The sequence below is a fragment of the Staurois parvus genome, unplaced genomic scaffold (assembly GCF_062004578.1).
Source record: "Staurois parvus isolate SC_StPar_1 unplaced genomic scaffold, SC_StPar_1.0 ptg001667l, whole genome shotgun sequence".
Taxonomy (NCBI): Eukaryota; Metazoa; Chordata; class Amphibia; order Anura; family Ranidae; genus Staurois; species Staurois parvus.
Window position 1 is genome coordinate 15,001 of NW_028319463.1, and position 272,500 is coordinate 287,500.

The window sequence follows — 272,500 nt, forward strand, 5'->3', positions numbered from 1 at the left end:
CTTATAATAAAGTAATGAAAAGACAGTTCCCGTGAAGCCTGGCAGAAGGACAACCCCACCGGGAAGACTCACAGACCTAGTGTAGTAGTGTGTGGAGGGCAGGTTTCAGCGGAACTGACAATGCCTGGGGGGGGGGGGGGGGGGGGGCAGAGTGTGGACTGGCCACATTGGAAGATATCCAGAGAAGTTGTGAGCCCTACAATTTTCCTCCTCGTCAGGAACCTTTCCCTGCCACTAGAACCTGTGCCTACTTTACCCACTCACAAAAATGTGTGCCAAGCCTGGGAGCCGGGGCTTTAAATAGGTTCTGCCCAATCCAAGATGGCTGCTAGAGTCACATGGGATGGCACAGCAGCATCCAATCACATTGCTTCCCCAGTGACCCAGGAAACCATAGAGGAACCATGCCTTGACTCCCCGTCCAACTGCAGAGTTGCTGAGGAATTACTGGAACTGATCCCCTTCATTGGTCTCTGCAGCAACTGTAAGCCGGCTTCTTCTGCTCCTGCCCCCCCCCCCCCCTTGGCTTTCAGCTGCTGCTGAGAGAGCCATACAAGGGAACAGTTGCAGTAATTGCCCCCGACCCCCGCCGCACCCATCACCCTACCTGTGCACCCTACATTTCCCCCTGATGGCCAGGCCCTCCTATGAACCCTGCCTACCCCCCCCCCCCCCCAGTCCCACCGACTACTCTGCTGCCCACCAGCTGCTGCAAGCACACATTAGGATCCTCCAGGATGGGGAGCGGGGGAAGAGTCCAGTGAATATGTTACATTTACCAGCCCCTTCCTTTCCTGAATGAACACAATGAGAGATCTGTACCAATCACTGTGTTTATTCATAACTGAAGCACAGTAAACTGTTTATTTGGGGGGGGGGGGGGGCACTGTCAGGTTGGTTGTAAGAGGCCCCATGGTTTCTGACAGCAGTCCTGCACCCACCCATGGGGTCTCCCTTCAGGGGAGCCCCAACCAAGGATTTGGGAGGTCTTGCTTTGTCAGGTGCTCCAAAAAAATTAGGTCCACCTGGTTTTGGGGAGTACTCTATCCCCGTCAGGAGTCTTGTGCCCCGGGGGTTCAGGGCCCGGGTCCTCTTCAGGAGGACCATGTGTTACACCCTCTGCACTTTATTTTCGTGCTTCACTTTTAGTGTGCTCACTGTGAGGAGCATTGGTGAAGGATCCCGGTGCTGGAGTCAATGGTCGGGTGACCACAGGTCCCCAGTTCCCAATAATATGTGGTCTTCCCAGTCCCTCCCCGTCCCAGTTTGTGATCTTTAAAGTTCAACTTGTACGAGTGTCAGCTCTTTGTACAACGCGATTGATAAAAGCTCTGCATCAAATCAGTCACACAGAAACAGCGGCGCACCCGACGCAGTGGGAAGTTGGTTCTAGCATTTTTCTCAGAGGATAGGTGAAGGAACTCCTGCCTTCAGAGTCGCCTCTTGACTCCGCCCCCCCTACTCACCTCTGAGCATTGTTCCCTGGTTCAACCCCCTGACCACCCAGCAACATAAGACCCATACCCAGCAACAATAGATCCCCCATCAGCAACAATAGACCCCCTCCACAAAAATAGATCTTCTTCAGCAACAATAGATCACCCAGCAGCAGCAATAGATCACTCATTAGCTACAACAGACCCCTCCTCAAAAATAGATCTTCAGAAACAATGGACACCCCCAGCAGCAACAACAGATCCCCCATTAGCTAAAATAGACCCCCTCCACAAAAATAGATCTTCTTTGACAAAAATTTATCCCCCCATCAGCACCAATAGACCCCTCAGCAAAAACAGAGCTTCAGCAACAATAGACCCCACCACCAGTGACAACATATCCCCCATTAGCAACAACAGACCCCCTCTGCAAAAATAGATCTTCAGCAGCAATAGATCCCTCATCATCAACAATAGGTACCCCATCAGCAACAATAGATCCCCATCAGAAAAATAGATCTTCAGCAACAATACATCCCCCAGCAGCAAGAATAGACCCCCATCAGCAACAATATACAGTGAGGAACAGAAGTATTTGAACCCCTGCGATTCTGCAAGTTCTTCCACTTCTCCATCATGGAGGGTCTGACATTCACATTGCAGGGGGTTCCCACTCTGAGGACAGAATTCAGGAGATCACATTGCAGGGGATTCCCACTCTGAGGACAGAATTCAGGAAATCACATTGTATGATTTGTAAAGAATGTATTTGTCTCGCACGGCTGAACAGAAGTATTTGAACCCCTGAGAAGATCCGTGTTAATATTTGGTACAGAAGCCTTTGTCTGCAATTCCAGAGGTCAGACGTTTCCTGTAGTCCTTGGCCAGGTTTGCACTGCAACAGGGATTTTGGCCGACTCCTCCACACCGATCTCCTCTAGATCTGTCAGGTTTCGGGGCAACACGGAGTTTCAGCTCCCTCCAAAGATGTTCTATTGGATTTAGGTGTGGAGACTGGCTAGGCCACTCCAGAACCTCGATATGCTTCTTACGGAGCCACTCCTTGGTTCTCCTGGCTGTGTGCTTCGGGTCGTTGTCATGTTGGAAGACCCAGCCATGACCCATCTTCAATGCTCTGACTGAGGGAAGGAAGTTGTTGCTCAAAATCTCACCATAAATGGCCCCATTCATCCTCTCCTTAATACAGCGCAGTCATCCTGTCCCCTTCGCAGAAAAGCACCCCCAAAGCATGATGTTACCACCCCCATGCTTCACAGTAGGGATGGTGTTCTTGGGATGCAACTCATCCTTCTTTTTCCTCCAAACACGGCGAGTGAAGTTTAGACCAAAAAGTTCTCCTTTGGTCTCCTCTGACCACATGACTTTCTCCCATGCCTCCTCTGCATCATCCAGATGGTCATTGGGAACCTTCAGACAGGCCTGGACATGTGATGACTTGAGCAGGGGACCCTTCAGACGGGCCTGGACATGTGATGACTTGAGCAGGGGACCCTTCAGACGGGCCTGGACATGTGATGACTGGAGCAGGGGACCCTTCAGACGGGCCTGGACATGTGATGACTTGAGCCGGGGAACCTTCAGACGGGCCTGGACATGTGATGACTGGAGCAGGGGAACCTTCAGACGGGCCAGGACATGTGATGACTGGAGCAGGGGAACCTTCAGACGGGCCTGGACATGTGATGACTGGAGCAGGGGAACCTTCAGACGGGCCTGGACATGTGATGACTGGAGCAGGGGAACCTTCAGACGGGCCTGGACATGTGATGACTGGAGCAGTGGAACCTTCAGACGGGCCTGGACATGTGATGACTTGAGCAGGGGAACCTTCCGTGCAATGCATGATTGGAAACCATGACGGCGTAGTGTTCTACCGACAGTGACCTGTGAAACTGTGGTCCCAGCTCTCTTCATGTCATTGAGCAGCTCCTCCCTTGTAGTTCTGGGCTGATTCCTCACCTTTCTTCTCATCAGTGACCCCACGAGGTGACATCTTGCATGGAGCCCCATTCCGAGGGAGACTGACAGTCATCTTTAGCCTCCTACATTTTCTAACAATTGCTCCAACAGTTGATCTATTTTCACCAAGCTGCTTGGCAATTGCCCCGTAGCCCTTTCCAGCCTTGTGGAGGTCCACAATTTTGTCTCTGGTGTCTTTGGACAGCTCTTTGGTCTTGCCCATGGTAGTAGTTGGCGTCTGACTGACTGTGGGGTGGACAGGTGTCTTTAAAGAGCTCAGACAGGTGCTACTAAGTGAGATGAATGAGTGGAGTAGAGGGGGACTTTATAAAGATGCAGTAACAGGTCTTTGGGAGGCAGAATTCTTGCTGTTTCTCAGGGGTTCAAATACTTCTGTTCAGCCGTGCGAGACAAATACATTCTTTACAAATCATACAATGTGATCTCCTGAATTCTGTCCTCAGAGTGGGAATCCCCTGCAATGTGATCTCCTGAATTCTGTCCTCAGAGTGGGAATCCCCTGCAATGTGATCTCCTGAATTCTGTCCTCAGAGTGGGAATCCCCTGCAATGTGAATGTCAGACCCTCCATGATGGAGAAGTGGGAGAACTTGCAAAATCGCAGGGGGTTCAAATACTTCTGTTCCTCACTGTATCCCTCATCAGCAACAATAGACCCCCTCCACAAAAATAGACCACTTCCAACAACAATAAACCCACAGCAGCAACAATAGACCCCCCAGAAGACAGCATCAATAAATTCCCCAGCAGCAACAATAGACCCCAGCAGCACCAATATATACCCCGTCAGCAACAATAGACCACCTCCACAAAAATAGATCCCTTCCAGCATCAATAGATCCCCCAGCAGTCAGCATCAATAGACTCTCCAGTTCTGGGGGTGCCGGACCTGGGATCCCCCACGTTCCCGCTGATAACAAGCCCTGGCTATAGCTAACAATTGCAATCTAGATGGAATTTGCTCACTAGGCGTACGCGGGCGATTCCTGAAGCTGTGAGTTCAAACCAATTCTCGTTAAATTGGCCATTTTGCATTAATTGTCCGTAGACTGTGGGGGAGGTCTGAGTAGACTGTGGGGGAGGTCTGAGTAGACTGTGGGGGAGGTCTCAGTATCTCCATCGCCCCTCCCCCCCCAGGCTTCCATCAGTAACAGCTCATTAAAGCGATATTATACTCAAAACAAACATTTCTGATATCGCAGCTTAACAATCCTGAGATGTGGCGGCTGCATTCGTTGTTTGCTTTAGGCTTTCTTTCCTTCATTTCCACCTGCTGATCCTGCCATTAAGTCTGTTGTTTTTCCATAGAAAATTCTATTTTTCCACTTACCACTGACAGGGGTGCTGACAACGATCAGTTTTTATTTATTGATGTAAAACCTTCATCTCGAAAGGAACAAAACTGTGATTGTATCGGATTATAAAGTGTGAGCCGCAGCTTGGCTTCAATGTGTTAGTGTATCTAAATCTGCTAGTACATCTAACACTCCCCTCCCCCCCAGACTGACAATGCTGCTGTCTGTCGTGCCCCCTGTTCTCCTTCCTCCAGAGTGGGGGTGCCCTAATACAGGAGATGTGTTACTGGCCAGATCACCAGGGGAAAACAGAGAGTAAAAGTCTAAAAAGGAAAACGAATGCAGCCGCCACATCTAATGATCGGTCAGCTGCCATATATTTCTGGCTTTAGGTTTAATACGGCTTATGTTACTTAACTATCTTACTGACAATGTATAGAGAGTGTAGGGGGGTCACGGTGCGGGGGTGTCGTGTACAGCACAATGTATGTATTCCCACTGACCCCAATGTAAGGGACATTCCTCCCACTGACCCCCCAATGTAAGGGACATTCTTCCCACTGACCCCCAATGTAAGGGACATTCTTCCCACTGACCCCCCAATGTAAGGGACATTCTTCCCACTGACCCCCAATGTAAGGGACATTCTTCCCACTGACCCCCAATGTAATGAGCATTCTTCCCACTGACCCCCAATGTAAGGGACATTCTTCCCACTGACCCCCAATGTAAGGGACATTCTTCCCACTGACCCCAATGTAAGGGACATTCTTCCCACTGACCCCAATGTAAGGGACATTCCTCCCACTGACCCCCAATGTAAGGGACATTCTTCCCACTGACCCCCCAATGTAAGGGACATTCTTCCCACTGACCCCCAATGTAAGGGACATTCTTCCCACTGACCCCCAATGTAAGGGACATTCTTCCCACTGACCCCCAATGTAAGGGACATTCTTCCCACTGACCCCCAATGTAAGGGACATTCTTCCCACTGACCCCCCCCAATGTAAGGGACATTCTTCCCACTGACCACCAATGTAAGGGACATTCTTCCCACTGATCACCAATGTAAGGGACATTCTTCCCACTGACCCCCAATGTAAGGGACATTCTTCCCACTGACCCCCAATGTAAGGGACATTCTTCCCACTGACCCGTAATGTAAGGGACATTCTTCCCACTGACCCCCAATGTAAGGGACATTCTTCCCACTGATCCCCAATGTAAGGGACATTCTTCCCACTGATCACCAATGTAAGGGACATTCCTCCCACTGACCCCCCAATGTAAGGGACATTCTTCCCACTGACCACCAATGTAAGGGACATTCTTCCCACTGACCCCCAATGTAAGGGACATTCTTCCCACTGATCACCAATGTAAGGGACATTCTTCCCACTGATCCCCAATGTAAGGGACATTCTTCCCACTGACCTCCAATGTAAGGGACATTCTTCCCACTGACCCCCAATGTAAGGGACATTCTTCCCACTGATCCCCAATGTAAGGGACATTCTTCCCACTGACCTCCAATGTAAGGGACATTCTTCCCACTGACCCCCAATGTAAGGGACATTCTTCCCACTGATCACCAATGTAAGGGACATTCTTCCCACTGATCACCAATGTAAGGGACATTCTTCCCACTGACCCCAATGTAAGGGACATTCTTCCCACTGATCCCCAATGTAAGGGACATTCTTCCCACTGACCCCCAATGTAAGGGACATTCTTCCCACTGACCCCCAATGTAAGGGACATTCTTCCCACTGACCCCCAATGTAAGGGACATTCTTCCCACTGACCACCAATGTAAGGGACATTCTTCCCACTGACCCCCAATGTAAGGGACATTCTTCTCACTGACCCCCAATGTAAGGGGCATTCTTCCCACTGACCCCCCAATGTAAGGGACATTCTTCCCACTGATCACCAATGTAAGGGACATTCTTCCCACTGACCCCCAATGTAAGGGACATTCTTCCCACTGATCACCAATGTAAGGGACATTCTTCCCACTGACCCCCAATGTAAGGGACATTCTTCCCACTGACCCCCAATGTAAGGGACATTCTTCCCACTGACCCCCCCAATGTAAGGGACATTCTTCCCACTGACCCCCAATGTAAGGGACATTCTTCCCACTGACCCCCCCAATGTAAGGGACATTCTTCCCACTGACCCCCAATGTAAGGGACATTCTTCCCACTGATCCCCAATGTAAGGGACATTCTTCCCACTGATCACCAATGTAAGGGACATTCTTCCCACTGACCCCCAATGTAAGGGACATTCTTCCCACTGATCCCCAATGTAAGGGACATTCTTCCCACTGATCACCAATGTAAGAGACATTCTTCCCACTGACCCCCAATGTAAGGGACATTCTTCTCACTGACCCCCAATGTAAGGAGTATTCTTCCCACTGACCCCCAATGTAAGGGACATTCTTCCCACTGACCCCCCCAATGTAAGGGACATTCTTCCCACTGACCCCCAATGTAAGGGACATTCTTCCCACTGATCCCCAATGTAAGGGACATTCTTCCCACTGATCACCAATGTAAGGGACATTCTTCCCACTGACCCCCAATGTAAGGGACATTCTTCCCACTGACCCCCAATGTAAGGGACATTCTTCCCACTGACCCCCAATGTAAGGGACATTCTTCCCACTGACCCCCAATGTAAGGGACATTCTTCTCACTGACCCCCAATGTAAGGGACATTCTTCCCACTGATCCCCAATGTAAGGGACATTCTTCCCACTGATCACCAATGTAAGAGACATTCTTCCCACTGACCCCCAATGTAAGGGACATTCTTCTCACTGACCCCCAATGTAAGGAGTATTCTTCCCACTGACCCCCAATGTAAGGGACATTCTTCCCACTGACCCCCCCAATGTAAGGGACATTCTTCCCACTGACCCCCAATGTAAGGGACATTCTTCCCACTGACCCCCAATGTAAGGGACATTCTTCCCACTGACCCCCAATGTAAGGGACATTCTTCCCACTGATCACCAATGTAAGGGACATTCTTCCCACTGACCCCCAATGTAAGGGACATTCTTCCCACTGACCCCCAATGTAAGGGACATTCTTCCCACTGACCCCCAATGTAAGGGACATTCTTCCCACTGACCCCCCAATGTAAGGGACATTCTTCCCACTGACCCCCAATGTAAGGGACATTCTTCCCACTGACCCCCAATGTAAGGGACATTCTTCCCACTGACCACCAATGTAAGGGACATTCTTCCCACTGACCCCCAATGTAAGGGACATTCTTCCCACTGACCCCCAATGTAAGGGACATTCTTCCCACTGACCCCCAATGTAAGGGACATTCTTCCCACTGATCACCAATGTAAGGGACATTCTTCCCACTGACCCCCAATGTAAGGGACATTCTTCCCACTGACCCCCAATGTAAGGGACATTCTTCGCACTGACCCCCAATGTAAGGGACATTCTTCCCACTGACCCCCAATGTAAGGGACATTCTTCCCACTGACCCCCAATGTAAGGGACATTCTTCCCACTGATCACCAATGTAAGGGACATTCTTCCCACTGACCACCAATGTAAGGGACATTCTTCCCACTGACCCCCAATGTAAGGGACATTCTTCCCACTGACCCCCAATGTAAGGGACATTCTTCCCACTGACCCCCCAATGTAAGGGACATTCTTCCCACTGATCCCCAATGTGAGGGACATTCTTCCCACTGACCCCCAATGTGAGGGACATTCTTCCCACTGACCACCAATGTGAGGGACATTCTTCCCACTGACCCCCAATGTAAGGGACATTCCTCCCACTGACCCCCAATGTAAGGGACATTCTTCCCACTGACCCCCAATGTAAGGGACATTCTTCCCACTGACCCCCAATGTAAGGGACATTCGTCCCACCGACCACCAATGTAAGGGACATTCTTCCCACTGACCCCAATGTAAGGGACATTCTTCCACTGATCACCAATGTAAGGGACATTCTTCCCACTGACCCCCCAATGTAAGGGACATTCTTCCCACTGACCCCCAATGTAAGGGACATTCTTCCCACTGACCCCCCAATCTAAGGGACATTCTTCCCACTGATCCCCAATGTAAGGGACATTATTCCCACTGACCCCCAATGTAAGGGACATTCTTCCCACCGATCACCAATGTAAGGGACATTCTTCCCACTGACCACCAATGTAAGGGACATTCTTCCCACTGACCCCCAATGTAAGGGACATTCTTCCCACTGACCCCCAATGTAAGGGACATTCTTCCCACTGACCCCCAATGTAAGGGACATTCTTCCACTGATCACCAATGTAAGGAACATTCTTCCCACTGACCCCCAATGTAAGGGACATTCTTCCCACTGATCACCAATGTAAGGGGTAATCTTCCCACTGACCCCCAATGTAAGGGACATTCTTCCCACTGACCCCCAATGTAAGGGACATTCTTCCACTGATCACCAATGTAAGGGACATTCTTCCCACTGACCCCCAATGTAAGGGACATTCTTCCCACTGACCCCCAATGTAAGGGACATTCTTCCCACTGACCCCCAATGTAAGGGACATTCTTCCCACTGACCACCAATGTAAGGGACATTCTTCCCACTGATCCCCAATGTAAGGGACATTCTTCCCACTGCCCCCAATGTAAGGGACATTCTTCCCACTGACCCCCAATGTAAGGGACATTCTTCCCACTGACCCCCAATGTAAGGGACATTCTTCCCACTGACCTCCAATGTAAGGGACATTCTTCCACTGATCACCAATGTAAGGGACATTCTTCCCACTGATCACCAATGTAAGGGACATTCTTCCCACTGACCCCCCCAATGTAAGGGACATTCTTCCCACTGACCCCCAATGTAAGGGACATTCTTCCCACTGACCCCCAATGTAAGGGACATTCTTCCCACTGACCCCCAATGTAAGGGACATTCTTCCACTGATCACCAATGTAAGGGACATTCCTCCCACTGACCACCAGTGGCTTTGCTGCTTCAGGCACTGGAAGTCTTTACTGTGTGCACGACATTATGGAATCTGAAGACTACCAAAAATTCTGGGGTGCAATGTAGGGCCCGGTGTCAGAAAGTTGGGTCTCCAGTGTCAGAGGTCATGGGTCTTCCAGCAGGACAATGACCCAAAGCACACGTCACAAAGCCCCCAGAGATGGTGTCAGACAAAGCGCTGGAGAGGACTGAATTGGCCAGCAATGAGTCCAGATCTCCATCCCATAGAGCTCCTGTGGAGAGATCTCAGGACATCAGTTGGGAAAAGGAACCTTCCAATCTGAGAGACCCGGAGCAGTTGGTGGAAGAAGAGCGACCCAAAATTCCAGTAGAGAGGTGGAGGAAACTCCATTGATGGTTCCAGGAAGACATTGGTTTCAGGGATTCTTTCCAAGGGGTGTGCCACCAAATATTATATGGAGGGTGCCAATAATTCTGTCCAGTCTATGTTGGGGGTTTGGCGTGGAATGGGTCAGATTTGGCTTTTTATTTCTCCACTTTTTTGTGTCAGAAGAAATAAACATGAGAATGCCGAAACATTTGTCATTGCAACAATTTTCTGGGTAAAGTGGGGGGCGTTATGTGACAGAAATGGGGGGGGGGGGTAAGATTTTTGGCCATGACTGTAGATACAAAAAGCCAAGTTGTAAGGGCCCGAATGGTTTGGCTTTGAGGAAGTCGGTACGAAACGCGTAAGCCAGCGAGGATCCAGGTGGTGTCCTCAATGTTTTTGGCCATGGCTGTAGATCAGAGGTATGAAACTGGTGGCCCTCCAGCTGTTACGAAACCACAAGTCCCATCATGCCTCTGCCTTTGGGAGTCATACTTGTAACTGTCAGCCTTGCAGTGCCTCATGGGACTTATAGTTTGGCAGCAGCTGGAGGGCCGCCAGTTTGACACCTCCGACCACCCAGCAACAATAGACCCCCATCAGCAACACTAGATTCCCATCAGCAACAATATACCCCCATCAGCAACAATAGACACCCACCAGCAACAATAGACCCCCATCAGCAACAATAGACCCCCATCAGCAACAATAGACACCCACCTGCAACAATAGACCCCCATCAGCAACAATAGACACCCACCAGCAACAATAGACCCCCATCAGCAACAATAGACCCCCATCAGCAACACTAGATTCCAATCAGCAAAAATAGACCCCCATCAGCAACAATAGACCCCCATCAGCAACACTAGATTCCCATCAGCAACAATAGACACCCACCAGCAACAATAGACCCCCATCAGCAACAATAGACCCCCATCAGCAACACTAGATTCCAATCAGCAAAAATAGACCCCCATCAGCAACAATAGACCCCCCTCAGCAACACTAGATTCCCATCAGCAACAAGAGACCCTCATCAGCAACACTAGATTCCCATCAGCAAAAATAAACCCCCATCAGCAACAATAGACCCCCATCGGCAACAACAGACCCCCATCAGCAACAATTGATCCCCATCAGGAAAAATCGATCTTCAGCAACAATAGATCGGGTATTTATCCGTTGAAGTGACAAATCGTAATAAAGATCGGGAGGGTTTTTATTTTCAGCCACAGGAGACATTTTTACATCAGAATGGAGATGAAAATAACTGTCACTTAATAAAACCCCTCCGGACGCTGATTGTGGAATCTTAGTTTCAGGACGGCCGTTGTCCTGTTCATTGTATGGAGAATCATCAGGAAGAACATTTTCAGGATTCGATGTCCCTCTTTGATCGTCAGCGAGCGGAGGGAGATGGGTGGCAGTGAGCGGAGGGCGATGGGTTGCATTGAGCGGAGGGCGATGGGTGGCAGTGAGCGGAGGGCGATGGGTTGTGGGTTGCAGTGAGCGGAGGGCGATGGGTGGCAGTGAGCGCAGGGCGATGGGTTGCAGTGAGCGGAGGGCGATGGGTTGCAGTGAACGGAGGGCGATGGGTGGCAGTGAACGCAGGGCGATGGGTTGCAGTGAACGGAGGGCGATGGGTTGCAGTGAGCGCAGGGCGATGGGTTGCAGTGAGCGGAGGGCGATGGGTAGCAGTGAACGGAGGGCGATGGGTTGCATTGAGCGGAGGGCGATGGGTGGCAGTGAACGGAGGGCGATGGGTGGCAGTGAGCGGAGGGCGATGGGTAGCATTGAGCGGATCGCGATGGGTGGCAGTGAAGGGGTTAAGCCGAGCGCAGGCGCCCTCTTTGGGCGAGTCGGGAGCAGCGCAGTCACAGGGAGATGCTGAGGAATCACACAGCGATCAGGATACTCGGAACGCATCAGCTCTGTCTGTGACCATCGCAGGAGAAGAGTGCCACTAGGCACAGCAGGTGAGACTTTTGGCTTTGTATGGAGACTGCGGCACCTTCGTCTTCTCTCCTTTGTGGGGGGCTCAGGCTGTGGGGAAAGGTTATGGTGGGCGAGCTTGCAGGACCCCACAAGTCTATGGGATTAGTACATAGGAGATTTATTTGTTTAACCACTTTATAGACTAGTGATGGGGCTGCATGTGTGTCATCTTCATAGATTGGGGTTTTGTGTGGGGAGGGTGCAGCTTGGGTGGGGACTTTTGGATTACAAAGTATGGCAAAAAAAGAAGAAAAGAAATGGTATGAAGGTGAAGGGTGAGGGAGCTGTCAGGGCATTGCCAGGAGGAATATACAGAGGAGTTGTTGCATCTTTATCATGTCAGCACAGGACCAGCTACACCACCCTATGGGGCTGATTCGGAGCAATGGACAAGAGGCAATGACCCATAGCAAGGCGCAATAATTCATAGCAAGGCGCAATAATTCATAGCAAGGTGCAATGACCCATATAAAGAGGCAATAACCCATAGCAAGAGGAAATAATTCATAGCAAGGTGCAATGACCCATAGAAAGAGGCAATGACCCATAGAAAGAGGCAATGACCCATAGAAAGAGGCAATCATTCATAGCAAGGTGCAATGACCCTTAACAAGGTGCAATGACCCATAGCAAGGGGCAATAACTCATAGAAAGAGGCAATAATTCATAGCAAGGGGCAGTAACCCATAGCAAGAGGCAATAACCCATAGCAAGGTGCAATGACCCATAGGAAGGGGCAAAAACTCATAGAAAGAGGCAATAATTCATAGCAAGGGGCAGTAACCCATAGCAAGAGGCAATAACCCATAGCAAGGTGCAATGACCCATAGCAAGAGGCAGTAATTCATAGCAAGAGGCAATAGCCCATAGCAAGGTGCAATGACCCGTAGCAAGGTGCAATAACCCATATAAAGAGGCAGTAATTCATAGCAAGAGGCAAAATTTCATAGCAAGGGGCATTAACCGATAGCAAGGTGCAGTGACCCATATAAAGAGGCAATAATTCATAGCAAGGGGCATCAACCCATAGCAAGAAGCAGTAAGTCATAGCAAGGGTCAATAACCCATAGCAAGAGGTAGTAACCTATATAAAGAGGCAATGATTCATAGCAAGGGTCAGTAACCAATAGCAAAGGTCAATAACCCATAGCAAGAGGCAATAATTCATAGAAAGAGGCAATAACCCATAGCAACCTAATACATGTCAGTTCCAGGATCAGTTGACTGGTTCCAGTACTTTGCACACCATCATTACTCCTGGCACTGAAGCCGTCTACATCTAATTATAATTCGTCTATTGGATTAGAATCGTTCTGCTCGGTGTTCGTCATTTAATATTAACATCTGGAAAGATTAACGGCCGATCGGTTATGAACTGAGCGAGGCAGGAAGAGTTTCTACAATGCTGAATATCACGACACGCTGAATTAAATGAAATGATTGCATTGCAATACCAACAGGCTTTTAAAAAATATTTCATATTCCCTGTAATAAATAGAAAGTTAAAAACATAAGACGTGTGTTAATAAATGATAAGAAGTGCATCTAATCTCTAGAAAAAGAGGATTTCATGATATGATAGGGACTAAAATTCAGCTAAAATTTCTGGGGTAAAATACAAACCTTTATTATCAGCTGAAAAATAGAGAGGGAGAGACGGGAAGAGGCAAAAAGGTTGATAATAGAGGTGGGGTAAATAATAGTACATATTTCTATAATATATTACATATTCATATATTAATTGTATATTAAAAAGTAAAAAAAAAATGTAAAAAAATATATCTCCCACAGCAGCCAATTGGCAATCATTATCCTCTTGTTCTCTGATGGCTCTACCCCGATAAAAGGGGACGTCTGGTGGCTATTGGTTAAATACATGTAAGGATTGTTATTTAGCTTTGCTTTAATATTGTCATCTAAGACCAGATCAGAATTAAGAAACAGTTCTTGGTACAGGAAAGAAACGGAAAATAACGCTGCTTGCGTAAAGTGATCATCGAAGAGGGTTCGGCCTGATTTATATAACTGATAACTTGTCGATGTGGGGCAGAAAATAGAAATTCATGGGGTGAATAAGTGACTTGGCATATTTGTAGTATAATATTGGATATACGATATATAACTTTTATATATATATATATATATATACACAATTAAAATGGATATTAAAATTACAAATTAAATAATGATATATTTGAATCTGTTTATTATATATTTAAGTATATAATTATATAGTTAAATATACAATAAATAGAATAAATATAGTTATAATGTATTAATAATATATGATATATATATATATATATATATATATATACAGTATATATATATAAAAATATATATATATATACAAAATATTATATTATATATGTATATATATATGTATATAAATTTATATATATTTTTATTATGTATATATTATGATAAATACTATTAAATAATAATAAATATATAATTCATTAAAATTATTTATATATATATATATATATATATATATAATTTTAATGAATATATATATTAATATATAATTCAAATGATATAATAAATATATTTAAATAGATAAAATAATACTGGAGTATCTAAGCGGTGCAGAGCAGACAGGAAAGATGTTGATTTAAAAAAACTGAAGCAGACACCCAGAGGAACCAATTAGATCCTTTGCATTATTTAAAGATGACGTCTGATTGGTTGGTATGGGCAATTGTTCCACTTTTACTCCAGTTCTCCCTTTTTCTGTACTGTTTTTAAATCAGCATAAAAGCAATGAGGAGTGTGAAGGGGGATTCTGAGATTGGAGGGGACGGGAGTGCCTAGGGGAACATGTAAAGGAATACATGGGGTGGCCATGCAGGGGAATGGTGAGCTGATGTCTCACTGAGAATTGTGGGTGTTGAGGCTTCTGTTCTCTGGGTGATCATCTCTGTGTGACCCGGTTGATGGTTAGCAGTACACATATGGCTCCCCTTTCTATGGAGATAAGGAATGGTTTTCTCCCCACTCTTCTGCTGGAAGCACTCATTACCGCCCCCTAGGAATCCCTCACCGGCGGTCCCAGATGGTGCTCTAATGGGACCCTAGGGGCTCAGCTACACCTGAAAGTTTTAAACATTTGTCTGTGTCTATTCTTTATTTGTAGATAACATTCAAAATTGATGAGTTTTTATAATCATGATACAAAATGATACTATTGTCAGCCAGGAGATAATTGCACGCTGCTAAATGGCTGAGCAATTCATGTGCAATTATGTACAGGAGATGTGAGTCTGGATACTGGATGTGTGGGGACATGAAAGGAGATCCCAATAACGTACAGGAGATGTGATCCTGGATACTGGATGTATGGGGACATGAATGGAGATCCCAATAATGTACAGGAGATGTGATCCTGGATACTGGATGTGTGGGGACATGAATGGAGATCATCCCAATAATGTACAGGAGATGTGATCCTGGATACTGGATGTGTGGGGACATGAATGGAGATCATCCCAATAATGTACAGGAGATGTGATCCTGGATACTGGATGTGTGGGGACATGAATGGAGATCATCCCAATAATGTACAGGGGATGTGATCCTGGATACTGGATGTGTGGGGACATGAATGGAGATCCCAGTAATGTACAGGAGATGTGATCCTGGATACTGGATGTGTGGGGACATGAATGGAGATCATCCCAATAATGTACAGGAGATGTGATCCTGGATACTGGATGTGTGGGGACATGAATGGAGATACAAATAATGTACAGGAGATGTGATCCTGGATACTGGATGTGTGGGGACATGAATGGAGATCATCCCAATAATGTACAGGAGATGTGATCCTGGATACTGGATGTGTGGGGACATGAATGGAGATCCCAATAATGTACAGGAGATGTGATCCTGGATACTGGATGTGTGGGGACATGAATGGAGATCATCCCAATAATGTACAGGAGATGTGATCCTGGATACTGGATGTGTGGGGACATGAATGGAGATCATCCCAATAATGTACAGGAGATGTGATCCTGGATACTGGATGTGTGGGGACATGAATGGAGATCATCCCAGTAGTGTACAGGAGATGTGATCCTGGATACTGGATGTGTGGGGACATGAATGGAGATCAAAGTAATGTACAGGAGATGTGATCCTGGATACTGGATGTGTGGGGACATGAATGGAGATCATCCCAATAATGTACAGGAGATGTGATCCTGGATACTGGATGTATGGGGACATGAATGGAGATCCCAGTAATGTACAGGAGATGTGATCCTGGATACTGGATGTGTGGGGACATGAATGGAGATCCCAATAATGTACAGGAGATGTGATCCTGGATACTGGATGTGTGGGGACATGAATGGAGATCATCCCAATAATGTACAGGAGATGTGATCCTGGATACTGGATGTATGGGGACATGAATGGAGATCCCAATAATGTACAGGAGATGTGATCCTGGATACTGGATGTGTGGGGACATGAATGGAGATCATCCCAATAATGTACAGGAGATGTGATCCTGGATACTGGATGTGTGGGGACATGAATGGAGATCCCAATAATGTACAGGAGATGTGATCCTGGATACTGGATGTGTGGGGACATGAATGGAGATCATCCCAATAATGTACAGGAGATGTGATCCTGGATACTGGATGTGTGGGGACATGAATGGAGATCATCCCAATAATGTACAGGAGATGTGATCCTGGATACTGGATGTGTGGGGACATGAATGGAGATCATCCCAATAATGTACAGGAGATGTGATCCTGGATACTGGATGTGTGGGGACATGAATGGAGATCCCAGTAATGTACAGGAGATGTGATCCTGGATACTGGATGTATGGGGACATGAATGGAGATCCTAATAATGTACAGGAGATGTGATCCTGGATACTGGATGTGTGGGGACATGAATGGAGATCCAAATAATGTACAGGAGATGTGATCCTGGATACTGGATGTGTGGGGACATGAATGGAGATCCAAATAATGTACAGGAGATGTGATCCTGGATACTGGATGTGTGGGGACATGAATGGAGATCCCAATAATGTACAGGAGATGTGATCCTGGATACTGGATATGTGGGGACATGAATGGAGATCATCCCAATAATGTACAGGAGATGTGATCCTGGATACTGGATGTGTGGGGACATGAATGGAGATCATCCCAATAATGTACAGGAGATGTGATCCTGGATAATGGATGTGTGGGGACATGAATGGAGATCATCCCAATAATGTACAGGAGATGTGATCCTGGATACTGGATGTGTGGGGACATGAATGGAGATCCCAATAATGTACAGGAGATGTGATCCTGGATACTGGATGTGTGGGGACATGAATGGAGATCCCAGTAATGTACAGGAGGTACAAGAGTGGATATTATAGAGAGGACATGGATGGAGATCCTGATTATGTACAGGAGATATTTCTGTGACTGTTGTGTGTTTAGGGACATGAATGGTGAATGGCATGTACAGGAGATACGTGTGGATATTGTATGTATAGGGGACATGGATATAGATCTGGATATATAAAGGTAATATGAGATATGATACAGACTTTCTCAACCTTTTTATCCCAAAGGAACCCTTGAAATCATTTTCAGGTCTTGGGGAACCCTTGCTAAAACCAATTTATTGGGGGTCAGTGGGAAGAATGCTCCTTACATTGGGGGTCAGTGGGAAGAATGTCCCTTACATTGGTGATCAGTGGGAAGAATGTCCCTTACATTGGGGGTCAGTGGGAAGAATGCTCCTTACATTGGGGGTCAGTGGGAAGAATGTCCCTTACATTGGTGATCAGTGGGAAGAATGCTCCTTACATTGGGGGTCAGTGGGAAGAATGTCCCTTACATTGGTGGTCAGTGGGAAGAATGTCCCTTACATTGGGGGTCAGTGGGAAGAATGTCCCTTACATTGGGGGTCAGTGGGAAGAACGTCCCTTACATTGGTGATCAGTGGGAAGAATGTCCCTTACATTGGTGGTCAGTGGGAAGAATGTCCCTTACATTGGGGGTCAGTGGGAAGAATGCTCCTTACATTGGGGGTCAGTGGGAAGAATGTCCCTTACATTGGGGGTCAGTGGGAAGAATGCTCCTTACATTGGGGGTCAGTGGGAAGAACGTCCCTTACATTGGGGGTCAGTGGGAAGAACGTCCCTTACATTGGTGATCAGTGGGAAGAATGTCCCTTACATTGGGGGTCAGTGGGAAGAATGTCCCTTACATTGGTGGTCAATAGAAAGAATGCTCCTTACATTGGGGGTCAGTGGGAAGAATGTCCCTTACATTGGGGGTCAGTGGGAAGAATGTCCCTTACATTGGGGGGTCAGTGGGAAGAATGTCCCTTACATTGGTGGTCAGTGGGAAGAATGTTCCTTACATTGGGGGTCAGTGGGAAGAATGTACCTTACATTGTGGGTCAATGGGAAGAATACTCCTTACATTGGGGGTCAGTGGGAAGAATGCCCCTTACATTGGGGGTCAGTGGGAAGAATGCTCCTTACATTGGTAGTCAGTGGTAAGAATTCTCCTTACATTGGTGGTCAATGGGAAGAAGGTCCCTGACATTGGTGGCCAGTGGGATAAATGTCCCTTACATTGGTGATCAGTGGGAAGAATGTCCCTTACATTGGTGATCAGTGGGGAGAATGTCCCTTACATTGGGGGGTCAGTGGGAAGAATGTCCCTTACATTGGGGTCAGTGGGAAGAATGTCCCTTACATTGGAGGTCAGTGGGAAGAATGTCCCTTACATTGGTGGTCAGTGGGAAGAATGTCCCTTACATTGGTGGTCAGTGGGAAGAATGTCCCTTACATTGGGGGGTCAGTGGGAAGAATGTCCCTTACATTGGGGGTCAGTGGGAAGAATGTCCCTTACATTGGGGGTCAGTGGGAAGAATGTCCCTTTCATTGGAGGTCAGTGGGAAGAATGTCCCTTACATTGGAGGTCAGTGGGAAGAATGTCCCTTACATTGGGGGTCAGTGGGAAGAATGTCCCTTACATTGGTGGTCAGTGGGAAGAATGTCCCTTACATTGGGGGGTCAGTGGGAAGAATGTCCCTTACATTGGGGGTCAGTGGGAAGAATGTCCCTTACATTGGAGGTCAGTGGGAAGAATGTCCCTTACATTGGTGGTCAGTGGGAAGAATGTCCCTTACATTGGGGGTCAGTGGGAAGAATGTCCCTTACATTGGTGGTCAGTGGGAAGAATGTCCCTTACATTGGGGGGTCAGTGGGAAGAATGTCCCTTACATTGGGGGTCAGTGGGAAGAACGTCCCTTACATTGGTGATCCGTGGGAAGAGTGTTCCTTACATTGGAGGTCAGTGGGAAGAATGTCCCTTACATTGGTGATCAGTGGGAAGAATGTTCCTTACATTGGTGGCCATTGAGAAGAATGTTCTTTAAATTGGTGGTCAATGAGAAAAATATTCATTACATTGGTGGTCACCTGGCTTTTGCAAGTAGTGATGGACCCAGAACTATGAAGGCACAATCAGTTGGGAGGTCAGTCACCCCTAGCAACCTCTGGAGGAACCTTAGGGCTCCATGGAACCCTGGTTGAGAATGACCGATATGTTTAGTAGATATGAATAGAGATGAGGGAGATGTGTGTAGTAGATATGAGAGATATGATATATGAGTGAGATATGTGTAGTAGATATGAGATATGAGTGAGATATGTGTAGTAGATATGAGATATGTGTAGTGGATATAATTGGGGATTCTAAATCTGTACATGAGATATGGGTGTGGATATTGTATGTGTATGGACATGAATGAAGATCCTGATTGTATACAGGAGATATGAGTGTGGATATGAATGGGAATGTGTACGGGAGATATTTCTATAGGAATTGTAGGGACATGAAGGGAAATCCTGATTGTGAACAGCAGCTATGGGTGTGCTCATCGTCTACACTTTTTTCTTGTGTATAAGAAGATTAGAAAACTAACTTAGAAACAAAAGTTTGTATTTGCAATGAGGATCCTGTTTCATGGGTCCCTTCATACTATATCTTGTATTTATGTTCCAGTAATATTTGTATATATAGTATACAGTTTGTATTCTTGTAGTCATGATGAAGGGTTACCGTTAGAAACCCCTTATCTTGGCTTTTTTTTTTAGCACATGCAGCCATTACAGATTGTAATCAGTGCCAGGACAGGGTTATCCAGTGCCTAAGGCACAAATGCCAAACTGTGCCCTGCCCCCCCCCCCCCCGCCTTCATGATATGCAAGCTAGAAGCATCCGCTTAGGGGGTCCGCACCTCCTCCTGGCTCTCTCTTTGTCGCTCCCAGCGCTGGACTGACAGGAGTGGTGATGCCGCTGTCACTACTCCTGTCAGCCTTGTAACAGAAGGAACTCAGCACGGGGTGCCCCCATCCCTGGAATAAACTGTGCCCGGGGCAGCTGCCCCTCCTGCCTACCCCTTGTCCCGACCCTGGTGTAATGCAACAAAACAAGAAAAACACCAAGGGGGGGGGGAATACTGTCACATGGCACTGTACTATGATACATCGGGAATATCCGATTGCCTCTCGGGAGATCAGGAAGGAATTTTTTCCCCTGCAGGAGCAGATTGGATCGTGCTTTGCTGGGGTTTTTCTGCCTTCCTCTGGATCCACTGTGGGTGGAGGATAATAACTTGTTTTATGGTTGAACTGGATGGACTTTTGTATTTTTTCAGCCAGACTAACTATGGTAAAGATATTCAGACGGCCTTTTAGGTTTTCATTGCTTTCTGTGTATCCTGGTTCACCCTCTCTAGTTGTCCTGGTGACCTTACAATGGAAATCCAAAATGTTAGAACTCAAAACTTATAGAGTTCCCTCCAGATCCTCAAACTCGCTTATCTCCACCACAGCGGGCTTTTTATAATATATCAAAAATGTCTCGGGAGCAAAAAGTCCATCAGATAATAGAGATAAAAGGCTAGTTTGGGGCTCTAAGCCAAGCCTGCATAGAGAGGGGTCTCCGGGAGCCATTTTGGAAACCTAGACCATAACAATCAATCTTTATGGCACACGTATCACACAGAAATGTATAAAAGCATACATGATCCCCGCATCACTCTGTATGACACTGATACAAAGTGTTCTTACTTATCCTCGTATATATAAATGGCGGAGAGGCGGATTCCTAATAATATAATATTGGCTATAGGCAGAAGAAGGACATGCGACGCCCCATGATAGGTCCATAGGGAACGTCAGAAATTGTATTTGACTTTATACTTGAATCAAAGTTGACAGGTGAGTGCAGGAGTCCTCTCCAAAGGAATGTCATATACTGTATATACTGTATAGTGTACATCCAGGTATATATGTTCCAACTGCAAAGCAGTACAGTATAAAGATTGGGTCAGTATGAACATTCACAATCTCAAACGTGAGTCGTCCTCTTATAGGGAATAACTGACTTTACTGTGAATATCCACTGCCTTCAATTCCTGCATAGAACGTACATAGCATGCCCAATCTTTATATTGTCCTCTATAAAATCCAAAATGTTACAGTTGTCACTGGAAGATGAATAGATGGGAAATCTTCCAATGGGGACAGCTGTTCCAGAGATGGTTTTCTAAGAGGAGATTTCCCTTCACTTTGGAAAGATCTCCACTCATTTGTTGTGCCTGGAGGACAGAAAGTAAAGGCAAAATCTCCTCATTGGCAAATTTATTTGTTTTAGATACTTACATAGCGCCGTCAATTTACGCAGCACTTTACATATACATATTATACATTCACATCACTCCCTAACCCTCAAGGAGAGTCCGATCTACAGTCCCTCCCACATGGAAGAAAAATATATTTGAAATATATTGTAAAAATATTCTTCCCCAATATATTGACATGTATTTGAAATACTACAATTTTGGCGGTATTCAATATATTTCAAAATATATTTATATCTATCTATCTATCTATCTATCTATTATCTATCTATCTATTATCTATCTATTATCTATCTATCTATTATCTATCTATCTATCTATCTATCTATTATCTATCTATCTATCTATCTATCTATCTATTATCTATCTATCTATTATCTATCTATCTATCTATCTATCTATCTATCTATTATCTATCTATCTATCTATCTATCTATCTATCTATCTATCTATCTATTATCTATCTATCTATCTATCTATCTATCTATCTATCTATCTATCTATTATCTATCTATCTATTATCTATCTATCTATTATCTATCTATCTATCTATCTATCTATCTATCTATCTATCTATCTATCTATCTATTATCTATCTATCTATTATCTATCTATCTATTATCTATCTATCTATCTATCTATCTATCTATCTATTATCTATCTATCTATCTATCTATTATCTATCTATCTATTATCTATCTATTATCTATTATCTATCTATCTATCTATTATCTATCTATCTATCTATCTATCTATCTATCTATCTATCTATCTATCTATCTATTATCTATTATCTATCTATCTATCTATCTATCTATTATCTATCTATCTATTATCTATCTATCTATCTATCTATCTATCTATCTATTATCTATCTATCTATCTATCTATCTATCTATCTATCTATCTATTATCTATCTATCTATCTATCTATCTATCTATCTATCTATCTATTATCTATCTATCTATCTATCTATCTATATATCTATTATCTATCTATTATCTATTATCTATCTATCTATCTATCTATCTATCTATCTATCTATCTATCTATCTATTATCTATCTATCTATCTATCTATCTATCTATTATCTATCTATCTATCTATCTATCTATCTATCTATCTATCTATCTATTATCTATCTATCTATCTACTATCTATCTATTATCTATCTATCTATTATCTATCTATTATCTATCTATCTATTATCTATCTATCTATCTATCTATCTATCTATCTATCTATCTATCTATCTATCTATCTATCTATCTATCTATCTATTATCTATCTATTATCTATCTATTTATCTATCTATCTATCTATCTATTATCTATCTATCTATCTATCTATCTATCTATCTATCTATCTATTATCTATCTATCTATCTATCTATCTATCTATCTATCTATCTATCTATTATCTATCTATCTATCTATCTATCTATCTATCTATTATCTATCTATCTATCTATCTATCTATCTATCTATCTATCTATCTATCTATCTATCTATCTATCTATCTATTATCTTAAAATATATCCTTCAGATTTTTTTTTCAACATATAAAGTAATTTTAACATATATTTTTACATATATTTGTAAATGCATTCCAAAAATGTAGATTTGTATTTTTAAAGACATACAGTATATTTGAAATTTATTTTTAAAAATATTTTTCATATATTTTGTAATAAAAATGCATTTCAACATGCAGTATATATATATATAGAATAATTGAATATGGCCAAAATTGTAGTATTTCAAATATATTTATAGGGGATCATGGGGTCCCTGTGTCCTTGCCCAAACTCAAAAAAGCCTATGGAAAAGGTACCAGGGGCATCTCATGGGGCCCCCTACTGACCCCGGGCCCTCGGGCAGTGCTTGAGTTTCCAAATGGTCAGTGCGCCCCTGGTTCCATGAGAATAACCATGGTTCCGAACAGTCCCTTTAAAGGAGGTACAGTGATAGCTTAGAACACTAGATCCCTCTTTCTACCACATCTGCACCTCACGTGGAGATCTGCATCAAATCTGTAATCTTTAACCATTTAAGGACTGCTGTATTGCAGATATACTGCTACGGAGTTCATGTGCATCTCCCATTCTTTTTGATGAGACGTCTCGGGTGAACCAGAGGTTGTTGTTGATGTGGTTTTTTTTTTATTGTATGAAGGCATGTTTTGGGCTTTGTTCCTTTCCCCCATTTCTCTTTACATCTGGTCGGGAAGGAATAAAAAGGAAAAAGTAAGATATTGTCAAGAAAGTTTTGGATCTTTGTGGTCACTGTTTTGTTTGATTATTATTTCTGTTATTCTGTCCATTACGGGATCTGCGTGTCCACGTTGTCCTATTTCCATGTAATCCTGCTGTTGTAGTAATGTGGATTCTGGAAGTACTGTTCCATATTCTCTGTTATCTTGACAATAAAAGTTGTTTGGATTAAAAAAAAAAGATATTCTGCTACAGGGTGGCTGTGCTGTGCAAAATCACGTATATACATGTGATTTTGCATTTCCAGGTAGGGGGCGAACGCATGCATGTGCCGCCTTACCCGAGCTGTCGTTGGCTCCCAGAGATTTCAATCGCCGGGTCCCGTTCAGCGATTCATGGTAGAGATTTAGGGATTGGCAAAGAAGCTGACAGAGGAGAGGTCTGTATGTAAACAACACAGATCTCTCTCCTGCCAGCAAGGACATGCTGCTGTGTATCTCTCTGCACAGCATGTCTCCCTAGCAGGGGCGGACTGACCATTTGGAAACTCGGGCACTGCCCGAGGGCCCGGGGTCAGTAGGGGGCCCCATGAGATGCCCCTGGTACCTTTTTCATAGGTTTTTTGAGTTTGGGCAAGGACACAGGGGCCCCATGATCCCTATTGCCCGGGGGCCCCAGGATTGCTCTACACTTACAGTCACCTTTCTGATTTGGAAGCTCACCTGGGGGGGGGGGGGGGGTTGGGTACCGAGCCAAGTGAAGCAACCTTTCCCCCGGATCTACTATTTATTTCTTTTCCTTCGTTCTCTTCCTATTTTAGACTCTTTCTTGTCCTTTCCTTTTCCCTTCTTCCTATTTCTCTCTTTCTCTCTTTCCCTCGAGTTCTTCATGTTGAATGTTGGCCATCTATGCTTCCAGCCTCCATCCTCCATCCTCCAACCTTCAGCCTCCATCCTCCAGCCTCCATCGTCCAGCCTCCATCCTCCAGCCTCCATCCTCCATCCTCCAACCTCCATCCTCCAGCCTCCATCCTCCAGCCTCCATCCTCCAAGCTCCCTCCTCCAGCCTCCAGCCTCCATTCTCCATCCTCCAACCTCCATCCTCCATCATCCAGTCTCCATCCTCCAGCCTCCAACCTCCATCGTCCATCCTCCAGCCTCCATCCTCCATCCTCCAGCCTCCAGCCCTCTGTGTATCCTATGTGGGACGATGTCCTCTATTTAACCACTTGGCAACTGCGCTATAGTCGAATGACAGCAACAGCGCAGTTGTCCAGTCCCAGGAGGACGTCATATGATGTCCTCCCAGAAGGCGTGCACCCGGCGATCACGTGATATGGTAAAAGGCCAATCACAGCAGCCTTTTACTACGTGATCAGCCGTGTCCCGCGTTGTCATAATATATTATTATTTTGATATATTATTTAATATATTTCTAGTTGTAAAGCTGAAATCTGAGCAAATTAAATTTTTATCTTCACATTTAATATATTTATAATATTTATTATTTTTATATATTATTTTATGAATTTATATTAAGTTCTATTTATTTTATATTATTTGATATATTTCTAGTTGTAAAGCTGAAATCTGAGCAAATCAAATTTTTGTCTTCACATTTAATATTTTTTATAATATTTAATATTTTGAGATATTATTTTATGAATTTGTGTTCTATTTATTTTATATTGTTTTAAGATATTTTATACTTAATATATTTTTTTTATATGTAAATCTGAAATCTGGGCCAAATTGAATTTTTGTTTTAACAGAAGAGGCGTGCGTATTCTTGAATCTTGAGGCTTTATTTATAAAACATTCCTCTGGATGGGCGTGGCGCTCCAACCTGAAGATGTTCCCCTTGTTTCCTGTAATAGATTATTTCCTATGATCGTTAGCGCCATCTAGTGACCCAGATGAGGAATAATATTCTGAACGACCTCAGTGAGAAAACATATTTCGTCTTTTTCTGTGTCATATTTCATGTCTGTGTGTGTCGGTGACATAGTGACCTTAATTGCTCCATCATCAGATGTGGCGGCCGCATTCGTTTTTTTTTTTAGGCCGTTTTCACTTGGTGATCCAGCCAGTAACACGTCTCCTGTATTAGAGCGCCCCCCCCCCCCACTCTGGAGGAAGGAGCACAGGGGGCAGCTTTGGACAGCAGCATTATCAGTCTGGGGGGAGGGGAGTGTTAGATGGACTAGTGGATTTAGATACACTAACACCATGGCAGACACTTTATAATCTGATACAGTTGCAGTTTCTGTTCCTTTCGGGATGAAGGTTTTCCATCAATAAATAAAAGCCGATCATTGTCAGCACCCCTGTCAGTGGTTTGTCTCATGTCTCGAACTGGTGCATCTGCAGGACAGCCTGTTCTGTTGAAAAACAACAGACTTTCTGGCCGGATCACCAGGTGAAGATAAAGGATAGAAAGAATACGAATGCGGCCGCCGCATGTCAGAACCAGAAAGCTGCGATATGATGGAGGTTCGCTATTGGCTTTGAGAGCTCAGAGTGGGAAAAGGGCCGACAATTGTCTTTGTGGAGATGCATTCTGAGACTTGTAGTTCTTGTGCAGCTCGGGGCCGGCAGGGCCCCCACGTCGTCTGTCATCCCCCCCTCCCCCCCCCCCACACACTTCGCACCTTGTGACGATAATGCAGATCACAGATTCGGTCGTCTCCAGTCTCAGCGCAGATATTTATAGGTCGATCTATAATTAGACGCACACGGGAGATTCTGCGAGGTGGGATTCTCCGGAACATCGCGCCAAACGCTTTCCTGTCAGGGGGGGAATCTGCCGGGGATCCCTGATCACAATCCACTCAGGGGGGAATCTGCTGGGGAACCCTGATCACAATCCACTCAGGGGGGGAATCTGCTGGGGATCCCTGATCACAATCCACTCAGGGGGGAATCTGCTGGGGAACCCTGATCACAATCCACTCAGGGGGGGAATCTGCTGGGGATCCCTGATCACAATCCACTCAGGGGGGAATCTGCCGGGGTATCCTGATCACAATCCACTCAGGGGGAATCTGCCGGGATTCCCTGATCACAATCCACTCAGGGGGGAATCTGCCGGGGTATCCTGATCACAATCCACTCAGGGGGAATCTGCTGGGATTCCCTGATCACAATCCACTCAGGGGGGGAATCTGCCGGGGATCCCTGATCACAATCCACTCAGGGGGGAATCTGCCGGGGTATCCTGATCACAGTCCACTCAGGGGGAATCTGCCGGGGATCCCTGATCACAATCCACTCAGGGGGGAATCTGCCGGGGTATCCCGATCACAGTCCACTCAGGGGGAATCTGCCAGGGATCCCTGATCAGAATCCACTCAGGGGGGGAATCTGCTGGGGATCCCTGATCACAATCCACTCAGGGGGAATCTACCGGGGTATCCTGATCACAATCCACTCAGGGGGGGAATCTGCCGGGATCCCTGATCACAATCCACTCGGGGGGGGGGAATCTGCTGGGGATCCCTGATCACAATCCACTCAGGGGGAATCTGCCGGGATCCCTGATCACAATCGAGTCATTGCCAGAAATCGTTCACATTACAGGGTGGAGCCCCCCAATCCCAACGGATGGATCCTGAGATCGGCCGAGTGATTGGTCCAATCATGATCCTCATATCTATTGTGTCCTGCAACTGGTGCAAGTCGTAGCTCTGTGCTGTCCATCGCTGCACTCAGGCAGCTACTGAATTCATTTGTAATCTTCAGAGTAAACTCCCCCCTCCATCCAGCCATCCATCCAGCCATCCATGTCTCCATCCATCCATGTCTCCATCCATCCATGTCTCCATCCATCCATTCATCCATCCATCCATGTCTCCATCCATCCATCCATGTTTCCATCCATCCAGCCATCCATCCATCCATCCATCCATCCATGTCTCCATCCAGCCAGCCATCCATCCATGTCTCCATCCATCCATCCATGTCTCCATCCAGCCATCCATCCGTCCATCCATGTCTCCATCCATCCATCCGTCCATCCATGTCTCCATCCATCCATCCATCCATCCATCCATCCATGTCTCCATCCAACCATCTATCCATCCATCCATCCATTCATCCATCCATCCATCCATCCATGTCTCCATCCATGTTTCCATCCATCCATCCATCCATCCATCCACCTTCCTATCTCTTTACCAAAACTAGCAGTGAAGTAATAAAAATAGGTGGTGCTGACAGAGAGAGTTTAGTTTGGCTTTAAGCTGCCCATACACAGATATTTGTTCTTGCCTTCATCAGGACGACTCATTTTGTTGGAAAACCCCTAAATCTCCGTCCAGACCAGCCACCTCAGTGCAGTCCCCGGCGTAGTAAACAGGTTTTACTGCGAGATGTACAACTCGTCCCAAACCAGAACCGCATTCACCAAAATGTCCGTCCTGCTCCCTAGAATGTTCTCTTCCATACGGCATCCCTAATCATAGCCCCCCAATCATTGCCCCCTCAATCATCGCTCCCCAAGCATTGCCACCCCAATCATCTGCTTTCCTATTATAAACTGACCACACTAGGCATGAGAGCTCATGCATCCCAGCGTGGTCAGATTTCTGGCTGTGCTGGGGGAACAGCCTGCCAGCAGTCACAATGGTTCACCGGGATAAAGGAGGTGAAATGGTCAGGGGTGAAGGAGGAGGTCCTCCCCCGCCAGTGGAGTTGCTGGAACGCATTTCTCTGACGAATATACTGAACCTCTCACCGGCCCTCGATCCATACTACTGAACCCTCCCATGTATATTACTGACATCCTGGGGGGTTACCGTTCCTCTACTCCTCCATTTATATTTCTTCTTCATCCCTTTTGGCTCCAAGTTTTCTTCTTCCTCAACTCACCTCACTTCTCGTCTATCAGGTTTTGTATACAATTTTCTATCGTTATTGGAGACAATCGGGGGGATTTACTAAACGATATTGCCCCAAGTATTGTCCCCGCCCCCTTATATACATTATATTGCCCCAAGTATTGTCCCCGCCCCCCCTGTATATACACTATATTGCCCCAAGTATTGTCCCCGCCCCCTTATATACATTATATTGCCCCAAGTATTGTCCCCGCCCCCCCTGTATATACACTATATTGCCCCAAGTATTGTCCCCGCCCCCTTATATACATTATATTGCCCCAAGTATTGTCCCCGCCCCCCCTGTATATACACTATATTGCCCCAAGTATTGTCCCCACCCCCGTATATACACTATATTGCCCCAAGTATTGTCCCTGCCCCCCTGTATATACACTATATTGCCCCAAGTATTGGGCCGCCGGCCTTCCCACGCACATGACCTTTAATGCCCCCCCAGTCTTAGTCCGTAGGGTTCAATATTGAGTTGGCCCCGCCCCTCCCACGCACATGACCTTTAGTGGCCCCCCAGTCTTAGTCCGTAGGGTTCAATATTGAGTTGGCCCCGCCATTTCCACCACATGACCTTTAATGGCCTCCCAGTCTTAGCCCGTAGGGTTCAATATTGAGTTGGCCCCGCCCTTTCCACACACATGACCTGTAATGGCCCCCCAGTCTTAGTCCGTAGGGTTCAGTATTGAGTTGGCCCCGCCCTTTGCAGCTATAACAGCTTCAACTCTTCTGGGAAGGCCGTCCACAAGGTTTAGGAGGGTGTCTATGGGAAGGTTGGACCATTCTTCCAGAAGCACATTTGTCAGGTCAGGCACTGATGTCGGGGGAGGGGGCCTGGCTCACAGTCTCCGCTCTAATTCATCCCAAAGGTGTTCTATGGGGTTGAGGTCAGGACTCTGTGCAGGACAGTCAAGTTCCTCCACCCCAAACTGGCTCCTCCATGTCTTTATGGACCTTGCTTTGTGCACTGGTGGGCAGTCATGTTGGAACAGGAAGGGGCCATCCCAAAACTCCTCCCACAAAGTTGGGAGCATGAAATTGTCCAAAATGTCGCCTTAAGAGTTCCCTTCACTGGAACTAGGGGGCCAAGCCCAACCCCTGAAAAACAACCCCACACCATAATCCCCCCTCCACCAAACTTTACACTTGGCACAATGCAGTCAGACAAGTACCGTTCTCCTGGCAACTGCCAAACCCAGACACGCCTATCGAATTGCCAGACAGAGAAGTGTGATTGGTCCCTCCAGAGAACACGCCTCCCCTGCTCTAGAGTCCAGTGGCGGCGTGCCTTACACCACGGCATCCGATGCTTTGCATTGCACTTGGTGATGGAAGACTTGGATGCAGCTGCTCAGCCATGGAAACCCATTCCATGAAGCTCTCTACGCACTGTTGTTGGGCTCATCTGAAGGCCACACCAAGTTTGGAGGTCTTTAGCTATTGACTTTGCAGACAGTTGGCGACTTCTGCGCACTGTGCGCTTCAGCATGCGCTGACCCCGCCCTGTCATGTGACGTGGCCTACCACTTGGTGGCTGAGTGGCTGTTGTTCCCAGTTGCTTCCACTTTGTTATAATCCCACTAACAGTTGAGCGTGGAATATTTAGTAGCCAGGAAATGTCACGGATGGACTTATTGCACAGGTGGCCACCTATCACGGGACCACGCTTGGAGTCACTGAGCTCCTGAGAGCGACCCATTCTTTCACCAATGTTTGTAGAAGCAGTCTGCATGCCTAGGGGCTTGATTGTATCCACCTGTGTCCATGGAGGGGATTGGAACATCTGAATCACATGATATGGAGGGTATTGGAACATCTGAATCACATGATATGGAGGGGATTGGAACACCTGAATCACATGATATGGAGGAGATTGGAACACCTGAATCACATGATTGGAGGGGATTGGAACACCTGAATCACATGATTTGGAGGGGATTGGAACACCTGAGTCACATGATTGGGAGGGGATGGGAACACATGAATCACATGATATGGAGGGGATTGGGACACCTGAATCACATGATATGGAGGGGATTGGAACACCTGAATCACATGATTGGGAGGGGATTGGAACACCTGAATCTCATGATATGGAGGGGATTGGAACACCTGAATCACATGATATGGAGGGGATTGGAACACCTGAATCACATGATATGGAGGGGATTGGAACACCTGAGACACATGATTGGGAGGGGATGGGAACACCTGAATCACATAATATGGAGGGGATTGGAACACCTGAATCACATGATATGGAGGGGATTGGAACACCTGAATCACATGATTGGAGGGGATGGGAACACCTGAATCACATGATATGGAGGGGATTGGAACACCTGCATCACATGATTGGAGGGGATTGGAACACCTGAATCACATGATTTGGAGGGGATTGGAACACCTGAATCACATGATATGGAGGGGATTGGAACACCTGCATCACATGATTGGAGGGGATTGGAACACCTGAATCACATGATTGGAGGAGATTGGAAAACCTGAATCACATGATTAGGAGGCGGGCCCAATATTTTGTCAATATCGTGTATGTAAGGCGACTGAGTGAGACATGCAAACTTGATATGGAGGTGCAACATCCCTCTTCAAATGGTGGAAAGAGGAGGAGGACAAATGTTTCTTCAGTTACCCGACGCGTTTCAGAACACGACTTTCATGTCTTACATCGGGGTAAACAGAAGGAAATGGACGGCTGGGAAACACTCTGTGAGATACAATAGAAAGCAATGAGAATCCTTGAACCTGGAAGCTGATTGGTTTCTATGCTGAGCTTTAAACACACCCCTTTTGTGTCCCGTGGTAAATCCAACCTTGCCGAAGACCGTTATTCCTGATAAGAAAGTAAACTTGTTGAGCAAAAATGACTAAAATTGTCGTTTCCCACATTTCATCCTCGTTTTCTTCATAGGTAAATCACTGCATCCTTGGATATAGAGATGGACTCAGAGATTGCAGAGCAAAAAAATCTCAACAAAGGCGTTCAAAATGAACAATAAGCGGATTACGAGGCTTCATTGTGCACACGAGCAACACGAATCTACTGATAGACATTCATTCTGGCTGATTCATCCTTGTTGACTGTTTGACCGCTGCTGGGGGATGATAAGATTTGGTTGCCCACGTCCTCTCCTCTCCATAGACAATGGCACTGCAGATCATCCATGACACACGTTGGCCTTGGTGTTCTGATGACACCATAGAGCCGTGCTCTCCCCTGACATACACAATTCCCTGCTCCCGACATGCCGGCTGGAATAAATTATGGCTCTTCTCTGCTCTTTCATCGTATCCAACGTCGCTCCTGTGATTGTCACATACTATTAGGCTGTCCCGCTGATGGGAGACGATGCTGCACCGCGCTACTGAATGCAAAATATTGGTAGATACTGTAAGCGCTCGTTTATACCCCCACCGGCCTCTTTATTAGGTCCATCTGTTCAACGGCAACACAAATTACTGATCAGCCAATCACATGGCAGCAACTCAATGCATTTAGGCATCTAGACGTGGTGAAGACAACTCGCTGAAGTTCAAACCAGGGAAGAAAGGGGATTTAAGTGACTTCGCGCATGGCATGGTTGTGGGTGCCAGACAGGCTGGTATTTCAAAAAACGCTGATCTCCTGGGATTTTCCCGCACAACCATCTCTAGGGTTTACAGAGAACGGTCCGAAAAAGAGAAAATATCCAGAGTGGCAGTTGTGTGGAGGAAAATGCCTTGTCGATGTCAGAGGAGAATGGGCAGACTGGTTCCAGATGATAGAAAAGCAACAAGAACTCCAATAACCCCTCATTACAACCAAGGTATACAGAATACCATCTCTGAACGCACAACACGTCCAACCTTGAAGCAGATGGGCTACAGCAGCAGAAGAGTACACGGGTGCCACTCCTGTCAGCTAAGAACAGGAAACGGAGGCTACAATTCACACAGGATCACCAAAATTGGATGATAGAAGATTGGAAAAATGTTGCCTGGTCTGATGAGTCTGGATTTCAGCTGCGACATTCAGATGGTCGGGTCAGAATTTGGCGTAAACAACATGAAAGCATGGATCCATCTTGCCTTGTATCAACGGTTCAGGCTGGTGGTGTCATGGTGAGGGGGATCCATCCTGCCTTGTAACAATGGTTCAGGCTGGTGGTGGTGGTGTCATGGTGTGGTGGATTCCTCCTGCCTTGTATCCACGGTTCAGGCTGGTGGTGGTGTCATGGTGTGGTGGATTCCTCCTGCCTTGTATCCACGGTTCAGGCTGGGTGGTGGTGGTGTCATGGTGTGGGGGATCCATCCTGCCTTGTATCAATGGTTCAGGCTGGTGGTGGTGGTGTCATGGTGTGGTGGATCCATCCTGCCTTGTATCCACGGTTCAGGCTGGTGGTGGTGATGTCATAGTGTGGTGGATTCCTCCTGCCTTGTATCAATGGTTCAGGCTGGTGGTGGTGGTGTCATGGTGTGGGGGATCCATCCTGCCTTGTATCAACAGTTCAGGCTGGTGGTGTCATGGTGAGGGGGATCCATCCTGCCTTGTATCAATGGTTCAGGCTGGTGGTGGTGGTGTCATGGTGTGGGGGATCCATCCTGCCTTGTATCAACGGTTCAGGCTGGTGGTGTCATGGTGAGGGGGATCCATCCTGCCTTGTATCAATGGTTCAGGCTGGTGGTGGTGGTGTCATGGTGTGGGGGATCCATCTTGCCTTGTATCAATGGTTCAGGATGGTGGTGGTGGTGTCATGGTGTGGGGGATCCATCCTGCCTTTTATCAATGGTTCAGGCTTATGGTGTCATGGTGTGGGGGATCCATCCTGCCTTGTATCAACGGTTCAGGCTGGTGGTGTCATGGTGTGGGGGAGATTTTCTTGGCACACTTTGGGCCCCTTAGTACTAATTGAGCATTGTTTATACACCACGGCCTACCTGAGTATTGTTGCTGACCATGTCCACCCCTCTATGACTCCAGTGTCCCCATCTTCTGATGGCTCCTTCCAGCAGGATGATGCTCCATGTCACAAAGCTCCAATCATCTCCAACTAGCTTCTTGAACATGACAATGAGGTCACTGAACTCCAATGGCCTCCACAGTCACCAGATCTCCATCCAATAGAGCACCTTTTGGATGTGGTGGAACGGGGGATTTTCATCATGGATGTGTAGCTGACAAATCTGCAGCAACTGCGTGATGCCATCATGTCAATATGGACCAAATTCTCTGAGGAACGTTTCCGACACCTTGTTGGATCTATGCCACGAAGAATGAAGGCAAAAGGGGGTCCAACCCGGGACTAGCAAGGTGGACCTCATAAAGTGGCTGGTGAATGTATGTGTGGCAACCCCCTCTAAAAGCAATCTGTCATGGATTGCTTTTCAGAGACGTTTGCCCAGCAGTAAGTAGGCAATGTCGTCTCCTCACCACCTGTTTTAACCCTGTAAATGCCACACCCCTGGGCGGTAACCGCATGCATTATACACTGTTGTAGGGTGGAGAGGAACCAAACACTTAAGCAGGTCAAGTTCGGTGGCATACCTGTTTAATTTCTGCTTCGTACCACTTGTGCACAGCCCTGGTGGGCTGCATAGCCTTCTTTATGTGTGCAATTGGGGAGCGGTAAAATGATTAGACCACCTGCTTTTACTGCCCCCTGGCTGTGCCGGTGAACAAGCCCTTTTTGTACTCTTCTGACTGTGAGGCTCTGTAACTTTGCTAAGTGGAAGATGTAGTCATTCTCCTCTGCTGGTTGTCAGATTCTGGAACTCTGCTCTGCTGGTTGAGAGATTCTGGAACTCTGCTCTGTTGATTGTGAGGTGCTGGAACTCTATTCTGCTGGCTGAAATGCTGGAACTCTTCTCTGGTAGTTGTGAGATGCTGGAACTCTGCCCTGTTGGTTGTGAGATGCTGGAACTCTTTTCTGCTGGCTGAGATGCTGGAACTCTGGTCTGTTAGTTGTTACATGATGGAACTCTGCTCTGCTGGCTAAGATGCTGGAACACTGATCTGCTGGCTGTGAGATGCTGGAACTCTGTTCTGCTGGCTGTGAGATGCTGGAACTCTGTTCTGCTGGCTGTGAGATGCTAGAACTCTGTTCTGCTGGCTGTGAGATGCTGGAACTCTGTTCTGCTGGCTGTGAGATGCTAGAACTCTGTTCTGCTGGCTGTGAGATGCTGGAACTCTGTTCTACTGGCTGTGAGATGCTAGAACTCTGATCTGCTGGCTGTGAGATGCTGGAACTCTGTTCTGCTGGCTGTGAGATGCTGGAACTCTGTTCTGCTGGCTGTGAGATGCTGGAACTCTGTTCTGCTGGCTGTGAGATGCTAGAACTCTGTTCTGCTGGCTGTGAGATGCTGGAACTCTGTTCTGCTGACTGTGAGATGCTAGAACTCTGTTCTGCTGGCTGTGAGATGCTGGAACTCTGTTCTGCTGGCTGTGAGATGCTGGAACTCTGTTCTGCTTGCTATGAGATGCTGGAACTCTGTTCTGCTGGTTGTGAGATGCTGGAACTCTGTTCTGCTTGCTGTGAGATGCTGGATCTCTGTTCTGCTTGCTGTGAGATGCTGGAACTCTGTTCAGCTGGCTGTGAAATGTTGAAACTCTGCTCTGCTGGCTGTCAGATGCTGGAACTCTGCTCTGCTGGCTGAGATGCTGGAATGCTGCTATGTTGGATGTGAGATGCTGGAACTCTATTCTGCTGGCTGTGAGATGCTGTAACTCTGTTCTACTGGCTGTGAGATGCTGGAACTCTGTTCTGCTTGTATGAGATGTTGGAACTCTGTTCTGCTGGTTGTGAGATGCTGGAATTCTGTTCTGCTTGCTGTGAGATGCTGGATCTCTGTTCTGCTTGCTGTGAGATGCTGGAACTCTGTTCAGCTGGCTGTGAAATGTTGAAACTCTGTTCAGCTGGCTGTGAGATGCTGGAACTCTGTTCAGCTGGCTGTGAGATGCTGGAACTCTGTTGAGCTGGTTGTGAGATGCTAGAACTCTGTTCTGTTGGTTGTGAGATGCTGGAACTCTGCTCTGCTGGCTGTAAGATGCTAGAACTCTGTTCTGTTGGTTGTGAGATGCTGTAACTCTGCTCTGCTGGCTGTGAGATGCTAGAACTCTGCTCTGCTGGCTGTGAGATGCTAGAACTCTGCTCTGCTGGCTGTGAGATGCTGGAACTCTGTTCTGTTGGTTGTGAGATGCTGGAAGTCTGCTCTGCATGTACGGAGATGCCAGAACTCTTCTTTACTGCTTTTGAGATGTAGGGAATGTTGTACCATGGGATGCCATGTTGTATGACATGGTTGTGCTGAAAATTGATGAAAATCCATTGAGATTAACCAAAAGACAAAAATAAATTAAAAACCTGCAACCTCAGAGCCAGAGGAAGGAAATAAAAGGACCCCATAAAACATGACTCAGTTTGCTCTAACCGGGAAAAAGTCCATCCGAATCCCAAAGGTAGTTCCTGGATCCAATGTGATTCTGGGACTCTACTGTCTCCACCGACTTGCTGTACGAAATTGAGCTGTAAGTTTGCTGCGTCACCAACTATAACTTACTGGAGGTCTTCTAGATGGGACAGAGTACCAGTCCGCTAGTACCAGTCCGCTAGTACCAGTCCGCTAGTACCAGTCCGCAAGTACCAGTCCGCTAGTACCAGTCCGCTAGAACCAGTCCGCAAGTACCAGTCCGCTAGTACCAGTCCGCTAGTACCAGTCCGCTAGTACCAGTCCGCAAGTACCAGTCCGCTAGTACCAGTCCGCTAGTACCAGTCCGCAAGTACCAATCCGCTAGTACCAGTCCGCTAGTACCAGTCCGCAAGTACCAGTCCGCTAGTACCAGTCCGCTAGTACCAGTCCGCAAGTACCAGTCCGCTAGTACCAGTCCGCTAGTACCAGTCCGCTAGTACCAGTCCGCAAGTACCAGTCCGCTAGTACCAGTCCGCTAGTACCAGTCCGCTAGTACCAGTCCGCTAGAACCAGTCCGCAAGTACCAGTCCGCTAGTACCAGTCCGCTAGTACCAGTCCGCTAGTACCAGTCCGCAAGTACCAGTCCGCTAGTACCAGTCCGCTAGTACCAGTCCGCAAGTACCAGTCCGCTAGTACCAGTCCGCTAGTACCAGTCCGCAAGTACCAGTCCGCTAGTACCAGTCCGCTAGTACCAGTCCGCAAGTACCAGTCCGCTAGTACCAGTCCGCTAGTACCAGTCCGCTAGTACCAGTCCGCAAGTACCAGTCCGCTAGTACCAGTCCGCTAGTACCAGTCCGCTAGTACCAGTCCGCAAGTACCAGTCCGCTAGTACCAGTCCGCTCCCCTGTATGTGAGGTCCCCAATTTGTGTCAGTGCGATGTCCCGCTTTCCCAATGGTTGGGTTCTGGTGACCCGCCTCGGTTCTAAGAAGCTGTAGTTCTTCTTTTCTTAGCAGGACTTCCATAAGCAGTTCAGTGCATTACCTACCAAATGCGACTGTTATTGTATCCGAGAGCGGCATGAAACCCCCTGAATGGTGTTCTGTACGGCACACGGCTTTTCAGCAATGTCTAAAAGAAATCCATTTCGGAAATTCAGGTCACAGGATCAACATTATGCTTTACAGAGTGCAGGAAGGATACAGAACATACACAGATGGCAGCACAGCAAATCTATAATATACAAATAAAGCATTGATGTAATATGAATTAGATCTAAAATGAGAATCTCCTGCAAGATTTATGTTCCTTTACATACACTATATTGCCAAAAGTATTGGCCCCGCCCTTCATATCATGTGATTCAGGTGTTCCAATCCCCTCCCAATCATGTGATTCAGGTGTTCCAATCCCCTCCATATCATGTGATTCAGGTGTTCCAATCCCCTCCCAATCATGTGATTCAGGTGTTCCCATCCCCTCCATATCATGTGATTCAGGTGTCCCAATCCCCTCCCAATCACGTGATTCAGGTGTTCCAATCCCCTCCATATCATGTGATTCAGGTGTTCCAATCCCCTCCATACCATGTGATTCAGGTGTTCCAATCCCCTCCATATCATGTGATTCAGGTGCTCCAATCCCCTCCGTATCATGTGATTCAGGTGTTCCAATCCCCTCCATGGACACAGGTGTACACAATCAAGCCCCTAGGCATGCAGACGGCTTCTACAAACATTGGTGAAAGAATGGGTCGCTCTCAGGAGCTCAGTGACTCCAAGCGTGGTCCCGTGATAGGTGGCCACCTGGGCAATAAGTCCATCCGTGACATTTCCTGGCTACTAAATATTCCACACTCAACTGTTAGTGGGATTACAACAAAGTGGAAGCCACTGGGAACAACAGCCACTCAGCCACCAAGTGGTAGGCCACGTCACATGACAGGGCGGGGTCAGCGCATGCTGAAGCGCACAGTGCGCAGAAGTCGCCAACTGTCTGCAGAGTCAATAGCTAAAGACCTCCAAACTTGGTGTGGCCTTCAGATGAGCCCAACAACAGTGCGTAGAGAGCTTCATGAAATGGGTTTCCATGGCCGAGCAGCTGCATCCAAGCCTTCCATCACCAAGTGCTATGCAAAGCATCAGATGCCGTGGCGTAAAGCACGCCGCCACTGGACTCTAGAGCAGAGGAGGCGTGTTCTCTGGAGCGACCAATCACGCTTCTCTGTCTGGCAATCCAATGGACGTGTCTGGGTTTGGCGGTGGCCAGGAGAACGATACTTGTCTGACTGCATTGTGCCAAGTGTAAAGTTTGGTGGAGGGGGGATTATGGTGTGGGGTTGTTCCTCAGGGGTTAGGCTTGGCCCCCTAGTTCCAGTGAAGGGGACAATTTCATGCTCCCAACTTTGTGGGAAGAGTTTGGGGATGGCCCCTTCCTGTTCCAACATGACTGCCCACCAGTGCACAAAGCAAGGTCCATAAAGACATGGAGGAGCCAGTTTGGGGTGGAGGAACTTGACTGTCCTGCACAGAGTCCTGACCTCAACCCCATAGAACACCTTTGGGATGAATTAGAGCGGAGACTGCGAGCCAGGCCTCCTCCCCCGACATCAGTGCCTGACCTGACAAATGTGCTTCTGGAAGAATGGTCCAATCTTCCCATAGACACCCTCCTAAACCTTGTGGACGGCCTTCCCAGAAGAGTTGAAGCTGTTATAGCTGCAAAGGGCGGGGCCAACTCAATATTGAACCCTACGGACTAAGACTGGGGGGCCATTAAAGGTCATGTGTGTGGGAAGGGCGGGGCCAACTCAATATTGAACCCTATGGACTAAGACTGGGGGGGCCATTTAAGGTCATGTGTGTGGAAAGGCCGGCGGCCCAATACTTTTGCCATTATTATGGTCCTCTGTTCCATAATATGATTTTCTAAGTTTCATGCAGTCCCTCATTTCACCTCTAGGAGTCGTTGGTGGTACTGCTGTTCATTTTATCCATTTGGCTTGTAGTAAATGTCTTCCTGCAGCACAAAAAAACCAATTAGAGAAACAAACATTCCACCCAAATATGTGATAAATGTGTTATGTGATAGCGGAGTCATTGTAATCAGTGGAGACAACCAGGGATGTAGAATTGTATGTTATGTCGGAGAAATGACATCCCCTTTAAGGCTTAATAATACTTTCATTTGTTTTCTGTCTTTTCTGTTTCATGTTCATATCTTTAGTTTTAATAATATCCTCTATTCCTCCTCCGGCTCTGCGGCTGGGTTTGTTGAAACAGAGATCTCCTTCCAATATTCAGAATTCAAACTTAATGCTACATAGTTAGTCTGGCTGAAAAAAGACAAAAGTTAATCCAGTTCAACCTTAAAAAAAATAAAAGTTATAATCCTAAACCCACAGTGGATCCAGAGGAAGGCAAAGAAACTCAGCAAAGCACGATCCAATCTGCTCCTGCAGGGGAAAAAAAATTCACACAGAGCGCAGAGGTCAGAGTACATAACACACAGAGTGCAGAGGTCAGGAGTACATAACACACAGAGTGCAGTTGTCAGGAGTACATAACACACAGAGTTCAGAGGTCAGGAGTATATAACACACAGAGTGCAGAGGTCAGGAGTACATAACACACAGAGTGCAGAGGTCAGGAGTACATTACACACAGTGCACAGAGGTCAGGAGTATATAACACACAGAGTGCAGGAGTACATAACACACAGAGTGCAGGAGTACATAACACACAGAGTGCAGAGGTCAGGAGTACATAACACACAGAGTGCAGAGGTCAGGAGTACATAACACACAGAGTGCAGGAGTCAGGAGTACATAACACACAGAGTGCAGAGGTCAGGAGTACATAACACACAGTGCACAGAGGTCAGGAGTATATAACACACAGAGTGCAGAGGTCAGGAGTATATAACACACAGAGTGCAGAAGTATATAACACACAGAGTGCAGAGGTCAGGAGTATATAACACACAGAGTGCAGGAGTATATAACACACAGAGTGCAGAGGTCAGGAGTACATAACACACAGTGCGCAGAGGTCAGGAGTATATAACACACAGAGTGCAGAGGTCAGGAGTATATAACACACAGAGTGCAGAAGTATATAACACACAGAGTGCAGGAGTACATAACACACAGAGTGCAGAGGTCAGGAGTACATAACACACAGAGTGCAGAGGTCAGGAGTACATAATACACAGAGTTCAGAGGTTAGGAGTACATAACACACAGAGTGCAGGAGTATATAACACATAGAGTGCAGGAGTACATAACACACAGAGTGCAGAGGTCAGGAGTACATAATACACAGAGTGCAGAGGTTAGGAGTACATAACACACAGAGTGCAGGGGTATATAACACACAGAGTGCAGGAGTATATAACACACAGAGTGCAGAGGTCAGGAGTACATAACACACAGAGTGCAGAGGTCAGGAGTATATAACACACAGAGTGCAGAGGTCAGGAGTACATAACACACAGAGTGCAGAGGTCAGGAGTACATAACACACAGAGTGCAGAGGTCAGGAGTATATAACACACAGAGTGCAGAGGTCAGGAGTACATAACACACAGAGTGCAGAGGTCAGGAGTACATAACACACAGAGTGCAGAGGTCAGGAGTACATAACACACAGAGGTCAGGAGTATATAACACACAGAGTGCAGAGGTCAGGAGTACATAACACACAGAGTGCAGAGGTCAGGAGTATATAACACACAGAGTGCAGAGGTCAGGAGTACATAACACACAGAGGTCAGGAGTATATAACACACAGAGTGCAGAGGTCAGGAGACATAACACACAGAGTGCAGAGGTCAGGAGACATAACACACAGAGTGCAGGAGTATTAAATATTTAAAAACTAAAGTAATGAACATTTTTATTTCATTTTACTCTATATCCCTAATCATAATAAAGACGGTAAATATACGCACACAACTGTGCATTCCTTTTATTGGGATTCAATGGCACTGATCTACAGAAAATCGATCATAATGGTTTAAGTGAAACTAAATCCTTTAGTGGAAAATTGATGTCAGGAATCGATGTTTCTTCTGCAATAAGAAGTTCTTATTCTACTTGCTGGCAATCCTCTGAGTATTGTACATTGAGCTTCTCATCCACACTCACTGAACATTCTCAGCATGCCTTGGTCCATTAATGTAAGTCTCACACACAGGAGTTACATCATCCTGGGAAAGCCAATCAAGACACAAAACCTAGAAGAAAATTGGGCAAAATTTGATAGAAGATGTCAAACCTGGACGAAAACTGGGCAAAAATTGAGAGACGACACCAAACCCAGAAGAATATTGGGCAGAAATTGAGAGAAGACAACAAACCCGTAATAGAACAGCAAAAATATGAGAGAAGACACCAAACCTGGAAGAAAATTGGGCAAAAATTAAGAGATGACACCAAACCTAGAAGAAATCTGGACAAAAACTGAGAGAAGACATCAAATCTGGCAGAAAACTGAGCAGAAATTGAGAGAAGACAACAAACCCAGAATAAAAAAGCAACAAAATGAGAGAAGACACCAAACCTGGAAGAAAATTGGGCAAAAATTAAGAGAAGACACCAAACCCAGAATAAAACTGGGCAATAAATTGAGAGAAGACACCAAACCCCAAAGAAAACTGAGCAAAAATTTGGGAGAAGACACCAAACCTGGAAGAAACCTGGCCAAAAAATTGATAGAAGACACCAAACCTGGAAGAAAACTGAGCAAAAAAGTGAGAGAAGACACCAAACCCAGAAATAAACTGGTCACAAATTTAGAGAATACACCAAACCCAGAAGAAAACTGTGAAAAAAAGTAAGAGAAGACACCAAACCTGGAATAAAATTGGGCAATAAATTGAGAGAAGACACCAAACCTGGAAGAAAATTGGGCAGAAACTGAAAGAAGACACCAAACACCAAAGAAAACTGGGCACAAGTTGAGAGAAGACACCAAACCCAGAAAAAAACTGGGAAAAAATTGAGAGAAGACACCAAACCCCAGAGAAAACTGGGCACAAATTGAAAGATGACACCAAACCCCGAAGAAAACAGCAACAATTTGAGAGAAGACACCAAACCTGGAAGAAAACTAAGCAAAAATGGAGAGAAAACACCACACCTGGGAGGAAATTGGGCAAAAATTGAGACAAGACACCAAACCCAGAAAAAAATGGTCAAAAATTTAGAGAGTACACCAAAACCCAGAAGAAAACTGGGCAAAAAAGTGAGAGAAGACACCAAACCTGGAATAAAATTGGGCAATAAACTGAGTCAAGACACCAAACCTGGAAGAAACCTGGGCAAAAAAATTATAGAAGACAACAAACCTGGAACAAAACTGGGGAAAAAATTGATAGAAGACACCAAGCCTAAAGAAAACTGGCCAAAAATTGAGAGAAGACACCAAACCTGGAATAAAACTGGGCAACAATTGAGGGAAGACACCAAACCTGGAAGAAAATTGGGCTATAATGTCATGGAACGGCGAGGGAGATCACAGTCAACCCAGCGCTGGAGGGGTCCCTTTGGTAGGTAAGTCCACCATATTGGGCAGGGACGCTGTTCCTAGTTGCACAATGTAGCAACAACTCACCCAACTTTAGTTCCACTTTATGTGGAGAAACATCGAAATACTGTGTCAAATTATTTCCAAATAAAAACCTAAAAGGTCTAAGAAGCAACCTAAGGTGCTGATGGTACTTGTGAAGAACCAGAGCTTTGAGGAGACTGGAGAGGCCTCCCATGGGAAGACTATAACCCAGATGCCTCAAAAAGCTGGACTTTGATGGAACAGCGATAGGAAGAAAGCTGAGGAACGCTGAGATGTGCGGTAGTCAGGCAGTTAAGAGGGCAGCAACTTCAACACTTCAGCTTGATGGCCAGGGTTTAAAGGTCATCTGAAGACTGAGAGTTGTTGCCTTTTTAACTGCCTTCCTGCACCACGTAGTGTCTCCTAACGTTTGAACACCTAAGCCCTGTAGTCCTCACATTGCTCTTAGCTGGAGGGTTTTGTGATCTGATGCTCCATATTTAGGATGTTGTATACAAGGTCAGCCTATCAGACTCCAGGTAACCTTTGACCTCTATCAAGCTGAAGAGTCTGGCTTAGAAAATGTAACCTAATAAGTGGCAATGGGAAGTGTGTGCGTGGTGGTCCTTCATGAAGGTTCTTGTTGAGACATTTCCTGTTCTTGGGTGACAACGCCCTGTAACTGTCCAAGTTGTGCTCTTGTGTTGTCACCAGGGGTGGACTGACAACTCATGGGGCCCCCGGGCAATAGGGGATCATGGGGCCCCTGTGTCCCTGCCCAAACTCTAAAAAGCCTATGAAAAAGGTACCAGGGGCATCTCATGGGGCCCCCTACTGACCCCGGGCCCTCGGGCAGTTCTCGAGTTTCCAAATGGTCAGTCCGCCCCTGGTTGTCACCCTTTCACATGGGCTTCTGATTGGGGACTACAAGTGGCTGTCTCTTCACACATTACACACACATCATCCACTGGTGTCACCATCAGGAAACCATGAGAAATGCCATGAAGTGATCACCGGAGTGCATGTAGACAGGGTGTGACTGCAAAGAGGCTGCAGGAAATCAGCAGCACTGAGAGGCAACAAAGGAAAAAATGGTGAAAATAAGTAATTTTTTTACAAATAAAAGGCAGTTGTTTGTGATTTGGGGTGAGCTTGGATGTTCGGGTCCCAGTCTGAACCTACCTGGAAGGTGTCTCCAGTACTCAGCATTCCCCACCCCGCGGCCAATGTTCACATGTGACTGCAGGGAAGGAAATGCCTTGGCTGCACATTGTTGGCCCAGTACAGGGACAGCTTCCTGGCGGGCTTGTTCACGTGGATTCGGACTAGGATCCGAACAAGCCCGAGCTCATCCCTGGGGCCCCAATCACACCTGAGTGTTTTGTAGTGCGAAGCTCCAAAATGCTCAGGGGAAAAAAAAACAATCTTACTCTATGGAAAGTTTTGGAGCTACTTTTGTAGCTCAATTTGGGCAGATTTGCACATTTTTGGCACGTTTTTATTCCCATAGAAGAGAATAGAAACGCCGATTGGCATGTTTAATGCGCATTTTGCGTGATTATCTTCTTAAATGAAATAATGAAAAAAAATAGTAATAATATATGAATAAATAAATGTAAAATAAATTCACATATAAATAAAAATGATAAATAAATAATAGATAACCCCTAACCTTAAAAAAATGAAATAAATTATTAATAGTAATGATAATAATAATAATAATAATAAACACCTGAACAAAAAAATACATTATTATTATTATTAATTAATAATAATAATAATAATAATAATAAAATTATTGTTATAAGTATTTTATTACTTTTTTTTAGGTTTTTGGGGGTTAAGGTTATGAGCTAATTATTATTATTTTTTTTATTACAAGTATTTATTTATGATAATTTTTATTTTGTGTATTTATTTTACATTTATTATTAATATTATTATTATTATCATCATCATTATTATTATTATTAATAATAATAATAATAATAATAGTTATAATGTATTTTTTGTTTGGGTTTAGGTGTTTATTAATATTATTAGTAATAATAATAATAATATAATAAATACATGTAAAATTATTATACAGTATTATTATGCAGTATTTATAAAGCGCCAACAGTTTGCTCAGCGCTGTACATTAATAAATACATAAGTATAATAATAATAATAATTTGTTTAATATATTTTTTAAGCCTTAGGGGGTTAAGGTCAGGGGTTAATTATTATGTATTTATTATTACATAGTATTTATTTATGATTATTTTTATTTATTTGTGTATTTAGTTTACATTTATTTATTCATTTATTATTATTATTGTTTACCCTAACCCTTACAATAAATAAATAAATAATAAGAAAATAATAAATAAAATACTAACCCCAACCCAAACCCTAACCTAACTTTAACTCTAACCCCTTACCCTAACAACAAACAAAATAATATAATAATAATAATAAAATAAATAAAAGCTGATGGAAAATCTGAAGCAGATACACCCAGCAACAAATGGTGCAACAGATGATATTTTTCTCTATTGGCTAATCAAAAAACGCCGAAGCTCAAAAATGGCTAAAAACGCTGTATGAAAATGTGCAAAAAAGGCCAAAAAATTGCGGTAAAATATGTGTGAAAACCTCTACTCTCAGATGTGAATGGGGCCCATATGTGATAGATGGAGCTTTAGCAACAAAATGTTAAGTTATTGTCACTGTTTCATCCTTTTATAAATGAGGCCGAATCCACATTAATAAGGAAGCCAACTTCCGATTGGCTGTTATGGACAGGCCCCCCCCCCCCCCCGTTGTTCGTACGCAGCGGTTCGATAATGAGCAGAGTAATCCCGAATGAAGAGCTGACATGATAACTGTCTCAGAAATCTGTCATCTGTCTTCAGATGTTGACCTGAATGACTTCTGAAGCTCGATGATGGAATGACACCCTGGAGTCTCTGACACATTATTATCTCTGCATAGTACAGATGTGGGTTGCCATCTTGCATGGTTCTGCTCCCTCTGGGATATGTCATCTCAGCCCTGAAGATACATGACAGATTTCTTTTTTTGTCTCGTAGGAAGAAACAAGCTCACATGCCTCCTCCTCGTTTCATCTTCTCGGAAAGGTTGGTCTATTGTTTCGCTCCGCTGGGATTGGTGTCATCAAAGCCCAAGAAAACATTGTGATAGTATCGCCATCTGCAAGGGCATCCCCAACCACCTCCAGTCATACAAGAGAGACTTCTCGAAACAACGGAGAGATTTCTCACCGCGCCTAATAAATATCTCTGGGCTCGGATGATCTCTGGGTGAGGAACGCAAGACCTGCTCCTGGCAAATATATTGATTGGCAACTAAAAATAAAAAAAACTCTTTAAAGCCTTGGGCAAGGTTCAAGGAGGAAGAGCGGGACAGATATCATGGGCCAACGTCATTAAAAAAAAGTCAAGTTTTCAGTTTTGACCCGCTAATGTTGACCTCGTGGGCTTTGATAAACCAACTGGTATGTTCTAGAAGGATTATTGAGCATAAAATCCAAAGCCAGACCAAGTGAATCGACCAATGTCTCATTACTCGGAGCGAACCTTCATCCTTTTCCCATCCCAGGTCCTACACTGAAATATTAGGAAATTGCTGGAGTCAGAGAAGTTGGGACACCATCTTTCGAGGTCTTCAAAGAACTTCCATGGTCCAGAAATTCCTAGGAACAGTCGCTGAATGGAGGGCACAGCCTTCTACTGACCAACATCTGGAGGTCCCACCATCCTTTCGTTACTTCTTTGCCTTTTCTCTCCAGTTTCTTACGGTTTAGTGACTTTTTTTTGGCGAGATGATGATGAATGAGATTCCAGATTTGGCCTCGCCCTCCTCCCTTGGGGTTGTCACAGCCAACTGTGTGTCCAAAGTGGAGCTTCGTGTGTGCTGCAAGAACCTGCTAGATAGGGACACGCTCAACAAGTCGGACCCATGTGTCCTGCTCCTCATGCAGTCTCAGGGCCAGTGGATGGAGGTAAGAAAGATGGTAGAACTTCTTGTGGTCCAGGTAGGAGCTGCTGTTGCTGAGAGGTAGTCAACCATGTGACCAGGACACCTCCGTCTGATTGGTTAGTCTCAGCTGACAAGTCAGCGACTGGTTTTTGATCACATGGCTTCCTATCTTCAGGGAGAACTGCTTATGAAGTTTTGGTTTCATCTTTATTCAGTCGGCCTTTAAAGCAACGCTTTCAAAACTGAGGCCCAGTTACCAGATGTGGCCCTTTGCTTGCCTTTATCCAGCCCTTGGGGCTCTATTCCTCCCACTGACACCATGATGGGGCACTATTCCTCCCACTGACACCAATGATGGGGCTCTATTCCTCCCACTGATACCAATGATGGGGCACTATTCCTCCCACTGACACCAATGATGGGGCACTATTCCTCCCACTGACACCATGATGGGGCACTATTCCTCCCACTGACACCAAAAATGGGACACTATTCCATCCATTGACACTAACGATGGGGCACTATTCCTCCCACTGACACCATGATGGGGCAATATTCCTCCCACTGACACCAATAATGCAGTACTATTCTTCCCACTGACACCAACAATGGGACACTATTCCTTTCATTGACACCAATGATGGGGCACTATTCCTCCCACTGACACCAAGGATGGGGCACTATTCCTCCCACTGACACGAATGATGTGGCACTATTCCTCCCACTGACACCAATGATGGGGCACTATTCCTCCCAGTGACACCAATGATGGGGCACTATTCCTCCCACTGACACCAATGATGGGGCACTATTCCTCCCACTAATACCAATGATGGGATACTATTCCTCCCACTAACACCAATGATGGGGCACTATTCCTCCCACTGACACCAATGATGGGGCACTATTCCTCCCACTGACACCAATGATGGGGCACTATTCCTCCCACTAATACCAATGATGGGGCACTATCCCTCCCACTAATACCAATGATGGGGCACTATTCCTCCCACTGACACCAACGGTGGGGCACTATTCCTCCCACTGACACCAATGATGGGGTCTGTGATGGGGACACCTGATGTATGGGGACATTGTGATGGGGGACACCTGATGTATGGGGACACCTGATGTATGGGGACACTGTGATGGGGACACTGTGATGGGGACACTGTGATAAGGGACACCTGATGGATGGGGACACTGTGATGGAGGAGACCTGATGTATGGGGACACTGTGATGGGGACACCTGATGTATGGGGACACTGTGATGGGGGACATCTGATGTATGGGGGCACCTGATGTATGGGGACACTGTGATGGAGGACATCTGATGTATGGGGACACTGTGATGGAGGACACCTGATGTATGGGGACAATGTGATGGAGGACACCTAATGTATGGAGACACCTGATGTATGGGGACAGCTGATGTATGGGGACACTATGATGGGGGACACCTGATGTATGGGGACACTGTGATGGGGACACCTGATGTATGGGGACACTGTGATGGGGGACATCTGATGTATGGGGGCACTGTGATGGAGGACACCTGATGTATGGGGGCACCTGATGTATGGGGACACCTGATGTATGGGGATACTGTGATGGGGACACCTGATGGATGAGGACAATGTGATGGAGGACATCTGATGTATGGGGACACTGTGATGGGGACACCTGATGTATGGGGACACTGTGATGGGGACACCTGATGGATGGGGACACTGTGATGGAGGACAACTGTTGTATGGGGACACTGTGATGGGGACACCTGATGTATGGGGACACTGTGATGGAGGACACCTGATGTATGGGGACACGGTGATGGGGACACCTGATGTATGGGGACACTGTGATGGGGACACCTGATGTATGGAGGCACCTGATGTATGGGGACACTGTGATGGAGGACACCTGATGTATGGGGACACTGTGATGGGGACACCTGATGTATGGGGACACTGTGATGGAGGACACCTGATGTATGGGGACACTGTGATGGGGACACCTGATGTATGGGGACACTGTGATGGGGACACCTGATGTATGGGGACACTGTGATGGAGGACACCTGATGTATGGGGACACAGTGATGGGGACACCTGATGCATGGGGACACTGTGATGGGGACACCTGATGTATGGGGACACTGTGATGGAGGACACCTGATGTATGGGGACACTGTGATGGGGACACCTGATGTATGGGGACACTGTGATGGAGGACACCTGATGTATGGGGACACGGTGATGGGGACACCTGATGTATGGGGACACTGTGATGGAGGACACCTGATGTACAGTATATAAGCACTGTGTTGTGGTACCCTGATGCAGCCTGGTAGGGGCCCCAATTTATCACTTTGCCCAGGGGCCCATGATGCTTTGAAGATGTCACTGACCTTAGGTGATGTAAGGAGGTATGTCTTTGCACAGAGCAGCATTGGAAACAGAACATTTGGTTCAATCAGCTCCTGTAGACACCACGGATGATCAGATCCCATCACACGATGGCTGAGTACGGGATGACGTCATTGGTTGACTCGCGATCATTATGATAACAGGACGATATTAAATGTCGGTGGAATTGTCGGCATTGACCTGTGTGTAGTGAGGACTAGTCTGCTATGTAAGCATGAATTATTGTCCTAATTATCACCAGCGGATTGCTGTGTAATCTGGGAGGTTAATTGCACGAGATCTGGAAATTCGATTTCACGTTTGTTCGGTTCTTTATGTGTCCTGGCAGAGCTGAGGGGAAATCGATGAAGTAATGAAGGTAATTAGCACAGGACCCTCTAATGTTCTGGAGATGACGTACCGATACAAACAGATCTTCTGCCGCCGCCGCCGTTAAATCTCAGATTCATACCGCCAACCGTTCCCGGTCAGATCTTCAGCAGAACGATTCCCCTGTTCCTGAAAAAATCAATTGAATATCAATAGTGTGCTCTGCCCCGGCGCACTACAAGTGACATGTGTGTATGATTACTGCCCGCCGACACGCCACATATTACCCGACTGATCAGGCTGCGTTCATCCAGAGGTGCTGCCACTTTTATTTCTGCCTCAGAAGCCGAAAAATATGTTCATCTGCCATGCAAAAAAATTGACTTTAAAACTGGTGCTGCGTGTGCGCTCCGTGTTCCTGTGGTGCTGCGTGTGCGCTCCGTGTTCCTGTGGTGCTGCGTGTGCGCTCCGTGTTCCTCTGGTGCTGCGTGTGTCTTAAAATATTCCTGGATTGGTATCCTCCCACTGACACCAATGATGGGGCACTATTCCTCCCACTGACACCAGTGATGGGGCACTATTCCTCCCACTGACACCAATGATGGGGCACTATTCCTCCCACTGACACCAATGATGGGACACTATTCCTCCCACTGACACCAGTGATGGGGCACTATTCCTCCCACTGACACCAGTGATGGGGCACTATTCCTCCCACTGACACCAATGATGGGACACTATTCCTCCCACTGACATCAATGATGGGGCACTATTCCTCCCACTGACACCAATGATGGGGCACTATTCCTCCCACTGATACCAATGATGGGGCACTATTCCTCCCACTGACACCAACGACGGAGCACTATTCCTCCCACTGACACCAATGATGGGACACTATTCCTCCCAATGACACCAATGATGGGGCACTATAACTCCCAATGACACCAATGATGGGGCACTATTCCTCCCACTGACACCAATGATGGGGCACTATTCCTCCCACTGACACCAATGATGGGGCACTATTCCTCCCACTGACATCAATGATGGGGCACTATTCCTCCCACTGACACCAATGATGGGACACTATTCCTCCCACTGACACCAATGATGGGGCACTATTCCTCCCACTGACACCAATGATGGGGCACTAATCCTCCCACTGACACCAATGATGGGGCACTATTCCTTCCACTGACACCAATGATGGGGCACTATTCCTCCCACTGACACCAATGATGGGGCACTATTCCTCCCACTGACACCAATGATGGGACACTATTCCTCCCACTGACACCAATGATGGGGCACTATTCCTCCCACTGACACCAATGATGGGACACTATTCCTCCCACTGACATCAATGATGGGGCACTATTCCTCCCACTGACACCAATGATGGGACACTATTCCTCCCACTGACACCAATGATGGGGCACTATTCCCCCCACTGACACCAATGATGGGGCACTATTCCTCCCACCGACACCAATGATGGGGCACTATTCCTTCCACTGACACCAATGATGGGGCACTATTCCTCCCACTGACACCAATGATGGGGCACTATTCCTCCCACTGACACCAATGATGGGACACTATTCCTCCCACTGACACCAATGATGGGGCACTATTCCTCCCACTGACACCAATGATGGGACACTATTCCTCCCACTGACATCAATGATGGGGCACTATTCCTCCCACTGACACCAATGATGGGGCACTATTCCTCCCACTGACACCAATGATGGGGCACTATTCCCCCCACTGACACCAATGATGGGGCACTATTCCTCCCACTGACACCAATGATGGGGCACTATTCCTCCCACCGACACCAATGATGGGGCACTATTCCTCCCACTGACACCAATGATGGGGCACTAATCCTCCCACTGACACCAATGATGGGGCACTATTCCTTCCACTGACACCAATGATGGGGCACTATTCCTCCCACTGACACCAATGATGGGGCACTATTCCTCCCACTGACACCAATGATGGGACACTATTCCTCCCACTGACACCAATGATGGGGCACTATTCCTCCCACTGACACCAATGATGGGGCACTATTCCTCCCACTGACATCAATGATGGGGCACTATTCCTCCCACTGACACCAATGATGGGGCACTATTCCTCCCACTGACACCAATGATGGGGCACTATTCCCCCCACTGACACCAATGATGGGGCACTATTCCTCCCACTGACACCAATGATGGGGCACTATTCCTCCCACCGACACCAATGATGGGGCACTATTCCTCCCACCGACACCAATGATGGGGCACTATTCCTCCCACTGACACCAATGATGGGACACTATTCCTCCCACTGATACCAATGATGGGGCACTATTCATCCCACTGATACCAATGATGGGGCACTATTCCTCCCACTGACACCAATGATGGGGCACTATTCCTCCCACTGACACCAATGATGGGACACTAATTATCCCACTGACACCAATGATGGGGCACTATTCATCCCACTAATACCAATGATGGGGCACTATTCCTCCCACTGACACCAATGAAGGGACACTATTCCTCCCACTGATACCAATGATGGGGCACTATTCCTCCCATTGACACCAATGATGGAACACTATTCCTCCCACTGACACCAATGATGGGACACTATTCCTCCCACTAATACCAATGATGGGGCACTATTCCTCCCACTGACACCAATGATGGGGCACTATTCCTCCCACTAATACCAATGATGGGGCACTATTCCTTCCACTGACACCAATGATGGGGCACTATTCCTCCCACTGACACCAATGATGGGGCACTATTCCTCCCACTGACACCAATGATGGGGCACTATTCCTCCCACTGACACCAATGATGGGGAACGCAGCTCTATCACAGATATCTATTTGGTACAACAATTCTCCGGAGACTCGTCCGTTGCTAACAGCCTTCAGACTAGACCAGGGTGTCCTGGAGTGAAAGCTTCCTATATGAAGACCTGTCACCATTCATTTGCTGAAAGCGCAGAACTGAGCGGACTCACAACACTAAATGGGTCCCAGCCGTACGGGCGCCACGGGGCAACCGCCTCCTCCATGCCACGGAACACACGCTCGTTATCCAAGTTCCCCGGAGCAGACGTTGTTATCATTCGCTGATTCTGAAAGGAGAGTTTGCTTCCCAATGTGAAAACATTTCCGATGTAGAAGAGCCTTTCTTGGGAGGTGGGATTTTTGGGACGTCCGTCGATCGTTCGGAGAGTAGATGGACAATCGATTTGTTCACGTTTGTTTTATGCGGTCGCGCTGCACTATTCTGTCTCTTGTTATAATTTCAGGTTTTGAGGAAAACCTTTCAGTGTTCAGCAGAGCATCCTTTTCAATGAATTCTTTTTTTTTTGGCTCTATATATTATTCGCTGTTTGTGATTGCGCAGATTGTTACATTTTGATGGTATATACCGTATACTTACATCCAAGCTGGACCAATGTCTCCGCGCAATGAAAATCATATCTAAACGTCTGCTCTAAACCGCCGCGAAAATCCAATAAAACCATCGGAAAAGGAAATGTTTTGTTATATCTGTAAAATGAGTGCAAAAAAAGCAAAAAAATCCTAAACCCCCAACAGTGACACCAGTCTGTAGATGCAGGAAAGCACGCTTGTTATACTCACTGTGGAACCTAAGGGGTTAATCCTCTGCATTGTGTAGAAAGGCTGTTTGATACTGTCTTCTCTGATCCTCCCCTTCTTCTTGTGCCCCCCTCTTATCTCCTGATAAGACATATCGTGTGGAGTCACTCTGCGCATGCTCAGTTTGGTGAGTATTGCTAGAGAGTTTTTTTTGTTTCTCCTGCACTATTCCTCCCACTGACACCAATGATGGGGCACTATTCCTTCACTGACACCAATGATGGGGCACTATTCCTCCACTGACACCAATGATGGGGCGCTATTCCTCCACTGACACCAATGATGGGGCTCTATTCCTCTACTGACACCAATGATGGGGTGCAATCAGGGGCGGACTGACCATTTGGAAACTCAGGCACTGCCTGAGGGTCAGTAGGGGGCCCCATGAGATGCCCCTGGTACCTTTTTCATAGGCTTTTTTGAGTTTGGGCAAGGACACAGGGGCCCCAAGATCCCCTATTGCCCGGGGGCCCCATGAGTTGTCAGTCCGCCCCTGGTCACTATTCCTCCACTGACACCAATGATGAGGCGCTATTCCTCCACTGACACCAATGATGAGGCACTATTCCTCCACTGACACCAATGATGGGGCACTATTCCTCCACTGACACCAATGATGGGGCGCTATTCCTCCACTGATACCAATGATGGGGCACTATTCCTCCCACTGACACCAATGATGGGGCACTATTCCTCCCACTGACACCAATGATGGGGCACTATTCCTCCCACTGACACCAATGATGGGGCACTATTCCTCCCACTGATACCAATGATGGGGCACTATTCCTCCCACTGACACCAACGATGGGGCACTATTCCTCCCACTGACACCAATGATGGGGCACTATTCCTCCCACTGACACCAATGATGGGGCACTATTCCTCCCACTGACACTAATAATGGGGCAGTATTCCTCCCACTGACACCAACAATTGGGCACTATTCCTCCACTGACACCAATGATGGGGCACTCTTCCTCCCCACTGACCCCAATGATGTAATTGGGGTCAGTGGGGACAGTCTTGAGGCACCCTTTAAAATTATGGACATTGGTGTCCTCCACAGCGATTGTGGGTGGAGCCCATCATTTTCTGGTCGGTGTAACTGAGGTCATGGCAAGGCTTGTCTCCATTGTCTATATACTTTGTGCCATAAGGGAGTGTTTCTCAACCTTTTTTCAGTCAAGGCACCCTTTAAAATCATGGACAGTCCTGAGGCACCCTCTAAAATTATGGACAATCTTGAGGCACCCTCTAAAATTATGGACAGTCCCGAGGCACCCTCTAAAATTATGGACAGTCCCGAGGCACCCTCTAAAATTATGGACAGTCCCGAGGCACCCTCTAAAATTATGGACAGTCCCGAGGCACCCTCTAAAATGATGGACAGTCCCGAGGCACCCTCTAAAATGATGGACAGTCCTGAGGCACCCTCTAAAATGATGGACAGTCCTGAGGCACCCCATTCTAAAATGTGAAAACCGATTCTAATAGTTGTATATAACACAGCAACATCCACACATGGACGACACCCGACGTTGGAGGTGATTTATTCTTCCAAAGCAAATACACTTTTGCACACTGGTACTGACTAGTATCCAAATGTTTCTCTTCTCCCTCAGTTTTTATCCATCACTGAGCTAACGTGACCCCAGCACTGATGGAGAGGGGCGGGGGAGGGTCAAACTAGAATGCTGTGCAGGCCACCGACATCCTCCTTATCAACTGATGATGTCATTGGTTGTCAGGACGCCGGTGGCTAGAAGGTCGTAATGGTGAACAATGAAAACCCATGGCTTTGTGTAACTAAAAGGCAGACTTGTTCCACCCGCTGGTTTGCATACAAGTTTTGGCCAATTTTTAGACATGTTGCCAAGGCATCCCTGAAGAAACCTCAAGGCACCCCCAAAGAAACCTCAAGGCACTCCTGAAGAAACCTCAAGGCACCCCCAAAGAAACCTCAAGGCACTCCTGAAGAAACCTCAAGGCATCCCTGTAGAAACCTCAAGGCACCCCTGAAGAAACCTCAAGGCACCCCTGAAGAAACCTCAAGGCACTCCTGAAGAAACCTCAAGGCATTCCTGAAGAAACCTCAAGGCACCCCTGAAGAAACCTCAAGGCACCCCTGAAGAAACCTCAAGGCACTCCTGAAGAAACCTCAAGGCATCCCTGAAGAAACCTCAAGGCACCCCTGAAGAAACCTCAAGGCACTCCTGAAGAAACCTCAAGGCATCCCTGAAGAAACCTCAAGGCACCCCTGAAGAAACCTCAAGGCAGCCCTGAAGAAACCTCAAGGCACCCCTGAAGAAACCTCAAGGCACCCCTGAAGAAACCTCAAGGCAGCCCTGAAGAAAGCTCAAGGCACTCCTGAAGAAACCTCAAGGCACCCCTGAAGAAACCTCAAGGCACCCTGGTTGAGAAAGTCTGCCATAAGGTGTCCCTCTCAGAGGTCCCAACCTCCTTATTCCATCCAAAATATAAAATAAAAGCCTCGCCCTCCATCCACCATAAAAGCGAGTTCTGTCCGTGTCATGCGGCTGACGATGAAATAGTTTGCCGCGTACGTGAAGGCCAATGATACATGAGAGCCGGATGTAGCGCCATTCATCTACGCTTCTTCCCCCCCACATATCTAATGAACAATGTAGAGGGGGGAGGAAGTATTTTGAACACGTATGGAATGAACATATTAAAATGTTTCATTGTCTTCCGTTGATTCCTTTTCACATTTTCTTTGAAATCTGTGGACATCTATTTTTGCACAGACGTCATTTCTGCTGAAAATACAAAAGTTCAGAGGAAAAATACACGCTAAAAGCTTTTCAGCCAACTGCGATCTCTATAATGTACATTACCGGGGGAGGGTAGCATTGGAATTGCTGCGGAGCGGGTGACACACATATAAAGAACATTCGCTGCACTCGGTGCAACCAGGGCTGCTGTTAGAAACCATGGGGCCCCATACAGCCAACCTGACAGGGCCCCCCACGCAAAAAAAAAAATCTCAGTTTACTATGCTTCAATTATGAATGAATGAATGAATGCAGTGAGTGATTGGTACTGGTCGCTCACTGAGTTCATTCAGGAAAGGAAGGTGCTGAGAAATGGGACATATTTACTGGAACCTTCCTCCACTCTCCATCCTGAGGGATCCTATTGTCCTAGTGTCTGCAGCTGCCAAAGGAAAGGAGGAAAGCTGTCAGCACTGTGGGGGTGGGGGGCACGCAGGGGGGTCTGGGCAGCAGGGGGAAACATATGGTGTACAGGGAGGGTGATGTGGGGCAATTCCTGGAACCGATCCCCTGTGTGGCTGAAAGCCAGCGGGAGGGAGAGGAGAAGAAGCCGGCTTTCAGCTGCTGCAGAGAGAGTCACACAGGGGATCGGTTCCAGTAATCACCCCTCCGATGTTCCGATCAACCTCCCTGCGTACATCTGATTCACCCAGCTGCCTGGGCCCCCCCTGCTGGCCTGGGCCCCGTACAGGAAGACTGGTGGTACCCCCTTATCCACGGCCCTGAGTGCAACCATCTGGATCAGAGGTGTCCAGCTATAGTCATCACGTGATTCCGGGACAGGAACAGGGACAAGGATAGGGACAGGGACAAGGATAGGGACAGGGACAAGGACAGGGACAGGAACAGGGACAGGGACAGGGACAGAGACAAGGATAGGGACAAGGACAGGAACAGGGACAGGAACAGGGACAGGGACAGGGACAAGGACAGGGACAAGGACAGGAACAGGGACAGGGACAGAGACAAGGACAGGGACAAGGACAGGGACAAGGACAGGAACAGGGACAGGGACAGAGACAAGGACAGGAACAGGGACAGGAACAGGGACAGGGACAGGGACAAGGACAAGGACAGGGACAGGGACAGAGACAAGGATAGGGACAAGGATAGGGACAGGGACAGGGACAGAGACAAGGATAGGGACAAGGACAGGGACAGAGACAAGGATAGGGACAGGGACAAGGACAGGGACAGAGACAAGGATAGGAACAGGGACAAGGACAGGGACAAGGACAGGAACAGGGACAGGGACAAGGACAGGGACAGGGACAGAGACAAGGATAGGGACAGGGACAGGGACAGGGACAAGGACAGGAACAGGGACAGGGACAGGGACAGAGACAAGGATAGGGACAAGGACAGGAACAGGGACAGGAACAGGGACAGGGACAGGGACAAGGACAGGGACAAGGACAGGGACAGGGACAGGAACAGGGACAGGGACAAGGACAGGGACAAGGACAGGAACAGGGACAGGGACAGAGACAAGAATAGGGACAAGGACAGGGACAGAGACAAGGATAGGGACAAGGACAGGGACAGGGACAGAGACAGGGACAAGGACAGGGACAGGGACAGAGACAAGGATAGGGACAGGGACAAGGATAGGGACAGGGACAGATGTCGGCGATGTGCACTAAACATGATTATAGTTTGATGTAAGAACAGAAAACATGACAACTCCATGAAAGGACCAGGAACCTAGGTGGGTGCCTAGGGCCCACTGGGGCATCATTGGTATCATTTCCTTAAAGAAGAACTTTTTCTTTCCATGCAGGTGGGCTGTGCCCGCACTGAATGGGTTAACGGCTCTTTTTTTTGTCTAGGGGTCATGAAAATTGAGATATTTATTTTTTACTATTTATTTATTTCAGGTACTTATATAGCACAGTCAACGTACGCAGCACTTTACATATATATTGGACATTCACATCAGTCCCCGCCCCTGAGGAGCGTACAATGTAAGGTCCCTAACTCCCATCATACATACACATACTGGGGCCAGTTTAGACAGGAGCCAATTCACCTCCCAGCATGTCTTTGGAGTGTTGGAGGAAACCGGAGTACCCGGGGGAAACCCACACAGGCACCGGGAGAACATGCAAACTCCAGGCAGGTGGTGCCGTGTTTGGGATTTGAACCAACGACCCGAGTACTGCCAGGCGGAAGTGCTAACCATTCAGCCACTGTGCTGCCGATATACTTATATACTTACCTAATCCAACAATCCTCTGAGCGCAAGATTGACCCCTGCTGCTTCCGCCCCCCCCCCCCCCCCTGCACACTAGCGATTTTGTGCATGGACTGTTCCTGACGTCATCACGCTCATGGACCAGATCATCATGGAATGCCAGGATGGCAGGAACAGCCCACCGCTGGACATGGGGGAGTGCTGTTTTCCAGAGGATCAGGTAAGTATAGCCTTTCCATGCGCCCCTGGACAAAACAAGCAGTGGACCTATGCAGGGTGGGCACAGCCGCACGGGAAGAAGAAATTATAGGAAAAAGGAGTTCTAGTTTAAATATTTTCTTGAGTCTGTGATATCAGATTTCTGTAATACCACCCAGACGGGGGGAGGAAGGAGCAGCACTGTCAGCCAATCTGTTGCGTGACATGATACTTATCAGCCCAACGATTCTTACAGGAGAAAAGAGCAAGGGGTGCCCTCATCAATGTATAATGGGGTGTTAGGTCCCTTTTCAGTTTTCCCTCCTTTTTGGGTTGATACTTAAAGCGGAGTTTCACCCAAAAGGCGAAGATCTGCTTGTCTGCCTCCTCCCCCCTCCTCTGCCACATTTGGCACCTTTTGGGGGGGAGCGGGTACCTGGTTTTGACAGGTACCGGCTCCCACTTCTGGCTCATCGCCATGGACTGACCTGGAGGTTCACCCCCCCTTCTCCCGCAGCCTTCTGGGACAATTCACAGGTCCCAGAAGGCTGCAGCCCATTCACAAAGTGCAGCGCGCCTGCTCAATAGAAGGCTTCACTGCTGGCTTCCCTTAGTCAACATGGTGGTGCCAATTGAAGGATCGGCTCGGGTGAGGACACCGCTGGATCCCTGGACAGGTAAGTGCTCTAATAATAAAAGTCAACAGCTACAGTATTTTAATTTTTTTGGGGGGGGGCAGAACTCCTCTTTAAGGGGGTTGGGGTCAGGTAGAAGGAGTTGGGAGTTTTTTTCTAGCAGCTTAAGGTAGGTAAGGAGCCATGTTTTCCCTGGAGTTGGAACACGTTAATATGGGCTTAGGCTACTTTCACACTGATCTGTGGCAAAAAACACAACAAAAAGACACGTATGCGTTTTTAAAGTATTTTTATTGTGTTATTGCCACGTTTTACCACGTTTGTGGTGTATTTTTAAAGGATGTGTGACTCAAAAACCAAAATCCGATTCTATTTGCATTGCTTCCTTTGTTTGGAATACCTGGTGATCCTTCACACTGACCATGCTAAACATGAGAGCACATCCACCCCAGCGTGGTCAATTTTCTGGCTGTGCTGGTAGAACAGCCTGCCTGTCCTCCAATGATTAGACATGTGCTGACACGCCCCTCAGCACAGCTCTTAACTGGGAAGATCAGTGTACTGGTGTTTCCTTGCTTCCTGCTGACACCCTCCTGCAGTCTCCACCCCCAGCTATCTAAGCCCCTTATGCAGCTGAGAACAGAGAGGGAAAAAAAGGGCATTTATAATGTATATGTAGGAGATCCCGGACGAGCCCCCACATGTAGCACTACCCCTTCAGGAGTCACTGAGTTTTGGGTCTCCCTATAAACCTGTGCGAGTTTGTAGGATCTGGTACATTCCAGAAGCACAAGTGATAGAGTATAGTGGCATGCAGAGGTCAGTATTCACATAGGATTGCAATTGAAAGGCGTTTCTGTATTGAAGTAAATGGAAGGCAATTTTGCATTGAAGTCAATGAAAGGCGATTTTGCATTGAAGTCAATGAAAGACGATTTTGCATTGAAGTCAATGGAAGGTGATTTTGCATTGAAGTCAATGGAAGGTGATTTTGCGTTGACGTCAGTGTAAGGCTTATTTGCAATGAAGTCATTGGATGGCAATTTTGCAGTGAAGTCAATCGAAATGCAGAAGTCAAAATCACACCTCTGGTGAAATCGCACTCAATCTGCAGTGCTATTCACACAGAGATGCATGCATAAATCATACTGCAAATTTAAGCATGCATACGTGTGAAGCAGGGCTACGTGTATGGGGAACCATGTGAAATGCTATGGATTGTGGTAGGTTGTTCTGATTGGGTAGGTTGCTCTTATTTCAGTCTATGGCAACTAAAGAAAAGTAGTTGTGTTACTAGGTCTAGGGCCACCCACAACCAGTCAGAACCCAATAGGACACCAAAGTGGCCATCCAAGCTATGGGGGGACTAGGTTTTGTCCTCCTGCTACAAATGTTCTGCCACTTATCTATTGTCCAATCAGCAGCCTGGGGATGACTAGGAAGGTAGTGAAGTACCATTGCCATGGGAAATGGGTTCTAGAATTTTCATTGGTAGGATGGTTGCAGCTATACGAGTAAGTTGGCCATACAGTATATTTATCTGCAGATATCTTGTTTAATCCATAAAGTCACATTTTTTCGATGTGGTAGCACACATGTCCATCCTTGCTTTCCTGACCAGTTTTCCCTTGTCACAGGTGGACCGGACAGAAGTGATCAAAAGCAACCTGAATCCCGTCTTCTCCAAGGTCTTCACTGTGGATTACTACTTCGAGGAGGTGCAGAAGCTGCGGTTTGAGGTGTACGACATCCATGGACATTGCAGTATTGGAGCGAGGGATGATGACTTCCTGGGTGGTGTGGAGATGACTCTGGGACAGGTAAAAGTTCATGGATGATATATGAAACGAGAGTAGATGTTTGAAATGATGCGACTCTTAGCAGGTTATGGTTTTAATGGAATTAATGTTTGGTGTCACCTATGATGTTCTGGGGTGTCGGATAACAGCTGAGACAGTCAAACCTGACTCTCCAAGAAACCTATCCTACCATGGTAGCCAGGGTCAGATTTGACATAAGGCCATGGCTTAGGGTTCCATTGCTGATAGGGGCAATACCGATCACAGGGTTACTTGGCATTTTGGATCCTACAGGGCCAGCAGGTTCCAAGATATTTTGTAGAGTGGGATTTGGTGCTCTGAGGCTGAGAACAGTCTACAGATTACCCCCTCAGCTCCTTCTACTGCCCCAAGTGCCCCTTAGACCACCCCACAGCCTCCTCCCAGTGTCATCCAGCTGATAGTAGGTGTGTTAGAGAGGGAAGGGCACAAAAAAGCTGGCCTAGGGGAGAAGAAATGTAATTCAGACCCAGATGGTAGCATGGAAACAGCATTGAAACAGAAGACCAGGATAAGCATTAAATATCTTATATAAATCTTGTAGACTTCACCTCCGCAACATCTCCAACCTCCACAACATCTCCAACCTCCGCAACATCTCCAACCTCAGCGACATCTCCGACCTCCGCAACATCTCCAACCTCAGCAACATCTCCAAGATACGCCCGTTCTTAATCTCTGAAACCACTAAGAAACTTATTCACTCCCTGGTTATCTCTCGCCTTGACTATTGTAACTCCCTCCTCATTGGCCAACCTCATCGCAGGTTATCCCCTCTTCAGTTTATCATGAATGCTGCTGCCAGACTCATCCACCTTACTAACCGCTCTGTATCTGCCACCCCTCTCTGCCAATCCCTCCACTGGCCTCCACTCAGTGTCCTCAATCCCTCCACTGGCCTCCACTCAGTGTCCTCCATGCCTCTCTGCCAATCCGTCTACTGGCCTCCACTCAGTGTCCTCCACCCCTCTCTGCCAATCCCTCCACTGGCCTCCACTCAGTGTCCTCCACCCCTCTCTGCCAATCCGTCTACTGGCCTCCACTCAGTGTCCTCCATCCCTCTCTGCCAATCCCTCCACTGGCCTCCACTCAGTGTCCTCCACCCCTCTCTGCCAATCCGTCTACTGGCCTCCACTCAGTGTCCTCCATCTCTCTCTGCCAATCCCTCCACTGGCTTCCCATTGCCAAATGGATAAAATTCAAAACATTAACAATAACGTATAAAGCCATTTATAACTCCGCCCCAAATTACATCACCAATCTTGTCTCCAAATATCACTGTACTCTACGCTCCTTGTATGACCTCCTGCTCTCTAGCTCCCTTGTCTCCTCCTCCCATGCTCGTCTCCAGGACTTCTCCAGAGCTTCCCCCATCCTCTGGAACTCTCTACCCCAATTTATCAGACTATCGCCTACTCTGCTCACTTTTAGGCGATCTCTGAAAACCGATCTCTTCAGGGAAGCCTATCCTGCCCTCAGCTAATACTGGAATCTTCTACTCTTCCAACCAGCCCCTCCCCCACAGTTATTACCTTTTGTACCACTAGCCCCTCCCTCCTAGATTGTAAGCTCCCAGGATCATCCCCTCCCTCCTAGATTGTAAGCTCCCAGGATCAGGGCCCTCCTATCCCTCTTGTATTGATCTGTATTGTTGCTGTATTGTCTCCCGTTATATTGTACAGCGCTGAGCAAACTGTTGGCGCCATAAATCCTGTATAATAATAATAATAATGTCACTTCCTTCGTAGATCGTTAGAACAAACAAACACATTCTCTTCCTTTCTTTCCCAATGTTGCAAAGACTCCCCCATTTATTTCTTCTGCTGCATGGAATTTTCAGTTTTCTTGCTGTTTGCTGCGGGATATAGATTTATGTTTGTTACTCTGGTCGGTTATTGTTCAGCCTTATTGTATGAGTTTTGCGATCAGAATGTGGTCCCCAATGGTCTGGATTTTAGCTGCATTCGCTTGCGGTCAAAACAATATCTATTAAGTAGCAGAAACAATTTATCTCTATGGTGGCCACATGTGTCCCTGTGTATTACACCATTATCTTCTTGTATACTGTAGGTGCCCAGATGCTGCACAATTCTTTCCATCAAGTGTAGGTTTCAGGCTAACCGTACGTGATAACGAGTGTATACAACGTATGGTGTCACTCATTTAGAGCTGCACTCCGGCACTCCGACACAATAGGTGGCAAGGCACATGCAGTGTAAGGCATCGCATCTCCTATATTATTATTATTATTATTATACAGGATTTATGGCGCCAACAGTTTGCTCAGTGCTTTACAATATAACGGGAGACAATACAGCAACAATACAGATCAATACAAGAGGGATAGGAGGGCCTGATCCCGGAAGTTTACAATCTAGGAGGGAGGGTCTGATCCTTGGAGCTTACAAGCTAAGAGGGAGGGGCTGATCCTGAGAGCTTACAATCTAGGAGGGAGGGGCTAGTGGTACAAAAGGTAGTAACTGTGGGGGATGGAGTGGTGGGAAGAGTAGAAGATTCCATTATTAGCTGAGGGCAGGATAGGCTTCCCTGAAGAGATCGGTTTTCAGAGATCGCCTAAAAGTGAGCAGAGTAGGCGATAGTCTGATAAATTGGGGTAGAGAGTTCCAGAGGATGGGGGAAGCTCTGGAGAAGTCCTGGAGACGAGCATGGGAGGAGGAGACAAGGGAGCTAGAGAGTAGGAGGTGGATGCATTAAAAAAGAAATTTTTTTCTTTTGTTGTCATTCTTTCACAGCCCCTTCGAAATTAATGGATTGCCTTAAAGGAACGTGAAAATTCCACACTGTAACACGTGTAGCACTACCCCCTTAGGTGTCGCTAAGTTTTTGGGTCCCCCCCTATGGCCCTGAACAGTCAGGCACTGCAAACTGAGACAGTAACCAGTCCTAGTCCTTAGGCTTGTTTTTTTTACTAAGGGTATTTAACTTGGATGGGGCTGAGGCAGGGGCGGACTGACCATTTGGAAACTCGGGCACTGCCCGAGGGCCCGGGGTCAGTAGGGGGCCCCATGAGATGCCCCTGGTACCTTTTTCATAGGCTTTTTTGAGTTTGGGCAAGGACACAGGGGCTCCATGATCCCCTATTGCCCGGGGGCCCCATGAGTTGTCAGTCCACCCATGGGTTGAGGAATGCATGGGAAGCCCAAGGAACTGGGAACTACGAGCACAAACTATGTACAAGTCTATGGACAATCTGTCTCTTCTGTGAGAGCATGCCTGCTCTCCAGTGTACCTCCTCAGACCGCAGATGAATCCTCCTCTTCACCCAACAGTACTAAGTCTATTCTCTGGGCAAAGGGATCCAGAAGTTGACCAAGATTCAACAGTCCCAGCTGAGAAGCTAGTTGGGTTCTCCACCTGACTGCCCTCTCCCCTTAACCGGCCCAGGGGGTGTAAGGTTACTTAAAGGAATGTGAAATTCCACACTGTAACACATGTAGCACTACCCCCTTAGGTGTCGCTTAGTTTTTGGGTCCCCCCTATGGCCCTGTCCTTCTTGATAGCTTGGTGGGTTGGTGGCAGCCTTCAAGCCTTCTGGCTCCTTCCCTGCTGCTCAGGCTGTCCCTCTTGGTAGACAGTGGCACAGCGGAGGTCCTCTTTTACAGCATCTGCCTGTAGGTAGGCCCCTTACCCAGGCCCTGTCCCAGGCTCCACACTTCAGCCTCCTATTCCATCTTCCACCCGACACACACTGACTTCTTCCTGTCCCCAGCAACAATAGAGCCCCCACTCACAACAATAGATCCCCCTCTGCAAAAATAGATCTTCTTCAGCAATAGATCGCCAACCCGCAACAATAGGCCCCCCTCCACAAAAATAGATCTTCAGCAATAGATCCCCCAGCAGCCAGCATTGAGAGACTCTCCAGCATACCTCAGCACCCCTTGCCGTTACATACATCCAGTTCTGGAGGTCCCGGAACTGCGTTCCCCCACAATCCTTCTGAAAAAAAGCCCTGTGCATATCATCTAGGAATGTTGGCAACTATGGGTGATTAGGGTGTGCCTAGGCACACTGGCACACCCTGTGCGCACACCTATGGAGCAGGGTATGGTATGTGGGGAAATTTCCCTGCAAGCAATACATAAAAAAAAAAGACAAAAAAGTTTTGGCTTTGGATTCACTGGCATCAGAAAGAGCACACTATTCCGGTGATATGATGCTGGCATGGATCGGTTTTCCCTATACAGACCTCTACAGCCCTCGGCAACCATTAGAGTCCATAAAGGTCTATGTATGACTTCATTAGCTCTCATAAATACAAGTGCTTTCAGCTTTCTTGGAAATGACAAATGTGTATTATGTTACCAAGGTACATTTTTTTTCGAGCAGCTAGACCCCCTGGCACACCTCTGAAGGCTCCGGTGTCTCTTGAGTGCATCCGCTTTTATGAATATCAGTGCATTCCGAGCCGCGGTTCTCTTCCCATTCACTCATCTCCTCATTTACGTCAATCTCAGCCTCTTATTATCTCCGCAGTCCATATACCCCGGCTCTTCTCTGACAATGACTGCGCTGAGATCACCTGCTCCGCCATTGTGCTCCTACCTTTCACCACTTCCCATTTAGTGCCCACATACTCCGAATGGGAGATTCAAGGACAATGTTATGCTGAAATCATTCCAAAGGTTTTACGGTTTAAAAGCTTTACTGAAAAAAATGGTGCTCATTGCTATATGGTGGGCCAGATTACTGCACGGCCAAAGCCCCCCAGTCATACAGTTGATGTCTATTAGCTGTGTGTTTCTTTGTAAAATGTAGAGCTCACCCCCAAAGGGGCCTGCTGAGAGCGTACCCCGGTCTTCCTTGATAGTACAGAGGCTGCCAGCCACACATGGGCAGACTGACCATTTGGAAACTCGGGCACTGCCCGAGGGCCCGGGGTCAGTAGGGGGCCCCATGAGATGCCCCTGGCACCTTTTTCATAGGCTTTTTTGAGTTTGGGCAAGGACACAGGGGCCCCATGACCCCCTATTGCCCGGGGGCCCCATGAGTTGTCAGTCCGCCCCTGCTGCCACAGATAAAGTTCCCTGCACACCAACATCACAGGTTTAGTCTAGGGCAGTGGTATCCAAACTGTAGCCCAGGGGCCAGATGCGGCCCTTTGATTGCTTTTATCTGGGAACTATTCCTCTCACTGACACAAACAATGGGACACTATTCTTCCAATTGACACCATTGATGGGGCACTGTTCCTCCCACTGACACCAATGATGGGGCACCATTCCTCCCACTGACACCAATGATGGGGCACCATTCCTCCCACTGACACCAATGATGGGGCACCATTCCTCCCATTGACACCAATGATGGGGCATTATTCCTCCCACTGACACCATTGGCAGGGCAATATCCCTCCCACTGACACCATTGATAGGGCACTATTCCTCCCACTGACACCAATAATGGGGCACCATTCCTCCCATTGACACCAATGATGGGGCACTATTCCTTCCCCTAACTCCAATGATTGGGCACTATTCCTCCCACTGACACCATTGGTTTGGCAATATCCCTCCCACTGACACCATTGATGGGGCACTTTTCCTCCCATTGGCACCAATGATGGGGCACTATTCCTCTCCCTAACACCACTGATGGGGCACTATTTCTCCCACTGACACCATTGATGGGGCACTATTTCTCCTACTGACACTATTGATGGGGCGCTATTCCTCCTGATTCCAACAATTACATTGTTTACTCCCACTGATGATGGGGCATTTTCTGCTCCCAAAGGCCACAGTCCGGCCCCCCTAACGTCTGAAGGACAGTAAACTGGCCCTGTGTTTAGAAAGTTTGGAGACTCCTGGTCTAGGGGAAGTCCTATTACAATTTATTGCTGAATAACTTGAAACAGGAGAGGAGCAGGGGCGGGCTGACCAATGGAGCACTCGGCACTGCCCGAGGGCCCGGGGTCAGTAGGGGGCCCCATGAAATGCCCCTGGTACCTTATTTTAGGCTTTTTTGAGTGTAGGCAAGGACAGAGGGGCCCCATGATCCCCTATTGCCCGGGGGCCCAATAAGTTGTCAGTCCGCCCCTGGAGAGGAGTTTAGGGTCTCAAGATACTCCAAACTATAATAGCAATCAATCTGAGGACAATCTTCTCACTAATCTTCTCTATAACAGATTTTCCTGGAGGTACCAGGGAATGATCAGTATATCTAGGACTCTATAAGAGCAGTCCCAGTCTGTGTTGCATCCTCTGGCACTTAGTTCCCTTCTAGCACTTGCATACCTAAAAGAACCCCAGCAAGATATTTACTCACAATGTCCCAGGAGATGTCTGCCACCCAGCATCCACAGGTAGATTCTCAATGAGGAATATAAACGGTCCTCCTCCAGACCAGGACATCAGGATGGTGCCCTCCAGCAAATAATCCTTTAGCTCTTGCTAAGGCCCAGAATACAATTCCTTGTCTCAGGGGAAGCAGCCCCAGGAACACTCTGCCAAGGCCTCCTAAACCTTTATCACCTCCACAGTCACCTTCAGGATGCCTCATTCCTAGGATTGCCTGGGGCATGATACATATTCATGTTGGTGATTCGAATCTCCATGACCTAGAACCTTCTGCTATTTGTGTTGGATCTCTGGAATGTTGTCAAAATGGCAACCTTTGAGCTGGATCTTCATCTTTGGGAAGAGAGCGAAGTCCGCAGGAGCCAACTCTGGTGAGTAGGGTGTGAGCAGCTGGCCCAGGCTCTCAGGGGCTGGCTGAAAGGCTGAGCCAGCTGTTGGTCCAGGCATCTGGATGGATTCCGATGTTAAAGTCGGGATCTTTCCAAAGCCTGGACCAGCTGAGCGAAGGCAGCCAACAACGGCTGCTTTTGGCTGGCAGAACAAAGCGCACTCCTGTGATCCATAGGATCCAAAAGCTTTGGCTATATTTCTCCTTTAATATGATGAAATAAAGCTCTCCCCTAGGAATTTTGTGCCCTAGGTGTCATCTTTCCTGAATTCTGAAGTCTAATTACACCGAGAATATTTTGATATCTGTCCAGTGCTGACTGGTGGGGATTGATCTGCTCAGACCCCGTTCTTGGTGTTCTTGAGGTCATAGGCAGCATTCCTCCTCCTCCAAACACGGCGAGTTGAGTTGATGCCAAAGAGCTGGATTTTGGTCTCCTCTGACCACAACACTTCCCACCAGTCCTCCTCTGCATCATTCAGATGTTCAGTGGCAGACTTCAGACGGGCCTGGACATGGGCTTTCTTGAGCAGAGGGACCTTGCGGGCACTGCAGGATTTCAGTCCTTGTCGGCGTAGTGTGTTACCAATTGTTTTCTTGGTGACTGTGGTCCCAGCTGCCTGGAGATCATTGACAAGATCCTCACGTGTAGTTCTGGGATGATTCCTCACTGTTCTCATGATCATTGACACTCCACGAGGTGAGATCTTGCATGGTGCACCAGACCTAGGGAGACTGACACTTGTTTTGTGTTTCTTCCATTTGTGAATGATTGCACCAACTGTTGTCACCTTCTCACCAAGCTGCTTGGCCATAGTTTGGTAGCCCAGTCCAGCCTTGTGTAGGTCTACCATCTTGTCCCTGACATCCTTGGACAGCTCTTTGGTCTTTGCCATGGTGGAGAGTTTGGAATCTGATGGTTTGATTGCTCCTGTGGACAGGTGTCTTTTATACAGGTAACACAATGAGATTAGCAGCACTCCCTTTAAGAGACTGCTTCTAATCTCAGCTTGTTACCTGTATGAGAGACACCTGGTAGCCAGAAATCCTGCTGAATGATAGGGGATCAAATCCTTCTTTCCCTCATGAACATGCAGATCAGTCATCATTTGTTAGACGCATTTCTGCTGAATTTGTTGTTGTATTCTGTCTCTCAGTGTTACACCGAACATTCCATTGTTAGACCAATCATTTCTTTGTGAGGGGCGAACATTCAACACCAGCAGAGGAGCAAATACGCATTTCCTTCACTGTATTAGGGTTGATTTAGTAAAGCAAGTAGACTATTTGAGGAAAGTTGCACTTTGCAGGCACATTTGCCCCGGAACTGAATGAGTTCTGCTGACTCCTATCATTCAATCACGTGCAGGCAAAAAAATGATTCTTGTATGTGGTTAGAGAATTCTTTGCAAAATGAAACGTCATCGCCTTCTCTAAGTTCTGGGGCAAATTCCCTTACAAAGTGAACAGCCTATTTGCCTTTAGTCAATCAACCCCACTGTGCAGGAACACCGGAGCCGCTAAATGTCTTCATGTTCTGGATGTGTCTCCAATCTACTCCTGGAAAGCTCTCAGCCTCTTATGGGCTTGCAGGAGGTCAGCGCAGGACACAACGTTTCTAAAGAGTTTTCTCTGCTGTATTGGACTCATTTGTCAAAGTGCTGTGATAGAGATAATAAGGAGAGCCGCTCTCAGCCCAATATCAAAAGGATTATACCGCTTGTAACTGCCGATTGTAACTGCTGCTTGTAACTGCTGACACCTTAAGCTCTCTATTTCAGGAATATAACTATCAAGCAGCAGCTTCATGTCTGTCTATGGACAGTGGCAGAGATGGGCAGACAGTGTGAGCTGGTGGGTTGGGGTGGGAAATATTAATTTTATATTTTGGAATTCTCGCTACTGTTTAGTCCTGGGAGACCAGCAGAATCTAAAAGCTGCTCTCCCTTCTGCCGCCAAAGCATAAATAGGCAAACTTGGCCAAGCCAAGCATGCATGTGTAACGCCCTCCGGGTTAGTTTGTTTTTTGTTAGATAGAGGCTGAGTAGCAGCCTGGGATGAGTCAACCTGGGGAGTGAGGTTACCTTAGGACAGGCTAGGAGGCTCTGACAGGTTTGGGCTTCTGGAGCCACAACCACCTTTCCAGAAACCTGAGAGCTTTCTGAAGGAGGGGAGGAGGCCCAGATCTGCATGTTTTAGGGACTTTGGTCAATATCCAGGCAGGAGGCTGGGCATGGTGACCAGAGCAACCCTCAAATATGGCAGAGCCTGGGCGGAGGCGGGCAGTGTCAGGTGGAAGATGGATTGAGGTAGGCTGGAGTGTGGAGTCTGGGAGGGGGCCCCAGGGAGGAGAGCCCACCTGCAGTCACTGGAAAAGAGGATCTACACTGCCTCAGCATCTCCGGGAGAGGATAGCCTGTGTAGCAGGGAAGGAGCCAGCCCAGCGTAAGGCCTGAAGGCAGCCATCTACCCACCAAGCTGACCGGAGAGGACAACATGAGTACTTTTACACCAACTGGGACAGATAAGGGGAGAGGGCAGTCAGGTGCAAGACCCAACTAGCTTCTCACCTGAGACTGTTCCAGATTAACAGCTCCTGGGCCCCCTTGCTCAGGGATACCCTCAGGCAGCTAAGTGAAGAGGAGGAATCATTCAGAGTCTGGAGGAGAGGATATCTTAGGAAGAGACTGTTGCTAACCGAATCTTTGTACAGGTCAAGGCTTCTGGAACCCCCCTCCCACCTTTCCAGAAACCTGTTAGCTTTCTGGAGGAGGGGAGGAGGCCCAGATCTGCATGTTTGAGGGAATTTGGCCAATCTCCAGGCAGGAGGCTGGGCATGGTGACAAGAGCAACCCTCAAATGTGGCAGAGCCTGGGCGGAGGTGGGCAGTGTCAGGTGGAAGATGGATTGAGGTAGGCTGGAGTGTGGAGCCTGGGAGGGGGCCCCAGGAAGGGGAGCCTACCTACAGGCAGGTCACTGGAAAGAGGATCTACACTGCCTCAGCATCTCCAGGAGAGGATAGCCTGTGTAGCAGGGAAGGAGCCAGCCCTGAAGGCAGCCACCAAGCTGACCGGAGAGGACAACGTGAGTACTCTTACACCACCTGGGACGGATAAGGGGAGAGGGCAGTCAGGTCCAACACCCAACTAGCTTCTCACCTGGGACTGTTCCAGATTAACAGCTCCAGGGCCCCCTTCCACAGGGATACCCTCAGGCAGTTAAGTGAAGAGGAGGAATCATTCAGAGTCTGGAGGAGAAGATATCTTAGGAAGAGACTGTTGCTAACCGAATATTTGTACAAAGTTGCTAAAGAGTTGTCCTCAAGTCCAACAGTTCCTCGGGCATCCCATTTACTGCTAGACCCCATCCAAGTTAAACCCCTCTTAAGAAAAACCACAAAACCAGCTCAAGGACTGTTCACTGACTCCAGTGTGCGAAGTGTGAAAATGCGTGTTGCCTGGCTGTGCAGAGCAATTAAAATCCAGGGGCCCCTAGGTAGCAGTGCTTATGTGATAGCTGATAGTGAAGATTGGGGGTTGTTTTCTATTATGTCCACATGTCCACATATCCAGCTACACTCCAATGCCTTTGGCTGGTCTTGCATACAATGTGCAGTAAGTGAAAATGCTGAAAAGTAATGTTTGGTTCGGAGTGCTCCTTTAACCTTTCTCTGGATTTTCCTCCATTTCCTGACAGATTGTTGCACAGAAGAGGATTACCAAAGGATTGTTCCTTAAATATGGAAAATACGCAGGAAAATCCACCATCACGGTGAGCAATTGATGCGGTTGATTCATTGACGCGGTTGATTCATTGATGAGGTTGATTCATTGACGCCGTTGATTCATTGACGCGGCTGATTCATTGACGTGGTTGATCCATTGACGTGGTTGATTCATTGACGCCGTTGATTCATTGACACCGTTGATTCATTGACGCGGTTGATTCATTGACACCGTTGATTCATTGACGCAGTTGATTCATTGATGTGGTTGATTCATTGACGCGTTTGATTGATTCATTGACGCGGTTGATTCATTGACGCGTTTGATTGATTCATTGACGCGGTTGATTCATTGACGCGTTTGATTGATTCATTGACGCGGTTGATTCATTGACGTGGTTGATTCATTGACGCGGTTGATTCATTGACACGGTTGATTGATTCATTGACGCGGTTGATTCATTGACACGGTTGATTCATTGACGCGGTTGATTGATTCATTGACACGGTTGATTCATTGACACGGTTGATTGATTCATTACCGCGGTTGATTCATTGACGCGGTTGATTCATTGACGCAGCTGATTCATTAACGCGGTTGATTCATTGACGTGGTTGGTTCATTGACGCGGTTGATTCATTGACGCGGTTGATTCATTGATGCGGTTGATTCATTGATGCGGTTGGGTTTCCTCCCCACTATAGTCCTCAATTCACAGATATAAATATTGCATCGCTATGGGATGGGCAGGGAATAGGTGCAGGAACTCCCCCCTCGACTTGGCCCCCTACAAACCTCTGAGCACCGCTCCTTGGTTTCACCCCTACTCACCTCCCAGTACCACTCCTTTAAGACCCCCCCCCAGGAACAATGGACCCCCCACAACAAAATACCGCCCCAGCAACATTAGACCCCCTGCAGCAACAGCAGATCTCCCAACAGCCAGCATTAATAGATCCTCCAGCAGACCTCTCCCTCAACAGTAGATCCCTCTCTGCAACAACTGACCCCCAGCAACTTAAGACCCCCCCTCAGGAACCATATACCCTCATGCAGGGGCGTATTTACCACAAGACAAACAAGGCATTTGCCTAGGGCGGCATTTTTTAGGGGGGCAGCACCACTCCCCAGAAGAAGGGACAGAAGGAGGGACACACATGGCATGGAGACCAGGTGGGACCCGAGAGAGGCTGCGGGCTGCTTGATGGTGTATGCAGAGCCTGACTCTCGTTCCCGGGGATGTCCAGAGCTGTGATGAACGTCTTTCTCTCTCGCCGGGAAGGAGGGTGAAATGTCTGTTAGTGGAAGGCTTTCTCGGGTGGGGGGGGACAGGGGCATTGTTTGTCAATGTCAGGCTCTCTCCACGGGAGGGGGCAGATGGAGTGGTGTTGGTCGGTATCAAGCTCTTTCTGCGGATGGAGGGTTCGATCTGCCTAGGGCAGCACTAAACCTAAATACACCACTGACTGCCCTCATGCAAAAATAGATCCCCTCCAGGGACAATAGATCCCCTCCAGGGGCAATAGATCCCCTCCAGGGGCAATAGATCCCCTCCAGGGGCAATAGATTCCCTCCAGGGACAATAGATCCCCCAGCAGCCAGCAGCAACAGAACCTCCAGCACAGCGCAGCGCCCCCTTGCCATTACATACATTCAGTTGCGTCGCCCCCCCGCGTTCCAGCTGAAAAAAAGCTCTCAGGACGGATATCTTTTCTCAGGAAATGGATACTTATCTATTGATGGCCTCTCATAAAATGGTATTTTATTTACTTTTGGGTTGCCACCTTTATGTCCATGAAAAACTGAACAGCGAGAGGTCAGCTGGCGCTGTGCTATAGGTGCCGCAGCAAAGAATGGGCGCATGTGCTTGTCCAATCCTAAAGATCCAATAAAAAAGTATCTAAAAAAAAACAGAGCCAGTACTGCGCAAAAAAAAAGGTTACGTGTGGGAAAACAAGGATGGTTTTAGAAATAATGCAATTAATTATTATTTATTTATTAATTAAAAAAAAAAAAAAAAAGTTGTTTGTAAAAAAAACAAGGATGGTTTTAGAAATAATGCAATTAATTATTATTTATTTATTAATTAAAAAAAAAAAAAAAAAAAAAGTTGTTTGTAAAAAAACAAGGATGGTTTTAGAAATAATGTAGTTCATTTTTATTTATATATTAACTTTATTTTAAAAAAGATACTTGTAAAAAATCAAGGATGGTTTTAGAAATAATGCAATTAATTTTTATTTATTTATTAATTTAAAAAAAAAAAAAAAAAGTTGCTTGTAAAAAAACAAGGATGGTTTTAGAAATAATGCACTTCATTTTTATTTAAAAAAAACCAGAGCAAGTACTGTGCAAAAAAAAAAGTTACGTGTGAAAAAATAATGCAATTATTATTATTTATTTATTAATTAAAATTAAAAAAAAGCTTTCTGTAAAAAAACAAGGATGGTCTTAGAAATAATGCAGTTAATTTTTATTTATTTATTAATTTTTTTAAAAAAAGATACTTGTAAAAAATTGAGGATGGTTTTAGAAATAATGCAATTAATTTTTATTTATTTATTAAGTATAAAAAAAAAAAAAGGGAAAACAAAATCAAATCGATAATTGGTGCGTCCAACCTATGAATTGTATCAATGGTATCCATTTTCCCAGGTGCCTCTGCATATCGCAGGCATATAGTCTGGTGCATTTATAAACCAACCTATCGCTAATAATATATATAATATAATACGCTGAGCTGCACATTGTTTCCTCAGTATGGCGGCTGAGGCACCTTATAAATCCTCATTCTCCTCTGTGAAAAACTGCAAATGTTATTCTGTGATTTTTTCTGTTAATAATGCTAAAATTGGAATTCTTGTACAAATCCTGGTGAAACATATTACAAATATAGTGTTTTTGTTTTTCGTTCTTTTTTTTCTTACATTTTGTGTGTATATTTAATGCAACGCTAGATTTAAGAACACATTTTTAAAAAGTTTATCTAACATCAGGAACAAAAATTTAAAAAAAATAATCACTTTTGGGGGGAAAGGTGGAAGGAACTAGGAAATGTAAATACTTGTGTTGCTGTAACTAGAGATGAGCGAATTATTCAAAAATTCGATTCGGCCAATTCGCCGAATTTCAGGAAGAAATTCGATTCGATGCGAATTAATTCGCTACGAAGTTAACTTATAAAAAGGGTTTCTAGGCTTCAGAGAGCCTTTAAATTAGTGCAGAACACTGTACCTTTAATTTAAATGCCCTTGGAGATGAGGAAAGAGAAGGAGAAGGATGAGAAGAAGGAGAAGGATGAGAAGAAGGAGAAGGAGAAGGATGAGAAGAAGGAGAAGGAGAAGGATGAGAAGAAGGAGAAGGATGAGAAGAAGGAGAAGGAGAAGGATGAGAAGAAGGAGAAGGATGAGAAGATGGAGAAGGAGAAGGATGAGAAGAAGGAGAAGGAGAAGGATGAGAAAAAGGAGAAGGATGAGAAGAAGGAGAAGGATGAGAAGAAGGAGAAGGATGAGAAGAAGGAGAAGGATGAGAAGAAGGAGAAGGATGAGAAGAAGGATGAGAAGAAGGATGAGAAGAAGGATGAGAAGAAGGAGAAGGATGAGAAGAAGGATGAGAAGAAGGAGAAGGATGAGAAGAAGGATGAGAAGAAGGAGAAGGATGAGAAGAAGTAGAAGGAGAAGGATGAGAAGAAGGAGAAGGATGAGAAGAAGGAGAAGGATGAGAAGAAGTAGAAGGAGAAGGATGAGAAGAAGGAGAAGGATGAGAAGAAGGAGAAGGATGAGAAGAAGGAGAAGGAGAAGGATGAGAAGAAGGAGAAGGATGAGAAGAAGGATGAGAAGAAGGAGAAGGATGAGAAGAAGGATGAGAAGAAGGAGAAGGATGAGAAGAAGGATGAGAAGAAGGAGAAGGATGAGAAGAAGGAGAAGGATGAGAAGAAGGATGAGAAGAAGGAGAAGGATGAGAAGAAGGAGAAGGATGAGAAGAAGGAGAAGGAGAAGGATGAGAAGAAGGAGAAGGATGAGAAGAAGGAGAAGGAGAAGGATGAGAAGAAGGAGAAGGAGAAGGATGAGAAGAAGGAGAAGGATGAGAAGAAGGATGAGAAGAAGGATGAGAAGAAGGAGAAGGATGAGAAGAAGGATGAGAAGAAGGAGAAGGATGAGAAGAAGAAGGATGAGAAGAAGGAGAAGGATGAGAAGAAGAAGAAGGATGAGAAGAAGGAGAAGGATGAGAAGAAGGAGAAGGATGAGAAGAAGAAGAAGGATGAGAAGAAGAAGAAAGATGAGAAGAAGGAGAATTCCAAGCCGGCAAAAAGTGTATCTGCAGAGCTCCGCTATTTCTTAGCGGAGCTCTGCAGATACACTTAGCGGAGCCCTGCAGATACACTTTTTGCCGGCTTGGAATTCTTCTTATTTTCATCCTACTTCTTCTTCTTCTTCTTCTTCATCCTCATCCTCATCCTCTTCTTCTTCTTCTGAGGATGAGGATGAGGATGAAGAAGAAGAAGAAGAAGTAGGATGAAAATAAGAAGAATTCCAAGCCGGCAAAAAGTGTATCTGCAGAGCTCCTCTAAGTGTATCTGCAGAATAGAGGAGCTCTGCAGATACACTTTTTGCCGGCTTGGAATTATTCTTATTTTCATCCTACTTCTTCTTCTTCTTCATCCTCATCCTCAGAAGAAGAAGAAGAGGATGAGGATGAGGATGAAGAGGAAGAAGAAGAAGAAGAAGAAGTAGGATGAAAATAAGAATAATTCCAAACCGGCAAAAAGTGTATCTGCAGAGTTCCTCTATTTCTGACAGTTCTCTGACAGCTCCTTCACATGTACAGCGGTTGAAACATCTGTTTCCGAATAAAAACATCTGTATCCTAAATGGAAACAAATAGATACAATGTTTCAACCGCTGTACATGTGAAGGAACTGTCAGAGAACTGTCAGAAATAGCGGAGCTCTCTGCAGGGACACTTTTGCCGGCTGATCGGGAAAAATCCGATTCGCGCACCCGAAGTAGGCAAATATTCGGATTCGACGCGAATCGAATTTTCCTGAAATTCGTATCGAATTCCACTTCGCCTGGTTCGATTCGCTCATCTCTAGCTGTAACAATCAAAGAGAATCAAAGAAAAATCACGGAGTGGAGTGCAGCTCATCGCAGCCGGGTAATATTGCTTCACCCATTCATTTCATATATATCTCCCCTCCCCCCCCCCCAGGTCATTTCTGAAGAGATCTCGGGAAATAACGGATATGTGGAGCTGTCATTCTGCGCCCGGAAACTGGATGACAAGGTGACAAGCACGGGGTACAAACTGCTTTTTGGAGACAGACGTAAAGTTTTTACTCGGGTCATTTATTAGGTTGTTGTCTCTATGAAAAGGGTAATATTGTGTCCCAAGGCAGTGATCTCCAAACTGCGGCCTAGGGGCCGGATCTGTCCCTTTGCTTGAGTTTATCCGGCTCTTGGCCAACTGTTCTTCCCACTGACACCAACGGTGGCCCATAATTCCTTTCACTGACCCATGTTACAGTCACAATTCCTTCAAATGACACCAATGATGGGGCACTATTCCTCCCACTGACACCAATGATGGAGCACTATTCCTCCCACTGACACCAATGATGGGGCACTATTCCTCCCACTGACACCAATGATGGGGCACTATTCCTCCCACTGACACCAATGATGGGGCACTATTCCTCCCACTGACACCAATGATGGGGTACTATTCCTCCCACTGACACCAATGATGGGGCACTATTCCTCCCACTGATACCAATGATGGGGCACTATTCCTCCCACTGACACCAATGATGGGGCACTATTCCTCCCACTGACACCAATGATGGGGCACTATTCCTCCCACTGACACCAGTGATGGGGCACTATTCTTTCCACTGACACCAATGATGGGGCACTATTCCTCCCACTGACACCAATGATGGGGAACTATTTCTCCCACTGACACCAATGATGGGGCACTATTCCTCCCACTGACACCAATGATGGGGCACTATTCCTCCCACCGACACCAATGATGGGGCACTATTCCTCCCACTGACACCAATGATGGGGCACTATTCCTCCCACTGACACCAATGATGGGGCACTATTCCTCCCACTGATACCAATGATGGGGCACTATTCCTCCCACTGACACCAATGATGCAGTACTATTCCTCCCACTGATACCAATGATGGGGCACTATTCCTCCCACTGACACCAATGATGCAGTACTATTCCTCCCACTGATACCAATGATGGGGCACTATTCCTCCCACTGACACCAATGATGGGGCACTATTCCTCCCAGTGACACCAATGATGGGGCACTATTCCTCCCACTGACACCAATGATGGGGCACTATTCCTCCCACTGACACCAATGATGGGGCACTATTCCTCCCACTGACACCAATGATGAGGGACTATTCCTCCCACTGATACCAATGATGGGGCACTATTCCTCCCACTGACACCAATGATGGGACACTATTCCTCCCACTGATACCAATGATGGGGCACTATTCCTCCCACTGACATCAATGATGGAGCGCTATTCATCTCAATGACACCAATGATGGGGCACTATTCCTCCCACTGATACCAATGATGGGGCACTATTCCTCCCACTGACACCAATGATGGGGCACTATTCCTCCCACTGATACCAATGATGGGGCACTATTCCTCCCACTGACACCAATGATGGGGCACTATTCCTCCCACTGACACCAATGATGGGGCACTATTCCTCCCCCTGACACCAATGATGGGGCACTATTCCTCCCACTGACACCAATGATGGGACACTATTCCTCTCACTGATACCAATGATGGGGCACTATTCCTCCCACTGACACCAATGATGGGGCACTATTCCTCCCACTGACACCAATGATGGGGCACTATTCCTCCCACTGACACCAATGATGAGGCACTATTCCTCCCACTGATACCAATGATGGGGCACTATTCCTCCCACTGACACCAATGCTGGGACACTATTCCTCCCACTGATACCAATGATGGGGCACTATTCCTCCCACTGACACCAATGATGGGGCACTATTCCTCCCACTGACACCAATGATGGGGCACTATTCCTCCCACTGACACCAATGCTGGGACACTATTCCTCCCACTGATACCAATGATGGGGCACTATTCCTCCCACTGACACCAATGATGGGGCACTATTCCTCCCACTGACATCAATGATGGAGCACTATTCATCTCAATGACACCAATGACGAGGCACTATTCCCCCCACTGACATCAATGATGGAGCGCTATTCATCTCAATGACACCAATGATGGGGCACTATTCCCCCCACTGACACCAATGATGGGGCACTATTCCTCCCACTGATACCAATGATGGGGCACTATTCCTCCCACTGATACCAATGATGGGGCACTATTCCTCCCACTGACACCAATGATGGGGCACTATTCCTCCCACTGACACCAATGATGGGGCACTATTCCTCCCCCTGACACCAATGATGGGGCACTATTCCTCCCACTGACACCAATGATGGGACACTATTCCTCTCACTGATACCAATGATGGGGCACTATTCCTCCCACTGACACCAATGATGGGGCACTATTCCTCCCACTGATACCAATGATGGTGCACTATTCCTCCCACTGACACCAATGATGGGACACTATTCCTCCACTGACACCAATGATGGGGCACTATTCCTCCCACTGACACCAATAATGGGGCACTATTCCTCCCACTGACACCAATGAGGGGGCACTATTCCTCCCACTGACACCAATGATGGGACACTATTCCTCCCACTGACACCAATGATGGGACACTATTCCTCCCACTGACACCAGGACATTTTGTACTCCCACTAATCACAGTCCAGCTCCCCTAAAGTCTGGAAAACATTAACATGGTTCTTTGTGTGGGAGGTTTGGAGATCCCTTTTCTAAGACAGCTGTTGTAACCAAGAATAGTTAATATTTCCCCAATATGACCTGAATGAAATGAAATGTAATCGGATTCTGTGGTTTGCAGCATGCTATAGTTCCCTTTTTTATTGAATATTCCCAGTCATGAGTGGATATACATAGGTGCACCCTATAGGGATCTATTCTGAACTATACCTCAACAGTTCTGAAAAACAGATGTAAACAGAGAAAAACGGATGAAAATGGATGTAAACAGATGAAAAATGGCTGTAAACGACCGAAAACGGATGTAAATGGTTGAAAAACTGATGAAAACTGATGTGAACTGATGAAAAACTGACATAAACTGATGAAAAACTGATGAAAAACGGTGTAAACTGATGAAAAAACTGATGTAAACTGATGAAAAACTGATGTGAACTGATGAAAAACTGATGTAAAGTGATGAAAAACTGATAAAAAATGGATGTAAACTGATGAAAAACTGATGCAAAACAGACATAAACTGATGAAAAAACTGATGTAAACTGATGAAAAACTGATGTAAAGTGATGAAAAACTGATGAAAAATGGATGTAAAATGATGAAAAACTGATGAAAAATGGATGTAAACTGATGCAAAACTGATGTAAACTGATGAAAAACTGACGTAAACTGATGAAAAACTGATGTGAACTGATGAAAAGCTGATGTGAACTGATGAAAAACTGATGAAAAACAGACATAAACTGATGAAAAACGAATGTAAACTGATGAAAATCTGATGTAAACTGATGAAAAACTGACGTAAACTGATGAATAACTGATGTGAATTGATGAAAAACAGATGAAAAACAGACGTAAACTGATGCATAACTGATGAAAAACAGACGTAAACCGATGAAAAACTGATGTGAACTGATGAAAAATGGATGAAAAACAGATGAAAAACGAAGAAAATTGAAGTGAATGGATCCATTTGTTCTTGGAAAAACCGTGACTGAACTGAAAAAAAACCAGACTGCCGTGTGGAAGGTGCCGGAGAGTCTCCTAGACCCGCGGAGACAGCTGGGGCAATACGCGGAATGTACGGGGCACACTGATTGGTTGCAATGAACATGGGGAACGCAGACACGGGGAGAAGGAAGAATAGGTTTTAGTTGTAAAACATAAATATATACAAAGTATTGTTTGCAGATTTGTTTAAAAAATTTCCCTGGAAGGAAAGTGGTTGACGGTGAAATCCATCCATTGTGGCCGAGTTGCTGAATTCATACAATGATAGTATTCCATGGTGAGAACATCCCGAGTGTCAATGTGGACGTGCACTAACCCCGCCTCTTTCTGCAATAGGATTTATTTAGCAAATCAGATCCTTTCCTGGAAATCTACAGAGTTAATGATGACCAGAGTGAGCAGCTGGTGTACAGAACGGAGGTGAGTGCGGGTCCGGGTGTGAGCCTGTGAGCAGCGGGAGGAGAGCGTGAGAGGCGTGTGAGCGCGATGACGTGTAGATAGGGCTGAGCTGGACTTCAGTGTGAGGCAGGAGGAAAGTGTTTGACCATTTTTTTATTTACTTTTCCCTTCCTTCTTTTTTTCTTCTAGGCCCCCTGGCCTTCTGTTACTTGTACCTGCTACGCTTTATTGTCCTTCTTTGTTTCTCCTTCTTTCCTATCCCTCTTCACCTCTCCATAATACTTTTTTTTTCTTTTCTGGTCCACATCTCTTACCCCTCCCCCATTTTCTTACTCCTCTTCCTATTCTAACCTCTCTTTGCTTACCCCCCTCTTCCTTCTGTTACCCCCCTCTTCCTTCTGTTGCTTCCTCTTCCTTCTCTTACCCCCCTCTTCCTTCTCTTACCCCCCTCTTCCTTCTGTTACCCCTCTCTTCTTTCTGTTACTTCCTCTTCCTTCTCTGACCCCCCATTTCCTTCTGTTACCCCCCTCTTCCTTCTGTTACTTCCTCTTCCTTCTCTTACCCCCCTCTTCCTTCTCTTACCCCCCTCTTCCTTCTGTTACCCCCCTCTCCCTTCTGTTACCCCCCTCTTACTTCTGTTACCCCCCTCTTCCTTCTGTTACTTCCTCTTCCTTCTCTTACCCCCCTCTTCCTTCTCTTACCCCCCTCTTCATTCTGTTACCCCCCTCTTTCTTCTGTTACTTCCTCTTCCTTCTCTTACCCCCCTCTTCCTTCTTTTACTTCCTCTTCCTTCTCTTACCCCCCTCTTCCTTCTGTTACTTCCTCTTCCTTCTCTTACCCCCATCTTCCTTCTGTTACCCCCCCTCTTCTTTCTGTTACTTCCTCTTCCTTCACTTACCCCCCTCTTCCTCCTCTTGTTACTTTTTTCCCCTCTTCTCTTTGCTCTTTCCCTGGCCTCCCGTCCAATACCTAATTCTGTTTCCTCCCTTCCCTATATTATGCTTCCTTTCTCTTGATAACTCTCCTTCTATCTATCTAATCTCCCCTCCAGCAAACTTTACACTTGGCACAATGCAGTCAGGCAAGTACCGTTCTCCTGGCAACCGCCAAACCCAGACACGTCCATTGGATTGCCAGAGAGAGAAGCATGATTGGTCACTCCAGAAAACACGCCTCCACTGCTCTAGAGTCCAGTGGCGGCGTGCTTTACACCACGGCATCCGACGCTTTGCATTGCACTTGGTGATGGAAGGCTTGAATGCAGCTGCTCGGCCATGGAAACCCATTCCATGAAGCTCTCTACACACTGTTGTTGGGCTCATCTGAAGGCCACACCAAGTTTGGAGGTCTTTAGCTATTGACTCTGCAGACAGTTGGTGACTTCTGCGCACTGTGTGCTTCAGCATGCGCTGACCCCGCCCTGTCATGTGACGTGGCCTACCACTTGGTGGCTGAGTGGCTGTTGTTCCCAGTGGCTTCCACTTTGTCATAATCTCACTAACAGTTGAGCGTGGAATATTTAGTAGCCAGGAAATGTCACGGATGGACTTATTGCCCAGGTGGCCACCTATTACGGGACCACGCTTGGAGTCACTGAGCTCCTGAGAGCGACCCATTCTTTCACCAATGTTTGTAGAAGCCGTCTGCATGCCTAGGGGCTTGATTGTATACACCTGTGTCCATGGAGGGGATTGGAACACCTGAATCACATGATATGGAGGGGATTGGAACACCTCAATCACATGATATGGAGGGGATTGGGACACCTGAATCACATGATTGGGAGGGGATTGGAATACCTGAATCACATGATTGGGAGTGGATTGGAACACCTGAACACATGATTGGGAGGGGATTGGGACACCTGAATCACATGATTGGGAGGGGATTGGAACACCTGAATCACATGATTGGGAGGGGATTGGAACACCTGAATCACATGATATGGAGGGGATTGGAACACCTGAATCACATGATTGGGAGGGGATTGGAACACCTGAATCACATGATTGGGAGGGGATTGGAACACCTGAATCACATGATTGGGAGGGGATTGGAACACCTAAACACATGATTGGGTTGTCCTAATACTTTTGGCAATATAGTGTATATATGGCTGTTGTGAGTCGGTGACTTTTAAGGTATTGAAAGCATTTGATTGGTGTGATAGCCAGGGGATTAGCATTTTAGAAGTAGGGGACAGTAATGGGGGCCTCCATACTTCCTCACAACAGGTTTTCTTTTAGTGTGAACATTTCTGTATTGTGTATGAGATCTGAGATCACTTTGTAGGCGCAATGGGACTGTATGAATCCAAAATAAAAAAGCGAAATTACAAGAACTCTGGTTTAGTAAAATAAGTCACCTTATTCTCTTCTCTTTTCTTCACCTTCTCTGTATTCTTTTTCTGTCCTCCTTGATACTCTTTTTACATTTCGATCTCTTGCCTCTCATTTCATACTTTTCTCTATCCCATCACTTTCTAGTCTCTCATTTGTTCCTCATGCCGTCCCTCTACTTTCTCTTCCCCTGTGTCCTGGGCTGCTGCTGACCTCTGTGTCCCATAGACACAACTGAGGCAATGTCATTGCTCTGTCATCCTCTTCATCGTGATGTGGCCAGTATAGTAACATGCTGTGAGTACATATGAACATATGAGAGGACATTCACATAGGTGGACGTTATTTTAGTAGAAATTGTCTATGTGGAGGCAATGAGTCCGGATGTCACGATCAGGGGTCCGGCTCAAAGACCAGTTGCTATAGCAGTGGAAAGGCTCACCTGAAACCAGCAGCATAGGTACACAGGCAGGGGACTGTGGCGGAGGAGTGGGATCACCAGAGGTGCAGAGTCTAAGTACCAACCGGTGTTCACCAGAGCTCCTGATGGTGGAGATGGATTTTAGCACCAGGTCGCGGTCCTCAGGATCACCCCACCAGGAGGTGAGCAAGCAGAGGTCCAGTAGCGTATAAGCAGGTAAGGATCAAATGGAAGCGTGGTCAGTAAACAAGCCAAGGTTGGTAAGGAGCAGTCGCAGGTTGGGATCAGGCAGAAGCGTAGTCGAGAACAAACCAAGGTCGGTAAGGAGCAGTCACAGGTTGGGATCAGGCAGAAGTATAGTCAAGAACAAGCCAAGGTCGGTAAGGAGCAGTCACAGGTTGGGATCAGGCAGAAGCATAGTCAAGAACAATCCAAGGTCGGTAAGGAGCAGTCACAGGTTGGGATCAGGCAGAAGCGTAGTTGAGAACGAGCCAAGGTTGGTAATGAGCAGGCACAGGTTGGGATCAGGCAGAAGCATAGTCAAGAACAATCCAAGGTCGGTAAGGAGCAGTCACAGGTTGGGATCAGGCAGAAGCGTAGTCGAGAACGAGCCAAGGTTGGTAATGAGCAGGCACAGGTTGGGATCAGAAAGAAGAGTAGTCAAGAATGATCCATGGTCGGTAAGGAGCAGTCGCAGGTTGGGATCAGACAGAAGCGTAGTCGAGAACGAGCCAATGTTGGTAAGGAGCAGTCGCAGGTTGGGATCAGTAAGAAGCGTAGTCAAGAACAAGCCAAGGTCGGTAATGAGTAGTCGCAGGTTGGGATCAGGCAGAAGCAGGTTGGAATCAGGCAGAAGCGTAGTCGAGAACAAGCCAAGGTCGGTAATGAGTAGTCGCAGGTTGGGATCAGGCAGAAGCAGGTTGGGATCAGGCAGAAGCAGGTTGGGATCAGGCAGAAGCGTAGTCGAGAACAAGCCAAGGTCGGTAATGAGCAGTCGCAGGTTGGAATCAGGCAGAAGCGTAGTCGAGAACAAGCCAAGGTCGGTAATGAGCAGTCGCAGGTTGGGATCAGGAAGAAGCGTAGTCAAGAACAAGCCAAGGTCGGTAATGAGTAGTCGCAGGTTGGGATCAGGCAGAAGCAGGTTGGGATCAGGCAGAAGCGTAGTCGAGAACAAGCCAAGGTCGGTAATGAGCAGTCGCAGGTTGGAATCAGGCAGAAGCGTAGTCGAGAACAAGCCAAAGTCGGTAAGGAGCAGTCACAGGTTGGGATCAGACAGAAGCGTAGTCGAGAACAAGCCAAGGTCGGTAATGAGCAGTCACAGGTTGGGATCAGGCAGAAGCGTAGTCGAGAACAAACCAAGGGTCAATAATGAGTGGTAGCAAAAGATGGATAATAACAGAGACGACAAGGGCACGATACTGGCTGGAGAGCACAATAATCTGGCAAACAGGAAGTGCAGAGACATGACTTATATCAGGAAGTTCATGGGAGGAGCAAGGGGTTCAAGGTTCATGATAAACAAGATCAAGGTAGGATCATCCAACTAATTGTCAAGGGAGGTGTCCAGCACTCCAGGTGGCTCAGTAAGAAGAAACATTGCCCCTCCCCGTAGAAGGCCCAGGTTTGGACCCAGGCTCTGACACCAGATGGCCGCACTTAGCTTTTTTTGTAAAAATTATATCAAGACAAGTAAAGAAATCTTAGAATCAGCTCATGGGCTGCTATAGGTCAGGACTGGCATGGCATGAGACATATTAGTGGGTTACTTCATTCCTCCGCTGCTCGTTCTAAGATGGTTTTTACCTGTTTGGTATAATTTTTTCCAATAAAAGTAGTTTTTAGTAAGTATAGCCATCCAGGCTATCCGGCAGTGAGCTGGGCCAGCACGTTTGTGCCTTTGTGGCGGGCTGCTGCTTGTTTCCCTTTAGTTGTATGAGAGGGTATTGTTACCAGTGTGGAATATGTGGTCTGCACAACTGTGACTGCTACAGAATTTTCTACGCGTGAAGTTTTGTGCACTTTATAAGGAGATTTTATTTTTTTTCCAGGTCATAAAAAATAACTTGAACCCGGTATGGGAGCCGTTTAAGGTGTCTCTGAGCTCTCTGTGCTGCTGCGAGGAGAAGAGGAAGCTCAGGGTAAGATAAAACACCAACATAACAAGCAGACATTTGTCCTACACACCAAATCTGTACAGTCATTGCCTTCCATGGGGTCCGTACACCTCTAACCGTGCGTCCTGCTGCACCATGACGAGGCTCAATTCTCCTGATAAATGTTGCATAATGCAAAATAAAATGAAAACAAATCCCAGCAAGTAGCATCAGTCACATGCAAACTTTTGAAGGAAAGTTTTTGAGGAAGCAAACTCAATGTCTTCTGATCTCTTCCCGTTCATATGACAAAGAGTCAGGTGAGTGGACGGGGTATTACCAGGGGTGTATGTACCACAAGGCAAACAAGGCATTTGCCTAGGGCGGCGTTTTTCAGGGGGGGCGGCACTGCCCCTCGGAAGAAGGGATGGAAGAAGGGACACACACCACGGCATGGGGACTTGGTGGGTTCTGAGAGAGGGTGAGGGTTTCATGACGGTGTACACACAGCCCGACTCTAGTTCCATGTCCGGAGCTGTGAAGGTGAGTGTCTCTCTCTCGCTATGGGGGATGGTGGCTGGTGTATGGGGGGGCAGTGGTAGTGGAAGGCTCTTTCGGGTGGGGGGCAGGGGTGTTCTTGGTCAATGTCAGGCTCTCTCTGAAGGGGAGGGGGGTGGGGCGCCGATTTGTGTGTTGCCTAGGGCAGCACAAATCTTACATACACCACTGGGTATTACCTGCAGGTTTTGGGTACGATCCATTCTCCTGGGGTATTTGACGCAACTCTGAAACAAACTGCAAAGAAGATAATAAATACTCACCTGTCCCACTGACCATGCTGCCAAATGTAGATGTATTGAAGAGAAATCGCCACGTGAAGACCGTACCTCCAGGAGTGTCGGATTCCTGGTCCCGGACCTGGGCTATAGGGACAGCAGCAGCCTGTCACTGGGCTAAATCTACAATTTGAATGACATCTTCCCCCTGTACTGTGCCCTCCTGTCCCTGCTGTACTGTGCCCTCCTGTCCCTGCTGTACTGTGCCCTCCTGTCCCTGCTGTACTGTGCCCTCCTGTCCCTGCTGTACTGTGCCCTCCTGTACTGTGCCCTCCTGACTCCCCCCTGTACTGTGCCCTCCTGTACTGTGCCCTCCTGTACTGTGCCCTCCTGTCCCCGCTGTACTGTGCCCTCCTGACTCCCCCTGTACTGTGCCTCCTGACTCCCCCTGTACTGTGCCCTCCTGACTCCCCCCTGTACTGTGCCCTCCTGACTCCCCCCTGTACTGTGCCCTCCTGTCCCCACTGTACTGCGCCCTCCTGTATGCTGTACTGCTGTGCTGTATTGTGCCCACCTGTCCCTGCTGTACTGTGCCCTCCTGTACTGTGCCCTCCTGTACTGTGCCCTCCTGTGCCCGCTGTACTGTGCTCTCCTGTACTGTGCCCTCCTGTTCCCACTGTACTGTGCCCTCCTGTCCCTGCTGTACTGTGCCCTCCTGTCCCTGCTGTACTGTGCCCTCCTGTTCCTCCTGTACTGTGCCCTCCTGACTCCCCCTGTACTGTGCCCTCCTGTTTCCACTGTACTGTGCCCTCCTGACTCCCCCCTGTACTGTGCCCTCCTGTCCCTCTCCTGTTCCCACTGTACTGTGCCCTCCTGTCCCTACTGTACTGTGCCCTCCTGTCCCTCCTGTACTGTGCCCTCCTGATCCCCCTGTACTGTGCCCTCCTGTCCATGCTGTACTGTGCCCTCCTGTCCCGCTGTACTGTGCCCTCCTGTCCATGCTGTACTGTGCCCCCCTGTCCCGCTGTACTGTGCCCTCCTGTCCATGCTGTACTGTGCCCTCCTGTTCCCACTGCACTGTGCCCTCCTGTCCCTGTTGTTCTGTGCCCTTCTGTCCCTGCTGTACTGTGCCCTTCTGTCCCTGCTGGCAGGCTGGTAGGGGTCACAGTGCATTACTTTGCCCAGGGGCCCATGATGCTATTAGGATGGCCTTGATGCCCAACCCCTCCTCCTGTCCAGCCACAGAAGCCTTTGTATTATGTGAACTAATTCACAAAATACAAAGGCTTCTGTGAATGGGAAGCAGAGGGGAGGGGTTGGGCATAGCTTCTGTGTGTGCTTTTTCCAGCCACAGCCCTGAGTGTTTTTTCCAGGAGAGCCATAAAACTGTCAGATATAAATAACAGAGGTAAGTCCAGGAGGTGACACACACCTCATTGGACTGAACTCACTGGACATTTTACAAAGTGTCTGAATTACTGGATTTCCGCTTTAATTTACCTCAAAGCAGGTCCCTACTGGTTAGTGATGCAACACCAGCATCTATTGAACATGGATATCCCCATTGATGGTGGACGTGCCCTTTAAACGATCCCACTTGTTCCCCAGTCATCGGTTTCTTCGGTTTCTTGCTCTCCCTGCATCCTTGTAATCCTTCTCTCTTATCTCACTTCCATTTCCCCCTCCCCCCCTTTCTCTCTCTTTCCCTCCAGTGCCTAGTCTGGGATTATGACTCCCGTGGAAAACACGATTTTATTGGAGAGTTTTACGCCACCTTTGAAGAGATGCAGAAGGCAATCGGTGGGAACAAGGTGAGGAAAAGAGATAGAATTCACGAGGCGTGGGGGTGGGGAGCGTAAAAAATAGGCACGCGGCTTTTGAAATGTAAATCGGCGGTGGCATCTGTCCTGGAGTGACCCCGGCAGTGCTGACGTTCTTCCTAAAAGTCCTAATGAAACAAAAAGATCGACCAGGGGCTGGTCACATGACACAGCGCCTCCTATCATTAGGTAGTTAGAGCTCCAGGTGTGCATTGGATGAATGTTTTTCACGTTTTTGGACTTTTTTTTTTTTTTATACGAAGCTGCAAATTTAGTGCAGATTCCCCCCCCCCCCCCCCCCTGGATACAATCATCGATATTTTTGTTATTAAATTCTTTATGTAAATGTACAACCAGTGTCCTCCATTCCCCTCTGCCAATCCCTCCACTGCCCTCCAATCAGTGTCCTCCATCCCTCTCTGCCAATCCCTCCACTGCCCTCCAATCAGTGTCCTCCATCCCTCTCTGCCAATCCCTCCACTGGCCTCCACTCAGTGTCCTCCACCCCTCTCTGCCAATCCCTCCACTGGCCTCCATTCAGTGGCCTCCACCCCTCTCTGCCAATCCCTCCACTGGCCTCCACTCAGTGTCCTCCATCCCTCTCTGCCAATCCCTCCACTGGCCTCCACTCAGTGTCCTCCACCCCTCTCTGCCAATCCCTCCACTGGCCTCCACTCAGTGTCCTCCACCCCTCTCTGCCAATCCCTCCACTGGCCTCCACTCAGTGTCCTCCACCCCTCTCTGCCAATCCCTCCACTGGCCCCCACTCAGTGTCCTCCATCCCTCTCTGCCAATCCCTCCACTGGCCTCCACTCAGTGTCCTCCACCCCTCTCTGCCAATCCCTCCACTGGCCTCCACTCAGTGTCCTCCACCCCCCTCTGCCAATCCCTCCACTGGCCCCCATTCAGTGTCCTCCACCCCTCTCTGCCAATCCCTCCACTGGCCTCCATTCAGTGTCCTCCACCCCTCTCTGCCAATCCCTCCACTGGCCTCCACTCAGTGTCCTCCATCCCTCTCTGCCAATCCCTCCACTGGCCTCCATTCAGTGTCCTCCACCCCTCTCTGCCAATCCCTCCACTGGCCTCCACTCAGTGTCCTCCTTCCCTCTCTGCCAATCCCTCCACTGGCCTCCATTCAGTGTCCTCCACCCCTCTCTGCCAATCCCTCCACTGGCCTCCACTCAGTGTCCTCCATCCCTCTCTGCCAATCCCTCCACTGGCCTCCACTCAGTGTCCTCCATCCCTCTCTGCCAATCCCTCCACTGGCCTCCATTCAGTGTCCTCCATCCCTCTCTGCCAATCCCTTCACTGGCCTCCACTCAGTGTCCTCCATCCCTCTCTGCCAATCCCTCCACTGGCCTCCATTCAGTGTCCTCCATCCCTCTCTGCCAATCCCTCCACTGGCCTCCACTCAGTGTCCTCCATCCCTCTCTGCCAATCCCTCCACTGGCCTCCATTCAGTGTCCTCCACCCCTCTCTGCCAATCCCTCCACTGGCCTCCATTCAGTGTCCTCCACCCCTCTCTGCCAATCCCTCCACTGGCCTCCACTCAGTGTCCTCCACCCCTCTCTGCCAATCCCTCCACTGGCCTCCATTCAGTGTCCTCCACCCCTCTCTGCCAATCCCTCCACTGGCCTCCACTCAGTGTCCTCCATCCCTCTCTGCCAATCCCTCCACTGGCCTCCATTCAGTGTCCTCCATCCCTCTCTGCCAATCCCTCCACTGGCCTCCAATCAGTGTCCTCCACCCCTCTCTGCCAATCCCTCCACTGGCTTCGGCTCACCCAACAAATAAAATTCCAGATACTGACAAGGCAGTGGGGGCTACATTCCTACATACAGGGGACCAAGGCAGGGGGGGCTACATTCCTACATACAGGGGACCAAGACAGGGGGGCTACATTCCTACATACAGGGGACCAAGGCAGGGGGGCTACATTCCTACATACAGGGGACCAAGACAGGGGGGCTATGTTCCTACATACGGGGGGACCAAGGCAGGGGGGCTACATTCCTACATTCAGGGGGACCAAGACAGGGGGGCTATGTTCCTACATACAGGGGGACCAAGGCAGGGGGGCTACATTCCTTCATTCAGGGGGACCAAGGCAGGGGGACAACATTCCTACATTCAGGGGGATCAAGGCAGGGGGGCTACATTCCTACATACAGTGGGACCAAGGCAGGGGGGCTATATTCCTACATTCAGGGGGATCAAGGCGGGGGGGGCTACATTCCTACATACAGGGGGATTAAGGCAGGGGGGCTACATTCCTACATACAGGGGACCAAGTCAGGGGGGCTACATTCCTACATTCAAGGGGACCAAGGCAGGGGGGCAACATTCCTACATTCAGGGGGACCAAGACGGGGGGGCTACATTCCTACATACAGGGGACCAAGGCAGGGGGGCTACATTCCTACATTCAGGGGGATCAAGGCGGGGGGGCTACATTCCTACATACAGGGGGACCAAGGCAGGGGGGCTACATTCCTACATACAGGGGACCAAGTCAGGGGGGCTACATTCCTACATTCAAGGGGACCAAGGCAGGGGGGGCTACATTCCTACATTCAGGGGGACCAAGATGGGGGGCTATGTTCCTACATACAGGGGAAAGAGGCAGGGGGACTACATTCCTACATTCAGGGGGATCAAGGTGGGGGGCTACATTCCTACATACAGGGGGACCAAGGCAGGGGGTCTATGTTCCTACATACAGGGGGACCAAGCCAGGGAGGTTACACTCCTACATACATGGGGACCAAGACAGGGGGGCCACATTTCTACATACAATGGGACCAAAGCAGGGTGGCTGCATTCCTACACACAGTGGGACCAAGGCAGGGTGGCTACATTCCTACATACAAAGGGACCAAGGAAGGGGGGGCTACATTCCTGCATACAATGGAACCAAGACAAGATGGCTACATTCCTGCATACAGGGGGACCAAGGTAGGAGGGCTACATTCCTACATAAAGGAGGACAAGGCAGGGGGGCTACAGTCCTACATACAGGAGGACCAAGGAGGGGAGCTACATTCCAACATAAAGGGGCACCAAGGCTGGGAAGGAAGGGTGGCTACATTCCTACATACAATGGAACTAAGGCAAAGTGGCTATGTTCCTACATACAGTGGGAACAAGGCAGGGTGGCTACATTCCTACATACAGTGGGACCAAGAAAGGGTGGCTGCAATCCTACATACAGTGGGACCAAGGCAGGGTGGCTACATTCCTACATACAGTGGGACCAATAGAGAGTGGCAACGTTCCTACATACATTGGGACCAAGGTAGGGGGGCTATGTTCCTACATACAGGGGATACCAAGAGAGGGTGGCTACATTCCTACATACAGGGAAACCAAGGAAGGGTGGCTATGTTCCTACATACAGTGGGACCAAGGCAGGAGAGCTACATTCCTACATACATTGGGTCTAAGGCAAGGTGGCTACATTCCTACATACATTGGGTCTAAGGCAGGGTGGCTACATTCCTATATACATTGGGACCAAGGCAGAGGGACTACGTATCTAGATGCAGTGGGACCAAGGCAGGGGAGCTACGTCCCTGCATACATTGTACTAGGGCAAGGTGGCTACGTTCCTACATACAGTGGGAACAAGGCAAGGTGGCTAGGTTCCTACACACAATGGGACCAAGGAAGGGTAGCTACGTTCCTACACACAATGGGACCAAGGCAGGGTGGCTACGTTCCTACATACAATGCGACCAAGGAACAGTGGCTACATTCCTACATACAGTAGGACCAAGGCAGGGTGGCTAAGTTCCTACATACAGTGGGAGAAAAGTAGGGGGGCTATGTTCCTATGTACAGGGGGTACCAAGGGAGGGTGGCTACATTCCTACATACAGGGAGACCAAGGCAGGGGAGCTATGTTCCTACATACAGGGGGACCAAGGCAGGGGTGCCACATTCCTACATACAGGGGGACCAAGGCAGGGGGGCTACATTTCTATATACAGGGGGACCAAGGCAGGGGGGCTACGTTGCTACATACAAGGGAACCAAGGCAGGGTGGCTACGTTTTTACATACAGTGCGACCAAGGCAAGGGGGCTACATTCCTACATACAGGGGGACCAAGACAGGGAGGCCACATTCCTACATACAGGGGGACCAAGAGAGGGTGGCTACATTCCTACATACAATGGAACCAAGGCAGGGTAGCTATGTTTCTACATACAGTGCGACCAAGGCAGGGGGGCTACATTCCTGCATACAGTGGGATCAAGGCAGGGTGGTTACATTCCTACATACAGGGGGACCAAGGAAGGGGGGCTACATTCCTACATACAGTGGTAACAAGGCAAGGTGGCTACGTTCCTACATACAATGGAACCAAGGCAGGGTAGCTATGTTTCTACATACAGTGCGACCAAGGCAGGGGGGCTACATTCCTGCATACAGTGGGATCAAGGCAGGGTGGTTACATTCCTACATACAGGGGGACCAAGGAAGGGGGGCTACATTCCTACATACAGTGGTAACAAGGCAAAGTGGCTACATTCCTACATACAGTGGGACCAAGAGAAAATGGCTAAGTTCCAGTATACAGTGAGACAAATGTAGGGGGGCTATGTTCATACATGCAGGGGGTACCAAGGGAGGGTAGCTACATTCCTACATACAGGGAGACAAAGGCAGGGTGGCTATGTTCCTACATACAATGGAGCCAAGGAAGGGTGGCTACATTCCTACATACAGTGGGACCAAGGAAGGGTGGCTACATTCCTACATACAGTGGGACCAAGGCAGGGTAGCTATGTTCCTACATACAATGGGACCAAGGAAGGGTGGCTACATTCCTACATACGGGGGACCAAGGCAGGGGGGCTACATTCCTACATATAGTGGGACCAAGGCAGGGTGGCTATGTTCCTACATACAGGGGGACCAAGGCAGGGTGGCTACATTCCTACATACAGTAGGACCAAGGTGGGGGGGCTACATTCCTACATACGGGGGGGCTACATTCCTACATACAGGGGGACCAAGGCAGGGTGGCTATGTTCCTACATACAGGGGGACCAAGGCAGGGGGGCTACGTTCCTACATACAGGGGGACCAAGGCAGGGGGGCTACATTCCTTCATATAGTGGGACCAAGGCAGGGTGGCTACATTCCTAATACAGTCTGGCCATGAAGAATGAACATAGTCACCCTCTAATAGAAAGTCAGATCACGGCAGCAGAAAAATGGAATTTGGAGATTTGGAGGAGGCTGAGAGCAATGGAAAGGACTTTTTTGAGTTAAGAATACATTTTTTCACCAGAGTTTAGTGTCATTTTGAACTTGCATAGAATTAGAAACACCAGTAATTGGTTTACAGTATTAGAAAGTGTCTTTGAGATCTGATAATGATCTGCAGACAATTAGATAATGAATCTGGAAGGGATGGATGATACAATGACAGGATATACAGTACTGATGTGTGTAGTGCCGGCCAGTTATTCACTCAATAGACTGTTTGTTCAGACAGGTAAATCAATTGGCTGTCGAAAGCACTCAGTTACCTGCATTGATCTGATCAATTAATAACAAAGTCGATCAGCAGCAGTTTTGTACGCTCATCGATCGGTTTGTGGGAAATAACACAATTAGCACTTTAGCTGTAATTGAGCGAAGATAAAGAAAATCTCTCTACCAGCCCCTATGATTATTTCCATCCTATCTTGTGACAATGGATAACAATTATGCTGAAAACCTGCTAATATCTAATACCTTGGATTAAAATGTCAAAACTATTGGATCCATTAATGTATGTCCAACCTGATTTCTGAGGGAGCCATTGTTGTTGTATAATAAATATACATTTTCATGAATAATTCTTCTATGGCAGTGACTTCTCTTAGTGAAGCGGCAGAATGATGGAGAAGCTTGTCCCTGGGCTGACCACCAATATACTGATTGATGGCAATGCTGCATTGTGGTATCCAGGCCATCATGGATGAGCACGACTAAAGGGGAAAACTAATGTCAGTGCAGTGACCGAGCTATGTCACCCTAGGATAGGATGCTTGTTATTTGCAGGATCATCAGGTGAAAACAGGGGGGAAAGCCTTAAGAAAAGAAAATGGGTGCAGCCACCACATCTCACGATTGGTAATCTGCAAAATACAATATATTGCCCGCAGTATTGGGCCCCGCCCTTTCCACGCACATGAACTTTAATGGCCCCCCAGTCTTAGTCCGTAGGGTTCAATATTGAGTTGGCCCCGCCCTTTCCACGCACATGACCTTTAATGGCCCCCCCCCAGTCTTAGTCCGTAGGGTTCAATATTGAGTTGGCCCCGCCCTTTCCACGCACATGACCTTTAATGGCCCCCCCCAGTCTTAGTCCGTAGGGTTCAATATTGAGTTGGGCCCGCCCTTTCCACGCACATGACCTTTAATGGCCCCCCAGTCTTAGTCCGTAGGGTTCAATATTGAGTTGGCCCCGCCCTTTCCACGCACATGATCTTTAATGGCCTCCCAGTCTTAGTCCGTAGGGTTCAATATTGAGTTGGCCCCGCCCTTTGCAGCTATAACAGCTTCAACTCTTCTGGGAAGGCCGTCCACAAGGTTTAGGAGGGTGTCTATGGGAAGGTTGGACCATTCTTCCAGAAGCACATTTGTCAGGTCAGGCACTGATGTCGGGGGAGGAGGCCTGGCTCGCAGTCTCCACTCTAATTCATCCCAAAGGTGTTCTATGGGGTTGAGGTCAGGACTCTGTGCAGGCCAGTCAAGTTCCTCCATCCAAAACTGGCTCCTCCATGTCTTTATGGACCTTGCTTTGTGCACTGGTGCGCAGTCATGTTGAAACAGGAAGGGGCCATCCCCAAACTCTTCCCACAAAGATGGGTGCATGAAATTGTCCAAAATGTCACCGTAAGCGTTCCCTTCACTGGAACTAGGGGGCCAAGCGCAACCCCACACCATAATCCCCCTCCATCACTCCAGAGAACACGCCTCTACTGCTCTAGAGTCCAGTGGCGGCGTGCTTTACACCACGGCAACCGACGCTTTGCATTGCACTTGGTGATGGAAGGCTTGGATGCAGCTGCTCGGCCATGGAAACCCATTCCATGAAGCTCTCTACGCACTGTTGTTTGGCTCATCTGAAGGCCACACCAAGTTTGGAGGTCTTTAGCTATTGACTCTGCAGACAGTTGGCGACTTCTGCACACTGTGCGCTTCAGCATGCGCTGACCCCGCCCTGTCATGTGACGTGGCCTACCACTTGGTGGCTGAGTGGCTGTTGTTCCCAGTTGCTTCCACTTTGTTATAATCCCACTAACAGTTGAGCGTGGAATATTTAGTAGCCAGGAAATGTCCCGGATGGACTTATTGCCCAGGTGGCCACCTATCACGGGACCACGCTTGGAGTCACTGAGCTCCTGAGAGCGACCCATTCTTTCACCAATGCTTGTAGAAGCAGTCTGCATGCCTAGGGGCTTGATTGTATACACCCGTGTCCATGGAGGGGATTGGAACACCTGAATCACATGATATGGAGGGGATTGGAACACCTGAATCACATGATATAGAGGGGAATGGAACACCTGAATCACATGATTGGGAGGGGATTGGAACACCTGAATCACATGACTTAGAGGGTTGTCCTAATACTTTTGGCAATGTAGTGTATATATGTCTGTTGTGAGTTGGTGACTTTTAAGGTATTGAAAGCATTTGATTGGTGTGATAGCCAGGGGTTTAGCATTTTTAGAAGTAGGGGTCAGTAATGGGGGTCTCCATACTTCCTCACAACAGGTTTTCTTTAAGTATGCAAATTTCTGTAAGAAAGCAAATGATTTTTTTCCTACAAATATCTGTATTGTGTATGAGATCTGAGATCACTTTTCTTATCACTTTTTAGGTGCAATGGGACTGTATGAATCCAAAATACAAAATAAAAAAGCGAAATTACAAGAACTCTGGTTTAGTTATATTGTCTGACATGAAGGTGAGCAAAACTCCGGACTTTACTTTTCATGTGTTCATAATTGTCTTACTTCGAATAGAAGCCTAACAAAGCTGCACTGAGTTTGCAGATTCATGTGATCTTCCATTAGGATCCCAGCTGGTATGACAGTAAAGGTTGGAGGCTTCCACTCTCTTTCTCTTGATCAACATACTAGTTCTGGGTAGTTCTGAAAGTGGAAGTATCATCTACCTCCTGACTGCCTGAACATGCTTCACTGACAACAGTAGCCCTGAAGTACTCACCTTCACTGACAAAGCTGTTTCTATCTGGTATCTCATGGTGGCCAGTCATGTGACCAAATGCCTAGGAATATCGTGATCTCAGCTGGAAGGAAAGATCAGAGTTCCGGTTGGCTGATGCTCCTGTCATGCACCTGGTGGAGATTGAGTTGAAGAGGGGGCTTCTCTTGCACCTCTTGTCCAACACCTCAAGAAATGGTGATAGGGGATGTAAGGAAACTGAGTGGTACAAGGGATGATGATGCAGGTGTAGCGCCCTTAGCTTAGCTAGGTAAGTTTTTTTTTTTTTTTTTTAGATAGACACTTGTTAGAATCCTGGGATGAGTCAGCCTGGGAGTGGGATAGAGAGGTTACCTCAGGACAAGCTGGGAAGCCATAAAGATCAGGGCTTCTGGAGCCCTCCCTTCCAGATACTGCTGGAACTTTCTGAAAGAAGGGCGGAGGAGGGACAAATTTGCATGTTTAGGGGAACTTGGCCAATCCCCAGGCAGGAGGCTGGGCATTGTGGCCAAGGGCAATCCTTAAATGTGGCAGAGCCTGTACAACAGAGGAGTTGTTGGATTTGGGTGTTAGATGGACTAAAGGAAGGTGCTGGAGAGTGGAGCCTGGGAGGGAGGCCCAGGGAGGGGGGCCTACCTACAGGCTGGTTGCTGGACAAAAGGATTTCCAGTGTACCAAGTCTCCTAGGGAGGACAATCCTGCCAGCAGTGAAGGAGCCATCTCAGCGTAAGGCCTGAAAGCAGCTACAACCCATTAAGCCAACAGGACAGGACAGTGTGAGTACTTCTACAACCCCTGGGCCAGATAAAGGGAGAGGGCAGTCAGGTGCAATGCCAAACTAGTTCTCATCTGGGACTAGTTAACTGGCAAATCTTGGAATCCCTATACTTATGGATACCCCCAGTACAACCAGATGAAGTGGAGGGATTCATCTGGTGTCTGGGGATGTACATCAAGGGGACTTCAGTGCTTCTTAAAGAGACAGTGCTATTTTTCCTGATCCATATTTTTGGACAGTGTTGTTGCTAAGAAGATTGTCCTCAAGTTTGCAGTTGCTTGGGCATCCCATATACCCCTAGACCCCATTCAAGTTGTTAACCTCTCAATAAAAACAACGAAAAACCATCTCAAGGACTTGAGCTGACTCTGTATGTGATGTGGAAAATGTGTGTTGCCTGGCCATGCAAGGCTTAGAGGGATCCAAACAAAATCCAGTGGTTTCTGTGGGGCGCTACACAAGCATTATCAGCTGTTGGGTGGGAGGCATAGACAACTATTGCCCACCGGGTAAGAACCAGAGACAGAAACACAGTAGCACCCAATCTGTAGACCGGAGCAAAGCTAGGACACAAGCTGAAGGTCATCAACAGCCAGGCAGTGAAGTACCAGTTCAGAAGGCAGGGGCAGTGTCAAGATATAGTCCATGGTCAGCAACAGTCAGACAGCATCGTACAGGAACATAAGGCAAAAGCAGTGTCAGGGTACAAGTCAAGGTAAGTTAGCAGTGGGGGAGCGAGGTACCAAATCTGAATACAGAGTCCAGCAGACAGGCCAAGGTCACAACGGGCAGACAAGAATCCAGAGACAGGTCAAAGGTCAGCATGGAAAGGCCACTAGGTCACTAGCAGGTCATGTCAACCAGAATCTAGCTGAAGATCATTCAGCAATCTGCCCATGTCACATTTCAGCTCAAAAAGGCCTTTTGGTGTCAATACCATTGCCGAGCGTGCGCATGCACCTACATCCACGTTGCCTAGCATGGGCTCTAATTTGTCCATCTATGCATCTGGCAGTGAATTTATGCTTCGGAAAATGAGTATGCACATGCACTGGTCTTCTCCTATTGGCACACACTGAACCTTCCTTTTAGCTCTTCTGCAGTGAAAATTAATAAACCCATTGACTAGGCATTCAATCACTTGATTGGCCACCATGGCGGCATCCTGGAAGAACAGCTTTCTGCAGCAAGGGGACCTTTTATCATTTTTAAGTAACATGGTAGGCAAAGCCCTGGAAGGAACCTAATGGATGATATGTCTACACAACAGATGTCTATAAAATCTATTGTGATAAAAGGACCCATTGTTTCCTCCAGGGGTTTGAGGAGCATCATCTGGTTTAGGTAGATTGTACTATTTAAAGGGTAAGTTCATCTTTCAAAAAGAATTGCCCATGCACTGCAGCATCCATCCTCAGTATATGTAGAAAAACCTTCCTTTAAGAAGCTTCAACATATGCCTCATGTAAATGTAACTCACATGGTTTCCGAAATAGGTATATGACCTACTGACCCTCCTTTGATTGCTATACCAACCATCAATTATCTTTTTCTGTAACGCAGATTCACAGAGTTTACTCCTTCCTCGATTACATCATGGGAGGCTGTCAAATCCACTTTACAGTAAGTAGCTATTACTATTTCTTCCTTCTCCACCAGCAGCCGCATCCCTTTTCATTTGGCCATCAATGCCAATGAGAAGATAAAGGTTCAAGCATTTTAGCGTCCTGCCTAAGAGCATTAATTCCATTATGCTCGCTACTACTAGTAAGAAAAATCTCTTCTGTGTCCCTCTCTGATTTAGTTTCACTTTCTTACTGGGACCTGTTTTTCCCTGTTTAGACCAAGGGCAGGTGGACCTGAAGGAGCCCACCCCTCCATAAAGGTACAGGAGCGCACTGGGCACCCAGCATGTAGCACAATGGAAGCTAGGGTGTCCAGTGCGCTCCCTCGACCAGCAAGTCAACAGGACAAAAAACGGTCCCTGCCCCCAGTCTGTAACTGGCCTTCACAGCAAGGAGCACATGGAAGGGCGACGCATGTCAAACAGCAAAAAATAAAAATTCCCGGCTCTAACTTGTCAGCCAGCCTGCAAACAAACCAAATGAACCTGTCTATGCATTAAAAACAAGGGTTTAGTTAGCACACATTTGCTCCCTCAGGTCCACCTGCCCTTGGTCTATCCATTAAATACATGTGCCTCTACCAGGGACAGACTGACCATTCAGATACTGCCCGAGGGCCTGGGGTCAGTAGGGGGCCCCATGAGATGCCCCTGGTACCTTTCATAGGCTTTTTTAGGAGTGGTTTGAGGACACAGGGGCCCCATGATCCCCTATTGCCTGGGGGCCCCATGAGTTGTCAGTCCGCCCCTGGCCTCTACTATGGGGGCTCCTAAATTTGTAGAGTTAGGAACTACAGAATACTGGGGTGCCATGACGAGGCTCTGTAGTTTACGCATGTATTTGCAAATTTGTGCTAACTAAACCTCTGTTACTGCTAGACGGGTAAATTCGGTTCGTTTGCAGGCTGGATGGCACGTTAGAGCCGGGAATTTTTCTTTTTTGTTGTTTTACTTTACAGGGAACCTATGCGGACAGACACATGGAACCTACCATAATGGAGTTTAAAGGCGCATTTACACCTATCCTGTGTCTTGATGTGTTGACTTGCGTTGTGGTACCTGTGTCTGCTCATTTCCTATGGACACACGCACAGCAAAACATAACTGACCCTTTCCAATGCACGGATTTTCACATCCATGAGTTGCGGTGTATCAATGTGGTAGGTGCATGGATGACTGAGGGGGTTCAGTTAGGAACAAATGTGATTACCCGCAGAACACATGTACAGCACGTGTCCATCACACATCTACACACACGGCCTTAGAGCTCAGCCTTCCCGGCTGTACAGCCCCTTCCATTACCAGCCTTGTGTATCCACAGTCATATCAGTGATTAGGTCTCTGCCCGCTGCAGCGTAAGCGCAGACAAACCTTGAACGGCGTCCCAGAACAGCCCACTCGGTCTTCTGATTCCCATAGCCCTGGAATATGACTCCGCTCTGTTGTCCTATCTGCACCACGCATCTCGTATCCAGAACACGACTTGGCACTGGGCACCAACCATACCCAACGGTGTGAGCTGAAATCAGAGGCAGAAGGGAGCGGGGTCGCATTAGCAATGCATTCGGTGCAAGTTGCAGGAGGACGTCTAGAAGCCAGTAATTTGAATCTTGAATGTCATGTTGTGTAGCCTGAGTAAGCTAATGCTACCGTTCGCCACATTTATAATAATACCTTGTGCAAATAATTCGGCTATATTTGGATTATAAAGGACTGCCGGCCCCTTCTGGCTTGACGTCTGCTTGGAAGAGTATTGGGTATTTCTGGAATAGGCGACACCATGAGTTCCTGGGGAAAAAATACAGTTCTATTGCACCGTGGTGTAAGTGTTCTGATATCAGTACTGTCAGAAGTGCAATAAAGTACCACCCCTTTCTGGTGTTAAACCCCGCCCATCTAGTACTGCATTTCCCTTTGTTGTATTCCTGGTCCTTATTAGAAATCCAAAAGACAAGAGGAATAGGGATCAGGCAACAATCAACATCAAACCAGAACAGGTGAAGGCCCTGGCTCGCCACCACGCGATGTACATCAATACGAAGGGTTGGACGCACACAGGAGGAATGATGAATACGTGCATATAGTTTATTGACACCAAGAGCACCAAGGACATGTACATGGATGTTAACGTGTTTCACACGATCACGTGCTTAATCATAACGAACGAATCATAACGAACCTATTAGGACATAGTTACAGTCATGGCCAAAAATCTTGCACCCCTTCCCCCCTGCATTTCTAAGAGATAACGCACCACTTCGCCCCAGAAAATTGCTGCAATGACAAATGTTTCGGCATTCTCGTGTTTATTTCTTTGGTTTGTATTGATATAACAGAAAAAAGTGGACAAACAAAAAGCCAAATCTGACACATTCCACGCAAAACTCAGAAAATGGACAAAATTATTGGCACCTTCTCAAAATTGTAAGAAATAATTGCATTCCAGGTTTGTGACGCTCCTGTAATTTGTCAATAAACTCCCCCCGTATCCCCCGTATCCATGACTAGGTGCTGACAACATAGAAATCACACCAACAACCAGGGACAATGATGAAACATGGCCTCCACCTTTCTGTTGGGTGTCTCTGTGTGCCACATGGAGCATGGAGGAGAGAAAGAGCAGCAAAGAATTGTCTAAGGATTGGAGAAGAAAAATGGTGGAAAAGCACGGACCATCTCAAGGTGACAAGTCCATCTCCAGAGATCTTCATGTTCCTGTGTCCACTGTGCGCAACATTTTCAAGAAGTTTACAGTCCATGGAACTGTAGCTGATCTCCCTGGATGTGGACGAAAGATAAAAATTGGTCAAAGTTTGCAACAAAGGATTGTTGGAATGGTGGATGAAGAACCTCTATCAACTTCCAGAGAAATCCAAGTTGACCTTCAGGCATAGGGTAGAACTGTGTCCACTCGCACTATATGTCGCCATCTGAATGAAAAGGGACACTATGGGAGGAGACCCAGGAGGACCCCACTGCTGACATAGAAATATGGGAGGAGACCCAGGAGGACCCCACTGCTGACAGAAATATGGTAGGAGACCCAGGAGGATCCCACTGCTGACACAGAAATATGGTAGGAGACCCAGGAGGACCCCACTGCTGACACAGAAATATGGTAGGAGACCCAGGAGGACCCCACAGCTGACACAGAAATATGGTAGGAGACCCAGGAGGATCTCACTGCTGACACAGAAATATGGTAGGAGACCCAGGAGGACCCCACTGCTGACACAGAAACATATTGGAAGCCAGATTGGAGTTTGCCAAAACTTACCCAAGGAAGTCAAAATCCTTTTGGGAGAATGTGCTGTGGACAGACCGAACAAAATGGGAGCTTCTTGGGAAATCCCATCATTCTACTGTTTTCAGAAAAAGCAATGAGTCCTTTAAAGAAAAGAATCCAGTCCCTCCAGTCACACATGGTGGGGGGGTCACTGATGGCTTGGGGTTGCTTTGCTCCTTCAGGCACTGCATGTCTTGACCGTGTGCATGGCATTGAGAAATCTGAAGACTACCAAAGAATTCTGGGGGGCACTGTAGGGCCCAGTGTCAGAAAGTTGGGTCTCCGTCAGAAGTCATGGGTCTTCCAGTAGGACAATGACCCAAAGCAAAAAGCCCCCAGAAATGGTGTTGGGCAAAGCGCTGGAGAGGACTGAACTGGCCAGCAATGAGTCCAGATCTCCATCCCATAGAGCTCCTGTGGAGAGATCTCAGACCAGCAGTTGGGAAAAGGAACCTTCCAATCTGAGAGACCCGGAGCAGTTGGAGGAAGAAGAGCGACCTAAAATTCCAGTAGAGAGGTGGAAGAAACTCATTGATGGTTATATTGGAAGACATTGATTTCATTTTTTTCCCTAGAGGTGTGTTACCAAATATTACATTAAGCGTGCCAATAATTTTGTCCAGCTCATTTTTGGAGTTTTGCGTGGAATGTTTCAGATTTGGCTTTCTGTTTCTCCACTTTTTTGTGTCATACCAATACAAACAAAAGAAACAAACACGAGAATGCCTTTGCAGGCATTGTAGATATATATATATAACTATTTCCAGGCACTTGTATGTAAGCCCTGATGAAGGGCGAGCATTTGAACCTCAGAAACATGTTGGCTCTTTCATTGTACTGTCCATTGAATAAAAAAACACTCTGGACTCTCACCATTGGTGTGGCGCCCTTACCGATTCTTACATATTTGTATTTCCCTCAGTACCCCCCTTCTTTTTGGGGTGCATTATGTGAGCAGCCTCACCAAAGTGCTTCAGTCTAGTCTGAATAATGAGAAGGTCATTGACGACACTGGACACTGATAGGAAATCTGGTGCCTCTTATGCATGTACACAGAAAGAAAACCCTGAAAGTTGTCCTGACTATTACCTACTCTGTCCAAAACTAAAAAGAAACAAAAACAAAAAAAACTACAAGAAAAAAGTTTTGGCTTTACAGGTACAACTTAACAATTTCTAATGAACAGGCAGCATGATCCCCAATTGCCCGGGGGCCCCATTAGTTGTCAGTCCGCCCCTGGTAGGGACTCTTTAGTTGGATGAAACCATCACACACATTAGCATGACTTAAATTCTACTGACGCATTTCACAAGAACGGCTTTTCCATATATGTGGTTTCAATACCACGTATATAGCTTTCACGTGATAGGACCCCGATTGGCTACACCCATACAATAAAGGGGAGGTCCACCTAAAAGTGATATTTCTTTTTCAGTTAAGCTTCTCCTCCCCCAATCCAAGAATCTCAAGATTTTCCTGGACATCCAGGACTGGTGGCAAGCATATCCATCTTACAGCCTTTTTGTTTCTCTCTTCCAGGTGGCCATAGACTTTACAGCCTCCAATGGGGACCCTCGGAATAGCTGCTCTCTTCATTATATTAACCCCTACCAGCCCAATGAATACCTGAAAGCATTAGTTGCTGTAGGGGAAATCTGCCAAGATTATGACAGGTAAGGAACAGTCCTTCCTCCATGTCCAGACTCTGAGTCTGATGGGGGCAACCCTGGGGTAGGAGGGGGTGGGGGGGCAGCAAAAGGCTTTAAAGCTGGGCTCCAAGCAAACAACTACAAACACGATTGTCATCCTTGAAATACAAATGGGGGAGCTGCTTTATCTGCCAAAGAATTTGTATTCATGACCAGCCAGTCCTGAGATTTATACAGCCCTGCCAGACAGCACAACCAGTTTGATGACCTGACTTTTCTGTACTTATGAAATCAAGTTCCCTTCCCACCCCCATCCCATAGTTCCCAACTGTCCCTGATTTTGAGGGACTGTCCCTCATTTGGAACATTTGAGGGACTGTCACTCCTTCCTCCTCATTTTTCAGAGGTGGGTAGGGGGTGGAACCAAGGGATGATTCTCAGAGGTGGGTAGGGGGTGGAACCAAGGGATGGTGCTTGGAGGTGGGTAGGAGGTGAAACCAAGGGACAGTGCTTAGAAGTGGGTAGGGGGTGGAACCAAGAGATGGTCCTCAGAGATTGGTAGGGGGTGAAACCAAGGGATGGTGCTCAGAGGTAGGTAGGGGGTGGAACCAAGGGATGGAGCTCAGAGATGGTTAGGGGATGGAACCAAGGGATGGTGCTCAGAGGTAGGTAGGGGGTGGAACCAAGGGATGGAGCTCAGAGATGGGTAGGGGGTGGAACTTAGGGACAGTGCTCAGAGGTGGGTAGGAGGTGAAACCAAGGGACAGTGTTTAGAGGTGGGTAGGGGATGGATCCAAGGGACAGTGCTCAGAGATGGGTAGGGGGTGGAACCAAGGGATGATGCTCAGAGACGGGTAGGGGGTGGAACCAAGGGACAGTGCTTAGAGGTGGGTAGGGGGTGGAACCAAGGGACAGTGCTCAGAGATGGGTAGGGGGTGGAACCAAGGGATGGTGTTCAGAGGTGGGTAGGGGGTGGAACCAAGGGACAGTGCTCAGAGATGGGTAGGGGGTGGAACCAAGGGATGGTGCTCAGAGGTGGGTAGGGGGTGGAACCAAGGGATGGTGCTCAGAGATGGGTAGGGGGTGGAACCAAGGGATGGTGCTCAGAGGTGGGTAGGGGGTGGAACCAAGGGATGGTGCTCAGAGATGGGTAGGGGGCAGAGACAAGGGTGACTCAGAGGGGGGGAGTACATGTACCTATTCTCTAAGAGATGAAGCCCTGGTTGAAACCATTTCTCAGTAGTGTTTAGGAGCCACATTTAATAGTCATCTGTTTTTGTATAGAGAACCTGTAAGTTGTACTGTTCACTCATTTTAGTTGTTCTTTCTGTTTAGTGATAAGAGATTTTCTGCTCTGGGATTTGGCGCGCGCATTCCTCCAAAATACGAGGTAAGAGAATGATTTGTCTTACAACATACCTGTGCTTTGTAATACTGATACACGTGGTGTCAAAGTGGACTTCCAGGCACATATGTAATCCACTTACTGGTACAGCAGCCCTTTAGGTCTAAACCCCCTGATTTTGGGTGCATTAAATCCGGGTATAAAATCTTCTCCAATGGTGCCTGTCCACCTTGCATACATGGGAGGAACATTCATTGTCTTGGCCATCACTGCCGTGCCATATCCATGCCATCTTGTTTTTCTGAAACCGGATGACAGATGGCATAGCGATATAATTGGGTCTTGCAGAGGATGTGGGTAGGAAGGGTTGGATCCAACATTCGATTCCATAAACCGAGGAAAGGTCTATGGTGGGTAAAAGGTCCACTCTTGTTTGAGTTCCTGGGTGTGCATACAGCTTGTCATGGAGACCTATAGACCAGACAAATACCAGGTTGATGGCCCTCCAAGTTCTCAAAGTAAATACACTCACCAGCGGACTAACCATTTGGAAACCTGGGGACTGCCCGAGGGCCCGAGGTCAGTAGGGGGCCCCATGAGATGCCCCTGGTACCTTAGGCTTTTTTGATTTTGGGCTCACCAGCCACTTTATTAGGTCCATCTGTTCAATTGATTATTTAAGCACTAACCTTAACCTCTTCGAAGCCAAGCCCAGTGTCTTCCTTCCTTGTGCAGGAGGCTTACACCCTCCAGCAGCATGTAGCCTCCTCAGATTCCATGGCACAGCCTCACCAGGACCCCAGGACCTCAGTCGGCGGCGCCACCTTTGAAAGTTGGTTTCGTAGGCAAGCGCCTTGTTTGCCTTGTGGTAAATATGCCACTGGGCGAAGACAAGGGGGGTGCCACCTGTGCAGGAGAGGTGCAAGGGCCACATAAAATGGCCTGTCAGGCTGTATTTGGCCCACGGGCCTTGTGTTTGAAACCTCCAAATTAAGTCTTTTTGGGTATGTCTGTATTGAGGGATGATAATCCCCACTTTTCTTTGTGTTCACAGTTATACTTTTGTCCTTTTTGCACATTGTTTCTGGATTATGACTGCTGGTAAAGACCCACCTACAGCCCTCAATGGACGCATTGCTACTCTTGTGATGTTAGGTTACGTTGGGTGGTACGTTGGGGGTGGGGAGCGCATGCTGTTTGGACGTGTTGTGGTAACTTTGGGAATACCAGGTAAAACTCCGGACACGAGGAAAACAAACCTTTTATTTAACCAACGCTGGTTGAGGCTTAGCAGGGACTAGTGTCTGCAAAGCGAAGTGCCTTCAAAAGCCTCTTAGATGATGTATATACTAGGTGAGAAGGGAATCTCTCTACCGAGGTTACGTGCCGACTATGTCATTCCCACTTGGCGGTGGGGTCACTCCGATATTGAGGGGTCTCGAGTATAGAGCCAATCACCACACGTATAAATGATGTATATACCAACAATTACGTCACAATGCATGTATTTCCTCTTTCACTTTCTGTACATTCAAAAGACTTTCTAAACTGTGCAGTATATGGCCTTGAGTACCAGCTACAGATAAGAATCCCAGCTTCAGATTGGAACACATTACTTCACAGGAAATAAGGGAGGGGGAAGTGAGCTGATGACCTTGCGAACAGAGGCTGTTAGAGATGTTAAAGTTTAAAGGGGAACTCTGCAATATTTGGGTGCTGCCACAGCCGTACTTAATAAAGTTATCTAATAAGTGCTGCGGTTATCTATAGACCAATACTGCATGCCGGAACGCTGGGTAACAGGCAGGTTTGATGAGTTCTGGTAATGGTGTGTCAGCGGACATTAGAGAACCCGGAGCAGCTCGGCCTGCATACGTTGTGGGTCAATCATTTACATAATGTGATGAATTTTTTAATCTTCCACCTAAATTCCCGCTTGTATCTGGAGCACATTAGTGGCCATTCCCTGCCCTGATCATTCCTCTGTATCTTATGTATCCCGCATTTATAAAAGAAGGACAGACTGATGGATGGGGAGCAGTGAAGACGGGCCGCAATTAAAAAGTCATTTCAGTCAATGAATAAATGATCTCAGGAAAATGCTGATCTATGCAGGAATAAATGCAACTGCGCCAAAGTAAAGGATCGCTTTGTGGGGATATCGAGTCTGCGCTGTGATGGAGGAAGGCTGCTAGCAGAGACAATTGATACACAGACTCTACACAACCAAAGACTGTAAACATTTGCAGCACCAAAGAATGAATAAAGTGCCAAAAAGTTACAATATAAAGTAAATCATAACAGAAGAAACTCAACAATAATCCAATAGAGCAGTGGTCTCCAAACTGCGGCCCAGGGGCCGTATGTGGCCCTTCACTAGCCTCGATCTGACCCCTGGGGCGTGATTTCATCAACTGACATTAATGATGGGAGACTATTCCTCCTGCTGACACCATGAATGTCACTATTCCTCCTGCTGACACCATCAATGTCACTATTCCCCCCGCTGACACCATCAATGGCACTATTCCTCCCTCTGACACCATCAATGGCACTATTCCTCTCGCTGACACCATCAATGGCACTATTCCTCCTGCTGACACCATCAATGGCACTATTCCTCCCGCTGACACCATCAATGGCACTATTCCTCCCGCTGACACCATCAATGTCACTATTCCTCCATCTGACACCATCAATGTCACTATTCCTCCCACTGACACCATCAATGGCACTATTCCTCCCTCTGACACCATCAATGTCACTATTCCTCCCTCTGACACCATCAATGGCACTATTCCTCTCGCTGACACCATCAATGGCACTATTCCTCCCTCTGACACCATCAATGTCACTATTCCTCCCACTGACACCATCAATGTCACTATTCCTCCCGCTGATGCCATCAATGTCACTATTCCTCCCGCTGATGCCATCAATGGCACTTTTCTTTCATTCAGGCCAGGGGTCTCCAAACTATGGCCCTTGGGCCACATCCGGCCCACTACATGCCGCCTCTGTGATGTGATGGGAGGACCTCTGATGTGAAGAGGGGCTCTAATGTGATGGGGGCCTATGATGTGCAGGTGGGCTCTAGTGTAAAGGGGGGGCGATGGATGAGAATGTGATGGGAGAATCTGATATGAAAGGGGGACACTGATGTGAAGGGGGGGGACTCTTATATGATTGGGCTTCTAATATGAAAGGGAAGACTCTAATGTAAAGGGAGGGCTGGTGGATGAGAGGGCTCTGATGTGAAAGGAGGACTCTGAGGTAAGCAGGGGACTCTGATGTAATGGGGGGGGGGGGTGATGGACAAGGGGCTCTAATGTGATGGGAGAATCTGATATGAAAGGGGGACACTGATGTAAACGGGGGGACTCTGATATGATGGAGCTTCTAATGTGAAAGGGGGCCTCTGATGTGAAGGGGGGGACTCTGATATGATGGGGGGGGGGGGCTTCTGACGTGTGAAGGAAGATTATAATGTGAAAAGGGGGATGCTGATGTAAAGGGAGAGTTGATGGAAGGGGGAGGGACTCTGATGGGAAAGTGGGGCTCTAATGTGAAAGGAGGTCTCTAATGTGAAGGGGGGGGGGGCTCTGATGTGAAAGGAGGACTCTGATTTGAAGGGGGGGGCTCTAATGTGAAAGGGGCCTCTTATTGGAAGGGGGTAGGGGAGTCTGATGTAAAGGGAAACCCTGTTGTGAATTGGGAGCCCTGACTTTGAAGGGGGCTTCTGATGTGAAAAAGGGTGCTGGTGTAAGGGGGGGGGGGGGCTCTGATGTAATGGGGGAGCTTTCTGATATGAAAAGTGTAGACTGATGTGAGGGGGGCTTCTGATGGATGTGAAAGGGGGGCCCTGATATAATGGGGGGGCTTTTGATATGAAAGGGGTAGTCTGATGTGAAAGAGAGGCTATAATGTAATGGGGGTGGCTTCTGATGTGAAAGGAGGACTCTGATGTGAAGGGGAAAGGGGGGGGGGCTCTGATGTGAAAGGGGCCTCTGATGGGAAGGGGTATGGGACTCTGTTGTGAATTGGGGGCCCTGATGTAAGGGGGGGTCCGATATAATGGGGGAGCCTTCTGATATGAAAGGTGTAGTCTGATGGGGGGACTGTAATGTAACGGGGGAGGCTTCTGATGTGAAAGGGGGACTCCGATGTGACGTTACTTCTGGGAACATGCTTGTTCATTCCATTAGATTTGAATCGTTCATTTCTAAAATCGATGTTTTCAGCCCAAGTTGTAACGTACATTGTGGCCCCTCCCACTGCGGAGACTGAGGACCCCGGATTTCCATTCAGATTCAGCAGGACTTTCGCAGTGTCTTCGGGAAGGTGTACAGATTATTTGCTGTGCAGCGTCTCTCCTTCCAGGAGTCTACATTCCGGCCAATCGGGGGGGGGGGGGGGGGGGCGGGGATATGATCGCTTTCATCGATCTCAGTGTGAATGGTAACGTTTTGCCATATTTGGTATGTCGAGCGATAGGCGAGGGTCTGTACTGCGCCACGCTCTGTATATCGCCCCCCCCTCCTCTCTACATCTGAAGGTTCAATCTCCGGCCCCCAATAATTAGCAGCACAAGGAAGATCCGTGTTCCTCGGCCCCCCCACTGATGTTCCGAGTGTTTGGCCAATTTCGGGACGAGAACGATGAATAATGTACATGGATCTCTTTCATCCTTCGTGGCAATCAGACTTTTCTCTCAATTAAGTGCTGATCCTGCAAATCAAACAGGAAATGTTTCCTTTGAAAAGCGTCTTTGAAGGTTCTTCCCGTTTATGTCGCTGCGTTCCTAATGGGAACATGTTGTCCTGATGGGCCGACTCTCAGAATTAGGCCTTGCCAGCACCTGAGAGACGTCAAGTGGTGGTCCTGCCGGTGGAAGACGCACAGGACTTGGTGATGGCAGAAGTTTCTGGGTGCAAAGTCTGGCTCAATGTCCACTCACCGACCACTTTATGAGGTCCACCTTGCTAGTCCCGGGTTGGACCCCCTTTTCCTTCATTCTTCGTGGCATAGATCCAACAAGGTGTTGGGAACGTTCCTCAGAGAATTTGGTCCTTATTAACATGATGGCATCACGCAGATTTATTGGCTGCACATCCATGATGGGAATCTCCAGTTCCACCACATCCTAAAGGGGCTCTATTGGATGGAGATCTGGTGACTGTGGAGGCCATTGGAGTCCAGTGACCTCATTGTCATGTTCCAGAAACCTGTTGGAGATGATTTGAGCTTTGTGACATGGAGCATTATCCTGCTGGAAGGAGCCATCAGAAGATGGGGACACTGGAGGCATAGAGGGGTGGACATGGTCAGCAACAATACTCAGGTAGGCCTTGGGGTTTAAACGATGCTCAACTGGTGCTAAGGGGCCCAAAGTGTGCCAAGAAAATCCCCCCCACACCATGACACCACTACCACCAGCCTGAACCATTGATACAAGGCAGGATGGATCCTCCACACCATGACACCACCACCACCAGCCTGAACCGTTGATACAAGGCAGGATGGATCCACCACACCATGACACCACCAGCCTGAACCATTGATACAAGGCAGGATGGGTCCACCACACCATGACACCACCAGCCTGAACTGTTGATACAAGGCAGGATGGATCCTCCACACCATGACACCACCACCAGCCTGAACCATTGATACAAGGCAGGATGGATCCACCACACCATGACACCACCAGCCTGAACCATTGATACAAGGCAGGATGGGTCCATGCCACAGTCACCAGGTTTAAATGATGCTCAAATGGTACGAAGGGGCCCAAAGTGTGCCAAAAAATGTACCACTACCCCTAAAGGGTTGCTGGTGAATTGGGTCTCCCTATAGTCCTGCACATCCAATCAATCTGTATTCTCCACATAAACTTGTGTTCCAAGTCAGAAATCAGTCCTTGAGCTGTTGTTTTGGTTTTTTGAGGAGATTTAACTGGGTTAGGGTCAGGGGTGTATAGGACGCCCAAGGGAACCGATAACTGAGGACAAATTTCCTGAACTATTCACAAGTTTCTTCTTCTGCAACACTAGTCGTACCACCCCAGAGCCTAGATGAATTCCTCTTCACCCAGCAGTCTGGAGACTTTTCCTGAGCAGGGGATCCGGTTCCTGTCCCTTTAAATGAGGTGAACAGTCACTAGTAGGTGGCTAATTTGGTTACCCACCAGAGCGGTCCTTCCTCTATCCGCCCAGGGGGTGTAGGTGACCTCACTCAGATCGCATGCAGGTTGGCTGCTGCTACCAGGCTTATCAGCTGGGCTGTTCCATCCCTGCCATACAGGTGGTCCTCACTCAGGGGGAGAGTGAGTTCCAAGTTGTCTGCCTCTCCATCTCCAGGCTTGTAGACAGACACAAGCCCCATCCTGCTAGGCCTCCTGGCAGCCTTCCTCACATCTTCCTTCTCCTTCTTCCACCTGATGGCTCCTCACACTCCTGCTACTGAGCAGGCTCTTACACTTTGAAGGGAGTCCCAGCCCCTTGCCAAGCCTTCTGTTGGGGATTGGCTGAGGTCTCTCAAGAGTGCAGCCAACCAATCCTTAGATCCACCTACTGCCTCCAAGGCCCTCCTCTGAAAGCTTCAGAACCGGGGGAAATTCCAGAGGGGCTGGCCTGCAGAGTCTCTCAGCCCTGACCACAATTTGACCCCTCTTTGCCTATTACACCTGAGCTGCTAACTGGCTCCTGTCTAACCATTAGGATCCAGCCAGGCCATGGGAGGAATGTAACTGACAGGAACTAAACCTTTAGGCTCGGTTCACATTACTTGAGCTGAATGTTGTACGAATTACGGTGCGACTTTGTCAGGTGACTTCCTGGCCATTTGATGCAACGTGCGTATGATTTTGATGCGACTTGACTTTCCCTGGGTAATCTTCCTGTAATGTCAGATCCAAATCACATCAATATAGACGAGGATCCGCCTTTGAGGCGACTTCCATTAAAGTCAGATAGAAGTCACCTTGAGGTTCGGTTCACACTGCCATGTGAGACCCCCCAAGTCGCATGACGTGTGACATCCCATGTCAGTCAATGAGAGCCGTCTTAATCAGCACTCCTGAAGTCACTCCAACTGTAGAAAAGGTTCCTGAGCTACTTCAAGGCGACTTCTATCCGACTTGTGCCCATAGACTTTAATGGAAGCTGCCTCCAAGTCGGATGTCCCTTAACTATAAATTCCCCCTCCTCCCAATACAAATACCCCCCTGCTGAAATTCCCCCTCTCTGCACAAATCTTTGCCCACCAGCTCAAATCCTTCTCCCAGCACAAATCCCCCCCTCAAAAAAAAATTCTCCCTCCTAGCACAAATCCTCTACTCTTCAAAATTTCCTACTCCTAGTATAAATCCCCCCCCAATTTCCCCTTTTAGTACAAATATCCCCCAATCATCCCGAGCAGCACAAATCCCCACCCCCAAAGATTCCCCTCCTAGCACAAATCCCCTCCCTCCACCTTACCATCTTTTTTAGCACAAATTCCCCCTCCCCCAGCACAAATCATCCCCCCTCCCAACACAAATCCCCCCAAATCACCACTTGTAGCACACCTCCCAAAATGTCCCCTTCTTGAGAAATTTACACCCCCTGCCTCCCCCCAAATTCCTTCTCCCAACACAAATTCCCGCCCCCCAAAGATTCTCCTCCTAGCACAAATCCCCTCCCCCAACCTTATCACCTTTTTTTTTAGCACAAACCCCCCAATGCCCCCCCCAGCACAAATCCTCCCCCCCTCCCAACACAAATTCCCCCAAATCACTACTCCTAGCACACCTCCCAAAATGTCCGCTTCTTGAGCAATTTACACCCCCTGCTTCCCCCCAAATTCCCTCTCCCAACACAAATCCCCGCCCCCAAAAAATTCCCTATCTAGCACAAATCCCCTCCCCCAACCTTATCACCTTTTTTTAGCACAAACCCCCCAAATGCCCCCCCCAGCACAAATCCCCCCCCCCTCCCAACACAAATACCCCAAATCACTACTCCTAGCACACCTCCCAAAGTTTCTTCTCCTAGAACAATTGACACCCACTGCCTCCCCCAAATCACCCCCTCAGAACAAATCATCTCCCCTCCCAACACAAATCCCCCCAAATCACAGCTCCTAGCACACCTCCCAAAGTTTCTTCTCCTAGAACAACTGACACCCCCTGCCTCCCTCAAATCCCCCCCCCAGCACAAATCATCCCCCCTCCAAACACAAATCCCCCCAAATCACCTCCCAAAATGTCTCCTTCTTGAGCAATTTACACCCCCTGCCTCCCCCCAAATTCCCTCTGCCAACACAAATCCCCTCCCCCCAATCCCCTCATGGTGCTCCCCACCTCACCTGATACCACGGTGCCCAGGGCAGCTGCCCCTCCTGCCCACCTCTTGGAAATGAGGGTCATTTTCTTTAATGGAGACTCAGATTAAAACCAAAACTGCCGGGGTTCTGAGCCTCCCCCACTCTCTCCATGACTAGAAGAAATGTATTTGGTTTGACATAATGCAGAATATATGACTCCGAGAGTAGCTTAGTATATACTATGGATAGGTCTGACGGGGGAGGGAACAGACGCAACATTTTGGAGGGGGTCAGCTCCTGGAGTTCCTTCTTACTGTCTCCTTAGGTGTTAATTGGCTTATTAAGGGATTTGAAGAACTTTTCATTTGAGAACAATGTTAGGCAGGAATACGTCCACCAATGTGCGTTGTATGGTGACTGAGCCCCTCGCCGTGCGGCTTTACTGTGCTTCAGCAACCGCGCTAAAATGATAAATGATAAACATTAGAATGAATTATAGTTGAACCCTAATTTTGCTTTCATCCCGACTCTTCCAGAGTTGGGTTTAATTAATTGCATCAATTAGGTGCGGATAATTACGGCGGCTGCAATTATCCTTCATGCGATTGCACAAATAAAAAGCGCCCACAAAATTCATCTGAAAGGATTGAGTTACTTAAAGGGCCACGAAAACATGAGCTGAATCGCATGAGAAGCCAGCCATAGACACACTCTACACTCGGCACAACGCAGTCAGGTAAGTACCGTTCTCCGGGCCACCGCCAAACCCAGACACGACCATCAGATTGCTAGATGGAGAAGAGTGATTGGTCACTCCAGGGAACACGTCTCCACTGCTCTATGGGGTTGAGGTCAGGACTCTGTGCAGGACAGTCAAGTTCCTCCACCCCAAACTGGCTCCTCCATGTCTTTATGGACCTTGCTTTGTGCACTGGTGGGCAGTCATGTTGGAACAGGAAGGGGCCATCCCATGAAATTGTTCAAAATGTCACCTTAAGAGTCCCCTTCACTGGAACTAGGGGGCCAAGCCCAACCCCTGAAAAACACCCCCACCATAATCCCCCCTCCACCAAAGTTTACACTTGGCACAATGCAGTCAGGCAAGTACCGTTCTCCTGGCCACCGCCAAACCCAGACATGTCCATCGGATTGCCAGACAGAGAAGCGTGATTGGTCACTCCAGAGAACACATCTCCACTGCTCTAGAGTCCAGTGGTGGCGTGCTTTACACCACGGGATTCGAACACCTGAATCACATGATATGGAGGGGATTGGAACACCTGAATCACATAATTTGGAGGGTGGGAACAATACTTGGGGCAATATAGTGTATATGTATATACAGTCACAGAATAAAGGAATTCTAAAACATTGACAGATTGCTGACTGCACACATATTCCGTGATACATATACTGGACATTACACATGAAAGTGAAATAATCCATAGATTGGTTCTACAATCTGATTGGTTCTACAATCTGATTGGTTCTATGATACAGGCCGTGTTATTGATGGAACCCGGAGCATCTCTTCTTCCAGAATCGCTACACTGGCTGACGCAAGATCTAATTAATGATTGAGGATTTTCTGTCGGCAATCATTTCATATTCTGCAGAGTTTTGCGATCTCTTATTGCTGATTTAGCAGAATGGAGACACATTGGTGCGGCTACAGAGAAACAGAACCCAAATGTGATCCTATATTCAGCCCCTAAAGCTGAAGTTATATTTTGCCTTCCCTGGTTCCTTCCACCCCCCCCCCCCCCCGACTAATGAAATGTTTATTGGTTAACTCCAAATAGCAAAAAAATGAATACAGTATATACAATGGCTGCACAAGTCACATTGTAATTGAATGTTATTAAAAATGATCTTTCCTTTTCAGTCTGCAGTCGCTGTCATTTTCTGTAAAATGCAATATGGCCGCCTGGAGGCGTTCTATACACAGATGGTATACAGACCCCCCCCCCCCAGAAGTCTGCACTAAGTCAGATTTTGGGCATCCTCTGCAACCAAAATGTCATTTTTGGTGAGATACTCCCACAGTGAAACCACATCTAAAGGGATGCAGACCCCGCCACTTTCCTCATTGGAGCCCTGCAGGTGCAGCAGCTGATTGATCATTATAAAGTTCCTCCCATTCACATTCACTCTGCACAGGACACAGAGATACAAACAGATATTTCTTCAGAGTAACAAAAGGTTGGAGTTTGCTACAAAGTACGTTAAAATCCCTGCACTGTGCATAGATCACCCGGGGGGAGGGTTTTTTTCAGTAAAAAGTGGAGTTACTCTTTAAATTAAATCTTTCCATTTCTATTGCATAGCTTATTTTAGGCTCAGTGATGTCATCATTGGGTCTCTGCGCTTCACTCTGCAATACGAGAGGATTAAGGCTGGTGGGAGGGACCGGCAGAAGTCTGTTTAGGAGCGCTCTGCTCTGATGCAAGTAGTGGGCTGGCACATGGGTGGCGCTATGCAAATATTTTATATTTTTATTTCTGGCTGGTGTTTTGCTTCAGGTGAACCTGTTGGCGTGCCCCGCATGGGCAAAGCTTCTTAGGGCCCCTTCACGTTGGTGCGCATTTGCCGCGCTAAAACACACCTTTCCAGTGCGAGGCATGAAAATGATTCCTCTTTAAATCCTATGTAACTGTTCACATTGCTGCACCGTGTGCACCTCGCACTGATTTCCATAGGAAAAGCACCAAAACCGTATAAAAAAAATGCACCCTCAGTGCTTTTTTGGTGCGTTTTTTGAGTGACATGTTCAAGTTTCACAGGTGCATGGAGGCAGCCAGGAATCTAGAAAATGCACAAAAAATGCACCAATGTGAAAGGGACTTAAAGGTGAACCAGCGGGGCTTTCTGATTTTAGCACATCTGCAGTGTTTCCTGGTTAGCATTTCACCACCTGGTAAAATCAGGACGTTTTTTCTCAGAGAACAAGTGCAGGAACTCCCCTTTTTTAAGTCACCTCAGGTCTCCTCCCCCTACCCACCCCTGGGCATTGTCCCTTGGTTCCACCCCCTACCCACCTCTGAGAATCGTTCCTTGGTTCCACCACCCACCTCTGAGCACCGTTCCTTGGTTCCACCCTCTACACACCTCTGAGCACCGTTCTATGGTTCCACCCCCTACCCACCTCTGAGCACCGTTCCTTGGTTCCACCCCCTACCCACCCCTAAGCACTGTCCCTTGGTTCCACCCCTTACCCACCTCTGAGAACCGTTCCTTGGTTCCACCGCCTACCCACCTCTGAGCACCGTTCCTTAGTTCCACCCCCTACCCATCTCTGAGCACCGTTCCTTGGTTCCACCCCCTACCCACCTCTGAGTACTGTCCCAAGGTTCAACCCCCTACTCACCTCTAAGCACCGTCCCTTGGTTGCACCTCCTACCAACCTCTGAACACCATTACTTGGTTCCACCCCCTACCCACCTCTGAGCACCATCCCTTGGTTCCACCCCCTACCCACCTCTGAGCACCATCCCTTGGTTCCACCCCCTACCCACCTCTAAGCACAGTCCCTTGTTCTAACCCCTACCTACCTCTAAGCACCGTCCCTTTTTCCACTCCCTACCCACCTCTAACCACTGTCCCTTGGTTCCGGTTCCACCCCTACCCACCTCTGAGCACCGTCCCTTGGTTCCACCCCCTACCCACCTCTGAGCACTGTCCCTTGGTTCCACCCCCTACCCACCTCTGAGCACTGTCCCTTGGTTCCACCCCTTACCCACCTCTGAGCACTGTCCCTTGGTTCCACCCCCTACCCACCTCTAAGAACCATCCCTTGTTCCACTCCTGACCCGCCTCTAAACACTGTTCCTTGGTTCCACCCCCTACCCACCTCTGAGCACTGTCCCTTGGTTCCACCCCCTACCCACCTCTGAGCGCTGTCCCTTGGTTCTACCCCCTACCCACCTCTGAGCACTGTCCCTTGGTTCCACCCCTTACCCACCTCTGAGCACTGTCCCTTGGTTCCACCCCCTACCCACCTCTAAGAACCATCCCTTGTTCCACTCCTGACCCGCCTCTAAACACTGTTCCTTGGTTCCACCCCCTACCCACCTCTGAGCACTGTCCCTTGGTTCCACCCCCTACCCACCTCTGAGCGCTGTCCCTTGGTTCTACCCCCTACCCACCTCTGAGCGCTGTCCCTTGGTTCTACCCCCTACCCACCTCTGAGCACTGTCCCTTGGTTCCACCCCTTACCCACCTCTGAGCACTGTCCCTTGGTTCCACCCCCTACCCACCTAACAGTAAAGGCTCTTTTTGAGAACACAGAACCAAGTATAATTTTGTGGTGCTAAGCAACAAGAAGAAAAACAACAAGATAGATCCCCTGCAGATAGCAACAATAGAAGCCCCCCAGCAACAATAGACCCTCCCCCCACCTCCCCAAACAACAATGGACCCAGCAACAAATACCAACCCAGCAACAATAAACCCATCTCAGCAATGACACACCCCCAGCAGCAACAACAGATCTCCCAGCGGCCAGCATTGAACTCTCCCTGAACATCAGATCCCTACCAGCAACAATTGCCCCTCCCCAGCAACATGAGGCCCCTTTCCTGCAGGAACAATAGAGCTCCCACCAGCAGTAACAGACCCCCCTCGCAGCAACAATAGACCCTCAAGCAAAAATAGCTCCCCTCTAACTATAATAGACCCTCCCAGCAGCCAGCATCAATAGACCCTCCATCACACCCCAGCACCCCTTGCCATTACATACACTCAGTGCTGGAGGTGCCAGAACTGTGTTCCTCCGCGTTCCCCCCGCGTTCCTCCGCGTTCCCTGGGTGAAGTACACAATGCGAGTATTTCTCACTTTTCCCAGCAGCTCCAATCTCTATACCAAGACTTCAATCAATAAATGCTTTTGAGATGAGCTGATTTATAGCGGGGGTTGTAGAGATGAGTGCGGAGCTTTGTGGAGGGGGGTTCTTATCCCGGGGACCATGCTGGTTACAAGCAATCACCTCCATCGATCTAAAGCCAGTTTATTACCAGCAGAGAAGGGGGCGCTGGACTCCCCCAGGGCTGGATGCAACCCTTTGCTTGATTTTATCTGGCTCTTGGGGAATTATTCCCCCCACTGCCAGCAACAATGGGCCAACAGTGGGGCATAGTTCCTGCCGCTGACACCAACAATGGGACACTATTCCTCTCACTGACACCAATGATGGGGCAGTGTTTCTACCACTGACACCAGTGAGGAGGAACTATTCCTCTTGTTGACATCAGTGATGGGGCACTATTCCTCCCACTGACACCAATGATGGGGCACTATTCCTCTCACTGACACCAATGATGGGGCACTATTTCTACCGCTGACACCAGTGAGGAGGAACTATTCCTCTTGCTTGACATCAGTGTTGAGGCACTATTCTTCCCACTGACAGCAATGATGGGAAATTGTTCCTCTCACTGCCAACAATGTTGAGGCACTATTCCTCCCACTGACACCGACACCAATGATGGGACACTATTCCTCCCACTGACACCAATGTTAGGGTACTATCCCTCCCACTGACACCAATGATGGGGCACTATTCCTCCCACTGCCAGCAATAATGGGGCACTATTATTTCCACTGACACCAATGATGGGGCACTATTCCTCTAATTGACACCAGTGATGGGGCACTATTTCTCCCATTGACACCAATGTTGAGGCACTATTCTTACCACTGACACCAATGATGGGGCATTATCCTTCCCACTAACACCAATGATGGGGCACTATTCCTCCTCCTAGTATCAAAGATGGGGCATTGTCTACTGCCACTGACACCAGGACATTTTCTATTCCCGTTGACCACAGTCGGCCCCCCTAAAGTTTGAATGACATTAAACTGGCCCTTTGTTCAGAAAGTTTGGAGACCCATAGTATAGGTATTGGGGAATCATGTTCCCTCCCGAGATCATGGTGGTGTTGTAACCTGCCTGGGCTCCAGATCTCCTGCTATTGCTGGCTATGGCAGGTGGATTGTATTGGAGGACAAGACTGCATGTCATCCTTTGGCTAAAGGTCAGAAAGTCCCTACCCTCTTTGCAATCCATCATGTCTTTGAGTTCCACCACTTTTTCGGCATCACCAGTTCTTGTAATGTCTGTGGGAATTTATTTGCTCATTCAACCAAAAGAGCATCTGTGAGGTCAGGTACTGATGTTGGACAAAAAACCTGGCTTGTGATTGGCATTCTGATTCACTCTATTGGTCTTCAGTAGGGTTGAGGTCAGGGCTCTGTGCAGGACACTTGAGTTCCTCCACACCAAACTGGCCAAACCAGGTCTTTATGGAGTTGGCTTTGTACACAGGGGACAGTCATGCTGGAAGAGAAAAGGGTTTTCACCAAACTGTTACCACAAAGTTGGAAGAGGACAATTGTCTACAATGTTTTTGAATGATGGAGTATTAGCAGGACCCCTCAGGTACCAATTTTGGATGAGAAGACCTGGTACACATGCTGAGCCTCAAATTGGGCACCAGGAAAAAAGGCCTGGCACAACTGGTGTTCCAGTTTATTCCAAAGGTGTTCAGTAGGGTTGAGGTCAGGGCTCTGTGCAGGAAACGCGAGTTCCTCCAGGACCTCAAACCTATTGCGCACCTTTGGGCTAAGAAGACTTAACCTGAAAAGCATTTGATAGGGTTAAGGGCAGGTACTGATGAGAAGACCTTATACCAAAGGGCTTCCAAAAGTAGGGTTGAGGTCAGGGCTCTGCACAGGACACTTGAATTCCACACTAAACTGGTCAAACCATGTCTTTATGGAGCTGGCTTTGTACACAGGGGACAGTCATGGTGGAACAGAAAAGAACCTTCGCCAAACTGTTACCACAAGGTTGGATGTGCACAATTGCCTACAATGTCTTTGTATGATTACCAGGACCCTACAAGTATTGATGTTGGATAAGAAGACCTAACTCACCATTGGTGTTACAATTCATCCCAAATGTGTTCAGTAGGGTTGAGGTCTGGGCTCTGTACAGGACACTCAAGTTCCTACACCCCAAACTGGCCAAACCATGTCTTTATGAAGTTGGCTTTGTACACAGGGGACAGTCTTGCTGGAAGAGAAAAAGGTCTTCACCAAACTGTTACCACAATTCTGGAAGAGGTCAATGGTCTACAATGTCTTTGTATGAAGAAGTATTACCAGGACCCCTCAGGTACTGTTGTTAGATGAGAAGATCTAGCTCATATGCTGGGCCTTAAATTGGGTTCCAGAAAAAAAGGCCTGGCTCACAATTGGTGTTCCAGTTTATCCCAAAGGTGTCCAGTAGGGTTGAGGTCAGGGCTCTGTGCAGCACACTTGAATACCTCCACACCAAACTTCTCAAACCATGTCTTTATGGAGCTGGCTTTGTACACCGGGGACAGTCATGGAGGAACAAAAGAGGGTCTTCACCAAACTGCTACCACAAGGTTGGAAGAGCACGTCTTTGTATGATAGAAGATTACCAGGACCCTACAGGTACTGATGTAGGATGAGAAGACCTGACTCACCATCGGTGTTACAATTCATCCCAAATGTGTTCAGTAGGGTTGAGGTCAGGGCTCTGGACAGGACACGAGATCCTCCACACCAAACTAGCCAAACCATGTCTTTATGGAGCTGGCTTTGTACCCCGGGGACAGTCATGGAGGAACAAAAAAGGGTATTCACCAAACTGTTACCACAAGGCTGGAAGAGCACATCTTTGTATGATGGAGTATTACCAAATCTTGTCTTTATGGAGCTGGCTTTGTACACAGGGGACAGTCATGCTGGAAGAGAAAAGGGTCTTCGCCAAACTGTTACCACAAGCCTGGAAGAGCATGTCTTTGTATAATGGAGTATTACCAGGACTTTACAGGTACTGATGTTGGATGAGAAGACCTGACTCACCATCGGTGTTACAATTCATCCCAAATGTGTTCAGTAGGTTGAGGTCAGGGCTCTGGACTGGACACGAGATCCTCCACACCAAACTAGCCAAACCATGTCTTTATGGAGCTGGCTTTGTACACAAGGGACAGTCATGGTGGAAGAGAAAAGGGTCTTCACCAAACTGTTACCACAAGGCTGGAATGCACGTCTTTGTATGATAGAAGATTACCAGGACCCTACAGGTATTGATGTCGGACAAGAAGACCTGACTCACTATCAGTATTACAATTCATCCCAAATGTGTTCAGTAGGTTGAGGTCAGGGCTCTGCACAGGACACGAGATCCTCCACACCAAACTAGCCAAACCATGTCTTTATGGAGCTGGCTTTGTACCCCGGGGACAGTCATGGAGGAACAAAAAAGGGTATTCACCAAACTGTTACCACAAGGCTGGAAGAGCACGTCTTTGTATGATGGAGTATTACCAAACCTTGTCTTTATGGAGCTGGCTTTGTACACAGGGGCATATTCCCTGGATTAACAGTCCCTGGTGTAATTACTGGACCTATAGATGTTAACATCCACTTAGATTTTGTGTATTTAGGAATACATCCAGCTCCATTTTTTTTATATTTTAATCTACCGTCCAGAGCTACTTTTTGAGGGATATAAATTCTCCTCTTTAGAATCCTTATTAATAAATCCCTCTTCCAAAACTGCTGCCTTTTCTTCATAATCCCCAATCTAAGAGCAGTTTCTGAGTGCGGAGCGGACTTGCCCTTAGGGACATCTCTATCCGTAGAATGGCGATCGGCTGGTAACCATTCCAATCTCCTGGAAATAATTGCTCATTAAAAGCTCATTCTCTAAGAAGGTTGTGCTGTCTATTACTGGAGTGACTGCTCACCTGACTTACCCATCCCCCATCATCATCATCATCATCATCATCATCACCAATCAAGCTTCTCCATACCACCAATTCTATTGATTGATTGACAACATAATATCAGTTTTCCACGACGCCATCAATAAATAAGGCAAACGTTGGAATGTATTTTGCACCCTTTGCACTTCTCTGAAATTGAAGATACAAAGGCTAAGATCTGAACATTTCATGGAATAACAAATTATTTTTTCTTTAACGAGTAACTCCACTTTTGTTGAGGAAAAAACCTTCCCCTCTGTGAGAGTTCTGCCGGTCCCTCCCACCGGCTATGTAATGGAAAGTGAAAAATTTAAAGAGTAACTCCACTTTTGTTCAGAAAAGCCCCTCCCCCCTGGGTGATCTATGCACATTGCAGGGATTGTAACAAACTTTGTAGCAGATTCCAACCTTTTGTTATCCTGAAGAAGTCTCTGTCTGTTTCTCTGTGTCCATGTGCAGAGTGACTGTGAATGGGAGCGACTTTATCATGATCAATCAGCTGCTGCACCTGCAGGGCTCTGATGAGGAAAGTGGCGGGGTCTGCATCCCTTTAGATGTGGTTTCACTTTGGGAGTATCTCACCAAAAATGACATTTTGGTTGCAGGGGATGCCCAAAATCTGATTTAGTGCAGACTTCTGGGAAAATCAGTGAGCCAATCACTGAATCAGGAAATTACATTTATGTACAGAACGCCTCCAGGCGGCCACTTTGCATTTTACAGAAAATAACAGCTGCTGCAGATTGAAAAGAAAAGACCATTTTTAATAACATAATGGGAGTAACTTTATAATGATCAATCAGCTGCTGCACCTGCAGGGCTCTGATGAGGAAAGTGGCAGGGTCTGCATCCCTTTAGATGTGGTTTCCCTTTGGGAGTATCTCACCAAAATGAAATATTGGTTGAAGGGGATGCTCAAAATCTGACTTGTATCTTAGTGCAGACTTCTTGGAAAATCAGTGAGCCAATCACACAAGCAGGAAATTACATTTCTGGGGGTAATACATATACCATCTGTGTACAGAACGCCTCCAGGCAGCCATATTGCATTTTATAGAATATGACAGCGGCTGCAGATTGAAAAGGAAAGATCATTTTTAATAACATAATGGGGAGCAACTTTATAATGATCAATCAGCTGCTGCACCTGCAGGGCTCAAACGAGGAAAGTGGCAGGGTCTGCATCCCTTTAGATGTGATTTCCCTTTGGGAGTATTGAAAAGGAAAGATCATTCTTAATAACGTTACAATGTGATTTGTGTGATTTGTGTCGCAATTGTATGCACTATTTTTTTTATTTGCTATTTCTTTTTTCACATAAAAGGGGATTTACCCTTTGAGATTATCATCACATCATCAGCATATAAACCGGCTTCTGTTTCTTTTCTGTGCAATATTAGAATCTATAAGAAAGCCGCAAATGCTGTCGCTACAAAATCCGGTACTAATAATGTCATTGATCCCTCTCATTACCTGTTCAGTATCCATGAGGGAAGATCCAATTCCCAATACTAATCCTTGAAGGAATGTATCAATATACGGAGACAATCCTCTATTGGTGGAATCAATACCGGTGATCATTAGTTCCCCCTCCGGAGGATAATTCCTATTCTTATGCATTTTGGGAGCCAATAAATCGCAGCTCCTCCCACGGCTGATAAACCTAAAAATAACATAAAATTGATACAGAAGAAACGTCCCAATCTGCTACCCCAGCCAAATGTTTGCAGGTGCTGGTGGGGTCGAGTCAAATGCTGATTCATCAGACACATCGAGGGCTCCAACAAAATGGCGAACACTGCCTTGGCATTTGGTGATCTCCTCTTAGTAAAATATGGCTTCAGCTTGGTCTCCTACCCATGGGAGAACCTCCTCTAACATGTTTCACCCAGTAGGGGCTTAAGGTGGTTGTGAAGGCATAGATTCATTCAGGCATAGACCTACGTTTCTGAGCCCCCTCTCGATCCAGCGATGTGCATGAGAGCCATAGCTGTCCCAGGATTCCCTCTCCTCATTGACTGAGACAGCGATTGGCTTCCACTGCTGTCCATCACAGCCAGTGAGCCATTGAGGAGAAAGTGGGGGGCGGGGCTGAGCCGTGGCTCTATAAATGTGTCTTTTGAACACATAGAGCCAGGCTCGAGAGCGAGCGTGCACCAATGCCCCCATAGCAAGCAGCTTGAAGTTGGGGGCACTGGTCTAGGGGGAGGAGCTAGGAACGCTGGTGGGGGACCTGAAATGAAGAAGACCGGGGCTGCTCTGTGCATGATATAATGTCAGCATTTTTCTTTGTACCGGACCATTTTTCTTTGTACTGGACCATTTTCTTTTTCTTTGTACCGGACCATTTTTCTTTGCTTTGTGGTGTCCTGGCAGCCTCTGTATCTGCTTGAAGACTCGCAATGCGCATATTTATGTCACAGGTTCCAAGTGGATGACGCTTGCAGCTGTTGGCATCATCCCGGTATCGCAACTCAACTACCTGCTTTTACCCCCCACCCCCCCGCCACCTGTGTGAAGAAGCTCCTTACAGGAGAATCGGATACATTGAAGCCACTGGATCAGTATTACAGTCCGAATCGCATTTCAGACAAATGTTTTCGTTATGCGGAGATTCGGATGTATCCGAATAACAAATGGCAAAAATACCGAATATAAACAAATCCGAAATAACAGAATAAAATTCGGCCAAAATTCGATTAGAATACAAATTCAAAAACAAAATCGAACAAACATTCGAAAAACAAATTTAAAGCGGAGCGTCACCCAAAAGGGGAAGTTCCGCTTTAAGGACTGGTCCCCCCCCCCGGCTCCCCGTTATTTTACAAATTTTTTTCAAATTCAGTTGAAATGTTTTCGAATGCGAACGACTTTTCGAATTTGGTTGAAATGTTTTTGAATTGAATTTGAATACGAATTAACGAAACGAAACCCGAAAACGAGTTGAGCGAATTTACCGAATCCAACTACAAAAAAAATTTGTTAAGATTTCGAATGTTTTTGTTTTGCATGTGTGTAATCAGTATGACAGGCAGAGAACATGGAAATCAGCAATGACGGCCTCCATACTTCTCCAACTCCCCGATATAGAGAACGGCGATCTGCCCTCCGGCTCCCCCCTCCCCCTCCATGCTGGCACAGCCGGAACACCGTCGCTGACAATATTCATTATTCCTCCATTTCATGGAAAGGAAACGCTCGCCTGCTTCAGGCCGGGAGAACAGGAAGATTTCTCCTTGCAGTGACATAATAATATTTACATCCAATCCTCCCCTCCGGACACGGCGCTCATCTGTGAACCAATCCTACCAGATCAGTGTATAGGACGTGCGTTCCGGGCACCGGGCCCCGATAAAAGGCAAGTGGGGGCCCCGGGGCTAACTTTAAAGATGGATGTCCTACTTAACTAAAATGATCTTCTGCCATGCGATCGGGAAATAAGAGCGCTGGAAGAGAATTGCGCGCTTAAAGGCCATTTCCAGAAATATTGTTCAGGAAACTGCTGGTTACGTTTTTATTTCCTTAAAGGGTGACTCCACTTTTGTGGGAAAAAAATAGCAAAAAAAAAAATTATTTCATATATACACTATATTGCCAAAAGTATTGGGCCCGCCCTCCAAATCATGTGATTCAGGTGTACCAATCCCCTCCATATCATGTGATTCAGGTGTTCCAATCCCCTCCATATCATGTGATTCAGGTGCTCCAATCCCCTCCATATCATGTGATTCAGGTGTTCCAATCCCCTCCATATCATGTGATTCAGGTGTTCCAATCCCCTCCATATCATGTGATTCAGGTGCTCCAATCCCCTCCATATCATGTGATTCAGGTGTTCCAATCCCCTCCATATCATGTGATTCAGGTGTTCCAATCCCCTCCATACCATGTGATTCAGGTGTTCCAATCCCCTCCAAATCATGTGATTCAGGTGTTCCAATCCCCTCCATATCATGTGATTCAGGTGCTCCAATCCCCTCCATATCATGTGATTCAGGTGTTCCAATCCCCTCCATATCATGTGATTCAGGTGTTCCAATCCCCTCCATACCATGTGATTCGGGTGTTCCAATCCCCTCCAAATCATGTGATTCAGGTGTTCCAATCCCCTCCAAATCATGTGATTCAGGTGTTCCAATCCCCTCCATATCATGTGATTCAGGTTTACCAATCCCCTCCATATCATGTGATTCAGGTGTTCCAATCCCCTCCATATCATGTGATTCAGGTGTTCTAATCCTCTCCATATCATGTGATTCAGGTGTTCCAATCCCCTCCAAATCATGTGATTCAGGTGTTCCAATCCCCTCCATATCATGTGATTCAGGTGTTCCAATCCCCTCCATATCATGTTATTCAGGTGCTCCAATCCCCTCCATGGACACAGGTGTATACAATCAAGCCCCTAGGCATGCAGACAAACATTGGTGAAAGAATGGGTCGCTCTCAGGAGCTCAGTGACTCCAAGCGTGGTCCTGTGATAGGTGGCCACCTGTGCAATAAATCCATCCGTGACATTTCCTGGCTACTAAATATTCCACGCTCAACTGTTAGTGGGATTATAACAAAGTGGAAGCAACTGGGAACAACAGCCACTCAGTGGTAGGCCAAGTCACATGACAGGGCGGGGTCAGCGCATGCTGAAGCGCACAGTGCATAGAAGTCGCCAACTGCCTGCAGAGTCAATAGCTAAAGACCTCCAAACTTGGTGTGGCCTTCAGATGAGCCCAACAACAGTGTGTTTTTTTCCTTCACCCACCTCTTCAGGACTGACCACAAGTTCTCAATGGGATGAAGATCTGGGGAGTTTCCTGGCCATGGACCCAAAATTTCGATGTTTTGTTCCCCAAGCCACTTAGTTTTGACTTTTGCCTTCTGGCAAGGTGCTCCATCATGCTGGAGAAGGCATTGTTCCTCACCAATCTGGTCTTGGATGGTTGGGAGAAGTCGCTCTCGGAGGATGTTTTTGGACCATTCTTTATTCATGGCCGTGTTCTTGTGAGTGAGCCCACTGTCTTGGCTCAGAAGCGACCCCACACATGAGTGGTCTCAGGATGCTTTACTGCTGGCATGACACCGGACTGATGGTAGCGCTTATCTTTTCTTCTCCGGACAAGGTTTTTTCTGGATGCCCCAAACCATTGGAAAGGGAATCCATCAGAGACAATGACTTTCCCCCAGTCCTCAGCAGTCCAACCCCTGGACCTTTTGCAGAATATGTATTTATTTATTACAGGTACTTATATAGCGCCATCAATTTACATATATATTGTACATTTACATCAGTCCCCACCCCCGAGGAGCGTACAATCTAAGGTCCCTAACTCACATTCATACATACACATACTAGGGACATTGTAGACAGGAGCCAATTAACCTACCAGCATGTCTTTGGAGTATCCATCTGTCCAGGATGCTTTTCCTGGAGAGAAGTGGCTTCTTTTCTGCCCTTCTTGACACCAGGCCATCCTCCAAGTCTCCTCACTGTGCATGCCGATGCATCACACCTGCCTGCTGCCATTCCTGAGCAAGCTCTGCATTAGTGGTGCCCCCATCGCGCACTTGAATCCACTTCAGGAGACGGTCCTGGCGCTTGCTGGACTTTCTTGGATGCCCTGAAGCCTTCTTCACAACAATTGAAGTCAGGGGCGGACTGACAACTCATGGGGCCCCCGGGCAATAGGGGATCATGGGGCCCTTGTGTCCTTGCCCAAACTCAAAAAAGCCTATGAAAAAGGTACCAGGGGCATCTCATGGGGCCCCCTACTGACCCTGGGCCCTCGGGCAGTGCCCAAGTTTCCAAATGGTCAGTCCGCCCCTGATTGAAGTTCTTGATTATCCGATAAATGAGAGAGAACGAGGGAATCATGATGTCAGCTGGTCCTTTTGTGGCTGAAATGCAGTGAAAATGATTTTTTTTTTGGGGGGGGGGTTAAGTTCATTTTCATGGCAAAGAGGGAAATTTATTCAGCTGATCGCTCTTAATATCATTCTGGAGTATGTGCAAATTGCCATCATAAAAACTGAGGTAGCAGTGAAAAATATTTGTGTCCAGGGGCGGATTGACAACTCATGGAGCCCCCGGGCAATAGGAAATCATGGGGCCCCTGTGTCCTCGCCCACACTCAAACCACACCCAAAAAAGCCTATGAAAGGTACCAGGGGCATCTCATGGGGCCCCCTACTGAACCCCGGCCCTCGAGCAGTGCCCAAGTGCCTAAATGGTCAGTCCGCCCCTGTTTGTGTCATTCTCAAAATGTTTTTGTTACATTGTATCTTTTTGTAGCATCTGAGTGGTGTTAGTTATAAACAGTAATCAGAGCCAAATTGCTGTGTACTGGGAGGGGGGAGCAAGGAATGGACGTGCTACACATGTCCTGTGTACAATGATGATCTGTTTGGGGCGTGCTACACACGTCTGGAACATCTATGTGATGTAAAATGTTATTATTTTAGTTTTACACGTTACTGCAATCAGCTTATTGTTGCCATTGTGGTCATTGTATGTTAAAGGTCCAGTCCACCCAACAGTTGTATTTTAGTTATAGGTGAAGCCTGGCATGCTGAGCTAACCCCGGGTTGTAAAGGTGGAGCTGCCCTTTAACCCCTTCCTGCCCAGTGCCATTAGTACAGTGTCAGCCCTTTTTATTAGCACTGATCACTGTAATGGTGTCACTGGGGATGTCAGTGACACCAAATAATTACCCCCCAGTGTCAGAATGCCCGCCGCAGTCCTGCAGTCCCGCTATAAGTCGCTGATCACCACCATTACCAGTAAACAAAAAAAAAACAGTATATATACCACCGTTTGTAGTCGCTATAACTTTCATGTAAACCAATTCATTTACACGTACAGTATTGGGATTTTTTTTAGCAAAGACACGGAGCAGAATACATTTTGGCCTAAACTTATGATTTTTAAAAAATTTTACTGGACATGTTTTATAGCAAAAACTCAAAAATATTGTTTTTTTTCTCAAAATTGTTGGTCTTTTTTTTTTTTTATGGCGCAAAAAATAAAAAACGCAGAGGTGATCAAATACCACCGAAAGAAAGCTCTATTTGTGGGAAAAAAAGGACATACATTTAATTTGGGTGCAGCGTTGCACGACCGCGTAATTGTCAGTTACAGTAACGCAGCTGGTCAGGAAGGCGGGGGGGTGGGGGGTTGGGGGGAATCCTCTGGAGGGCGAGGGGTTAAAGCCCCACCATCATTGTTCGCTGTGTATTTCAGCCGGCTGCGTGTAGCTGGAGTTGGGATTCGGAGTCTAATCTCTGACCCATGAAGGAGTTAATGGCGTCTCATTCTGCCGTGATGAAGTGTTGGCGGAGAAGTACATGAAGAGCGAAGCTTCCATAGAGGAACTTTGTGTTTGAAGTGAGAGCGTTGTCACTTATACATTCCTCCTCCTGAGGCCAGCGCACATAATGCGTCCCCGCCATGCCTTCCCGTCACATTTCCTGCAGCGATGCGCTGTCCTTGATCCACTTTCCCTGTGAAATTCGCTCTCCTCTTGTTTGTGGCGTCTAATCAGAAGCTGGCGCGTTCTCTGCCGGCTGAACTCCTTACCGCCGACTCAATGCCGAGTGAATCATTTATTCCGAGCCACTTTCAAAGTGCAGAAGTAATAAGTCAGTGAAGGGTCTCCTTAATCCTGGTCATGGTGCACCTAGTAGTAGTTAGTCCCATCCTTAATCCTGGTCATGGTGCACCTAGTAGAAGTAAGTCCCATCCTTAATCCTGGTCATGGTGCACCTAGTAGAAGTAAGTCCCATCCTTTATCCGGGTCATGGTGCACCTAGTAGTAGTTAGTCCCATCCTTTATCCGGGTCATGGTGCACCTAGTAGAGGTTAGTCCCATCCTTAATCCTGGTCATGGTGCACCTAGTAGAAGTTAGTCCCATCCTTTATCCGGGTCATGGTGCACCTAGTAGTAGTTAGTCCCATCCTTTATCCGGGTCATGGTGCACCTAGTAGAAGTTAGTCCCATCCTTTATCCAGGTCATGGTGTATCTAGTAATAGTTAGTCCCATCCTTTATCTGGGTCATGGTGTACCTAGTAGAAGTTAGTCCCATCCTTTATCTGGGTCATGGTGCACCTAGTAGAAGTAAGTCCCATCCTTTATCCGGGTCATGGTGCACCTAGTAGAAGTAAGTCCCATCCTTTATCCGGGTCATGGTGCACCTAGTAGAAGTTAGTCCCATCCTTTATCCAGGTCATGGTGTATCTAGTAATAGTTAGTCCCATCCTTTATCTGGGTCATGGTGTACCTAGTAGAAGTTAGTCCCATCCTTTATCTGGGTCATGGTGCACCTAGTAGAAGTAAGTCCCATCCTTTATCCGGGTCATGGTGTACCTAGTAGAAGTAAGTCCCATCCTTTATCCGGGTCATGGTGTACCTAGTAATAGTTAGTCCCATCCTTTATCCAGGTCATGGTGTATCTAGTAATAGTTAGTCCCATCCTTTATCCGGGTCCAGGTCATTCAGTAGCAATCTCCTGGTATTCGGCAGCGGTCTCCCGGTATTCGGTAGCAATGTCCTGGTATTCGGTAGCGGTCTCCCGGTATTCGGTAGCGGTCTCCCGGTATTCGGTAGCGGTCTCCCGGTATTCGGTAGCGGTCTCCCGGTATTCCGTAGCGGTCTCCCGGTATTCCGTAGCGGTCTCCCGGTATTCGGTAGTGGTCTCCCGGTATTCGGTAGTGGTCTCCCGGTATTCGGTAGCGGTCTTCCGGTATTCGGTAGCGGTCTCCCGGTATTCGGTAGCGGTCTCCTGGTATTCGGTAGCGGTCTCCCGGTATTCGGTAGCGGTCTCCCGGTATTCGGTAGCAGTCTCTTCTAATTTGGAAACCGTCTCCTGTAACAAGTCAGAATGGACGTCTCCTATATTTCTGTGGCAGGTCTCTTCTATTGTTTGTAGAACTTTTAGGTTGAATATTTTATATTTCCTTCCAGTTAGTAGCAGTCGCCAGGCTTACAAATCCCGAATTGGATGTATATTTTATAGGTGTGTGCGTGTGTCTAGGCTGTGTATATGTGACCTATATAAGAGCGCTCCGAGATCAGGATTTGTGTCCCGGTATTGGGAACACTTTTCTGGATATTAAATAATAATAACATACAGTAGTAATGCAAAGAGGCCAAATGACCCCTTAGGGCTCGTTCTTACGTTCGGCTATACTGCCACCCCTCTGAAAAGTGATCTACGGCAGATCCCTTCTCAGCGGGGCATTTGACAGGCATTGAGGAGAGGAAATGTCACTTCCCCACCGGAGGGGCGGACTGACCATTTGGAAACTCAAGCACTGCCTGAGGGCCCGGGGTCAGTAGGGGGCCCCATGAGATGCCCATGGTATCTTTTTCATAGGCTTTTTTGAGTTTGGGCAAGGACACAGGGGCCCCATGATCCCCTATTGCCCGGGGGCCCCATGAGTTGTCAGTCCGCCCCTGCCTCACCGCCTGTTTTAACCCTCAAAATGCTGACCCTCAGCTACCACTAATGCACGCATTGCACAGCCCAACTCACGTGAATGGGTCGTGTTAGGCTGTGATACTACCTGCCAAAGGCAACATGATGTCTTGTTTTTGCTGCAACATTTGTACAGCCCAAAAGGCTGCATACCTTAGTTTAAGTGGGCGGTCAGGGGGCAGTAAAACTGAGGCTCAACTGCCTGCATCCGATCCACTGCATACTGGCACTCTGAACTACTGGCAATGTCATTTACCTAATGTCTGTTTAGTGAGACCCCTCTCCAAAGTGTTGTACCAACAGCCCTGAAGAAGGGGGGGGGGGGCAGTTCCCCCGAAACGCGTTGGCTCTATTTGTTACCCCTCTGAGAAGGGATCTTCAGTGAAGTACTGAAACAAACCATTAGGTGAGATGCTCATTTGTCCCCGGCACTCCTTCACACTCACTCAAGGTGCTCCCACTGAAACGGCAGAACAGAAAAGGCAGGATCTCCACTACAACTGCCTACCTTTGAGGATCAACCCCCCCCCAAAGACCCCCCCCCCCAGAAGAGACTCCCACCACATTCCTCGCAAAGTTACCCACCAACAGCTAATTCTTTGGTCCACCAGTCCAGAGCGGTCTTCCACTCACACAAGCATCTGCCAATGACATGTTTGCCATCCCTATGGAGTCCAGTGGTGGCGTGCTTTACACCACGGCATCCGACGCTTTGCATTGCACTTGGTGATGGAAGGCTTGGATGCAGCTGCTCGGCCATGGAAACCCATTCCATGAAGCTCTCTATGCACTGTTGTTGGGCTCATCTGAAGGCCACACCAAGTTTGGAGGTCTTTAGCTATTGACTCTGCAGACAGTTGGCGACTTCTGCGCACTGTGCGCTTCAGCATGCGCTGACCCCGCCCTGTCATGTGACGTGGCCTACCACTTGGTGGCTGAGTGGCTGTTGTTCCCAGTTGCTTCCACTTTGTTATAATCCCACTAACAGTTGAGCGTGGAATATTTAGTAGCCAGGAAATGTCCCGGATGGACTTATTGCCCAGGTGGCCACCTATCACAGGACCACGCTTGGAGTCACTGAGCTCCTGAGAGCGACCCATTCTTTCACCAATGTTTGTAGAAGCCGTCTGCATGCCTAGGGGCTTGATTGTATACACCTGTGTCCATGGAGTGGATTGGAACACCTGAATCACATGATTTGGAGGGGATTGGAACACCTGAATCACATGATATGGAGGGGATTGGAACACCCGAATCACATGATATGGAGGGGATTGGAGCACCTGAATCACATGATATGGAGGGGATTTGAACACCCGAATCACATGATATGGAGGGGATTGGAGCACCTGAATCACATGATATGGAGGGGATTGGAACACCCGAATCACATGATATGGAGGGGATTGGAACACCCACATCACATGATATGGAGGGGATTGGAGCACCTGAATCACATGATATGGAGGGGATTGGAACACCTGAATAATATGATATGGAAGGGATAGGAACACCTGAATCACATGTTTTGGAGGGCGGGACAATACGTTTGGCAATATTATATATATATATATATATTTTATATATATATATATTTTTTTAAAAGTGTGTACATGACCTCTGTACTCTGCATAACGGCTAGGGGTGAAGACTGCAGGGGGGTGTGTCAGCAGGTGGCAGAGAAACAGCAGGACACTGATCTTCCCAGTGAATGGCTGTGCAGAGGAGGCATGTCAACACAAGTCTGATCACTGGAGGACAGGCAGACTGTGCAGGGGGTTGTGTCAGTAAAGGTCTGATCATAGGAGAACAGGCAGGCTGTACATGGGGCGTGTCAGCATAAGTCTGACCATATGAGGACAGGCAGGCTATTCCCCCAGCACAGCCAGAAAACTGACCACACTGGTAAAGATGTCCTTCTATGCCTGGTGTGGTCAGTTTGAAATAGGAAAGTAGGGGATCTGGAAGGATCACCAGGTATTTCACACAAAGGAGAACCGGATAGTTTTTCATACAAGTACACAGCAGACACACACATCCGGAATATAAAATGTTGGGGTAACTTACACTTTATTTCCACATTAAGTAGGTGATAAGAGGGAAATGTAGTTTTCGGTAATTTCCCCGCCGAAATTTCCAGAGCCGCATTCCATCCCCTAAAATCTCCGTTCTGCATAGTTTGACTATTTAAGTGCCGATGTTCCTGCTGATTGCAACACATTGAAATGTCCTTTTATCTGTTCTGACAATGATTGCTATTGTCCCCCAGATGACAGCCCAGACACTGATTTCATACAGCCGGCAATTTGCTGAACGCGATAAATCATTTCTGTATTACTTCTCACATTGTACAATCAGCGAACAATTTCTATTTGCCACAAGCAAAAATGATTCTTCCTGAGAGAATGTCAGGCAGCCTCGGATATCTTTCACCAGACAAGACAGCCGGGCGTAATGAGATGTAAATGGCAGGTAATTACCACCACTTAGGGCCTCCAGATTCTCAAGCTGACAACAGAAAGGAATCATTTGAAGTCTCTGGAACAATGGATCTAAAGCCAAGTCACCGACAATCTGAAATGTGAATGTTCCGAGCAGAGAAAACCTCAGAATATCTCAATAGTCGACTCTCAATAGATTGTCCCCAGAGGAAGTCGCGCTTCTCCTTGTCATGGAACTCGGCGAACACAACGAGATTACGAGTGTTGGGATCGAACGTTTGGATGCTGTTCACGCAGGTTGATGTCTTCAGTCCATGACAGGTCCTCATCCTCCTGCAGTCCATCGGTTGGTGGATCTTCATCATTACTTTCTGTTCCTTCATTCCTGGTAGCCATGTGCCAATAGAGAAAGGTGGACCCCTCACCTGGCTGAGGCTACGTGGCGCTCCATGTCGGCGGGTCTCAAACTTATATAAGTCGCGGGACCCTTTAAAAGGAGGAAAAATCTTCTGCCCCCCCCCCCCATTCTAAGGTAAAAAACCCATCAATGTTACTTATCAATGGGGAACCTGAGCCTGGGACAAGGTACACAACTGCCACATCAGAGGTCCTCCATCACATCAGAGGTCCCCCCACCACATCAGAGGTCCCCCCACCACATCAGAGGTCCTCCCACCACATCAGAGGTTCCCCCACCACATCAGAGGTCCCCCCACCACATCAGAGGTCCCCCCATCACATCAGAGGTCTCCCCATCACATCAGAGGTCCCCCCACCACATCAGAGGTCCCCCCAACACATCAGAGGTCCCCCCATCACATCAGAGGTCCCCCCACCACATCAGAGGTCCCCCCATCACATCAGAGGTCCCCTCATCACATCAGAGGTCCCCACATCAGAGATCCCCCCGTCACATCAGAGATCCCCTCACCACATCAGAGGTCCCCCCATCACATCAGAGGTCCCCTCATCACATCAGAGGTCCCCACATCAGAGGTCCCCCCATCACATCAGAGGTCCCCCCACCACATCAGAGGTCCCCCATCACATCAGAGGTCCCCACATCACAACAGAGGGCCCCCCATCACATCAGAGGTCCCCACATCACCTCAGAGGTCCCCCATCACATCAGAGGTCCCCACATCACCTCAGAGGTCCCCTATCACATCAGAGGTTCCCCATCACATCAAAGGTCCCCCCATCACATTAGAGTCCCCCCTTCATCTCAGAGGTCCCCCATTACATTAGAGGTCCCCTCATCACTACAGAAGTCCCCCCATCATATTAGAGGTCCCCACATCACATTAGAGTCCCCCCTTCACCTCAGAGGTCCCCCATCACATAAGAGGTCCCCCATCACATCAGAAGTCCTCCATCACAACAGAGATCCCCTATTACATTAGAGTCCCCTCTACACTTCGGAGGTTCTCCATCACATCAGAGGTCCCCACATCACATTAGATGTCCCCCATCACATTAGAGTCCCCCCTTTACCTCAGAGGTCCCCCATCACATCAGAGGTCTCCTCATCACATCAGAGATCCTCCAATCACATCAGAGCCCCCCATCACATCCGAATCCTCCTTTTACATCAGAGGTCCCCCACTACATCAGTAGACCCCTCATCACATCAGAGTCCCTTTTGACATCAGAGGTCCCCCCCATCACATCAGAGCCTATGTTCACATCAGAGCCCCCCTTCACATCAGAGGTTCCCCATCATGTTAGAGGTTCCCCCATCACAGGGCCCCCAGTCACACAGCCCCCCCCCCATCACAGAACGTTTTGGTTGTTATGATGCTGGCAGGTAGCCCGTCTGCATCATGGAAACTCATTATGCTAATGCAAGGAAAACTGGGTCCTGTGCTTGTGGCACCCCAGGGGAACACAGGTGGCACCCCAAGGTACCATGGCACCCTAATTGAGAAGCACCGCTCTGTGCCATGCTGTACTTATAACACATGAATACAATACAGTATATATACAAACCACCACGCCTTCTCTGTAACAGAGTTTGGTGCATAAATAAAATATTATTTTTGGATTTCTGTACATGAGAGATCTCCTAGATTGTAAGCTCCCAGGATCAGCCCCTCCCTCTTAGATTGTAAGCTCCCAGGACCAGCCCCTCCCTCGTAGATTGTAAGCTCCCAGGATCAGGGCCCTCCCTCTTAGATTGTAAGCTCCCAGGATCAGCCCCTCCCTCTTAGATTGTAAGCTCCCGGGATCAGGGCCCTCCCTCTTAGATTGTAAGCTCCCAGGACCAGCCCATCTCCCTCATAGATTTTAAGCTTCCAGGATCAGCCCCTCCCTCTTAGATTGTAAGCTCCCAGGATCAGGCCCTCCCTCTTAGATTGTAAGCTCCCAGGACCAGCCCCTCCCTCGTAGATTGTAAGCTCCCAGGATCAGCCCCTCCCTCTTAGATTTTCAGCTCCCAGGATCAGCCCCTCCCTCGTACATTGTAAGCTCCCAGGATCAGCCCCTCCCTCTTAGATTGTAAGCTCCCAGGATCAGGCCCTCCCTCTTAGATTGTAAGCTCCCAGGACCAGCCCCTCCCTCGTAGATTGTAAGCTCCCAGGATCAGCCCCTCCCTCTTAGATTTTCAGCTCCCAGGATCAGCCCCTCCCTCGTACATTGTAAGCTCCCAGGATCAGCCCCTCCCTCTTAGATTTTAAGCTCCCAGGGTCAGCCCCTCCCTCTTAGATTGTAAACTCCCAGGATCAGCCCCTCCCTCTTAGATTGTAAACTCCCAGGATCAGCCCCTCCCTCTTAGATTGTCAGCTCCCAGGATCAGCCCCTCCCTCGTACATTGTAAGCTCCCAGGATCAGCCCCTCCCTCTTAGATTGTAAGCTCCCGGGATCAGGCCCTCCCTCTTAGATTGTAAACTCCCAGGATCAGCCCCTCCCTCTTAGATTGTAAACTCCCAGGATCAGCCCCTCCCTCTTAGATTGTCAGCTCCCAGGATCAGCCCCTCCCTCGTACATTGTAAGCTCCCAGGATCAGCCCCTCCCTCTTAGATTGTAAGCTCCCGGGATCAGGCCCTCCTATCCCTCTTGTATTGATCTGTATTGTTGCTGTATTGTCTCCCGTTATATTGTACAGCGCTGAGCACACTGAGCGCCATAAATCCTGTATAATAATAATAATAATAATAATAATAATGAGAACCGCAAAGGAAAATCTCCGGAAAGGAAAGTCTCTCCAGAAATAGGACGTGGAGAAGTCTTCCTGTACCGCGGTCGGCCCGAACGTGGCAGTTACTACTTAAGGTCTGCCAGCATTTCCAGCACGGTCCCCTGAGACTTCTATTATCCAGCAATGTAAGATCATAGCGACTGACAGCTCATGAAGGGGTTATGGGGGAGCCTTGGGCTGAACTGCCCCTGGGGAGTAATGCTGGCCTCTTCTGGTGGCCTGGAGTCATTACTATCAGAAGAGATGAGTGCTCTGCTGTCAGGGATCTGGAGGGTCCTCTGGGGCCTGCAGTGTGTTTGGTCTCTGCGCTCTCCGCGTTGTCTCTGCATCGGTCTACATCCTCGGCTGCTCCCATTCTGTCGCTGCTCTCGTACAATGATGTATCAGTGTCACGTTCTGACCTCGTCCGCCTGGTGACTGCGACTGCAAATATGTGACATCGGCTCCTGGAGGCTCACAAGCTGCTTGTCATTTTTCTTTCTTTTGAGCTCTGCGCAGATTTGGGAGGGGATCGGTCTCTGTACATGGAAGTGGAAGGTGGGAAAAGTCCTCAATTCATTTCTCAGCAAAGGTCTGAGTGATCTGGGGACCATTTTTTGTTTCTACATCCATGAGGGTTAAAGCCCAACTCCAGCAAAATATCTCATTGTGCAGTGGGGCCCTCCACACTGCAAGAGTTCAATGCTCATTATGTCCAGGGGTGCTGAAATAGGGAGTGATCCTTACCTATTGCCATCAGGATTCCTCCAGTGGTGTGACCGGTCTTCCACAGCCTCCTCTCTAAGGTGCTCCCGGCCGAGGTCGCACGCTCACCCCTACCACATAGTACCGGGTTAATAGCTCTGCATTGTACAGGATGACACTTAGGGACAGGGGTGGACTGACAACTCATGGGGCCCCTGAGCAATAGGGAATCATGGGGCCCCTGTGTCCTTGCCCAAACTCAAAAAAGCCTATGAAAAAGTTACCAGGCGCATCTCATGGGGCCCCCTACTGACCCCGGGCCCTCAGGCAGTGCCAGAGTTTCCAAATGGTCAGTCCGCCCCTGCTTAGGGACCATCCACCCACCGCAGCAGCAAGGTAAAGGATTTTTCACAGACTCTCAAAGCAGGGGTCCTGCAGTTACACACTGTATAAGAGCTCTGAGTGCTGATTGGAGGGAAGGGACACACCCCCTTCACACAGCACACAGGAACAGAACTGACGCTGTCAATCACAGGCTGTGTGCTGAAGCTCCCTCCCCTGTCACCTTTTAACCTATCAGAAGGGACTCATGCAGCTAGCAGAGGAAGGAGGCAGCAGACAGAAATGACACTTGGTGCTCTGGACTGAGACAAGTACACACTATACGGGGATATGCTTTGTTCATATTTCATGTCGGACTTTTACAACTACTTTAATCTTTGAGAGGGTGAAGTCTGAACATAGGCAGAAGGATCTGTAACTGACCCATTTATTTATTACAGGTATTTATATGACGGCAACAATTTACACAGCAAATTACATGAATCTTCAGTGCTGAATTGAATTTTTTTTTCTTAAAATTCATTAAATTTGTCATGGGGCAGGGCTGGGGCAGGGCTGGGGCAGGGCTGGGGCAGGGCTGGGCCCGGACAGTGCAGTGCGTCTCATGATGTAATGTCAACTCCTCTTCGTCTTTAACCAATCTCACATTTCCTTCAGGTGTCACATGATTTTGCAATCAACTTCAACCCCGATGACGATGAATGTGAAGGTAAGAGGATGCAACTTCAATGAAATTTTTATTTTCCAGCATGGTGTGTACGTGAAATGACACTCCCCATTCTGTCGGGATCACGTGATTCTTTACAAATTTTATTGCATAGGTATGTGCAGACCACACAACATAACCCCAATGCAACTTTAATAAAATAAAGGACACTTTTGTGAAATATATCATTTTGAGGGGAAAAATAAGTGCACATCCATACATGTGTATGACTGTCCTTAAAATCAGAACGGTCTGTTACTAACTTAAAAATATATCCAAAATATGCCCAGAAAGCTGGGTACACAGGGAGAAGCCACACAAACACTTGGAAGCGTACTCATTTTTTCTACAATGGATAAAGACTCTTGTATGGCTAAGAGAGAAGGGTAGATCATGTACCATTCGCCTAAAACAATACAGTTCAGTGCCTGCTTATATGCCTAGAAATAATGTTCTCTCTATTTTCTCATGAAATTGCAGCTGAAGGAAACGTTAAGGGAGAACCCTACGTGTATAACAAATATAAAATCAAGTCTCTTAGGGTCCTTTCACACGGGCATTCTGTTTTTTTTTCTTCAGTTCAGTCACGATTTTTTCAAAGAAAAATAGATGAGTTTACATAGGTTTTTTCATCCATTTTTTCATCCGTTTTTCATCTGTTTACATTGGTTTACATCCGTTTTTCATCTGTTTACATCCATTTTTCATCCGTTTAGATCCATTTTCATCCGTTTTTCATCCATTTAGATCCATTTACATCTGTTTTTCATCTGTTTAGATCCATTTTCATCCGTCTACATCTGCTTTTGGTCCATTTACATCTGTTGACATCTGTTTTTTCGGCTTTTTTTGCGGAAGGAAAATAGGGTTTTCTTATGTTCAAAAAAACGGACGTTAACGCATGCAGACATTAACGGATATAAAAAGATGTTCAGCCGTTCACATCTACAAGTCCTTATGGGGGTCCGTTTTTCATCCCTAAACGGACATACGGAACTCCCGGGTGAAAGAGGCCTAAAGCACAACCTTGAGCGAGGCCCACTTGCCGACTGCTAAAGGCATGGAGACCTTAGTAAAGATTAATTGTTTCATTAGAATACTTACTGTACATTGGAGTTCTCTTCCACTGACATTCAAGCAATACGTATGTCTTTTTATTTGGTTGTTTGGATAAAGTTAGCAGAAGGAAAGTCTTGCTTGTTTCATCTGCAGGGATTCAGGGTATAGTGGAATCCTACCAGAACTGCCTCCCGAAAATCCAGCTGTATGGACCCACCAATGTGGCCCCGATCATATCCCGGGTAGCGCGGCTGGCGGCTGAGGAGGAGAGGACCAAAGAGGCTTCGGTGGGTACAACAGTGTCATATGGATACCTCAAACTACATTTTCTGAAATTGGTGCTATAAATAAATCAAAAGAATATCCAAAAATGTATAATCAAGAAGCAACTTATATAATATCCAGATATAGGATGTAAAAAAAATATATTACAAAATAGTTTGGAAGAAGTGCCATGTGGACAACCTTGTCCAGATAGGTGACATTGTGAGGGAATGGGGAACATGATGCCAAGAGTAGCCACTTGGATTGCATGGATGACATCTTGCATCTGATTGGCTGCCACATAAAACACCTCCTTTTCCCTCCCCCCTTATAGCACGCAAGGCCCACTGTGACCACCAAAGTTCTAACCTTGCCAAACCATCTCACCGCCCCCCCTGTGTCTTATTGCAGAAATATTACATCCTTCTCATTCTCACCGATGGAGTGGTGACAGACATGGCGGACACACGGGAGGCCATCGTGCGAGCGTCCTACCTGCCCATGTCCATTATCATTGTGGGCGTAGGAAACGCAGATTTTACCGACATGCAGATTCTGGATGGCGATGACGGCATCTTGCGAGCACCCAAAGGGGAGCCCGTCCTCCGAGATATTGTCCAGTTTGTTCCATTCCGGGAATTCAAAAACGTAAGTTATCATCTTATCTTATCATCAAGTGATCACATGTGATAAAGAAGTGGAATTTCTGTCCATCCATTTCTGAGACTTAGGCTGGCCATAGAAGGGCCGTTTATCGGCCGGGTTGTCGGCCGATAAACGAAAAATCGGTCGTTGCTGCCATGGATGCTGCCACCAATGCTTACGAAAAACGGCAGTTTTTCGTGGATTTTCCAGCATGACCGATAAAAAGAAACGCGAAAAACGTCCGACGGCATTGCCCCACTAACGGTGTGAATATCGGCCGATGTTTCGTTCGTATAAACGACCTGCCTATGGCCTGCATTGCACAGCTCCTTGGTTGGCTCCTTGCGCTGCTTCTCTCACTCTCTGTCCAAGCTCTGCTGTATAGGGACTGCAAGATGCTGATACCAGGTCAAGTTCAGTCACTTACTCTGCTTTAAAGAAAAAACAATTTATGTGTGTATTCAAAAATACAAATCTGTATATTTTATACCTTCCTAGAGTTCAGCTTTACAATTTGGATGAAAAGAGAGAACACAGCAGTAGCTGCTTCCTTTCAGAATTTCTCATTGTCTTTGAAAGTTATTTCTGGAACCCTTCAGAGCAGGCAGGAGCTGGGACTGGGTTATACGTCTGACTCATTAGCAGGGGCGGACTGACCATTTGGAAACTCGGGCACTGCCCGAGGACCCGGGTTCAGTAGGGGGCCCCATGAGATGCCCCTGGTACCTTTTTCATAGGCTTTTTTGAGTTTGGGCAAGGGCACAGGGGCCCCATGATCCCCTATTGCCCGGGGGGCCCCATGAGTTGTCAGTCCACCCCTGCTCATTAGCTGTGTGTGTAATGTAAGCTTCAGCTACTGAGAGCTGTTTAATTTTCTTCAGCAAAGCAGCTAAGACTAGCCTGGCATACAGGTGAAAAGGAGCCTACAGCTCCACCTGCTGGCAGGAATTAGTACGGTGTATATGAAACATTCATTTTTAATTTTAATATTTTCTTTAATTCTTTTAATTAAATTTTGCAATACAAGTAAACAAGTACAAAAGTGGTAACAGTTACTTGTGTTGGTCAAACCTATTAGGCTGCTCTCCAAGCCACCGTCAGACCAGAACAAAAATAAGGAAAATGACTAAAAATATAAAGAAAATCTTAAATATTTTTATTTAGTTATTGTTTTGCTTTGTCTTTTAAGATTGCATTAAAGCAAGGAAGCATAAAAAACCTCTGCAGTGTATTAATGCTTTACTAAACAAAATGCTGCACATACAAACTACTTACAATTTTAGGAAAACAATACAAGACATAGTTACATAGCTACAAAGTTATATAGCTACATAGTTACATATATAGTTAGTCTGGCTGAAAAAAGACAAAAGTCCATCCAGTTCAACCATAGAAAAAAAAAGTTATAATCCTCCACCCACAGTTGATCCAGAGGAAGGCAGAAAACCCAGCAAAGCACGATCCAATTTGCTCCTGCAGGGAAAAAAATTCCTTCCTGATCCCCCGAGAGGCAATCGGATATTCCCTGGGTCAACGTTAAGACATACGGAGTATCATAAAACATGCACACAATATACACCTGCACAAGCTATCTATCCATTCTAGCAAATGAGACTCGAGCAATACATGCAATAGACTTTTTCCTTTTATCCAGGATCTCTCCAGATGGCTCCTTCCCTTCTTTTGTGTCCACCACATGGCTGTGTCCCAGTCCTTTGTCCCCTCCCCCTATCCCCTTTCAACATTGCTTCGTGTAGTATGAGCCCATGAACCAGTCCAACAAGTTAATTAGTACATGATTAGGGGAAGCCTAGCTTCTACTTATATGTATGTTATTAAAAAAAATCACTAAAATAGCCATATCAACACAGTTCTGAACATAATATAACAGAAAATACACACAAAATTCTGCAAGTGTCTTTTAGAAGCAAATTATTCTGCCATTGTTCTTCCAGTGAACTGTCTGTATTGCCCATGAAAACCAATTCAATTTGATGCCAGCATTTAGTTTCTAACTAGAAAAAGTTGTTGTTTGATAACTGGAATTTGATTGGTTGCTGGGTTCAGTGCAGACAGTTCTTCTTTCATACACATAAATGAATGAAGCCCCTTTCGGTAAATATGGAATGCAATAAAATCTTTGTTGGACATTTGTTTCTTTCATTGTACATTATCTGTATTTGTGTGTTTCAGGCATCTCCAGCTGCCCTGGCCAAATGTGTCCTGGCTGAAGTGCCCAAACAAGTGGTAGAATATTACAGCTACAAAGTCTTCCCCCCACGTTGTCCAAAAGAAGAATCCCCGGACTCTGCTCTCAACTCTCCTCAGTGAGCTCCTCTAAAAGTTCTATGTTCCCCATTTGTCCTTGGAGAGAGCAGAAGGCGTACAGCCCACAACATTCCAACTATCGCCCAACAATACCATCTCTTGTGCACAACTTATCAGCCAATCAGACAACTGAATCTCCATTAATCCTTTCAGTGCGGGCCAATGAGCACTAACTGGCTGCCATGACACTAAATGGCTTGTATACACCAATGTTTCATGCAGCCTACAGAGAACAAGATGGTGTCCACCATTATACACATTCAACATTGTTCAGATAATGTTCGTTCTAAAGGTTCTGCTGAGTTTTCCAGGGTCCTGTTGATTTTTATGTGTCATGCCAATGAGTCCCTGAGTGAGATCACAGCTAATCCATACATATTGTATCGAACTGGAAATTCTGATGTGCAGTTTCCATAAGTGCCGGCAAGGGGACAATCTGAGAGTGCTGATCACCTGCATTAATGATTGGCCTAACCCTAATACTTGGTGTCATCGCTGGATGAGAGGTCAAGAAGATTGGCCTAACCCTAATACTTGGTGTCATCACTGGATGAGAGGTCAAGCAGATTGGCCTAACCCCAATACTTGGTGTCATCACTGGATGAGAGGTCAAGCAGATTGGCCTAACCCCAATACTTGGTGGCATCACTGGATGAGATGTCAAGCAGATTGGCCTAACCCTAATACTTGGTGTCATCACTGGATGAGAGGTCAAGCAGATTGGCCTAACCCCAATACTTGGTGTCATCACTGGATGAGATGTCAAGCAGATTGGCCTAACCCTAATACTTGGTGTCATCACTGGATGAGAGGTCAAGCAGATTGGCCTAACCCTAATACTTGGTGTCATCACTGGATGAGATGTCAAGCAGATTGGCCTAACCCTAATACTTGGTGTCATCACTGGATGAGAGGTCAAGCAGATTGGCCTAACCCTAATACTTGGTGTCATCACTGGATGAGATGTCAAGCAGATTGGCCTAACCCTAATACTTGGTGTCATCACTGGATGAGAGGTCAAGCAGATTGGCCTAACCCCAATACTTGGTGTCATCACTGGATGAGAGGTCAAGCAGATTGGCCTAACCCCAATACTTGGTGTCATCACTGGATGAGAGGTCAAGCAGATTGGCCTAACCCCAATACTTGGTGTCATCACTGGATGAGAGGTGAAGCATCAACCCATCGCATCCTTTTATGTTGTGCGCTTTGGTGGACAGAAGCAGCTGTGAAATCTCGTTCACCCGGCAAATCTCCAGCTTTCTGTTTTATTTCTACACAAAAAAGATCTGAGGTAGCAGAGTACGTTTCTTTTGAAATGGAAGCCTTTCATAAGCTCAACCTAACGCTTCATTAATGCTTGTTTCAGTCCCCCCCCCCCCTCTTATCCGTACAGTCAGACACTGAAGGGCCTGTAGAAATCTGAATTATCAAGCACATGTTGGCTCATTAAAAGTATCTACAAAGGGATCTCATGGGTCTCGGTAGCTTGCATGAAAACACAAGTCCATGTGATTTTACTTTTGATATCTCTGAAATTAACACATCTAATAGCAAGTCAAAAAGGATCCGGGGGGTGAGGTGTTAGGGGGTTGGGGGGGGTGCATGAACAAGGCTTCTGGGGGTCTCTTGAAGCCATCTGCAGAGGATGCAAATGCAACTGGATGAGATGTCTGGATGAGCAGATAAGCTTGGTATCTCTTTGCTCACCTTGGAGTTTTCATGTGCTTTGACTTAATGACGAATGACTGTACACGGCTTTTTCTTTTTTTTTTAGAATGAGTCACGTTCAAACGTCAACCAACATTCTCTAAAACCAGATTCTGATATGACAATTGTGACATGAAGGTACAAAGTCATCACTTAGATTGAAGCTCTCACACAGCATGATATGTTACCTTTGAGAACAGTTATGTTAGGTGTAAGACACATCGATAGTTTACATACAACGCTACATTAAAAGGCAAAACACACCCAACACTCATATTTAAAGGAAACTTGTAGTAATTTTACTCCTTGTCAAGTCCCCAATGGATTGTATTTTGTACGTTCTTTGTACCTCCATTAGTATCATACAGATGTCTATGAAGGTAGGAAGATACTGCCACATTAGAATATAATGAATAGACTGATGTAAGTGATTTCCTCCTAAACCAGCCCCGGGACGGACCAATAGATCAATCTCCATTAGGAGGTCCCTGACAGAGAGACAGTTGCAGAGGGGAAGGATTTGCCTATCCATGTCCTCAGCAAGGGAAGCGGCTGCAGCAACAGGGAGAGGGTTTGACTTTTGACTTTGCTCAAAATCAAAGTTACTTTAGATATGCAGGACATCTTATAAATCACCCAGACCTTGGATGGACAAAGGAAAAACCTTTTTGTTAAGTCCTTCTAATGCACTAACAGAATATGCAATTAGTTCAACTCTTTAAATCTGATGACTGGTACTCTTTAATGATCCTGTGACCAGTCTAAAGACTAAAGTATCTACACATTCTTAACCCCTTGCCGCCGGCGCCTCCTGGCCCTTTAAGGGTTTCAGAATCCGGGAGGCGGGGTTTTAGGGTTATATGACCGCCGAGATTCACCGTCACAGCGGTCACATGATCCGGAAAGGTCCGAAAAATCGAAAAAATCGAAAAAGATCGGGACCTTTCCGTGAGTACCGGACATCTGTGCTGGGAGCGCGCAGGGTGCGCACTCTCAGCACATACGTTTCTCTTAATTGCACGCAAATGTGCGGCCGCTCGGCATCAAGGCCCAGACGCCAGGAGGCCACACATTTGCGTGCAGCCGGCGCCAAGAGGCTAAAACAGGCCTTCGTTGACCTCTGTAACTGCAGGCATAGTGGAGCAATTCATCCTCAAAGTTCATAGAAGCTCATAGCAACCCTTAGCCAGGAAGAAGAGTTAGCTACACACCGCAGGATTGATGAATTGTAACGAATATTTATTGATCCATAGGACACACAAAACACCAGGACATGTACAGAACTTGTTAACGTGTTTCACATGATCATGTGCTTAATCATATCGTCAGCATCATGGTTGTGATTAAGCACGCGATCATGTGAAACACGTTAACAAGTTCTGTACATGTCCTGGTGTGTTGTGTGTCCTATGGATCAATAAATATTTGTTACAATTCATCAATCCTCCGGTGTTCGGCTAACCCTTCTTCCTGGCTAATGGTTGCTATGAGCTTCTGTGAACTTTGAGGATGAATTGCTCCACTATGCCTGCAGTTACAGAGGTCAATGAGGTCAAATTTAAGGCTTGCTTAAAGCTCGCCAAGAATGTGTAGATACTGTTGTCTTTACACTGGTCACAGGCTCACTAAAGAGTACCAGTAATCAGATCAAAAGAGTTGAACTAACCCTTCTTCCTATTGCATCAGTGATGGTGGCGAGCCAGAGTCTGCACCTGCTTTGGTTTGATTTGGATCGCTTGCCTGAGCGGTAATACCTTTGTTCCTTGGATTTCAACCCTTAGCCAGGACAGAGGTTTGCTCTGACATAAAATAGTTATGGCGAGATCTGTTTCTGAACAAGGTCCCTTTCAGACGGGGCGGATCCGTCAGTGTGATCCACCTGCTCAGCGGTGGATCTCTCCGCTGATCCTCACTGAGCAGGCAGATGAAAGGTCTCTGTCCGCTCTGCTGCTCCCCCATCCATCTGTTTTTTGGCGTACAGGATCGGATCAGATGCTGGAGGGTATCAGCGGACTATTGTTGTCTAGACATAGAAGTCTATGGATGGACCAATCGGTCCGCCTGAAAAACAGACAGGCTTACCCCATCGGTCCGCTCGCGCGTAAGGGGCCTAAGGGTTGGGAAGATTATTGTGTATATGAATCAGTAGCATCAGCTAAATTGTCACGTAGGCAGTAAACAACAATTTACTGCAGTATTGACCACAGCGTTGACGTGTTGACCTTCGTGTCCTACAATGAGTAGCCCATTTGGTACTTTCCATCCTTCCTCAGTCTATTGCTGTAGCCATTACCGGGCTTTGGCAGAGAGAAAAGCTGACACACACACTTAGATTTTTCCTGTTCCATCCAGCAGGCTGAATGAGATATATCTTTCCATTCCCCTATCCATGCTAAGAAGGACAAATATTCCCCGACATCGATTGTATTCTGACAGCCACACCCGTTAGAATTCTTTAACATTGGTTGGCTGCAAGAATTGTTCAGCTGACTGGATTTTTCAATTCAAGTTTGTTGGGCGGTGGTGGCATTGCCACCGTTGGCTAGAATTTCAGCCAAGTTACAGCTGAATCGGATGAAATGAGCATTTATCTGTAGAACATACACTGGCCTGTGCATGCGTGGGAGTCGCGTCATCCCATGCTGACCAATCAAGATGGCCGATCACCAGCACCTGGAAGAAACCAAGGACAGGATACCAGTTCCAGCGAGGGACCTCAAACCTTTCAGTCAGAGGTAAGTATTGCGGAATGCAGACTTTAGTTCTGCTTTAAGTCTGGCCATAGATGGGAAAGTGGTTTACTTTGAAGTATGATATCTGTCCTCAAATGCACTGGTTTGATCTTCTCTCTGGTGCAGCCAATGAGCATTGATAGTGAAACGTTCATTCCATTAATTCCCTTTTCTCCGTTGAAAAAAAAATCAGTCTGTTCCTACACACGAATATTTATAAGCAAGCTGAAAAACTGGTGAGACTCTTATTACTCCAAAAGCCCCGTATGGCCCATTCTCTGTATAATTGCCTCCAAAGGTTACGCTACATAGGGAACTCTAAGTCAGGCTCCCCCTCTGAATGTTAAATACACTGCTATAGGGATTTCAGTGAGGGAGGGGCCTGACTACCTCATTTGTCCTGTTTAAAGACCAAGAACAATATAAGAGGTCTATGACTACTTCTGACCAGCATTGTGCTTCCTTTACTGAACAATTAATTGTGGCTGGGCTTAGTCTTTAAAGTGAACCTGTCATTGCTATGAAGTTGACTTGCATGCTACTTGCTTTCTTCTAAATTCCTCTCCTGCTTGTCCCAGAAGTCTAAAAAACTAAAAGTGTGCCATATGCAAATATGTTCTCTTGCCCGCATGCTCCACCACTTTCCACAATGTAATGCGGGACCTTCTCCAGATTGTTAGGGTGCATGCGTAGCATTGTGAGACCTCCAACTTTGAGCTGAAGTAAATCTCCGCATATGGCACAGTTGGGTTTAGACACTGTGGGTGGGCTGGAAAAAAATCTTAGATGGAAGCTAGATTAGCACACATGATAAGTAATATCTTAGTAGCACTTTGGATCAGCTTACTAAAGCTGGCCATACGCTTGCAGATTTTCATTGAAGGTTCGTATGTTCTCCGTACATCCGACGATTTGACAAACATTTGAATTTGCTTCATAATTTTATTTCCTTTTAAGATTCGAATTTTGGAATGAATGTAATTTCCCCAAACCACCTTCATTGTTAGAAATTTGAAAAAAAATAAAAATATTTCTATCCTGCGCCTTTGAATTGTTTCGTCAATGTGCTTGAATATAAACATTGATTTGACCACATTAATAATTTGAAAATTGAACAAACGTTCCGGAAAACAAGAGTTTTTAAATGAAATTCTTCCAGCATATGACCAGCTTTGGTTTATAGTAATAATGGGTTCTCTTCAAGGAATCGAGTGGGCCAAACATAGGATACACTGATAGACCCCCCCCCCCACGCACCCCCCAATGTCTCTTGTGAAAAGAAAGCAGATGTATATTTCTGAGAGTGAGAGAATGAGGTTTTTTCTTCATGAGAGAGGCAAATAGAGATATAAGACTTTTATTTACATATATTATCTATTATGAAAACAAATAATTATTATAAAATAAAAAATATTATCAGATGTATATAAATTATATAATTATTCTTTTTTTTTTTTTAATGAACTGCTTATGACAGTCCATCATGTTCAGAGAAGGACTTTTCACAGCTCTGTAAAAGTTTACTATCGGGAGTTACGTTTGTTTTAATGATTCCGCTATACACTGCATGCTTCATTTATATACAAATGTGTAATGTTCCTTCTGAGAAGCAGCTAAAACCTGAGGCCTTGTGCGCTCCTTAGGGTGGAGTTATGTACTGTCCTGTCCAGGTTTGGTTCCTGGTCAGTCTGGTAAGTCCCTCCTATCAAGTTGGACTCCTTTTTTCCGTTATCAGTCTGGTCCAGGGGCGGACTGACCATACGGGAACTCTGGCACTGCCCGAGGGCCCGGGGTCAGTAGGGGGCCCCATGAGATGCCCCTGGTTGCTTTCATAGGCTTTTTTGGGTGTGGTTTGAGTGTGGGAGAGGACACAGGGGCCCCATCATACTCTATTGCCCAGGGACCCAATGAGTTGTCAGTCCGACCCTGGTCCGACCTTTCTTAAATGAAACCTCTGACTGGCCACCGTGACAGACTAGAGATGTAAAATGTTGATTTGTGTTTTAGCTGAAGATGAACATTGTACACCAGTGGAGACTAGCTATAACCTTCTGGACATTGCTGACCTATTTGTTGTTCCTCGTCATGTCAATGAAATCATTTCAGTTAATAATTACTTGTTGGGATTGAAATATGTGAGCTGCCATTGCTGACTTGTTTTTAGAGGTGCAGGTTCCAAGGCTGTCATCTTGATCCTGGATCTCCTACTTAGTGAGTCACTGACCTGCGATGGTTATGCTGCATCTTGTGACGTTCTTTATGTTAGGTTTCAGTGCTTGGACCTTGGTACTAGTAGCTTTCACCACAGGGCTGCTGGCAAGAAAGGTGATGCCCTAATGCTAGTCCTCATAGTGACCTTACCTGTAATCCTGACACCAGACCTACCACTGACCTTCTCTGTAACCCTGACACCAGACCTACAACTGACCTTCTCCGTAACCCTGACACCAGACCTACCACTGACCTTCTCTGTAACCCTGACACTAAACCACTGACCTTCTCTGTGTCCCTATCACTAACCCTCACACAGACCTTAACTGTAACCCTGACACCAGACCTACCACTGACCTTCTCTGTAACCCTAACACCAGACCTACAACTGACCTTCTCTGTAACCCTGACACCAGACCTACAACTGACCTTCTCTGTAACCCTGACACCAGACCTACCACTGACCTTCTCTGTAACCCTGACACCAGACCTACCACTGACCTTCTCTGTAACCCTGACACCAGACCTACAACTGACCTTCACTGTAACCCTGACACCAGACCTACAACTGACCTTCTCTGTGTCCCTATCACTAACCCTCCTACTTACCTTCTTTATTACCACTGCCATTATTTATAATCCTAACACCGACCCTACCAATGACCTTCTTTATAACCCCAACACCAACCTTACCACTGATCTTCTCTGTAACCCTAATACCAGCCCTACCCCTTACCTTCTTTACAACCCTAACACAGTACCACTGACCTTCTCCCTCACTGACCTGTATCCCTAACACTAACCCTTTCACAGACCTTCAGTGTAATGCTAACACCAATGCTACTACTAACCTTTTCTGTAACCCTAATACTAACCTCACACAGCCCTTCTCTGTCACCCTAACACCAACCCCCCTACTGACCTTCTCTGTATTCCTACCACTAACCCTCTCACAGACCTTTTCTGTAACCCTAACACCAACCCTACCACTGACCTTATTTATAACCCTAACACCAACCCTACCACTGACCTTTATAACCCTAACACCAACTTTACCACTGACCTCCTTTACAACCCCAACACCAACCCTCCTACTGACCTCCTTTATAACCCCAACACCAACCCTCCTACTGACCTCCTTTATAACCCCAACACCAACCCTCCTACTGACCTTCTTTATTACCCTACACTCACCCTACCACTGACCTTCTTTATTACCCTACACTCACCCTACCACTGACCTTCTTTATTACCCTACACTCACCCTACCACTGACCTTCTTTATTACCCTACACTCACCCTACCACTGACCTTCTTTATTACCCTACACTAACCCTACCACTGACCTTCTTTATTACCCTACACAAACCCTACCATTGACCTTCTTTATTACCCTACACTCACCCTACCACTGACCTTCTTTATTACCCTACACTAACCCTACCACTGACCTTCTTTATTACCTTACACTCACCCTACCACTGACCTTCTTTATTACCCTACACTAACCCTACCACTGACCTTCTTTATTACCCTACACTAACCCTACCACTGACCTTCTTTATTACCCTACACTCACCCTACCACTGACCTTCTTTATTACCCTACACTCACCCTACCACTGACCTTCTTTATTACCCTACACTCACCCTACCACTGACCTTCTTTATTACCCTACACTAACCCTACCACTGACCTTCTTTATTACCCTACACAAACCCTACCATTGACCTTCTTTATTACCCTACACTAACCCTACCACTGACCTTCTTTATTACCCTACACTCACCCTACCACTGACCTTCTTTATTACCCTACACTCACCCTACCACTGACCTTCTTTATTACCCTACACTAACCCTACCACTGACCTTCTTTATTACCCTACACTAACCCTACCACTGACCTTCTTTATTACCCTACACTCACCCTACCACTGACCTTCTTTATTATCCTACACTAACCCTACCACTGACCTTCTTTATTACCCTACACTCACCCTACCACTGACCTTCTTTATTACCCTACACTAACCCTACCACTGACCTTCTTTATTACCTTACACTCACCCTACCACTGACCTTCTTTATTACCCTACACTAACCCTACCACTGACCTTCTTTATTACCCTACACTAACCCTACCACTGACCTTCTTTATTACCCTACACTCACCCTACCACTGACCTTCTTTATTACCCTACACTAACCTTACCACTGACCTTCTTTATTACCCTACACTAACCCTACCACTGACCTTCTTTATTACCCTACACTAACCCTACCACTGACCTTCTTTATTACCCTACACTCACCCTACCACTGACCTTCTTTATTACCCTACACTAACCCTACCACTGACCTTCTTTATTACCCTACACTCACCCTACCACTGACCTTCTTTATTACCCTACACTAACCCTACCACTGACCTTCTTGATAATCCTAATACTAGCTCTCACCCTGACCCTTCCTATAACCCTCACACTACCCATCCATGTAACCCTCATGCTAACTTTTTTTGTAACCCACACACTAACCCTAACACTAACCTTCAGACTAACCTCCCCTGAAACCCTCATCCCATCTCTCCCTGAAACCCAAACACCAATCATAACCCTCCTCCCTGTATCGCTAACAACAGCCCTAACCCTCCCTAGAACCCTAAGACTGGCTGTCTTTGTTACCCTTACACCAACCCTTCCTTACATTAACTTGCCCCTTTATTTGATCTTTTGCACACAAGAACAAAGGTTACCAGCACTGAAACTCCTGCTTTGCATCCAGCTGGGACTCCTGATCTAAACGCTTGTCCTAGGTCTGGTGAATCATTAGGCAGACACACAAGGTTTCAGAGGACGGCCCCAGAGATCACACCATTAAAGGCAAGTCGGTATTGACAAGTTCTCTGTAAGCTGGCAATTATCCCAGTATAATGGTTATGTGGTCAGACACAACAGATCGGCTCAGAGAGTCAACAGTGATTGGACATACAACCCAACCCATCAGTTTCCTCTTCAGAGACAATGACAGCTGTCCATCAAATTTCTGTGGTCAAATAACAGCCATCTTTCACGTATGGGCAACCTTATTCATTTACTAGGTGCTCAAAATATCCATTGTGCTCAATGAGATTAGTCACAGTCCGATCCTTCTCTTGTGAATTTAATGAAATGTTATGTCCGCACGTCCATCCTGAAGATATTTGTAGGCCAACCCTTGACTGAAATCTGTCCAAAGCTCACCAAAGTGACGCTAAACCTCAATCAGGTAATGCCATTCGAAAACAAAGAACGGCGTGTCTGATGTCATGTTACCCTTGCTTCTCTTAATTTGGTCACCTCAGCCAATGTATTGGGTAGGATTGCTCCTCTCAGACAATATATTGGGTAGGATTGCTCCTCTCAGACAACATATTGGGTAGGATTGCTCCTCTCAGACAATATATTGGGTAGGCTTGCTCCTCTCAGACAATATATTGGCTAGGCTTGCTCCTCTCAGACAATATATTGGGTAGGATTGCTCCTCTCAGACAATATATTGGGTAGGATTGCTCCTCTCAGACAATATATTGGGTAGGATTGCTCTTCAGCCAATATATTAGGGATGATTGGTCCTCAGCCAATATATTAGTTATGATTGGTCCTCAGCCAATATATTAGTTATGATTGGTCCTTCAATCCTAAATATATAAGGGTGATTGCTCCTCTCAGCCAATATATTAGGTAGGATTGGTCGTCCCATCCAATAAATTAGTTATGATTGGTACTGTAAGACAATGTATAGTTGGACTTTTAGGCCAATATATTAGGGATGATTAGTCCTCTCAGCCAATATATTAGGGATGATTGGTCCTCAGCCAATATATTAGGGATGATTGGTCCTCAGCCAATATATTAGGGATGATTGGTCCTCAGCCAATATATTAGGGATGATTGGTCGTCCCATCCAATAAATTAGTTATGATTGGTACTGTAAGACAATGTATAGTTGGACTTTTAGGCCAAAATATTAGGGATGATTAGTCCTCTCAGCCAATATATTAGGGATGATTGGTCCTCAGCCAATATATTAGGGATGATTGGTCTGCAGCCAATATATTAGGGATGATTGGTCCTCAGCCAATATATTAGGGATGATTGGTCTGCAGCCAATATATTAGGTAGGATTGGTCATCTCATCCAATAAAATAGTTATGATTGGTTCTCTAAGACAATATACTATGTATAGTTGGACTTCTCGGTCAATACATTAGGTATGTTTGGTCCTCTCAGGCAATATATCAGGAAATGTCATACTCTCAGCCAATATATTAGGTAGGATTGGTTCTTTCAGACAATAAATAATATTTGATTGGTCCTATCAGCCACTGTATTTGGTATCATTCCTCCTCCCATCCAATATATTAGGCATGATAGGTCTTCTCAGCCAACATTTCGGGCTACATCTTAGAAAGGTTGACTAACTCTTAGCAGCTTAGTATGTATAAACTGGGAGCTGGGATTTGGGGGAACACACTATTCCTGTTGTACCTTCACATTGCCTAGTTATTTTTTGGTCAATATTGGTTGTCCATAGAGACATAGGGGTTGATTTACTAAAACTGGAGAGTGCAAAATCTGCTGCAGCTGTGCATGGGAGCCAATCAGCTTCTGACTTCAAGGTTGTCCAGTTATACTTTGGCAATAAAACCTGGAAGCTGATTGGTTTCTATGCAGAGCTGCACCAGATTTTGCACTTTCCAGTTTTAGTAAATCAACCCCATAGGGTGTTATTTTGCCCATGGACATTGGATCTTGATTGCCCAATCAGGCTGATTAGGAATGGATAAGGAAGCGATGGCATGGCTGTGCCCTACCCTCTACTTGTCAAGAGCCCCCCCGTTCCAGAGAAGACTACATCTCTGGGTTTTCCTCGTGGTTTCTGTTGTTCCTCCAAGATAAAAGTGGATAGGTGTGTCTGCGAACACTTGCAAGTCTGAGTGTTTATGCCACGATTGTGCCATGCTCTGATATTCCAACCACCAGCTCATCTCTGATGGTAGCGTTGGTCTCACTTTTGTAGACCCTTTCGTTGCGTGCAAACTTGTTTTCTCATTAGTCTTTGCATACAAAAAGTAGATGTGATGTATGATCGGCCCTCCGTGACACAATGTGAAAATCAGTTTGGAAATATAGATACGAAAAGAGCGACTGTCCCCCAGTGAGCACAATGGATGTTTTGAAAGCCGGTACAATGGAAGATGACACACTGACAACGCTCCATACAATGTTCATGGTCTTTCAGCAAAGGTGGATTTCTGCTTGAACCAGATGTTTGCACAGAGAGCACAAGGACAAGGACTGAAGGTAGAACGATAACGACTTTATATTTCACAGATTGTGTGGCAGGGAACTGAGGCCTGAGCTGGGGGGGGTCAGCCGCCTGTGCAGTGGTGTCTTCTCACTGCCGTCACCCAGCATCCTCTCTGCTGACGTCATATCGTTTACCGTTTTCTGTGCATGTACAGTTAACAGATTTCCAGTTAAACCTGCCTGTTTCGTAGCGAGTAGAGCGGCTCAGACGTGCACCTCTGTAGTGTATGTTGGTGCTTCTGTGAGGTCTGCATGCTTCTCATATCTGTGTCCAGGGAAGAGACGTCCCTAATAAAGTAACCTTTTCTCTCTCGATGAGTCTCTTTTCTTTATTTTGTCACTTTTCACTAAAGTTTGATAATAGTTTGGGAAAAGGTGAGACCCGATGTTATGGAGTCTTTTCAGCAACCCTTGGATATCATCTAAAGAAAACCTTTAAAGTGTTACTAAACCCCCAACAGTGACATCCATCTGTAGATGCAGGAAAGCATTCTTGTTATACGCACTGTGGAAACTAAGGGGTTAATCCTCCGCATTGTGGAAAAAGACTGTTTGATCCTGTCTTCTCTAATCCACCCTTCTTCTACTGTCCCCAATCCATCTGCTGATAGTACAGAGCCCTAGAAGGCATTCTGCACATGCTCAGTTTGGTGTGTATTGCTAGAGAGGTTTTTTTTTTTTTACTTGGGAGAGTGCATGTGATCAGCACAGAGCCAATCAGTACTGTCCAGACAGAGGTCAGGGGTTCTGCATCCTTCTAGAGCAGAAAGAAAACTCCTCCTGCAAGCTTTAACGTGTGCTGGGCTGGACACTGATAGAAGTCACAAGACTGCTCTATACCACTGATGAGAAAAGGTATTTAGCAGTTTATATTTACTAAAATAATTGCATTTTCCTGTTCTGTGTATTGTGGGAGATCAGATATAGTGAATGCGGGGTCCGGGGAGAGCGGATACAGTGAATGCGGGGTCCGGGGAGAGCGGATATAGTGAATGCGGGGTCCGGGGAGAGGGGATATAGTGAATGTGGGGTCCGGGGAGAGCAGATATAGTGAATGCGGGGTCCGGATATAGTGAATGCGGGGTCCGGGGAGAGCGGATATAGTGAATGCGGGGTCCGGGGAGAGCGGATATAGTGAATGCGGGGTCCGGGGAGAGCGGATATAGTGAATGCGGGGTCCGGGGAGAGCGGATACAGTGAATGCGGGGTCCGGGGAGAGTGGATACAGTGAATGCGGGGTCCGGGGAGAGCGGATATAGTGAATGCGGGGTCCGGGGAGAGCAGATATAGTGAATGCGGGGTCCAGGGAGAGCGGATATAGTGAATGCGGGGTCCGGGGAGAGCAGATATAGTGAATGCGGGGTCCGGGGAGAGCGGATATAGTGAATGCGGGGTCCGGGGAGAGCGGATACAGTGAATGCGGGGTCCGGGGAGAGTGGATACAGTGAATGCGGGGTCCGGGGAGAGCGGATATAGTGAATGCGGGGTCCAGGGAGAGCAGATATAGTGAATGCGGGGTCCGGGGAGAGCAGATATAGTGAATGCGGGGTCCGGGGAGAGCGGATATAGTGAATGCGGGGTCCGGGGAGAGCAGATATAGTGAATGCGGGGTCCGGGGAGAGCGGATATAGTGAATGCGGGGTCCGGGGAGAGCGGATACAGTGAATGCGGGGTCCGGGGAGAGTGGATACAGTGAATGCGGGGTCCGGGGAGAGCGGATATAGTGAATGCGGGGTCCAGGGAGAGCAGATATAGTGAATGCGGGGTCCGGGGAGAGCGGATATAGTGAATGCGCGGTCTGGGGAGAGCGGATATAGTGAATGCGGGGTCCGGGGAGAGCGGATATAGGGAATGCGGGGTCCGGGGAGAGCGGATATAGTGAATGCGGGGTCCGGGGAGAGCGGATATAGTGAATGCGGGGTCCGGGGAGAGCGGATATAAAAAGATCATTGGTGTCATGCAGTTGAGTCTGGCATGGATTATTAGGGAAACCCCCATGCCAAAATTAAAAAAAAAATGGTGTGGGGGTCCCCTCCAAAATCCATACCAGACTCTTATCTGAGCATGCAGCCCGGCAGGTCAGGAAAGGGGGGGAGACAAGCGAGTGCCCCCTCCCCTCTTGAACCATACCGTCACTCTCGTGGGCTCCTTCCTGATGTGTTTTGTGCACCAGCACGTGTCAAAGGGGTGACCGTTGCCAATGTGCTGGTGCACAAAATGTGTCAGAGAGGAGCCCACTGGAGTGACGTCATGCTGCACACGGCCACAAGCAAGGCCGGCGGCCATCTTTGTACACTTTAACTACATGCATGTGAATTCTACCTATTTGCTTTCGGATTGTTTGTCACCTAATAAAGACATACTACACTATCAGTACCTATCTGCTCCTTGGCTTGGTTATTTCCAGCCCTATAAGGTGGGACTACATCTGGACCCGGAGTGTCCCCCCGGAGTTGTATTGGAGGTTATGGAAGCGGAGTGTGTGAGCTTCATCATTCCTGAGTCCATATTGAGTCTGATGACCCCGCAGCCCCAGACCGGACCCAGATGACCATTAAGGATTATTTTTTTGCGCATTCACTGTGCGCTTCCGGTAATTGCGTAGACTCATTGGCTCACCGCTTCTGAAGTCACCAGCACGGAGCACGGAGCACGGAGCACGGAACACGGAGCACGGAGCACCTTCATGTTTGGACTGATATTTCCGTTGAACCATATTCACTTTGGTCACCTATGTATTGACACATTGTTACGTCACAACAGGACGTCAATTTCCCTTCATCACTTATGCGCCTCAGCAGCGCCCACTATATTTTATTTAGTCTTTTAATTGTACTAGTATGCACTTTATGTCATTATTTTAGCGCTGCATACATAGTTACATAGTTACATAGTTACATAGTCATGAATGTATAGAGTGGTCTGATCCTCTAAGCAATCCAGTAGATTTTAGAAAAACATATAGTATGGACTTTGTAGACACGTAACCTCACATCCGATATTAGTAAAAATCTTTATTACAATTTTACTGGTTAAAACATAGTTACATAGTTACTGTACATAGTCATGGTTACATAGTTACATAGTCATGGTTACATAGTTACATAGTCATGGTTACATAGTTACATAGTCATGGTTACATAGTTACATAGTTAGTCTGGCTGAAAAAAAGACAAAAGTCCATCCACTTCAACCATTAAAAAAGTTATAATCCTACACCAAATGTTGATCCAGAGCAGTGTTTCTCAACTCCAGTCCTCATGGACCCCCAACAGGTCATATTTTCAGGATTTCCATTATTTTGCACAGGTGATTTGATCAGTTTCACTGCCTTAGTAATTACCACAGCTGTTTCATCTGAGGGAAATCCTGAAAACATGACCTGTTGGGGGTCCATGAGGACTGGAGTTGAGAAACACTGATACAGAGGAAGGCAAAACCAACCCAGCAAAGCACGATCCAATTTGCTGAAGTTTGGCTTCATCATGTTAGTGTATCTAAATCTGCTAGTCCATCTAACACTCCCCTTCCCCTAGACTGACTGTGCTCCTGTTCAAAGGTGCCCCCCTGTGCTCCTTCCTCCAGAATGGGGGCACTCTAATACAGAGGGTGTGTTACTGGACAGATCACCAGGTGAAAACAGAGGGGAAAAAGCCTAAAAAAGAAAACAAATGCGGCCGCCACATCTAATGATCGGTCAGCTGCGATATGGGACATTTATGGTTTGGGGTTTAATACCGATTTAGTTGTAACTTCACTTTGACTTCCTGATTGCAGGTCGGCGTTTGATACCGTAAGCAGGAGCAGCCAGGCAACCAGCGTTTTCCTTGCGGTGGTCAGGAACGGCAGCCATTGCTTTGCTCTCGGTACAGGTTCCCTTTAATTGGAAGGGCAATGGTCGGCAGATGTGCTGCGCGGGATGATTGATAAAGTCTTGGAGTTCACACATCTGGACGTGGCCTCTGGCACCGCGTACGGTCGCGCTCTGTGTGTCGCCACATGTCTTTGCCGCGCACGCGTGTCTCGGAGTTCACACATCTGGACGTGGCCTCTGGCACCGCGTACGGTCGCGCTCTGTGTGTCGCCACATGTCTTCGCCGCGCACGCGTGTCTCGGAGTTCACACATCTGGACGTGGCCTCTGGCACCGCGTACGGTCGCGCTCTGTGTGTCGCCACATGTCTTCGCCGCGCACACGTGTCTCGGAGTTCACACATCTGGACGTGGCCTCTGGCACCGCGTACGGTCGCGCTCTGTGTGTCGCCACATGTCTTCGCCGCGCACGCGTGTCTTGGAGTTCACACATCTGGACGTGGCCTCTGGCACCGCGTACGGTCGCGCTCTGTGTGCCGCCATATGTCTTTGCTGCACACGCGTGTCTCGGAGTTCACACATCTGGACGTGGCCTCTGGCACCGCGTACGGTCGCGCTCTGTGTGCCGCCATATGTCTTTGCCGCACACGCGTGTCTCGGAGTTCACACATCTGGACGTGGCCTCTGACACCGCGTATGGTCGCGCTCTGTGTGCCGCCATATGTCTTTGCCGCGCACGCATGTCTCGGAGTTCACTCATCTGGACGTGGCCTCTGGCACCGCGTACGGTCGCGCTCTGTGTGTCGCCACATGTCTTCGCCGCGCAGGCGTGTCTCGGAGTTCACACATCTGGACGTGGCCTCTGGCACCGCGTACGGTCGCGCTCTGTGTGTCGCCACATGTCTTCGCCGCGCACGCGTGTCTCGGAGTTCACACATCTGGACGTGGCCTCTGGCACCGCGTACGGTCGCGCTCTGTGTGCCGCCATATGTCTTTGCCGCACACGCGTGTCTCGGAGTTCACACATCTGGACGTGGCCTCTGGCACCGCGTACGGTCGCGCTCTGTGTGCCGCCATATGTCTTCGCCGCGCACGCGTGTCTCGGAGTTCACACATCTGGACGTGGCCTCTGACACCGCGTACGGTCGTGCTCTGTGTGCCGCCATATGTCTTCGCCGCACACGCGTGTCTCGGAGTTCACACATCTGGACGTGGCCTCTGACACCGCGTACGGTCGCGCTCTGTGTGCCGCCATATGTCTTCGCCTCGGATCCGCTGTCCCACAACACGCGGGTGTCAGTGAATCGGAAAGGCTTTGGCACCATTCTCTGATTCTCTGGTGGTGACATGAACATGTGGTCACGGCGGACGTCTTTGCCCGCGGCGTAACAAGCCCGCGAAGGGTGAAGCAGTTGTGCGATTTCAGCGGCTTCGTTTTCCATGCCAAGTTCTTGTCAGCGATTTCCTGAGGCTCGGCTTTCGCTGTCGGAGACATCCTGTTATTATGGGCTGCGATGGAGCCTTTCATTCCCCCCACCCCCCTCCCCAGACGTGCAGAGGGGAATCTCCTCGCCGGTGGTGGCAGAAATCATGGATCAGCGTTCTGTGTTTAGACGCGGCGCACACGTGTACTTTCTACGCTGTCAGGAAACCACGGCAGCTGTCTCAGCAAGGCTTCGCGAGGAGCAAGTACCCCGGGGGGGGCTCTACTGACAGGGGCAGGGGGGCTTCTGCCTGTTCAGAGTCACTCAGACGCATAACGGCTTCGATTTGTAGCAATAAATTGCATATATTAAGGTTCATATTTCAGCAGCGGGAAAATCGCGTCATTTAGTGCAGCTTTGTAGTTATTAATAGAACATGAAATCCAGCCGAGAGCGCCGACCAAGTGTAGGAGATAGAAGGACCTTCGTGACAGAACAATGACTGGCAACTCACATGGAGTACATGACAAAATGGGGGGGAATCATCACTCCTAGGTGGGGGGGGGAATCATCACTCCTAGGTGGGGGGGGAATCATCATACCTAGGTGGGGGGGGAATCATCATACCTAGGTGGGGGGGGGGGGAATAATCACTCCTAGGTGGGGGGGAGGGGGAATCATCATTCCTAGGTGGGGGGGGAATCATCACTCCTAGGTGGGGGGGGAATCATCATTCCCAGGTGGGGGGGGAATCATCGCTCCTAGGTGGGGGGGAGATCATCACTCCTAGGTGGGGGGGAGATCATCATTCCTAGGTGGGGGGGGGGTCGTCATTCCTAGGTGGGGGGGGAATCATAACTCCTAGGTGGGGGGTGGAATCATAACTCCTAGGTGGGGGGTGGAATCATCACTCCTAGGTGGGGGGGAATCATCACTCCTAGGTGGGGGGGAATCATCATTCCTAGGTGGGGGGGGTCATCATTCCTAGGTGGGGGGTGGAATCATCACTCCTAGGTGGGGGGGAATCATCATTCCTAGGTGGGGGGATCATCATTCCTAGGTGGGGGGGGGGGGTCATCATTCCTAGGTGGGGGGGGGAATCATCACTCCTAGGTGGGGGGGAATCATCATTCCTAGGTGGGGGGAATCATCATTCCTAGGAGGGGGGGTGGAATCATCACTCCTAGGTGGGGGGGAATCATCATTCCTAGGTGGGGGGGGGGAATAATCACTCCTAGGTGGGGGGGGAGGGGGAATCATCATTCCTAGGTGGGGGGGGAATCATCACTCCTAGGTGGGGGGGAATAATCACTCCTAGGTGGGGGGGGAGGGGGAATCATCATTCCTAGGTGGGGGGGGAATCATCATTCCCAGGTGGGGGGGAATCATCACTCCTAGGTGGGGGGGAGATCATCACTCCTAGGTGGGGGGGAGATCATCATTCCTAGGTGGGGGGGGAATCATCACTCCTAGGTGGGGGGTGGAATCATAACTCCTAGGTGGGGGGTGGAATCATCACTCCTAGGTGGGGGGTGGAATCATTACTCCTAGGGGGGGGGGGGAATCATCATTCCTAGGTGGGGGGGATCATCATTCCTAGGTGGGGGGGGGGTCATCATTCCTAGGTGGCGGGGGAATCATCACTCCTAGGTGGGGGGGAATCATCATTCCTAGGTGGGGGGAATCATCATTCCTAGGAGGGGGGGTGGAATCATCACTCCTAGGTGGGGGGGGGAATCATCATTCCTAGGTGGGGGGGAATAATCACTCCTAGGTGGGGGGGAGGGGGAATCATCATTCCTAGGTGGGGGGGGGAATCATCACTCCTAGGTGGAGGGGGGGGAATCATCATTCCCAGGTGGGGGGGAATCATCACTCCTAGGTGGGGGGGAGATCATCACTCCTAGGTGGGGGGGAGATCATCACTCCTAGGTGGGGGGGAGATCATCATTCCTAGGTGGGGGGGGAATCATCATTCCTAGGTGGGGGGGGGGGAATCATAACTCCTAGGTGGGGGGTGGAATCATAACTCCTAGGTGGGGGGGGGAATCATCACTCCTAGGTGGGGGGGAATCATCATTCCTAGGTGGGGGGGATCATCATTCCTAGGTGGGGGGGGGTCATCATTCCTAGGTGGGGGGGGGAATCATCACTCCTAGGTGGGGGGGAATCATCATTCCTAGGTGGGGGGAATCATCATTCCTAGGAGGGGGGGTGGAATCATCACTCCTAGGTGGGGGGGGAATCATCATTCCTAGGTGGGGGGGGGGATAATCACTCCTAGGTGGGGGGGAGGGGGAATCATCATTCCTAGGTGGGGGGGGGGGGAATCATCATTCCCAGGTGGGGGGGAATCATCACTCCTAGGTGGGGGGGAGATCATCACTCCTAGGTGGGGGGGAGATCATCATTCCTAGGTGGGGGGGAATCATCATTCCTAGGTGGGGGGGGAATCATAACTCCTAGGTGGGGGGTGGAATCATAACTCCTAGGTGGGGGGTGGAATCATCACTCCTAGGTGGGGGGTGGAATCATCACTCCTAGGTGGGGGGGAATCATCATTCCTAGGTGGGGGGGATCATCATTCCTAGGTGGGGGGGTCATCATTCCTAGGTGGGGGGGGGGAATCATCACTCCTAGGTGGGGGGAATCATCATTCCTAGGTGGGGGGAATCATCATTCCTAGGAGGGGGGGTGGAATCATCACTCCTAGGTGGGGGGGGGAAATCATCATTCCTAGGTGGGGGGGGGGATAATCACTCCTAGGTGGGGGGGAGGGGGAATCATCATTCCTAGGTGGGGGGGGAATCATCACTCCTAGGTGGGGGGGGGGAATCATCCTTCCCAGGTGGGGGGGAATCATCACTCCTAGGTGGGGGGGAGATCATCACTCCTAGATGGGGGGGAGATCATCATTCCTAGGTGGGGGGGAGATCATCATTCCTAGGTGGGGGGGGAATCATAACTCCTAGGTGGGGGGTGGAATCATAACTCCTAGGTGGGGGGTGGAATCATCACTCCTAGGTGGGGGGTGGAATCATCACTCCTAGGTGGGGGGGGAATCATCATTCCTAGGTGGGGGGGATCATCATTCCTAGGTGGGGGGGGGTCATCATTCCTAGGTGGGGGGGGAATCATCACTCCTAGGTGGGGGGGAATCATCATTCCTAGGTGGGGGGAATCATCATTCCTAGGAGGGGGGGTGGAATCATCACTCCTAGGTGGGGGGGGAATCATCATTCCTAGGTGGGGGGGGGGGATAATCACTCCTAGGTGGGGGGGAGGGGGAATCATCATTCCTAGGTGGGGGGGAATCATCACTCCTAGGTGTGGGGGGGGGGAATCATCATTCCCAGGTGGGGGGGAATCATCACTCCTAGGTGGGGGGGAGATCATCACTCCTAGGTGGGGGGGAGATCATCATTCCTAGGTGGGGGGGAGATCATCATTCCTAGGTGGGGGGTGGAATCATCACTCCTAGGTGGGGGGTGGAATCATCACTCCTAGGTGGGGGGGAATCATCATTCCTAAGTGGGGGGGATCATCATTCCTAGGTGGGGGGGGGGTCATCATTCCTAGGTGGGGGGGGAATCATCACTCCTAGGTGGGGGGGAATCATCATTCCTAGGTGGGGGGAATCATCATTCCTAGGAGGGGGGGTTGGAATCATCACTCCTAGGTGGGGGGGGGGGAATCATCATTCCTAGGTGGGGGGGAATAATCACTCCTAGGTGGGGGGGGGAATCATCATTCCTAGGTGGGGGGGGAATCATCACTCCTAGGTGGGGGGGGAATCATCATTCCCAGGTGGGGGGGGGGAATCATCACTCCTAGGTGGGGGGGAGATCATCACTCCTAAGTGGGGGGGAGATCATCATTCCTAGGTGGGGGGGAGATCATCACTCCTAGGTGGGGGGAGGAATCATCACTCCTAGTTGGGGGGGAGGAATCATCATTCCTAGGAGGGGGGGGGAATCATCACTTCTAGGTAGGGGAAGAGTCATCATTCCTAGGAGGGGGGGAGGAATCATCATTCCTAGGAGGGGGGGGGAATCATCACTTCTAGGTAGGGGAAGAGTCATCATTCCTAGGTGGGGGGAGGAATCATCATTCCTAGGAGGGGGGGGGAATCATCACTCCTAGGTGGGGAGCAGAATCATAACTCCTAGGTGGGGGGAGGATTCATCATTCCTAGGTGGGGAGGAATCATCATTCCTAGGAGGGGGGGAGGAATCATCACTCCTAGGTGGGGGGCAGAATCATCATTCCTAGGTGGGGGGGGGGAATCATCACTCCTAGGTGGGGGGAGGAATCATAACTCCTAGGTGGGGGGAGGAATCATCACTCCTAGGTGGGGGGGGGGGAATCATCACTCCTAGGTGGGGGGGAATCATCATTCCTAGGAAGGGGGAATCATCATTCCTAGAGGGGGGGGGGGGGGGAATCATCATTCCTAGGAGGGGGGAGGAATCATAACTCCTAGGTGGGGGGAGGAATCATCACTCCTAGGAGGGGGGGAATCATCATTCCTAGGAGGGGGAGGAATCATCACTCCTAGGTGGGGGGAGGAATCATCACTCCTAGGTGGGGGGAGAATCATCATTCCTAGGAGGGGGAGGAATCATCATTCCTAGGAGGGGGGGAAATCATCACTCCTAGGTGGGGGGAGGATTCATCATTCCTAGGTGGGGGGGAGGAATCATCACTCCTAGGTGGGGGGGAATCATCACTCCTAGGTGGGGGGAGGAATCATAACTCCTAGGTGGGGGGAGGAATCATCACTCCTAGGTGGGGGGAGGAATCATCATTCCTAGGTGGGGGGGGGGGAATCATCACTCCTAGGTGGGGGGGAATCATCATTCCTAGGAGGGGGGGGAATCATCATTCCTAGGAGGGGGGAGGAATCATAACTCCTAGGTGGGGGGAGGAATCATCACTCCTAGGTGGGGGGGGGATCATCATTCCTAGGAGGGGGGGGGAATCATCAGCAGCAGACGCACAATCTCACGCAGTCCTATCACTATACACTGATTGGGATTTTTTTTATACAAACAAAATACATTTTGGCCAAAATTTACGAAGAAATTAGATTTTTTATTGAATGTATTTTTCAACAGAAAGTAGAAAATATTTTTTTTTATACTGTTTTTAACAATAACAAATAATTCCCGGAGGTGATGAAATAGCGCTGAAAGAAAACTGTGTGAGAAAAAAGATATAAATGTAATTTGTGTTGCATGACTGCACAATTGCCAATCAAAGTAGCGCATTGCCGACTAGCAAAACATGTCCTGGTCATGAAACACAAAGTCTCTATTTAGAATTGAAAGGAAATGTCCTGGTGATGAAGCGGGTGAAACCTTCCGGAGCTGAAGTGGTTAAAACAGTCAGTGTTGTTTATGGGGGGGGGGGGTGGAGTTCCCCTTTAAGTAGTGGATGTGTATGGAATATTTATAGGGAATAGAGATATTATTTGGTGTCACTTTAGACATTTTTCATCGTTTTTTTGCTTGCCTGACATCCTCCTCCCCATCACTTTCATCCATCCAATCTCCGGCCGCCATTGTTTCAAAGTTTCGATAATAAAAGTGATGAGATAATAAAAGAAGGATCCGCCCCTCCCCTCCCCCCCTTCCTGCGATGTATCCTCATGTCTCACTTGCCGCGGCGTATCTTCTTCTACGCCTGACGTCTCGTTATTCATCCTTATCTCACGACATTCCCCATAAATTTCATTTGGACACAGCGCTGCATGACCGCGTAATGGCCAGATAAAGTAGCGCAGTGCTGAATGGCAAAAATGCCCTGGAGGGGGTAAAAATGCCCGGAGAAGGGTAGAAACACAAAGTTTCTATTTTGGATTTAAAGGACCCTTCCCGCCCCCGAGAGGTATCTCTGTCCATCCCATCGGTCATATCAGGCGACTCGCAGACAGGATTAGGCGGCTATTTTCATACAAAAGCCGGGAGGACGGCGATATCAGCAGATCAGATTTTTATTACTTTGTTGTTCGTTCTCCGGAAAACATCGAAGATTTCATTTAGATCTCCGCGTTCAAAGAATGACTGATCCCGCTGAGCGAGGCCGCGCCGCGCACTCCCGGATGAACTGACTGGGGACTGGAAATAGCGCAGCGCCAGGATCTAGCTGGAGGCTCGTCGCCCGTCTGTCGCAGATCACGCAACCCCGGGACAGAGATGAGAGACGGAGGGACAGGCAGAGAGAGCGAATATGAGAGCTCCTTCACACCACGCTGCAGGGACGGCAGTTTTCCTGCACATGTTCTGCAACGGCACAATGAAATCCATGGTCCTCTATGTGTCTGTTCACACACAACGCTGGGATCACACGCAGATTTATTTCTGCTCAGGAATCTGCATAAAACTCATGGAAGCGAGCATGAAAACCGATGTCTCTGCCAGTGAAATCTGCTCATCAGTTTTGGCACGATAGACGTCTGCGTTAGATTCTTGCAAATCGCACCTCAAATTGGCATTTCATCCGCCTTTGAAATCGTGAGAATTCACTGGAAGTCGCACAATTTCAAAGTCGGGATCGGTGCGACCAATAAAAGTGTCAGTGTCACTACTGTGCGCTGCCTCCTTCCTCTGCTATCAGCATGAGTCACCTCTGACCAGTTTTCCTGACACCAAGTGAAAAATGGTGACAGGGGAGGGAGCTCCAGCACACAGCCTGTGATTGACAGCCTCAGCTCTGTTCCTGTGTGCTATGTGAAGGGGGGGGGGGCGGTGTCCCTTCCCTCCAATCAGCTCTCACTAAGCTCTGCAGAGTGTAACTTCCCACATGCAAGAAAAATATATTTTAAAAATATTCTTCCTAAATATATTGACATATATTTGAAATACTACAATGTTGCCCGTATTCAACATATATGTAAAAAATCTTTCTCTCGTTAGCACTTCCGCCTGGCAGTACTCGGGTCATTGGTTCGAATCCCAACCACGGCACCACCTGCCTGCTCTCTCTGTGCCTGCGTGGGTTTCCTCCAGGTACTCCGGTTTCCTCCCACACTCCAAAGACATGCTGGGAGGTGAATTGGCTCCGGTGTAAACTGGCCCTAGTATGTGTATGTATGAATGTGAGTTAGAGACCTTAGATTGTACGCTCCTCGGGGGCGGGGACTGATGTGAGTGTACAATATATATATGTAAAGCGCGGAGTAAATAGTTGGCGCTATATAAGTACCTGAAATACATAAATACATTTCAAATTCATTGAAATTTGTTACTTTTGTGATTCTGAGGTTTGGATACATCTGACTCTCCGAATAACGAAAATGTCCAAATTTAGATTCGTAACAAAACAAATCGCACGTCCAGTGAAAGCACCGAAAACGGAAAGAAATAAACCGAACCAGGCAGTCAAAAAAACAACAAAACACAGGCTGCTGTCTGCAGAGACCCAAGGGCGGCCACAAGGTAAGAGGCCACATGTTGGGCACCATGGACCTAGAACATAAGATACAGGGCAACACCGTGGACCTAGAACATAAGATACAGGACAACACCGTGGACCTAGAACATAAGATACAGGACAACACCATGGACCTAGAACATAAGATACAGGACAACACCGTGGACCTAGAACATAAGATACAGGACAACACCGTGGACCTAGAACATAAGATACAGGACAACACCATGGACCTAGAACATAAGATACAGGACCACACAGTGGACCTAGAACATAAGATGCAGGACAACACCGTGGACCTAGAACATAAGATACAGGACCACACAGTGGACCTAGAACATAAGATACAGGACAACACCGTGGACCTAGAACATAAGATACAGGGCAATGCTGTGGACCTAGAATATAAGATACAGGACCACACCATGGACCTAGAACATAAGATACAGGACAACACCATGGACCTAGAACATAGCATACAGGACAACACCATGAACCTAGAACATAAGATACAGGACAACACCGTGGACCTAGAACATAAGATACAGGACAACACCATGGACCTAGAACATAAGATACAGGACCACACAGTGGACCTAGAACATAAGATGCAGGACAACACCGTGGACCTAGAACATAAGATACAGGACCACACAGTGGACCTAGAACATAAGATACAGGACAACACCGTGGACCTAGAACATAAGATACAGGGCAATGCCGTGGACCTAGAATATAAGATACAGGACCACACCATGGACCTAGAACATAAGATACAGGACAACACCATGGACCTAGAACATAGCATACAGGACAACACCATGAACCTAGAACATAAGATACAGAACAACACCATAGACCTAGAACATAAGATACAGGGCAACACCATGGAACTAGAACATAAGATACAGGACAACACCACAGAACTAGAACATAAGATACAGGGCAACACCATGGAACTAGAACATAAAAAACAGGGCAACACCATGGACCTAGAACATAAGATACAGGACAACACCATGGAACTAGAACATAAAATACAGGGCAACACAATGGACCTAGAACATAAGATACAGGGCAACACCACGGAACTAGAACATAAGATACAGGACAACACCATGGAACTAGAACATAAGATACAGGACAACACCATGGAACTAGAACATAAGATACAGGACAACACCATGGAACTAGAACATAAGATACAGGACAACACCATGGAACAAGAACATAAGATACAGGACAACACTAGAACATAAGATACAGGACAACACCATGGACCTAGAACATAAGATACAGGGCAACACCATGGAACTAGAACATAAGATACAGGACAACACTAGAACATAAGATACAGGGCAACACCATGGAACTAGAACATAAGATACAGGACAACACTAGAACATAAGATACAGGACAACACCATGGACCTAGAACATAAGATACAGGACAACACCATGGACCTAGAACATAAGATACAGGACAACACCATGGAACTAGAACATAAGATACAGGGAAACACCATGGAACTAGAACATAAGATACAGGACAACGCCATGGACCTAGAACTTAAGATACAGGGCAACACCATGGACCTAGAACATAAGATACAGGGCAACACCATGGACCTAGAACATAAGATACAGGACAACACCATGGAACTAGAACATAAGATACAGGACAGCACCATGGACCTAGAACATAAGATACAGGGCAACACCATAGACCTAGAACATAAGATACAGGACAACACCATGGACCTAGAACATAAGATACAGGACCACACAGTGGACCTAGAACATAAGATACAGGACAACACCATGGAACAAGAACATAAGATACAGGACAACACTAGAACATAAGATACAGGACAACACCATGGACCTAGAACATAAGATACAGGGCAACACCATGGACCTAAAACATAAGATACAGGACAACACCATGGACCTAGAACATAAGATACAGGACAACACCATGGAACTAGAACATAAGATACAGGACAACACCATGGAACTAGAACATAAGATACAGGACAACACCACGGAACTAGAACATAAGATACAGGACAACACCATGGACCTAGAACATAAGATACAGGGCAACACCATGGACCTAAAACATAAGATACAGGACAACACCATGGACCTAGAACATAAGATACAGGACAACACCATGGAACTAGAACATAAGATACAGGACAACACCATGGAACTAGAACATAAGATACAGGACAACACCACGGAACTAGAACATAAGATACAGGACAACACCATGGAACTAGAACATAAGATACAGGGCAACACCATGGAACTAGAACATAAGATACAGGACAACACTAGAACATAAGATACAGGGCAACACCATGGAACTAGAACATAAGATACAGGACAACACCATGGAACTAGAACATAAGATACAGGACAACACTAGAACATAAGATACAGGACAACACCATGGAACTAGAACATAAGATACAGGGCAACACCATGGACCTAGAACATAAGATACAGGACAACACCATGGAACTAGAACATAAGATACAGGGCAACACCATGGACCTAGAACATAAGATAAACACAATAGCTTCTACTTGGGAAAGTTTTATTAATACAAGATATAAAACAAAGTCTTTAGTTCCATTTTTAAACATGTTACACTTTTGACTTTCCTGGACTCATGTGTCCTCCACCTGGACATCCTACCACCATCACCCTGGAGGAACACCAGCCAATGAGGTAGTCTAGTACATGAGATCTCCTATTAAACATCTAAAAGTTTCCATAATTACTCGTCTTTTCTGTTGTCAATATATGGAGGATGATGGACAATACGTAGCACTGCTCCTGTAGGGGCCGCTGGATGATGCCTGTCCTCTGCTGCCGCCTTGACCCTGAGAACTTCCCGGCCACTCAAGTTTCGGACATTTGGTGTACCCCGTAAATGATCCACAGACACAATGTGCACCTAACACCCAGAATTCTGTATGGACGAAGGTGAACAGCAAGTCCAAGGTGCCGGTCAACCGATCCCTAAAACAGCATCTAGGGTTGGCTGAGACACCAAATAATCAGGAAGTATCGGAATGATAAAGGCAATCAATAATTGGTCGGGTGATCATCATGTCTGGGGTTGTAAGAATACTAAGCAGCTGAAATATGCAGACAAGATGGGAATGGTGGAGAAATTGTGGCTTGGGAGGCTTCGGTTCAAAGAGAGGGACTTAGTGGGGACTATCTGAAGCAGCATGGGAGAATGGAGGAACATACCATGGGGGGGATACATCTTTCTTGGGCACGTTCACACACTAGTAATAGCAGAGTACAGACAGATCAAATGTTAAATGCTAGGCCTAAGCGGTATCTTGGCCGGAACATTGAATCCAGGGTTGCGTTCCAGCTATCACCTCGGGGTGCCGCCAGCTTCCTCATTCATAGCACGTTGTAGACCCAGGTTCCTCCAGCATACTTGTCCTGTAAATGGTGACTTTGTCACCGATGGTTTTCTGATGAACCTGCTACCTTACTTTACCATGTGAGTTGCCTAATATATTCATTATTAAAACCACGATAAGTCTACACTTAGAGGCGCTGGGTGGGTTTTTTTTCTCGTTATTACATGTTCCGGAGCCAGCTTCTGCTCTTATACACGGCCTGCTCTCAGTTGAAGGACCTTACCTCACCCCAAGCATCCTATACTGGACTTTATCTATACATTCCTTATTGATCCATGCGCACTTCAGGACTTTTTGAATTTACACCAGTGTACCTAATTTTATTTCCTGCTTGGGTTTTGGACCCGCTCACCAGATCCTGGCTGAAGTTGGCCTGTGCAAGAGGCGATGCAGGGTCTGTGCCCCGGCAAGGTGAAAGGATGAATGCTGTCAGTCAGCTGGGTGTTGGTGTCAGTGATCTGGGTTGGCATCCTCAACGCAGCATGCAGATTGCCCAGCAAGAATGAAGGTTGCCTTCCAACAGTGTCTGGGGGTACAGGTTCACTTATGGAGAGGTGGCTGTGGCTCACAGGCTCTCGGTAGGTTGCAGAGCAGCGACCTCTCTGCTCCATAGACGGTCCAGAGCCCGCCAGAAACAGCTCCTTATATAGCCTTTCTCATAATCCCCTTTCTGATAGCAGCTTTCTGGGAAATGTACGCTAGGAAAGACTCAGGAGTCCATGTAAGGCTGCTTGCAGGACTACAAGTCCCACAGTTCCTTGCTTCTTGGTTCAGGAAGTGAGGTAAGCAGCCTGAGTGCAGCACCGCATCCATGTTATCAAAGCTGGCACCAAATAATTATTGTAATTATTGGCATTATTATGGAAACTGGAGTGCAGGTCTAGAAATTGAGCTCCTGCAATCCAAATGAATCTCCGCAGCAACTTGCTTCTCTAGAGAAACTGCCATTTATTGGATCCCAGAACAGATGTAAAGAGAGGTTAGAGGACGGGAGGACTGGGTTTTCTGAAGGCTTCTGATCATTGTATGAATGTTATAAGTACCTTTTCTGTACATCTGCTCTGGGATCCAACAAATGGTATTCTCTCTGGGGAACCAACTTGCTGCGGAGATTCATTTGGATTGGAGGATCTCATGTTCTAGACCTGCACTCCTGTTTCCACAATAACACTAACAATTACAGTAATAATTACTAATCATCATCCAAATACTCACAACGTCTTCTAGCCGACAACACAGTGAACATAATGTGCAGAAAGTTCTTGGACCGCCCACAAGCACAATGGCAGGTTTGTCGGTTCATAAAGTCATTAAACAACGAGGTGTGTATTGGTTGGATCTATTTTATGGGCTGAAGGTTTACTGACACCATCCTGACACCATCCTGACTCAGCTGGAATTGTCCTCTTTCTAACCTAATCCTATATTGTAAATAAACAGATTTAATAAAAATGAAAAAAGCCATTATAGCCAGGAAAAGGAGGAGCTTCGGGGTTCCTTTTCCATTCTTTCTTCCAGGAACAAGAGCTGCTGGACCTTATAACAATGATGAGGATACAACTTCATCACTTGAGGTTCGCAGAGAGTCGGCTCCTCCAGGTCTATCGTTTCCAGGTCCTGCTGGTCATGGACTTGTTTCAGGTGGTTGTAGACCTCCCGGAATCCATCTTCTCCCAGGAGACGGATACAGTTTCTGTATACAGAGAGAAGAAAAACATGTGATGCTTTCAGTACGCAGTTAAGGTCACGATGGCTGGAGGGTCAAGAACTCACCTGCTTTTAAGAGGAAGAGGCAGGAATGGGGATTTGCAAAAACCTAAATCTCCATTCTTAAAGTGGAACTAAACCCATCGATTTAATGGTTTCATAAAACAGTTACATTCCCGGCGCGCCGGTTATGCTGTTACTGTCGCTTGCGCTCTTGTCAAACCATCAAATGGCTGGTGTCCTAACTGATCACATGTGCAGCACATTGGCAGTTGCAGATCAAACAGAGGCTACGATGGTGAAAAGTATACCCTATGGTGCCGCTCCAATGGATGGAAGGGAAAGGATCACCCCACCGGCAAGTGAGAAGAGAGGAGCATGAGTCTGAGCGATTCCAGTGTCAGCCAATACAAGTGAAGGGATGGACTCTACTCAACTGACCCCGGGAGTCCAATGTTGAGGAATGTCCTCAGCCGCCGTACTGCCCACGCCCTCTGATACATGTTGCCCTGCCCACCGGGGAGTCCAAGTGATTCCAGTGTCAGCCAATACAAGTGAAGGGATGGAAGCTACTCAACTGACCCCAGGAGTCCAATGTTGAGGAATGACTTCAGCCGTTGTACTGGACACGCCCTCTGATGCATTTCACCCCGCCCACTGGGGCTTAGTCACAAAAGAATAGGAGGGTTTAGTTCCGCATTAATAATAATTCAGCTGAGCTGCTGAGTAACTGCAGAGAGGGGAACTAGGGCGATCTGAGCTGCTGAGTAACTGCTGGGAGGGGGAGTAGGATGAGCTGAGCTGCTAATTCACCACTGAGAATGAAAGAAGGGTGAGCTGAGCTACTGAGTCAATGTTTGGAGGGGGAAGCAGGGCGAGCTGACCTGTAGAGTCACTGCTGGGAGGGGGAGTAGGGTGAGCTGAGCTGCTAAATCACCACTGAGAATGAAAGAAGGGTGAGCTGAGCTACTGAGTCAATGTTTGGAGGGGGAAGCAGGGCGAGCTGACCTGTAGAGTCACTGCTGGGAGGGGGAAGCAGGGTGAGCTGAGTTGCTGAGTCACCCCTGAGAGGGGGAAGCAGGGTTTGTTGAGCTAGTATAGACAATAACATCCGTGTTTCTACTGTGAACTTTGAGGATAATTTGCTCTACTGTGCCTACAGCTACTGAAGTCAGTGAAGGTTTACCAATTACTTTTTATTAGGAAAATTGATTTTTCAATCTCCATAGCTTGGCCACAGTTATACACTATAACTAATATAAATAATATATATAACTAATATTAATAATATTTATAATAATATATCTAACTAATATAATTACTATAAGTTATACAGATTGATTGGTCACAGCAGGTCACATGGTACTGGCAACGGGGCCGGTACTCAGATCTGTCATCGGCCATGTCCGAGGTACACGGCCGGTGACAGATTGCGCCGCTGCACGGCTCTGCAGGCACGCAAACTGCGCATATGGCGTCCACCCGGAAAGGTGACGGTTTTTGCCGGCCGCCATTCAGCTATAGGCTGGGCAGGAATCGGTTAATGCATTCAAAACTGCATTGGATCCCAGGCTAAATCTATCTGCAGTCAAACTTTGAGGTTGCAAGATGAAAATCATCTTTTGGGGGGATACAAATGGATACATATTGGAACAACTACAATTTTGCTAAGTGAATGAGTTGTTAACATTGCTGTACTATATTATTATTATTATACAGTATTTATAAAGCGCCAATAGTTCGCTCAGCGCACTATATATTGGGTAATACGCAATGTCCATTTTCTATGCGCTGATTAGCAAAACAAAAGAGATTTGTATAAATAAAATAATAGAAACAAACTTTCTGCGCTGCTCTAGGTATAGCTAGGACTATTGGAAAAAGCTGCAAACACCGAGACCCCGACACCACCAGCACAAGGAAACAAAGCAAATAAAATGGTGTTGCGCTAATATCAATAGTACTAAGGACACAATAATTCCAAGAGTGGGGAGACAGAAAAATAAATTATAAATAAAATGTTAACTTTTAAAATAAAAATAATTGGTTTCTTTGTGTAAAATCCAAAGTTGCCTTAACAATCCCATGAAATGTAAGATATAGTTCTCTCCAACTTTCCTGTGAATTCTGCCCTAGGATGAACAATGATTCTATTGTGCTGTTCTTCCTATTATCTGAGAATGAACACAGCGGGAGCAGCGCCTGAATTCCAATCCTGTTCTGTGGGAGATTTTAGGGAAGAAGGGAGTTAATTTGGCGACTGTCACAGATGCTTTCCTCCCTGTGTGTCTCTGATACAACTCCTCAGCGCTGCACTCTATTAAACACAATAACACATGGAGGGATGGAGCTGCCAATGGTAGGCCGTGTGTCACTGGGAGCCAGCATGGCAGAGGGAACGGGACACAACATGAAATGGAAAGAGACATAAACCGCATGAGTCTGAGGGAGGGGAATTAGGAACGGAAAAGAGGAAAACACGCAAGCCAAATGGAATAAAGAAAGCCGAGGGACAATTACAGATTCCGATATTCATCTCCTTTCACATGATTTGATGAATGTGTTAATAAGATGCAGCGACACGGGGCAATAAGGGAAGAAATATTCATTACCTACCTGCTTTACGTAGGCTTTGACAGGTTATTAAATAATTAAATGCACCCAAAATTAAATGATTTTTATTGTTAGCAGAGTTGTGTATCTACATCGTTACATAGTTAGTCTGGCTGAAAAAAGACAAAAGTCCATCCAGTTCAACTATTAAAGAAAGAAAGAAAGTTGTCCTACACCAACAGTGGATCCAGAGGAAGGAAAAAACCCAGCAAAACACGATCCAATCTGCTCCTGCAGGGGAAAAATTCCTTCCTGATCCCCCGAGAGGCAATCGGATATTCCCGGGATCAACTTTCCCTATAAATGTTCTATCCAGTTATATTCTGTGTATCCAAGAAAGAATCCAGGACTTTCCTACAGCAATCCACTGAGCTGGCCACAACCAACTCTGGAGGGAGTCTATTCCACATTCTCACAGCTCTTACTGTGAAGAAACCTTTCCGTGTTTGAAGGTTAAATTTCTTTTCCTCCAGACGTAAAGAGCGCCCCCTTGTCCTCTGTGATGACCTCAGGGGGAATAACTACACCGAGTTCACTATATGAACCACTGATGTATTTATACATGGAGATCATATCCCCCCCTTATGTATTATACATGGAGATCATATCCCCCCTTATGTATTATACATGGAGATCATATCCCCCCTTATGTATTATACATGGAGATCATATCCCCCCCTTATGTATTATACATGGAGATCATATCCCCCCCTTATGTATTATACATGGAGATCATATCCCCCCTTATGTATTATACATGGAGATCATATCCCCCCTTATGTATTATACATGGAGATCATATCCCCCTTATGTATTATACATGGAGATCATATCCCCCCTTATGTATTATACATGGAGATCATATCCCCCCTTATGTATTATACATGGAGATCATATCCCCCCCTTATGTATTATACATGGAGATCATATCCCCCCTTATGTATTATACATGGAGATCATATCCCCCCTTATGTATTATACATGGAGATCATATCCCCCCTTATGTATTATACATGGAGATCATATCCCCCCCTTATGTATTATACATGGAGATCATACCCCCCCTTATGTATTATACATGGAGATCATATCCCCCCTTATGCATTATACATGGAGATCATATCCCCCCTTATGTATTATACATGGAGATCATATCCCCCCTTATGTATTATACATGGAGATCATATCCCCCCCTTATGTCTTATACATGGTGATCATATCCCCCCCTTATGTATTATACATGGAGATCATATCCCCCCTTATGTATTATACATGGAGATCATATCCCCCCTTATGTATTATACATAGAGATCATACCCCCCCCTTATGTATTATACATTGAGATCATACCCCCCCTTATGTATTATACATAGAGATCATATCCCCCCTTATGTATTATTCATGGAGATCATATCCCCCCCTATGTATTATACGGGGAGATGATATCCCCCCCCCCTTATGTATTATACATGGTGATCATATCCCCCCTTATGTATTATACATGGAGATCATATCCCCCCTTATGTATTATACATGGAGATCATATCCCCCCTTATGTATTATATATGGAGATCATATCCCCCCTTATGTATTATACATGGAGATCATATCCCCCCTTATGTATTATACATGGAGATCATATCCCCCCCTTATGTATTATACATGGAGATCATATCCCCCTTATGTATTATACATGGAGATCATATCCCCCCTTATGTATTATATATGGAGATCATATCCCCCCTTATGTATTATACATGGAGATCATATCCCCCCTTATGTATTATACATGGAGATCATATCCCCCCCTTATGTATTATACATGGAGATCATATCCCCCCTTATGTATTATACATGGAGATCATATCCCCCCTTATGTATTATACATGGAGATCATATCCCCCCCTTATGTATTATACATGGAGATCATATCCCCCCTTATGTATTATACATGGAGATCATATCCCCCCTTATGTATTATACATGGAGATCATATCCCCCCCTTATGTATTATACTTGGAGATCATATCCCCCTTATGTATTATACATGGAGATCATATCCCCCCCTTATGTATTATACATGGAGATCATATCCCCCCTTATGTATTATACATGGAGATCATATCCCCCCCTTATGTATTATACATGGAGATCATATCCCCCCTTATGTATTATACATGGAGATCATATCCCCCTTATGTATTATACATGGAGATCATATCCCCCCCTTATGTATTATACATGGAGATCATATCCCCCCCTTATGTATTATACATGGAGATCATATCCCCCCTTATGTATTATACATGGAGATCATATCCCCCCTTATGTATTATACATGGAGATCATATCCCCCCTTATGTATTATACATGGAGATCATATCCCCCCTTATGTATTATACATGGAGATCATATCCCCCCTTATGTATTATACATGGAGATCATATCCCCCCCTTATGTATTATACATGGAGATCATATCTTCCCCTTATGTATTATACATGGAGATCATATCCCCCCTTATGTATTATACATGGAGATCATATCCCCCCTTAATCTCCTCTTCTCAACAGAGAATAAATTCAGTTCCTTGTCTACCTTTAGCTGACTTTGGAACATCCACATATAATGGTAAATCTATAACATTGACATCATAGACTAATGTAGACAGAACTTTCGGCAGAGAGGGTTGTTTTGGGGTGGGACATCACATATCTATTTCTTTGACAAGCAGCCCAAATTTACAGCACTCCATAAAAGTCTAATGAAAGAATGGACCTCCAGGACCCTCATAAGGGCACTCTGTAAGGTGGCTGGTATTTATGTAGAGATTGTGCCTCTTTTCAGGGCTGGGTGCAGGAACTCCTCCCTTCTGAGTCACTTCTTGTTTTTGCCCCTCCCCCCCACCTTCAAGCACAGTCCCTTGGTTCCACCCCCTACCCACCTTCAAGTACAGTCCTGTGGTTCCACCCCCTACCCACCTTCAAGCAAGGTGCCTTGGTTCCACCCCCACCCACCTTCAAGCACAGTCCTGTGGTTCCACCCCCTATCCACCTTCAAGCAAGGTGCCTTGGTTCCACCCACCTTCAAGCACTGTCCCTTGGTTCCACCCCCTACCCACCTTCATGCACAGTGCCTTAGTTCCAGCCTCTACCCACCTTCAAGCACAGTGCCTTGGTTCCACCCCCACCCACCTTCAAGCACTGTCCTGTGGTTCCACCCCCTATCCACCTTCAAGCAAGGTGCCTTGGTTCCACCCACCTTCAAGCACTGTCCCTTGGTTCCACCCCCTACCCACCTTCATGCACAGTGCCTTAGTTCCAGCCTCTACCCACCTTCAAGCACAGTGCCTTGGTTCCACCCCCACCCACCTTCAAGCACTGTCCCTTGGTTCCACCCCCTACCCACCTTCATGCACAGTGCCTTAGTTCCAGCCTCTACCCACCTTCAAGCACAGTGCCTTGGTTCCACCCCCTACCCACCTTCATGCACAGTGCCTTATTCCAACCTCTACCCACCTTTAAGCACAGTGCCTTGGTTCCACCCCCTACCCACTTTCATTCACAGTGCCTTAGCTCCAGCCTCTACCCACCTTCAAGCACAGTCCTTTGGTTCTACCCCCACCCACCTTCAAGCACCGTCCCTTGGTTCCACCACCACCCACCTTCAAGCACCGTCCCTTGGTTCCACCCCCTACCCACCTTCATGCACAGTGCCTTATTCCAGCCTCTACCCACCTTCAAGCACAGTGCCTTGGTTCCACCCCCTACCCACCTTCAAGCACCGTCCCTTGGTTCCACCCCCTACCCACCTTCAAGCACCGTCCCTTGGTTCCACCATCACCCACCTTCATGCACAGTGCTTTAGTTCCAGCCTCTACCCACCTTCAAGCACAGTGCCTTGGTTCCACCCCCTACCCACCTTCAAGCACAGTCCCTTGGTTCCACCCCCACCCACCTTCAAGCACCGTCCCTTGGTTCCACCCCCTACCCACCTTCAAGCAAAGTGGTTTAGTTGCAGCCCCTACCCACCTTCAAGCACAGAGCCTTGGTTCCACCCCTACCCACCTTCAAGCACAGTGCCTTGGTTCCACCCCTACCCACCTTCAAGCACAGGCCCTTGGTTCCACCCCTACCCACCTTCAAGCACAGTCCCTTGGTTCCACCCCCTACCCACCTGTGAGTACCGTCCCTTGGTTCCACCCCCTACCCACCTTCAAGCATAGTCCCTTGGTTCCACCCCCTACCCACCTTCAAGCACAGTTCCTTTGTTCTACCCCCTACCCACCTTCAAGCACAGTCCCTGGGTTCCACCCTTACCCACCTTCAAGCACCATTCCTCACCATAGGCTCCGTTTGCATCTAGCATCATGATTCTCTCACCACAAGCCCCGTTTGCATCTGGCATCATGGTTTCCTCACCATAGGCTCCGTTTGCATCAGGCATCATGGTTCTCTCACCATAGGCTCCTTTTGCATCTGGCATCATGGTTTCCTCACTATAGGCTCCGTTGGCATCTAGCATCATGGTTCTCTCACCATAGGCTCCGTTTGCATCTGGCATCATGGTTCTCTCACCATAGGCTCCGTTTGCATCTGGCATCATGGTTCTCTCACCATAGGCTCCGTTTGCATCTGGCATCATGGTTTCCTCACTATAGGCTCCGTTGGCATCTAGCATCATGGTTCTCTCACCATAGGCTCCGTTTGCATCTGGCATCATGGTTTCCTCACCATAGGCTCCGTTTGCATCTGGCATCATGGTTCTCTTACCATAGGCTCCGTTTGCATCTGGCATCATGGTTTTCTCACCATAGGCTCCGTTTGCATCAGGCATCATGGTTCTCTTACCATAGGCTCCGTTTGCATCTGGCATCATGGTTTCCTCACCATAGGCTCCTTTTGCATCTGGCATCATGGTTTCCTCACTATAGGCTCCGTTGGCATCTAGCATCATGGTTCTCTCACCATAGGCTCCGTTTGCATCTGGCATCATGGTTTCCTCACTATAGGCTCCGTTGGCATCTAGCATCATGGTTCTCTCATCATAGGCTCCGTTTGCATCTGGCATCATGGTTTCCTCACTATAGGCTCCGTTGGCATCTAGCATCATGGTTTCCTCACTATAGGCTCCGTTGGCATCTAGCATCATGGTTCTCTCACCATAGGCTCCGTTTGCATCTGGCATCATGGTTTCCTCACTATAGGCTCCGTTGGCATCTAGCATCATGGTTTCCTCACTATAGGCTCCGTTGGCATCTAGCATCATGGTTCTCTCACCATAGGCTCCGTTTGCATCTGGCATCATGGTTTCCTCACTATAGGCTCCATTTGCATCTATGTGCTGAACTATCCATATTTACTGGTGTGTGAGGGAGGGTGTATATGAACACAGTAGACCAGGGTGATAATTATAGGCTGGTCTACCTTGACTATTTGACACCATATCCTCCTCTGGACCTTTGTGCCCTCACCCATGGGGCACCACCAGCTGGTCAAGGAGCTGTTCTAATGGGAACATGACACACCTGCCACATATGCTGAACAGACGCTGTGATCTCTATGGGACTTTATCCGTTTGAACATCTTCCAAGAGCCTGAGCAAATATACATACTTTAAAAACATTTGGACCATTGCAGGAGCACATGGCAGAGCTATAGATGCCATTACCACTAACTATATGTGAGTTATTTTGTGTGCTAATTGGGAGATGTTGTTCTGGGGATTCACCTTCCTCCCCTCATGTAGAGGTGTCTCCTATTTTATGGATTTTATTGGTCATTTTTATGCCATCAGATGTTTTGGGGCTTGGAGGCATCGGTTCCATCTAAGATGCGCTGGTCCATCTTGCTCTAGGTATTAGCAGTTTGTTTCCTTTTTATTTTGATTAAAACTAAGAACTGAGGAGAACATTTCCACTGCCTGGAGATTATCCTTCTCTGCTTTGCTATAACGTTTTTTTATCCACCCCCCCCCCTTGCGTCTTCTCCCATGGGCTGTATAGGGGACCTGGTGGGAGTACAATCTGTATCCTGTCTGGGTAGTGCCATCGTATGTATGTTCTTGGTTCGCATGTTCCTGTGAGATGAGTTATTGTTTCTTTTCACATTAATACAGCTTCACAAAATGTACTGAAGTAGCGGAGAAATTCATGAAACGCGTAGACAGAAGCTGGCATGTCTAATTTGTTATTATAGACCCAATCTCCTTGGGATTTCAAGTTTTAAGATTGGATTTTATGACTGTTTGTTAATTAAAAGTGTCATTTTATATTTCGTTTTGCTATGTTTCCTGTGTAGCACTGCTGAGGTATATTCAAAGTCCCATTTTTTGGGACTTGTTAGGTCTTTTTCTGATTTACTTTATGCCATTTGGGGATGATACCAACCAGTGCTATGGTTTTGTAAAGGACAGTGGATTGCTGATCCTATATCTCCTACCTTGAAAAAATAGTTTGGCTACGATACTGCCCCGTGTTTCATGGAAGGACTGCCATGTACTATGAACGCTTGCATCATTCTGATTGCATAGCAATGTTGTGGTCCCCAGATCTCCATTACATGGAAGTTAAACTAAATACATTTGCTATACATGATTACCTTGTATGGGAGACCCAAGAGAGAAGGGGATTATTGTTGGTGATTTTAAATTGTTTTTGTTGTTGATTTTATGGCATTTTATTCAATAAAGTAGGGGTCTCCAAACTGCAGCCCAAGTGCTGGATGCGGCCCTATGCCAGTCTTTATTCGGCTATTGGAGCACCATTCTTCCCAATTATATTAGGCACTATTCCTCCCACTGACACCAATGGTGGGGCACTATTCCTCCCACTGACACCAATGATGGGGCATTATTCCTCCCACTGACACCAATGATGGGGCACTATTCCTCCCACTGACACCAATGGTGGGGCACTATTCCTCCCACTGACACCAATGATGGGGCACTATTCCTCCCACTGACACCAATGATGAGGCACTATTCCTCCCACTGACACCAATGATGGGACACTATTCCTCCCACTGACACCAACAATGGGGAACTATTCCCCCCACTGACACCAATGATGGGACACTATTCCTCCCACTGATACCAACAATGGGGAACTATTCCCCCCACTGACACCAATGATGGGGCATTATTCCCCCCACTAACACCAATCATGGGTACTATTCCTCCAGCTTATATCAACGATGGGGCACCATTCCTCCCACTGACACCAATGATGGGGCACTTCTTCTCCTTCTAATACCAATGATGGGGCACTAATCCTTCCACTGACACCAATGATGGGGCACTATTCCTCCCACTGACACCAATGATGGGGCACTATTCCTCCTTCTGATACCAATTATGGGACAATATTCCTCCACTGATATCAATGATGGGGTACTTCTCCTTCTAATACCAATTATGGGGCACTAATCCTTCCACTGACACCAATGATGGGGCACTATTCCTCCTTCTGATACCAATTATGGGACACTATTCCTCCACTGATATCAATGATGGGGTACTTCTCCTTCTAATGCCAATTATGGGGCACTATTCCTCCCACTGACACCAATGATGGGGCACTATTCCTCCCACTGATACCAATGATGGGGCAATATTCCTCCCACTGATACCAATGATGGGGCACTATTCCTCCCACTGATACCAATGATGGGGCAATATTCCTCCCACTGACACCAATGATGGGGCACTATTCCTCCCACTGATACCGATGATGGGTCACTATTCCTCCCACTGATACCAATGATGGGGCACTATTCCTCCCACTGATACCAATGATGGGGCAATATTCCTCCCACTGACACCAATGATGGGGCACTATTCCTCCTAATACCAATGATGGGGCACTATCCTCCCACTGACACCAATGATGGGGCACTATTCCTCCTTCTGATACCAATGATGGACACTATTCCTCCTAATACCAATGATGGGGCACTATCCTCCCACTGACACCAATGATGGGGCACTATTCCTCCTTCTGACACCAATGATGGGACACTATTCCTCCCACTGACACCAATGATGGGGCACTATTCCTCCCACTGACACCGATGATGGGGCACTATTCATCCCACTGATACCAATGATGGGTCACTATTCCTCCTTCTGATACCAATGATGGGTCACTATTCCTCCCACTGACACCAATCACGGGGCACTATTCCTCCCACTGATACCGATGATGGGGCACTATTCATCCCACTGATACCAATGATGGGTCACTATTCCTCCTTCTGATACCAATGATGGGTCACTATTCCTCCCACTGACACCAATGATGGGGCACTATTCCTCCCACTGATACCAATGATGGGTCACTATTCCTCCCACTGACACCAATGATAGGGCACTATTCTTCCCACTGATACCAATGATGGGGCACTATTCCTCCCACTGACACCAATGATGCTAGATCTGCTTTGATTAACATTTTTTCTTGGTATTTACTGTGAAGGAACAAAGAGGACAACAACAGCCAGGAAAATCATGAAGGGGGGAAAAATGGCAGATGATGAGTAGACGATACGTAGACAGATGATGAGTAGACGATACGAAGACAGATGATGAGTAGACGATACGAAGACAGATGATGAGTAGACGATACAAAGGCAGATGATGAGTAGACGATACAAAGGCAGATGATGAGTAGACGATACAAAGGCAGATGATGAGTAGACGATACGGAGACAGATGATGAGTAGATGATACGAAGGCAGATGACGAGTAGACGATACGAAGACAGATGACGAGTAGACGATACGAAGGCAGATGATGAGTAGACGATACGAAGACAGATGATGAGTAGACGATACGAAGACAGATGATGAGTAGACGATACGGAGACAGATGATGAGTAGACGATACAGAGACAGATGATGAGTAGACGATACGAAGGCAGATGATGAGTAGACGATACGAAGGCAGATGACGAGTAGACGATACGAAGACAGATGATGAGTAGACGATACGAAGACAGATGACGAGTAGACGATACGAAGACAGATGATGAGTAGACGATAAGAAGACAGATGACGAGTAGACGATACGAAGACAGATGACGAGTAGACGATACGAAGACAGATGACGAGTAGACGATACGAAGACAGATGACGAGTAGACGATACGAAGACAGATGACGAGTAGACGATACGAAGGCAGATGACGAGTAGACGATACGAAGGCAGATGACGAGTAGACGATACGAAGACAGATGACGAGTAGACGATACTGAGACAGATGACGAGTAGACGATACGGAGACAGATGACGAGTAGACGATACGAAGGCAGATGACGAGTAGACGATACGAAGACAGATGACGAGTAGACGATACTGAGACAGATGACGAGTAGACGATACGAAGACAGATGACGAGTAGACGATACGAAGACAGATGACGAGTAGACGATACGAAGACAGATGACGAGTAGACGATACTGAGACAGATGATGAGTAGACGATATGAAGACAGATGATGAGTAGACGATACTGAGACAGATGATGAGTAGACGATACGGAGACAGATGACGAGTAGACGATACGAAGACAGATGACGAGTAGACGATACTGAGACAGATGATGAGTAGGCGATTTGAAGACAGATGACGAGTAGACGATATGAAGACAGATGACGAGTAGACGATATGAAGACAGATGACGAGTAGGCGATATGAAGACAGATGATGAGTAGATGATAAGAAGACAGATGACGAGTAGACGATACGAAGGCAGATGATGAGTAGACGATACGAAGGCAGATGATGAGTAGATGATAAGAAGACAGATGATGAGTAGACGATACGAAGGCAGATGATGAGTAGACGATACGAAGGCAGATGATGAGTAGACGATACGGAGACAGATGATGAGTAGACGATACGGAGACAGATGATGAGTAGACGATACGGAGACAGATGATGAGTAGACGATACGGAGACAGATGATGAGTAGACGATACGGAGACAGATGATGAGTAGACGATACGGAGACAGATGATGAGTAGACGATACGGAGACAGATGATGAGTAGACGATACGAAGGCAGATGATGAGTAGACGATACGGAGACAGATGATGAGTAGACGATACTGAGACAGATGATGAGTAGACGATACGAAGACAGATGAGAGGACAGAGAAGGTACAGAGAACACAACCACAGAACACAAGATGAGAGGCGTTGGGGAGACGAGGAGCTGTGTACATTACTGAGAGATGGATATGACAAGAACAGGAAACGTTTTGCGTGAAAACAACAGACGGCGCGCTCTCTGGACGAGCGGAGATATCCTGGTAACACGCTGGATGGGCCAGGATGACAGATTTGAGCTGACTCATTACAGGAGTCACTACGCTCTCCAGCACTGTGTTATGAAACGCATGAGAGGGGCTCTGAGAACTCCATCAGGCTTGTCACGCATTTCACACCAATACAACCGAGATCTGTAAATGAGAAAAAGAGAAAACACGCCGCTGATTCTAACCAGCAAACAGGATGATGTGCAAATGCCGGGGCAGAGATGACTCACACAAAGGTGGAGGTTCTTCTAGCAGAAACAATTCCGGTTTCTTGATTGACTGATTTTCTTAAATTGGTTGTAAACCCTTCCCCCTGGTGAAGTGACAGCCTCAGGTGATACACAGCAATGAAACAAATCCACCTACGTAAGTTGTACCTGTTTATCCGAGCAAATGAAAAAAAGGAGGAAGGAAAGCGCCTCTAAGTGTAGTGTGAACTATAAAACAATTTATTTAAAAGTAAATGGCCAGTCACAAGACAAGGTAGATAAAAGGCTCGTTAAAAGACACAAAACCGCTGCCGATGTGAGATGACGTCAGTGGGCTCCGTACTGGCAGCGCCTGGAGTCGTTGTTCACATGGGCATCGCAGGCATCCTCTGTCTGGAAACCACTGCGCAACACAGCGTCAATGTGATGATGTTATCAGGCAGTGGGAGGCGACGTGTTTCGAAGTATGCGCAGTAGCTGCACTCCTTTCTCTAGCTGGAAGAGCAATAGAAAGACAGATATATATATAGCAGGGATCACCGTAGGACTACAGCGCCCAGCATAACCTGTTTATCTGCAAGCTTCTCTTCTCATCTCAGACTTTCAAAGTGATGAATTTATAAAGCTTGTCCGCGCTTTCAGAAAAAAGGGGATGGAGAGCTAAAATAAAATACTGCAGAGCTCTGTGAAGAGAGTTCTGAGAGCTGATTGGAGGGAAGGAACACACCCCCCTTCCACACAGCTTGCAAGAATAGAGCTGAGACTGTCAATCACAGGCTGTGTGCTGGAGGTCCCTCCGCTGTCACCATTTGTCTCTTGGTGTCAGGTAAACTTGTCAGAAGCGACTCATGCTGATAGCAGAGGAAAGAGGCAGCAGACAGAAATGACACTTAGTGCTCTGGACTGAGACAAGTACACACTATAGAGTATGCTTTGTTTAACTTTCATGTCTGAGGTTCACAACCACTTTAAACAAGATGAGCACCAGCGTCAAAGGTCTATCAAAGGCCAGTGTTGATGGGATTCTGTTGGCTTTAGATGGGTTTTGCATTCTCATACATAGTAATTGGCTTGATGCAGGTCTGCAGGAGATCAACTGCAGGTGAAACGCACTCGTCAATTAATTCTGAATGATCTCAGATGCATCTCAAGCTGATGCCAGAAGCCCAAAGCCCATTGGCAGAGGACCTAAAAGAAGCCTGGATAGAAAGCATGATAGCAGTTATTAGAACTATGCCTCAGCGCTGGGTTTCTGCGTTTAAAGTAAAAGGCATGTTCTGTATAAAGTCTTAGGGTAGGGGCACAGGAGTGCCAAGTGTAAGTCCCCAAATTGTCCTCTAGGTGCCACCATAGTTGTGGTTGGGAACCCTGTAGTGAAGGGTAGGCAGTGTAGGTGCCTAGGTAGCTGCTAGAGGTCTCCCTAGTGGTGAATGGGGTGTGCCATACATAGAGAGGAAGTGTCAGCCCTACCAGTGTTAGCCTATTAGCCCACTTAGTGCGGTTGGTCATGGGAAACACGGCAAGGACCATGGCGTGATAAAATGGGATCTTTGAGGCTTCTGGGAGCTGCCCTTTTAGTGGGCAAAGCAAGGAAGAAGGGGTGCAAGACTTGGGGGACTACTAACATCTCTTTGCTTGGGATGTAGGATTCTGGCAAAACCCCTAAAACTATTGGCTGTTCCAATGGCATGAATGGGTTAAAAAGTGATCCCCCACTACATGGCTGTAGTCATGGAGGACATGCAGCCCAGCATACAGGAAGGCGGGTACACAACAGGTCTCTATGCAATTTTTTTTTTACTATTATAAGCCTCCCCATCTGTAATGCTACTTTAAAGTAGATCTAAATTTTGGCTGGATGACACCCAGTGATCCTCAGTAGAAGCCAGCCTGGAAACCCCACCACCCAGGGTACATGGAATAGAGCCGCTCAAATCATTAGAGGGAGAAAGTCACAATAAGGCCACAAAATAAAATACACCTTGTTGGGGCCGCTGTAATAAAGTACCCTGTGACCTTATCGACAGGCATACAATATCCCCAAAGGGACATCCCATGGACAGGCATACAATATCCCCAAAGGGACATCCCATGGACAGGCATACAATATCGCCAAAGGGACATCCCATGGACAGGCATACAATATCGCCAAAGGGACATCCCATGGACAGGCATACAATATCGCCAAAGGGACATCCCATGGACAGGTATACAATATCACCAAAGGGACATCCCATGGACAGGCATACAATATCGCCAAAGGGACATCCCGTGGACAGGCATACAATATCCCCAAAGGGACATCCCATGGACAGGCATACAATATCCCCAAAGGGACATCCCATGGACAGGCATACAATATCCCCAAAGGGACATCCCATGGACAGGCATACAATATCCCCAAAGGGACATCCCATGGACAGGCATACAATATCCCCAAAGGGACATCCCATGGACAGGCATACAATATCCCCAAAGGGACATCCCATGGACAGGCATACAATATCCCCAAAGGGACATCCCATGAACAGGCATACAATATCCCCAAAGGGACATCCCATGGACAGGCATACAATATCCCCAAAGGGACATCCCATGGACAGGCATACAATATCGCCAAAGGGACACCCATGGACAGGCATACAATATCCCCAAAGGGACATCCCATGGGCAGGCATACAATATCCCCAAAGGGACATCCCATGAACAGGCATACAATATCCCCAAAGGGACATCCCATGGACAGGCATACAATATCCCCAAAGGGACATCCCATGGACAGGCATACAATATCCCCAAAGGGACATCCCATGGACAGGCATACAATATCCCCAAAGGGATATCCCATGAACAGGCATACAATATCCCCAAAGGGACATCCCATGGACAGGCATACAATATCCCCAAAGGGACATCCCATGGACAGGCATACAATATCGCCAAAGGGACACCCATGGACAGGCATACAATATCCCCAAAGGGACATCCCATGGACAGGCATACAATATCCCCAAAGGGACATCCCATGGACAGGCATACAATATCCCCAAAGGGACATCCCATGGACAGGCATACAATATGGCCAAAGGGACATCCCATGGGCAGGCATACAATATCACCAAAGGGACACCCATGGACAGGCATACAATATCCCCAAAGGGACACCCATGGACAGGCAACCTCGTATCATAAAACTGGCAGTAGTTCTCCAACCATCTGTTGCACAATTTGGATGCGGACATCTTGGCGAAGGGGCTGGTAGAGGTGCAACTATAGGGATGTGGTGGTAATTGCTCTACTTTACTTCTGACACCAATAACAGGATCACTAGGTATCATTATGAATAAAAGCTTCAGATGATACAACAGATTTGTAATGACATTAACATGTCCAAGCTTGTATTTCCGTAATGATACAACGTAGTTAATGGAGAGGAATGAGCATGTTAGCAGTATACTCCAGTCTTCCATGCAGAAGGCCAAGTGCAGAATGGTACCCCCCCGGGCACTACCCTTGCTGACACACTGAAGGGCAGGCTCCCTGCGGATGGAAGAAAATTGCGCCGTGTGATAAGGAAGTGGCAGCGGGGGGCTCCCTGCAGCCTGCATGTCTCAAACGTTCCCCCCGGGGAGCCTGGAGCAAGGAGCAGTAATTCAATTCCGCTCACTGTCCGCGCCGCTCATGAAGCACCGTGAAAAGGAAAACCTTTAATGATTGTTTGCCAAGAATAGTTATTCTATAGTTCACTTCCTGCGAGCTCCAATCACAGATCACATTTCTACATACTGCCTATGGTGCTACTAATGTAGCGAGCTGCTCGCTTTCCTTTACAATTCCAGTCAACTCTTTGATTGTGACCTTAAAGTGGATGTAAAACTGAATAGAATGACATTTTGTTTACTAAAGCACTGTGTAGCCTAAACAACTGCCGTTTTTTTTCCCTTAAGTTAATAGATTGTTTTTGACATTTTCATCCTTTATTGCTGCTAATCTCCTGCAGCTTCTTTGCAGCCATTTTCTGTCTACCTGCAGTCTGGCTAGGGCTGTGAAGCATTTTTCCTGATCATGACAACACTGGACCGTGCTTGTGTGCATTGGAAGCCCATGTGACAGGGTGACAACATAAGAGGCCAAGTGGGAGACAGGGACAGGGTGTTGTCACCCTGTAACAGGAAGTGCCTGCACAATGACTTTATGGCAGGACCTCTAGGGAATATTTTAAATGGCAGCAGAAGATTTATAAAAATAAAAAACAGATTTACAAATGACAATAAAGTGGTTGTAAAGGCTGAAAGGTTTTTCAAGCTCTGTCAGATTGGATGGAGAGCATCCTGGGAACAGCAATTTTCAGGTCTGGCCACAGATTCTCCATTGGATTTGGGTCTGGACTGTGACTGGGCCATTCTAACACATGTAGATGCTTTGATCTGAACCATTCTATTGTAGGTCTGGCTGGATGTTTCGGGTCGTTGTCCTGCTGGAAGGGGAACCTCCGCCCCGGTCTCAAGTCTTCTGCAGATTCTAACAGGTTTTCTTCTAAGATTGCCCTGTATAGGGCTGCATCCATCTTCCCATCAACTCTGACCAGCTTCCCTGTCCCTGCTGAAGGAAAGCATCCCCACCACATGATGCTGCCACCACCATGTTTCACAGTGGGAATGGAGTGTTCAGGGGGATGGGCAGTGTTAGTTTTCCCCCACACAGAGCCCCTTCTTCCACATGTTTGCTGTGTCCCCCACATGGCTTCTCACAAACTGCAAACGGGACTTCTTATGGCTTTCTTCCAACAATGGCTTTCTTCTTGCCACTCTTCCATAAAGGCCAGATTTGTGGAGTGCACGACTAATGTCCTGAGGACAGATTCTCCCACTTGAGCTGTGATCTCTGCAGCTCCTCCAGACTTCCCATGAGCCTCTTGGCTGCTTCTCTGATGAATGCTCTCCTTGCCCGGCCGGTCAGTTTAGGTGGACGGCCATGTCTTGGTAGGTTGGCAGTTGTGCCGTACTCTTCCCATGTTCGGATGGTGGATTGAACACAGCGCTCCGTGAGACGGGCAAAGCTTGGGAGATTGTTTTATAACCTAACCCTGCTTTACACTTCTCCACAACTTTATCCCTGACCTGTCTGGTGTGTTCCTTGGCCTTCATGATGCTGTTTATTCACTAATGTTCTCTAACAAACCTCTGAGGGCTTCACAGAACAGCTGGATTTATCCTGATATCACATGACACACAGGGGGACTCTATTTACTAACAGATTTTCTGTTTTTGGGTCGTTGTCCTGCTGGAAGGGGAACCTCCGCCCCGGTCTCAAGTTTTCTGAAGACTCTAACAGATTTTCTCCTAAGATTGCCCTGTATTTGGCTCCATCCATCTTCCCACCAACTCTGACCAGCTTCCCCGTCCCTACTGAATGTTCCCAGGAATGACTGCTGTGGGCTGGGAACCACCATTCCCGGGATGGTCACTGACAGACGTACGGCCATCTTTGAAACATTTACACCATTCAAATGTCTTACTGCAGGTGAGCATCTCATCACCATACTGCTCTTGAAGTCTTCTGTAGATATCCGCAGGTTTTACGCCTTTGTTCAGGATTATAACTTTTTTTTTTTAATGGTTGAACTGGATGGACGTTTGTCTTTTTTCAGCCAGACTAACTATGGAACTATATATATATATGAATGATCACAGATTACATTGGCATTATTAGATATATATGACGGTATTAAAGAGGACCCATACCCCTCCCCAGTCCCTACATCATACTTACCTCTATCTTTGTGACGTTTCCTTAACACTCACCTATTCTTGTGTTGCCTGGGTTACCATGCCGCCATGTTTAACCACTTCCCGTCCGGCCCATGTCCATAAACGGCTGGACAGGAGCGGTGCAGGAGCGGGTTACCATTCATAAACGTCCTCCCGCATTCCCTGCCTGTGCACGCTCCCTGGGAGCGCACGGCACCTCGATCCTCCAGACACAGCAGAACACTGATTGCTGTACGGGACCTCTGTGCAAGGTCCCGATCACGTGATCACTGATTGGCCAATCAGTGATCACATGAATAGTTGTAAGCAAGATGTCACTTCTGACACCATTACTTACTACTAGTGAAATCTGTGAATGATCACAGAGGTCACATGGTACAGGGCCATTCACAACAGCCTTGTACCATGTGACAAGCTGTGACCAATCACAGCTTCTCAATGGCTGCAATAAAACTGTTTTGGGTAATGGATTATAAATTGTGAGTTGGAGTTTGGCTTCAGTGGGTTAGTGTATCTAAATCTGCTAGTCCATCTAACACTCCCCTCCCCCCAGACTGACAATGCTGCTGTCCAAAGGTGCCCTGTGTGGTTCTTCCCCCAAAACGGGGGGCGCACTAAAACAGGAGGTGTGTTTCTGGCTGGGTCAGGTGAAAACAGGTGGGGGAAAAGCCTAAAAATAGAAAACGAATGCAGCCGCCACATGTAATGATTGGTAAGCTGCAATATTGGACATTTTTAGTTTTGGGTTTGAAGTTCTTGAGAATATCTGATTTGATATTTGCTGATCATTTTGAAGGCAGCAGCTTTTTTGTACAGATAGAATTCTGTGCCAGCGTAATAATAATTCTTTTCCCTCCACCAGGGGCGGACTGACCATTTGGAAACTCGGGCACTGCCCGAGGGCCCGGGGACAGTAGGGGGCCCCATGAGATGCCCCTGGTACCTTTTTCATTGGCTTTTTTGAGTTTGGGCAAGGACACAGGGGCCCCATGATCCCCTATTGCCGGGGGCCCCATGAGTTGTCAGTCCGCCCCTGCCCGCCACTAATATCAAATATCAGAGCTAAGAAGCCAATCAGCACACAGGTTGTATCATCCCGATCAGTCCATATGCAAGTTTTACTTTTTGTCGGTGGCGGATTTTTAATCTGGACACATCAGCGTTTTTTTTTATGTTTTCTATGGGCACCCAAAATATTTCATTGCTAAGCCATACTTTCCAGATCATCAGAAATAATAGCGGCGCTCCGCAGTGCTCAGCTGCAGGGAAGAGCCGGGCCTTTGTATTCCGCACACAATACCGGCTGATGAACCAAATCACAGATCTGCCCTTTAAAAACCAGCATGTGTGCCGCATCAGAGAGGGAAAACGCTGCGCCAACACGCATCCCGCCTCATTGTGCCGCCGTTTACAAAGCAATCAATGAAAGCCACTTTGGGCTCTTCAGTCTCGTAATTAGCAGACATGAAAGACCCCATAAACTGATAATCGCTTCTGTCATTTCCTCAATTTAACTTTTTGTACTTTTCCTGAAACTAGGAGAATCGCTGGGAATATTCCATGTTAGGGCCTCATTTTAAAATGATTTACATCTGTTGTTAGATAAATTAGATGCATCTAAAGGGAATGTATCATCTTTTCAGTCACATCTTCAGGTCTCTATACATGTTACAATCTGATCATGTAGTCTCTACAATCAACTTTAGATTTACCAAAATTATGTATTATCAGGACCCACATGCAGTGAAGGAAATGTGTATTTGATCCCACTGCTGTCAATCACAGCCAGTGAGCCAATGAGAAGAGAGGGGAGGCAGGGCTGGGCCAAGCCGCAGCTACAGGTGTGAATGGACACACATTGCAGCAGGTGCCCCCATAGCAAACTGCTGCTCATTGGCTGAGACAGCAGTGAGAGCCATTGGATCCCACTGCTGTCAATCACAGCCAGTGAGCCAATGAGAAGAGAGCGGAGGCAGGGATGGGCCAAGCCGCAGCTACAGGTGTGAATGGACACACGGAGCAGCAGGTGCCCCCATACCAAGCTGCTTCTCATTGACTGAGACAGCAGTGAGAGCCATTGGATCCCACTGCTGTCAATCACAGCCAGTGAGCCAATGAGAAGAGAGGGGAAGCAAGGCAGGGCCGAGCCACAGCTACATGTGAGAATGGACACACAGAGCAGCAGGTGCCCCCATAGCAAACTGCTTCTTAGTGGCTGAGACAGCAGTGAGAATCAATCACAGCCAGTGAGCCAATGAGAAGAGAGGGGAGGCAGGGCGGGGCTGAGCCGTAGCTACATATGTGAATGGACACACAGAGCAGCAGGTGCCCCCATAGCAAGCTGCTTGCTGTGGGGTCACCCAACAGGAGGGAGAGGACAGGAGAGCCTGCGGGTGATCCGAAAAAGGAGGATCAGGGCTGCTCTGTGCAAAACCACTGCACAGAGCAGGTAAATATAAACATGTTTGTTATTTTTAGGGGAAAAAAACCCTTTAGTATCGTTTTAAAATCCCCATTAGATTACAGACCCAGAACAAGCAACGGGTGTCAAAACCTGTTAAAATTCCCAATCACTTCACTTGTTTCGGACCCATAACTCAACATTAAAGTCAAAGCTGCAGCGGGACAGCCAGGGAACAAGCATTCTGAAAAGGAGAGTTCAACTATGACAGGTTCCAGGATTCTAACGACGGGGTCCCTTTAACAACACAACGTGACAAAAAAACACCTGATTTAGAAAAGTGAAAAAAAAACCCCCAATGGCTGCAATACGCGTGTATCTGGATCCTGGACCTCACCTGACTCAGCACTCCCAGTAATCAGACATTGCTATGATCACAGTATGACAAGGCAATAGTAAATACGACTTTTCCAGACCATGGAAAACCATTTTGCGTTTTGCTTACTTCAGTATCTGTTGCTTTGCTTCATGACTTAGAGCAGTGTTTCTCAATCTTTTTCCAGTCAAGGCACCCTTTAAAATTCTGCACAATCTCAGGGCACCCCATTCTAAAATGTAAAAACACTATTCTACACCCATCCAGTACACCCAACGTTAGAGGTGACTTATTCTTCTAAAGCAAATACACCTTTGCATACTGGTACCGACTAGTATTCCTGTGTGTCTCTCTCCCTAAGTCTGCTAGTGTGACCCCAGTGCTGACAAAGAGGGGCAAACAAGGATGATGTCCATGCATTCCATGTCCTTCTTATCAACTGATGATGTCATTGGTTGTTAGGATTCAGGCAGCTAGAAGGTCATAAAAGTGTACCATGAAAACCTGTAACTTTGTGTACTAAAAGGCAGGATTGATCCACCTGCTGGCTTGTATACAATTTTTGGGCATTTTGCCAAGGCACACCTGAAGAAGCCTGAAGGCACACCTGAGGAAGTCTGAAGGCATCCCTGAAGAAGCCTGAAGGCACACCTGAGGAAGTCTGAAGGCATCCCTGAAGAAGCCTGAAGGCACACCTGAGGAAGTCTGAAGGCACACCAGGGTGCCTGGGCACCCTGGTTGAGAAAGGCTGACTTAGAGAAAGTAGCTACAGTATTTTTACTAGTGCTATCAGCACCATAGACACCACGGTTCATTTATTACTGCTTTTCAGCACCATGGGCAGTCTCAGGATTTATATGGCGCCAACAGTTTGTGCAGCGCTGTACAAAATGAAGGCGGAAATTACAGTTACAATACAATTTGGTACAAGAGGAACAGAGGGCCCTGATCCTGAGAGCTTACAATCTAGGCGGAAGGGCTGAGTGATACAAAAAGTAATAGCTGTGGGGGGATGGGCTGATGGAGGAAATAAATGGCAGTTTACTAGGTAGAAGCAGGATAGGCTTCTTTAAAGAGAAAGGGTTTCAGGGATCGTCTAAAGGTAGATGGATTAGGAGACAGCCACACAGATTGGGGTAGGGAGTTCCATTGGATGGGAGAAGCTGGGGAGAAGTCCTGGAGGCGAGCATGGGAGGAGGTGACACGGGAACTACAGAGCAGAAGGTCTTGAGAGGATCGAAACAAGCGGTTTGGTTGATATTTTGAGACCAGGTTGCTGATGTAGCTGGGAGCTGAGTTGTGGATGACTTTGAAAGTTGTTGTTAGTATTTTGAATTTTATCCATTGGCTGAGTGGAAGCCAGTGGAGGGATTGGCAGAGAGGGGTGGAGGACACTGAATGGAGGAGAGTGGAGGGATTGGTAGAGAGGGGTGGAGGACACTGAGTGGAGGCCAGTGGAGGGATTGGCAGAGAGGGGTGGAGGCCACTGAATGGGGGCCAGTGGAGGGATTGGCAGAGAGGGGTGGAGGACACTGATTGGAGGCCAGTGGAGGGATTGTCAGAGAGGGGTGGAGGACACTGATTGGTGGCCAGTGGAGGGATTGGCAGAGATGGGTGGCAGACACTGAATGGTTGGTAAGGTGGATGAGCCTGGCAGCAGTATTCATGATGGAATGGAGGGGGGATAGCCTATGTAAAGGTAAAGGTAAGGTGTAGTTCTATTAGTATGTCTTCGCAGCACCATGGACAGTACATGTAACGGATTACTACTTTTCAGCACCATGGACAGTGCAGTTCTATTAGTATTGCTTTCAGCACCATGGACCGTATATATACAGTTGTGTTGAAAATAATAGCCGTCAGACATCACTAACCGGATCAATCACTGTTTTTGGTGGAAATGATATTTCTACATGGCAGATAATTTCCTAGCAGGTGTAGTAGAGTCATAGAAATCCAACAGACCCGACAGTCATGACATGCATGCTGCTGATTCTGTGTCATTGAATCACTCATTGAAAGGGGCGTGTTCACAATAATAGCCGTGTGGAGTTCTATTAGTGAGGTCATTCATTCTTTGACAAACAGGTGGCAATTATTGCCCTTATTTAAGGAAGGAAGGCAGCAAATGTTGGACATGCCGGTTACAGTGCATTTCTCTCTGAAATTCTGAGGAAAATGGGTCGTTCCAGACATTGTTCAGAAGAACAGCGTACCGCGATTAAAAAGTTGATTGGAGGGGAAAACATATAAAGAAGTGCAGAAAATGATCGGCTGCTCAGCTAAAATGATTGCAAATGCTTTAAAATGGCAACCAAAACCTGAAAGACGTGGAAGACACATTTTTTGGACTTGCCAGCGTATTGTACCTTTTTGGAGAGAGGTCTTCAACCTTTTGAAGCATCTTTTATGGGCTCCTATTCCGTTTTAGCCCATTTATTTTCTGCTGGGTTTTCCTTTTTCAGGCCTCTCTAAATTTGCCAAGAAGCTGTCCGCCAATGTTTTATCAGCGGCCAGAAGAACCATTCCCATGTATTGGCTTTCTACTACATCTCCTACATGGTCCAAATTAGTGAAAGTTTTAATGGAGATTAGAAGAATGGAATACATCACTGCCTTGCAAACTAATTCTGTCCCCATTTTTGAGGCAGTTCGGGAACCGTGGGATCTTTACATTTCTGATTCGCCGACTCCACTGCCTGATATTGATGGCTAATTTATTGATGTTATATGTACCTATATGTCCCTCATCGATGAGTCCATTTCCTTTTTTTTTATTGCTTTGCACTGGTTATTTTGTGATTCTATGTCTTGTAAATCATTTTGAAAATCAATAAAAAGCGAATTACAAAAAATAAAAAAAAATATTTAAAAACTATTCAATTTCTGTATTCTTCTCTCTCATATTGAATCCACTATAGTAAAGTAGCATTCTCCCTCCTTTAACTGAAACAGTCCGTTCCTCTATTGCGACAGTTTAACGGAGACAAAATCGTTCCGGCAGGAAGCTGCCTATATGTCTTGGATTACACTGAATTTAGAAAGCATATATTTAGGAGTCCCAACTGCAGGGCACATACAGCAGGAAACCTGATCAGAGAGGTCACAACATAATCGCACGAGAGCTTAATGGAAGAACACATGCAACATATTAGCTAAATAATACACAAAACCTGGACGTAGAATGGGATCATGAACATGTAATAACACATTTGCACCATACAGCATCCTAAATAAACCAAACATGGACAGGAAACATTCAACATATTTAGGAGAAATAGATTTATTACATAAACTTGACAGCGACCGCGTTCAGAATGTATAATAAAGCGAAGAACAAACGCCTCCACACAGCGATACTCCCAGAAGCATTGCACTGCGGACTCAGATAGAAACTGTATACATTTGCTTATGGAATACTGAAAAGGAGTGAGAGGACAGAGGTACAGGTGGAAGCTTTAGATTTCAATTCTATGAACATCAGGAAAACCTATTAAAAAAACAGGGATAACATCAGGGAATATACTGTAGGAAAGACCTTTGAAAACCGGATGTAATATACAAAACTTAAAGGGACAGTCCACCTAAAGCTGATATTTTAGTTATAGGCAGAGCCCGCTGGGATAAGGGAGCCCTCGGCTCGGTATATGTTTTATTTATTATATTATTATTATTATTGAACACTGAGATCTCCCTGACATCATTTATGACTTTGATGCCTGTAGCCTGGGAGTGTGGGGAGTTCCCACCACCTTTGTGTGTATCGGCTTCTTCTGTTACATTTTTTATTGTAATGAATAAATAAATAATTCATCAGGGGGAGAGGGGCCCCTTATAATAGGCACAGTAGGTGTGCAGACCCCAATGTGAGAACCTGTCAACTTCACACCATCTATCAAAAATTTAAATATTATTTTTCCCTCTGACCTCCAATTAATGTTAGCAAAGGGTTTCCTGAGACCTAAAATTATTTGAAGTTTTCCTCTGGAATGAAGAGTTTGAGAAAGGCTGCTCTGTCCTCCAGTGGCTGCTCTATCCCCCAGCCAAAGGTGCTGGTATGGGACAAAAACTAGATGCACGGTCCATGGTGCTGATATGGCCCATACACTAGATACACAGCCCCTGAGGCTGATATGGGACATAAACTAGATGCACGGTCCAAGGTGCTGATATGGGACATAAACTAGATACACAGTCCATGGTGCTGATATGGCCCATACACTAGATGCACGGTCCATGGTGCTGATATGGGACATAAACTGCTGATAGGGCCCATACATTTGATCAGTGGTCTCCAAACTGTGGCCTTTTGCTTGCCTTTATCCATCCCATGGGGCACTATTCCTTCCATTTAAACAAGACACTATTCTGCCAACTGATATCAACAATAGGGCACCATTTCTCCAATGGATGCCACCAATAGGGCCCTATTCCTCCAATGGTACCAATGATGGGGCACTATTTCTTGCCTAAGTGGTGATGTTTACTGATGCCAGGAAAATGCCACAGTCTGGAACCCCTAAAGTCTGAAGGACAATAAAGTGGCCCTTTGTTTAGAAGGTTTGGAGACCCCTGCACTAGATACTGTCCATGAGACTGATATGGGACATAAACTAGATGAACTGTCCTTGGTGCTGTCACGGTCCATATACTAGATACTGTCCATGAGACTGATGTGGGACATAAGTTAGATGCTCTGTCCATGGTGCTGATATGACCCATACATTTTATCAGTGGTCTCCAAACTGTGGCCTTTTGCTTGCCTTTATGCTTCACGTGGGGCACTATTTCTCCCACTGATACAAATCAAAATGTAGTTTTCCGAATGCACATATTCCTGCAAGTGGCTGTAAGTAGTGTTTGCGTTCTGAAGTGACCATGGGCTGGGAACCACAGACAATCCAGAAACAAAAATGTCGCCGGCACACCAAGGAATCCTCAATAAGGGTCCACAGCTTTATTTAGTGGTCACATAATAGCAACAGCAGCAATGTTTTAAAGCCATGCAGGGCCTCTTCGTCAGGCAAGTGACCCCCTAAAAGTCTGAACTGGCCCCCCTAAAGTCTGAAGGACAATAAAACAGCCCTTTGTTTAGAAAGTTTGGAGACCCCTACACTAGATACTCTGCCCATGAGGCTGATATGGGACATAAACTAGATGCACAGCTCACGGGGCTGCAATGGGACTTCAGCTAGTTGCCCTGTCCATGGTGCTGATATGGCTCATACATTAGATACTTTATTCATGAGGCTGATATGACATATAAAAGATGTACTGTCCATGGTGCCAACACTGGATCATTAGCTAGGTGCACTGTCCCTGGTGCTGATACTGGATCATTAGCTAGGTGCACTGTCCATGGTGCTGATACTGGTCATTAGCTAGGTGCACTGTCCATGGTGCCAATACTGGATCATTAGCTAGGTGCACCATCCATGGTGCCTACACGGGATCATTAGCTAGGTGCACCATCCATGGTGCCTACACTGGATCATTAGCTAGGTGCACTGTCCCTGGTGCTGATACTGGATCATTAGCTAGGTGCACCATCCATGGTGCCTACACTGGATCATTAGCTAGGTGCACTGTCCATGGTGCCAATACTGGATCATTAGCTAGGTGCACCATCCATGGTGCCTACACTGGATCATTAGCTAGGTGCACCATCCATGGTGCCTACACTGGATCATTATCTAGGTGCACCATCCATGGTGATGATACTGGATCATTAGCTAGCTGTACTGTCCATGGTGATGATACTGGATCATTAGCTAGGTGCACCATCCATGGTGCCTACACTGGATCATTAGCTAGGTGCACTGTCCATGGTGCCAATACTGGATCATTAGCTAGGTGCACCATCCATGGTGCCTACACTGGATCATTAGATAGGTGCACCATCCATGGTGCCTACACTGGATCATTAGCTAGGTGCACCATCCATGGTGCCTACACTGGATCATTATCTAGGTGCACTGTCCATGGTGATGATACTGGATCATTAGCTAGCTGTACTGTCCATGGTGATGATACTGGATCATTAGCTAGCTGTACTGTCCATGATGCCGATACTGGATCATTAGCTAGCTGTACTGTCCATGGTGATGATACTGGATCATTAGCTAGCTGTACTGTCCATGATGCCGATACTGGATCATTAGCTAGCTGTACTGTCCATGGTGCCTACACTGGATCATTAGCTAGGTGCACTGTCCATGGTGCTGATACTAGATCATTAGCTAGCTGTACTGTCCATGGTGCTGATACTGGATCATTAGCTAGGTGCACCATCCATGGTGCCTACACTGGATCATTAGCTAGGTGCACTGTCCATGGTGCTGATGCTGGATCATTAGCTAGCTGTACTGTCCATGGTGCTGATGCTGGATCATTAGCGAGCTGCACTGTCCCTGGTGCTGATACTACATCATTAACGAGCTGCACTGTCCCTGGTGCTGATACTGGATCATTAGCTATGTGCACAGTCCCTGGTGCTGATACTGGATCATTAGTTAGGTGCACTGTCCATGGTGCTGATACTAGATCATTAACGAGCTGCACTTTCCATGGTGCTGATACCAGATCATTAGCTAGGTGCACAGTCCCTGGTGCTGATACTGGATCATTAGCTAGGTGCACCGTCCATGATGCTGATACTGGATCATTAGCTAGGTGCACAGTCCCTGGTGCTAATACTGGATCATTAGCTAGGTGCATTGTCCATGGTGCTGATACTGGATCATTAGCTAGGTGCACCGTCCATGATGCTGATACTGGATCATTAGCTAGGTGCACAGTCCCTGGTGCTAATACTGGATCATTAGCTAGGTGCATTGTCCATGGTGCTGATACTGGATCATTAGCTAGGTGCATTGTCCATGGTGCTGATACCAGATCATTAGCTAGGTGCACCGTCCATGATGCTGATACTGGATCATTAGCTAGGTGCACCGTCCATGATGCTAATACTGGATCATTAGCTAGGTGCATTGTCCATGGTGCTGATACCAGATCATTAGCTAGGTGCACCGTCCATGATGCTGATACTGGATCATTAGCTAGGTGCACAGTCCCTGGTGCTGATACTGGATCATTAGCTAAGTGCACTGTCCATGGCGATGAAAGTAATAATAAACCCGTTCTTTTTCTGGTACTGAAACAATAAATAAAATGAGTAAATTGTCCATGAAGGTGAAAGTGCTAAAACAGTAACTACACTCCCCAAGTCATGAATCAAGACAACATGCTGAAACACAACAATTTCATGGCTCCTTTAGCGCCCAAGAATAGATTTACTCACGATTGTTCCATGCAATGTGCTGATTCAGCGGAGCTACGATGGATGGTTAGGACCTGGAGCTTCTCTATTATGAATCAGACATTTCTTACACCTTTATCATGGAGACCTTTAAGTTACTACTTAGCTTAAAGTGTGTTTTGCTCATTCAGGGAAACCCAACAGATTTGCTGTAATCCCCACTCCTACCTAGTCTGTACTTACCTTTTCTTTGCTCTCCCACCTCTCCATTCAGTACTGGGAGCTGAAGGAAATACCTACCATGTGGCAGCAATGGGTCAATGAGCAAGATCGTACAAGGAGCCCAAAGCACTGTGCAAGGTACAATTCCAGATTACACGGGACTTTCCTTTACTCCTGGTGGCTAAATAGAATGGTGGGAAAGGTAAAAGAAGATTGATATGTTGATGGGGAGGGCTAAGTTAAAGGGTTAGCCCTCCTTTTCCAAAAAAATATTTAAGCAGGTGAAGGACTCCTGAAGATAAAATCAAGCTGCGCATGTCTGACTGAAGTTGGGTAATGCCCTTGCTATACAGTAGGTGTAACCCATTGACATACCTCCCAAAGCCTGGCTGAAAAAACTCCCACAGATGTCATCATCAAAGCCAGTGCCCCCCAATCAGCAGGGAGCGTGAGCTTGCTAAGTGCAGAGCTATAGGTCTAATTCAGCTCAGGGCATTACAGACCTCTGCGGGGAGACCACTGCTTGCCCCAAAAGAACTAGGGACCATCTCTGTACCATGTTTGCAGGGGAAGCAGTGGTCTTCCTGCAGAGGTCTGACATTGCTGCTAGTCAGAGCCAGAGCCCTCCAATCAGCAGGGAGCATGAGCTTTGCTGGGTGAAGAGCTATAGTTCTGATTCAACATGGGGCATGGTCGACCTCTGCAGACCACTGCTTGCCCCCAAAAGAACCAGAGTCGTTCTCTGTAGGATGTTAGCAGAGGAAGCAGTGGTCTCTCTGCAGAGGTCCATCATATGCTCTTCTGAATCAGACCTATAGCTCCGCATGCAGCAAAGCTCAAGCTCCCTGCTGTTTAGTTGGCTCTGGCTCTGACTTAGACATCTGCTGAGACACCACTGCTTCCCTACAGAGAGCAAGTGTCCCACTCTGTAGCATACTGGCAATGGACAGGTTTAGGGTTCTTCTCTGTAGCATGTTACCAGGGGAAGCAGTGGTCTCTCTACAGAGGTCCACCAAATGCTCTGCTGAATCAGACCTATAGCTCTGCACTCCTGCCCCTTCCTGCTGATTAGAGAGCTCTGGCTCTAACTTAGTAGCAGGTATGTCAGATCTCTGCTGAGAGACCACTGCTTCACCCCAAGGAGCCAGGGTCCTTCTCTACAGCATATTGGCACAGGGAAGCAGTGGTCTCCCTGCAGAGGTCCAACATATCCCCTGCTGAATCAAACCTATAGCTTTGCACTCAGCAAAGCGCATTCTCCCTGCTAATTAGACAGTTCTGGCTCTGACTTAGTAGCAGGCATTTCAGACCTCTGTTGAGGGACCGCTGCTTCCCCTAAAAAAAACAGGGACCCTCTCTATAGCATGTTGGCATAGGGAAGTGGTGGTGTCCCTGCAGAGGTCCAACATGTCCCGTGCTGAATCAGACCAAAGCTCGTGCTCCCTGCTAGTTGGACAGCTCTGTCTCTGACTTAGTAGCAGGCATTTCAGACCTCTGCTGAGGGACCACTGCTTCCCCTCAAAAAACCAGGGACCTTCTCTATAGCATGTTGGCATAGGGAAGTGGTGGTGTCCCTGCAGAGGTCCAACATGTCCCGTGCTGAATCAGACCAAAGCTCGTGCTCCCTGCTAGTTGGACAGCTCTGTCTCTGACTTAATATCAGGCATTTCAGACCTTTGCTGAGAGACCGCTGCTTCCCCACACAGAGAAGTGTCCCACTCTGCAGCATGCTAACAGGCGATGGGCTTTTCCACTTAGTGATTTTGAAAGAAAAGAAGTTGATGGAAGTTTTGAGATGCCGCAGCGTACTTTATTCCCTGTTTTCTGGGTGGCCCCTTTCCACAGACGCACTTGGCATGGCTCTCCGCTGACAATCAAGCCTAAAAATCCTGCTTAATATTTGCAGCACGGCTTTGCTGAATAATATGAGAGGTTAGCAGGGGAAAAAAAACTTGTTCAGTCTCTCTGCTGCTGAATATTTCATGAGATTTCAAATGTGACAGGTCCACTTTCAACACGTTTTTTGGGGCACTGAAAGCGATAAAACGCAGCAAACCGCCGAAATGCTTTTGCATCCTATTTGATATTTGTTGAAGGGAAATCTGAAGTAGACAACCTGTAGCTACACAGTGAGACATCGGGAAGGACCTTTCTTCACCCAGCCTGCCACGGGAAGAAAGCTCAGATGTCACCATAGTAACCTCCGGCACTTTCAGATCCGCTCACTGTAATTGTTCTGGAAGATAAAGGCGTTCTGCACATTCAGAGGAGCCGGGGCTCTGCCGCCTGCATCATATTGTACTGGGATTAGCAATGTGTCATCATCACATATAATCCTCCGCTAGATGGATCCCGCGCTGGGTCCTAAAGACGATCGGCCACTAATTAGGTTCGGTACGTACAGTATATCGCCAAAAGTATTGGGACCGCCCTCCATATCATGTGATTCAGGTGTTCCAATCCCCTCCACATCATGTGATTCAGGTGTTCCAATCCCCTCCATATCATGTGATTCAGGTGTTCCAATCCCCTCCATATCATGTGATTCAGGTGTTCCAATCCCCTCCCAATCATGTGATTCAGGTGTTCCAATCCCCTCCCAATCATGTGATTCAGGTGTTCCAATCCCCTCCATATCATGTGATTCAGGTGTTCCAATCCCCTCCATGTCATGTGATTCAGATGTTCCAATCCCCTCCATATCATGTGATTCAGGTGTTCCAATCCCCTCCATATCATGTGATTCAGGTGTTCCAATCCCCTCCAAATCATGTGATTCAGGTGTTCCAATCCCCTCCATATCATGTGATTCAGGTGTTCCAGTCCCCTCCATGCCATGTGATTCAGGTGTTCCAATCCCCTCCATATCATGTGATTCAGGTGTTCCAATCCCCTCCAAATCATGTGATTCAGGTTTTCTAATCCCCTCCCAATCATGTGATTCAGGTGTTCCAATCCCCTCCATATCATGTGATTCAGGTGTTCCAATCCCCTCCATATCATGTGATTCAGGTGTTCCAATCCCCTCCACATCATGAGATTCAGGTGTTCCAATCCCCTCCATATCATGTGATTCAGGTGTTCCAATCCCCTCCATATCATGTGATTCAGGTGTTCCAATCCCCTCCATATCATGTGATTCAGGTGTTCCAATCCCCTCCATATCATGTGATTCAGGTGTTCCAATCCCCTCCATGTCATGTGACTCAGGTGTTCCAATCCCCTCCATATCCTGTGATTCAGGTGTTCCAATCCCCTCCACATCATGTGATTCAGGTTTTCCAATCCCCTCCATATCATGTGATTCAGGTGTTCCAATCCCCTCCATGCCATGTGATTCAGGTGTTCCAATCCCCTCCACATCATGTGATTCAGGTGTTCCAATCCCCTCCATGTCATGTGATTCAGATGTTCCAATCCCCTCCACATCATGTGATTCAGGTGTTCCAATCCCCTCCATGTCATGTGATTCAGGTGTTCCAATCCCCTCCATATCATGTGATTCAGGTGTTCCAATCCCCTCCATATCATGTGATTCAGGTGTTCCAATCCCCTCCATATCATATGATTCAGGTGTTCCAATCCCCTCCATATCATGTGATTCAGGTGTTCCAATCCCCTCCATGTCATGTGATTCAGGTGTTCCAATCCCCTCCCAATCATGTGATTCAGGTGTTCCAATCCCCTCCATATCATGTGATTCAGGTGTTCCAATCCCCTCCATATCATGTGATTCAGGTGTTCCAATCCCCTCCATATCATGTGATTCAGGTGTTCCAATCCCCTCCATGTCATGTGACTCAGGTGTTCCAATCCCCTCCATATCATGTGATTCAGATGTTCCAATCCCCTCCACATCATGTGATTCAGGTGTTCCAATCCCCTCCATATCATGTGATTCAGGTGTTCCAATCCCCTCCCAATCATGTGATTCAGGTGTTCCAATCCCCTCCATATCATGTGATTCAGGTGTTGCAATCCCCTCCATATCATGTGATTCAGGTGTTCCAATCCCCTCCATATCATGTGATTCAGGTGTTCCAATCCCCTCCATGCCATGTGATTCAGGTGTTCCAATCCCCTCCACATCATGTGATTCAGGTGTTCCAATCCCCTCCATGTCATGTGATTCAGATGTTCCAATCCCCTCCACATCATGTGATTCAGGTGTTCCAATCCCCTCCATGTCATGTGATTCAGGTGTTCCAATCCCCTCCACATCATGTGATTCAGGTGTTCCAATCCCCTCCATATCATGTGATTCAGGTGTTCCAATCCCCTCCATATCATATGATTCAGGTGTTCCAATCCCCTCCATATCATGTGATTCAGGTGTTCCAATCCCCTCCATGTCATGTGATTCAGGTGTTCCAATCCCCTCCCAATCATGTGATTCAGGTGTTCCAATCCCCTCCATATCATATGATTCAGGTGTTCCAACCCCCTCCATATCATGTGATTCAGGTGTTCCAATCCCCTCCATGTCATCTGATTCAGGTGTTCCAATCCCCTCCCAATCATGTGATTCAGGTGTTCCAATCCCCTCCCAATCATGTGATTCAGGTGTTCCAATCCCCTCCATATCATATGATTCAGGTGTTCCAATCCACTCCATATCATGTGATTCAGGTGTTCCAATCCCCTCCATATCATGTGATTCAGGTGTTCCAATCCCCTCCCAATCATGTGATTCAGGTGTTCCAATCCACTCCATATCATGTGATTCAGGTGTTCCAATCCCCTCCATATCATGTGATTCAGGTGTTCCAATCCCCTCCATGGACACAGGTGTATACAATCAGCCCCTAGGCATGCAGACGGCTTCTACAAACATTGGTGAAAGAATGTGTCGCTCTCAGGAGCTCAGTGACTCCAAGCGTGGTCCCGTGATAGGTGGCCACCTGGGCAATAAGTCCATCCGTGACATTTCCTGGCTACTAAATATTCCACGCTCAGCTGTTAGTGGGATTATAACAAAGTGGAAGCAACTGGGAACAACAGCCACTCAGCCACCAAGTGGTAGGCCATGTCACATGACAGGGCGGGGTCAGCACATGCTGAAGCGCACAGTGCGCAGAAGTCGCCAACTGTCTGCAGAGTCAATAGCTAAAGACCTCCAAACTTGGTGTGGCCTTCAGATGAGCCCAACAACAGTGCGTAGAGACCTTCATGGAATGGGTTTCCATGGCCGAGCAGCTGCATCCAAGCCTTCCATCACCAAGTGCAATGCAAAGCGTCGGATGCCGTGGTGTAAAGCACGCCGCCACTGGACTCTAGAGCAGGAGAGGCGTGTTCTCTGGAGTGACCAATCATGCTTCTCTGTCTGGCAATCTGATGGACGTGTCTGGGTTTGGCGGTGGCCAGGAGAACGGTACTTGCCTGACTGCATTGTGCCAAGTGTAAAGTTTGGTGGAGGGGGATTATGGTGTGGGGTTGGTTTTCAGGGGTTGGGCTTGGCCCCCTAGTTCCAGTGAAGGGAATTCTTAAGGTGACATTTTGGACAATTTCAAGCTCCCAACTTTGTGGGAGGAGTTTGGGGATGGCCCCTTCTTGTTCCAACATGACTGCCCACCAGTGCACAAAGCAAGGTCCATAAAGACATAGAGGAGCCAGTTTGGGGTGGAGGAACTTGACTGTCCTGCACAGAGTCCTGACCTCAACTCCATAGAACACCTATGGGATGAATTAGGGCGGAGACTGCGAGCCAGAACTCCTCCCCTGACATCAGTGCCTGACCTGACAAATGTGCTTCTGGAAGAATGGTCCAACCTTCCCATAGACACCCTCCTAAACCTTGTGGATGGCCTTCCCAGAAGAGTTGAAGCTGTTATAGCTGCAAAGGGCGGGGCCAACTCAATATTGAACCCTACGGACTAAGACTGGGGGGGCCATTAAAGGTCATGTGTGTGGAAAGGGCGGGGTCAACTTAATATTGAACCCTACGGACTAAGACTGGGAGGCCATTAAAGGTCATGTGTGTGGAAAGGGCGGGGTCAACTTAATATTGAACCCTACGGACTAAGACTGGGGGGCCATTACAGGTCATGTGCATGGAAAGGCAGGTGGTCCAATACTTGGGGCAATCTAGTGTATGTAAACTGTGACTATATACCTCCTGTTGGACCATTGTTAGTCTATTAAAGTGGAAATTAAGTTGGAAACAAATTTCAAACAGGCAGAGCCTTTATTGCAGAAAAGACATGCTAGGTGTCTTCTCCAATAGGTTCACACCTACAGTATGCATGACAACAACCAGCACAATATTGAGCGTTTTCCAGAAATGTGCTGCTCTTTAGCAGATGTGTGAGGATGCCATTCAGTATTAAAGGGCACCAATCATGCATCGGCAGATGTGTGAAGGATGATCTGCTCCATCTAGTGGTCATAATGCAGCATTTTCCTGATTCACCCTATTCTGTGTGAATGAAAAACATTCGACCTGGAGAGAAAATAGCCTGATGACATTCATTGTTGCCTTCTTTCGCACTAATGTGCATGCCGTTTCTCAGGATGACAAACTCTAAATTTGTTTATGAATACACCCCTTACTGACTGTTTTTGCACTTTTGTACTGTCTGAAAACAATGTGGTATCACCTAAAATAACACCTGAATAATAACAGGGAGGCATGTGTATATAGAGTAGCATTCACGGCGCAGTAAAGACACAGAAGGTGAATTTGTGAAACAATAGAAAGTAAAAAAAATCACAGGAGCTGAAAAACAAAAAGATGTTCCGGTCGGCGATGCTTCTCCCGGAGACGCCATAATTATGTGGTACTGCGACACGCGGCGAGCACAGCTGCTGGTTTAGAGGAAGGTGTCATGCTGGTGTCTTGTCAAATCTCTGCACACCTGTGTGCTTTGTCATCTCATTTCTACACTTTACAGGAACAAAATCCGGCTCAGAAACATTCCGTTTCATCTGGAAGCCCAACAGTCTTTAAGCTCGCCGCGTTTCATTCGGCTCTCCAAAGGCTGACGCCTTTTATCTCACAAGCCGTGGGGCTCTCTGTCTGTAACAATGTTGCGTCTCCTTTTAATACATTTAAATTCTGACATCCATGGAAGTAAACCATTTTTTTTTTCAGGAAAATGTGTTTAATGAGAGGGGGTGACATGCAACACGTGCTAAAGCAGTAAATTACATATAGAAAATAGATCCCCATATAGCAAAGAAACATCCCCATCCAGCAAAGCGACATCCCCATCCAGCAAAGAGATATCCCCATATAGCAAAGAGACAGCTCCATCCAGGAACGAGACTCCCCATATAGCAAAGAGACAGCCCAATCCAACAAAGAGAAATCCCCATAGAGCAAAGAGACATCCCCTACCAGCAAAGAGACATCCCCATATAGCAAAGAGGCAGCACCATCCAGCAAAGAGACATCCTCATATAGCAAAGAGACAGCTTCATCCAGCAATAAGACTCCCCATATAGCAAAGAGACAGCCCAATCCAACAAAGGGACATCCTCATAAAGCAAAGAGGCATCCTCATCCAGCAAAGAGACAGCCCCATCCAGCAAAGAGACAGCCCATTCCAACAAAGAGACATCCCCATAAAGCAAAGAGGCATCCTCATCCAGCAAAGAGACAGCCCAATCCAACAAAGAGACATCCCCATAAAGCAAAGAGGCATCCTCATCCAGCAAAGAGACAGCCTAATCCAGCAAAGAGACAGTCACAGCACAGGCCCACATTCAGCAACATTGTCAATCAATTTATGATTGTGATGTCTAACAGTTTGTCTCCAGACCAGTCCACAGTGAGCACTAAGCAGTCCTGCAGGTTACACACAGCGCAGCTCTTCCACATGGCTAAGCTGCGACTGGTGTGGTGCCCAAACCAGCATCCCATCTGCAGAAAGAGAGGATATCATTCCACCTTCCCCCTGCAGCTAGAACTAAGTGAGCAGTATCAGTTCACTTCACAGCCGCCCTGCTTTACTAGTTACTATATCAGCAACAACTTATTCTTGTTGGTTGGAGCCGCTCTTGAGCCCCTCATGATGCCTGGGCCCCCTACATGTGTATGGGCTGTCCCCCCATGATGGCGGCCCTGTAGTGTTATAGACTTACCTTGCTCTACTTGGTTAGTCATTTATTTTCCTGTCCGATGAAACCATTGTCACTGGGACAGGAAGTGAGGCGAAACTGCCTGAGATAGCAGGAAAACCTGACAGATGTTCCAAATGTTCCCAATTTTACCTAAAGCTAAAAAAAACACATTTTAATGGACGTACCCTTCAACCTGACCCTCAACTCTTCTGTAGCAACCTGTTCATCTTTTGCTAACCTAACTACGCCAAACTAAATTGTGGCTGGTTGCCATGGTTTCTGCACCAGTATTTGTTCTTGTAGAAATAAGACAGAATGTGACGTTTCATATTATTTGGCTTATTTACAGGAAAATTGTGTTTTTTGCAGCTGAAGTGAAATTTCAAGCAGGCAGACTGAATGATGTCTTGCAGACAGTTTGATTGTCAGTCTGCCTCATTATAGCAGTCACTCACCCCCCTGACTGTGCTATATAAAATTAAATGTTTTATTGTTATAAATAAAATATTATATGAATCTTCCAGAAACTTCTCTCTTGGCAGTACAATGACATCAGACTAACCGTCCTTGGCTTCTCCTGTCCTATAATAAAGAAATCCTACAGTGATATAAATATATGCTGTAAATATTATTACAGTGCTGGGTCCTACCACTGCAGAAGAAGACGTTTATGGCACGCAAGGTTCTCAGTGGTGCAGACTGAGGGGCTCCAGGATGGCTGCGATGAGTGGAGAAAATTGGGTTGTTGGTTTTCTCCAGGTTTTGTGATTACCGGATTGGGTTCTGGAATCCAGAGGCTTCAAAGAGCTTTGGGAAGGGAACAAGTCCCTGACCTTGTGTCCAGGTTTTACCAGATACCAGCAGATATACACAGCCTTTATAGTCAAAGGCTTGACAGTAATTCAAGGCTCCATCTGGGAAACAGGAGGTTCCCTGCCCAGGTCAGGGTGTGGGCCAGTGCAGCAAGTAGCTGTGAGAGAGCCGAGAGCTATGAAAGCTGAGAGAAAGGTGCAGAGGTTGCACAGGAGCACAGCGGTGATGTGGGTTGGTCTGAGTATCCAGCCAAAGGACCTAAGCTTGAGACTTGGGCAATGGTGCTACCAGAGCAAACCAGGAGGCCGAAGTCTTTTATCTTCTTGTTTGATGGTGGAAACCCTTGCACGGGTAACCTTTCGTTTGGTGGATCTTTCGCTCTGAAATAAAAGTGGGCCAACAAGCCTTAAACAACATTTCCTGACTGGAGTGGACTCACTGGAAACACACTACACTTGAGTGATCCCACCTTTAATATCACTGTGTAGGTCGCTTGGTGAAATAAGTTTTAGTTTTTGGCTCCTTCTGTAATCAAGGGAGCAGCGATCGTTTGTCCTGGTCTGTTCAGGGTTTCAAAGGGGATTGATTGCTTCCCCCTGTCTCTGGAAGACGCTTCAAGAGTTTAGGGCAGGAGGTTCAAATGGCCAGCCTCAATGTTTATCATGCTCTAGCCTATGCTTGGAGAAGAGTGTCCGGTAGGGGGTTGGAGAGCTGATAAATAGTCTGAAGCACTGGAGAGGTGGGTTCCTTCCCCCTAGGAGGGTTCCAAAACTTATGGGGCTGTTGCCCTTAGGCATCCAATGGACTGTGTAGCTGTGCTAAAGGCCTCAGCGGTGTCAGGGCTGAGAGTCCTGATGGATCTTCCTAGAAACTGATTGCAGAACCTCACCACAAGGGATCTGGTCTTGAGAGGTGCCGTCTCATTCAATGGACTATGTCCGGAGGAAGCTGGAAGGTGGCAACTGTCCTGAGGTGGTGAAGACCACATACTGATTCTTGTGATGGTGTAGTGTTCCAGAGACGGCACTGGCTACCAGCAGTTGTACAAGGTAACCAGATGTCAAAGACTTGCCTCATTAGGTAAATGTGAAATATTGCATATATGAATATAATGTATAAATTGCTGAGTGTGAAGTGCATCAGGTGCGGAGATGTGCGGAGATGTGTCCAATGGGAGATGCATCCATCTCTTCTTTCATAAATGTTTGATCTCATGGAAGTCAGAGGTGGAAGACTTATTTCCTTTATTGCTATGAATATTTAAAGCCGAACTCAGGTCAACCTTTCAAAATATCTCTTGTGGTCCTCCCCCCTCCACCCATATTGTAAGAGTTCAGTGCTTGTCTAGTCTACGGGGGGGGGGGGGGGGGGGTTGCTCATTACTCACTCCAGCAAGCTTCTTCCCCATCAGTTATAGGATGGACATCAAACCCCCAAAATCTGATCCCCTTAACAGGTTGTGTGGCCACTGCCTTGCTAAAATCAGCCCATACAAATGTAGGCCCAGTGGTCCTGCACCATATGGAGGACGTTGAGGGCCTTCACACAATCAGTCTCAGTTCACACCTGACCATTTTAGAGCTTGAAGCTCAAAGCTTCAAACTGCACAACAACCATCTTATTTCTGGAGCAGAATGGGGAGTGTTTTCCCCCATAGATTTCTATAGGAGTGCCTGAAAAACGGTGAAAAAACATGGCCGGATCCAGGGGGGTGCTGAAGTGGGCCTTGCCACCCAAGATTTTAACTGTGCCCACCACTGCCCTGCTGACCCCTTGTACACTGCCATGCTAACCCACTATACACTGCCCTGGTGACCCCTTGTACACTGCCCTGCTGACCCACTGTACACTGTCTTAATAACACCCTGTACACTGCCCTGATGACCCCCCGTACACTGCCCTGGGGGTCTCTGTACACTTCCCTGCTGACCCACTGTACACTGCCCTATTGATGCCCTTTACACTTCCCTGCTGACCCACTGTACACTGCACCCGTGACCCCTGTACGCTGCCCTACTGACTCCCTCTACACTGCCCTACTGACCCCCTGTACACTGCCCTGGAGAGCCCTTGTACACTGCCCTGCTGCCCCCTGTACACTGTCTTATTGATGCCCTGTACACTGCCGTGCTGATCTCCTGTATACTACCCTACTGATCCTTGTACACTGCCCTACTGACCCTTGTACTCTGCTCTGTTGCCTCCTATACACTGCCCTGCTGACCCCCTGTACACTGCCCTACTAACTCCCTGTACACTGTCCTGCTGACCCCCTGTACACTGCCCTGCTGACCCCCTGTATTCTGCCCTACTAACTCCCTGTACACTGCCCTGCTGACCCCCTGTACACTGCCCTACTAACTCCCTGTACACTGCCCTGCTGACCCCCTGTACTCTGCCCTACTAAATCCCTGTTCACTGCCCTGCTGACCCCCTGTACACTGCCCTGCTGACCCCCTGTACACTGCCCTACTGACCCCCTGTGCACTGTTCTGCTGACCCCTTGTACTCTGCCCTACTAAATCCCTGTTCACTGCCCTGCTGACCTCCCATTCTATAAGCACCTACATTTTTTACTGCACCCCCACATTAGACAGGCTAGATGCAGCCCAGCCAACCATCTCCTTCTCCTAGCAACTAGATTTCCATTGGCTAAAACAAAAAAAACTCCAACCTGAATATGTTTGAAAAAACACACAAAGCTCCAGAATCACCAGTAAATGCTCTTACTCGGGTCTGAAGGCAGCCTCCCTACCTGCACCACCAAACCCTGGGCAACTGACAGACAAAAAGACGAAGTTCCCACATTCCTGGGGGCTGTGAGAGCCGCTGCTCCCCCCCCCCCCCCCCCCCGATACAGAAACAGACTTTCCTTTTGTTCTTTCAGATTCTGTTCTGCTGACTCGACATAATTCATCTCATCTACACGGGCCGATGACCCATTCCTCCCACAGGCCCCAAGGGGGAAAAATGTCACTCTGGTCTTTGCCTACCCCCCCCCCCCCGTCAGTATGATACTCACTGTCTGAGAAGTGCAATTTCCCCTTCAATGCAGTCTGTTAGCGTCACTTCCCCTGGATCCGTAGAAATGGTGTCTTGTATGTCGGGTGCTGAGATGAAAGAAAATACGTCAGTAGAAGGGATGTATACTCCATGACAACAAACATGGTAAAAACTGGAAGGGATTGTGTCATTAATGCTTGAATTGACTAATCAGTTATATCTCTCAGACCCCCGATGTCCCCTCTGCCCTCCAAGGCAGCTAATCAAGCTCAGATCATGCTTGGTTAGCCACATCCTCAGCTACAGTAGCCAAAGAACGACATCTCTGCAACTGGAAGCGACTAAATACTAATCCTTTCTGGGTTCGTTAGTCACATAACCACTTGACCTCCGGAAGGTTTTCCCCCCTTCATGACCGGGGCATTTTTTTTGCTATTCAGCACTGCACTACTTTAACTGTGGTCATGCAACAGCGTACACAAAATAAATTTAGATCTTTTTTTCACACAAATAGAACTTTCATTTGGTGAGTCAGAGAAGAAACCAAAGGAGCCAATGAACTGTGCTGCAGTGTTCCTTCTCTGGATGGACAGGAGTACAAATCCTCCATCCCATACACACTATATTGTCAAAAGTATTGGTCGGCCGGCCTTTCCACACACATGACCTTTAATGGCCCCCCAGTCTTAGTCCATAGGGTTCAATATTGAGTTGGCCCCGCCTTTCCCACATACATGACCTTTAATGGCCCCCCAGTCTTAGTCCGTAGGGTTCAATATTGAGTTGGCCCCGCCCTTTCCACACACATGACCTTTAATGGCCCCCCAGTCTTAGTCCGTAGGGTTCAGTATTGAGTTGGCCCCGCCCTTTCCACGCACATGATCTTTAATGGCCTCCCAGTCTTAGTCCGTAGGGTTCAATATTGAGTTGGCCCCGCCCTTTGCAGCTATAACAGCTTCAACTCTTCTGGGAAGGCCGTCCACAAGGTTTAGGAGGGTGTCTATGGGAAGGTTGGACCATTCTTCCAGAAGCACATTTGTCAGGTCAGGCACTGATGTCGGGGGAGGAGGCCTGGCTCGCAGTCTCCGCTCTAATTCATCCCAAAGGTGTTCTATGGGGTTGAGGTCAGGACTCTGTGCAGGACAGTCAAGTTCCTCCACCCCAAACTGGCTCCTCCATGTCTTTATGGACCTTGCTTTGTGCACTGGGGGGCAGTCATGTTGGAACAGGAAGGGGCCATCCCCAAACTCCTCCTACAAAGTTGGGAGCATGAAATTGTCCAAAATGTTGCCTTAAGTGTTCCCTTCACTGGAACTAGGGGGCCAAGCCCAACCCCTGAACAACAGCCCCCACACCATAATCCCCCCTCCACCAAACTTTACACTTGGCACAATGCAGTCAGGCAAGTACCATTCTCCTGGCCACCGCCAAACCCAGACACATCCATCAGATTGCCAGACAGAGAAGTGTGATTGGTCCCTCCAGAGAACACGTCTCCCCTGCTCTAGAGTCCAGTGGCGGTGTGCTTTACACCACGCCATCCGACGCTTTGCATTGCACTTGGTGATGGAAGGCTTGGATGCAGCTGCTCGGCCATGGAAACCCATTCCATGAAGCTCTCTACGCACTGTTGTTGGGCTCATCTGAAGGCCACACCAAGTTTGGAGGTCTTTAGCTATTGACTCTGCAGACAGTTGGTGACTTCTGCACACTGTGCGCTTCAGCATGCGCTGACCCCGCCCTGTCATGTGACGTGGTCTACCACTTGGCTTGATTGTATCCACCTGTGTCCATGGAGGGGATTGGAACACCTGAATCACATGATGTGGAGGGGATTGGAACACCTGAATCACATGATATGGAGGGGATTGGAACACCTGAATCACATGATGTGGAGGGGATTGGAACACCTGAATCACATGATGTGGAGGGGATTGGAACACCTGAATCACATGATGTGGAGGGGATTGGACCACATGAATCACATGATGTGGAGGGGATTGGAACACCTGAATCACATGATGTGGAGGGGATTGGAACACCTTAATAACATGATGTGGAGGGGATTGGAACACCTGAATCACATGATTGGGAGGGGATTGGAACACCTGAATCACATGATATGGAGGGGATTGGAACACCTGAATCACATGATGTGGAGGGGATTGGAACACCTGAATCACATGATGTGGAGGGGATTAGAACACCTGAATCACATGATATGGAGGGGATTGGAACACCTAAATCACATGATGTGGAGGGGATTTGAACACCTGAATCACATGATAGTGAGGGGATTGGAACACCTGAATCACATGATATGGAGGGGATTGGAACACCTGAATCACATGATGTGGAGGGCGGGCCCAATACTCTCAGCAATATAGTGTGTTCCCTTTCATCTGTGTATTTAGCGGTTTGCCGTTCGGCTAGACTTACATTCGATGCTGGAATCGAGGAATCTCCGCAGACAGCTCTGGTATGCACTCAGCGTGTTGCTCTGTGGAGGAGACAGACCAGATTAATGTGAACGTTCAGCTATAACCAGAGTCAGCGACACGTTTCCCATTCCGGACAGGATATATCGTTTGATAACCACAGAAAGGAGGATACACATTACAGGAAAAGGCACTTCAAAGCTGAAAAATAAAAATGTCTCTATTTACCCCGTGGCCTACCGGGCACATTCACCCCCTCCCCCCCGGGCCAATTTTCAGCTTTCAGCGCTATCACACTTTGAATGACAATTGCGCGGTCATGCAACACTGTACCCATATGACATTTTAATCATTTTTTTCACACAAATAGAGATTTCTTTTGGTGGTATTTAGTCAGCACTGGGGGGGGGGGGGGGGGGGTTGCTTGCTAAACAAACAATAAAAAGACTGAACATTTAAAGAAAAAAAGTTTTTCTTTGTATCTATTATAACATTTTGCAAACAGGTAATTTTTCTTCTTCCCTGATGTGCGTTGATGAGGCTACACTAATAGGCACTGATAGGCACCACTGATGGGCACTGATAGGCACCACTGATGGGCACTGATAGGCTGCATTGATGGGCACTGATATGCGGCAATGATGGGTATTGATAGGGAGTACTAACTGGCAATGTTGACTGGCGGCATTGATAGGTGGCACTGACAGGTGGCACTGATAGGCAGTACTGACTGGCAGCACTGACAGGTGGCACAGATTGGCAGCACTGCTGGGCACTGGGGCTGCACTGATAATCAGTGTAGATGTCTCCTTTCACAGTTGCCGGTTATCAGCAGCACTTTCTTCATGCTGTGACAGTGTGAGGAAAGTTCTGCAGATAACCGGCAACTATATTTACTTGGTGATCAACTGTGATTGGACACAGCTGATCACGTGATAAAAGGTCGCTGTGATTGGTCCTTTACCATGTCATGTGATCAGCTGTGACTGAAGTGTTGGGTTTGCGCCACTGAGGGCACGAGGGGGGCGCATTCTGGGAGGACATCATAGAACTGTCTGACTGCGCTGTAGCTGTCATTTGGTCATTGTCATATGTCCCGTGAGGCTGCGGGATGTCCCGGGAGGCTTCATGACGTCACATGTCCTGGGAGGCTATGGAAAGTCAAATGTCCTGGGAGGCTGTGGGAAGTCATTTATCCCAGGAGGCTGCAGGACATCACATGTCCCTGAAGGCTGCGGGATGTCACATATCCCTGGAGGCTGCAGGACATCACATGTCCCTGAAGGCTGCGGGATGTCACATATCCCTGGAGGCTGCTGGATATCACATGTCCCTGGAGGCTGCAGGATGTCACATCCCTTGAGGCTGCTGGACGTCACATGTCCTAGGAAGCTGCGGGACATCACCTGTCCCAGGAGGCTGAAAAAATGGTGACCCCCTAATCGCAAATGTGTGAACTGAGGCTCAGAAAATGACATGCATTCTTATCAAAAAATGGAAAGTATGGTGACCCCTAGCAACCAATCAGATCTCATTGTCAACAGATGTTTGTAGCAGGTGTAAGGTTAAAGTGGAACTTCACTTAAAATGCAGAAAGTTTCACTCATGTTCCCTCATTCCCCCCATCATCAAACAACCACCCCCACACCTCGCTATCATTCAATTTTTTTTTTTGGGGGGGGGGGCTGGTAACTTTTTATGACAGGTACTGACTCCACTTCTACTTGTTCATCTAGGCAACAATTGTAGGAGTTCAGTTTGCATCCCACCCTGTCCACAACCTCCTAGGACACATTACATGTCCCACGAGGCTGTGCAGGAAGTCACATGTCCCAGAAGGCTGGGGGACATCACCTGTCCCTGGAGGCTGGGGGACATCACCTGTCCCAGAAGGCTGGGGGACGTCACCTGTCCCAGGAGGCTGAGGGACATCAACTGTCCCAGGACGCTGTGGTACTTCACATGTCCCAGGAGGCTGAGGGACATCAATTGTTCCAGGACGCTGTGGTACTTCACATGTCCCAGGAGGCTGAGGGACATCACCTGTTCCAGGAGGCTGTGGGACGTCACCTGACCCAGGAGGCTGAGGGACATCATCTGTTCCAAGAGGCTGCGGGACGTCACCTGACCCAGGAGGCTGAGGGACATCACCTGTTCCAAGAGGCTGTGGGACGTCACCTGACCCAGGAGGCTGAGGGACATCACCTGTTCCAGGAGGCTGCGGGACGTCACATGTCCTAGGAGGCTGAGGGACATCAATTGTCCCCGGACGCTGTGAAACTTCACATGTCCCAGGAGGCTGAGGGATGTCACCTGACCCAGGAGGCTGAGGGACGTCACCTGACCCAGGAGGCTGAGGGACGTCACCTGTTCCAGGAGGCTGAGGAACATCACCTGTTCCAAGAGGCTGCGGGACATCACGTCATCTATTGGATGACTGTGATGAGTCCAGTGCTGGAATCGTTTCTGTTTTTTATGAATCAAGCCATAATGCCACATGACTGACCCCAGCAATATGATGACAGATGACAACCCTTCATGACTCGTCACATTTACAATGAGGGGTGACAACATATTGCAGGTTGTTGGGTCCATTCCATGGAACGAATGGAAATCGATGAACTTTGGTCTCATCGTCACTAAGGAATTATGCAGCCTTCAGTCTCACAGGGACGCTCCATCCTTGAACAGATCCATCATCGCTAGGTAGCAGAGCAAGCATGTGAACAGTGTGGATGGTTTGCCAGTAACAATAGATATTCCTGATGTCTTTTTATCTGTGTCTCTATAGCAACCTCTGACGGCAGGCAATACAAATCCGCTATCAATGATTGTCCAGAAGTATCACCTGTAGGAGGAGATCCTCATCTCTGTGCGTTTATTATTGTAGGAGGAGATCCTCATCTCTGTGCGTTTATTATTGTAGGAGGAGATCCTCATCTCTGTGCGTTTATTATTGTAGGAGGAGATCCTCATCTCTGTGCGTTTATTATTGTAGGAGGAGATCCTCATCTCTGTGCGTTTATTATTGTAGGAGGAGATCCTCATCTCTGTGCGTTTATTATTGTAGGAGGAGATCCTCATCTCTGTGCGTTTATTATTGTAGGAGGAGATCCTCATCTCTGTGCGTTTATTATTGTAGGAGGAGATCCTCATCTCTGTGCGTTTATTATTGTAGGAGGAGATCCTCATCTCTGTGCGTTTATTATTGTAGGAGGAGATCCTCATCTCTGTGCGTTTATTATTGTAGGAGGAGATTCTCATCTCTGTGCGTTTATTATTGTAGGAGGAGATCCTCATCTCTGTGCGTTTATTATTGTAGGAGGAGATCCTCATCTCTGTGCGTTTAGTATTGTAGGAGGAGATCCTCATCTCTGTGCGTTTATTATTGTAGGAGGAGATCCTCATCTCTGTGCGTTTATTATTGTAGGAGGAGATCCTCATCTCTGTGCGTTTATTATTGTAGGAGGAGATCCTCATCTCTGTGCGTTTATTATTTCAGGAGGAGATCCTCATCTCTGTGCGTTTATTATTGTAGGAGGAGATCCTCATCTATGTGCGTTTTTTATTTCAGGAGGAGATCCTCATCTCTGTGCGTTTATTATTGTAGGAGATCCTCATCTCTGTGCGTTTAATTTTGTAGGAGGAGATCCTCATCTCTGTGCGTTTATTATTTCAGGAGGAGATCCTCATCTCTGTGCGTTTATTATTGTAGGAGGAGATCCTCATCTATGTGCGTTTTTTATTTCAGGAGGAGATCCTCATCTCTGTGCGTTTATTATTGTAGGAGATCCTCATCTCTATGCGTTTATTATTGTAGGAGGAGATCCTCATCTCTGTGCGTTTATTATTGTAGGAGGAGATCCTCATCTCTGTGCGTTTATTATTGTAGGAGGAGATCCTCCTCTCTGTGTGTTTATTATTGTAGGAGGAGATCCTCATATCTGTGCGTTTATTATTGTAGGAGGAGATCCTCATCTCTGTGCGTTTATTATTGTAGGAGGAGATCCTCATCTCTGTGCGTTTATTATTGTAGGAGATCCTCATCTCTGTGCGTTTATTATTGTAGGAGGAGATCCTCATCTCTGTGCGTTTAATTTTGTAGGAGGAGATCCCCATCTCTGTGCGTTTATTATTGTAGGAGGAGATCCTCATCTCTGTGCGTTTATTATTGTAGGAGGAGATCCTCATCTCTGTGCGTTTATTATTGTAGGAGGAGATCCTCATCTCTGTGTTTATTGATGTAGGAGGAGATCCTCATCTCTGTGCGTTTATTATTGTAGGAGGAGATCCTCATCTCTATGTGTTTATTATTGTAGGAGGAGATCCTCATCTCTGTGTTTATTGATGTAGGAGGAGATCCTCATCTCTGTGTTTATTGATGTAGGAGGAGATCCTCATCTCTGTGCGTTTAATTTTGTAGGAGGAGATCCTCATCTCTGTGCGTTTATTATTGTAGGAGGAGATCCTCATCTCTGTGCGTTTATTATTGTAGGAGGAGATCCTCATCTTTATGTGTTTATTATTGTAGGAGGAGATCCTCATCTTTATGTGTTTATTATTGTAGGAGGAGATCCTCATCTCTGTGTTTATTATTGTAGGAGGAGATCCTCATCTCTGTGCGTTTATTATTGTAGGAGGAGATCCTCATCTCTGTGCGTTTATTATTGTAGGAGGAGATCCTCATCTCTATGTGTTTATTATTGTAAGAGGAGATCCTCATCTCTGTGTTTATTGATGTAGGAGGAGATCCTCATCTCTGTGCATTTAATTTTGTAGGAGGAGATCCTCATCTCTGTGCGTTTATTATTGTAGGAGGAGATCCTCATCTCTATATGTTTATTATTGTAGGAGGAGATCCTCATCTTTATGTGTTTATTATTGTAGGAGGAGATCCTCATCTCTGTGTGTTTAGTATTGTAGGAGGAGATCCTCATCTCTGTGCGTTTATTATTGTAGGAGGAGATCCTCATCTCTGTGCGTTTATTATTGTAGGAGGAGATCCTCATCTCTGTGTTTATTATTGTAGGAGGAGATCCTCATCTCTGTGTGTTTAGTATTGTAGGAGGAGATCCTCATCTATGTGTTTATTGATGTAGGAGGAGATCCTCATCTCTGTGTTTATTATTGTAGGAGGAGATCCTCATCTCTGTGCGTTTAATTTTGTAGGAGGAGATCCTCATCTCTGTGTTTATTATTGTAGGAGGAGATCCCCATCTCTGTGCGTTTATTATTGTAGGAGGAGATCCTCATCTCTGTGCGTTTATTATTGTAGGAGGAGATCCTCATCTCTGTGCGTTTATTATTGTAGGAGGAGATCCTCATCTCTGTGCGTTTAGTATTGTAGGAGGAGATCCTCATCTCTGTGCGTTTATTATTGTAGGAGGAGATCCTCATCTCTGTGCGTTTAGTATTGTAGGAGGAGATCCTCATCTCTGTGCGTTTATTATTGTAGGAGGAGATCCTCATCTCTGTGCGTTTATTATTGTAGGAGGAGATCCTCATCTCTGTGCGTTTATTATTGTAGGAGGAGATCCTCATCTCTGTGCGTTTATTATTGTAGGAGGAGATCCTCATCTCTGTGCATTTATTATTGTAAGAGGAGATCCTCATCTCTGTGCGTTTATTATTGTAGGAGGAGATCCTCATCTTTATGTGTTTATTATTGTAGGAGGAGATCCTCATCTCTGTGCGTTTAGTATTGTAGGAGGAGATCCTCATCTCTGTGCGTTTAGTATTGTAGGAGGAGATCCTCATCTATGTGTGTTTATTATTGTAAGAGGAGATCCTCATCTCTGTGCGTTTATTATTGTAGGAGGAGATCCTCATCTCTGTGCGTTTATCAATGTAGGAGGAGATCCTCATCTATGTGTTAATTATTGTAGGAGGAGATCCTCATCTCTGTGCGTTTATTATTGTAAGAGGAGATCCTCATCTCTGTGCGTTTATTATTGTAGGAGGAGATCCTCATCTCTGTGTTTATTGATGTAGGAGGAGATCCTCATCTCTGTGCGTTTAATTTTGTAGGAGGAGACCCCCATCTCTGTGCGTTTATTATTGTAGGAGGAGATCCTCATCTCTGTGCGTTTATTATTGTAGGAGGAGATCCCCATCTCTGTGCGTTTATTATTGTAGGAGGAGATCCTCATCTCTGTGTTTATTGATGTAGGAGGAGATCCTCATCTCTGTGCGTTTATTATTGTAGGAGGAGATCCTCATCTCTGTGCGTTTATTATTGTAGGAGGAGATCCTCATCTCTATGTGTTTATTATTGTAAGAGGAGATCCTCATCTCTGTGTTTATTGATGTAGGAGGAGATCCTCATCTCTGTGCGTTTATTGATGTAGGAGGAGATCCTCATCTCTGTGCGTTTATTATTGTAGGAGGAGATCCTCATCTCTATATGTTTATTATTGTAGGAGGAGATCCTCATCTCTATATGTTTATTATTGTAGGAGGAGATCCTCATCTTTATGTGTTTATTATTGTAGGAGGAGATCCTCATCTCTGTGCGTTTATTATTGTAGGAGGAGATCCTCATCTCTGTGTTTATTATTGTAGGAGGAGATCCTCATCTCTGTGTTTATTATTGTAGGAGGAGATCCTCATCTCTATGTGTTTATTGATGTAGGAGGAGATCCTCATCTCTGTGTTTATTATTGTAGGAGGAGATCCCCATCTCTGTGCGTTTATTATTGTAGGAGGAGATCCTCATCTCTGTGCGTTTATTATTGTAGGAGGAGATCCCCATCTCTGTGCGTTTATTATTGTAGGAGGAGATCCTCATCTCTGTGCGTTTATTATTGTAGGAGGAGATCCTCATCTCTGTGCGTTTAATTTTGTAGGAGGAGATCCTCATCTCTGTGTTTATTATTGTAGGAGGAGATCCCCATCTCTGTGCGTTTATTATTGTAGGAGGAGATCCTCATCTCTGTGCGTTTATTATTGTAGGAGGAGATCCTCATCTCTGTGCGTTTATTATTGTAGGAGGAGATCCTCATCTCTGTGCGTTTAGTATTGTAGGAGGAGATCCTCATCTCTGTGCGTTTATTATTGTAGGAGGAGATCCTCATCTCTGTGCGTTTAGTATTGTAGGAGGAGATCCTCATCTCTGTGCGTTTATTATTGTAGGAGGAGATCCTCATCTCTGTGCGTTTATTATTGTAGGAGGAGATCCTCATCTCTGTGCGTTTATTATTGTAGGAGGAGATCCTCATCTCTGTGCGTTTATTATTGTAGGAGGAGATCCTCATCTCTGTGCATTTATTATTGTAAGAGGAGATCCTCATCTCTGTGCGTTTATTATTGTAGGAGGAGATCCTCATCTTTATGTGTTTATTATTGTAGGAGGAGATCCTCATCTCTGTGCGTTTAGTATTGTAGGAGGAGATCCTCATCTCTGTGCGTTTAGTATTGTAGGAGGAGATCCTCATCTATGTGTGTTTATTATTGTAAGAGGAGATCCTCATCTCTGTGCGTTTATTATTGTAGGAGGAGATCCTCATCTCTGTGCGTTTATCAATGTAGGAGGAGATCCTCATCTATGTGTTAATTATTGTAGGAGGAGATCCTCATCTCTGTGCGTTTATTATTGTAAGAGGAGATCCTCATCTCTGTGCGTTTATTATTGTAGGAGGAGATCCTCATCTCTGTGTTTATTGATGTAGGAGGAGATCCTCATCTCTGTGCGTTTAATTTTGTAGGAGGAGACCCCCATCTCTGTGCGTTTATTATTGTAGGAGGAGATCCTCATCTCTGTGCGTTTATTATTGTAGGAGGAGATCCCCATCTCTGTGCGTTTATTATTGTAGGAGGAGATCCTCATCTCTGTGTTTATTGATGTAGGAGGAGATCCTCATCTCTGTGCGTTTATTATTGTAGGAGGAGATCCTCATCTCTGTGCGTTTATTATTGTAGGAGGAGATCCTCATCTCTATGTGTTTATTATTGTAAGAGGAGATCCTCATCTCTGTGTTTATTGATGTAGGAGGAGATCCTCATCTCTGTGCGTTTATTGATGTAGGAGGAGATCCTCATCTCTGTGCGTTTATTATTGTAGGAGGAGATCCTCATCTCTATGTGTTTATTATTGTAAGAGGAGATCCTCATCTCTGTGTTTATTGATGTAGGAGGAGATCCTCATCTCTGTGCATTTAATTTTGTAGGAGGAGATCCTCATCTCTGTGCGTTTATTATTGTAGGAGGAGATCCTCATCTCTATATGTTTATTATTGTAGGAGGAGATCCTCATCTTTATGTGTTTATTATTGTAGGAGGAGATCCTCATCTCTGTGCGTTTATTATTGTAGGAGGAGATCCTCATCTCTGTGTTTATTATTGTAGGAGGAGATCCTCATCTCTGTGTTTATTATTGTAGGAGGAGATCCTCATCTCTATGTGTTTATTGATGTAGGAGGAGATCCTCATCTCTGTGTTTATTATTGTAGGAGGAGATCCCCATCTCTGTGCGTTTATTATTGTAGGAGGAGATCCTCATCTCTGTGCGTTTATTATTGTAGGAGGAGATCCCCATCTCTGTGCGTTTATTATTGTAGGAGGAGATCCTCATCTCTGTGCGTTTATTATTGTAGGAGGAGATCCTCATCTCTGTGCGTTTAATTTTGTAGGAGGAGATCCTCATCTCTGTGTTTATTATTGTAGGAGGAGATCCCCATCTCTGTGCGTTTATTATTGTAGGAGGAGATCCTCATCTCTGTGCGTTTATTATTGTAGGAGGAGATCCTCATCTCTGTGCGTTTATTATTGTAGGAGGAGATCCTCATCTCTGTGCGTTTAGTATTGTAGGAGGAGATCCTCATCTCTGTGCGTTTATTATTGTAGGAGGAGATCCTCATCTCTGTGCGTTTAGTATTGTAGGAGGAGATCCTCATCTCTGTGCGTTTATTATTGTAGGAGGAGATCCTCATCTCTGTGCGTTTATTATTGTAGGAGGAGATCCTCATCTCTGTGCGTTTATTATTGTAGGAGGAGATCCTCATCTCTGTGCGTTTATTATTGTAGGAGGAGATCCTCATCTCTGTGCGTTTATTATTGTAAGAGGAGATCCTCATCTCTGTGCGTTTATTATTGTAGGAGGAGATCCTCATCTTTATGCGTTTATTATTGTAGGAGGAGATCCTCATCTCTGTGCGTTTAGTATTGTAGGAGGAGATCCTCATCTCTGTGCGTTTAGTATTGTAGGAGGAGATCCTCATCTATGTGTGTTTATTATTGTAAGAGGAGATCCTCATCTCTGTGCGTTTATTATTGTAGGAGGAGATCCTCATCTCTGTGCGTTTATTATTGTAGGAGGAGATCCTCATCTCTGTGCGTTTATTATTGTAGGAGGAGATCCTCATCTCTGTGCGTTTATTATTTCAGGAGGAGATCCTCATCTCTGTGCGTTTATTATTGTAGGAGGAGATCCTCATCTATGTGCGTTTTTTATTTCAGGAGGAGATCCTCATCTCTGTGCGTTTATTATTGTAGGAGATCCTCATCTCTGTGCGTTTATTATTGTAGGAGGAGATCCTCATCTCTGTGTGTTTATTATTGTAGGAGGAGATCCTCATCTCTGTGCGTTTATTATTGTAGGAGGAGATCCTCATCTCTATGTGTTTATTATTGTAGGAGGAGATCCTCATCTCTGTGCGTTTATTATTGTAGGAGGAGATCCTCATCTCTGTGTTTATTATTGTAGGAGGAGATCCTCATCTCTGTGTGTTTATTAATGTAAGAGGAGATCCTCATCTCTGTGCGTTTATTATTGTAGGAGGAGATCCTCATCTCTGTGCGTTTATTATTGTAGGAGGAGATCCTCATCTCTGTGCGTTTATTATTGTAGGAGGAGATCCTCATCTCTGTGCATTTATTATTGTAGGAGGAGATCCTCATCTCTGTGCGTTTATTATTGTAGGAGGAGATCCTCATCTCTGTGCGTTTATTATTGTAGGAGGAGATCCTCATCTCTGTGCGTTTATTATTGTAGGAGGAGATCCTCATCTCTGTGTTTATTATTGTAGGAGGAGATCCTCCTCTCTGTGCGTTTATTATTGTAGGAGGAGATCCTCATCTCTGTGCGTTTATTATTGTAGGAGGAGATCCTCCTGTCTATGTGTTTATCTGCTAATTCTACACACAACACATCCAAATGAAGGTGGCCATACGCACTTTAATAAAGGATCGATTTTTTTTCAATCGATCTATAGCCGTCAACCCATTTGATCGATATGCCACACAATGGGGAAGTGGATTTTGATCGATAGTCGAGATACAATCATAAGGTATTGATCGAAGTTCTGTTTCTACAATACATCCTCATCATCTAAAAAGGGGTCTTCAAGCTCTGGCCGCACCCGGCCCACTACAGGACTTCATCCGGCTTGCAGCAAGTCGTCTCACATTTACATCATTCATATCCATGGAGGACGGGTCAGCTGCCAGCACCATAACTACTTCTGCCTCGGAGAGTCCACTTCGTTGCTTTGGTACTGGTAGCCAGCCACCTAGAGGACTTGCTGCACCTTCTTGTGAAGGGGGACTCTGATGTGAAGGGGGGCTCTGATGTGAATGGAGACTCCAATCTGAAAGGGGCGGGTCTGATTGGGACCAGTCTGATATGAAGGGGGGCTCCGATGTGAAAGGGGGCTCTGATGCAAAAGGGTGGGCTCTGGTGTGAAAGGAAAGGGCTCTGATGTGAAGGGGGGACTTTGATGTGAAGGGGGGCTCTGAAGTAAAAGGGGGCTCTGGTGTGATCATAGATCTCCTGAATCCATAGATCTCTCCATTGTACAGATCTCCCCAATCCATAGATCTCCCCAATTCATAGATCTCCCCAATTCATAGATCTCCCCAATTCATAGATCTCCCCAATTCACAGATCTCCCCAATTCATAGATCTCTCCAATCCATAGCTACCTCCAATTCATAGCTACCTCCAATTGATAGATCTCTCCAATCCATAGATCTCTCCAATCCATAGCTACCTCCAATTCATAGCTACCTCCAATTGATAGATCTCTCCAATCCATAGATCTCTCCAATCCATAGCTACCTCCAATTCATAGCTACCTCCAATTGATAGATCTCTCCAATTAGGGGCTTGCTTTTCTATTGATGGTACTTACCTGCTGCTCTGACAGAGGTAATGATATAGTCAGTAGTGACCCAGCGCTGCTCCCCTCCTCCTTCTCCTCCTCCTCCTCCTCCTCCTCCTCCTCCTCCCTCTGCTCTTCATCTCTGAAATCATCTGCAGGGACAGCACAGGAGTTCAGTAATTCTGAATACTAACCAAATGGCATTTAATTAGCAGAAGTCCGATGTATCAATGACAATGTTATGAAATAAAATACCGTCTCACCTTTTTTTTCATCCCCGTGATATATCAGAGCTGCTGTTCTCCTGCAGCCGCTTTTCACCACTTACATGGCTCCGGTGTCAGCTGCACATTACTGCTCAGACCAGCTTCCTAACAGTGACAACAATAGATCATCCCCATGGCCAGATCTAGAGGAGTTCTGGGGTGGCCTGTGCCTAGACCTCAGCTGTGCCCCTCACCGCCCTGCTGACCTTCCAAGATTTCCCCTGCTGACCCCCTGTACACCGCCCTGCTGACCCCCTGTACACCACCCTGCTGACCCCCTGTACACCGCCCTGCTGACCCACTGTACACCGCCCTGCTGACCCCCTGTACACCGCCCTGCTGACCCACTGTACACCGCCCTGCTGACCCCCTGTACACCGCCCTGCTGACCCCCTGTACACCACCCTGCTGACCCACTGTACACCACCCTGCTGACCCACTGTACACCACCCTGCTGACCCCCTGTACACCACCCTGCTGACCCACTGTACACTGACCTGCTGACCCACTGTACACTGACCTGCTGACCCACTGTACACTGTACTACTGACACCCTGTACACTTGCCTTGGGATCCCTGTACATTGCCATGCTAATCCCCCTGTACACTGCCCCATCGATGCCCTGTACACTGCCATTCTAACCCCCTGTACACTACTCTGCTGACCCCCTATACACTTCCCTACTGACCTCGATATGCCATTCTGACTCCATGTACACTGCCCTGCTGACCCCCTGTACAGTGCCCTTCTGACCCCTGTACACTGCCCTGCTGACCCCATGCACACTGCTATGCTGACCCCCTGTACAGTACCCTTCTGACCCCCTGTACACTGCCCTGCTGACCCCATGCACACTGCCCTGCTGACCCCCTCTACAGTGCCCTTCTGACCCCATGTACAGTGCCCTGCTGACCCCATGTACACTGCCCTGCTGACCCCATGTACACTGCCTTGCTGACCCCCTGTACAGTGCCCTTCTGACCCCCTGTACACTGCGCTACTGCCACATTTAAATTGCCCTGCTGACCCACTGTATACTGCCCTGGAGGTCCCTGTACACTGACCTACTGATCCCTGTACACTGCCCTGCTTACCCTCTGTACACTACCCTGCTGACCCCCTGTACACTGCCCTGCTGTCTCCTGTACACTGTACTGCTAACCCTCTGTTCACTTCCCTACTGACCCCGATACACTGCCATTCTGACCCCATGTACACTGCTCTACTAACTCCTTGTACAGTGCCTTCTGGCCCCCTGTACACTGCCCTACTGCCCCATTTACATTGCCCTGATGACCCACTGTACACTGCCCTACTGACCCCCTGTACACTGCCCTACTGACCCCCTGTACACTGCCCTGCTGACCCCCTGTACACTGCCCTACCGACAATCTGTATACTGCATTGCTAACTCCCTGTACACTGCCCTACTGACCACTTTACACTGCCCTGCTGACCCCCTGTACACTGCCCTGCTGACCCCCTGTACACTGCCCTGCTGACCCCCTGTACACTGCCCTGCTGACCCCCTGTACACTGCCCTGCTGACCCCCTGTACACCGATCAGATTATCACATTACATGGTAGAAACAGAAGATGCAAATGATAACTTACAGTGGTAATTTACAATTGTATCTTCACTTTGTTTAAAATCTATTTCCCCGTGTGGGACATATCAACTGGAAGGGTTACTAACTACAGATTGATTATTTTTCAGAAGAGATTGATCAGAAAAATAAATCGATCATTTAACAAAGCATGCGTGGCCACCATAAAGTACCCATTCAATTGATATGCCCCACACGGGGAAGTGGATTGCTATCAATAGTTAAGATCCAATCGTAAATGTTCTATTGCATGTCTCCTTCCACCGTGTAATCTATAATCCGCTTGTTCCGTATTCAGAAACAAAGCAACTCAGTGCTGCCGATCTCTAAAAGACCCAAAATTCTCCATTCTGACTGACTGACTTAAATGGAGTCTAAATCTTAAGTTGACATTATTCGATTGTTTGTGGATTTGCTTGCTTTGATCGATCGATAAAACAAAAATGAACCATGTGTGGCCTCTATTAGGGGAAAAGGAAGGACCTTTTTCTAACTGGTGGAGCAGATTGGACCTGGCTTTAGAAGAATTACATTTTATTTTTTTGCCTTCTTCTGCATCAACTGGGGGTATAGGGCTCTGTATATGGAGGTTTTCTATGTATTTATTTAGCAATAATGTAACCAACTATGTAACATATCCATTTCCAGCATTAGCTGGAGGTTTCATCTTGAAGTAACATTGTACTGACAGGTTCTCTTTATACCTTTGTTGGCACAAGTTAGCACGTCCTCCAGCACTCAGTACTGGCTGAACTAACAAAGACTTTTTTCTAACGGTTTAATTTTTTTTTCCTGTTGATAAGAAAATGAATTCTCTCCCCCGCCCAACCTGGAGATTTTATATAGTTCTGCTCCAGGCCGCACAATTAAATTGTAGTTTTCTTGCTGCAGAATGCGGCGTGGCTCTAATGCTGTACAGTGCTGAGGCCGGTAGCACTATACCGATAGAGAATTCTGTTTGCTTTGCTACATTATTACTTATCAATAATAAATGACTCTATATTGGTGAGACGTTCCTGGCTTCCTGTGCTGTTTGCAGAAGGTTACGTTATCACGGGAAGATCCTGACAGGCAGGAATGGTCGTCTGTCTTGTCTTGTTAGATCGCTCACTAACTAGAGGAGACTCACCACCTAATGTGAAGTATGGGGACAAAAGTGGGATGTTCCTCTACCAGACCTCAATGTGACTTAGATGGCGATACACTGTGTACACACCTGACCATCACATCTATAGGAGCTTGTTGGACATTTAATTTCAAAACCATGACCATGAGGTTGGTCCCCTCCAATTCATAGACATCTTCATTTCATAGATACCTCCAATTCATAGATCCCTCCAATTCATAGACATCTCCAATTCATAGACATCTCCAATTCATAGACATCTCCAATTCATAGATCCCTCCAATTCATAGACATCTCCAATTCATAGATCCCTCCAATTCATAGACATCTCCAATTCATAGATCCCTCCAATTCAGAGACATCTCCAATTCATAGACATCTCCAATTCATAGATCCCTTCAATTCATAGACATCTCCAATTCATAGATCCCTCCAATTCATAGACATCTCCAATTCATAGATCCCTCCAATTCATAGACATCTCCAATTCATAGATCCCTCCAATTCATAGATCCCTCCAATTCATAGACATCTCCAATTCATAGATCCCTCCAATTCAGAGACATCTCCAATTCATAGACATCTCCAATTCATAGATCCCTCCAATTCATAGACATCTCTAATTCATAGATACCACCAATTCTTAGATACCTCCAATTCATAGACTTCTCCAATTTATAGATATCGCCAATTCATAGATATCTGCAATCAATAGACATCTCCAATTTATAGATATCGCCAATTCATAGGTTTCTCCACTTTGTAGCCATCTCCAGTTCACAGATATCTCCAGTTCATAGAAACCTCCAACTCACAGACATCTCCAATTCATAGATTTCTCCACTTTGTAGTTATCTCCAGTTCATAGATATTTCCAATTCACAGATATCTCTAGTTCATAGACATCTCAAACATATCCTATTCGTAAACATCTCCAATCTATAGACATTTCCAATTCATAGTTACCTCCAATTCATAGACATCTCCAATTTATAGACATCTCCAATTCATACACATCTCATTTCATAGATATCTCCAATTCCTATACATCTCTAGTTCATAGATATCTGCAATTCACAGATATCTCCACTTCATAGAAACCTCCAATTCATAGATTTCTTCAATTCATAGACATCTCCACTTCATAGAAACCTCCAATTCATAGATTTCTCCAATTCATAGACATCTCCACTTCAAAGATATCTCCAATTCATAGACATCTCCACTTCATAGAAACCTCCAATTCATAGACATCTCCAATTCATAGATTTCTCCAATTTGTAGACATCTCCAGTTCATAGATGTCTCCAATTCATATATATCTCCTATTTATAGACATCTCAGTTCATAAATATCTCCATTTAGTAGACATCTCCAGTTTATAGATATCTGAAATTCATAGATACCTCTAATTCATAGACATCTCCAAGTCATACATATCTCCAATTCATAGACATCTCCAATTCATAGATATCTCCAATTCATAGATATCTCCAGTTCATAGACATGTCCAATTCATAGATATCTCCAATTCATAGATATCTCCAATTCATAGATATCTCCAGTTCATAGACATGTCCAGTTCATAGATATCTCCAATTTATAGACATCTCCAATTCATAGATATCTCCTATTCGTAGAAATCTCCAATTTATAGATCTAGTTCACAGATATCTCAGATATATTTCTTGTTTCCTGTGCTCTCTGCAGAAGGTTACAATATCACGGGAAGATCCTGACAGGCAGGAATGGTCGTCTGTCTCGTCTTATTAGATCGCTCAGTAACTAGAGGAGACACAACCTAGAATGAAGCATGGGGACAAATCTAACCTCTAATCTCCCCCCACTCTGTCCAAACCTAGAAGAAGACTTTGGTTAGACTGCCATTGCAATGTCCCTTCTCCATGATCCCCGGCGGAGTCTCTTTGGCCTTTGCTGGGTAATGTATCCACACTGACCAGCCGCGGTGTGAAAACGATGTTCTCCATTTGTTTTTGCTCTGCCCTCACTGGAGACATCAATTAGCTGCTGTTTAATGAGCCCCTGAGGCGTTTTCCAGTCAAAGTGTCAGCCGGCTATTACCGGACATCAATGAGCCATGTGTGAGATGGCCGAGCCGCCATGGAAGGGGGATTGGGGCCGAGCCACGGTATAATATGCTACATCAGTCTGATAATGAATGTGGCCGTCTGATCTTAATGTAGATAGAAACCCAATCGCTAAATTCTCACAGAAACCCTTCAAGTCACCGAAATCGTAGAAGTTCTTTTCAAACTATTTAAATACTCAACACACAGTAAGGCCCAACTCCAAGGCCCCCAACCAGGGGTGGACTGACAATTTATGGGGCCCCTGGGCAATAGGGGATCATGGGGCCCCTGTGTCCTTGCCCACACTCAAACTACACACAAAAAAGCCTATGAAAGGTGCCAGGGGCATCTCATGGGGCCCCCTACTGACCCTGGGCCCTCGGGCAGTGCCCGAGTACCAGAATGGTCAGTCCGCCCCTCCCCTCAACTACTGCTCCTTAGTGCCTTCCTGCTGTAGTCCCACCCTCTTCAGTGCCCCCCTACTCCTCAGTACATCCCCCTCTTCAGCATCCTCCTCACCTGGAGCCCCCTCAGTGCACCCCCCTGGAGCCTCATCCTCTGTGCTCCCCACTCAGGCGCCACCCCCTATAGTGTCCTCCTGAAGCCCCCCTTTAGTGTTCCCCACCTGGAGCCCCCCTCATGGATTTCCTCCCCCATGCCCAGCCGCCTCACTACTTCCACCCTGAAGCCATCCCTCTTAGTGTCCCCTTCCACCTGGAGCCCCCTCTTCCTTAATACATCCCCCATGGAGCCCCCATTCAGTGATCCCTCTCACTCCACACTAGCTCCTCCCCCACTGTATTCTACTTTTTCACAAAAACGAAACGTCATAGCTCACCCCTAATGCTCCTCAGTGTTCCCCCATGGACTCCACCCTCCTCAGTACTTCCCTCTGGAGCCCCCCTTCAGTGTCCACCCCATCTGGTGTCCCCCACTCACTGCTCCCCCCCAGCTCACCTGCCTCAGTACTCCCACCCTGGAACTACCCCCTTCAGTGTCCCCCCACAACTGGGAGCTTCTCTCACTGCTTCCCCCCTCTTCCCTGAAGCCCACCCACCTCAGTACTCCACGCCAGAGCCCCCCTATAGTGTGTCCCTGGTCTGGTGTCCCCACTCACTGCTCACCCACCATAGCCCACCTGCCTCAGTACTCCCTCCTGGAGTCACCCACTTCAGTGTTCCTCTCCGCCTGGAGCCCCCCGATCCTCTTTACATCTCCCTGGAGTCCCCTTTAGTTACCCCAACCAATAGCTGCTCCTCACTGCTTCCCCCTTCTTCCCCAAAACCCCCCTCAGTATTTTCCCCTGGAACATCCCCTTGGTGCCCCCCCCCACCTGGACCCCCCCTTACTACTCCACCCATGGAGCCTCCACTTCATTGGCCCCCCTCACTCAGTGTTCTTCCCCTGGAGCACCATACTATCTCCCCCACACTTTCACTAAAGCCAAACTCTACCCCTACTGCTCCTCAGTGCTTTCCTTAAGGAGGCCCCCTTTCTTAGTTCTTCCTGCACTAGAGCCCCCCTTTAGTGTCCTCCCACCTGGAGCCCCCACTCACTCTTCCCCCAAAGCCCTCCTTTCTCAGTGTCCCCCTCCACCTGGTGCCCCCACTTAATGCTCCCCCCATAGCCCACCCAAATTAGTATTCACCCCGGATTCGCTCCTTTCAGTGTCCCCCCAATTGGGATCCCCCTCACTGCTCCCCCCCTCTTCCCTGAAGCCCACTTACCTCATTATTCCCCACTGGAGCCACCCCTTCAGTGTGTCCCCTGCCTGGTGCCCCCACTCACTGCTCACCCACATAGCTCCTACTCAACTCAGTACTTCCCCCTGGAGTCACCCACTTCAGTGTTCCTCCCCACTTAGAGCCCCCCACTTCTCATTATTTTCACTTAGAGCTCCTCCTTAGTGTACCCCCACCTTGAACCCCTCCGTTACTACTCCACCCATGGATCCTCCCCTCACTCAGTGCCCTCCCCCTGTAGCACCACACCCTCTCCCCCCATTTCCACTAAAGCCTAATTCCAGAGCTCACCTCTACTGCTCCTCAGTGCTTTCCCCCTAGATTCCCCCTTAGTACTTCCCCCCTGGAGTCCCTCCTTCTGTGCATCCTCCCCCACTTGGAGCCCCCATTCCCTGCTCCCCCAAAGCACACCTTTCTCAGCACCCCCCTCCTTCCTGAAGCCCCCTCCCTAAGTCCTCCCCCCCCCCCCCACCTGGACCCCCCTATCCCCCTCCTTATTTACACCCCTGGTCCCATACAATGCAGTTATTTAGCTGTTTATCCAGATTTCAGTTCCTATCTGGCCTCTCCTGATTTTTTGTTACATTTGGCTGCAGAGTTAGAAAATAAGCAAGGAAGAGATATTGGTTTTACTTGAAGTTCACCACCTGCTGCTTTGTGGTAAATGTACATGGAAACATAAGAACTCTACATTTTCTTTACCACTGAGCAGTCCATCTATAGCAACTGATTATGGGTAAGATGACATAAAACGCAGCATGAATAATGTCTAGACGGGAAATCGGACCTATGACTCTTAGCAGGAGCGGAGCTGTCTGAACCTGTTCCATTTCACGCTCTAGTAGTAGACAAATTCCCATCCAGTCCACCTCAGACACCATATAAGTGGTTCCTCAGTTAACCTGCCTCACATAAGGCCAAGGGTTCACTTCATCCCATTAAAAATTGAGATGCAGAAAGCAAGCAGAGGCACAGGATATAAATGACTCCAAATTTGAAAGACTAGACATCGCTGACTATACATAGACACCCACGCGTTGCTTTGATTTAAAGGCCAAGTCCACCTTTTATAGGAACTGGCCCAGGCGGACAAGGTGATCCTGACATACAGTATATTTTAAAATGTATTTTTAAAAATATTTTCTTATATTTTGTAATATAAAAAAAATGCATTTCAGCATACAGTATATATATATTTATATATATATATATATATATATATATATATATATATATATATATATATATATATATTTATTTTTTTAAATTATTATTTATTTAATATTTTGAATATGCCCAAAATTGTAGCATTTCATATATTTATGTCAATATATTTGGGAAGTATATTTATAAAATATATTTCAAATATATTTTTCTTCCTTTGGGCAAGGTTCAAGAGAAACAGGACACATGGCAGGGTTGTCTAAGGCAGCCTTTTTCAGCCAGGGTGCCTTCTGGGTTCTTCAGGGGTACCTTAGCAAAATGCCTACAATTTGCTCTAAATTGCCCATAAATTGTGTACAAGGCAGTGGGTGAATCAACTCTGATTTTTTGTTACACAAAGCCCCAGGTTTTCTAACAACCTTTGACATCATTGGTGGATAAGGAGGACATCGAGCACCTGCATAACATCCTTGTTTGACCCTCCACCCAGCTCCATCCGTATTGGGGTCACATTAGCTGCATGAAGAAGAAGAAATGCTGGACTACTAGTCAATGCCAATGTATAAAGATGTATTTGCTTTGAGATAACCTGTCACCTCCATAGTTGGGTGTCTTAGGTGTGAAGATGCTGTAGCAATATGTCACACTATTAGATTAGTTTTTTTTTACATTTTAGAATGTGGTGCGTCAAGGTTGTCCATAATTTTAAAGGGTGCCTTGACTCAAAAAAGGTTGAGAAACACTGGTGTAGAGCATGGGTCAGCAGCCAGTAGACCGTGATCCACCAGTAGATCTCTGACCTGGCTGAGCAGCCTAGCAGGGGTATCTGGATGACAAAACTGACTGGAAAGAGTTAAAAATCTTTTTTTTAATATGAGACGGATCACATAAATGTAGTTCTATGGCTTTCAGTGGTTTGTCTGAACTTCATTTCCAAAAGTCAATTTTGTACGTTTGACTGGAGGGTGTCTTTACCATACTAATCACTCCCAGACTCGAGTTCCTAAAATCTCTTTTTAATGAAGTCTTTGTTGATGTCAAATATAAAGTCCTTCTTAGGTGTTGAATCCCATGCATTAATTCTGGTGAATGATTCAGAACGCCCTTTCATGGGAATGTTTGTGATTTTATCTCCTTTGCTTTGAAAGCCGGTGTGCCCGATGAACAGACGGGAATACATTCAAATCCACTTTGCCGAATTCAAGGCATAAAAATTTAGCATGACTTAAAAATGTATCTTTTGTTGACGAATGTATGTCGGAAATGCTTACTAGACCAAATGAATGAATCGAGCGAAGTACACCGGGACGTTTTGTTTTAGTGCCTTTCAGAAAAAGGCCATTTGTATCCCAGTAAAAGAGTCAGATGGGTATAAAGCGTTGGTGCTATAAATGGACCAATGAGAAAGCAGGCTTCATCTCTGCTAGCTGTCAGGCCATTAGCGCTCTGTGGAAGTGCCCGCTGTAGTTCTTGTAAATGACTGGAATGTTCAAGCAGCAGACCAGAGAACTGGGTAAAATTTACAAATGAGATTTATACATCGAACTTTTTTTTTTTTTTTTTAAATGATTATCCTGTTTTTGTAATTTTAGGAAGAAATGGCAGTCTATGCATGTAGGGTGAGTCAACAGAGTCACTTCAATTGTCACCATCGGCAGTCTATGCATGTAGGGTGAGTCAACAGAGTCACTTCAATTGTCACCATCGGCAGTCTATGCATGTAGGGTGAGTCAACAGAGTCACTTTAATTGTCACCTTCGGCAGTCTATGCATGTAGGGTGAGTCAACAGAGTCACTTCAATTGTCACCATCGGCAGTCTATGCATGTAGGGTGAGTCAACAGTCACTTCAATTGTCACCATCGGCAGTCTATGCATGTAGAGTGAGTCAACAGAGTCACTTCAATTTCCACCATCGGCAGTCTATGCATGTAGGGTGAGTCAACAGAGTCACTTCAATTGTCACCATCGGCAGTCTATGCATGTAGGGTGAGTCAACAGAGTCACTTCAATTGTCACCATCGGCAGTCTATGCATATAGGGTGAGTCAACAGAGTCACTTCAATTGTCACCATCGGCAGTCTATGCATGTAGGGTGAGTCAACAGAGTCACTTCAATTGTGACCATCGGCAGTCTATGCATGTAGGGTGAGTCAACAGAGTCACTTCAATTGTCACCATCGGCAGTCTATGCATGTAGGGTGAGTCAACAGAGTCACTTCAATTGTCACCATCGGCAGTCTATGCATGTAGGGTGAGTCAACAGAGTCACTTTAATTGTCACCTTCGGCAGTCTATGCATGTAGGGTGAGTCAACAGAGTCACTTCAATTGTCACCATCGGCAGTCTATGCATGTAGGGTGAGTCAACAGTCACTTCAATTGTCACCATCGGCAGTCTATGCATGTAGGGTGAGTCAACAGAGTCACTTCAATTGCCACCATCGGCAGTCTATGCATGTAGGGTGAGTCAACAGAGTCACTTCAATTGTCACCATCGGCAGTCTATGCATGTAGGGTGAGTCAACAGTCACTTCAATTGTCACCACCGGCAGTCTATGCATGTAGGGTGAGTCAACAGAGTCACTTCCATTGTCACCATCGGCAGTCTATGCATGTAGGGTGAGTCAACAGAGTCACTTCAATTGTCACCATCGGCAGTCTATGCATGTAGGGTGAGTCAACAGAGTCACTTCAATTGTCACCATCGGCAGTCTATGCATGTAGGGTGAGTCAACAGAGTCACTTCAATTGTCACCATCGGCAGTCTATGCATGTAGGGTGAGTCAACAGAGTCACTTCAATTGTCACCATCGGCAGTCTATGCATGTAGGGTGAGTCAACAGAGTCACTTCAATTGTCACCATCGGCAGTCTATGCATGTAGGGTGAGTCAACAGAGTCACTTCAATTGTCACCATCGGCAGTCTATGCATGTAGGGTGAGTCAACAGAGTCACTTCAATTGTCACCACCGGCAGTCTATGCATGTAGGGTGAGTCAACAGAGTCACTTCAATTGTCACCATCGGCAGTCTATGCATGTAGGGTGAGTCAACAGAGTCACTTCAATTGCCACCATTGGCAGTCTATGCATGTAGGGTGAGTCAACAGAGTCACTTCAATTGTCACCATCGGCAGTCTATGCATGTAGGGTGAGTCAACAGTCACTTCAATTGTCACCACCGGCAGTCTATGCATGTAGGGTGAGTCAACAGAGTCACTTCCATTGTCACCATCGGCAGTCTATGCATGTAGGGTGAGTCAACAGAGTCACTTCCATTGTCACCATCGGCAGTCTATGCATGTAGGGTGAGTCAACAGAGTCACTTCAATTGTCACCATCGGCAGTCTATGCATGTAGGGTGAGTCAACAGAGTCACTTCAATTGTCACCATCGGCAGTCTATGCATGTAGGGTGAGTCAACAGAGTCACTTCAATTGTCACCATCGGCAGTCTATGCATGTAGGGTGAGTCAACAGAGTCACTTCAATTGTCACCATCGGCAGTCTATGCATGTAGGGTGAGTCAACAGAGTCACTTCAATTGTCACCATCGGCAGTCTATGCATGTAGGGTGAGTCAACAGAGTCACTTCCATTGTCACCATCTGTTATCCTTGCCTTTTCTTCACTCCAAAGCATTCAGTTTGGGAGTTTCGGTCCAGTAAATAAAAAAAGAGGTACCTCCAGTTATGGGTGACCATGTGGCTGGATGCCCACCCTACCACATGGCAGATTTAGTGCTTGGTGATTGGCCATTCAGGTTCCCAGCACTGCCACGTAGAGGTCATAAAAGAGCCATCCACCTGGCTTTGGAGGCTTACCAGGACTTCTAAGTAGGTGCTTACTTGGACCTCCAAGAAAAACCTTACCAGGGCTCTCCTTATTCATCCCAAGTCTCGCAGAGCGGCATGGCAGTAAAAAATAAAAAGTATAAGCAGTTGGCAGGCTACCACTAAACTGAACTCATTGCTTTGCCAAGCTGACCTGGAAGTTGACCAGACTTTTCTAGGACATGAATTTAGCTGCATTTTCCAACACTGGCCAAGTGTTGGAAACCTATTGGCTTCAGTATGTAAGCAGGTGTAGTTCAGCCTCCCTGCACAGGTGGTGCTGTTATGACAACCCCTAAGCAGGAAGGATGAAGGAGAAGCAGAACTCTTGTTCCTCTGAGGCCTCCATAGGTATCTGCAGGGGAGGAGACGTCTATTTGGATGCTGCTGCGCTGGATGAAATTGGTGGCCATGTTTAGTGGGGGCAGCACAAATAAACAGCATCATCTCCCTGCAGTTGGCGTGCATTTGTGAAGTGGCTAGGTCATGGACAGGAACCCTCTGGTGAGGGACAGTTTGTCTAGCACAGGGAAAGAAGAAGAGACAGTGAAAGGACCCTTTACCTGAGCTGCTAACTTGGACCTCCTGGCTTCTGCCCCTCGGGTGCCCTTGTCGCCACACCACCTACCAGTCACCTCCATCATCACATGCTGTTGGGTGTCCGAAACCCAGTAACGTATCTGCTACAGTATCGAGACTTTGTACTACGAGCCCTCCTGTACGGTATTGCCCTACTGGATTCGGCTGTGATATTCAGTCCCTGTTTCCACCATGTTGGAACTTTGAGTTATTGCATTGTGCTGCATTCCTTGGCCTCTGTGTCCATTTACTCCAATTTGGGTACCAAACTTCTGGTACTGCTTACAGGTAGAGTCCATTTACACCAATGTCTTGCACTGCAGTTCAATGGACACAAACGCCTGTGCACTGCTTCCATGTTTGTTTGTGTTGGCCTGCAATGTGCCTTCATGTCCATTCAAGTGGAGGTTCCAATATTGAAACCCATTCTAACACAATATATTGTACTGAGTGCATGGGCTACACTCAATGGGTTTTCATGCCTCTTCTGTCCTGTAGATCAGGGGTCTCCAAACTTTTGAAACAAAAGGCCAGTTTACTGTCCTTCGGTCTTTAGGGGGGCTGGACTGTGGCCAGTGGGAGTAGAAAATGCCATGGGCTTGGTTTACTAAATGGGGGTAAAAAAATGTACATAATTGGTGTCAGTGGGAGGAATAGTGTCCCAGGGTGCAGAAGTCAGGAGTGCGCTACATACAGGGTGCAGGAGTCAGGAGTGTGCTACATACAGGGTGCAGAAGTCAGGAGTGTGCTATGTACAGGGTGCAGAAGTCAGGAGTGTGCTATGTACAGGGTGCATAAGTCAGGAGTGTGCTACGTACAGGATGCAGGACTCTGGAGTGCATTACACACAGTGTGCAGGACTCTGGAGTGTGCTACATACAGGGTGCAGGAGTCAGGAGTGCGCTATGTACAGGGTGCAGGAGTCATGAGTGTGCTACGTACAGGGTGCAGAAATCAGGAGTGGGCAACGTACAGGGTGCAGGAGTCAGGAGTGCATTACGTTCAGGGTGCAGGACTCTGGAGTGTGCTACATACAGGGTGCAGGAGTCAGGAGTGTGCTACGTACAGGGTGCAGGAGTCAGGAGTGTGCTACGTACAGGGTGCAGGAGTCAGTAGTGCGCTACGTACAGGATGCAGGACTCTGGAGTGCATTACACACAGTGTGCAGGACTCTGGAGTGTGCTACATACAGGGTGCAGGAGTCAGGAGTGCGCTATGTACAGGGTGCAGGAGTCATGAGTGTGCTACGTACAGGGTGCAGAAATCAGGAGTGGGCAACGTACAGGGTGCAGGAGTCAGGAGTGCATTACGTTCAGGGTGCAGGACTCTGGAGTGTGCTACATACAGGGTGCAGGGGTCAGGAGTGTGCTACGTATAGGGTGCAGGACTCTGGAGTGCGCTACGTACAGGGTGCAGGAGTCAGGAGTGCATTACGTTCAGGGTGCAGGACTCTGGAGTGTGCTACATACAGGGTGCAGGAGTCAGGAATGTGCTACGTACAGGGTGCAGAAGTCAAGAGTGTGCTATATACAGGGTGCAGGAGTCAGGAGTGTGCTACGTACAGGGTGCAGGACTCTGGAGTGGGCTACGCAGAGGTTGCAGAAGTCAAGAGTGCATTACGTACAGGGTGCAGGAGTCAGGAGTGTGCTACGTACAGGGTGCAGGACTCTGGAGTGTGCTACGTACAGGGTGCAGGACTCTGGAGTGTGCTACGTACAGGGTGCAGAATTCAGGAGTGCATTACGTACAGGGTGCAGGAGTCAGGAGTGTGCTACGTACAGGGTGCAGGACTCTGGAGTGTGCTACGTACAGGGTGCAGGACTCTGGAGTGTGCTACGTACAGGGTGCAGAATTCAGGAGTGCATTACGTACAGGGTGCAGGACTCAGGAGTGTGCTACGTATAGGGTGCAGGACTCAGGAGTGTGCTACGTACAGGGTGCAGAATTCAGGAGTGCATTACGTACAGGGTGCAGGAGTGTGCTATGTACAGGGTGCAGAACTCTGGAGTCTGCTACATACAGGGTGCAGGAGTCAGGAGTGAGCTATGCATAAGGTGCAGAAGTCAGGAGTGCGCTACATACAGGGTGCAGAAATCAGGAGTGCGCTATGTACAGGGTGCAGAAGACACCCGCCGCTCCATAGAGAGCAATGGAGTGTCCGATCCGGTCCATTTTCCGGTCCGCTTGCGTGAAAGGGGACAAACAGGAATCAGACATGAGAAGAAGGCATTTTTTTGCTTTGCACATGACTGTATGAAGTTCTTCACCTCATTCACTAAGCTCTGGGGAAAAGGAGTGCAACTGCAGAGTGCTCAGTCTATTTGCCTTTCATACATCAGCCTCAATGTCTCTTTATATATCGGCATCATCTGCCATTCCCCTTCAAGTCCCTGCAGTTGTACAGTCCTGTCCGGGATCCTGTTGTTTCCATTACTCCGACTTTTCCTAATTGCTTCTAGATGACCGTCTCCATGAGTAGACAAATACGAGTTCCCCATTTCTTCTGCCCCCGTTAGTACAGTATGGAAGATCAGCAATATACTTGTTATTACACATCTCTGCCCGCTGACAGCCGAACACAACGCACGAGCCGCTGCAATAACCCATCTCCATCTCATGCCAAGCAGACGTCCGCAGCAGCAATTAGGCCAAGAAAATAATGACGAAGCCGACTCCGGAGTCACGCAATTAGGAGATCAGTCCTGGATATTGCTGCTCTCCTGGAAGGCTCTGCGACTTGTTGTATGTTCACACATCTTCGCCCTTTCACCCGAAGTCGGATCACTAGTGAAGCCTTCTCCTGCCGGGGGGTTAATATGGCCACCGGTAATTATCTTTAATTGGCTGTGTTGTTACTATTAGTAGAGCGTCTAATTAACTCCTGAGCTAGACGTAACAGCAGAGCCCAGGAACGATCCCGGTACAAAGGGGGCGAGTATGTGTGAGTGGCCCCAACCGGCAGGAGAATGGCTGCCTCTATTGTTCTGCTCAGCGGTAGGGAGGCTGTGCAAATCTAAGCTCCTTTCATGGGCTGTGTTAATCAGAAGCATTGAAAAAAGCAGCCCAGTACCAGCCAGGTCTGGATCTAGCCTATCTGATCTGAGGGTGCAGTAAAAAAGTCAGGGTGCTTCCTGGTATGTGAGGTGCCTAGGCACTCTTGTGGCTGGAGCCTCCTAGCTGGATATCTGCAGTGTGAGATCACCCATGGCGTTACTAACTCTGACTGCTGGTCTCAGAAGATTTGGTGATGTCACCAGGTCTGAATCTAGCCTATCTGATCTGGGGGAGCAGTAAAAAAGTCAGGGTGCTTCCTGGTATGTGAGGTGCCTAGGCACTCTTGTGGCTGGAGCCTCTTAGCTGGATATCTGCAGTGTGAGATCACCCATGGCGTTACTACCTCTGACTGCTGGTCTCAGAAGATTTGATGATGTCGCCAGGTCCGGATCTAGCCTATCTGATCTGGGGGTGCAGTAAAAATGCAGGGTGCTTCCTGGTATGTGAGGTGCCTAGGCACTCTTGTGGCTGGAGCCTCCTAGCTGGATATCTGCAGTGTGAGATCACCCATGGCGTTACTAACTCTGACTGCTGGTCTCAGAAGATTTTGTGATGTCACCAGGTCCGGATCTAGCCTATCTGATCTGGGGGTGCAGTAAAAATGCAGTGTGCTTCCTGGTATGTGAGGTGCCTAGGCACTCTTGTGGCTGGAGCCTCTTAGCTGGATATCTGCAGTGTGAGATCACCCATGGCGTTACTACCTCTGACTGCTGGTCTCAGAAGATTCGGTGATGTCACCAGGTCCGGATCTAGCCTATCTGATCTGGGGGAGCAGTAAAAAAGTCAGGGTGCTTCCTGGTATGTGAGGTGCCTAGGCACTCTTGTGGCTGGAGCCTCCTAGCTGGATATCTGCAGTGTGAGATCACCCATGGCGTTACTAACTCTGACTGCTGGTCTCAGAAGATTTTGTGATGTCACCAGGTCCGGATCTAGCCTATCTGATCTGGGGGTGCAGTAAAAATGCAGGGTGCTTCCTGGTATGTGAGGTGCCTAGGCACTCTTGTGGCTGGAGCCTCCTAGCTGGATATCTGCAGTGTGAGATCACCCATGGCGTTACTAACTCTGACTGCTGGTCTCAGAAGATTTTGTGATGTCACCAGGTCCGGATCTAGCCTATCTGATCTGGGGGTGCAGTAAAAATGCAGTGTGCTTCCTGGTATGTGAGGTGCCTAGGCACTCTTGTGGCTGGAGCCTCTTAGCTGGATATCTGCAGTGTGAGATCACCCATGGTGTTACTACCTCTGACTGCTGGTCTCAGAAGATTCGGTGATGTCACCAGGTCCGGATCTAGCCTATCTGATCCGGGGGAGCAGTAAAAAAGTCAGGGTGCTTCCTGGTATGTGAGGTGCCTAGGCACTCTTGTGGCTGGAGCCTCCTAGCTGGATATCTGCAGTGTTAGATCACCCATGGCGTTACTACCTCTGACTGCTGGTCTCAGAAGATTTGGTGATGTCACCAGGTCCGGATCTAGCCTATCTGATCTGGGGGTGCAGTAAAAAAGTCAGGGTGCTTCCTGGTATGTGAGGTGCCTAGGCACTCTTGTGGCTGGAGCCTCCTAGCTGGATATCTGCAGTGTGAGATCACCCATGGCATTACTACCTCTGACTGCTGGTCTCAGAAGATTTGGTGATGTCACCAGGTCCGGATCTAGCCTATCTGATCTGGGGTGCAGTAAAAAAGTCAGGGTGCTTCCTGGTATGTGAGGTGCCTAGGCACTCTTGTGGCTGGAGCCTCCTAGCTGGATATCTGCAGTGTGAGATCACCCATGGCGTTACTACCTCTGACTGCTGGTCTCAGAAGATTTGGTGATGTCACCAGGTCCGGATCTAGCCTATCTGATCTGGGGGTGCAGTAAAAATGCAGTGTGCTTCCTGGTATGAGAGGTGCCTAGGCACTCTTGTGGCTGGAGCCTCTTAGCTGGATATCTGCAGTGTGAGATCACCCATGGCGTTACTACCTCTGACTGCTGGTCTCAGAAGATTTGATGATGTCGCCAGGTCTGAATCTAGCCTATCTGATCTGGGGGTGCAGTAAAAACGTCAGGGTGCTTCCTGGTATGTGAGGTGCCTAGGCACTCTTGTGGCTGGAGCCTCCTAGCTGGATATCTGCAGTGTTAGATCACCCATGGCATTACTACCTCTGACTGCTGGTCTCAGAAGATTTGGTGATGTCACCAGGTCCGGATCTAGCCTATCTGATCTGGGGGTGCAGTAAAAACGTCAGGGTGCTTCCTGGTATGTGAGGTGCCTAGGCACTCTTGTGGCTGGAGCCTCCTAGCTGGATATCTGCAGTGTGAGATCACCCATGGCATTACTACCTCTGACTGCTGGTCTCAGAAGATTTGGTGATGTCACCAGGTCCGGATCTAGCCTATCTGATCTGGGGGTGCAGTAAAAACGTCAGGGTGCTTCCTGGTATGTGAGGTGCCTAGGCACTCTTGTGGCTGGAGCCTCCTAGCTGGATATCTGCAGTGTGAGATCACCCATGGCATTACTACCTCTGACTGCTGGTCTCAGAAGATTTGGTGATGTCACCAGGTCCGGATCTAGCCTATCTGATCTGGGGGTGCAGTAAAAAAGTCAGGGTGCTTCCTGGTATGTGAGGTGCCTAGGCACTCTTGTGGCTGGAGCCTCCTAGCTGGATATCTGCAGTGTGAGATCACCCATGGCGTTACTAACTCTGACTGCTGGTCTCAGAAGATTTGGTGATGTCACCAGGTCTGAATCTAGCCTATCTGATCTGGGGGAGCAGTAAAAAAGTCAGGGTGCTTCCTGGTATGTGAGGTGCCTAGGCACTCTTGTGGCTGGAGCCTCTTAGCTGGATATCTGCAGTGTGAGATCACCCATGGCGTTACTACCTCTGACTGCTGGTCTCAGAAGATTTGATGATGTCGCCAGGTCCGGATCTAGCCTATCTGATCTGGGGGTGCAGTAAAAATGCAGGGTGCTTCCTGGTATGTGAGGTGCCTAGGCACTCTTGTGGCTGGAGCCTCCTAGCTGGATATCTGCAGTGTGAGATCACCCATGGCGTTACTAACTCTGACTGCTGGTCTCAGAAGATTTTGTGATGTCACCAGGTCCGGATCTAGCCTATCTGATCTGGGGGTGCAGTAAAAATGCAGTGTGCTTCCTGGTATGTGAGGTGCCTAGGCACTCTTGTGGCTGGAGCCTCTTAGCTGGATATCTGCAGTGTGAGATCACCCATGGCGTTACTACCTCTGACTGCTGGTCTCAGAAGATTCGGTGATGTCACCAGGTCCGGATCTAGCCTATCTGATCTGGGGGAGCAGTAAAAAAGTCAGGGTGCTTCCTGGTATGTGAGGTGCCTAGGCACTCTTGTGGCTGGAGCCTCCTAGCTGGATATCTGCAGTGTGAGATCACCCATGGCGTTACTAACTCTGACTGCTGGTCTCAGAAGATTTTGTGATGTCACCAGGTCCGGATCTAGCCTATCTGATCTGGGGGTGCAGTAAAAATGCAGGGTGCTTCCTGGTATGTGAGGTGCCTAGGCACTCTTGTGGCTGGAGCCTCCTAGCTGGATATCTGCAGTGTGAGATCACCCATGGCGTTACTAACTCTGACTGCTGGTCTCAGAAGATTTTGTGATGTCACCAGGTCCGGATCTAGCCTATCTGATCTGGGGGTGCAGTAAAAATGCAGTGTGCTTCCTGGTATGTGAGGTGCCTAGGCACTCTTGTGGCTGGAGCCTCTTAGCTGGATATCTGCAGTGTGAGATCACCCATGGTGTTACTACCTCTGACTGCTGGTCTCAGAAGATTCGGTGATGTCACCAGGTCCGGATCTAGCCTATCTGATCCGGGGGAGCAGTAAAAAAGTCAGGGTGCTTCCTGGTATGTGAGGTGCCTAGGCACTCTTGTGGCTGGAGCCTCCTAGCTGGATATCTGCAGTGTTAGATCACCCATGGCGTTACTACCTCTGACTGCTGGTCTCAGAAGATTTGGTGATGTCACCAGGTCCGGATCTAGCCTATCTGATCTGGGGGTGCAGTAAAAAAGTCAGGGTGCTTCCTGGTATGTGAGGTGCCTAGGCACTCTTGTGGCTGGAGCCTCCTAGCTGGATATCTGCAGTGTGAGATCACCCATGGCATTACTACCTCTGACTGCTGGTCTCAGAAGATTTGGTGATGTCACCAGGTCCGGATCTAGCCTATCTGATCTGGGGTGCAGTAAAAAAGTCAGGGTGCTTCCTGGTATGTGAGGTGCCTAGGCACTCTTGTGGCTGGAGCCTCCTAGCTGGATATCTGCAGTGTGAGATCACCCATGGCGTTACTACCTCTGACTGCTGGTCTCAGAAGATTTGGTGATGTCACCAGGTCCGGATCTAGCCTATCTGATCTGGGGGTGCAGTAAAAATGCAGTGTGCTTCCTGGTATGAGAGGTGCCTAGGCACTCTTGTGGCTGGAGCCTCTTAGCTGGATATCTGCAGTGTGAGATCACCCATGGCGTTACTACCTCTGACTGCTGGTCTCAGAAGATTTGATGATGTCGCCAGGTCTGAATCTAGCCTATCTGATCTGGGGGTGCAGTAAAAAAGTCAGGGTGCTTCCTGGTATGTGAGGTGCCTAGGCACTCTTGTGGCTGGAGCCTCCTAGCTGGATATCTGCAGTGTGAGATCACCCATGGCATTACTACCTCTGACTGCTGATCTCAGAAGATTTGGTGATGTCACCAGGTCTGAATCTAGCCTATCTGATCTGGGGGTGCAGTAAAAACGTCAGGGTGCTTCCTGGTATGTGAGGTGCCTAGGCACTCTTGTGGCTGGAGCCTCCTAGCTGGATATCTGCAGTGTGAGATCACCCATGGCGTTACTACCTCTGACTGCTGGTCTCAGAAGATTTGGTGATGTCACCAGGTCCGGATCTAGCCTATCTGATCTGGGGGTGCAGTAAAAACGTCAGGGTGCTTCCTGGTATGTGAGGTGCCTAGGCACTCTTGTGGCTGGAGCCTCCTAGCTGGATATCTGCAGTGTGAGATCACCCATGGCATTACTACCTCTGACTGCTGATCTCAGAAGATTTGGTGATGTCACCAGGTCTGAATCTAGCCTATCTGATCTGGGGGTGCAGTAAAAACGTCAGGGTGCTTCCTGGTATGTGAGGTGCCTAGGCACTCTTGTGGCTGGAGCCTCCTAGCTGGATATCTGCAGTGTTAGATCACCCATGGCATTACTACCTCTGACTGCTGGTCTCAGAAGATTTGGTGATGTCACCAGGTCCGGATCTAGCCTATCTGATCTGGGGGTGCAGTAAAAATGCAGTGTGCTTCCTGGTATGTGAGGTGCCTAGGCACTCTTGTGGCTGGAGCCTCCTAGCTGGATATCTGCAGTGTGAGATCACCCATGGCATTACTACCTCTGACTGCTGGTCTCAGAAGATTTGGTGATGTCACCAGGTCTGAATCTAGCCTATCTGATCTGGGGGTGCAGTAAAAACGTCAGGGTGCTTCCTGGTATGTGAGGTGCCTAGGCACTCTTGTGGCTGGAGCCTCCTAGCTGGATATCTGCAGTGTGAGATCACCCATGGCATTACTACCTCTGACTGCTGATCTCAGAAGATTTGGTGATGTCACCAGGTCTGGATCTAGCCTATCTGATCTGGGGGTGCAGTAAAAAAGTCAGGGTGCTTCCTGGTATGTGAGGTGCCTAGGCACTCTTGTGGCTGGAGCCTCCTAGCTGGATATCTGCAGTGTGAGATCACCCATGGCATTACTACCTCTGACTGCTGGTCTCAGAAGATTTGGTGATGTCACCAGGTCCGGATCTAGCCTATCTGATCTGGGGGTGCAGTAAAAACGTCAGGGTGCTTCCTGGTATGTGAGGTGCCTAGGCACTCTTGTGGCTGGAGCCTCCTAGCTGGATATCTGCAGTGTGAGATCACCCATGGCATTACTACCTCTGACTGCTGGTCTCAGAAGATTTGGTGATGTCACCAGGTCCGGATCTAGCCTATCTGATCTGGGGGTGCAGTAAAAACGTCAGGGTGCTTCCTGGTATGTGAGGTGCCTAGGCACTCTTGTGGCTGGAGCCTCCTAGCTGGATATCTGCAGTGTGAGATCACCCATGGCATTACTACCTCTGACTGCTGGTCTCAGAAGATTTGGTGATGTCACCAGGTCCGGATCTAGCCTATCTGATCTGGGGGTGCAGTAAAAACGTCAGGGTGCATAATGTCAATCATGTGACAAGATGCATGAAACTAATATTCCCCTTTCTCTCGGCACAATGGAGTCACAGTAGGGGGTGGGGTCAGGAGGGAACAATACCGGGATCAGGAGAGCACAGTACAGTCATCCTGGGACGCTGCCCGGGCCATCCTGGGACAGCTTAGTAAAAAGCATAACTGTCCCGGCAAAACCGGGACAGTTGGCAAGTATGATGTAATGCAAGATTATCATAGTGGCCCCATACACCTGTGGCCCCTGGGCACTGCCATGCATTAAGACAGCCCTGATGGTACTGCCAGGGTGCCAAGTGTAGTAGAGAGGTGGACCAGAGTGCAGCAAAATGTGTTTGTAGTCATTTCATTGGCTAACTCTCACCTTTCTGTTCCTCATCTCTCAGGTGAGCTTCGTTCTCCTTCCAGGCGTTCTAGAAAGGAAACATACAAATAATGATTTGGCAATCTACCGTATGGACAGTAAAGCCATCGATTAAACACAAAAACTACAACTAAAGTCCAAGCAGATATAAAAGACACAAATTAATGCAAATCATTAATATAGCAAACTTTTTTTTTTAATGCAAGCAGTGTGAGAATCCGAATCCGACTTCGGCCTCTTGTAGAATTTGCAACAACCAAAGCGCAAAAGTAAATACAGTAAGTTATCCGTTCAAAATGATAGAAGGAATGGAGTAACGAGGATCCATAATAGGCCGTGAGATCCTGCAGGGAGAGCAGTCACAGTGGTCACATCGACAGCTAGTCCTGCCCATTCCCAATCATTGATCGTAGTTCAGTCTCTGACGGCTCTGCGTCTGTCCCGGGAGCACACAGCGCGCTTTCAAATGGACACAGAATGCAAGAGCAGCGCTCACAGGGAAGCGCACCTGTAATTAATAAATGGCATCCAAACCCGGGCGCTCTGGCTCTACGGCGTCCTCCAACCACTGGGTTCAATACAAACTGATAGAGGGAGCCGGCAAATCCAAAATCCATGCGAGGATCTTTATTGAATATACAGGAGCGAGAAAAAAAAGCAAACTGACGCGTTTCGGCGCGCAGTCTTGTTCACAGTGTCACTGCTGACATCTAAGCCGCCCAGAGATGAATAAGTGAGCGGTGTGACTGTTAAAGCCTCTCCTCTGCCGCCAGAAATGCGGGACAAGAGACCATCCAAATGAGATGTTCAACTCCAGCCAAGGTTTACTGCAATGGCAGCACCTCGCTCACTCCCACCCCAAGCCACACCCCCAACAGGTTTTATGCAAAGCAAGGCTTAATCAACGTGACCCCCCCAAAAAAAAAGAAATGCTTGAGCCCCCACCCCACATACACACACATACATTTGCAAATGCACACACAGGGTGCCCTACGCACAACAGTGTCGATTGTGGTACACATTACATCATCACACACGCAGGATATATATATATACACTATGCCAAAAGTATTGGGCCCCGCCCTCCAAATCATGTGATTCAGGTGTTCTCATCCCCTCCATATCATGTGATTCAGGTGTTCTCATCCCCTCCATATCATGTGATTCAGGTGTTCCAATCCCCTCCAAATCATGTAATTCAGGTGTTCTCATCCCCTCCATATCATGTGATTCAGGTGTTCCAATCCCCTCCATATCATGTGACTCAGGTGTTCCGATCCCCTCCATATCATGTGACTCAGGTGTTCCGATCCCCTCCAAATCATGTGATTCAGGTGTTCCGATCCCCTCCATATCATGTGACTCAGGTGTTTCGATCCCCTCCATATCATGTGACTCAGGTGTTTCGATCCCCTCCATATCATGTGATTCAGGTGTTCCGATCCCCTCCATATCATGTGACTCAGGTGTTTCGATCCCCTCCATATCATGTGACTCAGGTGTTTCGATCCCCTCCATATTATGTGATTCAGGTGTTCCAATCCCCTCCATATCATGTGACTCAGGTGTTCCGATCCCCTCCATATCATGTGATTCAGGTGTTTCAATCCCCTCCATATCATGTGATTCAGGTGTTCCAATCCCCTCCATATCATGTGATTCAGGTGTTCCAATCCCCTCCATGGACACAGGTGTATACAATCAGCCCCTAGGCATGCAGACGGCTTCTACAAATATTGGTGAAAGAATGGGTCGCTCTCAGGAGCTCAGTGACTCCAAGCGTGGTCCCGTGATAGGTGGCCACCTGGACAATAAGTCCATCCGTGACATTTCCTGGCTACTAAATATTCCACGCTCAACTGTTAGTGGGATTATAACAAAGTGGAAGCAGCTGGGAACAACAGCCACTCAGCCACCAAGTGGTAGGCCACGTCACATGACAGGGCGGGGTCAGCGCATGCTGAAGCGCACAGTGCGCAGAAGTCACCAACTGTCTGCAGAGTCAATAGCTAAAGACCTCCAAACTTGGTGTGGCCTTCAGATGAGCCCAACAACAGTGCGTAGAGAGCTTCATGGAATGGGTTTCCATGGCCGAGCAGCTGCATCCAAGCCTTCCATCACCAAGTGCAATGCAAAGCGTCGGATGCCGTGGTGTAAAGCATGCCGCCACTGGCCTCTAGAGCAATGGAGACGTGTTCTCTGGAGTGACCAATCATGCTTCTCTGTCTGGCAATCCGATGGACGTGTCTGAGTTTGGTGGTGGCCAGGAGAATGGTACTTGCCTGACTGCATTGTGCCAAGTGTAAAGTGTGGTGGAGGGGGGATTATGGTGTGGGGGTGTTTTTCAAGGGTTGGGCTTGGCCCTCTAGTTCCAGTGAAGGGAAATTTGGACAATTTCATGCTCCCAACTTTGTGGGAGGAGTTTGGGGATGGCCCCTTCCTGTTCCAACATGACTGCCCACCAGTGCACAAAGCAAGGTCCATAAAGACATGGAGGAGCCAGTTTGGGGTGGAGGAACTTGACTGTCCTGCACAGAGTCCTGACCTCAACCCCATAGAACACCTTTGGGATGAATTAGAGCGGAGACTGCGAGCCAGGCCTCCTCCCCCGACATCAGTGCCCCTCCCCCGACATCAGTGCCCCTCCCCCGACATCAGTGCCTGACTGACAAATGTGCTTCTGGAAGAATGGTCCAACCTTCCCATAGACACCCTCCTAAACCTTGTGGGGGGCCTTCCCAGAAGAGTTGAAGCTGTTATAGCTGTTATAGCTGCAAAGGGCGGGGCCAACTCAATATTGAACCCTACGGACTAAGACTGGGGGGCCATTACAGGCCATGTGTGTGGGAAGGCCGGTGGACCAATACTTGGGGCAATATCATGTATCTAGGCTCATCATTATTGGGTAACTAGACTGATGACCTGTAGGGGCTTTTAAAGTGTTGTCTATGGAAAATATAAGGTGATGAAGTTTGTTGCTGTGTCAATGAGCGCGATTTTACGTCTTGACACGTTGGGTATCTATTTACTCGGTACAACCTCTTCTTTTATATTTTCCCCAATGTGTATATATTACATTTGTGTGCCCTAGCATTAACTTTAGTGTCGTGCAACCTAAAAGAGTGGAACTACCACTAGCTTTATCTCCAGGTTCTCCACTTTTATTAAATATTTGGGGATTCAAACTTAACTTCAGGCCTAAAATGGTCTTTGAAATACGCGTCCAAAAAAAAAACCCTGCAAAAACGGCCCTGTTAACGAAAGGGTTAAATATATTGCGATTCGGATTTCACTGAACAAAAGACGCAGACAGCAGGAAATCAGATGTGATGAAGGTAAATGTGTGGACGATCCCGGAATTGGGACGGCCGATTTAAATGGAACCGAATCGCCCGGCAGCGCTTGGTAAACGAATCCATCACCAGGCCCTTAGTGACAAAACACCAACCCATTCATGTCGTTGGGACCATTTCTGGGGGGGGGGGGGGGGGAGAACTAAAGTCACTCTACAGATGTGTGTCATTAAATGAGAACGAGTTATAAAGTGAATACAAACGACTCCATAACAATTTAATGCGACGTCTCACAACTCTACATTAGCGCAACATAAAAGGCCGCGGCGTTCCAACAACACATCTTACAGGAAGACGGTTTGCGTCTTTGACATTATGTAGCGGCAAAGGTTGTCCTTTAGTAAAGTGTCTATTATGTCACCAGACTGCTGTGTGTACCGGGGGGGGGGGGGGGGGGGGGGGAGGGACGTCGTCTATTATTTATCATTGTGTTCCTCAGCGGGAGAATGTTATGTTTTCCCTCCCGCTGTATTATTATATATTAATCTGTGTCATGGCGGCGAGGACGGCTTGCGGGCTGCAGATAAACGGAGGGCTTAGAACTGCGTCCGCATGGAGGGTGACATTTCTTCACTGCGAATATCCGAGTTAAATGTATCTAAATCCAGAACGTATCTATTACCTTTCCTTAGATGCGGTGGCTGCATTAGTTTTCTTTATACTAAAGGCTCTTTTAGATGCACAGAATATAACTGGATAGAACATTTATAGGGAACGTTGATCCAGGGAATATCCGATTATTGATCCCGGGAATATCCGATTGCCTCTCGGGGGGGTCAGGAAGGAATGTTTCCCCTGCAAGAGCAAATTGGATCGTGCTTTGCTGGGTTTTTTGCCTTCCTCTGGATCAACTGTGGGTGGAGGATTATAACTTTTTTTTGTTTTGTTTTGTTTTTTTAATGGTTGAACTGGATGGACTTTTGTCTTTTTTAAGCCAGACTAACTATGTAACTATGATTGTTATTGAAAGGGGAGGGGCTATATTGTCACTGATATTTTTTTTTTAAATGTCAGAAATGTTTATTTGTAAATTTTGAGTTGTTTGTTTATTATTCTCACTTTTAACAGATGAAAATAAAGTGAGATGGGAAAATGTTCGTTACTAACATTTATAGGGAAAGTGGATCCCGGGAATATCCGACTGCCTCTCGGGGGGTCAGGAAGGTATCTTTTCCCCTGCAGGGGCAGATTGGATCGTGCTTTGCTGGGTTTTTTGCCTTCCTCTGGATCAACTGTGGGTGGAGGATTATAACTTTTTTTTTTTTTTAATGGTTGAACTGGATGGACTTTTGTTTTTTTTCAGCCAGACTAACTATGTAACTTTTTTTTCTGTTATTTTTATTATTTTATTTTACTTTTTGTTCATATATTTTATTCTATTATCCTCTGGATCAACTGTGGGTATAGGATTGTGTATATAGGATATAGTATAATATTTTATTCTCCTTTTTTTATTGGTTGAGCTAGATAGACTTGTGTCTTTTTTCAGCCAGACTAACTATGTAGCTATGGGGTTTATTTACTAATATCAGGCTCACTTCTGCATAGAAACCAAACAGCTTCTCACTTCAGGTTGCTCAATTAAAGCTTTAACATTAAGCCCTCATGCACACTGGGGGGGGCAGTTAGTCTCCATGCACACTGGGGGGGCAGTTAGTCTCCATGCACACTGGGGGGGGCAGTTAGTCTCCATGCACACTGGGGGGGCAGGTAGTCTCCATGCACACTGGGGGGGGGGGCGTCTTGATAACGCTGGTAACGTTAGCTGTGTAAAGTCACGTTAAAAATGTGTGTTTCAGCTTTTTTTAGCGTTTTTGCATTAGAGTTTAGCTGAATTTTCCTGCATTTTTACGCATTTGCATTTTTTAGCCTTTTTTTTTTTAACCAAAGTCTGGACTTGGCTCGCAGTCTCCGCCCTAATTCATCCCAAAGGTGTTCTATGGGGTTGAGGTCAGGACTCTGTGCAGGACAGTCAAGTTCCTCCACCCCAAACTGGCTCCTCCATGTCTTTATGGGCCTTGCTTTGTGCACTGGTGGGCAGTCATGTTGGAACAGGAAGGGGCCATCCCCAAACTCCTCCCACAAAGTTGGGGGCATGAAATTGTCCAAAATGTCGCCTTAAGAGTTCCCTTCACTGGAACTAGGGGGCCAAGCCCAACCCCTGAGGAACACCCCCACACCATAATCCCCCCTCCACCAAACTTTACACTTAGCACAATGCAGTCAGGCAAGTACCGTTCTCCTGGCCACCACCAAACCCAGACACGTCCATCGGATTGCCAGACAGAGAAGCATGATTGATCACTCCAGAGAACACATCTCCCCTGCTCTAGAGTCCAGTGGCGGCGTGCTTTACACCACGGCATCCGACGTTTTGCATTGCACTTGGTGATGGAAGGCTTGGATGCAGCTGCTCGGCCATGGAAACCCATTCCATGAAGCTCTCTACACACTGTTGTTGGGCTCATCTGAAGGCCACACCAAGTCTGGAGGTCTTTAGCTATTGACTCTGCAGACAGTTGGTGACTTCTGCGCACTGTGCGCTTCAGCATGCGCTGACCCCGCCCTGTCATGTGACGTGGCCTACCACTTGGTGGCTGAGTTGCTGTTGTTCCCAGTTGCTTCCACTTTGTTATAATCCCACTAACAGTTGAGCGTGGAATATTTAGTAGCCAGGAAATGTCACGGATGGACTTATTGCCCAGGTGGCCACCTATCACGGGACCACGCTTGGAGTCACTGAGCTCCTGAGAGCGACCCATTCTTTCACCAATGTTTGTAGAAGCCGTCTGCATGCCTAGGGGCTTGATTGTATACACCTGTGTCCATGGAGGGGATTGGAACACCTGAATCACATGATATGGAGGGGATGGGAACACCTGCATCACATGATATGGAGGGGATTGGAGCACCCGAGTCACATGATATGGAGGGGATTGGAACACCTGAATCACATGATTTGGATGGGATTGGGACACCTGAATCACATGATATGGAGGGGATTGGAACACCTGAATCACATGATATGGAGGGGATTGGAACACCTGAATCACATGATTTGGATGGGATTGGGACACTTGAATCACATGATTGGAGGGGATTGGAACACCTGAATCACATGATATGGAGGGGATTGGAACACCTGAATCACATGATATGGAGGGGATTGGAACACCTGAATCACATGATTTGGATGGGATTGGGACACTTGAATCACATGATTGGAGGGGATTGGAACACCTGAATCACATGATATGGATGGGGATTGGAACACCTGAATCACATGATATGGAGGGGACTGGAACACCTGAATCACATGATATGGAGGGGATTGGAACACCTGAGTCACATGATATGGAGGGGATTGGAACACCTGAATCACATGATATGGAGGGGATTGGAGCACCTGAATCACATGATATGGAGGGGATTGGGACAGCTGAATCACATGATATGGAAAGGATTGGAACACCTGAATCACATGATATGGAGGGGATTGGAACACCTGAATCACATGATATGGAAAGGATTGGAACACCCGAATCACATGATTTGGAGGGCGGGTCCAGTACTTTAGGCAATGTAGTGTCTAAATTGTCCCTAGTATGTGTATGTATGAATGTGAGTTAAGGACCTAAGACTGTCTGCTCCTCGGGGGCGGGGACTGATGTGAATGTAATATATATATAAAAAGCGCTGCGTAAACTGACAGCTCTACACAAATATCTGTAATAATAACTAAACACAGTAAGGAACGGATATAACCGAACGTAATGAACGGACTCCCTGACTGCACACACTTTGAGGACTTCATGTTTTCTGTCATCTTCCAGTTTCTGATGGTTTTCCTGATAAACTCGCTCAACGGCTCTTCTGTGAAAAAGAAAAAACACAAAACAGTTACTCAGCATCAACGGGATCCTATAAGGGGGAGCGGCAGCGAGTATTAGTTTGGGTCAAATCTTTTTGTGGTTTTTTTGGGGTTTTTTTGTTTCACTTTAGGAAATCATTCTACAAACTCATATTTCAGATATAAATGGAAGTCAGTCGAGGACCTTTGGAGGGCGGCTGGATGAATTATTGTAACTTAAATGGGATAAGAAGCCCTTTTGTAATATAAAAACATTTAAAGTGGCTGGAAACCCTCCATATCCCCAGTGCAGTGGGGATACACAGAGATGAAACAACCTACATAGGTTGTACCTGTTTATCTGCAGTTCTTTACATCTATTCAAAGTGCTGAATATTTAAAGCAATTCTAAAGGTTCTTTTTTTTGGAAAATAACAAATATGTCTATACTTACCTGCTGTGTGCGGTGGTTTTGCACAGAGCAGCCTGGATCCTTCTCTTCTCGGGTGCCCCGCAGGCTCTCCTGTCCCCTCCATCCTGTCACGTGCCCCCACAGCAAGCAGCTTGCTATGGGGGCACCCGCTGCTCCGTGAGTCCATTCACACACAGAGCTGTGGCTTGGCCCTGCCCCCTCTCTCTTCTCATTGGCTGACTGGCTGTGATTGACAGCAGCGGGAGCCAGTGGCTCCTGCTTGCTGACTCAGCCAATGAGGCAGCAGAGATCCGGGACAGCCAAGGATGTCATGCACATCGCTGGATTGCAGTGAGCCTCAGGTAAGTATTGGGGGGGCTGGGGGCACTGCTGCAAACAGAAGGTTTTTACCTTCATGTATAGAATGCACCTTCAGCCTTTACAACCACTTTAAAGTTTGTCTGAGAGTTCAGAAAAAAGGGGGCGGAGAGCTGAAGTTAAGCTCTGCAAAGCTCAGTGAGAAGAGTTGATATGTTTTCATCCAGCAGTACGAGGCCTTTCTTGCATTAATATTAGTGGCAATACAAGTGGTTGTAAACCCTCCATATCCCCAGTGAAGTGACCGGCTTCAGGTGATACACAGAGGTGAAACAAATCCTACTACATAAGTTGTACCCATTTATCTGCAGCCTTCTCTTCTTTACATCCATGCAAAGCCCAAAATTTATAAAGCTTGTCATAGCTGTCATACAAAAAGGGGGCGGAGAGCTGAAATAACACTCTGCAGAGCTCATCTACTGTGTACTGAGGTAACGCGCAAGGTTGGTGCGCTCTTTCCTTTTATTCTTTGCTATAGTTGTCAGTCCGCCCCGGGTTCAGGGCCTGCTGAAAAAAAAACGCTCAACAGCTCCTGAACGTCAGTTTATCAGCTGCAGAGCACATGAACCTCAACACTCACCAGAAAGCCACACAACATATCAATGCAAATAAGCTGCTAGAAACATAATAACATATCAAATCAGAATGCTAAAATGATGGTAATAGACGGGACCACGAACACAATAGCGTGCAATCATCACAAGTGCCGCGCAGAGTCATAAGTACATCAAAAGGATAATAAAACACACAAAAAAAGTGTGAACAATAGAAATAAAATCAAGTAAAAGAGGTTTGTATATAATGCCGGCTACGAGAATGGAAGCCTTCGGATTCATCACTTGGATACCAAAGGTCTTGAGGGATGACATTACATTGGTTCTCAGTCATTTGTCATTTTCGGTTGCACCGTCGCTCGCATTGTCTGCAATCCTATTTTATTTTTATTGTTGCCACTTTTTCTCCATTTTCTAATGTCATTATCCTGGCGATGTACATATGTCTCTGTATGGCACAGACGGGGCACATTACTGTACTTGTATTGGCATCATTTTATCATTTTTCTTTTCTGTTATTATGTTTATATGATCTTATCGGAATTGGAAATGCGTTGTGTTGCCCTGGAGACCTCTGCTCACCGCCGGAGATCCGTGGAGGGAGATCTGTTTATTTGCCTCGGTAATATTTAATATCAGAGCCAATAAACAGATCTACCTCCTGAGATATCTGGTGGCCATGCGGAGATATGATGTTTATACAGCAGAGGTGATGAGTGAAAGCGGAACTGAATCAACATGAACTATTGTCGCTCCTTCTGCTGCCAGCATTTGTAAATAGATATTATAGATAGATATTATATTTAGACTCCATAGGGCGCTCCTGCTGGGACCAGACCTCTATGGCTGCTATGATAGGGCCAGGATGGATGGCAGGGAATGGGGATTCAGAAAGACGCCGGGGCCGCTCTTCATAGAGTCAGGAGCAACAGACTTCTTGTAAGTGGAATTGTAACTTTGTACGTGAATAAATCTGTCAGTACTACACTTAGAGGCGCCTTCTTTTTTATATTTACTCGTTTTATACTTTTTTTTTACATTTCTTCAGTTAGTTCCTGGTTTCTGGCCTAGGCCAAAATGTCATACCTCCCAGGAGTCTTCATGAGAGGAGGGGCTTTCTCAGCTAAGCACGCCCTCCTGCCTGAGCTAAGGCATAGCTCCCAACTGTCCCTGATTTCGAGGAACTGTCCCTCAATTGGACCACAGTCCCTCTGTCTGTCTTTTCTCCTCTTTTGGCCCTCATTTTAGTCTGATCTCTAATGTTGTATATAAAATGCACTACTTAGCTATCAAAACGTGTCTCCCAGCGCTAAACCATTCATCCAATTTCTAAATTGTTGCATTTGTAAATTTGAAAAAGAATAGTAGAGATAAAAACACACTTGTCTGATCATTTTTTTGTGTACAATTCTCCTTTAAGGGGGCGTGGCAGGGGGCGTGTCCTATGCAAGTTCGACTTGAACATCGGCCATTCATGTGTTTGGCGCACACATGAACATTAAGGGAGTTCAGTGGGCTATTCGCCCAACGCTCCCCACAATGCCACAATTTATGCTGCAAGGGGAGATTTGGAGTGGGTGGGGGGGATTTGCGATTGGGGGAAAAATCTCAGGTGGATTTATGCAGGGAGGCAGTTTTGGAGTGGGGGGGAGGATTTGTGCTCGAGGGGAAAATTTGAGGGGGATTTATGCTGAGAAGGCTCTGGAGTGGCGGGGGGTAGAGGATTTGTGCTCGGAGGGGAAATTTGAGGGGGATTTATGCAGGGAGGGGGGTAGAGGATTTGTGCTGGGGTAGAGGTGGGTAGGGGGTAGAGGATTTGTGCTGGGAGGGGGGATTTGGAGTGGGGGATAGGAGTGGTGGGGGGTAGAGGATTTGTGCTTGGAGGGGAAATTTGAGGGATATTTATGCAGGGGGGGGGTGGTTTGGAGTGTGGGGGGGGGTAGGATTTGTGCTCAGAAGGGAAATTTGAGGGGGAGTTATGCAGGGAGGGGGATTTGGATTGTGAGGAGAGGATTTGTGATCAGAGGAGAAATTTGAGGGGGATTTATGCTGGGGGGGATTTGAAGTGGGGAGGAGAGAATTTGTGCTCGGAGAGAAAATTTTAAGGGTTTAGGATTTGTGCTAGGAGGGGGAAATGTTTTTTTGGGGGGGGATTTGTGCTGGAGGCATATGGGGAGAGAGAGGATTTGAGCCATGGAGGGATGGGGGGTGGCAAAGATTTGTGCTGGGAGGGGGGATCACAGTAGGGGGGCAGATTTGTACTGTGAAATGGGGGAATTTATGCTTAGGGGGTAGTGCTCCATTTTTGTTGGGGGGGGGATTTCTGATGACACATAATGCTCATACATCTAGGGGGGGTGCGATTTGGCATGTTCTCCCCGGGCTATAGGTGACCTTGTCCCGGCACGGAGGACATGGAAGGGTTTCCAACCACTTTCACAGGACGGTGTCACTGGATCGGCCGTGTTTCTGTCACTCAGGAACATTCATTAAAGCTGAAAGCAGACAACGCACAGAGCGACTCCAGGATTTGTGAAGAGCCAGCATTGTGATGACGGCCGAACACCCCCATGTGGGTCAGAAATCGCTTTGTCTTTGGAAACCATCAACCTTGATTTGTCAAACTCATGAGACGGAGCGCAGGATGTTATCTCAAATCCCCAAACAAAAATAGTCCAGGGTGACCCTGAGCCGGGCCCCTTCCAGGTGAACGATACATCCAGGAAAGAAAACCGCAGTCGATGATCACCCTCCTCCAGTCGTCAAGCAACGGCCTACATTTTCCGATCGTGAGATCCAAGGGAATTCTTGCAGGTTTTGGTAAAGAGAGAATTAAAGTTATTTATTTAGAAAGAAGTAACTCCATCAGAAGGGTCAGGAAACGGATGGAAAAGAAAGTTCCAAATATCAGATTTAATAATCACAAACTAGAAAACTATAAATATTGTACATTTAAGTCCTTGTCCTAAACAGGGGCTGCTAGCCCAAATGGAGTTCTTGGCCGGGTGGTAGTCAGCCGGCCACTAATCATGTCGTTCTTCACTCTTCCCTAAACTCGGTAGGGTTGTGATTTCTGGGTGTCGCTGGTGTCACTGGTCATAGTGTGAGATTTCAGCCTATCCAGTGGGAGGATTAGGCCGCTGGTGCATGCTGAGGGAGGATATAAATATATGAGCCAGGCCATGAGCTCGCTCTCTCTTCCCCTGGGCTGAGGCCTGAGGAGCTGTTGCTGGATGGAGCTCTGCTAGTAGACCCAATAGCCTGTTTGGGGCCTAACCAGAGGTGTATTTATCACAAGGAAACAAGACATTTGCCTAGGGCGGCATCTTTCAGGGGGGCAGCAGCATTTTTCAGGGGGCAGTGCTGTCCCTTGAAAGAAGGAAAGGAAGAAGGGACACGCGCAGGATGGGGACCAGGTGGGATCTGAGAGAGGCTGCGGGCTGCTTGATAGTGTATGCAGGGCCTTACTCTTGTTCCCGGGGGGGGGGGGGGGGGGGGGGATTGCCAGTGTATGGGGGGTGGTGGTAGTGGAAGGTTCTCTCGGGTGGGGGCGGGGGGGGGGGCTGGGGTGTTGTTGTTCAATGTCAGGCTCTCTTCATGGGGAAGGGGGGGTGTTGGCTGGTGTCATGGTCTCTCCATGGGGGGAAGCCAATTTTTGTGTTGCCTAGGGTGGCACAAAACCTAAATACACCACTGGGCCTAACGTGTGCTAAACATGGCTCTGGAGCTGCCCTGCCTGGTGATGGGGGAAGCTATGGACGTGTGCTGAAGTGGCTCTGGAGCTGCCCTGCCTGGTGATGGGGGAATCTATGGACGTGTGCTAAACATGGCTCTGGAGCTGCCCTGCCTGGTGATGGGGGAAGCTATAGACGTGTGCTAAACATGGCTCTGGAGCTGCCCTGCCTGGTGATGGGGGAAGCTATGGACATGTGCTAAACATGGCTCTGGAGCTGCCCTTCCTGGTGATGGGGGAAGCTATGGATGTATGCTGAAGTGGTCCTGGAGCTGCCCTGCCTGGTGATGGGGGAAGCTATGGATGTATGCTGAAGTGGCCCTGGAGCTGTTCTGCCTGGTGATGGGGGAAGCTATGGACGTGTGCTGAACTGGTCCTGGAGCTGTTCTGCCTGGTGATGGGGGAAGCTATGGATGTATTCTGAAGTGGTCCTGGAGCTGTTCTGCCTGGGGTGGAAGAAGCTGTACCAGGGAGAAGATCCAGGGAAGGCCTCTTGCTGGGGAACGCCAGGAAGAAAGCTGGTCTCTCGGAAGGGCCTGGTGACTCATTTAGAGGACACACTGACATTTTGGAACGTGCTTACAGTCGGTTTAAAGGTTCTGACACTCTGAAGCTCGACATTGATCTGGATCTGGAGACTCTGTAAGTGATCTGTTCCGGTATCTGGGACCCCTAACCCTCATCTCCTTAACCATCCTGCAATAAAACTCTACAAAGGCAAACTTGAATGGTGCCCAATATTCTTTCTCAGTCCACCATTTTATCTTTGGACTCAGCCTTGGGGTATAAAGCAAGACCGCCCCCTGCCTCTGGAGGTGCTATACTGCCTTTTGGGGTGTCAGGAGGGTGCTTTCAGAAGGTATCAGATATCAGCAACAATCATTTTCTATGATAATTTACTTTTTCTTACCATTCACATCCACCCATTTTGCTGGAGCCCTCAAATCCCACAGCTCCAGCATTGTGAACCCCTCCTAACCCTTTAAGCAGGCGTCTGCAGTGTTGGTGCATTTTGGGGAAGGGAGGGTTGGCCTTCGACAAAGAGGATCCCAGAGCAAAAGAGGCGAATGCACAAATAATGGTTAAAGTTGGTGGTTGGAAAGGGCAAGTGGTAGAGTTACGGTGCATGATGGGTGAGTGTTAAGGTCACAAGGATGGTTAGAGTGTGGCTCAGTGTTAGGGTTATATGGGGAGGGTTAGTGTTAGGGTTTCATGAAGGGTTATATGGGGAGGGTTAGTGTTAGGGTTTCATGAAGGGTTAATATGAGGGTTAGTGTTAGGGTTTCATGAAGGGTTATATGGGGAGGGTTAGTGTTAGGGTTTCATGAAGGGTTAATATGAGGGTTAGTGTTAGGGTTTCATGAAGGGTTAATATGAGGGTTAGTGTTAGGGTTTCACAAAGGGTTAATATGAGGGTTAGTGTTAGGGTTTCATGAAGGGTTAATATGAGGGTTAGTGTTAGGGTTTCATGAAGGGTTAATATGAGGGTTAGTGTTAGGGTTTCATGAAGGGTAATCTGAGGGTTAGTGTTAGGGTTTCATGAAGGGTTAATATGAGGGTTAGTGTTAGGGTTTCATGAAGGGTTAATATGAGGGTTAGTGTTAGGGTTTCATGAAGGGTTAATATGAGGGTTAGTGTTAGGGTTTCATGAAGGGTTCATCTGAGGGTTAGTGTTAGGGTTTCATGAAGGGTTAATATGAGGGTTAGTGTTAAGGTTTCATGAAGGGTTAATATGAGGGTTAGTGTTAGGGTTACATGAAGGGTTAATATGGGGGTTAGTGTTAGGGTTACATGAAGGGTTAATATGGGGAGGGTTAGTGTTAGGGTTTCATGAAGGGTTAATATGAGGGTTAGTGTTAGGGTTTCATGAAGGGTTCATCTGAGGGTTAGTGTTAGGGTTTCATGAAGGGTTAATATGAGGGTTAGTGTTAGGGTTTCATGAAGGGTAATATGAGGGTTAGTGTTAGGGTTTCATGAAGGGTATTATGAGGGTTAGTGTTAGGGTTTCATGAAGGGTTATATAAGGAGGGTTAGTGTTAGGGTTTCATGAAGGGTTAATATGAGGGTTAGTGTTAGGGTTTCATGAAGGGTAATATGAGGGTTAGTGTTAGGGTTTCATGAAGGGTATTATGAGGGTTAGTGTTAGGGTTTCATGAAGGGTTATATAAGGAGGGTTAGTGTTAGGGTTTCATGAAGGGTTATATAAGGAGGGTTAGTGTTAGGGTTTCATGAAGGGTTAATATGAGGGTTAGTGTTAGGGTTTCATGAAGGGTTAATATGAGGGTTAGTGTTAGGGTTACATGAAGGGTAATCTGAGGGTTAGTGTTAGGGTTACATGAAGGGTTACATGGGGAGGGTTAGTGTTAGGGTTTCATGAAGGGTTAATCTGAGGGTTAGTGTTAGGCATACTCAGAGGGTGGATATGAGGGTTAGTGTTAGGCATACTCAGAGGGTGGATATGAGGGTTAGTGTTAGGCATACTCAGAGGGTGGATATGAGGGTTAGTGTTAGGCATACTCAGAGGGTGGATATGAGGGTTAGTGTTAGGGTTGCAAGGAGTGTTAGTGTAAGAGTTACAAGAAGGGTTACTGTTAGGGTTATGCCTCCAGATGGACCTGGAAGACGCCACAAAGGTCTACAGACGCTATAGCATTTTAGGGGGGGCCTCTCCTCCAGAGCTCAGAAGAAGAGGGCCGGGTTCAGTAGGCATTAGCCTCTGCAGTCCTTTGTGGCATCTTCCCAGTCCTGGAGGCATACACCGCGGTTCTGGTTGTCTCCATTGTAGATATTTGTGATGAGTCTTTCTTTAATGTACATTTGTGAATATAGTCACCTATTTTTATCTTCTAAATCAACCTAAATCACTAAACGGCGGACCATGGTCCATACACGGACCAAATGACAGTCCTATCCAGATCACTGCTCCACTGTTCAGCAGCTTGGGTGTCCTCTCCTGGATGATATCCCTCTTCCCCCGCCGCCAGCACAGCATTCATCGTTTCCAGCAGGTAGGCAGCAGAAGGCGTGTCCGGGCAGAGGGCGGGAGCTGCCCAACTTTTCTAGTTAACAAGCCAGTGATTTGGTGCTAGGATGCAGGGCGGTCCTAGCAACCAATCACCTGTCTGTTAACATGAAAAGTTGGGCAGCTCCCGCCCACTGCCCGGACACGCCTTCTGCCTTCTACAGTATATGCCATGCAAGGTAGGATCGGAAAAAAGAGGAGAGTTGTGATTGGCGGGGAAATGTGATGTAAGGGAGGGAAATTCACATAAAGGGGGGTCAGGCTGTGAAGGGTACTGGGGTGCAAAGATGGGAGGGCTGTGAAGGGGACTGGGGTGCAAGTAAAGGAGCTGTAAAGAGGACTGGGGTAAAAATAAGGGGGGCTGTGATGGGGTCTGGGGTGCAGGTAAGGGGGGCTGTGAAGGGGACTGGAGTGCAAGTAAGGGGAGCTGTGAAGAGGTCTGGAGTGTAAAGAAGGGGGGCTGTGAAGGGGACTGGGGTGCAAGTAAGGGAGGGGGGCTGGGAGGGGGACTGGGATACAAGGAAAGGTGCTGTGAAGGGGAATGGGATGCAAGCAAGGGGGGTGCTGTAAAGGGTAATGGGGTACAAGGAAGGGGGGGCTGTGAAGGGGACTAGGGTGCAAGTAAGGGGGTTGTAAAGAGGACTGGGGTAAAAAGAAGGTAGGCTCTGATGGGATCTGGGGCTTAAGTAAGGGAGGCTGTGAAGGGGACTGAGGTAGAAGGGGGGCTGCAAAGGGGACTAGAGTGCAAGTAAGGCGGGCTGTGAAGGGGACTGGGGTGCAAAGAAGGGAGGGCTGTGATGGGGTCTGGGATGCAGGTAAGGTGGGCTGTGAATGGGACTGGGGTAGACGTAAGGGGGGCTGTAAAGAGGTCTGGGGTAAAAAGAAGGGGGCTGTAAAGCGGTCTGGGGTGCAAGTCAGGAGGGATGTTATGGGGACTGGAGTGCAAGTAAGGAGGCTGTGAAGAGGACTGGAGTGCAAGTAGGGGGCTGTGAAGGGGACTGGGGTAGAAGGGGGGCTGTGAAGGGGACTGGGGTGCAAGTAAGGCGGGCTGTGAAGGGGACTGGGGTGCAAGTAAGGCGGGCTGTGAAGGGGACTGGGGTGCAGGTAAGGGGAGCTGTGAATGGTACTGAGGTAGAATTAAGGGGGGCTGTAAAGAGGTCTGGGGCAAAAAGAAGGGGGCTGTGAAGTGGTCCGGGGTGCAAGTCAGGGGGGCTTTTAAGGGGACTGGAGTGCAAGTAAGGGGGCTGTGAAGAGGACTGGGGTGCAAGTAGGGGGCTGTGAAGAGGACTAGGGTGCAAGTAAGGGAGGGGGCCTGTGAGGAGGACTGGGATACAAGGAAAGGGGGCTGTAAAGGGTATTGGGGTACAAGGAAGGGGGGCTGCAAAGGGGACTAGGGTGCAAGTAAGGGGTTGTAAAGGGGACTGGAATGCAACTAAGGGGGGGGGGGCTGTAAAGGAGACAAAGCACAAACATGGGACCTCTGCTGGATGAGAATTTCAATGACCAGACCTCCGTGAATTTTTATTCAATGCCCCTGTTCTGAATAATTGGAGTTTTGGTTAATGCGTGAGGCTGCCGCACCTCGTTTGTCTCTTTTGCATTTAGTGTTTTGGATCAGCCATGTCTGAGGAGGGCAGCAAAGCTTAGCGAATATCTGAGAACTGGATCTTCATCTGAAGTAGGGAACATCTACCCACAAATTTGGCACCACAGCTGAGTGCAGAAGACTGTTTGCTGTCCCCCATAGGTGAGCACACCAGGGAGTGACCTCACTTCCAACGTAGACATAGCCATTCTCACCTCTGGTCCCCATTAATGTTCAGCACCGCATTACAACCAATGAAAACTGGTAAAAACATCATTCTAATGAACATATTCTCCCAGTCCCCCCTCCCCCCCATCACAGGGTCCTCTCATCCATCTCTGATCCATGGCAAACTGGGTCACGCTGGGGGAACCCAAATGGCACCTTGGTTGAGAAACATTGCTCTACAGAACTCAAGCCGTTCCCCAGGTATCCATCTTCTTCCTACAAGGTGGCACAAGTCACTCTACCCAATCCCTCTACCCAACCTCCAGACCTCACACCCTATCCAAAGAACGGAGAGATATAAAGCGAGGCTCATCTCCACCACATATGAACACTTCACGGCTCTCGGCTGTTTCTCATGCCAGGAACGGAGGGCAGGGGTTGATTGATCAGTAAAATGTGCAAGTCGAGGGCCACATGAAAAAGAAACAAATCTGGGGCGACTAGACGAAAGCAAGAGAAGAAAATAATTATCCAGAGATAGAGAGAAGCAACGCAGACGTATAATGAGGTTTCGCTGATGGAAGAGAAGAGATAGAGAGAGAAGCTGCAGGAAAAAAAAAGGAAAGATAATTGCTCGATATATTCTATTACTTTTTTAGAAACAGAGGATGGTACGCGATGGCTAAGTGTATTTAATTAGAGTGGGGGTGTCTGCCGATTCTCAGAAGCTGGCAGTATGCAGGTGTGAGAACAGTGACACACAACGCTCGGCGTTGGGGGGGTGGTACTGCTGCTCGCTATTCTGGTAAGGCACAATTACCACCCTTCTGCTGCAATCCCGGACTGGTGTGACTAGTATGGACTTCTGAGGTCAGCGTGGTCCCTGCCAATTTCATAAGAATACAGATCTGTAGGTTGAGTAAAGAGAACCTGTCATGAGAATACACTTTCACCGAATTGTAAAGCTGGTACCCACATGGGTCGGAATGTGCCGCGCTACTGCGCCCCGCAGTCCCTTGCATTGCACCCATTTGGAGCGTGGCCCCATTGAACTCAGTGGGTGAAAAATCGGACATTAACCAGAAATCAGCGCTCAAATCTCTCTTGCTGCACTCAAAATATGGAATCCAGCACTTGCTGAGGTGCCGCCCCCTTGGTAGATCGGGGAATCTTGACTAGCAGAAAAGAACAAAACAGGGAGCACTCGTGCACAGGGGCGGACTGACCATTTGGAAACTCGGGCACTGCCCGAGGGCCCGGGGTCAGTAGGGGGCCCCATGAGATGACCCTGGTACCATTTTCATAGGCTTTTTTGAGCTTGGGCAAGGACACAGGGGCCCCATGATCCCCTATTGCCCGGGGGCCCCATGAGTTGTCAGTCCGCCCCTGCTCATGCATCATAATATGAAATGTATTATAAAAATATGAATGCATACTCACAAGTCAAAAAAGTCATAAAACAGAGACAAGGAGTCAAGGGATGAGTCGTGGACAGCATAGGTCCTTGGGTGAAGTGCTAACGCGTTTCGGGAGTCAAATTCCCTTCCTCAGAGCAATAGATGAAAACACATCTGTCTGTTTTTATGACTTTTTTTGGCTTGTGAGTATGCATTTGTATTTTTATAATAAATTTCATATTATCACGGTGATGCAGGAGGAGCGTGCGCCCTGTTTGTTCTTTTCAACTCATTGGATGAGTTTGACAAGCGATGCCGGGGGGCACAGTGACGTCACCCATGCCTCCAGGAAGCGTTGGTGGCCAAGGTCTAGGTCAAGATTTTTTCTTCTTTGGACAAACGTGTCTGGTTACCTGTGTTGGGGGGGGGGGGGGGGGGCTAGCAAAAAAGTGGACCTTCCTTTTGACCTGGAAAGACCACTTTAAGCATTACAAAAATTTTGGGGTGAGGAACCCCTTAGGGGAAGGCTTTCATTCCCATTGGATTTTGCAGCCAAAGCCATAAGGACACCTCCTTCAAAAAACAAACTCATCTGTGAAAGAACAAATAAACGCAATGGAAGGACTCAATCATTCAAGAGTCAGAACAGCACATTTCTCATGTTGTCACCCAAATCACTCATTTAACACTCAATTTGCTGATGCCAAGAAGAACACCCCGATCTGTGCATGTATGACGGACTTTTTTGTCCGCTGACCAGCTTTAGACATATATTCCCAAGCGGGGCTTCTGTCAGAAACCACGGGCCCCATATAGCCAACCTGACAGGCCCCCCTCCCCCCCAAAAAAAATGTTTACTAGGCTTCAGTTGTGAATGAACACAGTGAGTGATTGGTACCAATCACTAATTGTTTTCATTCAGGAAAGGAAGGAGCTAGTAAATGCAACGTTTTTACCGGACTTTTCCCCCACTCTCCATTCTGAGGGATCCTATTGTGTGCTTGCAGATGGCGGTGGAAAGGAGAGGAGGAAACAGGCAGCACTGTGGGGGTGGGGGCACACTTTGGAGCCTTGGCAGCAGGGGTGAAAAGCATGGTGCACAGGGAGGGTGATAGGTGCGGCAAGGGGGCAGTTACTGGAACGGATCCCCTATATGGTTCTCCCTGTAGCAGCTGAAAGCTGGCGGGAGGGAGAGGAGAAGAAGCCAACTTTCAGTTGCTGTAGAGAGAGCTATACAGGGGATCGGTTCCAGTAATTGCCCCCCTGCCCTGTCGATCACCCTCCCTGCCCACATCAGATTCACCCAGATGCCTGGGCCCTGTACAGGAGGACTGGTGGTTTATACATGGCCCCATCCACACCCAAGAACATAGGGTGATGGGTGTGGCAAGGGGGCCATTACTTGAACCGATCCCCTGTATGGTTCTCTCTGCAGCTGCTGAAAGCCAGCAGGAGGGAGAGGAGAAGAAGCCAACTTTCAGCCGCTGCAGAGAGAGCCATACAGGGGATCGGTTCCAGTAATTGCTTCCCTGCCGTGCCAATCACCCTCCCTGCCCACATCAGATTCACCCAGCTGCCTGGGCCCTGTACAAGAAGACTGGTGGTACCCCCTTATCTATGGCCCCATCAACACCCAAGAACATATCGCCGTGTTCCTCCTCACACAGCCAATGCACCAGAAGACCTTAAAAAAACAACAACCATTGTTTGCCCTTGTAATAAAATTAGATTATTGTCCCAGAGGGAGCTATCACTAAACAGTGGAAAAACTGATAATCCGAGCAGCACAATTAGATTTTTCTTGATGGAGCTCTCAGATAACGTCCACGGTTATAACAGACCACTTTGAATGACAATAAAGTGAAGCATTCCTATAACCTTGTTAGTGGATTACCAAGCTGGCCATACATAGCATTAGGGTGGCCAGATGGGTCACGGTGGTAAAACAACTGCCGATCCTTGAAGCCACCAATTCAGCCAGTAGCAGCAGTTGCAGTTATTAAAAAGCATGAACCTAACTAATACCATCCCTTCCTTCTACGAAAAAAGGAAGCACTGGGCGCCACAGGCAAAAAAATGTTCAGCAGTCCTGTTTCAGAAAGGGGTGGTTCCCATCACATGGAAATTAAAAAATACTGGACAGGGACTATAATCATTACCATGGTCTATACCAGAGGTGCTCAACCTGCTACATGTGGCCCTCGGAGCGATCTGATGTGGCCCTCGACCTCAAACCAGGGAAGCGCATGCCTGGGGTTGGCAACCTATTGATTGCGATCCAGGCTTGTCTACCAGCCATCCCAGAGGATCAGAGTGCATGACGCCGGTGCCGGCAGCAGAGGAAGCAGGCAGTCACAGAAACAGAAGGAACCCCATGTAGCGCCAGCTCCTGTGCCAGGCCTTCCCTTCCCTCTACATAAAAAGGAAGCACTAGGAGCCACAGACAAAAACAATTTCAACAGTCCTGTTTCAGAAATGGGTGGTTCCTATCACATGGAAATAAAAAATTACCATGGTCCTTGGTCTACACCTGAGGTGCTCAATCTGCCACATGTGGCCCTCGGAGCCCTCTGATGTGGCCCTTGATCTAAAACCAGTAAGAGCTCATTTACATTTGCAGTTTGGGGGGGTGGGGTGGTAAAACCCCATAGTTAAGTCTTGCTTTACCCCCCCCCCCAACCACTGGTGTAGCCTTATGGGTCGCATTGGCAACCCTGGCCCATGCTCCAGGGGGCCCATTTCCCCTTCCTGTCATATTCCATTTTACACTTGGATAGAGGGGCAGCATATGCAAGACCCAATCCTGTCCATTTTCCTCCTGCAACAGCTAAAAGTCCCCGATCGGTTACCAAATCACTTATGTGACCCTTGCTATTCAAAGGTTTATACAGTCTTATTTCACTACTTGGCTCACACAGCCAGGCACACAGCATTTTCTTCATTCTTACACTAGCTCAGAAAACAGTCTAGGGGTTGCTTTTTAGGGTTTTATTGGGAGCGATGAACTGGGATACAGGTAGGGAGAAGGAGCTACGCCGATATTGTAGAAATTACTTGAGAACTTCCTCGATTTCTGGTTGCACAGCACAAACTGATGAATGTCCACCAGGACCTCTTATGATGTTGGTGACCTGTACTCCTTATTATACAATGTCACTTTCCTTCAGCACTTGGGTCATCTACTCATCTACTGGACTTTTCCCCAACAATTTCCTCCTGGCTTTCTCCAGTGAACTTCTCCAGACCCAACTTGATCCCTGGACTTTAACTTTCAAAAAAGCCCCTCCAACTAAACCTAGCTGGTATCTCAATGTCTTCACAAAGGCATCTCCAGCACTCCTGCCCCAGGGAAAGAACCCCCTGCTCAGGGGTCTCCTCCATCAGGACTGGACCCAGGAACTCTACTGCTCTGCCTCAGGCCTCGGACTATTGTTGGTATGGTATGGTTTCTCCCACCACCTACTAGGCACACGCACCCCAGGGATTGGGAGTTCCATAAATATTCTACCTCCCACTATAGTTCTAGAATCCTCTAGAAGACAGGGGGAAGCAACCGAGCAGCAGCATGTGAGATACTGAGCAGCCCTAACCAATCAACCCCTGCTAGCTAAATTTACTTAGCCCCCACTACACTAAAGAGGGGGCTACACTAAAAAAAAGTTTTGGTGACAGAACTGATAGATTAGCTTAAAGGTGGTCACAGGTGGATCAGAATTTGGCCGTTTCAGAAGGGACCAGCTAAATTTCTATCCATCTATAGCTGTTCTCGCTCAAGAGAAGTCAATCTAATGACTGTCTTCTCTTGAACTGGATTGTGGGAAATTTTTCTTTCCATAGGCACTGCAGCCAATAGGCTGCACTGCCGATCAGTGCATTGTGATAGCAGAGGAATCCTACTGTCAGAATACAAGTAGAATACAGAATAAAATCCATCTATTTCCCTCTCTCCACCCCTGAATGCCCACTTCTCCTCCTCTCCCTCCTGCAGTCATGGAGAGAAATGGACAGATTGGTTCCTCTGTGTCCCACCCCTTCTACCCATCTACTGCTGCCCCGGGCTCCTGTGTACTCCACCAATCACCACCCCCTCTTATCCCTTCCCTCTCCTGCTGTGGGGGATATGGCAGGATGGATTGCTGGGAAGCTTCTTTGTCTGGATGGACAGTCAGTGATAGGTACCGATCACTGACTTTGTCAATTCATAACTGAGCAGGGGCAGACTGGGCTGGGGGGCAGGGGGGGTGCAGGGTGACAATTGCCCCCTGGGTACTTTGATGCCCCTGTGGGGTGGCCTCTGAGGGGCTGGACTGAGGCTCCCCGGTGTTGGCAGGGTTC

At 47.3% G+C, this 272,500-nt stretch overlaps 2 protein-coding genes and 1 long non-coding RNA gene across 3 annotated transcripts in view; 2 read left to right on the forward strand and 1 right to left on the reverse strand.

The window, feature by feature from the left end:
* The first annotated feature begins 11,861 nt into the window (after nucleotides 1-11,861).
* Nucleotides 11,862-144,757, forward strand: LOC149434820 (copine-7-like). The gene is made up of 16 exons (XM_089663333.1): nucleotides 11,862-12,081; nucleotides 45,926-46,857; nucleotides 60,722-60,904; nucleotides 71,327-71,401; nucleotides 76,567-76,641; nucleotides 80,620-80,703; nucleotides 85,491-85,580; nucleotides 88,024-88,122; nucleotides 96,016-96,102; nucleotides 98,704-98,763; nucleotides 103,590-103,723; nucleotides 105,035-105,089; nucleotides 138,943-138,994; nucleotides 140,204-140,337; nucleotides 140,726-140,962; nucleotides 143,153-144,757. The coding sequence occupies exons 2-16, from the start codon at nucleotides 46,678-46,680 to the stop codon at nucleotides 143,288-143,290; spliced, it is 1,683 nt and encodes a 560-aa protein (XP_089519459.1). The 5' UTR covers nucleotides 11,862-12,081; nucleotides 45,926-46,677; the 3' UTR covers nucleotides 143,291-144,757.
* A 1,724-nt stretch (nucleotides 144,758-146,481) lies between these two features.
* LOC149434821 (uncharacterized) lies at nucleotides 146,482-155,606 on the forward strand. Its single transcript, XR_016308615.1, has 2 exons — nucleotides 146,482-153,664; nucleotides 153,840-155,606. It is a non-coding gene; the product is annotated as an uncharacterized LOC149434821 (long non-coding RNA).
* A 16,962-nt stretch (nucleotides 155,607-172,568) lies between these two features.
* LOC149434822 (serine/threonine-protein kinase Nek11-like) overlaps nucleotides 172,569-272,500 on the reverse strand; it is a 202,083-nt gene continuing 102,151 nt past the window's right edge. Inside the window, exons 10-14 of the mRNA XM_089663332.1 lie at nucleotides 256,832-256,939; nucleotides 227,729-227,840; nucleotides 216,604-216,664; nucleotides 214,184-214,271; nucleotides 172,569-173,110 (exon numbers count right to left, since the gene is read on the reverse strand). Of these exons, the coding sequence (XP_089519458.1) occupies nucleotides 172,882-173,110; nucleotides 214,184-214,271; nucleotides 216,604-216,664; nucleotides 227,729-227,840; nucleotides 256,832-256,939 (598 nt within the window). The 3' untranslated portion in view covers nucleotides 172,569-172,881. The remainder of the gene's footprint in view (nucleotides 173,111-214,183; nucleotides 214,272-216,603; nucleotides 216,665-227,728; nucleotides 227,841-256,831; nucleotides 256,940-272,500) is intronic.

What these genes read in the sequence shown, in the direction of transcription:
- LOC149434820 (XM_089663333.1), top strand. Translation starts at nt 46,678, where the DNA reads ATGATGATGAATGAGATTCCAGATTTGGCCTCGCCCTCCTCCCTTGGG. An exon ending in ATCTGCCAAGATTATGACAG is followed by an intron (nt 103,724 to 105,034) that starts GTAAGGAACAGT and finishes CTTTCTGTTTAG; the next exon opens with TGATAAGAGATTTTCTGCTC. An exon ending in GCATTCCTCCAAAATACGAG is followed by an intron (nt 105,090 to 138,942) that starts GTAAGAGAATGA and finishes CATTTCCTTCAG; the next exon opens with GTGTCACATGATTTTGCAAT.